The 278,768-nt window shown below is 40.1% G+C and overlaps 3 protein-coding genes across 20 annotated transcripts; 1 reads left to right on the plus strand and 2 right to left on the minus strand.

The window, feature by feature from the left end:
- Window positions 1-5,595: 5,595 nt before the first annotated feature.
- Window positions 5,596-75,565, minus strand: TRANK1 (tetratricopeptide repeat and ankyrin repeat containing 1). Of its 2 annotated transcripts, none has more exons than XM_067560928.1 (24): window positions 75,423-75,565; window positions 61,478-61,612; window positions 54,420-54,546; window positions 52,573-52,723; window positions 51,400-51,518; window positions 49,402-49,485; window positions 46,398-46,536; window positions 45,692-45,823; window positions 43,834-44,004; window positions 40,229-40,390; window positions 36,490-36,744; window positions 35,001-35,177; window positions 30,116-33,037; window positions 29,291-29,490; window positions 28,912-29,049; window positions 27,452-27,595; window positions 24,346-24,502; window positions 23,533-23,621; window positions 18,061-18,164; window positions 17,768-17,900; window positions 16,507-16,652; window positions 10,740-13,810; window positions 8,184-8,285; window positions 5,596-6,589 (listed from the first exon to the last, which is right to left on the minus strand). In XM_067560928.1, exons 1-24 carry the CDS (start codon window positions 75,509-75,511, stop codon window positions 6,480-6,482), a joined length of 9,057 nt encoding a protein of 3,018 aa, XP_067417029.1. In that variant the 5' UTR covers window positions 75,512-75,565; the 3' UTR covers window positions 5,596-6,479. The 2 variants fall into 2 exon arrangements, with proteins under 2 accessions (XP_067417029.1, XP_067417028.1); XM_067560927.1 differs by having other exon boundaries at window positions 75,326-75,565.
- A 40,589-nt stretch (window positions 75,566-116,154) lies between these two features.
- MLH1 (mutL homolog 1) lies at window positions 116,155-148,171 on the plus strand. Of its 2 annotated transcripts, XM_067560929.1 has the most exons (19): window positions 116,155-116,346; window positions 116,998-117,088; window positions 117,234-117,332; window positions 119,760-119,833; window positions 122,412-122,484; window positions 122,724-122,815; window positions 123,787-123,829; window positions 126,000-126,088; window positions 131,220-131,332; window positions 133,345-133,438; window positions 135,205-135,358; window positions 136,568-136,926; window positions 137,937-138,085; window positions 139,989-140,097; window positions 142,143-142,206; window positions 143,206-143,370; window positions 143,621-143,713; window positions 144,384-144,497; window positions 147,812-148,171. In XM_067560929.1, exons 1-19 carry the CDS (start codon window positions 116,231-116,233, stop codon window positions 147,977-147,979), a joined length of 2,259 nt encoding a protein of 752 aa, XP_067417030.1. In that variant the 5' UTR covers window positions 116,155-116,230; the 3' UTR covers window positions 147,980-148,171. The 2 variants fall into 2 exon arrangements, with proteins under 2 accessions (XP_067417030.1, XP_067417031.1); XM_067560930.1 differs by lacking the exons at window positions 116,155-116,346; window positions 116,998-117,088; window positions 117,234-117,332; ... (1 more) ...; window positions 122,412-122,484; window positions 122,724-122,815 and adding an exon at window positions 123,485-123,579.
- A 724-nt stretch (window positions 148,172-148,895) lies between these two features.
- Window positions 148,896-243,383, minus strand: LRRFIP2 (LRR binding FLII interacting protein 2). 16 transcript variants are annotated; one of them, XM_067560946.1, is made up of 29 exons: window positions 242,862-243,377; window positions 231,720-231,873; window positions 220,420-220,506; window positions 218,619-218,669; window positions 214,864-214,926; window positions 214,725-214,769; window positions 209,694-209,762; window positions 208,070-208,111; window positions 206,634-206,699; window positions 205,458-205,532; window positions 201,202-201,249; window positions 201,074-201,118; window positions 192,910-192,957; window positions 192,753-192,809; window positions 190,396-190,464; window positions 188,265-188,378; window positions 185,728-185,772; window positions 184,793-184,906; window positions 184,211-184,282; window positions 178,251-178,421; window positions 177,605-177,697; window positions 175,387-175,479; window positions 171,637-171,738; window positions 171,203-171,335; window positions 165,048-165,097; window positions 163,329-163,449; window positions 160,272-160,351; window positions 156,245-156,349; window positions 148,896-149,831 (listed from the first exon to the last, which is right to left on the minus strand). In XM_067560946.1, exons 2-29 carry the CDS (start codon window positions 231,807-231,809, stop codon window positions 149,721-149,723), a joined length of 2,259 nt encoding a protein of 752 aa, XP_067417047.1. In that variant the 5' UTR covers window positions 231,810-231,873; window positions 242,862-243,377; the 3' UTR covers window positions 148,896-149,720. The 16 variants fall into 16 exon arrangements, with proteins under 16 accessions (XP_067417047.1, XP_067417032.1, XP_067417034.1 ...); XM_067560931.1 differs by lacking the exons at window positions 208,070-208,111; window positions 214,725-214,769; window positions 214,864-214,926; window positions 218,619-218,669 and having other exon boundaries at window positions 242,862-243,376; XM_067560933.1 differs by lacking the exons at window positions 184,211-184,282; window positions 208,070-208,111; window positions 214,725-214,769; window positions 214,864-214,926; window positions 218,619-218,669 and having other exon boundaries at window positions 242,862-243,376.
- Window positions 243,384-278,768: the final 35,385 nt, after the last annotated feature.

Consider the following 278,768-nt stretch of genomic DNA (forward strand, 5'->3'; position numbering starts at 1 on the left):
AATTTGCCCGGTATTGACATTAGGCTTACCGGCCCATAATTGCCAGGATCGCCTCTGGAGATATTTTTTAAAATTGCTATCACATTAGCTATCCTCCAGTCATCTGATACAGAAGCTGATTTAAACACACACTCTTTAGGACTTCAAAATAACAACTTCCTGAAGGTCTTCGTGCCTTGCACATGGCGGCTTATAACAACGCTGTGGCTTGGCTTGACTGGATTGCATGTGCCAAATAACCAAATTAAGCTAAACCAATTTAAGAGTGTTCACAAAGTGGCAATGATTAACTAAATCAGTTTAACCTTTAGTTAACTCAGTGCAACTATCGGTGTAGACCAAGTTTAAGACTGTTAGTAGCGTGGCTTGGAGCTAATCACTTTTGCTTTAGATTCTCCCCCCAACTTAGTCTCAGTTATTGTTTCAAAAATAACAAAATCATAATATACACACACACACACACACACACACACACACACACAAATATAGATGTTTAAGGCCCACCATTTCAAGCATTAATACCTAAAGTCAGGCATCCAAATAAAGGGCATGATTATCAAAGGTGCTGAGCATTTGTTTGTCATCAGACATGCAGCTGCTCAGCATGTCTGAAAAATCAGGCTGTTGTACTGTGCCGTGCCTTATTTTAGACACCCACTTTTGACAATGTTGGCCTAACCTAAACATAGTTACAGAATAAAGGCAAACCAGGCTTTCAAACTTAAGTAGCATATCAAAGAAACGGTCCTTGTAAATAAATACAGGGAAGGCTTTAAATTAAGAGTAGAAAAAACAGACCAATTTAATCACTAGCCAATTAATGCTTACTTCCCTAATTTATGTCCTAACCTAAATGATATCCTCACCAGTTTCCTCCTTCAAGATCGTATATTCAGCTATTCAGGCAGTCTACCAGAGGAAAGACATGGATCCTTTGTCTCTTACCCTCCAAGTTAGAATAAACAGATCTGCTATCCTTATATCCAGCTAATCAACCCTGAGATCTGAGACTGACACCCACTTCCTCCTGTTGGAGTTAACCTGACAAACTAGCACTTCTAGAAGATGTTTCAGACACTCATATAGTTTCTTTAGCTGGCACCTGGAAGATGCTTAAACTGTATTTCTCAGGACCATAAGGAAAATCCATACACACCCTCCCATACAAAAGATGTAATCCCGTCTTTCATTTGCAAGTCCATGTTGACCACAGGGTACTATTTCTCCAGCCTCACAATGCACTATCCACCAGGGTCTGTAGTATCAAAACAAAGTAGAAATGTGTAGGTGCTGTACAGTATTGTATTAAGGGCTTTTCAAATAATCTTATAAATAAAATTAAAGCCTGAAATATGAGGTGCTGTAGATCTACTACAGTGCCAGACAGTGATGTATTTTGTGAAGTCCAAGTGCAGATGTGTAGGTACTAATGGAAACAGATTACACCTCAGGCTCCAGGTACACAGAGGGAGTCTCTGTAGGAGAGCTTTATAGTGCTCTTCCCTAAGAAAAATGTGCTTCAAAATTGCTTTTGAACAAGTAACATCAAAGATTTCTTAGTAGGGGAAAAATCTTTTGAGTTATATGGAAATAAGAGATCTGTTTTATTGCCCTTTCCTCCCACCATCATTTTCAATGACAATAAAAGGAAAAAAAAAAAAACCAAAAAAAAAAAAAACCCCACACCTTTTCACCTTGATAATGATGCATTCAGATATTACAGTATTGGCTTCTGTTGGATACAATCTGCTTTTCTGAGTGTAGCTAAAACATTAATCTCTGATACGGAAAATTGGATCCTTGAAAAAGAGTAATCCTGAGAGATCAATTACCGGTGTCCCCCTGAATCACTGTGTCCTTTGGCCTGCCACTTTACGATGGGAAATTGAGGCCACAAGTTAAGATGATAATACTTGATGAAAATGAAAAACTACTGAATGGGATTCCTGTCTGCCAGCACCTGGGAATGGACAAAGGGATGGATCACTGCTCTGTTCATTCCCTCTGAAGCACCTCCCATTTGCCACTGTCAAGAGACAGGATACTGGGCTAGATGGACCATTGGTCTGACCCAGTATAAATGTTCTTATGTAAATGCTTAAAATTAAGCACATGCTTAAATGTTATGCTAGCTCAGTCATTTAAAAGCGAACTAGTAGTAATAATATATTTTTTAACCTTAGGGTTTGTCCACATGGAGGCTTTGCGCGCAGCAAGCCAACGTATGAATGTAAAGCACTGTAGCCTGCAGTGCACATCCTGCTACCATGCACGAAAAGCACTATAAAGCTAAAAGCTCCATAGTGCACTTTGATATTTGAAACTGCAGTAGCAGGGTCCACATGGCAATCTATTGCCTGGAAGGTTACAGCGCTGCAGCTTTACACCCCAGCTTGCCGTGCACTAACTAACTCTGCAGACAAGCAGTTAGAAAATAGCTTTTAAAGATATTTTCAAGAGAGGAAGGCAGAAGACAGGAATAAATAGAAAAAGGATGGGAAGTTTTCTGCACACACAACCTTCCTCCAGACATAGTAAACTGCTATAGAAGGATAAGATTCTTTTCTCCTTTTAGGAAGCTTGAACTTTGGAGAAGTTACTTAATGTCTTCCACGTCGTTGGACCAGGCATCTTTCTACCAACTGCAGGAAATGTCTCTTCTTCCTTTTCAGTCGCATGTAGCTTTATATCACTATGGAGATGAAGTCAAGTTTGGGGAGTCTTTTCTTAATCTCTTCAACATGGTATGGTTTAGATAGGTAGTGAGTGGATCAATTTAACGACTTGTATCCCGTGTTCAGGCACAATATATACAACTGAAGAGGCTGTCTTTGTGACATGTTGCTTGTGTGTAGCAAAGCCCTTGTTTTACAGTTTATTCATTCCTTTGAGTCAAAGGCATTACCCAATGCCATAAGCACTGTAGATTCCTAATGTATTGAGGTGGAGTGGCCTCATTCCAGCCAGAGGGCATTAACTTACCCTGGTGGGCTCAGCTAACCCCATTCCTGCTTCCTTTCAGGAAGTGCAGGGGCGGGGCAGGGCAGGAAGTATAAGAGCAGGGCCCTGCAGCTCAGTTGAGGCCAGACCAAGGAAGGAGTGAGATGTCCTTTCCAGGGAGCCGACCTGCCAGTAGAGCCCACGACCAGCTGTGGCAGGTGACGATCTTCCAGAGCCAGCTTCAAGGGAAGGCTAGACATTGCCCTGAGACAGAGACCCAACAAAGGAGTGGAGAGCAGGCTGCCAGACAAGGAGATCAGGAACCATGCCCCAGCAGCTGTCGAGCAGCCCCTCCAGATTCCAGTAGGAATTAGCTCAGGGAATAGTGTCCTGCAGTGTTGCTGGGAGGCAAGACAGTGACCCCCCCCCATTCTCCCATCAACCCCATGATGGGATCCCGTCGCTTCTAGGACCCTAGGCTGGGACCTGGTGGAGCAGGGTGGACCCTGCCTATGGCCCCACATTGGGGGCTGGATGAGCACTAACCCTTAGGCCAGAAGGCCTGAGCTACAGACAGTTGATTTGCTCAATTGTATAGCTGCAAGCCATGAAGTCTGAGACTAACCAGACACGAGTGCTGATTCCCACTGCTGCCGAAGGGGGCGCCACAGACCTTGAGATGCAGGAACATTTCGCTAAACCATCAAATAAATGAGTTGATTTGGATGAACTGTAACTTCACTGCATTAATCACACATTAGGATAGGGTTAATGAACAGAGTTGTTTTTTTTTTAATTCAAAGATGATGGGGGGGGGGAGAATTTATGCACACCAAAGAGAGTCTCAAGCCAAGCACTGGGATTTGGTCTTTAGGAGCTGGATTTCCTATCTCTATTTAAATAGAACAAAACTCTGGATCCAGACACTCCTGAATTTGAAGGAGGGAGTATGGGAGGGGAGGAGAAATCTGGATGTGAATTTCACAAACTTTAAGGACCTGGTTGAATTCAGCTCACTGAGACAGATTCCATCCAGGAACTCTGAGCCACAATTGGAGCCAGAATTTTGGTTTGTATGGATTCATTTGCATGTATTTGCAGTTTTATTTGCATAGATGGATCCACACAAGAGATCTGAAGTCCTCGCATGCATAAGGAAGTGCACTATGGCTGAAGTTCTAGATGTGGCTTTGAAGCTTAAGTTTTTGCTTTCATTATTTTTGCTTTGACTTTTTGATCTTACACTAATTTCAATTGTTTTTCAATGCTTTTTATGGAAAAACATCTAAATGTCTGACTTTTTCACTAAAGTGAAGGTCAGTATATATTTAATAACAAATATAGATGTGAAGAGCTTTTCAAATACGACGTAATTAAAATACAAAAACTAATTAGGTAACATTAAAGTCAAGAATTTAAACACTCAAGTCAGGAAACTCAAAAGTTAAGGTTCTTGGAGTAATGTTAGCATGGCCCTCCTGCATATTTATAGTTTACAATTAACAGCAATAAAACAATCAAAATATTTAAGATATACATTTTTTTTAAAAAACCCTGAAATTTCAACATGTAATATTTGCAAAATAGCAAGAAAGTTACTGAGAATCTTACCTTTTTATTCTTTGGTTCAACAGCATTTAAATATTTGACTTTAATGTTACAGGAACGTAGGTTTTAAAATGTTAATATCCCTGTGTGTTTGGCAGGGATGAGGGAGCTAAGAAGAGAACAAAAAAAAAAAATCACCTTTAAGGTTACTAACTGTGCATTTGCACTACCAGATTTACAGCCACGGAAGCTAAAGAAAGAGCAGAGAGAGCATGGGCAATGACAGACAAGGTTTATCCCAACTCCACTGCTGAGGAATCTTCATTGCAGGCTGGATGTACCACACTTAGAAGTGAGCGAGTAGATCAGTTTTCATGACCGTTGCCAACGATGATAGTGTTGGAGGTGATGTGAACACCTCCTGGGAAAATCAAGGTGAGACCAATCCACTCATTTCATAGATCACATTAAAAATGCCATCAAATAACACATTTTTCTTCCTGTGGTGGGTAGGGGTGGTTGGTACTTGATAGATGGCTATTATTGCTGTATATATTGCAGAGGTTCCACACTGATGTTTTGCTTTTATCAATGCAGTGCATCCAAATTCCAAGGCAATGGGTACATAAATAATTAAACATGTTTTTGGCCACTATGGACCAGGGGACAATGCTCAGGTAACTATCAGAGCTTTTGACTGGGGAAAAATATGGGGACAATTGTACCAAGACTCTCCCCCCCCCCCCCCGCGAGGTCAATGCCCCCCCCCCCAAAGTCTGTGTAAACAAAGCGAAATGGGGGATAGGGCCCTGGCAAACACGATGTATCAGGGCCCCAAATTTTCCTTGACGGGCCTGGTAACTACTAAAACAATTTGCTATGTGAAAACAAATTAGCTACCTTTTCAAGACTCTCAGCCACTAAGTAACACATTCATTAAAAATACAAAAACATCCTAAGAATATATGAAGTGAACAGCCAGGAACTTCAGTGGTGGTGAGGACCACTACACATTCTATACTTCAGACCAAATCCTGCAGCCCGTGCATCTGAGATGTCCTCTATAGCCCTTGCGCAGCAATTTAAAAAAATGAGACAACACCAGTCTATAACATAAACCTTGTCAGCTTTATAAAATGTATTACACGGCGAGATTTTTTTTTGGGCAAATCAAACCTATAAAACAAGTAAAATATATAAACAATCTTTAGCTTAAAAGAAACATATGTCTTCGATATGTACAGAGCATAATCAAACAAAGAACACAAAGCAAAATAAAGAGACTTCTTGTCCATATCTAACTAGAGATATATACAATGATGATAGAAAATTCTAAACATATTTGTTTGTATTCTGTGCTCACCATTCCTGTCTCTGGAATTAACAGAAGAGATATTGCAAGTTTCCCCCAAGGAAATTTAAGTTCTTCCAAACATGGAAGAGCTCAATGGCTGGCTAGTTCACAATGGCTATTTGAAATCATGTCCACCAGGGACAAGCTGTTTTTGACAGTCCAAAAAAGGTATTAAAATCCTCTGGAAAAAAAAAAATCAGAAATCATCTTTCCTCCCCATGAGTGTTCCTCCAGCTCAATAGGATGGCAGAGATGCAAATTAAAAGCAGGAAGAAGAATAGGTGGGGAAACAACCCTGAGTAGAGGCAGAAAAGTGCTACTCTTTCCACTGGCTCAGTTCAAATTAGTAAGTTACATGCTGGCATTTGTTGGTCTGAGTTTCCCATTTGATTCTGCCTGAAGTTTGTCCTGTCATAGTTTAATTTTTAAAATAATACATAAATTTATAAAATAACTACAAACAGGTAGGCAATTATTCCCACACAATAAATGATTAAAAACAATCAAAAGTAAAAATCTTTGCTGGTATTTTTCACATTCTCCCCATTGCTGATCCAAACCCCTTATGGGTTTTTTTTAATCCTTTAAATTTATTCCTAAATTACAATGGTACATTTTTCTACATTCTGCACATTTATTATTTTCTACGTTTTCCTTTTTTTCTTGAAGACTTTTTAGGGATTAGTTCTTCAAAGGCTGCCATTTCATCTTCTCCTTCATTTTCAAAGTCTTTATCATGTGAAAAACCTATTTAAAAAACAACAAATTGTTCAAAAAGATATAAGATTGGAACTTTCTTTTCCCAAAGGCATGACAAAGATACATTATGGCCACTTCCTATGTAGGGCCCAATTCAACAAAGCACTTAAGTACAGGTGTCATGTGGAACTTTAACATGTGCTCAAAACCAAACTAACTTCAATAAGACTTAAGCATGTGCTAAAGTGCTTTGGTGGATAAGGACGAATTGCTGAAGGTCTTATGAAATTAAATAAAAAAAAAAAAAAAAGATTTACAGCCAAATAAATAAAATCAAGTTTAATGAAATACCACTATTTAAGCTAAATATACAGGAGGTGAGGGGGAAAAGGGAACAATGTTTCTCTGAAAGCTCTCCTAGTGGTTCTTAGCAGACTCCTCTTGCGTATTTTGCATTTTATTATAGCAAAATTAAATACAAAAGCAACTTAACCTGAGTGTTAAAATAAAGACCTTTCTTGAGTAGCTTCATTAGCTTCAACCAATGAACCTGTTACAAATAATTTTTTGTATGAATGTGTTTGTCTCTGAGACTTTGATATACCTCTTGCATTGAAAACTTAATTTTACACTGAAGACCTGTTAATTTTATTACTGATCATGATTCTTTTTAATAAAGTATTTTTTCCTCTATTAAGCTTTGATGTGAAAAGAAGAGCATGTCTTAATGGCTAATCTGTGTATCAAAATATTTATTTCTCCCTTGGATTCCTCCTGCTAATGGTAGACAGACACTCAGGACCTGAACCTGCTACCACTGGCGTCAGTAAGCATTTCCCCACTGACTTCAAAAGCTGGAACAAGGCTTTAATGCTGTTTGTAGAACTAAGAGCTCATTTGCACTGTTTTAACCATCTCTTTCTTTGTACTGTCAGAGGCTAACATGTTATGTTATGGTGATCAGAATCACTAGTCTAAAACCACAGCTTCAGATTAAAAAACATGACATGCAAGAAGTTTTATTACTGGGTATTGCCTTCTTTCTCAACATAATTATTATAGCCCTAACCCAACACTTAAGTACATGCTTAACATTAAGCACTTACATACTCCCAAGGAAGTTAGCAGAACTACTCCCATGCTTAAAGTTATGCTTATGCTTCAGTGTTGTGATGGATTAAGGTGCATATGTGAATCACTATCTTGTAGAAAGCAAAGCCAAATGAAAACAAAAAGATCCCTAAGTGAAAATTTTCTTTCTGCTGCCCTGTATCCAGATGAAAAGAGAACATTTAAAAAGTGGTTAAGAACAATCAGTCCTATTAGAAACCACTGACCTAAGAACATTGGGTTATACAGATATCAGTCCAAAAACGTACTGATGCTGAAAAGTTCTGAGAAATAAATTCCCTAGTCTTTGGTGAAGAAGGTTCCATTTTCCTTCCTTTTTCATAATTATTTGTTTCTATTCTGTACAGCGCACCTGTACACCTATATACACTGCGTACTCTGTCCTCTTAGGCTTTGCAATAATGGTAGCGGCATTGACAAAACCAAGAAGGTGAGTCTCTCTCCCTACAAATTAAAATATTACCATATCATTTCTGTGGAGAATGGAGACTTGCATAATTTGATGACTTACCTTCCTCCTTTACCATGTATGACTCAGTGTTCTCCAGCCACTTACGAGCAGCACCAAGATTAATGGACAAAGTGCTAACAAGCTTGGCCATTATTTCTTCAGCTGAAATAGATAACAAATAGTTAAACATATTAAGATAGTGTTTATTATCTGAGAGCCAGATAGTGGCTTAGAGACACAACATCTTTCCTTTAGTGTGGTCTATGGGGCCATGCTGCACTGAAAGCTCCAGGTATGATTCTGAATGACTCAACAAGAATTCTTCCTGGGGGCTTCCAGAATTGCATGCTGTAGGAGAGAGAGGTCACCATGGGAGAGGATAGAGCATGCACTCCTCACCATATCAACCTACTCTGCCAGACAGAGGGAGACAGAGTCACAGCCCCACCTTCACCCTGTCCCTTTTAGAAAGGCCATGCATACAGCCTGGACTCCCTATCAACATTATGGCTCGCCCTATGCAGGGCAAGAGAGACACAATTCCTTGAATTCTCTGCTCTACCTTCTAAAACTTTACAGATCCAGCCACAGTACAGCACAAATGTATTGTTGCATTTGTTTAATCAACTGTAATATTACAGACTTAACAAAAACACTTTCAAAGAAAAAAAAAAAAAACTTCAGAAGTAAAACATAGTATGTAAAGTTTCCTCCAGGGTGGAAAAACAAAGGCAACAGGTTCTGAGATCTTGCAGCTAAATCTAAAATTAACAACAAATATGTGAATAATTAGTATTATAATTCTAATCAGGATGTTCACTGAACAGAAGTACTCTAGTTGGTAGAATGATTTCTTAGACAAATAACTGATAAGTTTGCTACATGTTCCCAAAGAAACAGCTGTGTTTACTTACACTAGCTGATGATGTGGCCCACTATTTAATTATATTAAAACAGAAGTCAAAACATGTCTGGGTCCACTAACTAACCAAGATTTTTGTACTTGAAATAAGGGACTCCCAAATCAAACTGAATCTTCAGCTTTTCTCTGGTTCTGTACAAAGCTTTGCCACAAGGGGAAAATGCTCAGGCAAAATCTGCAGCAGTGAGAGGACGTTTATATTTCCAATGCACATAGCAATACATCTCTCTGCTAATGGAAAGTTTTGTATATTAATTTTGTTTTATATTTATTTATTTTCAAATCTAGTAAGTGTAAAAAACTCTTAAGAAACAGTGGGATCTGAGTATTATTTGTTCTAGATAAAAATCAGCAACTTTCTCCAACGTAAGATCACATAGAGGAAAGCCCACAGCATGTGTAATAAGTTGACTTTATGGACTTTATATCTGTGTCTAAACAAAGATTTTCCAAATTGTATAATGTTCCCAGGTGAGTGGTAACATAAGACTTGCATAACACAGGGGTTAACACAGGCTTATGACACAACCTTGCAACATTCTACTCACCACAGCAAGGAGATTGTTTTTTGATGGGTGAGTGAAATAGTTAGATTTTTCATTATCAGTCAACTTAGACAAATGGATGGTATGCAACAGCTGATGAACAGTCAGGACACTTTTGAAAGCTGGTCTAGAATTAATGGCAGTGTTTTGGTTTGAGGTGCTAGTTTCTTCCCAGAAGCAATTAGTCTGTTCTATTCTGTTTCTAGATCATTATTGCTAATTTTATATTTCCTTGCCAGAGCCAGTGCAAATCATCAAATATGCATTAAGCAAATACAAAATAACATTTGTATCAAAATATTTATTTCCTAAGATATGTAACTTAATGAAACTCCTATCCAGTCACTATTAGCATTGTTTTTTTGCCTTGTCCACGCGGAGGATCTTTAGTAATGTTCCCACCACTGGTCTAGCACCAGTGCAGCTTCATCAGTGCTTGCAATGTTGGGGGGTGCAAGTACAGACTACCTGCATGTGTTCTTACCCAATGCACAGTCACCCTACACCAGTGCTCCTATCTTGCTAGCACTAGCTAGAGATGAAGAATTCCTAAAAATTCTCACTGTAGACATAATTAGGTATTCCTAGGAATGTGTACACTTCAGACAAGTTGGAAACTGCCATAGAAGCATGACAGCAGTACCACATCATGTATCTAAAATATTTTAAAAAGCTTTTAGAAAAGAGCTGAACCTGAGACCCTACTGGACTACTCATTTTATCTGCTGACTATTATTTGAATACTCTTGTGTGTTCATTAAATATAAAATGTAAATGAAAAGAAATGACTGTCAACAGCATCCTTAATTTTAACTTGATTTCATTTGGCAAAAACTGAGAGGCAGTGTAGATCTTTCTTTACAAGCAGTCTTTAACAATATAGACCTGATTCTCAATTCACTTGCACTTGGGTAAATTAGGAGTACTTCCACTGAAAATTAGTATAAGTAAAAGGAGAATCAGGGCCTATATTAAAACTGCTTCACAAAAATAGACACGGCCAAAGTTATCCTATACAGTTGAAGAACACATTTTCCTCAGTGGTATGTCACATCATTCAAGCGTTGCAGGAACCTAAAATATGAGACCACACAAGCTATGTGCAATGATGAGATGGCATGATAGGCAACACAACAAAAAATGTCTTACCATCAGTCCAAGCTTTTCTCTTATAGATATCCTCTACTATATCAGAAATCTTCTTAATGTTCTCTTGGATTTTTCTTTGCATCATATTGGAATGTTCTTTATATACCAAGTGACTTTTAATCCAGGCATTTTGTTCAATTGTATCCACTACATTTAACCCTACACTTATTATTGGATCCACATTTCTTTTGAAAAATTCAAAATAATTCTGGTAGGCAGCGTATTTATTTCTATGCTCATCCAGGTACACGTGCTTTACATAAGTTTCACGCGCCACAAAGGTTTCACTCCTTTCCATACTTTTCTTTTCTCCTTGAATGGTCTCTGCTGGTGTCACAGCTTCAGAAGTTTCTTTCTCAAAGTCTTCTGTCTGGCTAAAGTAGTTTCCAGGACCCTGAATAAATTTGACTCCACAGAGGTCACACTGTGTTTGGTCAATATCTGCCTTTTTAAAGATTCCGGATACCAATTCTTTCATTTTCATCCCAATGGGATCTGTTTTTGAACAGGATTTCCTCTTCCATTTTATGCAAAAATAGGCTAAAAGAAACAAACGCCACAATTTCCGCTTAGCATGAGCTTTCTGCTGTTGTTTCTGTTGCTTTATGGATGCTATGGTTGTTAGGGGATCTTCTCTCTCTTCCACATAGAGATCCCTTTCAAGTTCCATTTCTGGCTCCTCAAAATATTCCACAGGATCCAAATGAGACTCAAATCTGTCTAGGTTTACTTGCTCATAAAAGATGCCCCGTACACTTGCTCCTTTGGCATACGCAGTGTCCCACTTCCAATGGCAGTCAGCTAAGTACTCCTCATCTCGTTCAATCAGCAGTTCCTGCAGGCCTTCTGCTATTTTTCTCACATCTGCAGCATCACTCACTCGTTCCACAATCTTAACCAATCTTTCGGGCACTTGAGATGGGCAATCTTTTTTCATATTTATCAATTTTGCCTTGATTTCAGGAAAGTGTTCGCGTAAAAAGGATTTACATCTAGGACTAAGCACTTGATCAGCATTCACTAACATCACTAAACATAGTACCATTGTACGCTCAGCCTCCCCTGAAGCAATGCAACCAGGGTCCCTGAAAGCATCAAGAAGAACATTGAAATTCCTGTTTTTAGCTCCGCACAAAACTTTTGCTACATAAAGGAGATGAAATTTGAACTCCTTCATAGCTTCATTGGTGTCCTTTGGTTTGTACTCCTGTATAATGGAAAACATGTCTCTAACCTCTTTGTTCTGATCTTTTTTTCTGAACAAAAACTCCCAGTAATGAAAGAGAGCAATGTAACTTTTTGGAAGACACAGGGTAATGTTCTTGCAGAGGCGCATCTGGACGGCACAACAGAGAATATACTGGAATTCCAACAACATCACTGTATTTCCTATGCTAGGAATCAGAGGTTCAATGCATTTCTTGACCAGGACATTCATAAAACGGAAAAACATCCATTTACATTCTTCTGGGTTTCTGTAAACATAGAGGCAGTCTAGTGAATTTTCAAGAAGTCGAATGAAACACAAGTGTGTGTATTCTGCATTTTCAGCATATTTATCAGGTGTCAACATGCCATATCTGCCATCTACCCCTTTGGGTCTTCCTCCTCTGCCTCTTTCCTCCTTTTCATAATTTTTAGCTTCTAACAACTTCAGTTCTTTGTTATAATCATCTTCCTCTTTAAGAAGGAGTTTCTCCAATTCTTCAGGATAACTGGAAGACAAGATGAAAACTTGCATTGCCCTGAGCCACAAATCAGTTGATTCTCTTCTGTTTCTGGCATTTTCACTTTTAAACTGAAATGTGATGTACTCCTTCAACACCATTTTACAGGGTTTAGAAAACCAATAACTGAGTCCCAAGATATCTTTGCAAGCCATTGGGTTTTCAGATAACACTCTCAGATGGAAATGTTTAGGGAATATGAAATCTACTAGGGATTTGCATAATGAATACTTATCAGCAGTCAAAATGTCATCAATGTCCTTAAATTCATGCAATAGCTCTTTTGGGAATACTTTCTTGGCCTGTAACAACAGTCCATTTATTGCTGCCAGATGCATTTTACAATGAAGTATAGACTTTGCCTCATGGCGCAACAAAGGTCTATGGAAATCCTTACAAGTTTTATCCTCACACTTCAAGCCAGCAATGAACTTCATGCAAACATCAGGGTAACTCTGATCAAGTATACTGCATGTAATTGAACACAGCCTGCTTAAGAAGTGCTTATTCAGTGCAGCCTTTACCTCTTCCATGCCTACAAAGAAGTGATCTTTAGTTTTCTTCTCTTTCAGAGTAGGATTATCGGACAAGAACTGAAGAATCCGTCCAGCCTCATTTTGAGACACCTGGCAAACACTGCCACCTATTGGCAAAATTCCAAAATACTCAAAACATGACCTGACCATTTCCTTCTCAGCATTGGTGGTTGCTTTCTGGAGAGCACTGACCAGATTTAGAAGGGCCTCTAAACCACAAACTGCCAGAAAAAAGATATCCTGGCTTTTTGGTTCACAGTGAGTTGATTCAAAGAGAGCTTCCACCACACCAGCATAATGATTCAAAGGCGAGAACTTGTAGAAGGCCTCTTTAATCTTTCTAGAATCTTTCTTTAGAACTCCCTGCAGGAAAGTGGCCTCAGCAATGCCAGATTTTTGATTTGTTTGCTTACAGAGCTCTAAGGCTTCTTCCAGGATGGTCTCTCTGTTTTCCAATTCTGAACAGCCAGTGATGCTAAAACGGACTGCAGCCAGCAGACATGATGCTCGAAATTCCTTTTTGGTAGTGAGCTTGGCTGCTTCCAACACAAACCCATGCTGTTTCATCAGCTTAGCAGCCTCTTCCTCTCGACCCTCCCTCTTCAACAGGTCTGCTGCTTGGACCAAGCATTTGCGTGATTTCAAGAACACAAGCTGGTCCTCAGTGTCAAGTTTGGAGAGGACTGCCATCATTTCCTTGGTTTTGTTTGCACGCAAGTATTTTGCAGCAGCTTCCAAATTAAACTGGTTTGCAGAGTATGAGAGTTTGGAAACTGGTTGTCTTTTTGTCCTTAGTATCTCTTCATATCTGGAATAAAGATACATCAGTATCAGATTACTACCATATATGAATAAAATAGACACAATCTAGCATTTTAAAAAAGCTCATGCAATGTTGAACAATGTAATAAGTCTGTGTCAATCTGGTCCTCTCCAGACCAATTTGAAATGTTGTACATAACCACGAGAGGTCTCTTTGAGGCATGACAAATTATCACTGTATTTAAAAGATCTACAAATCATTTCATTACAATTTAAAGCTGTCTGAAATAAGACCACTAATATTTCAATCAGGAATAAGATTAGAAGGTCAGAATATGTCAGTGGATCTTGCCACATACTGCTTTAAATAATGATGAAGTGAGATTAAAGTAATTGAAAACACAGTGATGTGAACTCCCATTAAAAGACATATGTTAATTATGAATGTTACGTGAACAATCAGAATTGCACGACTAAGACTTTCACAATATCAAATATCATTCTTCGGGGGTCAAACTTGGTAACTCCAGACAAAAGCTTGCATCAGTCACTGAACACTTTATGATTAACAGAATATGTATGTGCCATAGTACAGTATTTACATACATCTTTCTCCCATTTGTTACTTCTGAGTGACAGGTCAAAGTACCTTTTTTAACATTAGTTCTGATATTCAGTTAATAGTTAATTACTATTACATAATGTCAATACATTAGTCAACTTGTTTCATAGCCAGACTTCAACCTTGCAAAAGTCTTCTCTCCTACTCACTGCAGGCAAAGTAATGTTTTTTGACAGGTTAGTAAATCATCATTAGCTTTCCATTATCATTTTCTCCATAGTAAGAGTGAAGGAGTAGATTTTGTGCCGGGGATGGTAAATTTGCATGGGGAATTTTACAAGGCTGATTTAAAATAAAGCATTAGATGTTATTAAAATTATTTTTACTTCCAATTTTTAATCAAACTATTTGTATAGATTTGGTAAATGCTATTTAAAAAAATCTTCCCAAGTACAGTGGTAATAAGAGTTATTGTCCAAGTTACCATGTAATATGACGTAAGATTTCATGATATGTCACACAGAATATGATAATCCACTATGTTGTTTGGGGAACATACATATTTTACTGTGAAATTTTAAACTGGAATTAAACTGTGGAAGCTCCTTCACTGGAGATTTTCAAAAGGAGGCTGGATAACCATCTGTCTTGGATGGCTTAGACACAACAAATCCTGCATCTTGGCAGAGGGTTAGACTAGATGACCCCTCAGGTCCCTTCTAACCCTGTAGTTCTAGGATTCTATGAAATTATAAGTGGGGTGGCAGCACTGCCTATTCTCAAGGTCTATCCCCAACAATTTTTAGCTTGAATGTTCTTCTAAAAGATATACTCTAGGAACTATTTTGGGGGATTTCTATGACTGTATTATACAGGAGGTCAGACTAAATGATCTCAATGGTGCCCTCTGGCTTTGGAATCTGTGAAGATTGCTCAAGATTGATAAGACCCTGGTTTCATTTTTCATTCATTTTCATAATTCTGTCGAACTGTAGCCATTTGGACTGAAATTTTTCATGCTGGGTATCTGATTCAGGTTGAATTTTATCGGAAAATGCCAGCCAAAAAGGTTCAACCATTTCCAAGAACAAGCCAAGAGAAAAAACATGTTTTGTTCATGTTAAAAAATTCTGGAAACGGTTTTTTTTTATTTTTTGTTTTTTTTTAAAAGCACTAGTGTCCCCCTGTATTTTGGAGCAGCAACTTAAAATTTGACAGGGATGAGCCCTTTGTTGACCCTACAAAAATCCGTTAAAGTTGACCAAGATATGAACCTGTTAGGAAAAGTTACAAACCAAGTTATAAAAAATTACAGTTCACACACGCATGGGGGATTTCTTCAATTTCAACTGCTACATTCCCCAAAGATTCTGTCTGCACTGGGCATGCTCTAGCCCAGGGCTGAGCAGGATTTTCCCCGCAATTGCAGCCCTGGGCTGTGTCGGGTTGAGCCCGGGCACCTGAACTGACAGCAGATAGCTTGTCTTTCCTGCGCTCTCAGTAACTCCTCCTGCTGGGCAGGAGAAAAGTGCCTCATTCAGATGCACAGTGAATGAGAGCTGGACCTGCTGAGGAGAGGGTGGTAAGGACAAGGACCCTGGTAAAAGGGAGAGACTACAAGTTGGGGGTGAGGGGAAAGGAATACTGGGACTGGGAGTCAGGATGTAGGAGGTGGGAAGGGGCTGTGACAGGTTGGGCAGAGACTGGGATTGAGAACCATGTGGGTGGCGAGAAGTGAAGGGAAGATAGATCTGATGAGGAGCCAGGGAAGGAGGTGGGACCCTGAGATTAAACGAGGAGGACAGAGAGAAAGATTGGGATTGGGCGCCAGTGGGGATGGGTAACTAGAAGCCAAGGTGCTGGGGGGGGGGGGGGGGAAGAGAAGAGAAAGAGAGAGAGAGAGAGAGAGAGAGAGAGAGAGATTGAATGAGAAGCCAGGGGAAGGGGGAAAACTAGGACTGGTAGTATGAAGGGTGAGACTAGAATTTACTGGGCAAGGAGACAGGTACTGGGATGAGAAGCCTGAGGAGCCTAACTAAACTAAATTAATTTAATCTTGGTGCAATGCCATGTCACCAACTAAAACCCCTATCAAAATCTGTGGAAAACCTACTTTAATATGCTAAAACAGAACAAAGAAGGAGACTACTCCATCTGTAGCATCCTCTATAAGAACATACCTTTCTACTAAAATAGCTGCTTCCTCGTACAATTCCTCATGGCAACACATCTTAAGCGCAAGATCAAACTCCTGGATTTGTTCATAACATCTGGATGCATCTCGGTAGCATTGGCTTCTTTTATAGAAAGACGCAGCCTCTTTTATCTGCATCATAACAACTCTGATTACTATTGCAGTCTTCTAAATATTTGAACAATAGCAACAGAAAAACCATGGTATTTTTATCCTAGGAAGAGATGCAGACAGTTACTATGACCTTCTACTGATTATTTGGATGGGAATGATTAAGTAGATTTAAGTTTGCAAATATAAATTTATTAATTTAGAATGGTGAATTGTTTTTAAAAATATTTTAAAGTCAGGAAATTGGAAATTAAGGTTAAATATATACTAGGTTTGGATTTTCAAAAGTGCTCTGCACTGGCCTCTTTGCTCCTACAGAAGTCAATGGGAATTTTATCATTGACAGCAATGATAGCAAAGTTAGGCCAACCCTGAGTGTGTTTGAAAATCCTTATTTTGAATCCCAATATTATTTTTAAAAATTACTGAGATAGCTGAGTTGCAATCTGGTTTTCATTTGAGATGCATTTTTCCCCTCACACAAATTGAGTTTTTTCTCCACATTTTCAGCAAAATGGATGATGCCGGAGTTCAGAGGCAACGGTTTAAACTGTAAAATTATCATCATTTGCGTAACACTACATTATTAATAGATTGTTATTGTCGCCCTTTTATGTTTGACCCAGTTCAGGCAGAAAATGTTCACTGAACATATTCATTGCTGAAGTTGCAGCATCACCTGAATGGTTATATCAAGTAATAATTTTAGTCTTAGTCAACTAACAAACAACAATTCTTCCCCCCCCAGCCACTTGACTGTTTGGAGATAAAGCTTTCCAAGTTAGAAACAACAACAAAGGCAAAGCAATAATGACTGTTTAGGTTTCTTTACCATTCCCCCAATACCAATCTATTAGTACAGAGTCCCTGCTATCACCTCTTCCCTCTTCTTACTTCTGTTCTGTGACGTATGTTGCTGTTGGACAAAGGATCTGAAACAACTGTTACTTATGACTCTACCAGTATGACATGGAAGAACATTTATTTAACCTCATCCATACGAAAATAATGTAATGAATACGATTTTTAAAATATTCTGTCTGGGACCATTATATTTAAAATCCCTAAATAGATCTAAGCAGCCCATTGTAAAAGAGAGACTCCGTTAAACATAGGGAGGGGGAGGATTTTAGTACCTTTCCTAATTTTTCACACAGCTCTGCACAAAGCTGAAATTCTTTTGTGTAAATCAGACATTTCAGTGACAGTTTTGGCTCTCCACATTCCAAATAGGTCTTAGCCAGGTACATGTATTCCATCTGTTTTTCCCTATTTAAAAAAAAAAAAATAGATCACATATGCATTAACAATCCAATTTTACATTAAATTTCATAAATTTGGTATACCGAGTTCCATCAACAAGAACATTTTGTTCCCTATATTTTCAAAGAAACACTACTAATAAATTCAGTAATACTTCAGCACGTACTTGGGGCTGCTTTTCTTTGACTGCACATTAAGTACAGCATCGTGCGCTAAGGCCAGTTTTTCCTTCTCAATTGCTCCTCCTTTTTGGTAACATTTGGCTGCCACCTGAAATTAGGTAACAAATTACATGCATATATATATGTGCACGTGTCCCTTAAAGCTTATCACATATTCATACAATTTACTTGGTGAAATAGCCTGTTTGCCTAAAAAAGCGTTACACTTAATTTTACAGTGACATCAAGGGAAACATTAAGATCAGCAAAGCAGCTGGCGGAACTGTGGAGGGGGGTGGGGAAGAGGACACACGGGGACATGACGACACGGACGGACCGACGGACGACAGAGTTTGAGTACATTTTTAATATAAAGACAAACTTCAAGATAAGTTAATGCACAATTTAAACTGATAATGTTTTTATAATTAATGTGAAAGCAGATCAACCTGCATTTCTGGTGGATTGGCAACACAAACAATACATTGATATTAATTCATAATTCATATTACATCAGACACTATAGGGTTAATTGGTATGTCACAGGGAACTAGCCCCATTAGTGGAAGTCAGTAAATTCTTCCTTGCATATTTCCCTAAACTCAGATGTTCAGTATTCACAACTATATAATTAAAAAATAGTCAACACTTGAAGTAATGGATTTTTCAAAATATACATGGGCAATATGCACTGCCTGAGATTAGAAACTGGTTCTCCAATGTTTAAACTACGCAAAAAGCAATTTACACACAATTAGGTATTACCTAAAAAACACTTCAGTTAGATCACTATAGGATTAAAAAAAAATCTGTTCGACACAGAGTAAAATCACAGAATATGGACTCCTTGTTTACATACATGGATCATATACTAGTACTGTCCTATGCCAGCGAATGGGGACAAGAAAAAAGAGTTTGAGAGGGAGATCCCCTGCTGAAGAAGGAGCAAGCACTAATTTTATGCATGCGTGGGCAAGCTTGTTGGTCTGTTTGGTTTTTCTTTCAGTTTGCTTGAAGTTTACAGTGTGATCTGCTGGTGACTGTGTACTTGAGGATTGTGTGGGAGTGGCGGCCAGAGGCCTACTAGCTACTAGCGCAGTGGTCACTAGCAAGGCTCTAGCCTTCTGTCCTTTGAACCTTGATCACCCTTGAGATCACCATTCCCGTTTGTTAACGAAGGGACAGGGCTTACACCTAGGAGAGAAGGGCTTAAAAACCAGATACTAAGAAACCAAGGGGAGCAAGTGAACAGGGGGGAGCAAACTGGAGAGTCTGAGAGGAAGTTTGTAGGAGGGAGAAAGAATCAAATATGCATGGCTTGGAAAGGCTGCATCGCCAATGCTACTGGCTCCTCCACCTGCACCTGTGCCCAGACAGAGAATCCAACCATGGATTTCTCTACCCAGGTCTTGGAATGGATTTGCAGAGACTATGGTCTACATTTCCCCTCACAGAAAGCCAGGCTTTGAAGATACCCAGTGTGATAAGTGTCTACTGGTAGGATCTCCCAGAAAGCAGGTGGGGGAGCCACAGGAAGAGGTGGCTAGGCTGAGGAGCATGTATGCACATGAGGAAGACCTCCAAGGTGGAGGAAGCAATCAGGCTGGAGAGGACTGCTGTAGCATCACTAGGAAAGGAGGAAATGGCTCCTTCACAGAGAGGAATCTAGCTACTGGTTACTTCTGACAGCACCAGCTCCCCCCAGCTCCAAACCTACTGTCCATAGAGATAAAAAAAATGGTATGCTGTCCTGGCAACAAGGGATGAGGAATCTTCCCCAAACGTGGAGGAAGAGAAGCCATGCATTTCCAAGGATTGCGGCTACCATTACCAAAAGGAAATGAAGGGTGGTGGTGGTTGGTGTCTCCTTTCTAAGGAGGACGGAGGCATCAGAGATGACTGTACCTGCTGATGGGGAGAGGCAAAGTGAGGACAGCGGCTTCAACAGATGTTACTGATCCTGCTAGTCCATGTGAGCATGCTCAGTACAAGCCAAGAAGCAACTCGGGGGTGGGGGTGGGGGGAAGGCACGTGACCCCATGTGCCCTCACGTGCCTCCCCCCGTGTTGCCTCTAGGAATCATCCACCTGCTGGCTTGACGTGACCTTGCACCCTGGGAGGTGTGCTGTCCATAGAGACTGCCTGTCGCCATGCTCCCAGCAGGAGATACTTCTCCAAAGGGGGGAGAGGATTATAAAAAGAAAGGGGAAATAACCCAAGGCAGCCCTCCTTCTTGCGCTCATTCTGTCCATCAATTCACTGCACAAGAACAAACATAGTAAGTAGCCATTAAACGGAAGAAGGGATCCTGGCGTAAGAAGTTTCGGCAGTAAGAGAAAGCACCAGGTGAGAAAAATTTCGCATTGAATTTAACACAGTTTGTTAAGTTAGGCATTAGTTGTGTTTTATCTCTATTTTTCTTGTAACCATTTCTGACTTTTATGACTCATTACTTGTATTCACTTAAAATCTCTCTTCGTAGTTAATAAAATTATTTTGTTGTTTTATCTAATTCTGTGTATTTGAATTGAAGTGTTTGGAAAACTCCATGTGGGGTAACAAAGTAATATCATTTCTATTAATGAAATGATGGACTTTATATAAGCTTGTACTGTCCAGGAGTGGGCTGGGCAGTACAGGGCATACATTTCTGGGCAAAAAATCTGGCACTGGGTAAGAGCCTAGGTGTGACTGGCAGGTTGCAGGTGCACAGAGACATAGCCAGGAGTGATTTGCATGCTGGAGGCTGTTTGTGAGCAGTCCAGACTGAAAGCTACTGCAGCAAAGCATTGTAAAGGGCACCCCAGGTTAGAGGGCAGGGGTGACGCATCTACTCACTAGTTTGTACTATACCCTCGGTATGTCACAGTGACAAATCTTAACTTTTCTAAGGCTTTTGATACTGTCTCACATGACCTTCAAATAAACAACCTAGAAAAACATAGCCTAGACAAACCTACTCAAAGATGGGTGCACAACTGGTTGGAAAAGTGGAAATGTAGTTATCAGTGGCTCACAATCGAACTGGAAGGGCATATCTAATGGGGTGCCGCAGGAATCTGTCCCGGGTCCAGTTCTACTTAATATCTTCATAAATGATTTGGATAACGACAGAGTTCACTGATAAAGTCTGCGGATGACACCAAGCTGGGAGGGGTTGCAAGGATAGGATAAGATTAGACTTCAAAATGATCTTGACAACCTGGAGAAATGCTCTGAAATAAATAGGATGAAATTCAATAGGGATAAATGCAAAGTCCTACACTTAGGAAGGAATAATTGCACAAATACAGAATGGAAAATGACTGCCTAGGAAGGAATACTGCAGAATAAGAACTGAGGGTTATAGTGGATCGCAAACTAAATGAATCAACAACATAATACTGCTGCAAAAAAAGTAAACATAATTTGGTGATGTATTAGCAGGAGTGTTGTAAGCAAGACATGAAAAGTAATTATTCCCTCTACTCAGCATTAATAAGGCCTCAACTGGAGTACTGTGTCCAATTCTGGGCACCACAATTCATGAAAGATGTGGAGAAAGTCCAGAGAAGAGCAACAAAAAATGATGAAAAGTCTAGAAAATATGACCTAGGAGGAAAGATTAAAAAAAAATGGGTTTGTTTAATCTAAAGAGAAGAGAAGACGGAGGGAGCACACAATAACCGTCTTTAAGTATGTAAAAAGGTTGTTATAAAGAGGAAGGTGATAAACTGTTCTCCTTAACCACTAAAGACAGAACAAGTAGTAATGGGTTTAAATTGCAGCAAGGATGATTTAGGTTAGACATTAGGAAAAACTTCCTAACTGTCAGGATATAGTTAAGCACTGGAACAAATTACCTAGGAAGGTTGTGGTATTACCATCATTGGAGGTTTTTAAAAACAGGTTAGACAAACACCCGTCGGGGATGGCTTAGATAAAACCTAGACCTGCCTCAGTGCAGGCAACTGGACTAGATGACCACTTGAGTCCCTTCCAGTCCTACATGATTTATTGATATTCTAGTGTCAGAGCAACAGAGAGAAAATGCTTTACCAGCTTTAGTGAGATTTACTTCATAGTCACTCTGCAATAGCGTGTCTATCTTATTCCATCAATGAATTTGCTGTTTGTCATGTTCCATTTGGAGATGCAATGTAATTTATAGCACAAAGCAAACCACTCTTGGCATTTGAAAACCCTTTAAGTGATTTTTTTTTAACAACAATGATAAACTGAGAACAGACTTATAAAGAAAGGGATATAGTAGCTAAAAAAACACAGAGGTACATGTGCATGCTTGTAGTGTTTTGTTATAGGTTACAAAACTACATATTATTGATCCAAAGACTTCTCAAATATGCAACTATATTCAAACATTGTTTTTTTTTTCTGTTTTGTTTCTGGCAGTTTATTGTAGATTTAAAAAATAATTAATTGCCCAAAGATGCATGAAAGAGACACTTTAAGAATGGAACTAAAAATATGAGGGGATTATGGTGTATTAAAAACAAAATTTGTTTCATGTTAAAATATAAACAAAATTAGATTTCTGTTCTTCTTGCAAGAGGGAAAGACAGAGCTGAAGACATTTTCTGTTAGTTAGTTTATCCTAGTTAATGTTTGGATGAGTCTTACACATTCCTTGGAGCTCCCACATTTTTCTTTGCTTTACCTCAATCCCCTTTCTTAAGGCCCCCCACTGTAGCCAGAGAAATGGATGGATCATCACACTAACTTCCTCACTGGTCTGAAGAATCACTAGTGGATATATATAATCCCATCCCTTCCAGAACACTCAGTCCTTACCAGATTAGGAAGCTTTTTCTTTTTTGTCCTATATGGCAGGAGTACTGAACATACAGTTTCTGGTTCCACAGAATTTTTTTTTTAAGTAAGAACTCTGTACGCTACGGTCATCACGAAATGTAATGTACTATTTTGACACCCACCACAGAAACTGTGTCTACTAGTCATTTACTTGAGAAACTGTCAGAACATTTCTACAGTGACAACTGACCAGACAGACCCAATATCAGGTAGAAATCTAGCAAATCATAGATCTTAAAAGTCAAGAGTTCTTACAGGCCTCTTGAATAATATTTAAATAGTATTTAATATTATTCTTTAAATAATAAAATAATAATACCTTTATTTTAATATTTTACATGGACTTTTTTATTGCAGTAAAATCCTTTGGTTCTTGGATATTACTGCAAGAAAGAGATTAATTAGAGACAGATATAAACCACACTGTAACCTTAAAAGGCGCTAGGGTCATCACTTAGATCATTCTGCTTCTAAGAAATTGAGCATCTTGCCTAGAACAATGTTTACTGAAATAGAATTTTAAATGGTTCAAAGTCACAACTTCCAACTGATTCCTATTTTTGTTACTGTAAAGCAGTCAAATGATTTTAAAGTGACTTTTATGGATACAAACAGAACAGTATCTCAGAACTGAGATAACTTATCTCAGACAAACATTACTTTACCTTCCAACACTGATGCTTAGCATAGTATTCTCCTTGTGCAATCCATTCTTCTGGGGTTGAAGTTTTAACAAACATGCTATCGTCAAGATCTGGGTGGGGGGGAAGGAGGAAGATTGTTATTTCATGTTAGTAGCGTGGTGTAATAAGAGAAGACACAATGTATGTCAATGCTAAGGATTATCATCATTTGACAGTATTCCAAAATCCCCATGATCTGAGTTCAAATCTACTAACACCACCAAGGGGTAAATTAGATTTTTCCTATTTTTTATTTACATTAAAAATTGACAATTCTATTTTTATTTTAAAATGTTAATTTCTATACAGGCAACAAAGATGAGAGTCACCTTATTGTCCCTTAATAATAAATAGGTTATTTCATTTGCTAACAACAAGCTTGATTTAACTGAGATAGTTTTTCATAATCAATATTCATAATATTTGTGGGTTGGTTGCATAGCTTCCTCACTAGTACAGGAAAGAGAACAACGAGATGCCTGACAAACATTGCAGATCTTTTAGAGCTACGTTAAAGCAAGCAAAACTCTCACTAAAGTCAAATGGAATTTGCTTGAGCAAGGACCAAGTAAAATCTACTGTACGTTACTCTTAAATGCACCGTTAGAGGCAAGCAACACACACACACACACACACACCCGCCTTTTGTCTTCATATTGTTTGAATACTATGTTAACCAAAAGCTAAAAATATTTGCTAAGAACATGGGGATTTTAATTGGTTTAAAACAAACAAACATTTAGTGGATTGTCTTGTTTTCAGAGTTTTTATAGGAAGTTTTGAAGTAGCTTTTACCTTTGTTTTCATCTATTTTGACAACCTTAACAAAATCTCTCTTGATGAAATATTTAAAAGCCGGAGCCCTCTTGTCACTGTTTTCATCAAAGATCCACAGATTGACCCTGGCTCTTGTAATGGCAGTATACAGTTGCTTCAGCTCTCCATTGAGCATCTAGAATAGAGTGATTAAAAAGAAAAATGACATATGTGCAGGAAATGATATGACTGCATAGTAAAAGGAAGGCTATGAGTACCTATAGAGTGAACTATTTAAAGTAAAGTATCTTAAAAGTAAGCCACTTTAAATATTAAGGGCCTGATTTTCAATTATGCCCACAAAAATGCATGTGCTGTTTTGCATCTAATTTGTGTGCAGTTACTACTGCTGCAAATTAGATAGCTTCATGTACAAAGTCAGTTTTGTGTCTAAGGAACATTTACAATTGAAGTCACTTATTTTTTTGCAAACAATTATGGACATTTCAGGTACAAATTAAACATGCAATTTCGCTCACAATTTTGAAAAATCTGGTACTAAGTGTTTGATTCACTACTGCATCCTTCAGATAACTTCACTGGTTTTCATAGTTATGCCAGTGTAAAATTAGAATAACGCAGAGGTCAATTAATCTCTATATCTTAATTAATTTTTTAACTGTAACTAATACAACTAAGAGTTAACTATATAAGATCTTTGCTACCCCAGCTGCAATATGTTAAAAATTATTATTAAAGCTCATGTTATAAAACAGTGGTTCTTAACCTTTCCAAACTACTGTACCCCTGAAGCCTGAGTCCCACCCCCATGGGGCTGAGGCATGTAACTTAGTTTCATGGCGCCCCTGTGGCTCCAGGCAATTGCCTTTCTTGCCACCCCCAATACCAGCTCTGCACTTGCGACCCCTCTAAACCCCCAGGTTGAGAAACACTGTTATAAAATAATCAAATACAGAGTTTTTGAAAGATAGAGTTTCTGTACATCCTATGCCCGGTGATGTGTTCTGTGTAGATGTCCCTGAACCACCTGATGGTGTTCGACACCATGAGACACCGCAATCAGCCGAGCATAACACCAACTGATGCCGCACACCCACAGCACTTCCTCGTTGCAGGGGTTCCATGCACACAGGGCTCCAATGATCAATGCATGAGTTTGTACCTTGTAGCCCTTTGTTCTCAAGGCGTCAGCCCGGGGGGCATATTTCGCCTCCTTTCAAGTATGGGCATCATGGAAGGCCGGGGTCCTGTTCTCGAAGGGGACCGTTATGTCTACCATGATGTTCTTCTTCTGTTCCTCACTGGTAGTGGTGATGTCTGGTCAAAGCTGACTGTCTGTTCCGGGGACGGCGGAGTTCACTGCCACCTTCCCCACAGGTAGTGGGATGGCTTTGATCAGGCGATCTAGGATGGCGCTGTGGTGCAGCTGCCAGGCTCGGGAGCAGGGCTTGCAGCTCACAGGACATGGGGCAGGGTCTCATTGGAGTAGTCACATCTTCTGCACTGCTTGTCCTGATTCCAGTGGTGGATGGCTCCGTTCAGGGGGACACAATTGAGCCGGGCCCAGTGGATGAAACTCCAATCAGCGAATTGAGTAAAGCTGCCCCCAAGAAGGAAGTGGTTGCTGGTGTCCCACTTGCTCACCACCTCAAAGGCCTTGTCCTGGTCCGGCTTCCGCTTAAGGTTTGCCATGTACTGTGCGTGGACGGCATCCTTTAGGGCCCTCTCCAGCATACTCTTTCGAGGTGACCATGGTGTTCTCGGTGGTTTTAACCTGCAGCACCAGGACTCCCAGTTCCTGACGCTCCTTGCAACACGTCCAGTGGCAGCCAATGCACTTCTCCAGGCATCGCATGGCAATGCAGGTCCAAAGCGAAGAGAAATTGCCCCCACCCCATTGAAATTTCCCAGCCAGGGAGCTGCTCAAAGGTGTTCTGCCAATCCACTTCTTGACGACATGGCGCATGGCGCTCATCGTGATGTTCTTCACTGTGGCGTTGGGGCATGTCAGAAGGTGGAACGAGTGGATGATCACCGGGACATTGCACAGGTCGCCTAAGTGAGGAACATTGGCGCTGCCTTGCTTTTGCGCAATGTACACTAGCTCATTACAGGCCCTCTGGGGAAGAAACATCCACTTCTTCACCAACTGCCTGATGGTGTTACCTGCCTTGTTGAGAGGTACCTTCACCACAGCGGATCCCTTCAGGACAAACAAGATGCCAGGGAGCAGGAAGGTGTTCAGGGTGTTGATCTTCTGCAATGGCATCAGCAGGAAGCTGTCTATCTTGGCCACGTCACATAGGATCTCCACGATGCTGTCCTCTGGCTTCTGCTGGACGCAGAAACCCATGGGAGTGCTCAGGTGTTGGTACGCTTGTCCGTCTAGGAGGGAGATTATGGACCTATCCTGGATCCGGAACGATGTCGTCTGGACTTAGTCCCTTTTGCTGCCTTCGATGTGGAGGGACACGTATTTCCTGGCATTGAAGCAGAGCCCCATCCAGTCAGCAGCTTGGCTAGTGGCGTCAAGCATGTATTGGAGGCTCACAGGGTCGACCGCAATCAGGACCAGCTTGTCCACGTAGGCCAGGACATTCATCCTCTCATCGTAGAGTTCGATGCACCCAGACCGTTGGAGATTGCTCGTCCAAGCGGCTCTATAGCTAGGTTGAAAATGATGAGAGTGAGGGGACAGTCCTTCTTCATACCGCTCCGGATCGGGATTTCAGCAGTCTCCCCTTCAACAGAGTGGATGGTGGTGGTGCAGCCTTGATACAGTTCCCAGATCAAATGGAGGAAGTTACTGGGCACCCCAAATTCGTGGAGCATGGAGAAAATGAGCTGGTGGGGCATGGAGCCAAAGGTGTTAGCTAGGTTGAACCAAAATCCTCCCAAGAACAAAGCAAATCAAAATCATATGTTAAGCAAAACTTAATAAAAAATATTGATGGATCTGGGATTAAAGAACTAAGGAATTTAATATTAATACATTAATTGGAAGGACTGTTATATATTCAAGTGTTAAATTAGAATTTCTTGAACTTTCAGATTTGTCTTATATAGTTTAATATGTGCTTGCTATCTCCAAACAATGCATTATAAAAGAACCAGAATGTATCACCTTGTACATTTCTGGATTAAGCACAGAAGGCCTGCTTTGAGTAGCAGTATTTTTCTCTAAAGGTGTTTCGATCACCACCCTGCTTTCTCCTGGTGAATCAGAGGAGGCAATAAAAGAAGAAATGATCTTCCACTCTTTGTAAGCCTATAATTTAAGAAACATATGAACATTTCAGGTTAGCTGAATCTACTTCGTACTAGTGCCTACATATACATACACATACTCTCTATATGTATACAAATATGCAATATATATTTTAAACACACACACACACACACACACACACACACACACACACACACACACCACTTAGGCTCTTATCTTGCAATGTGTTGTATGCAGCAATCTACCTATATCCTAGAAGTTGTAGGATTGGGACCTTAATTTGTACAAATATCATGCATAATTCTCAACTAAAATCTTTAATAAATCCCTTCTTTTCTGTTGCTTTTAAATTATTTTTAAATTTTTCTTTATTAAATTTTACTTATTAAATTAATATTAAACTAAATACTAAATTTTAATTAATGTAATTATTTGACTAAATATTACATCTTTTCTTTACTACTGAAACAGGTTTTTAATTTAATGTCAAAATTTGTGGCACAAAATTGGAAAAAAATATCAAGAAAACCGAAGTTAGTTGATATACAGTCATGAACTCATGCTTCTGTTGCAGTCACAGCCTCAAGTTATCAAATTAAAAAGTCTTTATGTTAAATAAAAAAAAAAGAAAAGAAAGATATTACTGAATCTCTTGCTAATTGTAAATTTTAAAGTCAAAATCATTTTATGTTCCGATTGGGGGGAGAGACACAAAACAAGCTTTTTATACTCATAACTCAAAACTAGAGGCCTACATGGCAAAATCAGTTAACAAAATAGTTTTTCACTCTGGAGACCTGTTTCCAAATTCTGCCTCATTAAAGAGGACTCATCCTAACTTTTGACTAGACCTCTGGGGACAGTGCAAAACCACTACGCAGATAGCTCTCTCTCTAACAGACACCAGAGTCTCGACTTATGGATGCTAAAGATCCAGGGGCTGCATATCCTCTTACTTATGCGGGTTTTAATTGTTGAAGGTCAAAGGCGTTACACTTCTGATTCACAACAGCGTAAAATGACAGAAGGATCATTCTTCAGAACTGATGTATATTAGCACAGCTATGTTAAAAAGCTCAAGAAGTGCACAATATATCACTTTCCTGAACATAGCTCATATCACAAAAATCTTTTAAAATGAGAAAAATAAATACCTGAAATAAGCCACTACTACAAAAGATGCAGCACCCCATGGAGGGATGACAGAGCAGCAGCTCAGTTTGCTTACAGTGAGCCCCGAGTCCTACTCTGCAGTCGAGCTGACTATCTCTAGAGAAAACCGTATATTTCCTCAGCTAAGACAGTTAGACCAAGAGGGAAGAAGCAAAAGCGGAAAATACAGTGCAATTAAATACCTCAGAATCTGTGAAAAAGTTGTAAAGGAGGACATCATCAAATTCCAAGCCCTTTGCTTCATAAATTGTTAGCACAAGTGCTAAACTAAGTTCCTCTGGAATCTTATCCTTCACCATTTCATTTGCTACTAATATCACCTGCCAGAACATAAAATGTATTAGTGCCACATGAACCAAAAAGATAGACAACATACTTCATTTAGAGCGTGGAAAATGAGCAATTGGTTATTGCAATGCAAAAGTTATCTAAGAAGTAAACTACAGTTGGTATTACTGTATTAAAACTACATTAACTGCCTGGATACTTCAGCACACTCCAGAAAAGGGGTTGCTAAACAAAAACTATATACAGTACACCATATAGAAAAGAAAAGCGAACCTGATGTGCTCCAAATTCAATTGGCTGTGTTTTCCTTTTGTTGCCTCTCAGTAAAATCGCCAGGTCACTTACACTGCAGGACTCTAAGACAGTAGGTTTAGGTCCATCAAAGAGGCCAGAGTCCCTAGGAAGACGATCAAAAGATTCTGGGAAATAGTACTGAAGTAAATCAACCACCCCAGAGGCCAGATGTAGAATTCCTGTGATGATCAAAAATACACATTACAAATGCAAGATATGCCTCCCACAAAAATAACTATAATAAAAATGAACATTGTTCAGATTGCACAGAATCTGGAAATGCTAGAATTAAGATCGTGATTAGGCGGAGAGAGCAGCTGTAGGATACACTTGGAGCATCTCTGATTTGCACGGCTGACACAAATCAGAATATAGGCTACAAGACTAAGCAATGACTTCTATGTAAAAAGCTAAGGTTAGAAACACGAAACAAATGTTAGAGCAGAAGCAGACCACTCATCCCCAAAATACAGGATTTTTGGTGGTGCAGAAGCAGCAGTTAAAGACAAAAAAAAATTATTTTTTTTTAAAATTCATCCTAAATAGGTCAAATACCAACAAAACATTCAGTGAGGGAAAGATTTTTAAGAGTGACTAGTGATTTTAGGTGGCTCCACTTTTGGGTGCCCAGTTCAAGATACCTTAAAGGGATCTGATTTTCAGAAAGCACTAAGCATCTGCTTTCTGAAAATCAGTTCCCTTTAAAAGTATCTCATGTTGAGCACACAAATATGGAGATACCCATAATCACTAGTGCCTTTTGAAGATCTTGACCTCAAAACATACATTGGGTAATTTCTCTACCTGAATGAGATCTGTAGTTCTGATAGAGCTGATATATCCTTTTAGGTTTTCTAACAACACATTGTTTCTTGTCAACTGAGGTCTTGCTGGCATAGTGGAACAGTGACCTCAGATCACTGAAACGAAAAGCAACTCCCTTCATTATGCTTTGCGCAGTATCACCAGTTAGGAACATTGCATTAGGGTCATTGATGCATTTCATTAACAGTGCTAGCTCAGCTTGGGTGAAGTCTTGAATCTCATCACCATAAAGTTCATGGATGGACCATGGTAGCTCCTCAAGCTTAGAGAGTCTTTGAGATAAATTGTATAAGACATCTTCTTCATCAAAGTAACCCCTCTGTGATCTTATTTGCTCATAAAGACAAAAGAGATGATAGATTTCACTTCGGTCTTCCTTGAAGTTTGGCGATCTCTTCCGCCCTAGTTTTTTGTACTCTTCTTCTGTAAGTTTACCCTGGGGACAATTTAGTGCTTCAAAAGACCCTTTCAAAAAAGATTTTATTTCTTTCCAAACCAATGCAGGGTTATAGGAATTTTTGCCTTTCACCATTTTTGGCCACATTTCATTAGCAAACACATCATAAGTCACAAAAACTCGAGGATCGTTTTCTCTTGAGTGAGCTTCTGCAGTCTTTTCATCCTCACCATATTCTACTTCAATGTTACCTTCTTCATCCTCATCTTCCCAATTTGGTATGACCAAATCTTCTTGAGTGGACCAACCAACAATGGCCCTTTTAAGACTTCCATCTTCATTCCTAAGAAAAAATGGATCTGGCATGGCTGCATCGAGTAATAGTAACAACTGTTTTGAGGTGACATACAATGGGAAATTTTCATCTTTAACGTCTTGTAGCTTGTAAACATTTGGTTCAAGTGGCTGGAAATGACTTGTTGACTTAGAAGACTTACTGAGCTCAATAAAATTCCTCTGAACCTCTTGGCATAGAACATGATTTTTAGTAACAAAGATCTGATGCAAGTGTTCTAATTTGTCTGATTCTTCTGTGCTATGCTCTTCCTCCTCTTCACAGTCACCTAATGAATTCAATTCAGTGTCAGTTTCATTTGAAGAATACTGTTCACCTTCATCATCTTGTTCATCATTTATGCTTTCCAACTCAATTGACTCACTGGAATCATTGTTGTCTTGTTTTTCTACATCATCATCTTCCTCACCTGTGCTTTCTTTCTCAGATTCAATTTCAAACTTTCTTCTCCGCCACGTTTGTCTAACCAACAAAGGAGTTCCTGCCAGCTGTGCTTTCTCCCAATAAGAATAGAATTTCTTCCACAGCCTATATAAGCAACAAGTAGTCTTTCCTGTTCCACTCCGTCCAATTAAGATTATTGGCTCTAGGGGTTTGGGACTGAGGTCAATCACTGCATACTCCAACTCACCAACTCTGAAGGGGTATTCAGCAGCAGTATTCATATCATTTATTATGTTAAGTGCCATGTTAGTACTGAAGCTGTGAAATTTCATTATATTATATTCTGTTTCCACTGCACTGGCTGGAGGGAAGTATTCAGGTACGATGTGTTCCTTTGTTTTTTCTGTCTCTGTGTCTTCAACATAAAAACGAGGAATGCGCTTTTGCATTTTTAAGTTAGAAGATTGCTTGATTTTACTTATACCCTTGAGTTTTTTCCTCAAGATGCAGGACAAGCCACGGTTGTATGCAGTACATATAGTGCCTATAGTCCGGTCCAGTTTGCAATGATCAAGAACAATGTCCCATATTCTAATGATTTCAGTGTAAACCCTCCCAGATTTTTCTAGAGGATGTATAGACTGTTCTGTTGCTATAATCTTTTCTGCATCTTCACTGCAACGGGGAGAAAAGTCTATTGCAAGCTCCCATAACATCCTTGCTCCTTTGTCCAGCTTAGCTTCATACAGCTGAATATCAGCTTTCAAATGTTTTAGCCGCTTTTGGAGGCCCTGGGTCCATTCTCCATTTCCAAGCTGCTGAACTGCCAGTATAATTTTCTTTTTCATATAATGAGGTACAGCCTTGCTGCCTAGCTTCTTTAGCATTTCAGAAGTGCACTCTATTTCCCACGTCATATTATCGAAGTCCTGAATATATGTCTCCATGTCCTGAATCTGCCCGTTAACTTCCACTGTTTCTTCATCTACTCCATTAGGCATGGGCATGTCAGATTCATCACGCTCTTTCTTGGTATCCTCCACTTTCTCAGGGTGGGCACCCTCCCCTTTATTGTGAGGCAAACTCTCATATCCACAGGTTTGTTGGGGTTTGTTCTTTTTACCTTCAATGCTGGTTAGTGCTGAAGATGGGTTTGGTACTTGAGAATTATCTTCTATTGGGTTGTCACCCAATTGAAGATGCTGGATTAAATCTGTGATTGCTTTCACTAGGCTTTCCCGTAGAGATAAGGGCTTATTTACTTCTCCAGTTTCTTGCTTTGTCCAGTGAGCATCTTCTGCTTCTTCCCAGTTATCAAGAACTGGAGCTGTTTTTTGGATATTAGTTGAGTTGCCAGGTGGTGCTCTCCGGGCAGATGCAGATGATGAATGAGCTGTGCTTTTTGGCTGTGATGTGTTACAGACTGGAATGGACTTAGTCATCTTAACAAACTGCCCTACTGTATCTTGTCGGTGCTTCCTCTTCTCTGAGACAGCTGTAGTCCAGGCGAGTAGCCGAGGGTCATTTTTTTTTATTCTGTGCCTCACATCTTTTCCTAATTTATTTTTCAAGTTAAAGTTAATGTCAAACTTTGCTAACAAATCCATTATTTTCTTAACTTGCTTTGATTGTGTTTTCTGAAATATAATATGCATCACTGTATTTCCGTTCTTATCTTGGCTGTTCGGATTAAGGTGTGGGAAAGCAGATGGGTTTGAACCATAGAGATCCAGTAGATAGTTCAGAAAGCGTAAACCAACATCATCTGAAAGAAACAACAACAAATCACTAACTTATATATACTTTCCCCTGAGAACCAGAAACATCTATATCACTAATCTCTTTGCTGCTATTAACTGAAAATAAATTACCTTTAAAATAATAAAGTTAATTTAGTGTTTCTAAAACATCTGATTTTGATAGCCGTAGAAACGGAGATTTTCTATTTATTCAGAAAAACAGGCACAACAGCAGCAAAAGCAACAGAAGATTTGTCACATTCCCCCCACCATTGCGCTGCATTTCTCTTTTAACCTTCTTGGTGAGAGAGACTAGTTTAGTGTCTATGTCTGCTTAATTAACAGTGTCTCTCTATGTGATTGCCAACAAAGGTGCCAACATTTGTTTTTTGTGATGTGCATATTTGTCAGTTAGATAATGAACTGAGATCACCATGTTCATTTCAATATGTCACCCAAAATGTCGGTAGCATTTGGTCACCATAAACCAGGTCCAATTTTAAACCATTTTCCCCAAAGCTGAAGTCTCCTGAGCCACCTACATACCCTCCAGAAGACTACTTTCATATCTTCCTCAAGAGAGATATCAGATATTCTACAGCTTTTTTAGTATAGTCATGCGGCAATTTGAGTATAGATGAAAAAAAAATTTCTACATTGTAAACCCTGGATATAGCATGACAGCCAAAATTACTATTAAAAATTTCCATCACAAGTAGTAAGAAACACTTGAATAAAGATACTGCTTTAATCATTTGGATTTACAAAACCATTTTTATACAAAACCTGAATTTTGAACCTAGTTTGACAGTTTATCATAAAAACGGCCAGACTGGGTCAGACCAATGGTCCATCTAGCCCAGTATCCTGTCTTCCGACAGTGACCAATGTCAGGTGCTTCAGAGGGAATGAACAGAACAGGCAATCATCAAGTGACCCATCCCCTGTCCGCCACTTTCAGGTTCTGGCAATCAGAGGCTAGAGACACTCAGAGCATGGGATCACATCCCTGCCCATCCTGGCTAATAACCACTGATGGACCTATCCTCCATGAACTTATCTAGTTCTTTTTTAACCCCATTATAGTTTTGGCCTTCACAACATCCTCTGGCAATGAGTTCCATAGGTTGCCTGTGTGTGTGAAGAAGTACTTCCTTTTGTTCATTTTAAACCTGATGCCTATTAACTTCATTGGGTGACCATGGTTCCATGGCGTTATGTGAAGGAGTAAATAATACTTCCTTATTCACTTTCTTCACAACAGTCACAATTTTATTGACCTCTATCATATCCCTTCTTAGTCATCTCTTTTCTGAGCTGAAAAGTCCCAGTCTTTTTAATCTCTCTTCATATGGAAGCTGTTCCATACCCATAATCATTTTTGTTGCCCTTCTCTGTATCTTTTCCAATTCTAATATCTCTTTTTTTGAGATGGGATGACCAGAACTGCATATAGTATTCAAGGTGTGGGCATGCCATGGATTTATACAGTGGGCATTATGATATTTTCTGTCTTATTACCTATCCCTTTCCTAATGGTTCCTAACATTCTATTAGCTTTTTTGACTGCCTCTCCACACTGAGTAGATGTTTAATATAATATAATATTATAATATAATATTATATAAATCTGTATTATTTAATTTATATTAAGTCCTTTTGGACCAAATTCTCAAGTCTTTTACTCAGTTTTTATTCTATCTTATTCAGGCAAAGATTCCATTGAAATCAGTGAGTGCTTTGTTTGAGTAAGGACTGAATAAAAATGGAGTAAAGAACTTCATGATTTGCTCCCACCATTTCCTTAAGAATCAATAGCTGAGCTTCAGTTTTCAACATTTCCTTGCCTTCTCTGACCCTTCACATTTTTTACTGGTTCCTACACAATATTACTGCAGGTGCAGAAGTAGAAATAATAAATCTTCCTTCCGAAAATAATCTGAATAAATTAATGCATAGGTGGACCTGCACACCAAAACAAAGATTTACCTCTTTTATTTAAGCAGATGGAGATTGCAGCATGCAAAGGAGTATCACCTTCCACAATAGAAACACTCTGAGGATCTGCACCACTGGTCAGCAGCAAATAAGCCAATTCAAAATCATTATTTTTCAAGCATATCTGCAGTGGTTTTTCAGAGATGGCTCCAGTCCCTTCAGGTGAAGCTAGTGAAATAGATTGGAATGTTTAAGATTAAATTTGATACACTGGATCTCTATACTCAAAAAGGGCATCAATAGTAAGATGTCAGCTTCAGTTGTTGAGAGAGAAGATGTTAAAAAATATATAATCATTGTTTAACCATCTCATCACATTTAATAGAATATTAAGGAAATTCAAATATTAAGCCAATCTCATCTGAACACCCCCAAAACTGAGTCAAATTAAAAATCTCTTCACATATGAAGGCCAAGATTTCCCTCAACTTTCCTTCTTCAAGAAATCAGTGGAGAAGTCAAATACTTAAAAGAAAATAATGTGAATTTTTCTGTCTTCAGACATACATAAAATTATAGTGCTGCTTGTTCACATAATAGTACACACTAGGACTACTTTTTTCCCCTTTTAAAAATATTAATTTAACTTCACTGTATCAGTCAAGGAAAAAAAACAGGTCAGAATAATCCTGATTTCCAGATCTAGCAGGAGTAAAGGCTAAAACAGAATAGATCCGTGTGTCACAAATTGTAACTGCTCTTCTCCAAAAAGCCCTCAGCCATGTGGCTCACCATCTCTCTCTCTCTCTAAAAAAAACTTTAGCTACTTATACTGAACACTCCTTCTGGAGAATGGAACTTGTCTTCATGCTTATTGTAAAGCACCTAGAATACTGTATATGAAGCGTGTGTGCATATAAAAATACATTTTGCCATGAAAAACCTAAAGGAAAATAATAAGGGGATGGTCAGTGAGGTTAACAGTGCCTATTAACATTCAGAACTAGGAAGATGAGCTCTATACAACTCTCCACCCAAAGTGAGAAAAATTAACTTCCCATTCAGATGTAAATGGGACACTTCAAAATGGGTGAGCATGGTACTGTCTCTGCTTTAAGAGACTCTCAAGAGGTGAACAGCTAAAGTAGTGACACAGCAAGGCAATGAATCCAGGAGTTCAGGCTTATGATATCAATTGTGGTCTTTCAAACAGGAAGAAACTGAGGAAGGGGAATGAAGAAGTAAAAAAATAAAATAAAATAAATCAAGCAAAACCTAAGGCTAAAATAATGCTTAACCATTTCCTCCCAAATACAATCATATATCCATTTCAGATCAGATTCTGCCACACTTACTCAAGCTGAGCAGTAGCTTACTCCACAATCAATATAGGAGATTTATTAAATGCTTGAGTCTAACAGCTATTGCATTTATACTGGGCCAGAAGAGTCGGACTGTGATATTTCTAAAATAATCTCTTTAAGTCAGCAAACAGAAGTTTAAAATCTTCTAGGACATTTTAATATCAGTGAGTTTTCACCTCCTCTTTCTAGCAAGCATCTTATGAGATGCACCCGTCGCTTATCCAATCTGTCAACCTGTTTGATAATGCTGCCAATGTTGAGGTCTGAAAGACTGCAGTTTCTGATGAGTCCACCACATGATGGCATTTCCCCATTGGCTTTCCGTGTTAGCAATAGCAAAACTTCATGCCACATTTGCTTCTCCAATAAAAGCTTTATGAAGCAGCTAGCACAGGTATCATAGATGTCACAAACCATTTCTTCAGGAATTTCTGCAAGTAAGCAAAGCAGAAGATAATTAAATAGAAGCAGGATAGCAATAAAATACTGACCAATGCAAACTGATTTCAGAATCACTGACTGAAAAAACAAAAAACAAATCCCCATTAAAATATATGTATCTTGCAATCTTGTATTAGTACTCACGGGGAAAAAATAAACAAAACCAATGCTGCCTTAGGCAAGCAAGAAAGTTCTGTTCTGAGATCAGTTTATGAGGCTTAAAAAAAATCTAAGTAACCTTAAAATAAATTATGGAATTTCTTAGATTCATAGATTTTAATTTAAGGCCAGAAGGGATTATTATGAACATCTATTCTGAGCTCCTGTTAATACAGGCCACCCTTTCAAGGCCATCAACTACAGCTGCAGTTTGACCATATATTTTCAAGACAGAAGAATTAGGACTTCACAACTAGTGGTAAATAAGTTGCTACTTTAGTACCTCAAGGAAACAACAAGAAACCACTGGATAACTCAAAACTGCCAGTCAGACAATTCCCATTCTTGGAAACCAGCAAAGCAATAACTCGGGTTGTTATTCCCTGAATGAGTGGTGAATCGTTTACCACAATGCAGAGCTCCAGATACCTCAAACCTTCTCACAAAGAATGAGAGGCCTGGATGTGTTACAGATAGAGAATACAAAATCAGACAGCAACTGCATCTAATTGCCCATTAATGCAAGTTATTGACTCTTGAAGAAAAAAACTTCAGTGTCAGAACAAATCACAGTGTCAGGAAATGAGCCTTCATCAGACACCAAATACGCAAATGTGGAATCTTGACTGTTAAAGATTAGTTAATGCAGGAACCTTTGGAGGAGAATAAAAGGGGTTAAGAGTAAAGAACTTCTGCTATTAAGCAGTCTCAATTTAAATACAGTAGAACTGAATACACAGAGGGCTTCAAATACTGAGATCAGACAGCAAACAAAGCCTGGTAGAACTGGACAAAAGTATTAGATTGGATTTAAATAACCATTCAAAAAGGGTGGGACACCAGAACACTGATCAGTATAAGAATCAAGAAAAACAAACACAAACAAAACTGAAGACAGACACAGGCTCACTGTTTCCAGGTCAGAAGAGAGTTCTAATTATTGCTTTACAGAAAGCATTCTATTTTGCTTAACAATATGCATGACCACCAGCTGTTTGGTACCCTATGAGAAGTGAGTTGGTCTCCGTCCACTTCCTACTGGACAGGGGAATGCGCATCACAAAATATATCACCACAATCGTCCCAAACTTGCAACCAGCCAGGATTCAACAGGCATGAAGAGTGAACTACACTCTTAGCCCTAAAGATGAAGGTCTCCAGGAAAGGACTGAAGCACTTAGATGAGGCAGCACTGGGAAGTTTGCACTGCTGCTGCCTCTGCTATACTAGTTAAAGAACCGCCATCTCTGAAGCTCTCAGTCTGGCACCTTTATCAAAAGCACTAAATTCATGGGAATAAAAGAGCTTTATTCTCCATCTCTCACCCCCCCGTTTTCTGAAACAAACCTCAACAGACTGCTAGTTGTGAGTTCTGGACCCTTTTTCTCCCCTCCTGTCCTTATGACATCACTTCTCTTACTAGTTTCTAAACTTCTCCCAGTAAAAGGTGTGACTGTGCGAATGAACTTTAACTTTTCTTAGGGCAGGCTCATCACAGCTATGGCCAGAGGACTGCCTTTGTTTCTAACAGACAGATCAATTTACTACATTCCAGATATAAACAGTTAGGGCAAAATCCAGCCCCCTTGGCAGAAAAACTAGTGTGGTTCTGCTGTAGAAAGGGTGTGACATAGAAAGGGTATGCATCCCTCCGTAGTGCAAAGCCCCATGCCACTCAAGCTTCCTGTGCAGCAGTGAGGAAGAAAAGGGCACAGGTGGGTCAGGAAGCAGGGCCGCTGCAGCAAACATGTTCTTGACCTCTCCATTCTCATTGGGGCCTCCATCCCCCTTTTCCATATATCTGCTCAGCCCAGGACCCAGGTTCTGGATTTGGATCTTAACACCTTTCTATTCTGAAGAGTGACTCTAAACAAAATAGCAGCATGGGATTCCACGTTTGCCATCTACCAATTATTTCCAGATCAAATATGATGAGTTTACATCTGCTTTCCAGGATCAGACACTGTGATGGAGCTTTTTCGTCTTACAGGCTGCTACTTCTGATGCTCACATCGACACGCTCAGGATATATCTACACTGTGAGTTGGGGGTGTAAATCCCAGCCTAAGGAGATGTACCCATGTGAGCTCTGATTAAAGCTGGTGTACTAAAAAGAGGACAGCTATGGCAGTGTAAGGTACTAGCCACCCCAAGTACGTATCTGTCCGAGACACTAGGCACATACTTAGGCAGCTAGCCACTCCTGCAGCAGCTACACTTCTATTTTTAGTGCACTGGCTCCATCAGAGCTAGTGTGGTTATGTCTCAAACTGGTAATTGCACATCCAGCTCGAAGTGTAGACATATCCTCAGTGTCAAAACAAAATGCCAAAAGACATATACTTCTTCCTTCTTGAGGTTGAAAAGTTTACAAATTTTTTAAAGAAAAGAAACGAGAGATGCATCTTAAACAGGATTTACACCAGAGCATCTATCATTAAGCAGGTTTAGTTACCCCCAGAAAATGCTGGAGATACCACCAACCATCAGCTAACATGTCCCATATAATTTTTTTTCTTACCAGAAACTACCATAAAAAGCAGAATATATGCATAAATCTTTCTGCAGTTCTGAATACCCCTCCCCAAAATCTGTATATTGGAATTAGTAGAGTAAAATTAAATCTTCCAGTGAACACAACGGAATATGTAATAATGGGTTATTAATAGAACAATGTTTAATAGACAGAATATTGAACTCTAATGAACCTGCAGTTTATTCAGTATGATTGAAAGAATTGTCAAATACAGCTTTGATTAAGATAATTTACCCTGGTGACAAAGCGGTGGAAAATACACTAATATTTGTTGTCACATAGATGCATTAAAGCAGGTGTAATATAACATGGCTCATACATAATATAATTATTAAAACAACATCTTTTCGATTACATTTGAACTGAGTACACACACACACACACACACACACACACACACACACACACACACACAGAGTGATTCTATGGTGTGCACTGGTCCTTTTCCCATGTCAAATTAAAAACAAAAAAACAAAAAACATGAGCGCTGAAAGTATAAAATAACAAAGTTGGTACATTTGCATTCTTTTGCCATGGCGTTAATAACTACTGTATACATCTAAATGTCTTGTTTATTATACTGAGGTTTTTTCTGTATTCCTCTTCAAAAACTTGAATTAAAAAATACAAGACACTCCAACAAGAATAGGAAGTAATATTTTTTCTGCAATGATTTCTATGTTACAGATACAAGAGGAAAATACTCTGCACATTGACATCAAATATATTTTTCAGACCTAAGAAGTTGTGTGAAGGGCAGAGATGAGACTTCACTGTACCTTTTACAGTAGACAACAACTTCACAAACCTCTGGACCTTCTCTTCCTTCAACAAATTTTTATGCTGTGCTTGGTTTTCAGGACTGCAGAACTTCAAGAAATGCTCAAAAGCATCCAGAAGAGAGTTGGTTTCATCAACTGAGGTTTTGCTTTCGCTCATCCCTGAAAAATATCACTGAAATTGGTAATCCAGTTTTTTACTTGTTTATTGTTGGGGGGGAGGGTTAAAAATAGAATTATATAATACATTTTATTGGCAGTTTATGGAGTGCTAACATGGGTAAAAAAAAAACACCACTTTTTAAAAATAAAAACATAGCAATGCAATACCTACCAATTTATCCCATACCTGGGATAATGTAGGATCAGAGTGTGCTTTTTATTAGTTAACAAATGCCCTAAAAATGAAAGTCCAGCCTCAGCGTGAGTTTGCCAGCAGCTTTGAGGAATGTAACAGTGCAGGCGATCTAGCCACACATCATCCATTAAAATCAGAGCTGGTCAAAATTTTTTAAACGAAGTATTTTCATCAAAACAAAACACAGGACATTTTTTTTGCCAATATATTTTGTTTTTCAGGAAAAAATGTTATTCCCCTATCCCATCCCCCCAGATTTTTTTGTTAACTTTTTTCTATCAAAAATGTTATCAATACAACCTTTTTGTATTTTGGACATTTTGCCATTTCTGAAAATCTGGTAAAAGGAAATTGTTGACATTTCCAGAATAAATTCTGACAAAAATATTTTTTTGAAAAGGGTGATTTTTTTTTTTAAATGGAAAATAGTTCATTTTCTAACAGTGCAAAGTGAAAACATGTTTGAAATTTTGAAGTTTTTTGTTAAACTACTTTGTAATTAACAGCTCTAATTAAAATGCCCTGCTCTGAAAAATCTCAAGCAGTATATTTATACAGTCAAACTACTATAAAAAATAAAATTTGAAAATACATTCCAAGAACTTATAGGAGATTTTGTGTTTTGCCATATTACTTTCCCAACAGATGTCTGGGTAGTTGAAGTCCCCCATTACTACCAAGTCCTATGTCTCTTGCTTCCTCATCCTAACCACCAGGAAGTCAACATTATAAACAATTAGACTCTACATTTAAAGGGACCCTTATAAACAATTAGACTCTACATTTAAAGGGACCCTTACCTTCTGGTTCTTGATTATGCATGAGGGAGTTCTGAAACACCCATCAGTAGATATGCTGCCTGCCCCCTGGCAGAAGTTGTGTTACTGAAACAATATTTCCTATGGCCCAGACCTAGATCACATGACATTACACTCTCATATACCACTAATAAAGTTCAGCCTTCATATTGGTGACTTGTGAGTATCTGCATTATTGCAGGCTCCAAAGAGGAGAGCCTTCCTCAAATGTCTCCAACCCAATTAATTTAGTACCCAGCGCCTGAAGGCTGCAACTTATTTAAACTGGCAAAGGGGAAAAAAACAAGCGTGACGATCATGTGGGGAGTCCTGCCAAAATGTTTGGTACAGGAGAGTTTGCAGAAGCTTCTGAGAAGACAGACCGCCACCAGACCTGAGGGGCTGGCCTAAGAAGCAGCCACATTGGAACTGGTTGCAAAAAAGAGCCACAGCACGCCCAAGAGGGAAGCTAACCAAATCACTGAAAAAATCTCTCATGAGCAGCAGGAACATCTGCTCCCCAGCCTTCTATGTAACAAACTCTAAGTGAGATAGGGAACTCAGCGCGGACTCAGAGGGAGAAAAAAAAATATTTTAAAAAGGAAGCTCTGCAAATATGAGGCCCCGCCTCCCAAAACCCCTCCGTATCTACGTTGCATGGCCATTGAAACAGGCCTGGGAAACAGGAGGAGTTGTATGCATGATAGTCTATAAAACAGGTACAATAGCACACGTCCAAGATATTCAAACAGGATCAACCTGAGGGCATCTGGAATGCAGACCATTTCATCTTTGTATTGGTTGAAATGATGGAAGCAGCTATAATGCGATTAGACCCAAATGCTTCTCCTTATATGATTCTTTCCCTAAATACTCTCCACTTTCTTTTTCCAGAAAGCCTGGCTGAGTTGCACTAATGACTCATTACAAACCACTTAATTTTGCAAATTATGCTTTAAAAAAAAAAAAAAAAAAAAAAAAAAAAAAAAAAAAACATGTGCAACATGGGACCTGCTAAGAAATCTGAGTTGAGAAGCAGAACGAGACCTCCCCACTTTACAGATTAGCCAAGGGAGAATTAATGAGTTTCAACTGAATTTATTTTCCTCTCTCTTATTTTCATTTCTTCCTCCTCATCTTCCAGCTGGAACATGTAAAACAAAAAGGAAATGAAGAAGAGAAGGGTACAAAAAGACTGGAGGAGGAAGTGTGTGGGTTAGGCTATGAATGGTAGCAGAACTCCTCCTTTTGGCCCCCCTTGCTCCCTGGTAGATGGATGTAATAGATCAGGATATTTTCCTTTATTGAAAAAATAATAGTCGACAAGGTCCAGTTTTCTTTACGCTCGATAACATTATAGAATGGTAAGATACTGCTTTAGTGTTAGCTTCTAATCCAGATACAATTTTATTTTACTAATTTTATATTGTAATTATGTGCATCTTCCTCATTCAGACATCTAATTTGGCAGTTCCCAATAGCATTTGAGCCTGTTGATAACAGGTCAAACTGAGTTCCAATCTTGGACAAATCAGCTACAGAACTGGCTAAGAGAGGCATAATAGCTGAGTTTTAACATAACAGAGAACAAGAATGAATCCTTAGTCTCTAACCCTTCACAAAACCATCATATAGTAACTGGCACAAACGATAATCTATTGTACCTCATTCCATTGCAATGTCTGGGCTATAAGAAATTGAAGGTTATCACAATTACAGCACCCAGAAGCATGCTGGGAACTTTACAATAAATAGAAAGACGTGATCCAAATCGTTTTACAAATACTTATGCACACGTTTAACTTTAAGCAGATGAATAGTCCTACTGATGCTTAAAGCTAAGCACATAAGTAAGCGTTTGCAGCACTGGGGTCTAATTTTTTCACAGGAGGCAATGAGAGGAGTTGACTAACAGAGAGGGGAAGAAAAGTGAAAGGACAACAATTACAGCAATAATTCCATTTAGACGTGAACATCTTGGTGGCTAAATTTTTTTTTTAATAAAAATAATGATGGTAGGATTCATCATAGAAGCAGCAAGACTTCAGGAGGAATCTGAATGAGGCGCAGATAATAGTTCAGCAGGTCAAGACTAAGAGGGCATTCTGGGCATCAAAGGTAGTTTGAAAAGCTACAGAGGTGCCTGTGGGAGAAGCAGACAACAGGACGTTGAAAAGGCGTCACTGGCAGAGCAGAGAAACTTCAGGGTGGTGCAGTAAGAAGTCAGAAATGTCAGAGGGGCTGTTATGTAGGCCTTTGAAGACAAAGACAAGATGTTTAAGCCTGATGCAGTGGACAAGGGGGAGGCACGGTAGCAATCACAAAAGCACACTTTGATATTCTTTCCCCAGAGAAAAAAACTGTATAAAACTTACCTGTTACAACCTATGAGAAGTGTAACATTTCTGTATGAGAAGAATGTCATTTAAAAGAGGGAAAGCAATCAGTACCTGGTGATTCCTTAGAGAAAGAAGCACGTCTTGCTAAATGATTGTTGATTATATCTACTGCCTTGAAGTTTTTATTTTTTTTCAAGATATCTGTGGCACACCTTGCTTGTGCATCTGGAATAGTGGGATCCACCCCAGCATTTAGGAGCATCTGCACATTTTCTATCTGACCTGAAACATAAAATAAATACAGTAGAGAGATGGTGCAAAACTTTTGTTCAGAATAAAAGAAAAATTACTGCCATGGTTTCAAATGTTTTTTTAATCAAACAAAGAATAGTTCAATTTTACAGAAGTAGTAGTTATACTTGGAGTTGGTCTTTACAGGAAACAAGGTGTTTTGCCAATTTGTTTTTTGTGGGTTTGTTTTGGTTTGGTTGGTGAAAGAGGAAAGCATGTTCAAAAATATCTAAGATACTTAGTGTGAAACCAACAGGTTTTTTCCATACCAGAAGTGGCATAAAAGCACGACTACCTAACGATAAGCCTTGTAGCATATATTGTCTCCATTTTGATGAATATGAGAGTACCATCATTCCCTTTAGTAGAAGCTAGTATTCTAATATAACCGCACTTAAAACTCTGCAGAACAAACATTACAGGCCATAACACAAAATGTAAATTCTGATTTGAAACCCTGACACAATATCTTTAGTACACCATAAGGCTCTATATTCCTGTCTGACTTTGTCACATTCCATTATGATGGGCATTACGCTACCCTGAGAGAAGGATATACTCTCTTTGCCTCAAACAGCTGAACAAGTGTTATAAATCACAGTCAAAGAACAGCCAGGAGGAGCATTGGAGACTCAAGAGATCGGCCAAGCAAGTAAAAGGAGCATATATGATTGCCAGGAAAGCTGCACAAGATTATTTCCATTTTTCTCAGACACAAGTGGAAGGTCAACAACTTCTATCACTGTACATATCTCACTTGCTAGAATACCACAGGAAAACTTGGAGGAAAAAAAGTTGGGAAGTAGTGAGACACCTTTGCACACTCAACACAGTTTTCTTGCTTTTGTGCACTCATGCTTTACCATTCATGTTATGACAAAACTCAATTAAAATAAAAATAGCTCTGAAATTTCTTCCATCATCTGTTTTCCAAGAACTCTACTCATTTAGCAACAGATGGGATAGCTGTGAGAGAAGAACTGTGACTCCTCCACAGCAAACTAAATTAGACAGTCTGTGTGAGGGAGGCACCAGAATGCCACTGTGTTTAATAAACTAAGAGTCTAGTTAGTGCAACTTCAGGATTGAGGCTTACTTCCTGTTGCCACCCAGTGGATTGATTAAGAAATGCAAATAAAAAGCAAGCCAAGTTTCTATAGTCAGAAATAAATATATCCACAGAGATGGCACGGCTATTTGACCCCCACAAGAAACTTAAAGGAAAGCAGCTCTCAAAGTTTACATGTCTAAGCCAAGACACGTTGCTATGGTCATCAAGGGAAATTTTGAGTTGGTTCTCCTCTACAAACAAGAAACAAAAACTCCACACAAGTTGAAGGCTTAACACTTTTTTAAATTTATGAGAGCATCAATACATAAATAAACCAAGAAAGAAAGATATATATAAATTGTACCAAGTTGTGGCTAAATCTTAATCAACCAAACAAAATACAAGACCATACACAGAACTGCTATGCAAAATAATGAAGAAATTGGCCACCAAACCAGTGAGTTCTGCTATATTTGCTATAGTTATAAATATACACTGAGCCTGTAAGCCTTTTGTCATGAAATTGCAAGCCTTCTTGGCATGAAATAAAGATTATTCATGTCTGGAGATTTTTTTCCTTTTGCCATAACAAAAACTAATGAAAAAAGTCAATTTTTAATTACATACGTTTCATAGGATATCCACTGGAATGAGACGCTGCAACATGCAGGACCGTGCAACCATCCCGGTCTTGCTGGTTAATACTATGCTTCAAGTCTGGTATGTGATCTAATAGCCATCTGAAAAGATGGTTCCCTTCTGAAATGATTATAAATTAAACCACATGTTATTAAACGGTACTCTTTGTCCTGTTAGGACAGAATAGGGGAAGTATTATTGCTTTTCCCCCATAGGTGAACAGACAAGCTATCAAACACTCTCTCTTTAAAGCTAGGGATGATAGAGAGGGAAGCATAGTGTAAAATACCAAGCAACAAATGGTGTCAAGTGCCAGCTGCATTTTTGGAGATAAACAACCGAATTTTGCCCTAACACACACACAACTCTGAATTTGGCCTGAACATTTTAAACATGTACCCTTCTCCCCAGACAGGTTTTTCAGAGTTGAGATGTTCAGGGTCTGAGATGTTCACATCAGTTACACTTCAGCTTTGAGTGTGTCACTGTTAGGCTCACATGACTACCAGGTATACATGAATTGGACACATGTAGTTTAAGTAATATTTTTAAAGAGTAATTACTAGAGCTATGGAAGATTATGCATTTTGGATTTGAGCTTACTTTAGATAGTTAAACATGAGCTTTATCTGCAACTTCTCTGTAAGTTGACTATAGTTGCTTTTGTTTTATATTGACATGGAACATCACTCACTTGCTTTGATACAGAGGTTGATGATTGCGTGAAGTGGGTATGCTCCAATGCTCCCAACATTTGCTCCAATGGTGATGAGCCATGCCACCAATTCCGGTACCCTTTCCATTCTCTCATAATGGCTAAACAGAACATATTTCTGATAAAGAAATAGGGAGATATATTATAGTTATATTATTTTACACATATGAAAGAAATCATCTTTTTAGTCCTGTTACCTTTTCAGCCTGGGCAAACTTTTTGACTATTTAGGAATTCAGTATAATAAAAACAAAAGCAAATGAATAAATAATGGCCACCTGCCTTATCCAATATTAAATTGAATTACACATATTTATTATTTATATTACAGTAGTACCTAGAGCCCCAGATCAGAGTCAGGGACCTGTTTTGCTCCATCACTGCCCCCAAAAGTCTCTCAATCAAAAGGTTGGTTTTTTTTTTGTTAATTTTATACACACACACACACACACACAAATATATATATACACACACACACACGCACAGTGTATATTGTATATTATGTATCTCTATTTATTCTTATATAGCTAAATATTTCCCATTTTTTATGGTTTTTAAATATTGGTCTCCACACATATTGCAGACATCTGCAACATTTAAGTTTAATGACCTCTTTAATTAAGCTTATGACCTCATTTCAAATTCTGATTGGCAAAAGTTACTGTTTACAATCCAAAGTGAAAATACTATATACACCTGCAAAAACAAAAGCAGCACTGGAAACTCCACCTGAAAAAGCTACATTTTTTCTAATTTCCTCAAAAGGAAAACAACATTTGGTGATTTTCCATCTTGAATTTTTGACACTCTTCATTCACATATATAAAAATATATGGGAAAAATGTCAGGAACAAAAACTGATAGCATGAGAGTTAGATTAAAGTAAACACTGTGTCCTATAATTTCATAATGGTGATCATACTGGTAAGGAACACAGCCATGTCAGGTTTGCCTGCCTCTCTCTACCTGTAGACTTCAGTTCAGCCTCTGAGAAGTATGGCTCCTAGATCCTGGGCCCTTTATACATCCTCTACACCATTTACAATAGTTAACTATAAATAAGTTTTTCTGAGGTGATTAAAAGCTATAATCAGCCAAATGTGGTTAATTGTCTTTACATTTCCTTTTGCCTTCCCTTCTTTCTCAGGGCTTCTTCTCTTCCCTGCATCATCCAAAGTACAGTATTCCACAGATACAAGTATAAAACAGCCCCAGTTTCAAAGATGTACAGTAAAAATACTAATTGTGCTGTTGAATTACAGGATAAGTGGCAACCCCTGACATACTCCATCATATACCCTACTATAGTGTTAACCTTTTAGCCAGTAAATATATCTGTACAGAGCTTACTTTATAGTCCCCTAATTTATATATTTTCTTAAACTTTCCACTATCTGATTTCAAACCACTGAAGATGAAGCATTTTTAACAGCAGAACAAAGAGAACCTTAGCATAAAACTCACTGTAAAAGCACACATCATCAGCAGGCTCAGTACAATTCCACAGCAGGTTTTTAATAATTTATTTTAACAAATAGCTGTTGTGTGCAAATTGTACAATCTGATTTATGTTTAAAAAAAGCAAACACAGAAAACCTATGGATGGCTAGTTTCATAATTCTAAACAGATCCTGCTTTGCTTTTGCTTTTGCAATTGTAACACATTGATTAGCCCATCATACGACAGGGGATGTTAAATTATGCCTTATTATGGTTTCTTTGAAACTGAGACAACCTATGGACAGGGCCTGATCTTGCACTGCTAAGGACAATGGGAAAGCGGTCATTAAAGTCAACGAAAGCAGGATCAGGACTGCAGCATTTATGGAGGCAGAAATCCTCCCTGTTGCGATAAAGCTTTGGAATGCCCCAAATGAAGAACAGTCCATGGAGACATCATATGAGGGTGAGGGCTCCAAACACACTGCTTGGCAGACAGCAAACATCTCAGCTGAAGGGATTAGGCATCATGGCCAACGGATCTATGACTACACTGATCCAACTTCCCAAATCCCTACACACAGAGACAACAGCCAAGGCTGCACTTTATTAGCTATAGCAGTTGCTGTCAAATAGCTAAGCAGGTATCCAACACCCTACCAGTAGATGTAGGAAGGGAGTATTCCATCCCCAAATCCTGCATAGAGTCCATGAGTAAAGCCCTTTACCTGGGTTTTGTACAGAGGGCCAAGAACTAGCCCAAAGTGAATACAAAATGCATTATATGTAGGCATGGCAGAATTCAATTTTTATTTGTTTATTATTTTGCCAGATAAGATCAATGTTTATTTTTAGGCATATTTTTAGTTTTTATTGATTTAAGTTTTCACACTTCTGGGAAATAATCAGGTGTCAGACAATAATTATTTAATAACAGACGTTGAGATTCAAAAAGTTAAAATAGAACTGTTAAAACAGAAATTGTCAACATCATGTCAAAATAGGCAAAGTGAACATCCTTAAATCAAACTCTAATAAGTTCTCAAACAGCATTTTTCTTACTTTGCGTATCTGTAAATTATTATTCATAGAAATATTTTTTCGTTGGTTTGTGTGTGTACAGTGAAATCAACATTTACTGATAAAAATCTAATCCTTCCAAGTCTAACTATGTCCAATGTGGATGATAAATAACCTTAGTCATGTAATATAATCAATTTAATACAGCTACCACGCTCTCACAATTGATTTATCAATTTGAGTTTATAGTGCAGGTTACCAAACCTAACACAAACAAGCCTCCTACTTTTTGTCACACACAAAAATTAGTGTATTATAGAGCTCACTGAAACATTTCTAACATTTTGATGAAAAAGGGTACAAATTTCAGACAAAATTTGACCAGCACTAATTACATATATTTATCAAACTGATATTTGTTTAATCTGTGCTCACTCTTAAGTAATTTAGTAAAACAACTGTTAAAAAAAAGAAAAGGCAGTCAATCATCTTGTTAAACAAAATACATGTGCCAGCACTGTACCTCAAAAAGATCCTTCAGCGATAACTGAGTGACTCTGATATTTCTTGGCAATGTGTCTCTCTCAACTGCCAGCAACATCAAGGACTAGGAAAAACAAATATTTGTGAGCCTATAAGCATTCAGATACTAACTTTAAGTTTGTTTAAATGCATTGACAAACAAAGGGAAAATATGACCAGTGCTCTCTACAGATATAATTTTTAATATTGTCTATTGTTTGTAATAACCTGTCAGGTTCTCAAACATTAAAATTTCCTTTTCCTTCTCACTCATTAAATCATTTAACTTGACAAACACTTTTTCCCCACCTGTGCTTCTCATCAGGCACAAGTCTCTACAAGGCTGCATCATTTGCCATCACATTTATGCTTCAGCATCATCAGTAATAAAAGCATATCTCTGGCAATGTGTGTTTGTGTGTCTGCTTAGGATTCAGCCAGTGCCCTGAAGCAGGAAACACGATAGATCAGTGATACTCAGACCTCAGTGGTTCAGGAGCCAAATTAGCGATCAACGTTACCCAAAAGAGCAACAGCAGTGTGACTTCATGGTTTCATTTATTATAGTACTATGCAGTCATATTTAAAGGGTATGACAGGGGAAATAGTTAGGATTTTTATCCATATTTTATTATTGTCAGAGCAAAATGACTGACCCAGTATTATTATTTTATCAACTACAGTTGGTTAATACATAGTAAAAGCATCCTAATTGGGTAATAAAATCACACAGTATTTTAATATTATGTGCTGCAAAGAGCAGCAGGAGAGACATTAAAGAGCCACTTGTGGCTCGTGAGCCTCAGTCTGAGTATCACAGCTATAGACCCGACGAAAAGAATAGCTACTGAAGGATTCTCTTAGTGACAGAGCGATGGCTTGATATATTTTTAAACACCCAGGCTGCATTCTCCATTTGATTACAAGAGAACCTTTTTGAAACTTCTTGAAAGTTTTCTTCTAAACTAGATACAGCTTATACCAAAAAGGCCAGAATACAAAACAAACAAAAATCAACTAAACAAACCATTGATATTATTGTTAACACTCTCCCATATACACATTGGGGCAGACCTTCATTTGATGTAAATTGTCATGGCTTCATTGAAATCAATGGGGTTATGACAATTTACATCACTTGAGAATATGCCTCGGTGTGTTAATATATGCAAAGCAATTCCTAAATCTTTCTATCTATATTTGTGCCAAACTGCCCTAAAGAATTTATCTTGTTCCTTGGATATCTGATAAATTCTCACAAAAATCAGATGTGGAATAGCTCCTTAACAGTACTGGAGGTCAATGATGGCACTTGCATGAAAATACCCCAATGCTCCTATGAAAACAATAGATTGTCGTGATTACTATCTTCAGGAACAAAGCTCAGCTTCAAGGATACAAATTACAAGAATCTAAAAATGTGTATTTCAGATCATTAGATGATCTGTCTAGATGGTTATTATACCATTCAGAATTTAAAGAAGTACCATCAAATCTTGTCAGTTAAAAAAAAAAAGTGATAATTAAATTAATTTCAGATATGACACCAGCTCATCAGTTTTCTAGCTAGTTTTTGTGATTTAGAAATTATACATTCCTATTTTTGTTCTCCACTTCTCTGTTGCTGTGTTAAAGATCCATACAAATCAGAAGACTGACTGGTCATACCAAAGAAACAGTAAAACAAGCCATAAATACAAATTAAAACAAATACTTTTTCTCTAATCTCTTTGAATTACACTCATTTGAAGTGTTGTAACCACAGTAAACAAAGAGAGGCACAAATAAGATTTTGAAGTTGTCTGTGTTCCTTTCAAAAGTCAAAGAAGTTTAGAAACTATTTTCTACTCAGTTTCTATTTTTTCTAATTCTAAAAATCAAGACATTTGCACATGGGAACAATAACTTCAGATTTAAAAAGCAATTTAAGAAAATTAAATGTTACACTGAAAAAAATAAATTATGAACAGACATGTTCCTGGCACAGTGATAAACTTACTTGCCACATTCCTTTCTTGGCCAATTTTTCTATTGCCACCTGCCAAACTAATGCATCGAATCTTTCATTCAAAATGTTCTTAAAGATGGAAAGAAAATATGGCGCTATACATTTTTCATCTAAGAAAAGAAGAAAGAAGAAGTGTTTAGCATATGCAACTTTTACAAACTGTGCTCTCCAAGTATATCAATTCATTACATATGGTCAGTTTTTCAGTAGTGATTAGCACACTGAACCATTTAAAATTAGAACATACAATTCACATAACTAATTAATACTAGTAAGATGTCTGCTCACTAACTGGTAAGGGTGCATTATTTTCAGATGCCACAGTTTTCATGAGCAATATGAAATTAACCATTTGTTTTGGAAAAATCTCTGAAGCTCACAGAAATCTAAAACCATCCACCACTTTTTCCATTTACTGTGCATGCACAAAGAAGTGTATATAAGTGACCACACTTACTACAACAGGGATGAGAGTGCATGAAGCAAGTGAGAAAGGCATTGCCGGAAGCTAGATGGCATGCCCTTGGGCTCTCTCAGGCAAAGCTTGTAAACCAGATCACTGAGCAACAGTGAGACAAAGGGATAGGAGGGAACATAGGCACTTGAGAGAGGGGATCTGACTCTCCCTCAGAAATAAGATTTGGGGAATGGGAAAAGCCAAATATCCTATGTTCTTTTCTTTTCCCTCTTCCCACTGCTACCCTCACAGGCCTTCCTACAATTTGCTCTGTAGTGTATTCCACAACTTAATACATTTCACTGTAAGTTTTTCCGGATAGTAAACCTAAAATTTTCTCTTTCTTCATTACATAGGTTTCATGAAGTTTTTCACCTCCCACGACTTTTCATTTTTTAAGGAAGTAATTAGAACCGGTTGAAATTTAACACAACTGGGGCACTTCTGTGAGAGAACTTATTAATTTACAGGGCAGTGTTTTGGGAATGTGGATATTTTACATACATAAACAGGACTGAAACTATTAATAATTGTTTACAGTGGCTACTGTACAACTATCACGTTAATAATTTTCAAATTTGACCCAGGTCAGTGGTGATCAAATAACGATCTCAGGAAGAATGGCTCCAAATCCCATAACCCCCTCAGCTGTCCTGTCCCTATTAAAACAGAGTCTAAATACAATACAAGCCTCAATTCCAATTTACCATTAACACTTATGAAGATTCCAACTATAAAATCAGCAATTTGAGACTGATCCATAGAACTACACAGAAGATTCAAACCACGAGAAAATGTAATAACTGCATCTTCAGTTCTCGACAGCTGCAGCAGTGAATAGCCATATCTATAGTAGCCCTGGATGGGGGAAGAGAAACAAAACAAAGTCACATCTCATTATTTCTAAATTTGGAAGATTAGGAGCTCATCTCTGAAAGCCCTACATAAAACTTTCAGTAACTTTACAATGGGACCTTTTCCTGAATAAGATTTTGCAGGATTGGACCTAACTGCATACAAAGTTATCAACATCTTAAACAATTGAGAGAATTACTTCTGTATCAACATAACAAAGCTGTAAAATATTATGGGCATATAAATATGAATGTTTTAGTCTCCTGAAGACCCAATAGCTTTGGAAAATTAAATTAAATGTTTCTGTAAACAAAAATTTTCAGAGATCCTCATTATTAAGCTAACATTATCATTTTCTAGTCCCAAATGATTAATCATGCCCCCAAATGTACCTCATATGTGGGTTATACTACTTACTACTCTCTCAACTCGTTACACACATAAGCTCAAAGAATTCTGTAAGAATAAATGTGAGTTGGCACTCATTGGTAGGAACCCAAGAAAAAACAGATTTAAAAAAAAAAAAAACCCTCACAGCAGTGTTACAGGTGAAGTAACAAATTTCACAGAATATGCATGGAATGCAGTCACAGAAAGGTCACTGCTGCATTCCTTCACATAAAAATCAGCTGTTGAGTTCCCCCCAGACTGTTGCAATTCTTTCCAACAGCAGAGAGGCAGAGGTGGGCATCTGCACATGCCAGTCTCATGCCCAGTGCAGCTTGCAGCGTGTGTTCCAAGTGACGGCGCCAGCGGCTACTATGCCTTGCATAAAATCAGCCACATGCCGCACAGAGCATGATACTGTTGCATGCAAATGTCTGCTTCTGCCTCCCTGCTGAGGCTGAAGCTGCTTGTATTCCAAGCAGTGGCGGTACTGGCTACCGTGCCTTGCATAAAACCGGACGCCACGATCCCCCAAACCACTGCTCCAACATGATGCTGTCATGGGCTATGAACCATATCAAGCAGGAGTCTATTGGAGGGAAAAAAACAAAAACAAAAACCCAGTTTTATGCTAATTTCACAATTTCAGATTCACTGTGAAACTGCAGTTTTCTCAGGGCCACACTCATTGGAACTGCTCACCCCTGTATTTCACATATTATCGATGGCATTAAGTGTATAGAAAGAAAGCAGAGAACCCTCTATCAAGACTTGAAAATAACCAAAGAACAAACTGACTATCAGATACATTTCAACCCCCTCACATTGCAGCAAAACACTTCATTAAGGGATCTTGAACATGTGCTTATCTAAAAAACTCCAGTACCATTTTCAGTATCTTTTAAAGTATATGGCTTAGACAATAGGACTTTAAGTATACATTTAACTGTTTCACTGAATTGGGGGCACAGTGAAATCAGTTTTCACCAGACAGCTTGTTAAACTGGAATTTGCACAGTGCAACGAAACATGGGAATTTCATTCTACAACACCTAAATATGATTTCATTAAACCTGGGTTCACAGTAAGCTAGTTCCTGGTCATTCAAAATACAATTGCAATTTTAATTTTTTTATGTCAAAACATATATTCAGCTACTTATTAGGGATCTTGAAGTCACTATTTTCTTGTTCTTCTTAACAGGAGGGGTATTTCTGTACTAATCTTTCAAAAACTAATTTTGAATCTTGTTTAGAGTAGTAAGGCCGTAAGCAGTAAGCATTGCTGACATGTTGGATTAAACATGCAGTACCTTAACATAAGACAAATCCCATTGGAGGCTCTCCTTGGCACAGTGATATGCTTCTTCCCATTTACCAAGGCTGTAAAAGGCATTTGATTTGTTGCACAGTAACACAGCCATATCTCGATGCGAAACCCTAAGAAAATTAACAATATTAATGTTTAATTGATTTTAAACTCTTCAGTTTATTCCACCAAAACACAGAATTACCATAGAAAAAGACATCCTCTAGAAAATAAAGATCCTGCACATTCAGTTATCTCAATTCCATCACTTTTAGCAATATCCCATTGGAAAAAAACCTACTTTAATACAATATTAATGTTACAAGGTGAAGTCAAGAAATAAGAAGTTATGGTTGTGCATGCCATCTTAACTCTACACTCACCCTTTTGGGGGTATACGTTAAATACAGTCTATTTTATGACTGCATACCCTATCTTTCACTTCATCTCTGAAGAAAAATATTGAAAGTACATTGGTTCAGTTAAGCAATTTAGATGGGTGCATGATCAGGTCCAAGGCCTGAGTGGAACACTGGCGGTGTGACCTGCAGATGATAAGGAGAGCAAGTGTGCTTCAGTAACCAAGAAAACAAACTAAAAATACAGAGCTAAATCCTTGGCTGATGTGAGCTGGCATAACTCCATAGACGTCAAATTTATACCAGTTGAGGATCTGGAAGAACTTCTTAGAAGAACATTATCAGTGATCGAGACCCAAGTCAGAACTAAATTAATTTGAGTACTGGGGATTGCCCCAAGTTCCAAAACCGATGGACCCAAGAGAATGTCTAGAAAAATGTATGCAAAACATCCTGAACCTAGACACCAAGGCTTTGGATTGGGACTGAGGAGGAGCGGAGATACAATCCCAGCTTTGTCACAATATCTCTAAGCCTCCATTCTTTACTTCAGAGGGATATTGTGATGATAAATGCATTATTTTGTGTGAGGTGCTGAGATATTACTGTGTTTGGGGGCTGGGAAGAGCATAAGTACAACAGATACACTCATAGACTTTAAGGCCAGAAGGGACCATCATAATCTTCTGAGCTCCTGCACATTGCAGGCCACAGAACCTGACCCACCCGCTCCTACAGTAGGCCCATAACTTCTGGCTGTTACTGAAGTCCTTAAATCTTGATGTGAAGACTTCATGTTACAAAGAATCCATCATAAACTCTAGTTCAAACCAGCAAATGACCCATGCCACACACTAAAGAGGAAGACCAAAACAAAACAAAACAAAAACAAAACCCGCACCCAGAATCCCTGCCAATTTGACCTGGGGGAAAATTTCTTTCCAACTCGAAATACGTCAGTCCGTTAGACCTTGAGCATATGGGCAAGATACCCCAGCCAGACATCTGGGAAAGAATACTCTGTATTAACTCAGAGCCCTCTCCATCTGTCCCCCACCTCTGGCCTTTGGAAATATTTGCTAAAAGCAGTTGCAGATGGTCCATATGCCATTGTAGGAAGTCTCATCATACTGTATCCTCCGTAAACTTGTCAAGCTCAGTCTTGATAGCAATTAGTTTTTTTGCCCCTACTCCTCCCCTTGGAAGTCTATTTCAGAACTTCACTCCTCTGATGGTTAGAAACCTTCATCTAATTTCAAGACTGAACTTATTGATAGGCAGTTTATACCCATTTGTTCTTGTGGCAGCATTTGCATTTAACTTAAATAACTCCTCGCCCTCCGTGGTGTTTATCCCTCCAAAGTATTTATAGAGAGCAATCATGTCTCCCCTCTGCCTTCATTTGGTTAAGCTAAACAAGCCAAGCTCTTTAAGTCTCTTCTCATAAGGTAGGTTTTCCATTCTTCTCTCTGCACATGTTCTAGCTTAAATTCATCTTTCTTAAACATAGGAGACCAAAATGGCACACAGTATTTCACATAAGGTCTCACCAGTGCCTTTTATAATGGTACTAATACTTCCCTATCTGTACTGGAAATACTCACCTGATATATCCTTGGACTGCATTAGCTGTTTTCATGGCCCCATCCCATTGGTGGCTTAGAGTCATCCTTTGATCAACCAACACATCCAGTTCTTCTTCTCTGTTGCTTCCAATTGATACATCCCCAGTTTATAGCAAAAATTTCTTCTTGTTAGTTCCTAAATGCATGACTTTGCACTGTGCACTATTAACATTCATCCCATTTCCTTTTACTCCGGTTTTCAAGGTAATTCAAATCTTCTCATATGATATTCCAGTTCTTCTGGGTTTTGGCCATACCTCCCAACTTTGCATCATTTCCTAATTTTATTAGAACGCTCCCACTTTTTGTGCCAAAGTCATTAATGAAAATGTGAAAGAAGATTGGTCCCAAGACCAATCCCTGAGGAACTCTACTAGTTCCCTTCCTCCAGCCTGACCATTCACCTTTCAGTATGACCTGTTGTTCTTTACCTACCTTTCACTTCTCGTATTAATCCCCATCTTATCCAATTTAGCTAATAATGTCCCATCTGTATCAAATGCCTTACTGAAATCCAGGTAGATTAGATAACCAATTTTCTAGACAAAGAAAATACAGTACATCTTCTCAGTGAAACGAGTTCCTTCCAGAGTTGAGGATCCTCATTTGAACTTGTTCTACCTCAGCCTCCAACTTGTACAATTCTGACTCGGAGCTCAGATGCACCAGCTTTGTTGGGGTAAAGCACATATGGTGAAATTCATTCCCTGTGCCAAAGGCCAGCACAAGTCCTATGAAGCAATTAAATCCCTCAAAATAGAAATTAAATGGGATTTAAGTGGTGCACTGGCCTCATGCTGGCCCGTGTACAGGGTGAATTTCACCCATAAAGAAACTGCCTCTTTAGACTAAACTATAAAGGGATAGATCAAACCAATACTTTGAATTGCACCTAGAAACTCACTAAAAGTGAGCACAATCTCTGTTGCACAGGTGAAATGTTCCATGTGACCATCTGCTAAATAAGTGGGGAGCTGCATTCTGCCACATTAAGCAATGTTCTGAGTGGATGCTGGATTTTATTTTTCTTTCTGTTTAAATATTTAATTCACTTTTAATCATTTATGCCAGTGGGTCCCAAACATTTTTCCATCATGGACCCCTTTAGCATCTGCCTGACTGTCCCAGACCCCTTTCATTTCTGGTCCTACAGGAACGATCCGCCAGTGCAAGAACACCCCCTCCAGCATGACCTCTCACACATGGTGCATATGAGGTTACACTGCACGGAGGATGCCATTTTGAGAACAAAATAATGTCTTTCATACAGCATAAGTGCCAGAACGCTGTTCCGGTGTGTTCTGGACCTGGATCAAGGGATGAATCCCCACGTAATCCCTGGCAAACCCCCAGGGACCCACTTTGGGAACTACTAATCTATGGGTTTGTCTACACAAGAAAGTTGCACTGATTTAACTTAAATTGTTTTTTAACATGATTTAGTTAAACCAGTGCAAACTCATGTGTAGACATGCTCAGTTAGGTCCAAGAGTGTCTTATTTCAGTTTAATTTAAATCTGTTTGTAATTAACTTAAAATAAATCAGATTATGCTACTCAACCTGAAGTAAGTGTGTCCACATATGGGTTTGCATCAGTTAAACTAACTCATCTTAAATTCACACATTAAGTTAAACCATTGCAACTTTTTTGTTGCCCTGACAGACACACTGTGCGCAGGAGATGCTGGGAAATCCAGATGCAGAGAACAATTGGTGTGTTTTCAACTCTCTTCTTGTGAGCAATTGAGAAAAAAAAAAAAGAGCCTTTAGAAGGGAACTGGACTATAACTGGGTAGAGATCTTGCCAACCTCAATTTTAGTATACAGTACTCTCCAGAAATGGATGATTGACAATACTGTATTTCACTCTTTGATAGATCTATGCATGAATTAAAAGGAATTGCTTAGTAACACTTTCATTAGGGTGGGTGACATTTTTTTTTAAGAGCTAAAAAGAATAAGTCCTAAATAGTCCAAAATTGCTATGCTTTTTAAGAAACTTGGGTTACTCAATTACTCAGCTAGTATAAACTGGCATAGTTCTACGTAAGCCAATCTAAACCGCTCAAATTCTGGTTCCTTGTTTGAATTTTCTCTCTCTTCACATAATCCCTACGTAAGAAGCATTCCGTATGACTGTAGCTGGTAAGCAAACGACAATATTTTTGTCTTTTTTAAAAATACAGACAGACAATCACCTTCAACAAAGATCCACATATTGGATTTTATGCCCAAATCAAATTATTTCTAAGAAAGTCTGTGTTAACAGTAAAGCAATGTGTAACAAATGTTTTGAGGAACTGAGATTTTAAAGTGCCATAATAAAGCCCATGGGAGAAAATCCCAATATGTAAAAGAAATAGCTTTAGCTTTCTTTCCTGTGTCTTTCCAAAAACACAATAAGCAATTTCTTCACCTATCAAAATACTGAAAATGAAAAACAAATATCTAAGGTTTATTGATTTCCCCCCCTCACTGAATCAATACAAGTTCAAGAAATAAAAAGATGTAGAAATAGCTCTGTTTTGGAGAAGCTCTCTGTGACAGGTATGGCAATTTCCAAGAGAAACCTCACTGAATTAAAGTTAAACCTGTGGCAGATGCTGGCTTCCCTCTAGTGGGACTCACGCTTTACTCCTCGTAGTGGGCCGGGGAGTTGCCAGTCACCCCGGCTTCCCGGGGGGGGGGGAGGGACCCGGGCCCACCCGCTCCTCCGGGTCTCAGCCCAGCAGCCCTGTGAGTAGCAGCTGAGCTGCTGGCACTGTATTTGCAGCTGCAGTCTTTTTCCCCTGGGCTACTTCCCCCACCCGGTCCTTCTGGCCTCTCAGGCCCTGTTTTCCTTGTTGCCCCGAACTGGGCTTCCTGACCCAGGCCGCTGTGCCTGGGGAAGGGTTTCAGTCTGGCCAGAGGCAGGCTCCCCCCTCTCCTAGGGCTCCTCCGTACTTCCACCATTCTCCAGTCTGCTTCTCAGTTCCTCGCAGCACACCTACTTCCTCCAGCTTGTGCTGTTTCTCTGGAGCAGTGGGCTTTTAACAGGCAACTGGCTGGGCCTTAATTGGCCTCAGCTGCTCCTGATTGCCTCTCCTGACTCTGACTAGGCTGCAGGGAATAAAGCCCTGATCATTCTGGGGCTTACATACCTCCCTTCCCATACTCTCCGGCAGCCTTCTGCCCTTGCTATATCACAAACCTTATTGAATTAAGTTTAAGTATTTTAGGAGTTCATTATATTAAAAGCGAAAATATTTGTGTGTTATTATAGGATTGTATGTAACTTGTCTAGGAGACATGACATGACTAATGTAAACGTTGGTAAGTGTTACGAACCTCAAAGGACTCTTTTAAAGAATGGGCTAAGACCAGAATGAGCTGTTAGTTGTGTATGTTTCCTAGGAAATGCTTGGGAGAAAGGAAATGAAAATTACCCATCCATGATCCAACCTTGAGGAGAAATCCACTGTACAGCTCATTACCGATTCACAATCTCTTCAAAGACCACATCTGGATAAGGAGAGACTCTCAGATTCATGGGTGTGCTTGTTCTGAGCTAACAGCCATTATGAACTTATGATTCCAGAAAACCCTCGGTGGAGTTTGAAGAACTGTTCACTCGTCAGGGTCCTTATTGGAGTTGGGGTGATCTCTGGCAAGTTTATCATCATGCATTTTTGTTTTATTGTTTAATATGTTTTCTCTGTAATGCTCGTACTTTAAGAATAAAGGTGCTTGCTTCGGAAGAGCTGTGTGGTCATTTAACTGGCAATTACACTGTTTACCATCTCTGAGGAGAAAAGCTAAGCAAGCCTGCTTAGGCAGCCTGACTTTGCTGAGAAATTCACAGTGTAGGCAGGGGAATGTGCTGCCTGAAAATACCCTGGTCAGGAAGCAGAGAGATGTGAGTCTCCACCCAAGAGGGGTGACATCTGAGGAGCCGGAAGCCTCAGAGTGGGTGCTCTTGCTGGACCATGAGGCGGAAAAAGAGGTGCAGTTACCCTGAACTGTGATATTCTCAATGAACTACTTTGTCCTAACATGACCATAAAGGAGAGAGTTTGGATTCCCTTGTCCAGCATAGCCAGAGACGACGTGTTACTCAATGATTGGGGGGCACAATTTAAAGTTTCTGGGGGGCACATGACCACCTCACGCGTCGCCTCTGGGCTGAGGAGCAGCAGCAGAGCCAGGAGCACCAAGGCAACGGCGAGCAAGTACCTCAGGGAGTATCTCATGGCAGCCGCACTTCGCAGGCAGGGGCCAGCTTTAGGGGGCGTTGCTGGCCAGCCCAGTCTCCTTTGGAAGAGAGGCAAGAGCATATCAGAGGCACAGCTGAAAGCTGTGCTGCACGTCTTGCCTGGGGAGCACCCGGCTGTGCAGAGGCAGCCACAGCACAGAGAGCCAGAGGCCCGAGCGAATTAAGGAGGCTCTCACCAGCTTCCGATCCGCCAGCTTCTGTGAAAACTGTGAAAAACTCTGTGCTAAATGGAAGGCAGAAATCTTGGCGGGGGGGGAAGGGGAGGGAGGCAGGATATGACCACACGTCCCAGCCCCTCATGTCACCTGAGTACAGCCACATTAGGGGTACCTGCATATTGCCTCCAGGCCTTCACCACAGCAAGCGGGCAAGGAGGGGGAAGAAAGCAGAAGAAGTCTGCCACACAGTGTACAATTCCTCCCAGAGGCGGTGAGGTTTATGCTCTGCCTCTCTCAAGGCTGTATCTGTTAGCATAGTCTAGCCCAATGCCAGTCGAAAGAGGCAGAGTGAAAGACAGAAAAAAATATAAGTCACAGTAAGTAATTTAATTCAAGTTTGAATTAAGCTGACTTTAATTTACAATAATTCTCAACACTTATACAGGGCTGTTCAAGTAATAGGATTATTAGCACGCCCATTTTACAGGTGGAGAAACAATGAATCAGAGGTATTAAGTGGCTTGCCAAAAGATAAAGACGAGTCAGTTTCAGGTCTCAAAAATTAGAGCTCAAGAGTTCCGGATTCCTGCTATCCTTAGATAGCTAGCCCCCTTATCTTTAAAATCCTCTTATCATTTACTCTGTCGTACATTAGCTGAATACTTACATCCTCCAGTGGAATAACTGACAGAGCACATTTATGGCTTCATCGTAGTTTCTGATGGCCAAGGAATAATTTCCATTTTTAAAGTTCTCATTTCCAGCTTTTTTCATAAACTCTGCATAACTCATGGGATCCATGCTAGTTGGGAGGGAAGAAGGGGGGGGGGGGGGGAGAAAAAAAAAAACACAAAAATTAAAACGCTATTCTACAGTGCTCCTCTTTCTGCAAAAATCACAAGAATACACCAGTTTCCTTCATAAAGGACCTAATCTTAAGGGGTGATAGCCAGTTTTTAATTAATTCAGTGGAAATTATGGATGTTCCTGGGATAAAACGCAAATTCTCTTTTACAACAACAATTCACTTTGGTTCTGGAGCCAATTTAAATATTCATCTCAAATTTTGCATGGCAATTTCTTCTCCCACCAGACATTTGGAGCAGGACAGGCAAAAAGCATCTTTTCTATCCTAGATGGTGAGGTGAATTTGGACCACAGCATTGATTCAAAATTCACCCGCTCATAATTTTTGTCTCCACCTCTAGCAGAAGTTAGTCCTCTGGCTGGCAAGTGGTTGGTACATTTCTCAAATCTTATTATATTAAATACCATTTTTCAAAATAACATTCCAATGTATTTAAATGGACACGGACATGTACATACAGTGGAAAAAAACGGGAGAGAACTACAGAATTGGTTTAAAAAAATCTCATTAAAATTGAATTAAATTAAAATTTTAATTTCAGTTGGTTGAAAAAAAAAAAAAAAAAAAAAAAAAAAAAAAGGAAATGTCTCAAATAAAAACTGACTTCTCCTGGGTTTGAACAGCTTTTCTGGTTATACAGGTAAACTGCATTACACAGCAAAACTGCATTACAATTTGATTATTGCCTGAAAATGCTGTCCTACAAACATTAGAGATATACCTAGCTCAGAAGAGCACAAAATCTAGTTTAAGACAAGATACAACAAGAGAATGTAACAAACACTCCAAGGGAACATGGAGGGGACAATGACAGAAACCAGAACTATTTTTGCAGTTTAAATTGCAAAACAAAATTACTCATACAAAGAAATGAAAGCAGTCACAAAATCCAAAACGTTTGGGGAAAAAGGATTCAAATACATTAAAAACCAACAACATTTACTTTGAGAAATGTTAGTTCAAAAACCACAAAAGAGAAAAGCAAGTTTTGAAACTTCACGTAAAATCCTTTTTCAAGTACAAACGATCAACAAACAAAAGTGTTGCTAAGCATTCCCATTAATTTGGAAATCTTGCATCAAACTCAAAAATCTGAGTATTGACAGAACAAGACTTAGGCCTGCTCTGTACTGGGGGGTAGGCTGACATAGCTACAGTGCTCAGGGGTGTGAAAAAAATCTACACCTCTGAGTGCTGTAGCTATTCCCAGCTAGGTCGATGGAAGAATGTTTCTGTTGACCTAGTTTCCACTACTTGAGGAGGTGAGGTTCTTACAACAATGGAAAAACCTCTTCCATCAATGTAGGTTGTATCTACATTACAGCGTTATGTTAGCATAGCTACAGCAATGTAGGTAGGCCACTACAGTCCCTGTAATGTAGACAAGGCCTGACTCAGTACTTGTCTTCACTATGAGTGATACAGGGGCAAAGCTACAGTGTTGTAACTATGCTGCTGTAACACCACTGCATAGATGCTTCCTACAGTGATGGAAGGGTTTTTGCCATCATTGTAGGTAATCCACCTCCCTGAGCAGTGGTACTAGGTCAACAGAAGCTGTCTTCCATTAACCTAGCCACATCTACACCAGGGATTAGGTTGGCACAGCTACGGCGCACGGGGCTGTGAATTATAAGGCTTAATCTACATTTGAAACTTAGGTCAACCTAACAACCTCTCTCAGGACCATCAACTTAGCTACCGCCTGTTGAAGTAGACTTATTACAGCTGTGCCACCGTAGCTCTTGTAGTACAGACCAGGCCTCAGACTGGGTACCACCTTGCTAGAGGAAAAATCTCACTGATTTAAATAGTACTTGAAGCAAAGTACTGCTCAGCCTGAGTAAAGATGGAAGAATTAGTCCATATAGTAACAAGTGCTTAGGTCTTGTTGCACCATACTGTCTGTGTACAGAGATGCAATGATGCAGGACAATCCCACATGGGAGGGGGTTCATAAAACAGTTACATTTTATTTGTTGAAATAAACAAAAACATTCTCACACATCATTTACAGCCCAAACTTTACATCATCCTACTAGTGCCAGAGAACCATAAAGGAGAACTGATCAGAAATCGGCTGTAAACAAAATTGACTAACATTAGGTTTCATCTACACTAGAAAGCATTAGGAGATGCAGTTAGGCAACTTACAACACTAACAACGCAAAACAGTTAAAGCATAATTTAATATTTTAATCTGGATAGGACCTTACCAAGTTTTTAGGATTATACTAAAGCCTTAGACACAAATCAGAGAGACAGATGCATTCATAGTGAAGATAGAACGTTAGTTTCATTCCTCAAGCTACAAAAAAATATAAAAAGCAATGAATTGTGAAAATAAATTAATATTTTTAAAAATAAATTCTTACCTAGGTTACGAAAAAAACCCTTAGATTTTTACAGTTCTTTCCATTTTAATCTATGATTTTTAATCTACATTTATCCCTTTAACAGGAACAGGTAAAAATCATGATTATAGGAAGAAAAAATATCCTGAAACAGGTTCAGCTACCAAGGTGTTTTCTTAATATACATTGTGTGCATGTGTTTGGTTCCGTGTAGATCAGAGGGTGTATATATAACCCATGATATGGCTCCTTTTATCAGGGCTGGACTTTGATTGTTGTTGTTTTTCAAGAATAAAGGTGGAGAATGTAGTGAGGGTGGGTGGGGTCTCTTGTTTTCTGGCCAGAATTAAATTGGTTTATTGTAATATTACATATTTATTTTAGGTCCATTTAAAATAAAAATCAACACTACAAAGAAGTTTAACAGACATGTTATAGGACAATAAAGCGAAAGCTCTCTGGTTACATTTGTTTGTTTTTGTTACTGATTTTCTGATAAATACAAATAGAAAAAAAGGAGGGGGGGGGGAACACGAGTAAATGGTTACAGCATTTATCACAAGAAATATCAAATTTAGAGACCACCAGAAATGTTAACCCCTTCTCACAAGACAAGAAAATGAAAAAGGAAATATGTTGGTATATAGGACCTGATTTTGATCTCACTTGCACCATTTTTACACTAGTGATTTACTCCTGATTTAGTGTAAGTGAAATCAGATAAGCTCATGTCTTCCCCCAGAAAGAAAAACGGTAAGAGATGGGCGACTCACCAGTTAAAGTCAAGAGGCTGAGAGGAACACAACTATCCTTCCTGTGCTAAAAGCAAAGGCAGAGCTTCTCCACAATTCCTCCTTCTCCTGCTGGGCTGGTGAAACCGATGAGAGCTCTTCCTCTAATTTCAATCTACTGGCTAGAATTGACCCACCCAAAACTTCTTCCCCGACATTAATCAAATCTTGCTTGGCATTTGCAATAACTTCCTCTGCCCAGTTTTTAATTTTTGTGATCTCCTGTATTTCCTGGTTCTCTTCAAAAGCGGTAGTGAAAAAATACAGCAAAAAAAAGTATTTTTGTGCAGTAAGCCAGAACAACCAGAAGCAGCAGAACTAAACATTTTGTGGAAGAGCCTATTCTTTTGAGCTTGCCAGTCAAAGGCCCAAAACAAATACTAATGAAATCAATGAGATGATTGCTTTCAACTTCAGAGGAAGCAAAACTGGGCATAAGAGCCAAGAGGTTTGGATATCCAAATCTGACAGCTGAGTGCTTATCAAAACAGAACCACTGAACTAACCATTTGCTAATTGCTACATAAAACGTATTGCTCTGTAACTCTCCTGGAAGCTTACTTATACAATTCTCTCTGAAAGAAAGCTAAATATCTGTCCATTCATAGGTGTTCATTGGGAGCAAACAAACATTCAACAAAGAGGTAATCTATTATTCTGGCTTGAATGAGCATAATTATTTATTTCATGCAACATAAATGGCAAAACTATAAGTAAAAGGTCTTGGCTTTCCTGCTGGGGAAATACCAAGTCCCTTACCATGTGGAAATCTTCCTTAAGTCACAGAAATACTGAAATATAGAGGGCTGTAGGGGGCCAGCCACAAAGACCATGCTTTCATAATAATTAAATGCAAGTAACTACATTAATTTAATATCAAGACGCTGGCCCTGAAAATAATTAAGACTATGCTTAACTTTACTACTGTGAATAGTCCCAGTGACGTTAATGAGACTACCCATGACAGCAAAATTAAGCACATGGGTGTTTGCAGGATCAGGAGCGAAGTACACAATGCTAAAATCACTGAAGTCTGATACTATTGCTACTGACTCAAAGGACGAAGCTCCCGCTGACTTCACTGGGATGCGTAGTTTTGCCAAGTCTTTGGATTCTGTTGAGACTCTCATGATATTTGGTGTTTCACTTGAAGTCCCAGTTCCTGGAGACATATGACGACATGAAAGTCTCAATTTTCTCTTTCTTTCTTTCTTTCAGTAACTTGTGGTTGTGAAGAAACGCTTGAAATTCTGTTCAGAGTGAATCCTAGAGACTCGATTAATTTTCTTTAATCACATGATCTTTTTTGAGGCCTGACTCATGATTTTTGAACATTTGGGTATAGCAATACTGAGAACTGGATCCCATAATCAGGAAATGTGAAAGTTAAAGGCCAAGACACGTTCAGTCTGCATGTGCTGGGTTTATACATTTTGTAAGACAAACATCATGTTAAAGCTACTTATTTAATGAGAAAAACTAGAATAGTAAGTTATATTATGTAATGTGGTTAAGTTAATGCTGTTGCAAGTTTATTTAGAAGCTTCACCTTATGGCAACAGTTGCTAGGTAGAAAAGGCCTTTTTCCCTAAGGCATGTCACTTCCTCCAAAACCCAGACAGCAGGGCTACAAGTATTTTTTTAAATGAAAGATGTTTTGGGGGAGTTATTTACATCCGGGTGATAATGTAATCAGCAATGGTGGGATGTGAGAAGCCTCTCTCAGCCTGAGGAAATTCATCCTCCGGAAGTCTTTGGGGTCACACTTCCTGTCATGCAAAAGGAATGCAACTTCTTATCCTTGCTCTCAAAGACACACAAAACCACATCAGCAGAAAACATAAACAAAACAAGTAAACTGTAGAAGATTGCCAAACACCTTTAACAGCATTCAGAGAGAAAAAAAATAAACCCACTTCAACAGGCAACATGAACATTTGCCAAGGAAGCAGCCTCTCTTACTTTCTGCCCAAAGCAAACACCGCAGCTATGAGGCAAAGAGATGGAAACCTCTCCCAGCCTCTAACCACCATAGAAAGAAGGACTGCACGAACATCAGGCCAATCTAATACCATTGTTAAACTGAAAGGTCCCAAAAGCCACACAAAGGAGGCAGGAACACTTTACACTTTGTTCCCTGGATGCTGCACAAAAAAGTTTTCAGTCTGCGTTGAAATAGTTGTTGTGTGCAAAGAGTAAGAAAACAATATAAAACTTCTTAAAAAATGTGATTTGGCTCTGCATTAAATGGCAAAGATGACGCACAAAAAAAAATCAAACTTGCAGAACGTGCTGTTATTTTTGCACCTGTGATTTTCCAATATTCTAGCTATGTCGCTCAGGGTCATGAAAAATGTCATGCCCTGAGTATCATGGCTAGGGCGCCCTAATTCCCAGGACAGATACAGCAAGATGGACAAAAGATTTCTTCAGTCGACCCAGCTACTGCCTCTCAGAGAGATGGATTAACTACACCAATATAGGAAGCATCTACACTAGGGTGGTGTAGCTGCAGCGCTGTGGCACCTGTAATGTAGACATAGTGAGTGTGACTATCTAGTTGTGACCCAAACAAATGAAAATTTCAAGCACAGGAAAAATAATAGACTTGTCAAGTTTGGACAAGGCCATCCCCCCAAGGCCTGTTAAGGTTAGGAAAAAAGAGAACTGTTAAGTAGCACATTTTCATTAAGTGCTATTTAAAATGGTGGTAGCACCTAGCTTAGACACGTTTTAATGCTTTTTAAAATGTGTTATTTGGTCTGTATCAGCCCAAAGTTCACCCAGGCTACAGAAAGGGTCTAAGTTTCAAGGTCACCCCTGAATGGCTCCTGTCAGTCCATGACCATTCTTTGATTGACTTTGCCCATCCTCCCAGTTCTACACCACACAATAATTCAAAATCAACCAGACACTCGAGCTAAAAAGTAAAGGAACATCAAGGCCTGGGGATAGTATCAAACAGTACTTTAGTGTTCATTTTCAAGGGGATGTACAGACACTGCAATTTAAGTGCCACGTATTATTTTTGCTCTGTCTAGGGCTGACCATGACTTCCAGATCCTTGATTAAATTTTATTGAATCTTTATTGAAGGCGTATTCCATCCAAAGTGTTAACTTCATAAATCACTAATTATTTACTTTGTTAAATAAGTGGGCTTTTTTTAACTGGTTGAGATTTTTTTTAAATAAAAATTAAAACTAACTAAAAATCCTTTTCCCCGCTCAACTACTCTGCATTCAGACTCCGGCAATATCATTTTACTAATTCTCCAAGTCAGACAAAGCTTGAATTCCTAACGTAAAAAACAATCAGAAAAATTTTTAAAAGCACAACAAAAGCTAGCCTTCTTTCTACAACATAGAGGAAGAAAAAGAATATCATAGCCCTACTTTTTGCCCCTCCCCTTTCTTTGCAGCACACTTTTAAACAAAGATTCATCTGGAAAGAGATATATCATTTGGACATTTCTCATACCACAACGCAACCTATTAATTGTCCTTACTTTATGGCTCTGAACCTGCAATAAACTCTGCATGCAGAGACCTTTGTACCCACATGGAGTCCATCGCCAGATCAGGGCCTAAGCTACTCTCTTTAAGGGTAAGACTACACTACAGCTGGGAGCATGCCTCCCAGACGAGGTAGACAGATTCATGCTAGCTTCACTTAAGCTAGCATGCTAAAAATAGCAAGTGCAGCATAGAAAGCAGCTTGGACTAGCCACCTAAACTCAGACCCAAGGGGTCAGGCAGCCTTGGAGTCTCCCAGCTGCAGTGTAGACATGCCCTAAGTGTGAACAGCAGCAGTGGTGCTGGAACAGTTTTTGTAGTGGGGATGCTAAAGGCGGAAACCATGTGTTTGGGTTGTTATTACTACTTCAAGCCAGGGTGTGTGCAACTACCCCTAATTCCAATAGCTATGCATAGCAGCATCTGAGCCTAACCTACTTTAAGTGCCCACATAGAGATTAGGTTGTTTTGCCCACGTTCTGAAATGCACACAAGGGTTCTCAATTTTGGTTGAGTGTAATTCCTGGAGATTTCATCACAACATAATCCTTAATTAGAGATTAATCTTTAATTCCTGGAGACTTCAGAAGAGAGTTGCCACGTGTCCGGTCGAAAAGGGTGCCTGACAGTTCCAGTCAGAAACACCGACCGGACACCAAAAGTCCAGTTATGCCTACAAGGGTGCTAGAACCTTGGGGGACAAGCAGGCACTGCCCACTGCAGCGTGGCACTTGGCTGCTGAGAGAGCCAGGGGGACAACATGGCTGTGATCATCTCCCAGCCCAGCTCCGCGGGTGGCAGGTGAGTCATGGGGGAGAGGCCAGGCCAGCTCCCTGTCCATCTTTTGCATTCCCATGTCCCCACTCTCTAGCCCGCATCTCTGCCTGTCCGCTCCCTGGGGCTCACTCCAGTCTTCCCAGCAGCAGGCTCAAGGGCGTGAAGACACTAGCCCTGTGGAGCGGCTGTGATTCGCCTGGATGCTGCGGGTAACGCAGGGAGTCTCTGGGCACCTCATGGGGCTGCATGTCTCTGGGCAGCTCAGGAAGGCAGCTAAGACTTGACGGAGCAGTGGACAGTGCTGCAGGTGTTGTGGGGCAGGGATGCAAGGCTGGGGTTGGAGGTTTGTGTTGTGTTGTTCTGTGTACGCAGGTAATGGCATGTGTTTGGATTGTACAGTTTGTTTTAGGTTGTGCTCTGTGGGGTTGGGTTGGGTGTGTGTGGCTGCACTGGGTGTACGTTTTGTCGTGCTGTATGGCTATTTTGTGTTGGGGTTGTGTATGCGTTTTGTGTTGTGCTGTGCCTGCATTTGGATTGATTTGTGCTGTGGGTGTATATGGGTTGGGTTTCCATGGTTGTGCTGTATACGTGTTTTGTGCTGTGCTGTATGTGTGGTTGGACTGGGCTGTATGTTTCCAGACAGAAACTTAAAATCTCTCCTTAGTGTCTCATCTAAATTTCCTCAGCTTCAGAGCCCAGGAATTAGCCCCTGAATAAGGCTTGGAGATCCCAGCACCTAAACAGGGCTACCAGAGCCAGTTCAACAAAAATCCAAACCCAAACTAAACACTCACCCAAGAGGAAAGAGGATGGGAATAGGAAATATCTTTTCCCCCTTAAAGATATTTATTTATTTATGGTCCATTTCAAATGCTGTCCAAAGTTTGTTTTTTCAAAAAGGTACTTTGTGTAAAAAGAAAAAAAATCAGAAGGAGAAATGACAACTGTTACCCTATAATACTGCCGGAAGCAGAATGAATACTTATGCTGATTATTGCTGACAATTTAAAAGTTTCATCTGTTTAAAGTCAATATGTAAAGACAGTTTGGCTGGGATGCTTCTCAGTTTTTCTGAAGGCTGATTTTTATTTATTTATTTATTTTTATAGATGAGGTAGATAATATGAGGCTTTTTTATTATTATTTTTGGAGCCACATGCAAGTTATAATACACAAACTTCCAGGTCAAGAAAATTGCTTCTTAAGGAAATGCTGTGAATTCATATTAGAAAACATGGCTTATTATATATACACAGTGATTTTTTAGTGAAATTCCTACAAAGGAGGAGGAGTGGGAAAGGACCACCAAGGTTTCAAAGCTGTGACCTGAGGTAAAAATCTTGTCATAATATATTTTAGAAAATGAGACTAATGCGAGTCACAGAAAAAATATCTAGGGGAAAGGACAAATGCATTCCTTTGGCTGTGAAGTTACTGAATGTTCAGGGCTAGAGAGTGCATAGATTAGAGGAAAGTGGACATTTCCCTAGATTCATCTTCTACAAATAAATCTTTATGGATCCCAGTCTGCAAACACATTGATGTTTGTGAATAACTTTGGAGCCATTCCAGTCTATTAATAAAGTACATATTACAAGCTTTTAAAAAGTTATATACTCTTCAGCAGATGGAATTGGCACAGTTCTTTTGATTTCTTTCCACAGTAACAATTTTTGGGCCCAATCCTGCACATTTACTTACAAGAATAATCTTTGCTCCTGCAAGTAATTTTATTGACTTTAAAGTTACTTCAATGGGACCACTGACGTGAATAAGGGGTAATCAGATGAAACAGGGTTTTCAGAATCAGCTGCTTAAACACGTCTGTCAGTTTTAAACTTTTTCTTTTCTAATTATTCAAAGCAATTACACCTTGTTTAGTAAGAATCAAATGAAAGTTTTAGTTTTAAAGGGGAGAGAGCAGCAATCCAGGGGGAGAAGAGTGAGTTGGGTCAGGGCCTCAGGGGGAGGGAGCAGAACAGCAGTGTCCAGTTTTCAGAAATTGGAAAGTTAGCAACCTAATCGCAACCCATGATAACAGTATCCTAAAACAAAATGTTATCAGCAATTTTTTTTAAAAAAACATAGCAGTTTTGGCATTTGCAAGGATTTTTTTTTTTTTTTAATGTCACAAGGTTTAATACATTAAAATACTCGGTAGATGACATTTGTTTCTTCAAGGCTAGAAGAGAGAACAAAGTATGGGGAGGAAGCATAATTGCCTTACATGCACAGCTCTTAGAGGTGGAGCTGAAAAAAAAGAGGAAGGAGATTCAGCAGTTGGTGTTGGCAAATTTTTGCCACTCTTTGGTACAGATAGTAATACTAGGTGTTATCTGGGAAATTAACAATGTCAGAGATGGTTGGGTTCACAGAAATCAGAGAGATAAGGGGTGTAAGGAATTTTGAGATGAAAATCGGCCTTGAGGTTAAGGCGTTGGACCGGGACTCCAGCTCAAATTCCAGCTTTAACAAAAGCCATCCTGTGTGACCCTGGGCAAATCACTTAGGCAGAATTATTATCCCAATTGTACAGATGGGAAAGGGAGACTTTCTCCCACCTTTTATCTGTTATGTATGTTTAGACTGTCAGCTCTTCACAGCAGGTCATGTGTCTTACTCTGTGTATTTACAGTGCCTAGTGAAATGGAGCCTCAATCTCTGCCAGGGCTCCAGGCACAACTAAAATGCAAAAAATAAACAATGGATAGATATTTAGTTGATTTCCAGGCAGGGAAGACAATGGGGGGAGCAAAACAATAAGTAAAGATTATAGGAAAAGCAGTTAAGAGGCAGACAAATGCCTTCAGATCCCTTGTTAAACAATGAATCATCTTTGTTACGAATTCTTAAAGGAGGAGGAGAATGGTTTAGTGATTAGGGATATAGGATAGAATTTGGGAGACACAGATTAAATTCTCTCCTCCTTCACTGACTTTTTGTGTGAGCTTGGGCAAATCACTTAGCCTCTCTGTGTCTCAGTTCCTCATCTGTAAAATGGAGATAATAGCACTTTCCAGTCTCACAGGGATTTTGCAAACTGCTGAGAAATCTACTGATGAACAACTAGCTTGTGATATCTCTAGACATACTAAATAGTACCTATGACTGATTTGGAGCTGCTCTGTAGTAATTTATGAATACTGTGTGTTGACTGCTTATTGGGATGTTCACTGCATGAATACTGGTTTAGTTTAATAGGGGTGCTGTAAGGAAAACAAGTAGGAAGGAATCAAAATGGCTGAAGATAAGCAAACTTCTCAGCAAACACTTAAGAGCTGTTAAAAGACAATGCCCAAACTATTAATTTTGACAATTCAACCTCCTGACTCCAGCCAATTTACAAAACTAGTTTTGATGAGTGGGGCCAAGGCGTGGGAACCAGAAGATCAAAAAGCACTATAACAGTTGAAAAATGGACTTTTTCTCAAGGAGGAGACAGCTATTCAGGAAAAAATCAGAGTAACCTACAGGGCCTGCTGGGGTATCTACAGAAGTTAGGCCTGTAAGGTACCATTGGGGATGGCAAGCCTTTAGGTAAGATAGATGTGTGCAGATTGTTTTAAAAGCCTTCTTCTCTAAAGGCTTTGTTCCTACTGTTAAATTACAATTTGGTTTTAAGAGTACTGTCTGGCCACTATACACACACACTCGAAGGAAAGAACTGCAGGTGCTGGACCCATCAGACCTGCTGTGTAAGCATAGTCGATACAGAGTACTGTAGCTCAGAGCCTAGTGCGCAAACGGGAGAAATGTGGAATTCCACCCCACCACAGAGGCATGAGGGCTTGCCACCTGAGGGGATGCACTCAAAGAAACCAGCAAAGGAACAGAGGTGCAGCTAGCACTGTAACCGTGACAGAACCTTACACCATGAGTAAGAACCTGTGAAAAATCACAGGTGTTTTTTTTTTTTTTAAATTCATGGGCAGCAGCACAATATGCACAGCCACCAAGTCCCCCCCTGAAGTGCTGTGATTGAAGTGGAAGTGGGCATCCATGTACACTGGTCTTATGCTTAGCACAGCTTCTAGCGCACAGCCAGACTCAGCTGGAGCAGCAATTTGGGGCGAGGGGAAGGGAAAGAAGAACCAGCAACTGGTTTTACGTAAGGCACGGTAGCCAGCCCTGCCACTGCCATTTGGAATGAACATGACGAGCTGCACCAAGCTTAAGACCAGCGAACGCAGATGCTCGCTTCCACCTCCCAAAATTTTTACAACAGGTTTTGAGCTAAGCTTGCTATTTCCACCCAGTCCATGAAATTGTGGTTTTCACAGAGCTCTAACCAAGAAATCAAGGAAACTAGTCACAGAGTAAGATACCTTCACTCATGCTGAGTTGTATCACATCTGTTCCTTTGAGATCACTGGCTGAACGGCACTTCAGAAGTGAGAAACCTTGATTCACCCACAGATCAGATACGACTCTCATACGAACGAACATAAATTGTGTTCATCCCGTTTAGATTTGTAAACTGCACAGGGCAAGTACCTGTCTAACAACATGTCTTGTGAAGCCCCATGAAAACTTACAACTCTACAAGTGAAAGATAATACTAATAAAATGCACAGTATTGCAGCTCCACCACTTAAACACAAGAATTAAACATTAATCTGATTAATTTAATGGTGTAGTTCTTCACCACAGAATATGCTAACAGCCATTGTGGGTTTATTTAAAAAGATTTCTCTTTGCTTGACGTTCTTTCTCCTTGCCTTCCAAACCAAACTCACGCTAGCATGTGGCTTTGACCTCACTGAAGTCACTAAATACACTGTTTACACCATTGGTGAATTTGGCCCTATTAGCTAAAGTAGTGTTTTCCTATTATAACAGAACAGGATTTTTTTCCTTTTCATTTCAAAGTTATCTCCTCCTCTTCCCTGTGACAATGGCAATAGAAATATCTTACTTCCAGGAGGATGGCTGTGTACATAAAACAGAGTTACACTCTAAGAAGTCATTTTGTATTTATATAGCATTTCCAATCTCCATTAGGGAAATACCGCAAATTGTTAAGTCTAGTTTCGCTCCACTGGGGGTAGCAACTCTGAGAGTCTTAGTGTAGATCAGACACCAGTTGCAGTCACATTTTAAGCACCACAAGATGTCATCCAGCCCAGAGCAGATCTAGTCAACAGAGTACTTGAAACTCAGGTAGCTATTTCTCAGTACTGCTGGTGGAGCTGAACCAGTATAAGCAATGGTGAGAAATCTCTGCAAGATTTCCCTGGTGTAAACAAAGCCAGTGAGTCAATATCAGAGCTGGGAATAGAATTCTACAAATCCTGGCTCCCTCATCTGTGCTGAGACTATATTCAACCCTGAAGAGTCCAATGTATCTATTTTCACAGATGCATGGGGAAAGCATTGGACTCCTATTAACATATTTTCCAGGAGATTTGAAAGCCTTTTACCACTAGCAATAAACCTCAATAATCTATTTTGTAATATTGCAAAACTGCTGGTTTGTTTTGGAACAAACTGCCAAGAAAGGGATTAAAAGAAAAACAAACATTACGAGGATGAGTTATTACCAAAGTGCAGAGACCATGCACTGTACTTTTTAAAAAAAAATCTTTTCAGTTTGCACAGAGACCAAAAAAAAAAAAAAAAAAAAAGCATTGTGGAATAGAACAAGACAATCCCTGTGGGATAAGGGGTCCAACTCCATTAGAAAATGTGCTCATTTCTAGACTGCACTAAAGGAAGTCCCCACACCTTTAAACACAGATATACACAAGTGGCTCCCTCCTCCCCCACTTTTTTTTTTTTTTTTTTTTAAAAGTACACTGCACCCAGGGTACCACAAAATAGATAAAGCACGCACACTGCCCCGCAGGCATGCAGGTGAAAGAGCAGTGATGGCCTCATATTTCACCCCATATGCAGGCAAAATATTTACAACTACACCCATTATTTTTGCATGTGTAAAATATAACGAATCTCCTTCCCCTTATAAGCAACCTGGATCCTCTACTGCGTTCCCTGAGCACCCCACTGACTTCAGTGGAAGCTTCGGGTGCCTAAGAAAGGTGGGACTGGGAGCCCCTAAAAGAGACACATCCTTCAGTGCAACGCAGCCATGCTGAACGCTACAATTGGAGAGTGGGAGCGGTTATGGGAGAGTGGTCCCTGGGCCTTCTCTCCTCTGCGGGAACAAGCGGGGGAAGGTGGTGGGTTCATGCACTGCACTGAGTGCACATACCCTAAAGCAAAGGTACAGGCTGCTCCGTTCTGCAGGAAATTCCCTGGCTTGCTGCACCTCTTTGGGACACAATAGCCGCACGAACGCACCAAGCTACCTGAATCCTGAAGGGGCTGCAGCAGGACGCCAGTAGCCAGAGGCATTTGCTGCTGCTGCTGCTGCTGCTGCGCCTGCTCTTTGCTCCATTCCGCGCTCAGCTGTGCAGAGTGATCTGGCGCTACTCAGCTGCTGCTGCTGGCCGTAAACAAAACCACCCATCCCCGCGAGCCCACTCGCTCCACGCCCAACCAGGCCCGGGCCACGTTCTAACCCCTCCCTCCCAGCGACGTCATTTCGGGGAAACAAGGGGCGGCTGGCTGCTGCTGCTGCTGCTGCTGGGGATGGATGGATGGAACGCTGAGCGGCTGAGAGTTCGACAATCGAAACCCAACCTGTCTGCTCGTTCTCAGCTGTCCGCCGCCCGCTGCTCGGGGGGGGGGAGCAGAGCAAGAGTTGTCCCCAAGCCTCTTGCGCGTTGGAAGTCATCCTCTGGCGCTTTAGCTCCCAGTGTTAACCTACCTGTAAGGAGCGCTTTATTATTGGAGGTGCTAGAAAGGCAACATGAGCAGAGACAGCCCAAGGCTTGGATCTTGATTACCAACCTCAGCCCCCCCACCTTTGCAATCCAGAGCCCGGGGATTGTTTTTGACCATGATGATACTTAAAGAGCAGCTGCAAAGTTTAAATGGTGATTTCAAACTTTGGGGTCCTGTGTTGTGGTCCTCTCCCCGAAATCCTTTGAGTGTGAAACGGATTTTGCTGTGTGTTCACCTGAGACATTTAAATATCATACCATCATTATTTCAAAGTCTGCATGATTCAACATTATGTTTCTGAATAATACATTATTACTAATTATTGGGAGACAGCATGGAGTTAGTGGATAGAGCAAAAGACTGGGAACCAGCAGAGATTCTGTCTTAGCAGGACTGTTACTGTGTGACCTTGTACAAACCTCTTAAGACCTAGTGTTCAGGGGTAGGTGTGAATGGTCAACGTGTATGAAAATCATGCTTTCTGTTTTCCTCTCAGCTTTTCTACCTATAAAATGAGGATGATGTTATGTACCCATTCTCAGAAAGTACTGTAAGGTTTTTGGTTAATTAATATAGAACTACAAGGTAGTAGTAGTACTTTGCAAAGTATTACTAATTGGAGGATCTTTAAAAATGGAATAATATTTAAAATATCTCAATAACATACGCAACATATAATGGAAGTATGTAGAGTATTCATATATATTAAGTTTCTGTGTTACTTTTCATCTCCGAGCACTTTACAAATAATTAATTAATGATGCCTCACAACACTTCAGTGAAGTGGATAACTATTTCTGCACTTATTTTAGTGTGAGACAACCCTGTGTGTATAAGGAAACCTCACATTTTTAAGCAATTTGAAATGTTCACATTATACTTCCTAAGATTTTTTTATTTTTAAATTAAAGAAAGTGAATTGATAGCCTACAGCAAAGATGAATAACTTGTAAATGTATCTTTTGGTAATTAATTATTTTGTTATACACAAGTTTTTAAAATGGGGTATTTCAATAGCCTGAGAGCTGTTACAGTCAGCTGATCTTTTTATACAAGGTCTTAGAGGCTGAAAAATCTGTATCTTCTACACAGAGCATTTTCAGAACTTCTGCTACTGCTGTAGCACCACCGCTGCAGTACTAGCAACTGTGCATTGTTACCACTACCACCATTCTTACTAGCAAGCATGCCTGTACCTCTGGACGCTCAGTACTGCCTCCATAAATGTCAGTTACTCTTCTTTCCACACTCAACTTTAAAGACGAAACTCATCAGCCTTGCATACGTGTCTGGGGTAGGGCTGCAGTATTTGAAGGTGTTCCTTTCACTTTCAATGAGAGGGGAAGATGTTACTTAAGCACAGGCTACGTTTCATGCCAAGTTTCATTTTTAAAGCTGGGTGTGAAAGAAAAAACAAATTAAGTTTCACTTGGAGATACCGTAATGAATGTTTGTTGTGAGGGTGTCTCAGGTCATAGTTCTGCCTGAATTCTGTAGCAGAATTTGGCAAGAAATTTTATCAGAATTAATGTGAGGTGACTAAAGTGAAACTGAGTGCCTACATTTAAGTGGGAAGACCCAGCATAGTTTCAAGTTTGCACCAAACGTCAAGTGAACTGGCCTTCACCTCCATGAGCCAGGCCTCAGCCCTGGCAACAGGCTTATGTACATTTTGCCCAGTTAGTGGGAGTTTTGCCTGAGTAAGAACTGCTGCATCTCACCAGGGACTTTGTCTTCTTCAGCTCACTTAATATATATAAATAAAATTACATGGAGTAGTCTCTAAAGTTCTCCTCTGTTATCCTAACACTGATACAGCTGTGCCACTGATGCTAGCAAGTGTGGGAGCACTAGTGTAGACCACGCACAAGGTGGTTTTGCCACTGTGTTGTCTAGACTTTCTCTGATCAGAGTTAAATGATGTTGTGGTAAAAATCTGTACTAGTAGTGGGCTGCACGAAAGCCCACTAAGGCAGCAGATATGTATTCTGCCTTACTGCCAAATTAATAAGGTCTTCTTTATACACAAAAGTTGTACCATTTTAATATATTGATATAGTTAAAGCAGTACAACTCCTTTAGTGTAGATGCAGTTATTATACAAGGTGTAGCTTTTTCCCATATGAAAAGGGGAAGAAGTATGGCCAGGTCTACACTTATAAAGCTTTGCTTGTACTATACTGGTAAAACATTCCTAATGTGGAGGCAGCTATTACTGCAGTTTTGCCAGGATAGCTTTTTCCAGCTTCCCTGAGCAAAATGAACGGTACAAGCAAAGGCATGATTTTGCTAATATAACTGTGTCTGTGCTAGAGGCTTTTGCCAGTATGGCTATGTCAGTCACGGATCATACCTCATCACAACCCCAACCAACATAGCTATGCCAGCAAAAATTTGTCATGTAAACCTGGCCAATAATGCACCTAAATACCCATGGAACTGCATCCACAGTAGCAGTTATAGCAGTGTAACTATTTCAGTTAAAAAAAAAATCACAACCCTAACTGAAATAGTACAAAAACTATGTGTAAACCAGGTCTAGGTGGTTTTATCGTTGGCACCCTTTACTGGGGAAGGGACTTTCACTCCCCTTTGGTCTGCCTGAACCATGATTCATAACCATCTTTCAATATTATTATTCATATTTGTATTGTGGCAGCACACAGGGGCCTCAGTGAGGACTGAGTCCATATGCCATATAGGAAGATACAGCCCCTACTCCAAACAGCTTACTCTCTAAAAGGACAAACCAAACCAAAAGTGATAGAATGGATGAGGGAAAGCAGTGCAAGCTACTAAGTGATCAGCGTGACAGAAACTTATCATGGTAGTTCTGTCTCTTTTGTTTTGGAGAAGAGTTCGCTGAAGTAAAAACAAAGGGTGAAGGAGACTGAAGTGGAGAGGTGGAAGAGAGTACAGGAAGGGAGAGAAGCATGGTGAGGACTGGGAGGGTGAAGCTGGGTAGTTGAAGGGTGACAGTGGCAGGAGAGAGGCAGGATGGAGGGCAACCAACAACCCACAACAGTACAGCAAATGAGAAACAAACATCCAGAGTCCAAGGCAAGTTAAGGAAATCCGCAGCAGGTATAACTGTATCAATGCTGTTACATCCGTGCAAACGTCATTCATTTAGACAGGGCCCTAGTTCCAGAGTTGAATGGAGGATGATAGTGGTACTTCTTGTGAAGGCTCCTTTGGCTACACCTGGACAGGGAGAGACTGCTGAGCCCCGTGCCCAACCAGTTCCTCTGAATCTAGTGCAGATGAGCATGAAGGAGATAAGGCAGACAGGATTTTTTAAAAACAAGCATGCCAGCCACACCAAGTAGCCTACTTCCACCAAACCTTGTCCTGTCAAATGTTTAGTTTTCCAGATTCATTAGGGAAGGATCAAGTATAAAGCACTATGAAATGGAATAAACCGGCAATAGGGACAGTCCCTCCTAATTTCACCAAGTCTTATCAAGCAGCCCCCCAAGTATCCCTCCCCTACAACATAATATGGATGTGTATGGGAAAAGCAGTCTTCCCAGTTGTTGCAAAGGAAATGTCTGGGTAATAAAATTATAAGGACTTGGCTTCAGGAAAAACTTTCATGGTTTAAATCAGGGGTGGGCAAACTATGGCCCGTAGGCTGCATACGGCCAACTGAACTGTTCATCAGGCCCTCCAGCTCAACCAGTGGTCCATGAGCTCCATTCAGGTGGTCCGCGGAAAGGTTGCGGAACAAGCTGTGTGGCGCAGCAGCACCCCCCTCCAGCCCCGCACCTTCCCCCCACCCTTCTCCCACTATGTGGGCCTAGCAGCACCCTGACTGGAGCCGCTCCTGGAGCATTAATGGCCCGCCATACAATTTCTATACCCAGATGTGGCCTTCAGGCCAAAAGGTTGGCCCACCCCTGGTTTAACTAAAGGCATGGTTTTAAATTAGTTTACTTAGGCCAGTGCAAAAGGGTGTGTGGATGTGGTTATTTCAGTTTAAACCAACCTTAAATCAACTGGGAAAAGGTTTAATCCACCAAAATAAACCACTTTTAAACTGATCTAAGGCTGTGTCTACACTAAGAACACTACAGTTGTGCCATTCTAGTGTAGACACTTACTGCAGTGACAGAAAGAGTTCTTCCATCACTATAGTAAATCCACCTCTCTGAGGTGAGATAATTAGGTCCATGGAAGAATTCTTCCATCAGTGTCATGGTGACTACACCAGGGCTTAGGTCAGCTTAACTATATCACACAGGGCATGACATTTTTCACAGCCTGAGTGATTTAGTTAAGTCAGCCTAACTTTGTTGCGTAGACCAGCCTTAAGTGTCCACACAAGGTTTTGCATTCAGTTAACTAAATAGATTTAAAAAACAGTTTAAGTTAAACCAGTGCAATTTCTCATGCAGACAAGGCCTAACTGTCTAGAAAAAAGAACTTTTTGCACTGGGTTAGCTGCACTGGTGGAAACCCCTGGAGCAGCCACACTACACTCATGTAAAAAGTGATATTGGTGCATCTTACCCAGTGATGAACTGGAGTACGTTGGATGGGTGGAAGTCACATTTTACACTGGTGCAATATGTCTACACTACAGGCTTGCACCAGTTCAGCTCACCTTAATGTAGCCACATCAGTGCAAAACAACTCCAACCCACTGCAGACAAGCCCATAGGGATGCTGTAGTGCACTTTGGGCATTTACATCTATGCAAAGTGCTACCAGATCATAATGGTAGCATTTCACACCCACTTTACAGAAGCGTAACTGACTACACAAGATACAAAGTAGTGAAGAATTGGGTCCATAGATATATATATTTTTAAGTAAGTATTGTTATCTCCCTGTTTTATCTGAATAGCAGCTTTCACGTTCCTGATTTTCAACTTGATTCAAACCCCTTTGAAGTCCATAGAAAGACTTCTACTGATTACAGTGGCCCTTTGTCCCAGGCTTTCCACAAAGAACCACATATAGATGGGAACAAAGGAAAAACACCCAACTAATGTAGACCAACACTTTCAGATCCCAAAGTTAAAGTCATTTAACAAACACTCAGCAGTATTATACCCTCAAATATTATTTACAAATAATGTCCAGATGGAGCAATGCCTTTTTTTTTTTGGGCTGCCATGTCCTGAAGTTCTTAGTCAGTTTTTACCATCTCTTGCTCAGGCAATACTTTTAAGAGGATCTGAAGGCTTGTCCACACAAGTAAGTTAGTGTGCAGTGAGCTTGAGGGTGAATTTAAAGAGCAACTAACTACTATGCACTAACGTCCCCTGTGAGCATTCTTACTGGGCACTCAGAATGCCCTCGGGTGATTTAGCTTAATACACTTCCAAGGTGAGTGCTCAGTAAAAGTGTCCACAAGGGGAGGTTGTGCAGAAAACTAGTGCACACTGGCTACTGTAGGCTTCTTCCCCTGTGAAGACAAGCCCTGAGTTTTTATTTGCATAGAATCCTCTTCAAGATTAATGCAAAGCAATTTTAGTGCGTAACACCTTCATTTTCATGCACTGCCTGGGAGAGTGACTTGTACTGGGCAGAATTGGTGTAAACACCTAACCTTCTATAACTGGTGTTACAGTTACTGTACTATTGATGTGTAATGGGCTCTTGAGTTGAACAAAAAGTTAATGAGTCTGCATACCAACCAAGTAAAAGTGGAAAGGTTAAAAGCAGATATGCCCAAACCCTTTAACAAAGCAACTGACTGGAGATGAGTTATTGACAATCATCAGCAAGCAATAGAAGTGGAGAGCAACAGTAAATGCCTCCAAATGGAATGGAAGAAGAAAAAGTAAGGGATGTGTAATTCTATAACTTTCAAGCCTCTAGAGACTGGCCAGGATTACTGAGAGAGAGAACAAAGAAACTTGCCTGGTTGCTGTAAGAAACACAGGACATATCTACATGGGGAAATTTACTAGCATAATTATACAGGTATAATTTTACCACACTAATTATACTGATATAACTCCTTGTTTGGAAAACTCTTATTCCAGAATAAGAATTTTTTTTCCAGTTTAGTTTATACCATTTTGGTATATGTAGGTTTTTGTAGAGTTTTGGAGTCACACACGTTTAGTTCCTTAGTGTCTTGAGCTAGTTAAAATTTCTCTGAATGCTTTGTAATCATGCTCAGCTTTATTGTGGAAATTTACTAGTAGTTAAATTGTTGTAACCTTTTGTAAGGCTTGAGGTTGTTTTCAGCTAACAAGTTGTATGCTAACGAGCATACCTAAGCCTCAAGGACAATGGCTAGTGTAAACATCCGATGGCTCAGGCAGCCAGATGTCCTCTTAGTGATTCTAATTCCAATGAGAACAGCACATTTCCTTTTAGAATTTCTGTTTCACCTGCCACCTATCTGTAAGGATTTCCCTCCCCCTTCTTCCTCCATCCTACCCCCGCCCCGAGTGTAGCCCTAGGATCCTTGATGTAAGTAGAGTGTTTAAAGTGTCTCTGCATGTATGTAATGACCATTATCACTGTTGTTCTCTCCAGATAGGACAGTGTCTGTATTTGTAAGTGAATAAATAAAGAATTTTAAACGTACTATGTAATAGATAAGAAAGCGTATATAATTGACCACTGTAACACCATGAAGTTGAAGCTGTTTTATCAGACTTCCCGATATTGTAAATAAACCTCTTCAGTATTGTCTGTGCTGCCTGATTCGTGGAGAAAGAATCCTTTGTGCTTTACACTTTGTTCTTTGTATATGGAGAATTTGTCAAGACGCAAGATGTATGTTCTATTGAGATTTGCCAAATGCGACCTGTGTGCTAGGTACAGTTAGTGCATGTGTCTCTACAGTCTAGTGAAATCTGGAGTGCTATTAAGGTTTGCCAAATAGGAATGGTGTGCTAGGTACAGTTAGCAGAGACATTTGTATGGTCTGCTGCCATCTCGAATGTTATGTACAAAACCTAGGTAAGAAAAAGTGTGTAAAATTGGTGGAATCTTCTACCTGTCATAAACAAGAGGAATGTTAATATAAGCAAAACTGAGCTCATAATTTGGAACAGAGTGAAGATGTAACCACTGAAAGACTATTCTCCAGTTTGGTAATGTGTGGACCTCTCTGTATTACGCTGACTTTACTTTTGCTCAATAAATTGATTGAACCTGATTATCTGACAACTTGACTCACTTACTGAATGACTATCCATTTTTCCTTGTGGTGCTGGACAAATGACGCAAATGGACCTGCTCAGAGCCAGTTTTCATGTTATGGTGCTGAAAATGCTTGAGCCCTGTCTACACTAGCACTTTTAAACTCTTGCTCTCATTAATGCAGCTGCACTGTTGTTGACCATTGCTTAAATAGTAATACCATTTGTTTCTGATGAAAACAAGGCCCAAGTGGGCACAAACCACACCTAGAGTCAATTATACCACTAAGTCATTACAGATTCCGTTAAAAGCTATAGACTGTGTCCATTGGTTTAGTTTGAATTTTGGACTCAGCCACAGAGTGTCAAGAATTGTCCATTCTGTTCTCATAGGACCAATTTCTGAAGACTTTGCTTAGGTGAAGCTCTCCTTTAGTTTGTCCTGATCATTCTCACATGTGCCTACTACTCCTTGTTTGTCACTGAATTTTTTTCTAGCATTTCAGATGACTACAGTCACCACTCAACAGCCTTTTGGAAAGGAGAATGCTCCAGGCTACATACCTTTTTACCCCCGGTTACATCACTCCACTTTCCACAAAAGATCAAAAAGTTCATTTTCCTTTTTTCTGAGAATGCCTGGTGCCAACTCTCAGGATTTTATTGGGAGTTTCATTATATTTAGTGTTTTACTTAAAGCCTCAGCTCCTGGAGAAAGTTGGTTACGTGAGAAATTTCAGTTTGAATTTTTTTTTTAAACGTAAGTTTCTAGCCCTCATGATTTCAGAGAAAACTTGAAAATGTGAGGCAAGTGCACCTAAAAGATCAGAAACCATAAGGCCAATAAATAACATTTAAAATACCCACATTTATTATTTTTTTTAAATTGTATGATATTTAGGCCAATCTCATGATTTTGGGGGCCTAACTCATGATTTTTGAACTGCTGTGCTTGGCAATACTGGCCAGAGATGTCAATCACTGCTCCTATTCATTGGGGCATTCCAGACAGAGCTCCAAGCAGGCTGTCATGGCATGGTGGTAAATAAAACAAACAAAAAACCCACACAAAACTCCTCAGTCCTATCTACCTTAACCCTGACAGTGCGACTACCATTAAGTGATGCTGCACCATTGCTGAAACGAGAGTATTACAGTTTTAATGTAGGCAATGCCACTGAAGGGGGAAAACATGGTTCGGGCCCTGTTTGTTGAATCTTTAATAAATATAGCCTCTCTGTCAATTATTTATAAAGCATTTGAGTTAAATCAACAACAAAATCATACATGCTTCTTCTACAACCTAGTAATTGCAAACAAAATGAACCCAAAATAGCCCAACCTCTTCTAGAGAGAATGGGGCAATTGGTATATCAGTATGGTATTCTTCCTTCTCAAAGCCCAAGTAACACAACAGGGGGGATACTCAGGAATTCATGTTTAATTTTTCTTCTCTAGGAACAATCAATATAGCAAATATGTAGCTGGTCAATATAACCCAGGATCTATCAGTACATAAGATCAGAGTGGTCAAGGTTTAGCCCCGTTGTACATTTCCTGTCAATATCCCTCTCCTTGTCACAGCTCCACCAATTATAATACTTACAAATAATCTATGGCTCATGAGGCTTTTGCACGTACAGTTTATAGTCTTTTTGGTCTCCTGGTTAAACCCTTTGCCAATATGAAATAAGGCCACAGCAGGAAAACTTGTGCAGGTCTGTCCCTCTGCCAGTTCACCTGGGAACTTGGCTATTTGGATCCAATATCACCAATAGGAAGAGCTAAACAAAGACACAAAATGTAAAACCACATCTGGGTGGGTATTGCAGGTGAAACACATTCACCAGTTCCCAGACTCCTGTCATCTTTAGATACTGCTTCTGAAGACTCATAAACCAGAATTCTAGGACCTATATGGTATGTCATCTCCTTAGGTCATAGGCCCCTGTAATCTATTCAGTCTAGGTGAGCAGAGAATAGGATTAATGAAATTATAATTTCTTTAGCTCAGAGATGTGCAATATAGAACTGGTGTACCATGGACTTTTGTCTCAGTTGTCATGCTGGTTGGCTTGGGGGGAGGGGAGGATTTAGTATATTGTTTAACATCAATATGTCAAAATTATAATAATTCATGTGAGATATGCCATGTCAGGTACTGTTAGAAAGGCTATAATGTGCTAAGTAAGATGATGATGTTTATGTTCATGTGTTATATGTTTGATATATCGGCATTTCAAATTGTGCTGTCTGGGTAACGATTCAGACAGGATGGCTGCAGAACAATAGCCTGCTTAATGGCCCATTAAGACATTTCCAGGTGCAAGGGGCCCAGGGGGAGAAGCCAAGAATATACCTGAGGAGTCACCAGGACTTGCCCATGTGACTCTGGACTACTTGCCCATGTGACTCTGGACTCCATTTTGGTTCCTGTGAAATTCCACAGGCAGCATGGCCAGGGCCAGAAGGTATATAAGGCAGAGGCCTGGGGAATCCATTTTGTCTTTCAGTCAGGATTCAGCTTCAGCTATCATCCTACCTCTGGATCAGCTCATCTACAACTAAACTGAAGCTGTGAAACAAAGGACTGAGACCCATCCAAGTATTGGATGTATACCAGAGGACTATACAAGCCTGCAAACTCCACAATTCTTCTAGAAACCTGATGTATGTGGACTTTCAAATCATTTGTATGTATCTGATTGCTCTAATCCTTTAACATTTTTCTTATTGTTTATTCCTTTCTTTTTATAATAAACCATTAGTTTTAGTTCCTAAAGGATTTGCTGGCAGCGTGGTATTCTGGGTAAGATCCAAACTTATATTGATCTAGTACTGTGGCTGACCCGTTGGGATTAGGAGGAACCTTTTTAGTAAAGAGCATAGAGTTTAAATAACTGGTCTCTTTACTGTACCTAGTGGCTGACTGGGAGCCAGAGACTGGAATGCAGTAAAGGGGGCTGTGTGTATTAGTGTACTGGCTTCTTGATAACCCGTTTGGGAGAATCAGAAGCACAGTTTGTGGCTGGTTGGGAAGTCTGGCTTCAGTGCCACCCACCACTTCTGGGAGAATCTGCTCTCCTTTTACAGCCTGCCCTGACCTTAGCATTTTCAGGAGATCTAATCAGTCTGGGTGAGCAGAGAATAGGATTAATGAAATTATAATTTCTTTAGCTCAAAGATGTGCAATATAGAACTGGTGTACCATGGACTTCTGTCTCAGTTCCGTGACAAACTTGCCAATATGAGGCAAACATTGGTGAGGTTTGTGCAGTTGTACAAAATACAGATTTCTCCAGCTGCAGTTCTCAAGCCATTTCCTGCAACAATTGATCAATCATGAAACTACCAACACATCTGTCCAGCACCACAAGGAAGGTTGTCTGTCCCGCACAGAAGTCAGTCACATACCCTGTTCCTCAGGAAATTTTATACACAGGACTTTGAATGGCAGGAAAGATTATATATACCAGTGGCTCTCAACCTTTTTGGGCTCATGACCCATTTGTTTATAGCCTGTCACAACCCAGTAAATTGTTTGGGGGTGGAGGCCTTGGATGGTTTCAGTCAGATCCTACCCCCACAGTGGGTAGAATGAGGTACTGAAACTGAGCTACAGAAATTAAATAGTTATCCATGCTCACATGGCAAATCAGTTGCAAGTATGTGGACAGAACCCAAGATTCTGTCTCTCACTCCAGTGCCCTGTTCAGTGGACCATGTTGCTTCCAACTAAAGACAGTGATAAAGGTTGGAAGCATGGTGGAGAAAAAGGTATCATTGTTAAACATGATTTGGTAATTCTAAACACTTTGGAATGACATAATTAACAGAATGAAGATGCACCAGGGATAAAATTGGTCGATTAAGTTTAATCTCTAATGCTCATTCAGGAACATGGAAATGGACATCCTGTGGTCTGTCAAGTTCAATATCCTATCTATGACAGTTGCCAGTGCCAGATGCTTCAAAAGAAGATGCAAGCACTGATGAATGACCTGCCCATAAGGAAAAATTCTCCCTAACAGTCATCACTTAGTGGTTGGCTTATATCCTGATGCAGGATTTTTTTTTTTTTTATCTAAGGAATAAAACTACAGAAGTTCTCATGCATTTAAATAAATATCTATGTTTTGGGAAGATAAAATGACCTTTTGATTGAAACAGAAGAACTGGCTTTGATTCCCAGATCTGTCACGTTGCCTGTGTGACCATGGACAAATCACTCCCTCCATGTGCTTCAGCATCCTGTCTGTAAAACGGGGATAATAATACTTCTTTGAGTGATTGTCCTTATTGGTTCTCCAGTTTACGTGTGCACATCTGTGTGCTTTCAGTTGGAGAGTTTTAGTGGTGGTATAGTTGGACCTTACATCCTTGTGCTCTGATCTGAGGGCATATAGAGGCGGATGGACCCAATGAAGTGCCCCTTTCTTTTCAACCACCTGCAGCTAGAAAGAGTGTTGTGGTGTCAATTAGCTTCATAGTTTTGGTTAGCTTATTGTTTTATTCTTACCTTTTAACATTTTTATTTTGTTGTTGTATTCATTTTCCACACACTATGTGTGTCCCCCACCATGGTCGCCTTCCCCTTTCAATCTTGGCCTTTCTTCATCTTCAGCCTTCTCTGTTTTGGGGCATGCCCAAAACCCCAGACTTCGAGACCTTGCAAATCTGTAATAGGTCTTTTCCCCCCAGCCAGGGACATTCCAGCTTCCTCCGCTGTCTGGGAGAGTCCTACATTCCGTATAAGTGCAAGATCCGCACTGACTTTAAGAGCAGATCTAGAAAGCTGACAGAAGACAGGCTCAAGCTATTCCTCATGCACTGTTCCCTGAGACCTGCTACCACTTTGGGGCCTGATTCCCCCCACCATATATCACTTCAAACAGCCTGAGTGCACTGGTGACTTCTACTACTCCAAGTGAAGACCTAAGGGCAGCTTGGGAGACTCTGAAGACTTCTAAGAAAAGACCAAGATTCCCCTATAGAGAGCCTAAGAAAAGGGAAAAGTCTCCCCCCAAATCAGGTAGCAAGGAGACCTCATGTCCTGGTATAGGTACTGCCAAAGCTCCTACTTCCTCCTGTACCAAGCTCCATATACCATCAAAGAAACCTCCAGCATGGTGCACATCAAGAAGTCTCTCAGCAAACAGCCCCATTTGGCACTGACATTGGTACACTCCTTGGAGTCCTCCAGGCACAGGAACTTCTCAAAGAAACCATCTTTGATCCTGTCCCCAGCACTCACTTCTGTGGGTCATGGGCATAACGACCCTATGGATGGTCCAGCCGTACCATCCCTGGTACTACCAGCCACATCGCAACCAGCCACTCATTGTCCTGCTTTGCCAGTACCAATTAGATTTCTCTTGCAAGAGGATCTTCGAGTGTTGCAAGAACATGAATACCCTCTACTAAGTACCAAGAGGGTCTTCTGCAGATACTGCCATACCTCCTTGGTGCTGTCTCACCCCCAGATGAAGAGATGGCAGCCAGTGCAAGTACAACTGCTGGTACTAACACAGCCATTAGTACAGACACCTTTAGCCCTCCCATCTTCCCTTGCCCCCTCTTCATTAGGAACAGGAAGAGATACCTTCTCAGACTCAGATCTCTATCCAAAATTCCACTACCTCCCTACCTGAGATGTATCCCAAGGCAGAGACCCCAGGAACTAGCCGATGACTGCTTTGACAACCTCTCTGGCAGGAGCAACCTTGGAGTCCCTCCCCCTTCCCTTATGTCTTTCTGGAACCTTGGTTCCTATATGGAGATCAGTTCTATAAGACACCTTCATGCAAAAGGATCCATCAAGGGAGCAACCACTGGTTCCACTTCCTCAAGAAGACCCTTTAGAAGAACAAGAACTGAGAGTTCTGGAAGAGGCAGTGCCATCTTATAAGTCCTCCTCTTCACCAGATGAGGCAGTTATGCCTTTTCTCCCATCCTTTGCAGATAACTTCAAAGTCTTCCAGGATCTTATGAAGAGGATAGATGAATCCTTGCAGATCCCCTTGGAAGAGGTGCAGGAACCACAGCATGCCCTAATAGATATCCTACATACCTCTCCGCTAGGCAAAATAGCCTAACCTATAAATGTCACCAACTTGAACTGTATGGCAAACACCACGATCCCATCTATTTGGAAGAGGGTGGACAAGAAATACTCTGTACCTGCAAAGGGCTTAGAATGCCTCTTCACCTGGCCCACCCCAAATTCTCTGGTGCTTGATGCTAGTGTAAATGAGAGAAACAGACATCATCATTCCAGATCTGCTCCTTATGACAAGGAGCTCAAGTGTCTGGTCCTTCTTGGTCACATTACAATTCTGGGTAGCTATCTACCATGCCCTAATGGAAAAGTATGACTACATAAATTACAACAAATCATCATTTTATTATTTGCCACAAGACTTGAAGGACCAGTTCTAGGCTTTCGTCACTGAAGGTCACATGATTGCAAAGCCTCTTTGCAAGGCTCACTAGATGCAGTGAACACAGCCTTTTTTTCTATGGCAACTGCCATAGTTATGCACTGCACTTCATGGCTGTAGGTCTTAGGACTCCTAAGGGAGATGCAGAATATAGTGGAGCTCTTCAACAATGCCACAGATGAATCCCTTCACTTATTAAAGGATTCTAAGGGGATCCTCCAATCCCTGGGCTTCTACCCCTCTGCAACCAAGAGAAAATCCAGAAGGTCACAGACAGTGCAATGGTCTCACCCTGTCCAGTACCAAACCTTCCAAAGAACTGTAGAACCACCCAGGAAGAGGCCAGATTCCACAAGAAGGGCCCATCCTCTACTGTCACCTCCCAGTCAGCAACTTCTTCTAAGAAGCCATTGTGACCCTTCAGTCAAGAGTCATTCCACAATCTGTATCTTATGCTCCACAGCCCTCCCACCTCCCCCTCCATCCTACAGCAGGACTTGAATTCAGCCAGAGCTGTCCAGAGTAGAGCTCTGGTAAATATTTTCAACCCCCTTCCTCACCCCCCCACCCCAAGTTTTCATAGCATGTTGGAGGGGATTGGGGGCCATGGAAGGCGCCAGTCATCTCCTCTTTCACTGGGAAACAGTTCTACTCCAGGAACATCTTGATACCCAAGAAGAAAGGAATCCTGGATCTCAGGAATGTGAACACATTCACCCAAACACATGTTCGGGATGGGAATCCTAGTAGCAATAATGCCATCATTCGATTCAGGTGACTGTTTGTGGCCTTCAGCATGCATATTCTCATATAGCAATGCCAGCTCACAGATGCTTTCTGTGGCATGTCACTGGCAATAGCCATCATTAGCACTGGGTGCTTCCCTTTGGCCTTTCCTTTGCAGAAGTCCTCTTTGTCATGGTCCACCTGGCTGTAGTATAGAGAGGGCCTGGTGTACTGGGCCTGGTGAAAGACCTGAGGCCTGAACCGCAATCAGCAAAGCCAGGCTACGCTATGAGCCAAAGTCAGGCCCTATCATAAAGCAGATGCTTGGTTACGAGTTCACTGTCTTGTACATGAACTTGCTAAAGATACAGCAAGCATTGCTAAAGCACAGGCACTCCTAAGTACTAGGTAATGTATATTCATGTAAACACATCGCTGGGAGATGGCACAGGAACACACCAACCCCGAATAAGACAAGGATGGGAGGACAGAATAATGAATGGGAATGTTTTGTTCGAACCAGCAGGTACAAGGTGTAGGGCTGGTAACTAACCACTTCAGGAGTGTAATGAGTAGCTTGTTTGTATCAACGTATAAAAGAGAAATCATAGGTAGGGTTTGATTCTGTATGATAGAATATGACTATTTATATAATTGATATTACCACTGTTTTTCAATTGCAACAAATCTTGTACAAAGTATGTCAAGTAAGGTGTCAATGAAAAATTTATGATTTGTTAAATATGATTATCCTTTTTATATGCATGTATCATCTTTGCATCTGAAGTTATGAATATTGGGCATGTACTGCTATCTTACACGTGTTGGATTCCTGGGTAACAGCCCCCAGAGGGGATTTACATTAGGGCCAGATAGATATGTGTTGATGGCCAATTAAGGACACTCAGCATACAATGCGCAATAGAAGAAATTCATCCCACCCAGTAGTTCTTTCTGTGGACACCTCAGAAAGAATATGGGCAATAGCTGCCCCCATGAGTCATCAAGGCATGTAAGGGCATGTGATATGCTCATGTGACCCTGGCTTCCTTCCTGGGCCAGTAATTTTCCATACACATGGCTGTGGGCTTTGTATGGGATAGTAAAATTTCATGCATATGGCAGAGAATATAAGAGGACCCTGAGATGTTTGCACTTTGTCTTCATTTCCTACTTTATTTCTCTGGACTAGATTTCTAACAAGGAAGCTCTAAACAAGGACTGATGATCCTCAACCTGTTTGGTAATCCCAGAGAGGTTTTTGCAAGCTAGCAGTTTATTCCATCACTGCTATGCTCCTGATCTACGAACACTGAAAAATCACTTGTATGTATATCATCTATTAACCATTTATAACTGCTTTATTTTATTATTAAATCTCTCATTTTTAGTTACTAAAGGATTGGCATCAGTATGATTCTGGGTAAGATCTGAGTTATATATTGACCTGGCTAAGTGGCTGATCTCTTGGTATTGGAAGGCCCCTTATATGATGAAACTGGTTTTCAGTAACCACTGTTGGAAAAAGATTCCCAGGAGTTCGTTTCCCTGTGTCGATAGAGACCTACACAGGTTCAGTCTGGACAGTCTCCGTATAAAAGGTTTATTCTGCAGAGGTCAATCTCCAAGCCCACACGTGGGCAGTGGAAAAAGACCCCGGATTCAAAGTTTCAGACAGTTTTATACCTCATTACTACCTAAATGCAAATAACAAAAGCATACATATCCCTCTTACAAGGGCACAAACCTATTTCCTCTATAACTATTGGCCTACTTTATCTTTACTTCACTTACAAAGGTATGCATATTCATAAGATACTTTTGCAGATGTTTTACTTCTAGCTACAGCTTATCTATCAAGGTTGCATAGCTTGCTTAATCCGGCCGAGGCTCATCTCCTTTTGCATTCTTGCGAAAACTTTCCATGATCCTTACACAGAGTGGAACGGCCTTGCCTCTATGAACAAAGACACTAGCTAAAATGGAGTAACTATAGTCAAGCAACTAAAAATCATCATACAATCCCCCCTTTGAGTCAAACTGACTTGCAGTGAGACTCACTTACAAAAAGCTTGATCCACCCTTTGCTTAATTTCAGCAATTTCGACTTGGGTTACCATTTGCATATTAGCTACTTTCAGTTTTACAAGCTGTGTAACTGTGGTACATACAAGGGGTAAATTCCCCAAACACTGGAAACAGCAGCATCCTAGAATACAGAAAGTTATAATAGCAAGGACAGAGAGAAATAGGTATTTAAGCCACTGAAGGTCCGGCAACCAAGAGGTTAACCAAGTCCACAGATCAAATTTACCATCGGATTGTTTGATATCTTCTGCTAGGTGATGAAGGTCGGCTAACCTTTTTTCAATTAATGTGCTGTGATCAGATAAATTAAAACAGCACATTCCTTGAAACTCCTGACACCCATGGTTGTGACGGAGTAAAAGTTAGTCTATCGCAAGCCGATTTTGCAAGGTGGCTTGACGCACTTGATGCAAATCCTCGGCCATGGCCTCAATGAGGGTGGATGTTAAATTAATACATTTGGCCAACGCGCACGCCACTTTCGATATTTCATTGTGGTTAAGTACAGCGAGCCCAGGGACACCCACCAGCGATAGGGCTAGGGAAACCATCTCAACCTTGGAAAGCAGGTTTATAGAGCTGTCGCAGTCTGGGCCTAGCTGCTTTAAGGTGCGACGCTCACAAGAGGGGGATGGATGTGTCGGGGGTAATACCGCTAAAACTGTGGTTATCCGTCCAGTTGCACAAGGACCCCCGGTAGAGTTCGCAGGAACATAGGTGTAGGCAGTTAGGCCACAGAAAAGAAACCATCCTTTGGGTAAATACAAATGAGTTGTAAAATAACTACTATTCCCTAGGGTATTGCATTCTAACTCATTTGCGTTAGTTACATTAACACAATTTTTGGTACAATTAACAAAGTGAAAGCAATCATGGGCCCGAGTTACATTTTGTAAATGAAAGGTGAGACGATGAGAATTGGTCCACCTTGGTTCGGGCTTTGGGGTGGATCCTCACCAAGGCAAATCATGCACTGTCATGGACTTATGGATATTAGTTAGCAGGGAAGAATGGTGAATATTAGAAAAATTACATGACAGGCCAACGAAACAAGTGGTCAATGATGATCCCAAAGTATTTCCACCCCCTAGGCAAAAGGTGGTGGAATTTAAAGCGGTACGGGCCAGCTCCACCCACCAATTTTCATGGGAGGGGTAAATTTGACTCTGATAAGAAGTGTCTCGGATGGAGCTCCCATGACTTATGATCAGAGTGAGATAATAAAAAGCGAGGGTTATAGAGGGGACAAAGGACCTGGAAGCCTGGAATACTACCATTATGCCGGTTTTTCCAGCACAGTAGGACTAGGATGCCAATAAGGAACACGCCCACTACAGAAACAATAATAATGTCAATAACTTCTAGCCCAAGAAGCATAACCGATAGCCCGTCACGTGAACAACAGAGCAATAGTACACTCGTCACAGTCTGGTTGACAGGTTAGCTTTAAAGACGGCACCACAGCCGGGGTGCTGTTGTCATACACCGCCGGCTTTATCTGGGAAAGATGAATCCAGGCGGACCTTTCTGCGACTTTTACTGCCATGTGTGTGGTTAACAGCACCTGGAACGGTCCTTCCCACACTGGCGTCAGGGGACTAGAACGTCTGGGTGTCTTTATCCACACTCGGTCTCCTGGTTGATAAGGATGCACCTCGCAGTCCAGGGGTACTGACTGAAGCAGGGCTCCTGCTTTCTGTAAAGACATAAGACGCTTACGCAAAGACTTAACATACTCATACAACTGATGGTCCCCTCCCACAAGGGACCGGGCAAGAAACTGGAATTGTTTTGTCATGGCGGGGGGGGGTGTCCAAATAGCGTTTCATAAGGGCTAAGCCCAATATCTTTTCTCGGCCTATTTCTTAGCTGAAACAAAACAATCGGTAGTGCTTGGGGCCATTTTAGTTGTGATTCACGGCATAGTTTCCCCAATAGGGTTTTTATTTCCCGGTTTACCCTTTCAACCTGACCCGAACTTTGTGGATGATAAGGAGTGTGTAATCTTCTGGTGATGCCAAAGACCTTGTACACTTCCTTGCGAGTTTCTTCAGTAAAATGGCTTCCCTGATCGGAGTTTATTACTTGAGGAAGGCCAAATCGAGGGATGATTTCCTTTAACAGGAAATTTCTTACGACTGCTGCCGTTGCCTTGGTAGCAGGGGTGGCCTCTACCCAGTGTGTCAACTGATCTATTACTACTAGCACATATTTAAACCCATTACAGGGTGGCAGAGAAATGAAGTCCAATTGCAAATTTTCAAATGGCAGCGCTGTCCAGGGCTGGGCACCTTCCTTAAGCTTCTTGCGTTAAAGGCTTGGCATGTAGGGCACACCTGAGTCACTTGCTTTGCCACCTGGTGGATACCTGGGGCACACCAGGTTCGTAGAACAGTGTCCGTTATACCTGACACCCCATAATGTCCTTGGCTGTGAATTTGCTGGCATACCGGTCGCAGGAGTATGGAAGGTAAAATTGGCTTACCTTGTGGTGTCCACCACAATCCGTCCTTTTTCTCAGCTTCATACAGTCTTACCCATCGAGCTTTTTCCTCTTAGGTTATGGAATTTGCTACTTCATCCTTCTCTAATCCGGGCACGAAAACAGCACACACTCTCAAGGGCAGAGGCGTCATGGCTGTGTGTCGAGCGGCCAGGTCGGCACGACGATTTCCTTGACTGATTTCATCCATGGCGTTTGTATGAGCTGAACAATGCATGACTGCAATTTCCCATGGCAACATGATGGCTTTCAGTAAGTCCTCAACTTGGTTGGCATTGGCAATCTTATTGCCAGTTGAGGTGAGGAATCCCCGTTGTTTCCATAGGGCTCCTACTGCATGACAGATTCCAAAAGCGTATTTAGAGTCAGTGTAAATATTGACAGACAGTCCAGCACTTAACTTACATGCTTCAGTCAGGGCGATTAGTTCAGCAGCCTGTGCGCTGTAGGAAGTTGGCAGCGGTTCAGCCCAGAGGGTTTCGAATGGCGAAGTTACAGCAGCTCCTGTGAATCGTTTGCCTTCCTTCATGAAAGAGGATCCATCTGTAAACAGAATCTGGTCTGGATTAGGTAGAGGTATATCTGTTAAATCTGGTCGTGGCTGTTTGACCACTTCTACTATCTTGCAATAATCGTGGGGGTCCTCCGTCTGAACGGGTTCAGGTAGCAGAGTGGCTGGATTCAGTACAGAACATCTCTGAAGGGTGATGTTATCAGCAGCCAGTAAAATTACTTCATACTGGGCGATTCTTTGGTGGCTGAAAGCTTGAGTCCTTTCCTGGGTTATAAGGGCTTCAACCTCATGAGGCACAAACACAGTCAATGGATAACCCAACACAAGATCCTTGCTTTTAGTAATCATTAAGGCCGTGGCAGCAACAGCTCTTAAACAGCTGACAGTTCCCTTGGCCACTGCATCTAGCTGGGCCGAGTAGTAGGCTATTGGTCGTCTTCGAGACCCAAGCATTTGGGTTAGAACTCCAGATGCCACCCCCTTTTGTTCATGCACAAACAGCTGGAATGTTTTTTTGTAGTCAGGAAGACTCAAGGCTGGAGCCTGACTCAGAACATGCTTTAGCTTTTGAATAGTTAGTTTTAATTCAGCTGTTTCTTCAAGGGGCTCTAGGACAGAGGCCTTAGTTAGTTCAACTAGGGGCTTTACCAACTCCCCAAAGGCAGGAATCCAGGGTCCACAGAACCCCGCAGCACCCAAAATTGCTCTTACCTGCTTTTTGGTGCGAGGTAGGGGCATGTCCATCAGAGCCTGGACTCGCTTAGGGGAGAGTTTCCTTTCTCCTGGTCCAAAGATATGTCCCAAATATTCCACTTCCGGTAGGCAGAACTGTAGCTTACTTGGTGATACCTTGTGGCCTCTGGAGGCCAATTCGGCGAGAAGCGTGATAGTGCCCAATTTACATACCATTTCAGTCGGTGAGGCGATTAGCAAGTCATCTACATACTGGACCAAGGTGGAGCCTCCTGGCAATTGAATGGAAGCCAGGTCCTGTCGCAGGATCTGGGAAAACAGGGTGGGGCTCTCGACATAACCCTGTGGAAGCCTCCGCCAGGTGAGTTGGTGTCCTTTCCAAGTAAACGCAAACAGGTACTGGGAAGCTTCATCTATTGGGATGCTAAAAAATGCTGCACAAAGATCAATAACCGAATAGTAACATGATGATGCAGGGATAGCAGTCACAATAGTGGCAGGATTGGGCACCACTGCCTGCCGTGGAATAACATAAGCATTGATTGCCCTCAAATCTTGAACAAACCGGTAAAAGGGGTTTCCTTGGGCATCCAACTTGGGTTTCTTTACCGGAAGAACCGGGGTATTGCATGGAGAAGTACAGGGTTTTAGGATTCCTTTCAGCAAGTAGGCAATGATCAGAGGTTGCAACCCCTGCTCGGCCTCTTTAGACAAAGGGTATTGAGCTACCGAGGGAGGGGGTCCCTGTTTTACCTGCACGGTGACTGGAGAAGCCGAGAGAAGTCCGACGTCGGTGGCTTCCCATCCCCATAAGGATTCAGGCAGGTTCTGCAACTCTTTCGGCAAAGTCAGTATCCGGTTTTCAGTACCACATACCATCACAAAGTTATCTAACTCTTCTAAGGGCATTTCTAATTTTACGCTGGAGGAATCACAATGCAAAGTGGCTTTCAGCTTGCACAACAAATCCCTCCCCAACAGGTTAACCGGGGAGGATTCGGTCAACAAAAACTGATGCTCCACAGTCAAAGGTCCTACCGTAACTAGTGCTGGTACAGTTCTGGGGACTTGCATCCGCCTCCCCCCACCCCCACTATGATTTCACTCCCGTCAATTTTGCACCCCGCTACCTCCGTACCTACCGCCAAAACCGATTTCGTCACCTCCGTATCAATTAGACATTCATAACTAACAGTCCCCACAGTTATTGTAACATATGGTTCCCCCCTTTTTTGTAACTTACAGGTATACTTAAACAACACAAATTATCATCACAGTTATTTTCAACATTTGTGAGCACGAGGCCGTCCTCCGGGAGTCATTGCGAATAAGGGTGTCCCTGGTTGGGAATGGCTAGTTGTCCTGTAGCCGGAGGTGGCGGTGGGGGCAGCCCTTGTTGGTACGGTGCGGCATATGGAAATGGTGCAGTTACAGAGGTGGTCCCTTCTGAAGCTAAGCGGTTAGGGCATTCTCGCTTAAAATATCCAGGCATCTTGCTCCAAAAGCACACCTGCGTTTGTGCCAAGTCTGCAGCATACCCTCTCCCTCGCCCGCCCTGCTGGAATCCTCTTCCTCTACCTTTTCCTCTATAAAGGTTACTTCCTCTGCCTCTTTGGTTAGAGACCGCATTCTGCAAGGTTATGGCTAACAGTCTTAACTCATCCTGCTTCCTTTTCCCTTCTTTGGCTTGCTCTTTCTCTTTTTTCCCTTCGAACACATAGGTGGCAATCCCCCGGACCTCTACTATACTTTTCCCGTTCCATCCTGGACAAGACTTATGAAAATAGTTCCGAATGTCAGTGGCAGATTGGTTAACAAAGGCTGCTGTTATAGCTTTTAGATCCCGCTCATTTTCTGAATTAAGTTGGGCAAACTGCTGTGCCCCCGCACACAACTGGACATAAAAGGCATCCAGGGACTCATCAGGGGCTTGAACAATTGCATGGAACTTCTCCCAGTTTATAGGTTTTTGCCCTGCTCTTTCCATAGCTTGACACAAGGTTTCACGTGCATGGGTGAAGTTTAACCAGCCCTCCTCAGTATTATACTCCCAATTGGGGTCTTCCCTGGGCCACATGGCATTGGCTTCCCTGTTTTCCCCTTCAATTTTGACAGTCTCGTTTATAACGGCTACGCACTCATCAGCGGTAAGCAGGGTCTCCATTAGTTCAGTGATATCTGCCCAGGACGGATTATGTGTGCGGACAATGGCCCGGAAACGCCTAATGACTGTCGCGGGGTCTTTGCGAAAGTTAGGAGTGGAGTTTTGCCATATGATTAGATCCCCCGGCGAAAAGGGTGTGTGTGATTTCACACTGCTTTGCCCTTGACCGTCAGGTATATATTGTAGTCTCAATGGGGCAGTAATTTGCACTTCAGATTCTTTAAGGGAATACTGAGAACAATCCTGAAGACTCCGTTGTCGACGGGTCTGCATGTGGCTTGGCGTAGGAGAGGGGCCACGCCGCCTGTCTCTCTCACTCTCATCTTCACTTGGGCTCTTGTCTATCCGGTGTGGTGCAGCCAAGCTGGATTGCGAGGCCAGGGTGGGGACTAGGGGAGCAGCAGGATTCGGGGGCTCGGGCAGGGGCAAAGGGGATACAAAAGTTCGGGAGGTTCCTCCTGTCGACTCTTTAACGCCAAAGCGCTTGGGTTGTAAGGGGGTGGAATTTCTTCCTCGGTCACAGGCATTGTTACTGTGGGGCAGTCTCCATCAGACAGAGCCGCCCAACAATACCAATAATCCATCTGTCTAGGCGCCACATTTTCCAGTTTAACCCTTAACTGCTTTAATCTACAATAGTCAAAGGTACCCTGCGGGGGCCAAATTAGAGTACTGTTATCATAATACTTTTGCCATTCCGTGCACAGTTCTTTAGCTCGAGTCTTGGTCATTCCCTTCTGTACTGGTAACTTTCCCGCAGACCATGCTGCTAACAACGTCCCTAAGGGACTGTCCCTGTAGGGTTTACTTCCTCCAGTCCCCATTTCTCCCGTCCACAATCCTTTCATCTCTCACATACCACACCACTCTCACCCTGTGTTAACACAGCCTTGGCTTCGTCCCTTTAAGGACAGGTCAGAGAATCCTGCCCTAGTTACTCAAAACTAGTAGACGTTCTCCCAATCACACCCTGTGGACACCCTGAGCACAGAACAATGGGGGACATATGCATATCTCAATAACAAACAAGATAGAAAAGGGTTAGGAGATTCCATGCATGAAAGAACCTTGTGCCACCCAGGACTTCTGCGTTAATGAGCCCTTAGGCTCAACGCATGGCCACCGTTGGAAAGACGGTGCTAGGGTGCCTGTTTTGGAATCTCCTTAGAGAAAAGCCTTTTAAACATACAAACATAGACAACAAACGCATAACATAAGGTACCTGAAATCCCTGGAGACTGTGAGACACAAAGGGTCTCGACGCTTTACAGCCTTCCTCCGAGTTCCATCCTCCGTCCAAAACCTTCAGGGTGAACTCACCCAGTGCCGGCTGAGGCTTTGGCTGGCACAGGAACTCGGGGTTGGCATGCAAGGCGTCCCGGCGGAGTCGCCAAATTTTGGAAAAAGATTCCCAGGAGTTCGTTTCCCTGTGTCGATAGAGACCCACACAGGTTCAGTCCGGACAGTCTCCGTATAAAAGGTTTATTCTGCAGAGGTCAATCTCCAAGCCCACACACGGGCAGTGGAAAAAGACCCCGGATTCAAAGTTACAGACAGTTTTATACCTCATTACTACCTAAATGCAAATAACAAAAGCATACATATCCCTCTTACAAGGGCACAAACCTATTTCCTCTATAACTATTGGCCTACTTTATCTTTACTTCACTTATAAAGGTATGCATATTCATAAGATACTTTTGCAGATGTTTTACTTCTAGCTACAGCTTATCTATCAAGATTGTATAGCTTGCTTAATCCGGCCGAGGCTTATCTCCTTTTGCATTCTTGCGAAAACTTTCCATGATCCTTACACAGAGTGGAACGGCCTTGCCTCTATGAACAAAGACACTAGCTAAAATGGAGTAACTATAGTCAAGCAACTAAAAATCATCATACACCACTCATCATAAAGTCCAGTGTCTGAGTGGTAAGCCAATGGCTGAGTTGCCTAAGGAGACTGCATTTTTTACTTTTAGTTAACCAGTAGGGTGATACAGATTATTTTTGTTACTGGCTTGATACAATCTAACGATAGAATAACGCATCACTTTGAGGTAAGTCTGCCCTATTTCTCAGAAGTTTGCCCTCAGTTTGGCATTCTCAGCTGTGACCCACTGAGGCACAGTGACAAGGGGCACTTTTGTCCAGCTGATGGGGCAGCAGAAACTCCTGTTGCTTATTGAGCTGGTCCACTGTTATGAACATATATGTGTTAATGTACTTGTAACCACTAAGACAGGGCACTAGGACTGTGCTTCGTCGACAATAAACCTGGTTGAGTGCCTTCGCCACTGAAAAGAGTCTGTGGTCTTTCAGGGTAGTGCTACCAAGGTCTGCTGAACCAGTTATCTGTGCAGGGCTGGGACAGCATATGGAGAGAACACACATTCACACAACTGACAACACTGGTGACCCTGACCCCGCTGTAGGGGTTGTGATCTAACACAACAGAAAACTCCGAGCTAGGGAATCCCCTCATCTTCTCCCTAGATATCCCCACAGAGTTTAACAAGGTTTGGACACATTGGGTAATGAAAAAAAAGTGGTCCATATGAGTTTAATAAACAAAAGTGAGGAAGAAACATGGACTGGAATCTGTAAGGCTAGGGCAGAGATTATAGCCTTGAAAAATAAGAAGAAGAGTAAGAAATGTATAATATTGCAAATTACGGCCAGGGCTGTTACATGGTTAAGACAATACGTCACAAAATTGGCAAGGCAAGTAACAGAAACAAAAGAAAAAGTTAGAAGAAACAACAAAAGCAACAAAGCACTGGATAGCACAGGAACAGAATAGAAAATTGGTAACAGCTGTAGAGAATTGCAAAAAAGAGAAGTGCCGTCCCCCATTATAAATCTTGTTGGGCAACAGCAGACTTCGGGTACTTATACAGTGCCTGAAGATTTGGGACAGAAATGGAAAAAGGTAGCCCTAGCATAATTAAAAAATGGAACATGAGCTGATTGGAATGGGTGTTGCAATGGGGACATGTGGAATGACCCAGACCAGCCACCTAGTAACCCGTGGGTAGGGGTCACCGCATTGCAACCACAACCATACGAGAAGAGTCATGTTCTGGTAAATCCTAAACTGAGACCTAGACTTGTTAGAATGGGAGAAGTAAATGCACAGAAGGAAGAAGTAACAAGCAATACTTTCACTGGATTGATAAATCAGATAAAGGAAAAAAAGGAACAGTTCACCCAAGAGTTCACCTAGAATTGATGCATTAATGCATGGAGCTGCCCAGAAACAGTTAACTGCAGCAGGCAATGGTACTCCTGCAATCTATTTGGCATACAGACAAAAGCAACAGACACAAACAAACAGGGAACAAATTCAGGTTTTGCAAGAGCAGATAAGGACCTCCACTCTAATCTCACAGGCAGGATAAAATCCAGAATTACGGGTTCCCTAGTGCTTTAACTCAGTGGTTCTCAACCAAGGGTTCATGTACCCCTGGGGGTATGCAGAGGTCTTCCAGGGGGTACATCAACTCATCTAGATATTTACCTCATCAACTCATCTAGATAGTTTTACAACAGGCTACATAAAAAGCACTAGTGAAGTCAGTACAAACTAAAATTTCATATGGACAATGACTTGTTTATACTGCTCTATATATTATACACTGAAATATAAGTACCATATTTATATTCCTATTGAATTATTTTATAATTATATGGTAAAAATGAAAAAGTAAGCAATTTTTCAGTCAGTGTGCTGTGACACTTCTGTGTTTTTATGTCTGATTTTGTAAGCAAGTAGTTTTTAAGTGATGTGAAACTTGGGGGTATGCAAGACAAATCAGACTCCTGAAAGGGGTATTATAGTCTGGAAAGGTTGAGTGCTACTGCTTTAACCCACAGAGCCCTATTCCTCACTCAGAGCTAATAACATAACATTCTTTCTCAAATATTTGTGCATACTGGTTAAGTTTTCCTTTATATCTTCTCTCAGTTTGCTAAGCTCGCTGGTGCTGCCTGTACTTTAAGATTAATTTTCTCTATCAAGTTATCTCTCTTGGCTCAGGTCTCCCTCCCATCCTAGGTTGCTTTCTCCTCCCTCAACGCTCCCCCCACCACTTCTGCCCTTGCTTTGTTTTAAAAGTTAAACATTATCATTATTACAGAATCGTCCATAGCTGAAAAAAAATGAAGCAACTGAAAACAAAAAGAGAAAACAAGGTAAAATCTTTACTTTAAATAAGTTCAGTAAATTAATTATTTTAACCCTTCAGGAATGCAACAGCTGGAAATACTCCTAACTTTCTTGAAGATATGGTTACCAAGCAACAGAAATGCAGACTCTGCTTCTAATCCTAACCACTGATTAATATTTGAAACATGGGTATTCCTTATTTCCATACAGCAGAGTTTTTAAAATAAAGTAATGGAAAATGCCTTACGTTACTAAATCAATACAACAAAGTAGGTGAAAAACTTAATTTCTAATCAATTCTTATGATAAGTTTTAAATAAAAAAGGTAATAAATTGCTTATTTAAATGTTTAACTTTTTTGTTTACCTGTCTGTTTTCTAACATGCACTGCCTTAATAATTTTGAGCTCTTAATGCCTTATCTTGTATAGTTATGAATACTATTTTGGCATCATTTGTCTTTAATTGTAAGTTTGTCATGTATGTTGTCCTGTGTTGTTGTATGTTGTGTGCACCACATGGCCTTTTTCTTTTGTTTTAATTTTGTTGCAAAAAAAGTCAATTTTATACTTTTTTAAAATATAAGTGGTACCACACTATTTTAGTATCATGGTTGAAGCATAATCATCCTATTAACAATCAATTAATTTTTTTGCAAACTTCAAAAAGGCCTCCTTTATAAATATATGTACATATATTTTTGACTCAACAAATAATGTAACTGCAAACAGAATTTTTTTATTAATCACAGGTTTTTTATTCAAAGAAAAAAATGTAAGGGGAAACTTCAACATTAATAAAAACAACGAGAGTCCTGTAGCATCTTAAAGACTAACAAATTTCCACAGGCATAAGCTTATGTGGGCTGCAACCCACTTCGTCAGATGCATGAAATGGAAACCACAGATAGGAGGTATATATTTACACACACACACACACACACCCAAGAGTGAGAAACATAATGGGGAGGGCAAGTACTAACAAAGTCAATTCAGTTGGGATAGATGAGGCCTATTCACAACCCTTGACTAGAAGGTGAGACTGTGTGAACAGACACAATTACTTCTTGTAGTGAGATAACCATTCCAAGTCCCTATTCAGACCCAGTCTGATTGTGTCAAGTTTGCATATGAGTTCCAGCTCTGCAGTTTCTCACTGAAGTCTGTTTTTGAAGTTTTTTTTTGTTAAAGTATGGCAACCTTCAAGTCAGCTACAGAGTGTCCTGGGAGATTGAAGTGCTCTCCGACTGGCTTATGAATGTTACCGTTTTTTGTGTCTGATTTGTGTCCATTTATTCTTTTGCGTGGTGACAGTCCGGTTTGGCCAATGTACATGGCAGAGGGGCATTGCTGGCACATATTACATTAGTACATTAGTAGATGTGCAGGTGAATGAGCTCCTGATGGTGGCTGATGTGGTTAGGACCTGTGATGGTGTCACTAGAGTCAATGTGCGGGCAGAGTTGGCAACGGGATAGGTTCCTGTTGCAGGGATAGGTTCCTGGGTTAGTGTTCTTCTTGTATGGTCTACGGTTGTTGGTGAGTATTTGCTTCAGGTTGGGGGGCTGTCTGTAAGCAAGGATAGGCCTGCCTCCCACGGCTTAAGCGAGTGAGGGATCATCTTCTAGGATGGGTTGTAGATCCTTAATAATGTGTTGAAGAGATTTTAGCTGGGGGCTGTAGATGATAGCCAGTGGTGTTCTGTTGTTTTCTTTGTTGGGTCTGTCCTGTAGTAGGTGACTTCTGAGAACCCATCTGGCTCTGTCAATTTGTTTCTTCACCTCTCCAGGTGGATACTGTAGTTTTAAGAATGTTTTATGGAGATCCTGTAGGTGTTTGTCTCTGTCTGAAGGATCAGAACAAATCTGGTTGTATTTTAGGGCTTGGCTGTAGACAATGGATCGTGTAATGTGTCCAGGGTGGAAGCTGGAGGCATGAAGGTATGTATTGCCGTCAGTTGGTTTTCGGTATAAGGTGGTATTAATGTGACCAGCCCTTATTTGTAGTGTAGTGTCCAGGAAGTGGATTTCTTGTGTGGACTTGTCCAGGCTGAGGTTGATGGTGGGGTGGAAATTATTGAAATCCCGGTAGAATTCTTCGAGGGACTCTTTCCCGTGGGTCCAGATGATGAAAACTTCATCAGTGTAGCGTAGGTAAAGAAGAGGTGCTTGAGGACGAGTTTCAAGGAAGCAATGTTCTAGGTCAGCCATAAAAATGTTGGCATACTGTGGGGCCATGCGGTTGCCCATAGCTGTGCCACTGACTTGAAAGTATAGATTGCCTCCAAATCTGAAGTAGTTGTGGGTCAGGACAAAGTCACAAAGTTCAGCTACCAGGTGTGCCATATCATCATCAGGGAAAATGTTCCTGATGGCTTGTAGTCCATTTTTGTGTGGAATGTTGGTGTAGAGAGATTCTACATCCATAGTGGCTAGGATGGTGTTTTCTGGGAGATCACCGATGGACTGTAGTTTTCTTAGGAAGTCAGTGATATCACAAAGATAGCTAGGAGTGCTGGTGTCATAGGGCCTGAGGAGAGAGTCTACATAGCCTGACAATCCTGCTGTGAGAGTGCCAATGCCTGAGATGATGGGGCGTCCAGGATGCCCGGGTTTGTGGATCTTGGGTAGCAGATGAACACACCCCCTGAGCCCTGACTAGGGTTATTCTATGTAGCTTTGTTCCTGTGTTTCTTTAAGGAGTTTCTTAAAATAGATGTTATAGTTTCTTTTGGTATTCTTCAGTGGGATTGGAGGGTAGTGCCTTGTAGAATGTGGTGTTGGAGAGTTGTCTGGCAGCCTCCTGTTCGTAATCCAACCTATTTATGACGACTACAGCACCTCCTTTGTCAGCCTCTTTAATTATAATGTCAGAGTTGTTATTGAAGCTGTGGATGGCGGTGTGTTCTGCACGGTTGAGGTTATGGGGCAAGAGATGTTGCTTGTCTATAATCTCAACTTGTGCACATCAGCGGAAACACTATGTAAAAGTTTAGTCTGTTGTTTTGACCATCAAGAGGAGTCAATGCAGAATTCTTCTTCTTGTAGGCGTCAGTAGTAAGGTTTCAGTGATGTGATGGGAATATTCCTTGAATCGGAAATGGCGAAAGTAGGATTCCAGGTCACCGCAGAACTGTATCACGTGGGGGGGAGGGGTAGAAAGAGCACCCCCAAGACAAGACAGACTCTTCTGCTGGGTTAAATGTATAGCTGGATAGATTTTCAATATTGGATGAGTCAAGGGTATCACAGTTGTGGTCCCTTGTGGCATGTAGGAGCTTAGATAGTTTAGGGTCCTTTTTCCTCTGTAGAGAAGCAAAGTGAGTGTTGTAAATGGCCCGTCTTGTTTTTGTAAAGATCAGCCACGTGGAAGTTTCTGTGGAAGTTTGGCTTTTCATGAGATTTTCCAGCATTGACAGTTCTTTCTTGATCTTCTCCTGTTTGCTGTACAGAATACTGATCAGGTGGTTCCGTAGTTTTTTTGAGAGCGTGTGACACAATCTCTCACCATAATCTGTATAATATGTCAATCATAATGGATTTTTCTCTTTCAGTCCATTTGGCATAAAGTCCATTTGTTTGCACTTGGAGAGGAAGATGATGTCTGTCTGTATCTGTGCGAGTTTTTTCATGAAGATGGTAGATTTCAACATTAATGTAAAGGTAATATTAACAAAATGTCAATTTCTTGTTTGGGTTTTTATAAAATTGTTTATTTATTAGATAATAAACTTTAGAGTTATAAGAACAGTATGGCAAAAATGGTTAAAAAAAACCCCACAATATATACTATGTCTAGTTATAATTACAAATGTTAAAGTTAACCAAACAATTTCATCAGGTTTCCAGCTTTGTCTCCCAAATACAACCGTCATAAAAGTTTTTAATATCAAAGTGTTTGCATGGACCTATATTTAAAATAAATTCAGTTTGATTTAATTTTTATACTCTTTTTTTTATGTTATGTTAAAGGGAAGTAGTGGATGTTAAAGTTTGTGCTTCTAAACGGTTAACAAAAGTGGAATTGGTATCACAAGCAAATTAACTCTAAAAAGCTTAGGTAAATATTCTGTTACTAAATCTTTTGCTAAAACAGAGTGCTCAGCGGGGGAGAGCAGTACACCTTCTCACAGAAGATTGTGAGCATCTATTTTAGCAGTCAAGCACTAAATTATGAAAAAATGAGTAATGTACATGTGAAGTGAAAAGGAATGTCTATGCAACAACTGCAAAAGTATCTAAAACAGGTCCATTTGTGCTAAAAAATTGGGAAAATCAGAACAAAAGTATAGTATAGTATGTTATAAGAGACTTGGTCCCTATTATATTGTAAACAAACTAAGTTAATCTGTGTATTAAATTTGGGTTACTGAAAACAAGAGAAATGTAAAACAAACAAGCAAAAATACTTTATTATGTTAACCATCTTAAGCTGTTTAAGGGTGCATCCCACAGACTGAAGATACCAGAAGATTATCAGTACACAGTGAAGAAACCCCTGGGCATCAAAAAAAGAAAAATGAATGTTGTTTATAAACAAAAGACTGGTCAACTACATCCCGGTCTACCACATATGGACAATTAAGTAGGCAATCAGCTAGAAACCACTAGCTGGATCAGGTCTAACTGCCGTTTTAAACTGTATATTATTGAGCAACATGAATTCATGTGCCTGTGGTTTTAAATCTTTATACTGAAGTATGGATGAATTTGGCTATTGTTTAAAAGCAACTGTATTATTGCTGTATACTTCTTTGTTAATTAACATACTAGCATCTTATCAAGAATGTGCACAGAATTCAACGGCTGGGCAAAAGATTGTTCTATGGTCTGATATCTCTCAAAATAGGAGATTTCAAAATCTAAGGGGAATTATGGGTTACATTTCAAGATTATCTGAATCTGAAATATCCATTGGAATGGGGGGTAATATGAAAAAAAACACACACATACATACTCTTTCTTTCTAACTATTTTCACCACCAGGCAGCGGAAACTGTCTCTGAATCTGTAATTCATGGTATTAAGGGCCTAGCTACTGAAGAAACAGTACACCACTTATAATGTGCATGACATTGCTAAACGGTTTAACCAAACATAAGTAAAAATTAATAAATTAATTGCAAACAATATGAAGGCATAGAAAAAACAAATTAGTAAAGAAATTATTTGTACTGCTTATGGAAGTTACATAGTAACTACAAATTGCATAGACCAATTCCATTTGTACCAGTCATAATCTGGGGACATTGACACTGCATCCTAACTGAGGCACATGTTATTCGTGTTACCAACATTGAATCCTGACACAGCAATAGTTGATAAATTGGTTACTGTCCATTCAGTAGGTTATCTGAAAGACAGCATCTACAAGAAACAACTGGATCTTCATCAGCTACTGGCATATCACAGAGCAATTCAAACCTAAAAACCACTGCACAAGGTTTGTTATGCCAGGAATGTTGCAGACATCACAACTTCACTGTGTGGCCACAATGATTCAGGCCGATCCATTGGAACAGAGAAGCTAGCCACTCCCGTCTCCTGCCCAGTGAAGCTTACCAGATGGTGACAACTAGCAGTAAGGGTAACCTATAACATGGATGGACAGTTCTGTGTAGTAACTAATTACAAGAACTAATTACAGTTCTGTGTAGAAATTTATATACAAAAGCCTCATTTGTGATGTCACTACTCCAAATTTCTCTTTAAATCTTCATATTATATATATATATAGCATTGTGAGATGCTGGGATAGGCACTATCACAGTGTGTTTCAGAACAACTCTAAGACTACACCTCTCAATTAAAGTTCCAGACCTAACATTCTCAGCCCCATTATATGGGACTAGAACAATGGAAAAAGAAAACTGTCCACCGGTTGTATGAGGGAATGTGCAGACCAAAGGACAGATGAAGCATGAATGTGTGGATGGTAACATAAGGTGGCCATATAACAGTATTTAGCCCACTGGATCATCTTCAGTCCATGCATTATGCTTTTCCATGATGATGAGTAAACATCTTCCCCATAAAAAGAAAAAAGCAGGGGAAAGTAGTAGAGAGGGAGAGCTTGGAGCACTGGGGCCGGTGCAAGACCTGAGGCTTGAACCACAATCAGCAAAGACAAGCCATGCTATGAGCCAAAGTCAGGCCCTATCATAAAGCAGACACTTACTTACAAGTTTACTGTCCAGTACATGAACTTGGCAAAGGTATGGCAAGCGTTGCTAAAACATAGGCACTCCTAAGTATTAGGAACCGGATATTCATGCATAAACACATTCCTGAGAGATGGCACAGGAACGCACTGACCTTGAGTAAGACAAGGATGGGAGGACAGAATAATGAATGGGAATGTTTTGTTTGAACCAGCAGGTACAAGGTGTAGGGTTGGTAACTAACCATGTCAGAGGTGTAACGCATAGCTTGTTTGTATCAATATATAAAAGAAAAATCATTGGATGGGCACCTTTGTCCAGACTAAGGGGCAGCAGAAACTCCCACTGCTGACTGAGCTGGTCCATTGTCATGAGCATACATGTGTTAGTGTACTCGTACCATGGAGCCAGGGCACTAGGACCGGGCTTTGTTGACAATAAACCTGTCTGAGCGCCTTTGCCACCAAACCAAGTCTGTGGTCTTTCTGGGTAGTGCTATTGAGGTCTGCTGAGCCAGCTATCTGCGCAGGATTGGGATGGCATATGGAGAAAAACACAGACGCACCCAACTGGCAACAGCGTCAATGAGAATAGTCGCTTTCCTCTATCTGAACAACTAGTTCCTCAAAGGTTGTTCCATCTCACAAGTACACTCAGCAACTAACAAGGCCCTAGCACTCTTCTACTCTCTAGGGTTGCGGTTCAACACAGAAAAGCCCACTTTGACATCAGTCTGAAGCCTCAACTTCATTGGAGCCATACTGGACTCCAGGGCTTACTCACCCACAGACAGGTTTATCATCTGTCTAACCTCATTTCCACATGACATCCAGACCTATAAACCACAGCAGAGGCCTACCTGCAGCTTCTGGGCCATATGGCAGACTGTACAGAGTAACACCTCACTTCAGACTGCGTTCCCGCTGCCTCCAAGCCTAGCTGAGAATTGTCTACACTCCCCAACAAGCACAACCTGTCCAAGCAAGTGTCTGTCCCTCAGAGAGTTCTTGACTCTCTAAGCTAGCAGAAGGATCCTCAAAAGGTTTGTGAAGGAGTCCCATTCTTGCATCCATCCTGCACAGAGACCATCACCACAAACACCTCTATAGTAAAGATGGAGAGTGCACCTCCAGGACCTCATTGCACAGGGCAGATGGACTCCTTAGGAGTCTGTTCTTCACAATAATCTACTTGAGCTCGGAACATTTGGTACACCTGTGACCACCCACTACTCAAAGATCAAGTCACTCAGTCAGAGTCATGATGGACAAAGAGTGACCATATATAATATAAACTGCCAAGGAGGGGCAAGAATCCAATCCCTGTGCACTGAGGCAATAAAACTTTGGAACTGGTGCATAAACCACCATATTGACATCTCAGCAGAATATCATAGCAGACTCACTGACAGAAATTTTTGCCAGGACCACGAATAGGAGCTGAGCGATCCTAGCCTATGAAAAATTTCTCACCTAGGGTTTCCTGGGGATAGACCTCTTTGCAACACTGTCTAACATGAAATCCTGGCCGTTCTGTTCGAGGGCAAGATGCAGCTGCAGCTCTTTAGAAGGCACCTTCCTCACTCCTTCATCCTGAACCCTGTTATATGCCTATCCCCCAACAAGGTTCTGAACAAAGTAAAGCACGAGAAATCAGTAATCATCCTTATAGCACCAGTCTGTCCAAGGCAGGCAGGATTCCTGGACCTGATTTGCCTCTCTGCAGCCACCTCTTCACTTGCCCCTGACATCAGACCTACTAACCCAGGAACTGGGGACAACAACTAACCCCAATCTCTCAACACTACATCTCAAGGCCTGGCTCCTCGATGGCTCTCAGGTGTAGAAACTGATTGTTTTTCCTAAGCACAGAATGTGCACAAGAAAGAAAGACTTACCTGTAAATGTAGAAGCAGTTGCATTCCTGGTGCATTCAGCGGATATTATCTCCCTCCAAGTCACACCTCACTCAAATGCTAGAGTACCTGCTCAGCTTAAAAATCCTGGGGTTGTCACTGGGCTCCATCAAAATCCACCTACCTGCTATTACAGCTTTTCACTTACCTGTTGAGGGGTTTTCAGTATTCGCACAACTTCAAGGTCGTTAAAGTTCGACCACCCTTTTTCCTCATGTCAGAGAACCTGCTCTGCTTTGGGACCTTAATCTAGTTCTCAACTTGTTGAAGAAATCACCCTGTGAGCCTGTAGCTAGCTACTCTTCCCTCCACTTTTGTCCTTCAAAGCCTTCTTCCTTGAAGCCGTCACTTCGGCTAGAAGGATAGGAAAGTTAAGAGCCCTTGAGGCAGAACAACCTGACGTGTTTTACCAAGGTGACCCCAGATTCCCATAGTTGTTTCTTGGATAAAGTCTCATCGGACTTCCACATCAACCAAGACATTCAGTTGCCAATCTTCTACCCCAAACCTCACACTTCAAGTGTAGAAGCTAGTCTTCACACTCTGGATGGAAGAAGAGACCTTGTGTTCTTCCTCAAAAAGAATAAACCCTCCAGAGCCTCTCCTAGACTTCTTGTCTCTTTTACAGAGAGAATGAAGGGATGTTTCATTTCCACCCAAAGATTATCATAATGGGCCTCGGGGCATTTTGACGTCTTACAAAGCTTCTGAAGTGCTTCTCCCCAGCTAGGGTGACTGCCCATTCCACTAGGACACAATCTACCTCTATTGCCCTGCTTAAAAATATACCCATTGTGGGCATTTTTTAAGCTGCAATGTGGTCATCTGTGCACTCTTTCCCCACACTACACTATCGTTCATGCTTCTAGGGCAGAATCAGCCTTTGGTGAGGCTGTTATTCGGTCAATACTAGATCCATCTCCTCTGCACCCACCCCACTAGCTTGGTCACTGCACAGGAGTCACCTAAAGTGGAGCAGCCGTAGGAACAGCTACTCAAAGAAGGTCAAGTTATTTACCTGCACAATAACTGGAGTTCTTCACATTTTGTGCCTATGGGTTCTCCACTACCTGCCCTCCTTCCCCTTCACATTTGGAATCCTTACCCCCGCCAGATTTTATGGTTGACAAGGAACTGGAGCAGCAAGGCGTATAAGGCACAGGCATGGATTCTGCTACCAAGAATCTCTGAACAGAAGTGCACAGGTGTGTGCATACCTAAAGTGGAGCACCCATAGGAACAAAATATCTCAAAGAACTACAGTTACTGTATAAGTAAGTAACCTCTCCTTCTGTATGTTACTGCCACACCACACCTTCCCATAGCACCAGGAATGCTGTGAAGAGTAATTCATTCATATTTATAGGGCACTCAAATACTATGGTGATGGGAGTCATATGTAACCTAGATAGATTCTGAACACTGCTAAGCTCTTGACCTTATTGGTATCTCATGGTTATGAGCTCCGTTCATGTACTTTCCCTCAGGATTTAGTGATGCATATTTTAGAACACTGAAACAATGCACTGCAAACCAGAAAAAAAAAGTTGTATATGGGATTACTCACTGGCAAAAACTGATCCTTCAAAATGTAAATGCCCCACCGCTATAAATAAAACAAACCAGTATATAGTGTTTTGAACAACTTTTCCAGTCTTAGGGCTTGGCCACACAAGGAACTTGATAGTCAGAGTTATACCAAGATTAGCTATTCTGTTATAGCTATGCCCGAATAAATCCCCCCTGTGGACACTATTCTGTCATAGTTTATTCTGCTGTAGCTATGCCAGTCAGTTTCCTCATGCTGGCAAGCTCTCAAAGGAATAGTTTTTCGAAGACAGTTGGTTTACGTAATATTTAGCTTGCCTTTTGAAGGTGTTGCTCTACCATTAAAATGTATAGCATGCCTTTAATAACACAATTTCTGTAATAGAAACTGAAACACTACATTGTCCTGTATCCTAAAGCTTTTATAGAATTCTTTGCAGACTAGATATATGAGGTCTATAGCTATCGCAGGACCAATTGCACTGCTTTCTGAGGACAAATGGTTAAAAAGACATTTCAGATGTTTATCAAGCTGACTCAAAAAGAAATACAGAAGCCTATTGAGAGGCCTGTGAACCAAGGACATTCAGCCTCTGTTTGCATTCTTTCAGTTATCTCTTCTAGCTAATTGGAAAAGGAGTAAGAAAGCTCCTCATAACTTTCATACCCTTTGACAGTAAAACCTGTAGGACAGAGGTGAAATGTACAGAGTTTCTGACTAATGTTTACTTCAAGATTATTTGGGGGCCATTGAAAAGGCAGGAGATGCAGCCCCCAAACTTGGTCGATGCTAAAGATTTTCAGGGGTTGGGAATGCCAACCTCAAAGAAGGCAACTGACACTGGAAAATTTAATTGCTTTACTGCAAAGCTGCCCAGCCTCCATGTCCTTCAGAACATTAAAGGATTAAACTTTTTGCTGAATCTGTCAAATATCTTAAAGCTGTAACTCGATCATATGTCTGATTATCTGCCTAGTTTATAGTCACTGAGAAACTCTTAATAGTTTTATCCTTTTAACTGTATTCCTTCACACTTGAAGCTCAGTTCTGCCGGAGACCTCCCACAGATTCTTACAATGGGTACAATGTTACTTTTCCTGGCAGAGGAAACTCCTCTGCTCATGCCACATTACTGCTTTCTTGTGATCTCAGGAAGGTAATAATTAGTGTCTCATATTTTGTTAAAATACAGTGCTAAATACATTAGCTCCTCAGATCTTGTTTTAGTGCAGCAATTCTCAACCCTTTCCATAGTCTGACTTCATGTTACAACAGAAGAACGTTTCAGGACCTCCTGGCTATAAAGAAAAGGAGAGTGAAGAGTCCCCCTGAAATCTGTTTGTGACCTCCAGTTTCAGAACCCATGCTCTAAAGTTTCTTAAAAGCTGTTTACTATTTCTTAATACTGTATTTTAATTACCCAAACTGAATGAAACGTAGATAATAAATATGCACCTTAAATGGTGCAATGAAATTTGGATTTTTAAAATTCTTTTGGATTTAATAAACTACGGTGTTTTTAGCAATACAGGTAAGGACACTTAAAAAATATCATAGTGTAGGCCTGAAGTGCTAAAGACCCATAGCTCAACTAAAGTGAATGGCTGCTACAGATATTCCATTCGTCTGATAATCAGACCCATGCTTTTTAACCCAACTGTCTCTCTTAAACACACACTTGTCCCAAATGAAGAGACCTTGGAGAAGTGAAATACACCAGATTAGCATTATCTCTTTTGAGGCTTGCTCCCACTGAAATAATTGATTTCAATGGGAGAAGGAACAGGCTCTCAGCCATGATTCAGGAAAGCAGAACAGTGCACAGACAGTTTATCATAAGGCTGAGAACTGATATCAAAATTTACTTACTGAGGCTATATCTATACTTAAAATGCTACAGCAGAACAGCTTCAGCTGCGCTGCTGTAGTGCTTCAGCATAGAAACGTACTACACTGATCAGAGGGGTTCTTCCATCAGTGTAGTAAATCCACCTCATTGACCTAGTGCTGTCTACATGGGATCTTCTTAGGTTGGCTTAACTGTGTGGCTCAGCAGTGTGGATTTTTCACACCCCTGAGCAATGCAGCTGAGTCAAATCCAATTTTCTCATATAGACCAGCCCTATGCCTGTATAACATCTAAAAAAATGAAACAATTTCCTTTTCATTTTAGATGAATGTAAATAAAATTAGCTATTTCACACCTACTCATTATAATGGTTCACAGGCCTCTCAAGAGGCTTCTCTTTCATTTTTAGAAGTAAAATATATCCTGTAATAAAATTATTTGATCTTTCTGATTTTTATTTACTAGAAACTTGTATATCCTTCTATCAGCAGAAATAATTTTAATGTATTTTAAATTAAGACAACATTACAAACCCTATCCCATAAAAGTCTTATGTGGAACTCCCATAAATTTATACATTGACTACAATGGCCACTTGTTCTGCTGCTGCTCAGATTTCTCATGCTCTCAGGGAGCTAATAATTAATGTCTCAAAGTTTGTTAGAATACATTAAATATATCAGCTAATTGATGCCTTCTTTGGGGTCTTTTAAAAAAGGTTTACGATTTTCAGCAAGAGCTTTGCATGTTACTTTAATTAACATTTCAGAACAGTGCAGTGACAATTTGAGAAGACTGAGAACTGACATTTATCTATTAAATCTGTATAACCTATGAAAAACAAAGAGTACTTGCTTTTAAATTTTAGATAATTTTAACAACATTTTAATAATTATTTCACTCCTTAACATAACTAAAAACTAAAACTAGAAAATTAAGATTATTTTTAGTGTCTACAGTTGTTTATAATGAGTTATTTTTAGTGTTTTATGTGCAACTGATCTTTTCCGTCTTCTCAGATGATAACAGGAAATAGTGGTTCAAATTCAGATTTAGCAATACAGATCAGAGCTTGCACATGTTCATCAGACAGGGTTGACTTCAGCTTGGCATTTGTTGTGATTCAAATATGAAAGTTTTTTGACAGAGGTTAAGTGCTGCCAAACAGAGCTGTAATCGTTTGTGCATTAACTTGAATATACAAATAAGCTTGAGGGGATTGTTTAGCACAGAACTGTCCAAGATCCTTCAATGTGTAAGCAGCTCTAAGAATTGTGCTTTTCTGTAGTTCATGGAGTTCCATCTGCATTGCACATGGAGCTTATTCAACATCACATCTAAATGGGTTTGTGAAGAGAGAGAAGTACTTCTTTTATGATCGGAGGTTCACAGAATGTTTCTCAAATGTTGTCTGCAAACACCTCACGGATGCTTTGTATTTACGATGAGCAGTGAAACTCTGTACATACATCAGAGCTTTTAATCTTTTCAGAGATTTCCCTGCATGCAGCAAAATGGGCTGTGATTTCAGTTTACTCTCAAAAGGCCTAGATACAACTGAAAGCAGAAGAGGCAAAAGCTCCCTTGCCCTGCAACTGCAGACAAATCATGTAGGTGTTCCATACTATCATCAGAAAACTGAAGTCACAAAGCCATTCTTCCCTAGTTAGTAATGGAATAGGTTTTCCCCAGTGTTTCCCCAGGACAAAAAGTGCTTTAAACTGAGGATAGTTGCACTGGTCTTTCACAGCGCCGGGATGGGCAGGGCTCCAGTCTCAGCTTTCAGCTGCAGCCAGAGCCACCCCCAAGTGCGGCCAGCGTCGCGCTGCTCAGAGTCAGGGTGGAACAGGGAAGGTCCAGGAGAGACCCGGCAGCGCCAGGCGGAGCAACCTGGGTCCGCCCCCAGCGCTGCTGTTCAGCCCTCAGCAGGGGGGGCGGGGAGTGACAGGGCCACCCGCAGCTGCCAGCACAACTACGTTCCCCACAATCTCCTGCGCCACGCAGACTCTGACCTGCCTCCCAGCCCCCTATAGGGAAGGCCGCGACGCGTGGACCAGCCAATAGGAACGAGCTCCTGCGCGCGCCCCTGTCATGTACCGCCGCGCCCCCGGAGAACAATGGGAGTTGTGGTTCTGCAACCTGTCGCTCAAGGGGCCGTGGGCACAGTCCCTGCCTATGGGCCGCGCCGTCCAATCAACAGCTTACGGCTCGGCCCGCGCAACGGCTTGGCGCGCGCGACACTGAGTCGGCTCAGCTGCCCTTCTGGCCGGCTCACGCGCCGCGCGCCAGGTGGAGCGAGGGGCCCGCGCGCGCGCGCCAACCGCTCCCGCCCCCTTCCCACAGACAGGGGCGGGGCCGGCCAGGGCAGGGGTTTCCCTTTCCCCACTCCGAGATCCCGATTCCCTCCCACCCCGTCAGCATCCATCCTCCCGTCCCCGGGTCCGCCGCCGCCTCCTCATGGCGCTGATGGCCGGCGTGATCCGGCGGCTGGACGAGGCCGTGGTGAACCGCATCGCGGCCGGCGAGGTCATCCAGAGGCCGGCCAACGCCATCAAGGAGATGCTGGAGAATTGGTAAGGCGGCCGGGCCGGCGGGCACTTGCCCGACACACTCCCCCTCCCCCGCCGCGCGCCAGGTGCTCTGCGCCCCCGCGCGCACGGGAGCCGTTGGTGCGCGCGTGACGGGCGGTTAAACGGTCCCCAGAGTCTGGCCGGTGCCCGCGGAGTCAGATCGCCGCGGGAGCTGCGGGGACGTGGCCGGGAGGTGGAAGTGCCCGGGGGGGGGACGGTCGGTGCCCCACCCCACCCCCAACGGGCTGCTTGGATTGGAGAAAATAGGCCGACAAGAAAAAAATTCTTGACGCCGTTAAAGTGCGTGGAAAAAAAACAAAACAAACCCGAGGGGGCCGCGTTGGGCGGCGGGGTTTGTTGTGCGGAGCGACCGGCCCGAAAAGAAGGGGCCGGCTCCCGGTGTCTTTGCCCTTCTGTGGCCTGGCTCCGGGGAGAGCGAAATAAGGGAGCGTGAAGCCGTGACCCGCAGTCCCCTCACAGCAATCAGGCGGACCCGGGTTGGGCTCACTGCGGTTAGCTGGTGGGTGGTTGCTATGAGAAAACGGAGGGAAGGGGCGTCATGTAAACGGCAGTCGAATTGCAGACTAGATGTCTTTGAACGGGAAGCGGGTCCCTGGACTGGGAACTGAGCCGAGATGCTTTTGCTTTTTGCAGTTTGGATGCCAAGTCGACCAGCATCCAGGTGACGGTTAAGGAGGGAGGACTGAAACTCGTTCAGATCCAAGATAACGGGTGTGGAATCAGGGTAAGCAAACCAATGGCCAGGTACAGGCTGGTGTGGCGCTCATTAGTGGGTTTCGTTTTGATGCATTCGTGATACATTTTCCCTGCCTTAAGAAGATGCGGAAATAGAAGTTAACTGTGAGTGTGTGTCTGTCTTTCTCCTATAGAAAGAAGATTTGGCTATTGTGTGTGAGAGATTCACTACAAGCAAACTGCAGAAATTTGAAGATCTGGCTAGTATTTCTACATACGGGTTTAGGGGAGAGGTAAGTTTCTGGTTAAGCCCTTGACACAGCTTGTTCGTTGCCTCTATGCTATAGTGAATTCATGATTCCTGAATTAATTTTAAAAAGATGGAATTCCTTATGAGACTCAATCTTGGCCTTGAGTGTGGTTGGTGTGTTTAGAGTGGAGGTGGAGCACAAGGAGAAAATGAGTGAATTGGAAACCAGGAGAAGTGTGGGTTAACTGAGGAGGCTGGGTGGACAAATCCATTAGAGTGATCAGGCGAAGATTAGTTTTTGGGATCATTTTGGTCCTCTTCCCCCAACTGATGTATGAGGAGCAGGGAGCATGTTGGTTCTGCCCCAGAATAGATGGAGCATTTTGGGTGGAGGAAGAGCAAAAAGGAGGAGGTTGTTGGAATAAGACCCAAGTTGTGGAGCAAGTAGAGCTGCCGTCTGGTTTGGTGAGCTGAAGGAAAGGTGTATACACACCGCCTGGCCTCCTGGCAGAAGATTAGAGTGCCACCAACAGGATAATTGTCTCGGGTGGCAGAATTGTACATGTGGCTCTGTGGGGAGACCAAGCTGGAGATAGATGGATTAAATGCGGTCAGGTCTGAACTACCTTCTCTGTCCCTTTATGCCTGTGACCCTGGTAAATTCCCCTGCCACTGCGTCTTTTCTGAAGGATGTGCTGTGGCAATGTGCCTTCAGAAAGAAGTAGTAGTAGTTACACCCTTTAAAATTGCCATCATAGGATTTATAGTATGTATTTACACTCTGTATAAGACTAATACAAAACTGAGGAAATATGCAAAATAAAAGCAGGTTATACAGAAAATGCATTACTAAAAAGATGCACATTGGTTTTGTTAAAGCAGCTGACAGGTTCTGTGTGAAGGAATAATTACAACTTTACACCCTGTTATCTCGGAGATCTTAGAGCTCTGACAGCTGTGGAAACTGGGAGGGAGAGAGACAGCCACATGCCCTGTGTTTTCTATCCCTTGACCCACACTGGGAAGTTGTAAGCAAGTCAGGCTTCTCCTGTTGGCTTAATTTAAAACTGGCTCCCTTTGGGATCAACTCCTTCATGCAGTGTGTGTTTAAATGGATTCTTCTCCTTTGATGACTGGTTACAAAATTTAATAGTTATCTCTTTAACACAAGTGATATGCCTTCTTATCATCACTTGATTTTAATTAGCTCTTCCTAATTCCTTGACCATACCACCTCTTTGGAAGATTTAGGATTGTCTTTCAGTCTCACACAAAATAATAAAATACAATTAGAAGTTTTGAAAGCAATAACAGAAAAAGCACATTCTGTCATGATGGCAAATATATAGATGTGTTGTAAATATATTTGTTTCAAAACATATTCCTTGATAATTTTCAAGGTGCCTTGAGAAAGGGAAAGGGTGGAAATGGGTTTATGCCTTTTTTGCTTTATGATGTATTAAGAAGACTTAATGTAACTTTTTAAATTTTAAATAATGGGAATTTTAAGGCTTTTCTTTTCTTTTTGATGGATATCTCCCTTCAAGAACCCAGAGATGTAGGCTGGGAGATCTTCAGCCCTTAATGAAGGGGTACAGATGGGGAGCAGTGAATCTTCAACAAAAGCTCTTTTCTTCCACTTGTTTGTCACGCATTTCAGTTAAATAGCTGTTAGATCAAACACAAAACAGAGTTCTAAACAGTCCAAATAAAAATTGCTTCCCTTCTCAGTTAATCAGGTTTCAAATATTTGGTATCTATCATGTCACACACACGCTAGTTTTCAAGATACCCTAAGGTTTTCCAGGAAAAACAGTGCAGAGAAGACTAGAAATTATAATATAAAAATCTTATTGGGGTAGGGGCAACACTTTTCAGGTTGCTGTTATTCATCATAAGGAAGCAACAAAAATAAAGGGCACAAATGCAGTAACTTTTCAGGTCTCCTTATGTTCTATTGCACAGTGAATTGCTTAGAATGTCAGATATAATGAAACTATTAAGTAATAGAAAGAGGTCCTGAATTAATTCACTATTATTTACAAACTAATTCAGCTAATAGTAAATATATTCTGTAGGGTAAGGGAGTTTTACTGTGAGTTCCAGTTGTTGGAGTTTTTTTTTAAATATTTATTTTCATTTAAAAAAGAAAATCAAGAAGGTAAAAAGCTACTCCTGAGTAGAATCCTTTAAAGGAAAATAGGACATCAACTAAGAACTGTCACACCTTTAATTATTTAATAATTATGTCACTGGTTCTGTGTTAATACTTAATCTATTCAATGTTTGCTATTAAAATGTTGACACATATCCCTTGCAAGTAATTAACAAATAGAGTATATCACAGTAATGTGAATTACTTGCAAATGGTAAATAATTATGTTTTAGTAGCTACCATTGTAGATGTATTATTTCTGAAATTAATATTTCCTTGAGCAAGGTTTATAATAGTATATTTTTCCCCCCATAGGCTTTGGCTAGCATAAGTCATGTTGCCCATGTTACTGTCACAACTAAAACTGCTGATGCAAAGTGTGCATACAGGTATGCTGTGTATTCACTCTCTAAAAAGTCAGTGTTGTGTGTAAAGTTTGTGTTGTGTTTATTCTTTTTTCAGAGTTATTAATAACATTGATGGTATCTTGAATGCAAATAAATTCATGGAAGGAATGACTTCAAAGAGGAGGGCATAGTCATTCAAGACAGAGGAAAAGGGAGAGAGTTCCAGGCATATGAGTGGCTACAAAAAAGTGCAAGGATCAAATGGGAGAATAATAAAATGGAGCATTGTGGAGGAAGCTGTAGGAGGACCAGAGACAACAAACATGGGGGTGTGGGTAGAAGGAAGTGAGAGCAAAGATATAGGCAGACGTACAGCTGTGGATTGAGTGCTCTTTAATTCAGACCAGAGGGAGTTGGGTCCCCCTGGAGGTCTGGAATGTATTCTGGGGGTGGCATGAAAAGCTCTAGGGGAAGAAAAACAGCACATTTTACCCACAGCAGTGAATAACTAGCAAAGTTGATTCCTCTAGACCAGGGGTGTCAAACATCTGGCCCGCGAACCTTTTTGATCCAGCCCGCCAGTTTTTTTGAGGCGTGCTGCCGCCCAAAGTGAGGGCTTTGGCACTTAAAGAGATTTCTCTGCCTACAGCATTGCTGGTTTAAAAGTCTGTGAAATGTCTTAAAGCGTCGATGCCAGATGCAGAGAAATCCCTTAAAGCAGCAATGCACTTTGTCCGGCAACACGGTCCCCTGTGAAATCCTGCCGCCAAAAAGGGGAAGATGACCTGAATTTTTCGGCGAAGGGGATTGCATGGCCCCTGTGAAGTGCACTTTATGAAAATTTGGCTCGTCACCATCAGCGAGTTTGACACCCCTGCTCTAGACGTTTCAGGTCCTCAGGTGGTGCTGTGCATTTGACTCTAGATGGCACTATGCATTTTTATGGATTTCTGTTAAGCTTGCATATGATTATACGAAATCGTTGCCATCGGTATGTTAATCTGTTTGCAGTGTACACATTTAATTGTAAGCATCGACCACAATTTCAGTTTTGCTTTTGCTCTTATTACAATGGATCGTTGGCTCTGTTTGAATCAGTGCCTTACCGTTTTTAATATTTAGTGAGAGTTGCATGTTGATTTTAAAAAAAAATCAGTATATGTATGTAGGGAGTGGGTGTAAATTACTACAGATACAAAGAAGGGGGGTGCGATCAAATAAGTTTGAGAATCACTGGTTCAGACTATAGAGGTAGGTAAAGTTGCTGGGTGTAGCTAATTTAACATAATGTTTTTGAACCTTCAGATAAGATGAATAATTTCTTTAAAGGAATTCTATTTTAGAAACTGGTCTAGGGCAAACTTTCTTGTCCATTTTCCACATTCAGATAAAATGATATAGGTAGAGCTGTCTGCTTGATATTTCCTATTATGAGTCCCTGTTTTCAGTTGCCTTTGATTTTGCCAAACTTTTAACCATTTGGGCTGAAATTTTCCATGCTGTGTATCTGCCTCAGATGAAATTATTTGGGGAAATTTTATCCAAAATGATTCAGGTGTTCCAAAAATGAGGCTAGGGAAACATACGTTGTTTTGTCCATGTTAAAAAGAATTCTGGCAGCTTTTTTTTTTTTTTTTAAATAAGCTTCAGTAACCCCATGCTTTGGAGCAGGAAGTTGAACTTTGGCAAGGGAGTGGCCTTTGTGATGAGCCCTTTGCCATTCCCATGAATATCTACCCAAATTTGGCCAAATTATAAGCCATTGAAAATTCACAGTTTGCACATGCTCACTGGAGACTTCTTAGCTTTTACCAGCTAAATTTCCTGACGATTCTGTCAACACTGGGCATGCTCCCTTTGTGCATATCAGTTCTGACCTTGTAATTACCACCTTATATTTGAGGATACTTAGGGAACCTTAGGGCACTCCACACACAGGTCGTGTCTTGTGAAACTAACTTGTTAGAGTGCATGTATGGGTTAAGGCAAGTCTGCTCATCTAACTTGCCACTTGCTGACAGCACTGTCCTATGGTCCTTAACATGGAAATAACTGAACCTCAGACAGAAAAGAAGTTACTATATCCTCCTGCTGTAGGATGGGGTTGGAAGATTCTGTTTATTATCTGGGCAGGTAAGAGTAAGGTAGTGTCACTGCAAATAGATAAATAGAATACAATTATGGCTCTTACTTGGCCACAAGAAAAGGAAAAAGAAATTGCAACACATGTAAATAAAAATAAATTAAACCACATATATGCATGATTGATCATGCAAATAAGTCATTCTTTTCACGTTATCCATTTTGTTTCCTCTAATTTTTTAGAATACTTTTTCTCATTCAAATACTGATATTAGAGCCTAATATTTCTTTTATCAAAAATTCTCAAATATGTGCTTTATATTCATGTAAAAATGTCAGTGTATAAAGTTCAAAAAATGGAAAATAAAACTTGGATCAACCTGCTAAAACAAAAACCAAACAGTGACTGGACTGGCATTTCCTGAATGCCCTTCGCCCCACCCAATTTTTCACAACATTCATGTCTGATTCCCCCATCTCATCCCTATTCCCCAGCTACCTTGGTGTCTTACAACTGTTTGTTTTGTTTTCTGATTAGAGCAAGCTATTGTGATGGAAAACTGAAAGGGCCTCCCAAACCTTGTGCTGGAAACCAGGGGACTCAGATCACGGTAGGTGGTGGTGATTGTTATTTATTATTTGTATTACCATAGTCATAGAAGCCCTGTCATGGATCAGGATCCTACTGTGCTAGTTGCTGTATAAACACAGAACAAAAAGATAGTCATTGCCCCCAAAGGTTTTAGGTTAGTTGTCTTTCTTTCTGGCCTTCATGTCTACAGCATCATCAACTAAAAAGTATTTTATAAATGTCTCTAGTTTGTGTGACCTTACTTTTTTTTTAATGCAGGTTGAGGATCTATTTTACAATGTAACTACAAGGAGGAAAGCCTTAAAAAATCCAAGTGAAGAGTATGCAAAAATATTAGAAGTCGTTAGCAGGTAAGTACTGAAATAAAGGGTGCCATCTTGTTTTATCTGTTGGGTTGCTTTTTTGTGTTTAAAGCCAAATATCTCTTTCATAAATTAGACACGCAAAATAACAAGAGAAACCGTAGACCTTGCTTTCATGGTGTCAGGCTGTCATTATATTGACAAAAATTCCATTGGATCAAATTGTGAGATCCTTACAAAGAGTGAACTCCCATTAAAGCCAAGTCAGAGTGAAAACGAAGCAAGGACCTCATGATTTGGCCAATTATGAATAAATGCAGTGGGATTTTCACCTTCCCAGGGATAACTCTGAACAAGCCAGCCAGTTTCCTTCTCCCTGTCCCAGAAACTGAGAGTTTATTCCATTGTACCGAAGAAATCATTAAAGGTGAGATGGAGATTTTGCTGTTCCTCCATAATACTTGGTTGTTTGACATTTGAATGCTTTAGTCTTTGCCTAGAAGTGGTATAGTGACAGATTCTTTTTAGAAATTATGATTTCTTATCCTTTGTGTGATCTAGGCCAGCAGTTCTCAAACTTCATTGCCCCGCGACCCTCTTTGGACAACAAAAATTACTACATGAGTCCGGGTTGGGAGGCCAAAGCTGAAGACTGAGCCCCACCACCCCTTCATCTTCAGCCTGAGGCCCTCGCAAGTCTAATGCCAGCCCTGGTGACCCTCTTAAAACAGGGTTGCAACCCATTTTGGGGTCATGACCCACAGTTTGAGGACCACTGATCTAGGCTGATCTTTAAATTTCATGTGGCTTGGGTGAGTCACTTAATAGCAAACTGTTGCAATCTCCTGTGGCGGTTGATTTGAATGGAATTTCTTTTAAATTAAAACTCTTTTGCTGTATCACAAGAAATGTAGTTTTTTGTTCATATGGACTTACTTGTTTACTGCTTTAGTAGAGTATGGTGGGACAACTTGTCATTCTTTCATATACTGCAGTTTTGATTTATGCTTGTTTTTCAGGTATGCTATCCACAACTCAGGCATCAGTTTTTCAGTTAAAAAGGTATGTAGAACCTTTTAACTTCACATACTTACATCAGTTAAATAAAGGGCTTGGCCTTATGCCATGGATTTTGTAATGGGAATAGTCTGTGAGGTGGTTTTCTTTGCACCAGAGTGCACTTCTTCATGTAAGGTGTAAAGGAATTTGTTTTTCTGTATTCTAGATAAACTACATACAATTTAAAATAATAAATCCAGATAAAAGATGAGCATCAACAGTTCAGATTTTTCCTTGAGCTCACAAAGCTAACCCTGGTTCATTTTGTTTTATGAGATGCTTCAGGACATAAACCAAGCTCTAAGGAGTTAGGATGAGACACCTTCATGGGTGGGATGGAGATGGATTGTTCCACATCTGCCTACTATGGGGTCTCTTGAATCTTCCTGTGAAGTGGTGTTGGCCACTTTAGGAGACAGGATACTGGACTAGTTGGACTGTGGGGCTGATCCAGTCTTGCAGTTCCTATGTCACTTACCACTTTGTTTGAGTGCTTTCCCTATTACTGAGATTTGCATGTTTTAATTGCAGTCATTTCTTTAGGAATTTTCTTTTATTGTTACAAATCCCTAAAATAAGAAGTCTTAAATTTAAGAAGCCGTAACATTTAAAATAAGAATGTATCATCTTTTCACTGCTTAGAAACTAGATGTCTTTTTATCCAAATTGGAGTCGGGTTTTGGTGGTGAAAGTCTCCAAGCAGATGTTTACACTGTGAAACTTACTTTTTGCTGAACGTTGTTGTCAGTAACTGGTACAGCTGAACTGATGCTGACCATGGTTTAGCTGGAAGCATAGCCAAAGAAAAACCATGTTGGTGTGGCACTGAAAGACATTGCCATTTTGTAGTAGGGGCTTCCATCATTGCTTACACTGGTGGTGGTATGAAGTTTTTGTTTTTAAAAAAAAAAAAATTTATATATATATATAATATATCCCTAGTGTAGATAAGCTCTTTGTAGATCACCTAGTGACACAAAGGGGAAAGGCAGTCTGTTACATTATTTGGAAAATCAGTCTATAATGAACATTAACAGAAACTTTATAACTTTGAGGTCCTGTCCAATAGTTTTCAATTTACACACACTTACTAGCTGCTTCTAAAATATCTTTGTTCTTGATTGATTTTAATTGATTTATCAGCCAGCAAATTTCTCAAGATCTGCTTATGAATGTAGCTTTCCTTTAGCTTGCTTTTATTTATTTATATTTAAATAATGAAAAAGACCCCTATATAAAGGCTGTAAGTACCTTGACCATTAATGTTACAACATAGCACCAACAGTGTTAAAAAGGAAACATTCAGATAAGAGCAAAACTCAACTTGGTTAGCCTAACTTGGTAGGTCAGCCAGATAGCCCAGCCAGCCATTGACAAAAAAGCTCCTTTCCAGACCTGCATTGTTTTTGAAAACATGCTTTCAACTCTCTCTAGAAACCCTGTCAAATAGATTATTTTTATAGCATGCCCAGAAGGTCATCAAATTCAGGCTATTTTGGACCAAGAACTTATGCTTCTCTATATATCATTTGCTTGCAAATGATAAGGTAACCAAAAGCACCTAAGTGACTTAGGAGTCCAAATCCCATTTTTTAAAAAGTGACATAAGCATTTAAGAACCTAACTCTCATTCACTTTCAATAAGGCTTGACTTTCAATGAGATTTAAGCTTCTAAGTGCCTAGGTCACTTTTGAAAATAGAACTGTGGATCCAAAGTCACTTAAGTGCTTTTGAAAATGTTACCCAAGGACATTAATGCTATTAAAATATTGTTTATTTGACTAATGAATAAAACACATTTCTTACATTTTAAATCTAAAATGATTGAGGACAGAAATCCCATATGATAGAAGTTTTCTCATGAATAGACCACATATGTCACTCTTCTAACTTGCACCTGGAGCAATTGCCCACTATCCCCATATTTTGCCACCACACATTCTGGCACTTAAGAGTTGCCGTTTATAGCTATACCTGCAATATCCTCCTAGTATAGTTGCAGTTTATACTGACAAAGTTTCAGGCAAACAAAAACTGGGTTTATGTCCCACATATTTTTGTAAACTCAGTAGAACGTGTCTTACAATCGTTATTTAATAGACTTCTAAAACTTCAATAATAATTATATTTGTAAACATAGTGACACTAATTTCTTTTCTCATTTATTTTTAGCAAGGTGATACAGTGGCGGATGTTAGAACCCTATCAAATGCTACAACTGTGGACAATATTCGGTCTGTTTTTGGAAATGCAGTTAGCAGGTACGTTGACCGCTAAGTTGTTTTTAAATGAAATCTTATTTTTTAGTCCCATTTAAAAATAAATAATTTAAAAGACAGGTTTTGGGTGATGATTAGAGTATTTCATGGTAATATGGCACCAATGAATATAGTTATTGAGCCGGCATACTACACTATGTAAGATAAAATAAAATCTTTTAGGGTATATCTACACAGCAAAGAAAAACCTGTGGCTGGCCTGTGCCAGCCGACATGGTCTCATGGGGCTTTGGCTGCAGGGCTGTTCCATTGCTGTGTAAACTTTTGGGCTGGAGCCCAGACTCTAGGACCCTGGGAAGTGGGTGTTTTCCTAGAGCCTGGGTTCTAGCTCAAGCCCAAGCCCAGAAGTCTACACAGCAATGAAACAGCCCCGCAGCCCAAGCCCGGCAAGCCCAAGTTGGCTAGCACAGGCCAGCTGCAGGTGTTTAATTGCTTTGTAAACGTACCCTTAGTGACCAATGAGCTGTCCAAGGAGAGTTCCACAGTGAAGACACCTTAGATTGTATTGACTTTTCTGCAGATTCCTTTCAGGTTTAATGATAGTGGGGAAGGAACGATGCACATTGCACAGCTCTCCCTAACCTCACAGAAGGGTCTTTTATCTATCCAGGGACAGGGGAGGCTGGGATTATTGCCACGTAATTGTCTGATCTTCCCCCAAATGTGCAGGAAGGATGCTGTCCGTACCTGGAGAGAATCTTCTAAATGCTGATCTAGATGATATTGGGCCAAATTGTCCCCTAGAAGTTCCCAGTCACGTCCTAGACGGGTGAATCTCAGTATTTCCTCCCATTACACCTTACTTGTTAGAATTAGTCATTCCTTCAAATCTGCTTTTCTGAAATCCTAAATCTGTTTTTGTACAGTGACTACAAATTCAGATTAAAGCTGTCATTGAACAAATCACAAGAAAGGGGTTATAAAAATACTCCTGATCCCGGAAAGTCTCAGCAGTAATTGTAAGAAGAATCCCCTTCCATCAAATGTTTAACTGCAGAAATTTCATAGAACAGTTTTGCAGAATCCTTTCCTACCAACTCTGTCGGACTCCTGCCAATACTGATAGAAAGCTTGATTCTGCTACTAACATTAGAAATTACATCTAAGGAATGGAACTGACTGTGTGACTTTAAAAGTCATGTTAACTCCTTTTTAGGGAGTTATAATGATAAATTACCTAGGCTTAATAGGATTTTCCAGGCCAGTGTAGATAGGATCTAAGATAAGAGTTTTACAAACTGTGATGAAACTAATATAGTCGACCTGTCTGCACTAGCCATGGGAAAGGTTTAAGCACTCTCCGCTCTCTACTAACATCCCACCACTTAATGCAGATCAGGTAAGAGTGGACATTGAAAAGGTATGTGGGTCATAGGTTCAGAGAGAGCAATATTCAGTTATGAACCAGTGACAATTTTAAAGTCTCTCTTGGTCTCTCAGTGCTAATAACATGTGCCTTAAACTTTGAGAGTACTGAAATTCATACTTGCCAGTAATGATGCAACAGTCGTTCCTGGTCCTAGATTGTCCAATATCCTATAAGGCATGTTAATTTATTGAAAAACTGCTCTGGATAAGTTGTAGAGGCTTTTGAAATGTTTCTAATTTTACTCTCAATTTGAGGGTACATGGTAAATAAGACTACTTGGCTTTGTTATTTGTATGAGTAACAATTTTATGTACCAACAAAGAATTTTAAAACTCTTTAAAAGAATTCTGATAGTGTGTAACTGTCACGTAAACAAAAGTTGTCTGCTCATAGTCATGTTGGTCCCAGGATATTAGAGAGACAAGCTGGGTGAGGTAATATCTTTTATTACCAACTTCTGTTGGTGAAAGACAAACTTTTGAGTTTACACTTAGTTCTTCAGGTATGGAAAAGGTACTCGGTGTCACAGCTAAATACAAGGTGGAATGGATTGATTAGCATAAGGAGTTAATACATATTTCAAAAAATGATTCTAGATGAAGTAGCCTGTTAACATCCCTATATAGCAGTGAAAGGAAGGGAGGGGAGGAAAATGCAGTTGGGGTGGAAGGAAGGTTGTGAATGGGTTATAGATTGTCGTAATAATCCAGTGTCTCTATTCAGTGCATGTTTTTTAGTGTCTAGCAAAGTTATGAATTTAAGCTCTCAAGCTCATCTTTTGAAGGTGTGCAGATTTCCTTTGAGAATGGGGACTGAGAGATCAGATAGAGTGATTGTTTTGTGAAAACTGTTCACCCAAAGTGGTGTGGTCTTTTTTTGTCTTTTATCAGTTTTCTGTATGAATTCATTTGAGAGTGTAGTGATTGCCTGGTTTCACCCACATAGTTTGTTATTGGGGCATTTAGTCCATTGGATGAGAGATACCACATGTTGTGAGATAGGTCTCTTGAAAGGTGTATTGTGGAGGGTATTGATCATTGTAGCATTGGAGATATGTCTACAGGTTTTTGTATCTGCTATTCTGGCAGGGTCTGGTGCTGCTTCTGATGATGAGGTGTGGGAGTTAGAAGGCGAGAAGAGGGGTTTCAGGAAAGATATTCTATAGGAACCACATTCAAAAAGATATGGGTTGTATTTGTTTGATGATACTCTATGGGGTCCAGTGGGGGGGGGTGGGAGGTGATGACTAGGGATGTGCGGTCAGAGGCGTTTTTATTTCTGTATTGAAGCAGATTCTCTTGAGATATTTGGGTGGCCTGTTCCATGATGCAATTTACTTCTCTGTTGGAGTGTTCTTGTTTGGTGAAGGCAGTTTTAAGTGTGTCATGGTATATATTCTGGACTTTCTTCTCAGAATATTTTCTGTGGTATCTGAGTGCCTGGCTACAGTTTGGAGTGTTTTCTGAATCTGAAGGTAGGTGTGGTGATCCGTGTGTTTCTTGTATATAATTGTCTGTAGGATTCCATTATTGAAGTAGATCATGGTGTCCAGGAAGTTGATGCAAGTGTGGGAGTTTTATAGAAATAATTTAATGAATGGGTGGTGGTGGTTGAAAAGTTGTGTGGAACTCTATGAGGGAGTTTACGCTGTCCAGATGATGAAAATATCATCAGTGTATCTCAGGTATAGCATTGGATTCATGGTGCATTTGTCTGGAAATTTTTCTTCAAGGTGTCCCATGAAGAAGTTAGCATTTTGGGTAGTCATCCTAGTACCCATGGCTGTTCCCATGGTTTGGACAAAGTGTTTGTTGTTGAATATAAAATTGTTATAGGTGAGGATGAATTTGGTGGTGTGTTGGTGTGGATATTTGACTACAGTAGAACCTCAAAGATGATAACACCAGAGTTACGAACTGACCGGTCAACAGAACACCATGTGAACCCGGAAGTAAGCAGTGGGGGTGGGGGTGAGGGAACAAAAACACAAACAAAAAAACCCCTGGCACTATACAGTGCCTGGATTGCATCTTAAAGGTACAATAGGCACATCTGGGTTTTCTGTCCCCAACTCTACTCCCCATGTGAGGGGCGGATGCTCTTTCACCCTCTCACCCCCAACCCGCTGGGAGGGGGGATGCTGTTTTTGTCCCTCTCCTAAGGAGGGGGGGATGAACTTGCAAGCTCAGGCAAGAGCCTGTGCTGCTGGTGTTGGAGCCAAAGCCTGGCTTGGAGCAGGAGCAGGAATCCTAGAGCTGCTGTCCATGCTGCACTCTGGAGAAGTTTTAAATGGCCACAGCCTGTGTGCCTCAATGCAGCTCAAGCTTTACCTGTGACTGCGCTCCAGGGTCTTGCCAGCACCACTGGCAGTGCAAGGGAAAGGGGAGGAAGGGATGCTAGCAGTGGGCTGGTAGCCACTCCCTGCCACATGCTGCCTCTAGAGCACGGCTGGCAGAACACAGCAGGGCATGGGCAGCTGGTGAACAGTCAGTACGGGAGGCTAGCACTGGCCACGCCTCTTCCACACCAGCCAAGCCGGCCCCCGGCTCTGGAGCACCCCTGGAGCCCACCCTGCCCCACCCAAACCCAAGGCTGGCTAGCTGTGCCCCAGCCTGCCCTCCCCCCCACTGCTGGAGCGCTGACCACTCCAGCCGGAGCACTGCCAGCTCCAGTGCCCCCAGCACCCCTGGAACGCCAGCTGGCCCCAGCGCTCTGCCGGCCCAAGTGCCCGCAGCCCCTGGAGTGCCGGCCTGCTTCAGTGCTGAAGCCCCGCCCTGGCCTCAGGCTAGCCGGCCTGCACCCCAGCGCCACCCCACCGAAGTGCCGAGCAGCAGACACTGCCGGAGTGCTGGCCTAGCCTGTCCCAGCGCTGCAATGCCCCAGCCCCAGAGTGCCAGCCCCAACCACCCCAAATACCTCTGGCTGGGTGCCGGCTGCACCCCAGGCTCCATCTGCTTCAGGGGAGAGGCAGCCAGCTGGCTGAGCCAGCCACCCACCCCTCTGGCCCATGCTAGCGGGATGCAGCAGGAGGGGCGGGGCCTTGCGGTGGAGCATGGGTGGGGCTACACCTGGCTGTCAGGGAAGGTTAAGCCTTCCTGGGCATTTCATACCCAGTGCCCATGGAGCAGGGCAAGCCCCAGGGAGAGGCAGCTGCCAGCTCAGCACAAAAGCAAGAAACAGAAATAGGGCAGGGAGCTGTTTGCAAACCAGCAGTGCTGCCAGGTGACACCTTTGTAGAGATCTCTCACAGCATCAGCTGGAAGACCCTGCAGTGTATACTGAATAAGAGTAAAAGGGTAGTATTGGGAGAACATCTCCCCAAGTGACTCAGACTCTTTGGCTCCTTTGAAACTTTAACCTTAGTTCTTATCCTATACAATACCGTATTGTACCATAATGTTTTGTTCAGAGTTACGAACAACCTCCATTCCCAAGGTGTTCGTATCTTTGAGGTTCTATTATACTTTTGCTAAACAGTCTGCTCTGCCTTGTATTTAGCTGTGACACTGAGTACATTTCCCAGACCTGAAGAAGAGCTCGAAAGTTGTCTCTCTCACCAACGGAAGTTGTTCCAATAAAAGATATTACCTCACCCACCTTGTCTTTCTCTACATATACAAAATACATAATGATGCATTTCTACTTGCAAATAATGTAACTACCTTAAACTAATGCCAATAAAACCTTTGCACAGCACTACATATTTTCATATATTCTCTTTTCAAAATAAAAAAACATCTGCAGAGAATTGATAGAAGTGGGCTGTGAAGATAGCAAGCTGGCCTTTAAAATGAAAGGTTACATAACGAACGCAAACTACTCAGTGAAGAAATGCATGTTTTTACTCTTCATAAATCGTAAGTGCAAAGAAGTCTGTATATGTTTGTAATGTTTGTTATAAACATTATAAAGTTTGTAATGACTTTGTTGTTTCTTTTAGCATTATTTTAAGCAGAGTGTGCATCCGTTTATTTCTAAAGCACGGCCACCTCAAGGCTCTGAACATGCACCTTTTTGAAAATCACATTAAAGGCTAAATTCTGCCATTGGTGAGATCTTGTGTTGAGCAGGGAAGCAGAAATCAAACCAAATGCTTACATATCTGCAGTGTTTTGTGGTCTGGAGTGTTACAGAGCGGCTGGAGCCAGGGCCAAAGTAAGGCAATCCAGGGCCCTATACGTACCACGACATGGAGTCCTCTGTGGCTAGGCCCTGCATCCACTTGCCATAGCCTTCTCCACCCAGAGGGGCAGAGGCATGGGGCTGCTTTCTTCTCCCAGGAGTGGCAGCAGGAGCCTCCCTCCTTTAGGGGCAGCAATAGGGGTCCCTTCTGCCTCCCAGACAGGCAAGGGCAGCAGCAGGGAGGCTTCCCCCAGTACTTACTCCGAACTGGGGATTATCTGCTGGAGTGGGTGGGCAAGTGGGCCTGCTGCACTTTTCTCCTCCTGTCAAACACAGAATCCTCTTCTTGGGATATTGTTGGCAGGGCCATTTAGACTAGAGCAATGGGATTGTGGAATTGAAGCTGCATTAAGATTCACAGGGCATTTCTGAGTTATTGTTTCTGACACAGCATTGGTTTCTCAAATCATGTTTTGAGGCTTTACTTCCAGCCATAAACTTACTTTAAAAAAAAAAAAAAAAAAGAGATTCGGATATAATCATGAAACTCCAGGAATTGGGGCCTTCAACACATGCGTATAGTGCATATATCTTAATCCAGTCCAAGCCAGAGCTGGGAAATAAGTTTTATACCTGATTCTACCACGGACTTTGTGAAATGGGCAAGTTGGTTAAACCTCAACCTATCTATGCTTCAGTTTGCCCATCTATAGAAAGAATACAATTATAACAACATAACCAGAGTGTAGAGACTTAATATTTATAAAGTGCTTTGAGTTCTTTTGAAAATGCTGTAAAAGCATATTGTAATAGCTAAATATTATTCATGAAGGATTTCCAGATCCCCACTGTTAACAGATGTTCATTTATCAGCCAATAACTGACCCAGTATCTAGAACAAGGATTTAAATTGTCTTCCTTAGTGATCAGAACAAGGAACAGGCTTTTTATTTCCTTGCACTTGAATGTGCACAGAATGTCATTCAGGCTAACTGGCAATTAACTGCTTTATCTGAGTACCTTTGTTTGTGCTGCAGGCTATAGACACAACTCAAAAGATAGTTTCACAAAAGATTAGCTCTAATAGTGTTCTCCAAAAACATAGCATTGCAAAAAGGTCAGAATGCTTGTAACTTTTGTGTTGATCCCCTCAAAAAGTCATTTGTATGGTCACCAAGACCATTGCTTTCAGAAGAAATCTTCATGCAGCACGCCATCTTAGCATTCGATGGTGTGCTGCATGAAGGTCACTGAAGTGAAAAGCATATCATGTGTTTGCCTTTAACCCGTGGGATCCTATTTAGTCTCCCCCAGCGCACAATTGAATGTGCTACTGCATGAGAATTGGAAAGTGAAACTTAGACCCTGACTTTACTGAATTACAAAAAGGAAGATCTTTAAAATTTCAGTGTTGGTTGTAATGTAGATTTAAAAAAAAGTATTCAAATTAAAAAAGGATTGGGCAGTTGCCCTTTAAGAGACTAGGGAAGAGCAAGGATGGAACAGAAAATAGTAGATAGAAAATGAGCAAAATACACTTATGGAGCAATTTTTAATTGTACAGTAGATTTATATCAGTGGTAGATACTATGGGAATAGATGCTACAGGAAAAAACTTCAGGCTCTTGTACAGCATGAAGTTTTGGGCATAAGGGAAGTACTTACGCACCATATAGTATGTTTACACATGTTATTTGGAGGCAGTGTCACAGTATGCTTTTCCCCCTTTTTTTGTTTTTTATTCCAGATCGACTGGTGGAGTCAACCGCTTTGCGGAAAGCCATAGAAACTGTGTATGCTGCTTATTTGCCGAAAAGTACACATCCATTCTTATACTTAAGGTAAAGTAATAAAAAGTCATAACTTCTAAAGCCTGTCTTGTAGGGCTAGCCAGAGTCAGTAATAGCTTGATAAAGGGGATCAGCACAGCTAAGGTGGGCTTTAAGCACCAGCATGGTACAGTTTATTCCCAAGCAGGAGGTAATTGAAAGTGTATTTCTTTCATCCTTTACAGACTAGAAAGTCCACAACACCAAGGAAGGGCTTGATTTTCAGAAGTGTTGGGCACACACAACTCCAGCTGTGAAGTCAATTGGATTTGTGGGGTTTCAGCACTGAAAATCAGGCTTTCTGACTCAACAGCAAGAGCAATAGGGAACACTCATTTGTTCTATCCAAAACTCTGTCTGCCTCTCTTCTTGCTAAGGTTTATATTCCATTCCACAGGAGCACAGCATTGTTGTCTGTGCTTGTTAATTAGAGTTCCTCCTTCATGGATATGCTGTAAGTTTTTCATACATCTAATGGAACAGACCAACAGACCTCATTTACTGAACAACAGGCTTCCCCAAAAATGTCTGGGCACCATCGCTTTTTAATATTTATATCAGTGACATACCATTGACCCAGTCACACAAATTTGGATATGAGGATGGTTTTGCACTCGACATACAAGTGAGCACTTTCACCCAAGAAGAATGCATCCTTCTAGAAAAATCAGAAAAAACTAGACTACTACTGTTGGGTATGGTGACTGACTGAATCCTGAAAAAGCTGTCTCCACGTTTCTCCTAAGCAACCAATATGCAAAGACGCACCTGACTGTCATCTTCTGTGACATCAAATTAAGGCACAAGAATTTCTTGAAATATCTTGGAGTTGTTATGGATCATAGCCTCACACACTTCCATTGACCTAGCTACTGGTGATTGGGGAGGTGGATTACCTACATTGACAGAAAATCCCTTTCTACAGCAACATAGCTACAGCGACCATAGTGTAGACATGCTGTAACAGGGTGGCTTGACCTTGGGGCTGAGAGTCTGGGGCTATGTCCCCTCTGGTTACAGAATGGGCCTGACCTGAGAGGAATCAGATGAGCGAGGATTAAGCCCTGAGAGGTCCCAGCTCGGAAAAGATTGTGAGGAAGAGACAGAAGGGAGCCAGAAGGCTCCTGCAAGACCGTGAGTGAGCAGTGAGGAAAGCTCTCCAGAAGAAAGGCCTGGGAGAGACCTTGAAGAACCAAGGACTGGTTGAAGAGCCACAGGGAAGGTGGAAATTATTTGTTTCTGTTGATAGTTTTGAACTTTACTTGGGAGAAGTGTGACCCTAGAAGGGATTGACTAAGGACCGTGATCTAGCTGGAGAGCTGAGTTACCTGACACAAACCACCACAGTGCTGGAGTGACCTTCAGTGGCAGCGCTAGCCCAGTTAGGGGCTTTGCCTTGTCACGAAGGGGTGGCTAGTGGTGAGTAGACTTACACTTACGTGCCCACTGAAAAAATTACTCTTTCTAAAAGCTGTTTTGAAGCTATCGTATAACAAAATTAGTTTCATTTATGAGCTGATCCAAAGCCCTTTGAAGTAAATGGAAAGATTTGTTGACTTCAATGGGTTTTGAATCAAGCCTCTTAGTATTTAGTAGATATCTAAGTATCAAAACAAATAAGTCTCCACTGCAATACCGTTAGTTTTTCAGGGCCATTTTCACTGCCTAGGGTAAACTTATGACCTGAATTCTGACACATCTTGTGCTTAGTGCATTCACGCACTCTCCTCCATCAGTGGAATATTTTTAGGTTGGTTTTCCTTTAAAATGTTTTGCAGCCTGGAAATAGCCCCCCAGAATGTAGATGTGAATGTGCACCCTACAAAGCATGAAGTCCATTTCCTTCATGAAGACAGTATCCTAGAGTGTGTGCAGCAACATATAGAGAGCAAATTACTGGGCTCTAACTCTTCAAGGATGTACTTCACCCAGGTGAGAATATAAATGTTAAGAGACCACAAGTCTTTACTGTGTTGATAGCCTGGAGTAGTGGGTATTCTAAGTACAACATTAGTATCTAATCTGCCAGATACTTCTACTGTACTGTGTATTAGCTGTGTGGCCCATTTATGAAGTGTGTTTGCCAACATTTATATTTTAAAGTGACTGTGTCGATTTCAAATCTAATCAGTTTGGGGGGAAGAAGTTAAAAGTAATTTGAGGTATACTGACTTTAAGTCCCCTTGCCATTGTTTTTTCTCTGTCTTGTTTCTCCATGAAAGACCTACACAAATGGAAATAATTATACACAAAATGCTGTCAAATGCACAATGTAAACAGACTGGAAAAAATAAAAATGTTTTTCCTAATATCTTTCAGTCAGTCATTGTGGGTTTACAGATAATAATGAGAGAAGACATTTCCAGACAGAAGGGCGACTTAAATGGGCTCTTATTAATATTGTTAATCTTTTACAGTATATTAAATTAATGGATTTACTGTTAAATATTTGTTCAATTTAATATTTAGGTTTTTAATTAAATACTAGCTAATTTAAATAAGTAGAATTATGTACTTAGCACTACTAATTTTTGTTTTTGCTTAATCCTGTTAGTTTCAAAATACTATATTTTAGAATGTGCAAAATAACTATATAACTTAATAAACACACACACAGGTTAGGTTTTTTAACACTTCTAATAACAGGCAGGACTAAATCTAACACTGCATATAGTATAGCATTGCTTGGGATAAAACTGTTTATTTTAATAAACAAGCAAATAAAAACATGTTTAAAAAGTGATTTGATTAATTTCTGTGATTATTATTCTTATACAAAGTAGATTGTTGTAAAATAGCATGTATAAAATAATAATTTAAAAGTGTAATAAAACCTCTTTTTAAACACATCACATGCTTGTTTGTTATACACACAGAGGTTTGCATCTTCAGGACACAAAGATTTAGTAATGATTCTTTCTGAACTATTAAGATGATTTCATTAGGGTGAATGTTACCCTATGCAGAGGGCCTGCTTAGGGCATATGCCCCATTTAAGCACTTAAAATAGGGCTTAAATGAGATTTAATGGGCCCATCATACAAGGATAAATGTCACTTTTAGAGAGATGTACATAGGCATGTACAGTCTCCTGACAGTGCTGAATTTCTCTCCTCTCCCTCTCCCATTTTTGCAATGAAGACTTTGATTCCAGGAGTTGAATGCTCTTCCGCTGAGGTTAAGTCAGTAGCAAGCTCCGCTTTCACAGCGAAAGGAACAGGAGATAAGGTCTGTGCCCACCAGATGGTCCGCACTGATTCCCGAGACCAGAAGCTGGATGCTTTCCTTCAGCCTGTAAACAAACCCTTGAGTACAGGGCACACTGTGGTGACCCTAGAGGATGGTACAGGACTTTCTGATGGCAGAGCCAGACAGCAGGATACTGAAATGGAAGATCTCAATGACTTTGATACAATGGCTGCTGCACAGGAGGATGCAGTGATGAAACCAGAGGGGCAGAAGGAAAGTGGAAGGCTGACTCCTGAAACAGTCCCTACTAGGTAAAGATGATCTCTGCTGGATAGTTGTATTGTTGCCTTTTTATCAAAGTGGATAAAAATCGATGTTTTTAAATTTAAAAAAAAAAATTTTTTTATTTAAATAAGATCTTTTAAAATGTATATTAAATATGTTTAATTTTAAGAAATAAACCTATTGAAAATTAAATTTTAAATTGACAATGTATGTTAAGGCCTAATTTTATAATCCGTTTAAATCATTTAAATTAAATGCTAAAAATATTTACCAGTATCTGCTTGCTGCCAAGTTTTAAAGAAAGTCAGATCACTTAACTGGTAATAGTCACTGGCTAAGCACCTGGAATCAGATTTTGCTGAAGTGCTAAACCAACTTTTGACAAAAGGAAACTTTTCTGCAGGTGCAAAGAGTATTTTCTTAATTTTAGTTTATTCAACTAGTTCAGTTCAATGACTAGTTCACTCAAACCTAAGAAACCAGTTGGGATTTGGAAAAGCAGGAAAGCTCTTTTTTTCTCCAGTGTTGCAGACATTTCTGGGAGAAGATTAGATGACCTGAGGCTATGTAACTCTTAAAAGAGGATACCTGGAGCAGCCATAGTCAGGGAAGGCCCTGGTAGTGCTGCTGCACTGGAGCTGCTCTGACAGTTTGTCCTGAGCTATCAGGGAGAGAGAGCTTATTTTTCATTATAGTGAAGAAAATCTAATGTAGTTAAGGAACACACAGGATCTTTTGTGATGTTTCTTTAGGGGCCTGGTCCACCACCTGTTGAAGTTGATGTGTGCTGAATTGGGCTCTTAAACAGTTGATTTGTTAAATGTGATCAGTAATAAGGGTCCCTAAATAGTCTTGACAGTTGCTCTGTTCTGACAAACTGCCTTGGAAATGAAATAAAACAATCTTTCCTTCTTTGAAACTTTTTGGAGCTAGCTGTATTGCTGTTTAATGTAGAGTTAACACACATCACTGCTGAGTATGTATTTGTATATCATTCTAATGAGAATAGAAAGTATTTCCCGTCTCTATATTGCAGAAAGAGACAGCGGACCGATTCTGATGTGGAAATGGAGGAAGATAACACTAGAAAGGAAATGACTGCTGCCTGCACCCCTAGGAGAAGGATTATTAACCTAACCAGTGTATTGACTCTGCAAGAGGAAATTAGTAGTCAAGCATATGCAGGTATGCAAGCCCCTTGTTCCTCAAGATTGCTATTTTACTGACAGTTAAACACATGACCGTTTGGACTACTTAAGATAATTTTGTAAAAGTGGCACAACAAGCCTGTTTCGGAAGAAAGTATGCTGGGGCTTTTACTGTGTATCTTGTACGTTTTTCTTAGCTTGCAGATTAACTCAATACTGCTGTGGTTTAGCAGGTCATCTTACTGTCTGAGCAAAATTTGTATTTAAATTTTTTAAACCATAAGGACCAGCTTCTGCACAGACATTTTCCACTTAGACAGGAGAGGTGCACACCTCATATCTAAGGGCTGGTTTAGCCTTTAGTAAGCCTGCATATTAAACCACATTACTAAACAAAACACCCTTACTTCTTAATATCAGGCTTTTTTCCATTCCAAATACAGGTATTAACTCACCTTATAGATGAATAGCCTGTAAATTGCAGCTAAATAGCAAGGTTCTTTGTTTATTTGCTCTGGATACAGGAGCAAAGTGAAGTTTCTTAAACAATGGAACTTTTCTAAAACAAAAAGATAATCTTTTTTTCAAATTTCCAGGCTGAGATGTTATAGGGTAAGCTATATTTTCAGGATTTTTTTTATTGCTAGTTGCAAGCCTCTGAAAATAGATTTATAATGGAAACAATGATAGGACAGACATTAATTTGATTACTGTAGCTTGTTCATGCTATTTTTGCTTGAATGAGGAAAGGGGAACCATTTTCCTGTGAGATTTAACTGCAATAAGTGGCATCCAATCAAACATTCCAGCCATATTAAGCTGGTCTAGGTATTGGAGATCATATGGTGTGGCAGTTCTTGTCTAGTTAGTTTTAATTGGTTGATAAGATTCAGAGGAATTCTACAGCTAAGACGGCCAGCATCTTCAGATACCTACACTGGCTGCTAAGGCTAAGAAATCTTAACTCCTAGCAATGAAAGGGTTTAATGTTGTTCTCCTGAAACTCCTCAGATGCTGGCTGCTAGTACTGAATGCAGAATGCCATATCCTGGTGTTCACCCACTCAGTACTTAAATATTAAGGCATTGCAGTTGCAGCTCTTTTATAGTCACCAAAAAACTTCCCAGAATGATACGTCAGAATTTGTGCAACTGTTCCATGTTGTGTGTTATCTCAATTATATCTCTGAAATACATACTAGAAAGGCTTGTAAAAGTGAAATGCATCTCTGACACTTTTGTATCTCATATGCAAATGAAAGTCATGTAGTACAGTGCTCTAATACTGTGATTGCAGTGCCAAACCCTTGGGAAGAAGCTAAAGGAATGTAATTATAGGTGTGTGTTTTAACAGCATGGATGGAATGGAGCTTCATATGAAGAGTCTCATTTTTTATGATAAACTCACTTTTTCTAAACAAAGGCAGAAATTTCTTCTGGGAAAGCAAAACAAAAAAAAGCAAAAAACCCGACTCTGTGTATATATACTTGGCATCAGCAGGAAACAACAGCAGGATCAATTCTTAAATCTGATTTTATTCTGGAGGTTTTTTTGCTTTACCAGCTTTCTTTTAGTATCCTGTTTGGTATTTATTATTCTTTTCCAACCAGAAACTTTTACAGTAAAAAAATGATAACATTCAAGTAAAATACCAAGATTTTTACAAATTGTTTTTATTCAGACTTTGAATTGAATATAACTTTTCTCATACATACAATGTATTTATCTATTTTAGGATTAAACTACTGGGATGTTCAGAATTTCCTGATAATTTTTAATACTTGGTTATTTAGGACTGTTTGAACTGAAGGCTATAGCAGTGATTCAAGTAGTAGTTTTACATTTTCACAACTTGAATAATCAAGATACTTTGCAGACTACAGCAGCTCTGGGCTGGGGGGAATTTATATGACCTCATCTTGTTAGATGTATTATTCCAGGTCTTCAGGAGATGCTACATGATCACTCGTTTGTTGGTTGTGTTAGCCCTCAATGGGCTTTGGCACAATACCAGACCAAGCTGTATCTTCTCAATACAACAAAACTCAGGTAAGCACACTGATTCGTGGTGTTAGATGTTGTCAACAGTTAAAATAGCTGGTGAACACCAGACTGAGTACTTATTAAAAAGAAGGAAAAATAATAGAAATGAGGTACAACAACAATGTGAATGCTACTTTTTGAAATCTAGCCAAAGTGGTGATTTGAGGAATACTCAATTGTGAAAGGCCCCAGATTTTTAATCTCTCAAATTTTTGTATTGATCCTGCAAAATGTATAGGCTGTTGCTACGTAATTAAAGAAATGAAAGGAATTTGGTTTTACATTAGGGTGACCAGATAGCATAGGGGTGGCCAACCAGTCAGAGACGAAGAGCCGGAAAGAGCCACATTTACCTTTTCAGTTTCCCCTCCTCTCTTACCCTCCCCCCGAAACTTCAGGCTGATCCCTCAATTTGGGAGGCAGCTTGTCAATTTCACTTGTCAGTTTCCCTCTTCTCTTACCCTCCTAGAAAAGCCTGTCAATTTCAAAGAGCTCAAAGAGCAGCATGCAGAGAGCCACCAGCCACATTTGCATGACCAAAGAGCCCCATGCGGCTAGAGCCGTGGGTTGGCCACCCCTGAGATAGCAAGTGTGAAAAATCGGGTCAGGGTAGAGGGAGGGTAATAAGCGCTTATATAAGACAGTCTCAAATATTGGGACTGTCCCTATAAAATCTGCTCACCCTACATTACACCTATGTGTACCATCCATTTGAAGAGCTAAGTTATTGAAACATCAAAGAACCTAATTCTTTTAAAGTCAGTCCTGTGCCTGATTACAGAGCCTGCAGAATATAGGGAGAATGCAAATTGGATGTGTAAACCTACAAAAAACAGCCACAATTAGGCCTACTTGCCTTGAGGTGTCAAGTTGTGTAATGTCTTATCAGCACAGAATCACAGTCCTTTTCTCCCAGGCTAACACCACACAGTTCAGAGATTTAGGGCTTGAACATGAACATTTAGTTCACAGCAAAATGTGTGAATCTACACTGCACTAACCTGTTGCGCTCTAATTGTCCATGCAGATCAGCTGACATGGTGTTTGTTAGAGTGCTTTGCTCTAGTCCTCTTTGAAATGGGACTAGATCAGAATGCATTAATGTGCTTCAGCAAGATCCACTCGGGGAGTTACAGCACAATGGTAGATTTGCACCTCAGTTTGCCATGAATTAATGTTTGTGTAGACAAGTGGTAAGATCTAACACATCTGAGTGTACTAGAGCTCTAACAGGCTGTAATAAGGTTCACTTAAAGTTGCCACACCACTCAGATTGAAGGTCTGTAGAGTGTGTGCATAGATTATGCTGGCACTTAGTTGAGACAGCAAAAATAAAAGCACTCCTCCCTTGTTTTGAGAAGACTATTAGTCACTGTCTCCTAAACAGTACATTTGTATTGTTCCCATTTGTTACGAGATCTGTGGCTGGTACCCCCTCCCCTACTCCTCAGCATTTCTTTGAACTGTAACCTGTGGAAAATAATACTGTATGGTAACCAGGAACAAATGAATAGTAGCTGCATGTTAGAATATTTAAAGCTTTTGCACCATTATTGCGGAAACTAGCATCAAGAAATAAGCTCACAATTTATTTGTGTATTGTGTATCTGGTGGTACTATTGTTTTTGTCTGTCTTTTTAAAAAACTATACAGGGGAACCCCGATTTTCCAACCTAAGTGGAACCGAGGCCAGATAAACCAGAGAGCGGGCAGCTGGGGCTCTATCAGCCTTGGTTAGCTGAGGCTCCCCCCGTCAGCTTGGGGCTGACAGCCTAAGCCACTTTCATCCTTGGGTGGCTGGTGGTTTGGTTAATAGAGAGTCAGAAAATAGAGGCTCGGTTAAATGGGGTTCTACTGCATAGCCAAAATAATAGCTTTATTAAAGGACAGTCCATTCCTATTGCTATTTCCCATAGGATGTTTATTTCCCTCTCCTCAGTATACTGTTTTTTCCAGGATTCTGCCATTACAAAGGGGAGAATATGCATATGACACACAATTTAGACAGAAATGGTCATTTCAATAAAAAATTAACTTTTTGTCCCATTCAGCCAAGAACTCTTCTACCAGATTCTTATTTATGACTTTGCAAACTTTGGAGTTCTGAGGTTGTCGGTAAGTATAAGCACATTCCCTTCAAAACATATTAGAGATATTTTGGAGACAATCTGATATGAAAGTTTATCCTCACATACGTGGGGTTGCTACCACATGCAATTAGTGACCACTTGAAAAAGTTAGTCTACGTATCTTGCACAGCATCACATAAGAACTACTTGGCAGAAATAGCTGGAATTCTCCTGGTTAGCACTCAACTGCCATGAGACCGTCCTTTCTCTTCCTGTTATCCTCTGCCTCATTCACTGTACACCTTTCAACTTCTGCAATAACTGAGTCTGGCATCCTACAAACGTCAAACCCTGATTCATCCCCACAACAGGTCCATTCTGACAACTATCTTAATGCCTATGCATTTGAGGGTTGAATTAAGGCTAAAAAAGCAAACCTTAATTTTATCATTTTCTAAGTTTTAGTGCTTGTTTTTGCAGCCTTAATGTAGTTTTGTTGGTAATTATGTTCTGTATGACGTATACTGTTTGTTTATACTGCTGATGAGGTAGATATGAGGTTGGACCTTTTAAATTGCAACCAGTATATAGTTTTTTAAAAATGTACTCCTTTTATATGTTTAATCTTATTTGCACTAACAAAGTAGCAGATTTGTTAATGATTCCACAGCACGTACAAGTTCTAATATTGGGTGCTTTATTAGCATCAGATTCTGTTCCTTCAACAGTTTCATTGCTAATGCACTAGGTTGTGTGTTAAAACACACCTCTTACTTTGCTCTGTCCTCATCAGAACTGTTTTGGGAAGTGCTAAATTTAGCTCTTAAATATGTCACTGTATTTTGCAGTAACATGGGCCTTCTGTTGTAAAGATTATTTTGTATTCTCGGTGGGAGGAGGGAAGTAAAATTGACTGACTCCTGCATAGGGGGAGAAAATCCCTGCTTACAGTTGGGCACTTGTGGATGATGAGCATCTGGATTTTAAAGGGTTGAAGTGTATGGGTGGTAGTGCTGATTGTATTCTATCTTGTGGTCACACACAGGAGCCAGCTCCTCTGTATGATCTAGCTATGCTAGCCTTGGAGAACCCTGAAAGTGGCTGGACAGAAGAAGATGGCCCAAAGGAAGGACTTGCTGACTACATTGTTGAGTTTCTAAAAAAGAAGACTGAAATGCTGAAAGACTATTTCTCTCTTGAAATTGATGAGGTGACTGCTGCTGTTGCTTCTATGTCATAAGGTTATTTGTATTACCCTTAGGTGTTGGTAATGCACAATGGGATATTGTCTCTTCATTGAAACTATATTTAGAACTTGTGCTTTAAGACTACTAACCTGATCTATACAATCACTAACTGTGTAGCAATAGCAGTAGCCTGGGGGTGTAGCTATGTCTAGAAGATACATTTTTGTAAGACCATAGATATTTCAACTTGTAAAGAAAATATCATGCTTACAGGATGGAAACCTTACTGGATTACCACTTCTGATAGACAACTATGTTCCACCATTGGAGGGACTGCCTATGTTTATCCTTCGCTTAGCCACTGAGGTACGTTGCTCTTTAGCAGTTAATGGGGAAGCTAATTAGCTAATTCTTTACCTTATTTTTTCAGTGTCATTTATTAGAAAATGGGATTTTTAGATGTGCTTTAAAATTAAATTACTAATAGGTGGGAATGCAAAAATTCACCCACTAAGAAATTCATAACAAGTTGATGTGGCTAGAACAGTTCATATGGAAGCAGGTCTATGCCGTTTACAACAGAAGCAGTTGATGCAAAAGTACAACTACTAATATTCCTTGCCTCAAATGACCACACAAAGTATTTCTAAATATCTGCCACTTTAGTAATTATCATATTATAATAGTGACAAGTGCTGGCCTATGGGCTCTGTTCTAAACTTTCTCTTCTAAAAGGAAAAGTGTATTGAGTGTTTAAAACCATACATAGCTAAATATTCACTGAGAATACATTTTCAAAAATTTCTAAATATTCATTTTATAATTTTACTTTCCCAGAAAGGCAAACTTTGTCTACTCTTTGCTTTCTCTGTATCATAACCTTACACCATCAAATGGTCAAGACAGCAGCTTATTTTGACTTTTAATTAACAGGGCATTTTTAAATAGACTGTTAACTAGCAGTAATGTTCCTTCAAAATTAGTATTTCAGATATTGAAACAAATGGCTGCTCTTACCAGGTTTCTATTTTGACAGGTAAACTGGGATGAAGAAAAGGAATGTTTTGAAAGCCTCGGTAAAGAATGTGCCATGTTTTACTCTATTAGAAAGCAGTATATAGTGGAGGAATCTGACTCAACCAACCAGCAGGTACAGTAACTGCCTATGCTGTCGCAGTCACATGGGTAAATTTTGTGTTGAATTGTAAAAACCTTTAAAGATGGCTTTCATGACTTGTCTCCCAATCTACTCTGTGGTATCAGGTGGACTGAGTAACATTGCAGCAGGGTTCTGAAAGAATGTACAGGCTTATCCTTTGTAGAAGGCTGCTTTACAGGACAAAAGGAATTTGTATTTAGAAAAGTCATTGTAAGAAATTCCCATATGCTTAGAAATAAAACACTGCCACACAACTTCCATCCAGGATAACTTCTCCTAAAGACGGCCTGGTACATGTACATACAAAAAGTGTTCTGTTCTGGCTGAATCTCTAAATGTTTAGCTACTCTTTCAAACTGCCCAAATCTGTATTGTTAAAATATCAGTTCAGCACTTTCCAAGTTAGTTAATTATTGGGTGTGGAACTTGAGTTTCTCAAACCAGAAAACTAAAGCATGTCCAACTGTTATGACATTCTGAACTGATCTACAAGAGATCCTGATCCAATTTGGGCCAAGAATGTGGGGAAAATGGTGCACATTCTTCATTCTTGCTCCTACCCCCAATCCCTCCATTGTGTGTGTGTGTGTAACCACCCATACGGTGCAGAAAGAGATTAGGGGGTTATAGTGTATAGTTTCTCAACCTGTGGGGGTACGCGAGGAAAAACCCCGTGAAGCCAGGTGGCATCCACCTGCTTCCTGCGCCATCCCACCTCCTAGCTGGGAGGTAGACAGCAGCTGTCGGCTTTTTGGGACACTGGGTGGCAGTGGCTGGCTTGGGCAGCAGCTGCTGGTTTTTTGGGAAGCCAGGCGGCAGCCATCTGCATCCTGCCCAGTCCCAGGTGGAAGCCTGGCAGCAGCCTTCTGCACCCTGTGAGCTGGGCTCGCAGCTGGGTGGCTGCCACCTGTGCCCTGGCTTGAAGACGGGCAGCAGCTGCCTGCCGCCTGCCCACATCCCCGGTTCCCAGCCTATGTGGAAGCCTTCTCCACCCCAGCTCAGAGCAGGTGGCAGTCGCCCACCTCCTGGGCTGGCAGCCAGGCAGCAGCTGCCTGCAACTTGCCCAGGGAGCAGCTCCCCTCCCCAGCTCAAAGCCTGGTGCCCAGAAAGCCAGGCGAAGAGCCCAGGGGCGTGCTCAGTCCTGGAGCCAGGCTCTACTGGCAGGCTTACTTGTCAACTTCACTGCTGTAGTTGTGCAGTGAAATTGACAACTGACAGCCCCAGAGTTTACCAGTATAAAAATTTTAAGAGGGGCCCACAGCGTGATTTGCCCCAGGGGCAGCCATGGGGAGCGCTGCTATCCACGGTGGTGGGCTGCTAGTGCCTGCTCAGACCTCACAAGTTCCCACCTGTGTAAGGAGAACACCATATGACCCCACCATCGGGCCATAGTGATAGGCTGGAGAAACAGCAGGGAGTTTTGTGATCTGCCACAGCCACACAGCATTGCAGAACTCAGAACTCTCCTGCTTTATGAGAAATAGTCATCCAGTGGTAAAGGGGAAAGATTGTATTTCTCAGAGTGGAAAATTGAGTGTTGGGGTACTTATTAAAATTTTCAATTTTAAAATTAAAAGGTTGAGAAACACTGTTATAGTAGATCACAAATGGAATAAGAATGTAATGTTGTTAAAGACAAATGGTATTCTAGGCCAGGGGTTCTCAACATATTTTTGGTGGCCTCAGACTGTAGCCACCAACTCTGGGTGGTGGCCGTTCTGACAAATTTTCCTAAAATACTTTAGGAAATACAAATAATATGCACATATACCTGTTCAAATCATTGTAATTATGTATTTTTTTAAATTTTTTTTTACAGATTAATACTAAAAATTAGGTACTGTTGTATTTTGGTGCCATGGGCCTCTGCTGCCTCTCCCAGATTCCTTATTGGCACCACCCCCATTGCCCCAAGTTCCCTTCTGTGGCCTTGCACCCCAGGCTCACCCTGCTCCTTACCTCTTAACCAGGGTAGCCAGTAAGGCCCGGGCTGAAGCTAGGGGATGCTACTTTGTTTCCTCCCATCTTTGCCCAGGAGGTTGTCTTGGACACAGGAAAACCCCCTTGTGGCTGCAGGCAGCCATGGCAGCTGTTACTTGAGAAACACTGTTCTAGGGTGTATTGTGTTCTGTATAAAACAGGAAGTAATTGCTCTGCTCTAGTTGGCAGTGAAGAGATATCAGCTGGAGCACTGAATCCAGTTTTGGTACCACAGTTAAGGACAATTTGATATTAGGAAAAATACTTTAAGGCAAGATTAAGCACTAAAGAGTTTACTTGAGGTGGCTTGGAGGTTTTTAAGAATAGGGTAACCATAGGTGTATCTGAGAGTCTACTTCTACTTAGTCCTGTCTTAGCACAGAGCGTGGATTAAATGGACTCTTGAGGTCCCTTCTAGCTGTACATGTCTATGATTGTTTTGGTAAAATCTCCACAAAATCTAGATTCTAAGTGATTAAAATAGTTGCAGATGACTCAATCAGCAGTTGTGCTGATGGTACAGGAAAATATTTTCTACCTATCTGCCAACTCAGCTGGAGCTGCAGAGGCATGTTGAGCTCCCTTTTTCCCAAACAGTCTGCAGCCCACATTATGTTGACACTTGTGGCAACCCAGTCCGTTGCAAATGAGTTGCATGGCTTTTAGGCAAGGGTTCTCAAACTTTTGTTGCTGAGACCCCCTTTGAAAATGTTTCAGGCTGTGACAATCCCCCAACAAAAGTGATGACCCCCTCCAATGCCATCCTTACTGTCATGCACTGGGGGCCAATAGCTTGTGACCTCCTGAGGAGTCACGACCCCCAGTTTGTGAACCCCTGCTGTAAGGTGAATGGACCTGCATAAACCATTGTTTGTAGCAGAAAAAATATAGTCCAGTTCACACGTAGCTATGCAAAGTTAATAGTAAAAAAGACAGTAAGTTCTTCTACCACTAGCCTAAGCAGATCTGTTGCAGAAGCCACCAGCACTCTCCTTTCAAGGTGAGCGTCTACTTTTATTTTTACACCCAAACCAATGCACTGGAAATCTTTGAGACTTTGACTCAAACTTTTTCTCTGGCTTAATTTAGAGCTACCATGATTTGCTTAAACACAGTGAATGGCTGGGGTTAAGTGGAAGCTGCCTAGAGATTGCTTTTATTTATCAAGATAGGAACTGATTTGCAGAGATTAAAGTAAATGATTTAGCCTTCCAAGCTACAGCAGTTTTAGCAGGAAAAAAATCAAACTTTCACTAAAAATATACGTTTCTATAAATTTGGTTTTAAGAGTAGGTCAGTCTTTTAAAATAAATCTTCTCTTTCAGAATGAAGAGCTTGGATCTGGTTCAACATCATGGAAATGGACAGTGGAACATGTTATTTATAAAGCTTTTAGGACCCATCTTTTGCTTCCTAAACACTTCACAGAAGATGGCAACATTTTGCAACTTGCTAATCTTCCAGACCTGTATAAAGTTTTTGAGAGGTGTTGAATACTTCAGGTGGATGGATATACTTGGTGTCCAAACTATTTTACACATTGGTGCATCCTGTAGTTACATATCAGGGGGATAAAGTTGGATGACTAATGGAAGAAAGGACTTTGTCATACTGACTTTCAGCAAATAGAGGGTATATTTGTCCTTTTTTCTGTTTCAGAAATAAAACTATATTCAGTTACTGTAGCTAATGTAATTTATAAATCGTGAAATACTGCAGCACTCTCCTCTTTACTGAAATTTCCAGCCATTTTGAAAGCATCCCTCCCACTAAGAATACAGTTGAGGTGCCTAAAAAAGGGAGCAGATTTCCTGATTAGTAAGTTTTCAAAGATAAAGTGCTGTCTCTTATAGAGAAGTATAGAACTGCCCTGGGATGAGGGAAGTAGTAATCCTGCAACAATCAAAACAGGTGCAGGAATTAGGTGACATTATTAGTTTGGTCCTACCTACTCACTACCTGGAGGCAGAACAAGATTACATAGAGGAAAAGTTAAGGGAGAGTCCACTAAAGGGGATGGAACAAGATGGCCAGGAAGGGCTTGGTTCACACTACTCAGATACTGCTACATGCAAAGGTCAAAAAGCCTTAGAGGTGAAACCTTGGGGACTGAAGGATCCTCTACAGATGGAGACTTCACCAAATTATGTAATTTTTTCTAAAGTAAACTTACCCCCTTTAGCTCTCAGCTCTAAAATGAAAAGAGTTAAACCCACCTTTTACCTGTAAAGTCAATTAAAAAGTTTTGAAATAACAAGTATAAAGTACATTAATGCCCTCTCAAAAAAACTAAAGATGAGGAATACTTACTGGAACACCTTATAGAATGTCATAGGTAACAAAGTTTGGTTTAAATGCCTATATGATTAAAATAGAGTTAAGATTGTATATATAAAAATAAGCCACTCATTTCTGGCCATTAAAGTGTCCATTTAATGAACTCCTCAGATATTTCTTCCCACCCTAAAGTTTCGTTCCACACAAGCAGCAGATGCCATACAATTTTACAAAGTACAACAAAACATCTTCCTTGGTTAAAGTCCCTACTTTTAAGAGTAGCAGAGCTAGCACTTCCTTGGCAAAATAATCTAGAACTCAAATGTGCCATCACCCATGCAAAACTAGTTTTTTATACAGTCCCTATTTTTATATAAATTTAAATATTTTATAAAAATGTACCTTTCCATCAAAGTTTATAAAGTTTAGTAAACACAGACCCCCAAACTGTATCTTAAAATAAATGTTATCTGATTTCAAAGGTTAGCTCTAACATAACTGCAGTCTAAATTGCACAATATAGAAGGCACTTGTGCTGTGGGAAGTCTTGAGCAAGTATATTTGTTAATTTGTAATAGACAATGTCCTCTTATTTCATGCAGTTGTCATCAAGCACCAAGCATCATTAAAGCAGCTGAGAAAAGTTTGAGTAAACTTGATTCCACAATTGTGAAAACAAATATTTTCTAGTGATAAGTCAATCATACAGTACTGTGCTCCAGCTCTGACTCTACGATTGAACTGCTAAAGAAAAATCCATCATTCACATAGGAATTCAAATTATTTTTCATTCTCTCATAAGTTATCAAAAGTATGCCATTTAATTCTGCAACTAAAATATTACTGAAGAGCTCAGTGTTCAAATAGGCTGTGCCACTGAAAGTCTATTAAAACAAGCTAAGGGCTAGTTATTCCAGGAGCAGTGCACAATTTGTTCTATTTTCTAAAAAATTTCTTCTACTGTTGAGATAGAAGTGCAGTCCTATTTGCCTTCATCTTCTCCAGCCTTTTCATTAAGTGGCTATTGGTCATCTCCATCTCTTCTATCCTGTCCAATGCTGTTCTTAACTAAAATGAAAACAAAAAGTTACATTCAATTTCAGAATCACTGCAACTGGTTTTCCTGGCCTGTCCTGTCCTGGCAGGAATAGCACAAATTAAAACTCTTAAGGTGAGCTTTGTGTTTAGGATCACAACCCAATTTTTTCTGTTGAAAGTATTGATTATGTTCTTTATAAGACTAGTCAGCTGGGTCAGGAAAGATGTCACCTGACTGACCACTAGCTTTGCAGTTCATTATATCCAAAGGAACCAGAACTCAATTGCTGACATTAGCATAACCTAGAAACAATTTAAAATTAAAGATTATCTTCATTTCTGAGCAGTTTGGCACCCACAGCTTCATTTTACAACTGCTCACTTGTGTAAAGTCTTCTGTGTCATCCTCAATAACTAACCCAGCTGAAGGGCAGACCTGTACAGCAGTTCCCAAGCCAATCCACTGACTAGCATAGTTAAATAGAATCTCTTATTTGGCTCCCTATGGGGTCAGCACTGGAAATTTGCATAGTGGTATGTCTCCACAGGGTGTCTCACATAAGGGGGCCCTCACACACTTGAACTCCACCCAGGGAGAGTTTGCTTTTCTGAAATTGACAGAATGATCAGCTCAGTATGGTGGAACTCTTACCACCTTTGCAAGAAGATAGGACCTGGATTTCCTCCTGACAAAGAAAGCTTTGCATTGGGTTGTACTATTTCAGAGGGGATGGGACTTGGGGTAGTTTATCTTGTACACTAAAGGTTTTATCGTTCTCATGATGGCACCTGGCATAGGAATAGGAGGTAGAAGGTGGGGTCAGATTAAGCTGGAAACTAAAGATGGTTTCAGTTTCATTGGCATTTATTAAATTTGCCTCCACTTTCAGCTTAGAGAGATTCTCTCCATGCTGACAGATCCTTCGTTTCTGCTATGTCTTTGTATGAAGGCCTGATGATCGGAGCCATACATATTTATGAATATCACTGACAGATTGCTGATCTTGCTTCCTCCACAGGTGGAGGTATTGCCAACATCAAAGGAAACCTATACCTGAAGTCTGTTCAAATCCTCACAGAGGAGGTGTTTAAATTCCTCACTTTTCTCCTCGAGGAAAGAATTGATACAGGTGCAAGGCCACAACCCAGTGTCTTGCACATATAAGATGGATAGTTTTTGTAATGTGAGCTACTGCTATGCAAAACTGATAAATCCTTTTTTAACAGGATGAGACAACCAAGCATTTTGCATCAATCAGGGGTGTCACGTGAGATAAGCCAGTTTTATTCTTGGCTATATAGCAGACTCTAGTGTGGAAAGAGGGAAACTGAGAAACTACTTTAGACAAAACTTTTGGGTGTGGTTGTAAAGTCATCTTGTCTTTGCAGAATTGTGTATAAGGAGGCTCTGCCATCAGAGCCTGCAACTCACTCTCCTTGTGGATGTTATTGCTAACAAGAATGCAGTTTTCTGACATAAGAGTAGAAAAGGACATGATGCTAGGGGATCAAATAGAGGACCCATCACGCTGCTAAGAGCACGTTAAGGTCCCACAGAGAAACCGGCTCTCAGACCAGAGGAAGTACATGAAGAAGCCATTTTAAGAATCTTGCTACCATGGGTTTGGAGAAGACGGATCTTCCCTGAATAGGGAGGGAATGAAATGCTGATGTCCTTGGCAGATGCACTTTCAATTAACTAAGTGCAAGCCCTGAAGGCACAGTAGGTACTCTAAGATGTCCTGGATAGAAGCCAGCGTCACCTGAATTCTGTGGGCCATTGACCACATGGAAAACTGCTTTCATTTTGTCCAATAGGCCATCCTGGTAGAAGGCTTTCTACTGTTAAGAAAAACCTGCTGAACAACTGCCGAATATCACTCTTCCTTTTCATTCAGCCCCACAGTAGCCACACCGCAAGATGCAGGGTGCTGAGCGTGGGGTGCAAGGTGTGGTCATGATTGAGTGAGTAGGTCGGGATGAAGAGGAAGCAGTATGGGAGGCTGAACTGACAATGCAAGAAGTTTGCAGAACCAATACTACCTCTCCCACACTGCAGCAATGAGGATGAGCTTGGCCCGATCCACCTTCAGCTTGAGCATGACCTATGGTGGTAGAGTCCCAAGCAGTGGTGATAGTCCCAAACATTATAAAAGCTGGCCAGCCTGTCCCCAAATGGAGGGAGACCAGGGGGAAGAGAATGACAACTGGAATATTGCTCTAGACCAAGGAGTCAAAATGTGTGTTTGGGGGATGCCAGGGGAGGATGTGTGGACTGTCTGTACCCTGAACACAACTGCTTCCTTCTGTGGGCTCTATGTCATTTCTGGGGTTGTCCCACTGTCTTGGGGGATGGAAAGGCTGCCCAAACATAGGCTGAAGACGATACTGTGTCTACGGTTGCTGTTGAACACTAATGGAATCTCTGCACTACTGGTGTACACAGCCCCAAGGACCAAAGGGTAGCCCTAGAGTCCTTGAAGGAGTGCAGAGTCTTGTTAGTTTTATCCAAGAACAGCCCCATACCACTGAAGGGCAAATCCTCAAGGACCTGCTGGACATGGGGGACAATGCACCAATTCTAAAGCCCAAAACGACCTCCTCATGGTCACCATAGAGGCCATCATTTTGGGTGAAGTATCTATGATGTCCAGCAGAGATTGCAAAACCGCCTTAGCCATGAAGCAGCCTGTGGTGACAAATGCCCAAAATTCTTCCCACAAGGCCTCGGGCAGCAAAACTGGAAATAGATGTCCAGTTGCCAAAGTTGTACTTGGACAGCAATGCTTGCTGATTAGCAATTCACATCTGCAAGGAAGAGGAAGTGTAATTCTTCCTGCCCATCAGGTCCATGCTCTTAGAGTCCTTCCTCTTGGGAGTGGACTTAAACCTGTCCTATCGGGCTGTATCATTCTACATGGTCACTACCAAGAAGCTTGGGGGGCTGGATAGGAATAAAAACCCTTAAATCCCTGCATAGAAACAAAAGCGCTTTTCCATGTGCTTAGCTGCAGGCAGTACAGAAGCTGGTATGCTCCAGAATACCTTAGCAGGCTCATGGAGCACATTATTAGGGAGAGTGACTCTCCAAAGGGCAGACAGCTGCAGGATATCCACTAATGTAAGGGTGTTCTCCTGCAGGAACTCCACTTGAATACCCAGGGAGGCAGCCACGCCCCTCAACAGGTCCCAGTATGCCCTGAAATCCTTCAATATCGAATGGGGGGAAGAGCATGGCACTGCAAAATCATCTGGGGATGAGGCAGTTAAGTATGCCCAAGCGGGATCCTGCTCGAGGGCTGACTGGCTCAGGCAGGATGATTCTGGAGGCTCCGAAGAGGAGAAGCCTCACTGGTACCTGGATCTATGGTGGATCAATGGTCACCACAGCAAACCTGGCTGTGATCTCAGTCTCAAGCAGGACAAGGAGCAGGACTTCTATAACCAATGAGCCATGGATTCCAGGGAGGCCACTGGTATAGATAGGGTTGGTAGCCAGTTGGTGCCAGGCCAGAGACCTCTGTCCCAACCATGAGCCGAGTGCTAAACCTGGTACCAATAGTGTTCCATGAATGCCCCTCACTCAGATGATGGAGAATGGGAAGAGGAAGATCCTGACTTGTACACTGAGGGGTCCTAGGCTTTGAGGGATAGCTGTGGGGTCAGCCCTTAGGGTGCAAACAACCAGCAACACTGGCAGGGCCAGCCATAGGCATACCAAAGTTCCTGCTTTCAAGGTCCTTCGTGCCAAACCTTTGACTGTGGAAGGGGAGCAGTGGGCTCTGACGCTGACAGACCCACAGGTTCAGTGGCCTTGCCAGCCAAAAGAACTATAAAGGACGCAGCCCTGGCAGAGTCCTGGACCAAGGGAGAGGTTGCAACAGAAAGGCAGAGGAGGTCCTCTGCTGCCTGATACGCTGATGCAGAAGCAGTAGGTGCCAGCATCGCTTCCGTTGGCACTGGACTCAATGGATGCTGCGGAGTGGGAACCAGAGTCAATGGTATGGGGTCTCTGACCTCCCTGCATGGTGCTGAGGAGCAATTGACAGGACTTGCTCCATCTCAGGCACAAGCATTCATTGAATACTGATCTACGGTTCTCCTGGGGGAGAGAGACAAGTCCCAACAGGACCTGGAGCAGCGTCCCTCAGTCTTATATGACCTTTTCCTCAGCACACTCAACAAGGAACGACTCCTCTGTCTCTTCGGAGAGGTACCAGCTCTGGGACATGAAGCTGCAGCACTATCTACACTTCAGGGCAACCTCCAATCTGAGGAGGGTCTCAGTGCCAAAGCAGGCCACATAGCCTGCTTCAGAGCAGATGCTGCTTCAGAAGATGATCTTTTGACACATTTGAGCCCGTTTCATAAACGATTGCAAAGCGAACACCATTCCTTGATGTAGGCAAGCACCATGTGTGAGGATCATTGTTGAGAATTCCCCACCTCCATACGATGGACAATGTTTAAACCCTACTGAGGACATCACCAGGGAAAACAAACAACTAACTCTACTGGGGTAATAATTAACTATATACAATTAGAGAACAAAGTCACTAAATAGAGGAATGTGAAGTAAGCACCACCCAGAGTTCCAACTCCAGCCCCTAGTGGTAAGGAAGAACTGAGGGAGGTTGGGGCAGCGCCACCTCGTATAGCCAGAGGAGGGCTACGGCCACAAGGCATGACTGCCATCCCTCTACAGGTACTATTAGGCAAAATTATCCGGTTTTGGCATGTAGGGCACCTAAGTGGAATACATGGCTGCATCTACTCAAAGAACAACTTCATGGAAAGAGGTAAATGGGTCCCACATCTACAAATAGATGGACTCTCGTATCTAAGCATTACACAAACACTGATGGATTTAATCTCACAATTATCTTCAATTTATGGCTAAAGAACAAAGGCAGAGAGAGGTTAAGTGACTTGCCCCAAGTTATACAGGAAGTTTGGGACAGAGCTGGAAATAGACACTTAGTTGAGATGGGTCTAAGTAAATTAAAGAGTATCCTCCTCTCCTGCTGCTATGTCTTAGAATCCATTAGCTCAGATACCCATGCAGACAACTCAGAGATAAAATGAAGCTACTGGTTTATTTCCACTAGGTTCTTTAGAGGACATAATGCCTCCCATCAGGAAGGAGCAGCTGAGGCAGAGCACCAAGGCCACAATGCACTGAGGCAAAGGTTGAACCTTAGCTTGAGCTTGGAGAGACTTTCCGATCTTTGCTTTGAAATCAAGCCTTTAACGCTTCCTGTGGATCAATCAGACTTCCCAGGAACAGGCTGATGATTAGAGGACTTTCACAAAGTCTCTCTGGAACATTAACTCCCAAAGAGTATGTCTACACTATAGTTAGGAGCAAGACTCCCAGCCTGGGTAGAAAGACTCCAGCTAGCCTCACTCAAGATAGCATGCTAAAAACAACAGTGTGGATATGGTAGGGGCAGTAGCTTGGGCTAGCCACCTAAGTCAAAGCTTGTTCCCAGGTATAGTGTAGACATACTCTTTGAAACCTAATATTCCATGGTGATCTCTCTCACGCTGGTCATTGCCAGACAATGCAGTAATAGTGCCGTCCACTAAGTAAAAGGGCTTGATTACAGTACAGAAGCTTTTTGAAGTTATTAGGAGGCCTTCTTTCCACCCTACTTTAAAAGTAATAACAAAAGAACAAAGACATACAGTTTTGAGATGAATCTTAGAATCAAGGTCTGGAACTGGGAGCAGACACTACTTGATGAGTCAAAGAGAGAGCAATGATGCTCACAATATAACATGCTCCAGACTGGGAACAAAGTGCAAACAAAGATGGAATAAGTCAAGGCCTCAATAAGACAAGGGCTTCAGAAGCCGAGGTCGTCAAATATCTTGTTGCTGCCCCAGCAGCTTCAACTAAAGGAAAAAAAGCAACCAAAAAACAGGCTGTCAATGCACAGATAAACCTTTTACCAATGCTCTCAAGGTTTCCAATTTGACAGCAAAGATACAAAGGTGGCAACAATGCAAGTGGACATAACTCACTCAAAGAACCAATGCACTAATGATGACGATGACGATAATATTGGCAGCATGTCCAAGGACTTAAGAGAAAAAGAGTTCAGAGGAGAGGCTGCTGCAGAACAGGAGAGCATTGCTGTAAGCTAAGACAATTGCCAATGAAGTGTTTACAGATCCTGCAGAACTCCTTTGCCAAGTACAGTGAAAAAATAATTGATCTTGGAATACAGTGGGCTAGCTTCAGGTGCATAAGATATCATATATAGAAAACTTTTTCTTCAGTATGACCATTTGTAGTTCTTAGCCCCTTGTTGAAAGCCAACAGACTGCTCACAGAATTACTCCCATAACAGCTGCAAAGGTTAAATGTTCATAGGCATTTTGTTTTATTAATGAAAATTCCATCATGTTTATTTTGAAAGGAAAAATGAGTTGATTACCTCTCGCTGAAGTTTCCTCTTTTCCGCTTTGAGTTCATCTTCCACTTTTTCTGCATTCTCTGTAGCAGCTTTATATCTCATCACCTGTCCTTCAAGTCTTCCAATCTGCAAGACCAAGTAAGCCACCAAGAAAAATAACTGCTGACTGCTTTATGATGGGAAGGGTCACCTACCTGTCTGTCCTCCTCCCCTCTCCTAGGTGGCATGCCACAACACTGCTCCCTGCATTATCTGTGGCACCCTCAGCAGGAGAGAACGTGGTCACACTGTCACAGTGTGCAGAGCAGCTGTGACTGAAGAGAAAGGGAAACATCAGGGTTTAAAGATCAGAGAGATAACAAGAAGGGAGAGTCACGGGAAGTAGAAACACCAGAGAAGACCCCCACTGTCTCTCTCCAGGGTGAGACAGCAGGGAGTGGATTAAGGAGAATGGTAGAGCACTGAAGACAGAGAGAGTGAGAAAACTGAAAAGGGGAAGAGAAGAAAGGAAAAGTGAACTGGGAAACAGAGGCAGTAGAGAAGCAGAGAATTGCGGGGGGGAACAAAACTGGGAAATGGAAAGGAAAACCAGACAAAATACATGGAAACGAGAAGCTAGACATGACAATGGGTCAGGATATGTTGTGAGAGATCATGAGATCCAAGCTCAGCTCTGTAACAAAAGGGGAAGGGTGTTCCAAGCAAAAAAGGAATAAGTACCACGAGCTTTAAAGCATACTCACCACACTCTAATTAGAATGCAAGGCTTATGACCTGTTAGGCCTGGTTTACACTAGAGACTTTTGTTGACAAAAATCAGCTTCTTGCTCCAAAACAGTGATGGTGTATACACTGCAATCCCCTCCCTTCCCCAACTGACCCAACTCCCCTGATTTTGCGACAGAATATAACCATCTCAACAAAAGATAGCGCTTTTTGCACCAAACTTTTAGTGACAAAGTGCCAGTGTAGACACCAGACTTGTTTATGTTGTGGTAAATGGCCTCCAGGAAATGTCCCACAATGCCCATCCTGTCCGCTCCGGCCATCAGTTTGAGCTCTGCTGCCCTGGAGCTGACCTGTGAGTCTGCTGACAGGCTGAAGGAAAGCACAGTGAACTGGTAATAGTGTTGACCCACTATGAAACCTGAGGAATCTCTTGTCCTTGTGGAAGATGGAGATGTGAAGATAAGCGTCCTTTAAATTGAGGATGGTGTACCAGTCTCCTGGATCCATGGAGGGAATGATGGAGGCCAGGAAGACCATACGGACCCTCAGTTTCTTGAGGTATTTGTTGAGGCGACAGACCCAGGATAGGCCGTGGACCTCCTTTGAGCTTCGGGATTAGGAAATATCAGGAGTAAAACCCTCTCTCTCTCTCAAGTCTCTAAGAACCTCCTCTATGGCCCTCACATGTAAGAGGGCTTGATACCTCATGTACAAGAAGCTGCTCGTGAGAAGGGTTCCTGAGAGAACCTGGGGTGGAAGGGAGGAGTAGATAAAAATTGGAGGGTATAACCAACATCTATAGCCCTTCCCCTTTCTTTTGTAGGGGTCCTGTCTGGAAGGTGCTGGGAATCTGGAAGACTGCTGGGGCCTAAAATGTTTCCTGGAGGCCAGAGGTGTGTAAAAGACCCAGTGAACGCAGCATAGCCCTCGAGTCTTTGAGGCCATGAAGCTTGGAGTCCGTATCTTTGGAGAACACGGAAGTCCCTTTGAAGGGGAGGTCCTGAACAGACTGCTGCACTTCATGAGACCCAATGACTGGTGCCATGAACAGCGCTTCATGGTAACCACTGATGTCATAGTCCTAGCTGCTAAGTCGGCCGCCTCTAGCGCTGCCTGGAGGGAAGTCCTAGCCCCCGTCTTGCCTTCCTTGAGAATGACTGTGAACTCCTGCCTCAACTCCTGCGGCAGGGAGTCCTTAAATTTGGCCATGGAGTCCCACAGGTTATAATCATACATCCCCTCAGCAGAGCCTGCTGATTAAAAATATGTAACTGGAGGCTGCCCATTGAATAAATCTTGCATCCAACAGGTCCAGTCGCTTAGCCTCTTTATTTTTCAGGGTAGTGCTTGACTGCTCCCGTCTGTCCTGGTCATTTGCAGCAAACGCCACTAGGGACTTGGGTGGGTGCATGCGTGCGTGCGTGCCTGCGCGCGCGCAAGTACAAGTACTCAAACCCATTAGCAGGCACATAGTACTTCTTCTCTGCCCTTTTTGAAGTAGGGAACAGAGATGAAGGCATCTGCCATAGCAACCTGACATGTCCCAACACCATTTCATTAACTGGCACAGCCACTCTAGAGGGGGCTGCTGCAGTCAGGGTGTCAATTAAGCTGTGAGCAGACTCCTTCAGCTTCCAGACCAAGTTTGCAGTGGCCCATTTCAGGAGCTCTTGATGGTCTGTGCAGCCATCGGGCAGGTGCGGGTTACTAGGACCTGCGACCACCTCATCTAGGGATAACGAGGAAGAGGCCTGCACTGGAGGGAGGCCATTTCTGGGATCTCGGTACCGGGTTGGTACCAAAGTCAGGGTCCAGAGCTAGATGGGACAAATCAGTTGCATGCCTCTCAGACAACACCAAGTATGACTGGTGGGAAGGAGGTCCCAGTACCAAGGGAAACCCCCACAGGTTCCAATATTGTCACTGCATTGGCCAGTGGCCCGATGGCCAAGTGCTAGCTGGGGGGCCAGTACCAAAGTTTGGTGCGACAAAGGATTTTCCCTCAGACACCGAAGAGTCTTCTTCCCTTGGAGACCATGGTGGTGCAGTACCCACTTCCACCTCCAGGCGATGCCAGGGAACCGGTGACTGACAATGGGTCGGAGACTGCCTCAATAGGACCCTGGAGGGTTTTCCTCTGGATAGTGCTATGATGGTCGATGCTGTGATGGAGCTCACTTGATCCCTTCTATCCCCAGAGGCCTTGGCTGGCACAGGGCTTTGGGTGGGGGGAAATGAGTCGGCAGGATCGGGAGGGACATCAGACCCTTTGCCGCCTGGAAAGCTCTGGACTCCAAAGGGGCCACAGACGTGAGGTTCCACGACTGCTCCTGGGAGTCACAGGTGGGTCTCATACTGGATTTTGTGCTCTAGGCAGAGTTGCCGGAGCTGACAGTGGTTCTGGGGATGATGAATGGCCTGGCGCAGGTCGCACTACACCAGTAACTCCCTGCTTGTCCTCCTTTGGCACTAGAGAGCGCCCTCTCTCGGTGCACTGTTTCGTATGCTTCTTCCTCAGCATCAGGGATGGAGAATGGTGCCAGGAAAAGCATGATGCTGGTGGACTGCTTCACATAGAAGCCAAAGTGCACAGCACTGATTCGGAGCAGCATGCTCTGAGGCTGGTCTGACTAATATTTCTATCTTTTTGAGTGTGCAGTCTGAAGCTCTTGCAGATCTGGCACTTCTCTTTAACCTGAATTTCCCCAAGGCACTTTAGACAGCTAGAGTGCGGATCACTCACTGGCATGGGCTTGCCGCAGGAGGCACGTGGCTTGAAACCTGGGAACAAAGGCATGCCCAGTCCCTGGGACGAAAGTCCCTCGATGACAGGAACAACTATTCACATTACTATAAACACTAACACTGAAGAACTATATGCACTAATTACAGTAACTATACACTATCTACAGAAGTCCAAACCATTGGGAAAGAAGCCTTGCAAGAGCAAGAAGGATCATTCCAAGCAACCGTCATGGATGGTAAGAAGGAACTGAGGGGGCACAGAGCCAACGGCACAGGTCCAGGGAGCATTAGAGCCAGTCCTAGGGATACCACTGAGGGAAAAATCTCCGGCACTCAGACACCTAGCATGAGATGGCCATGAGCAAAAACTCGAAGAACTATTGATTTGTAAGAAAATGGTAACACAAGTATGAATTTAGCACTGTTGGTAAAGTCATTATGGTGAATCACAGAACAGATATAATGAATCTACAACATCTGAGAAAAATGAACATATAACTAGAGTGTACTATGCATAAAAATGTGACAAACTTAAATAAACTATATTAAAAAATCTAAAGAAAGGTACACTTACATTTTGTTCCATGGTAGTTATATCTTGTTCAGCTTTTGAAAGCTTAAATTTGTATTCACTTATTTGTCTGTTGGCATCTCCTAAATAAAATCAGGGATTAATGGATTTCTTGAAGTGTCACTAATAAGGTAATTCTTATTTTAATTCAAATGAATTTAAAATATGACTCCACTGAGAAATGGAGATTATTTACCTGTAACTGGGAGGTTCTTTGAGATGTGTGGTCCCATCTGTATTCTACATATGCGTACATATGCACACCATGCATCTGAGTCCGGAATATTTTTAGTAAGCAGTGCCCATTGGTCCACATATGTGTTGTTAGCTCTCCTTGTGCTCCAAATTCAGATCACCCACAGCAGAGGGGACAGAGGTCAGATAATGGAAAAGAGATAGGGACCACACATCTCGAAGAACTTCGTTACAGGTAAGTAACCTCCATTTCTTCTTTGAGTGATGGTCCCTACCTGTATTCTACATGGGGGAGATTAACAAGCAGTGTTCAAACAAGAAGTGGTTGCAAGGATGCAGATGTAATAGCTGACTAATACTGCTGTCCCCACAGTTGTATCTGCAACAGAAGACTGGACCAAAGTGTAATGTTTTGTAAAGATGTATAAAGAGCTCCAGGTAGCTGCCCTATGTATCTCTACCCTGCTCCTTGGCAAATCATGCCAGGCGAGAAGATGGAACCTGATGTTCTAGGGTTTCTGACTGAAGCCATGTCTGCCTGGTACCACAGACTCCCGAGGAGCTTCCGACTCTGTAAGAAAAGGCCAGATTCCAGACTACCAGCAGTAGTGACGGTACCAATGGCTGCTTACAGAGAATCGCAGGTGGAAAGTAATGTCTCTGAATAGAGATGGGCCGGGAGGGTGAACGAGGATGGGGGAAGACAGGTCTCAGACCACTGTGGAGTGCTCGGTGAGTAACATTGGTGGAGACATTGGATCTGGAGCTTCCCTGGTCATGGTAGAAGTCGGATCCTTCTGGGGCCATGTTGGTATAGGCACTGCATCGGCTCTGGAGAACATTTGTCTTGTGTTCTGGACATCAGAACCAATAACGGAACATGCAGAGCCATACCCTTACATACCACTTTCTCTGCCAAGATGATTTACTCAGGTCTAAGTCTTAGTGTCTGTGCACACAGGCTCTCCTGACTTGTGGGGTTATGAAGTGATTCTCTTTCTTCAGAACAGTTTTGGACAAAGACAGTTTGTTCCTATGCTTATGAGTGTGCCTCTGACTCTCATGGGATGCCTTCTCTTCAGGCTTAGAATTCTTAGTTTCAACTCCCAAGCTTGTGCTCGGAGAAGTATTCCCTGTCTGATGTACAAGAGGGTCTCCTCAACCTGGATCTGAGTGGGGTCTCATCACCTTATCCATCAGATGTTTAAGTCTCATTTTCCTGACATTTCTGAGGGATAAGGAGCAGCAAATACTGCACATGGCTGAGATGTGAGGCTCACCTGGACAACATTGATGTTGGTCGCTCAGAAAAAAAAGTGACGGCAAGAAACAAGTTTTGAACCCCAGGATTCTGGACATAATCTCACGAAATCCCTGGAATGGGGAACAACTATCTAACTCTACTATACTAGAATCTAAAAAGGGGAATACTAAAAACAAATTAATTACAGCATATTTACAGAAATGACACAATAGCAGAAGGAGCTGAGAGGACAGAAGATTCCCTCAGATTACGTGGCAGCAAGAAGAGAACTGGAGGTGTCTCTCTCTGCACTGTCCCTTTTACCTTTGGTTCGGAGCACAACAAATGTTATGGCACATGTGTAGATGAATGGACACTACTTACTAAAAAATTCTGAACTCGGGTGCATGGTGCACATGCATATCCCACGTATAACACATACAGAGGGACCATTACTCGAAGAACACTACTATATTCAGGACTCTCGTGGTGTAAATATTCTTTATAGATTCTCTTCTCTTGGAGACTAAAAAAACTAGAATAAAGATCCTATATTTTACATATGACACATAACATACCCATTATAAGAGACTAAAGACACCAAGCCTAGCCTACACCTTGGTAAGCCCAAGAGACATCCACTTTAAAATATGTGCACTTCAGACAGACCACAGACAACCAAAAGAAATGGTAACACTCACAAACCATCTAATCACCAATAGCTCATCTCCTTGAAAAGAAGAGTCACTATAACAAGACTGGTTTGAGGACAAGAATCCCAACATAAATCAATATAAATACTGGAGATGAGCACAGATCTGAAAATAGCATTTGACCAAAAAGCAGCATAAAGTTTGAATTTGCTCGACAAGACAAATCTGAAAACTTCCTGCAGCTTTGCAGATCATTTTTGGTGGTACTGCTCAAAAACTGCCAATTGACACTACCACAACTCTCAAATGACTACGCTGTCAATTACAATCAGCAGTTCCGCATGTATGCTGACAGCTAGGGAAAAATAGTATGCTTTCTCAGACTCAAGCTAGCCTAGGCAGTTTGTATGAAATTAAACTAAATGTTGGGCGGGATTTTAATAAATTTTGTTTGCTCCAGAATGTGACAGAAACCCTTTCTGAAAGAGAGTTAGTGGATTAAAGCTTCAACATGATAAGCAAAAAACCAGGGGAAAATAGAAGCAAAATAATTCAAGTGAAATTCTATCATCTAATGATGAAATCTGGCAAATATTTGTATCAAAGCTAGGCAAAATTGTCAGCTAAGAAAAATTAATTTGCCAGAAATTTTATTAAGCACCAAAGCAAATAGAGACCTTTTATTAACTATTGTATATGGAGGAATGCATGAGAGGAAGTTTACCAACAAAAAAATAATTTTAAAATCCTGTACTCTGTTGATAATACTATTTTAATAATTAGACCTACACAAGAAAGAAAATGGCTAACAGGAAAGACCCTATGAAAACCACAATATATGTTTTCAGCAAGATTAAAGAACTGGTTCTCACAACCAAAGAAAGGTGCTCATCCTTTAATCAACCAGAAAAAAAAAGAACTAGGTTTCTTTTCACTATGAACATCTGTATATGTTTAGGGTATACTTACTCTGCATTTCAATTAACTGCAAATCAGATCCATTCTCTAATCCTGTTATATCTGGATTTGTGCTGTCATTTTTAGAGTATTTCTGTCGTTCCTCTTCCAATTGCAGCTTCAGTTTTCTAATCTGAAATAAAAATGTCACATTGTGAAGAGTAAGCTACTAGAAGTTGTTTTGTGGTCACAGTTTATTTTCCCCTTCATTATGATTCTCAGCATGAGGCACCAATTGAGCTCTGTGTATGGAATTTTCCCCATATATTTTACATTTTAAAAGTTTACAAAAAACCATGGCTCAGATCCCAGGATGTGCAAAAGCATAAACAGGGCAGAGCCATCTTTATGATGTAGCTCTTCTCCCATTCCCAGAAGTGACGGCTGCCACGCTGGTCATCTGTGCAGAGTTAAGAGTAGTCTCAAAATGCTCAACTTTATGCTATGTCAGCAGCTCCAACAGGTTTTTCTGGCAGTCAGGGCTCATCAATAGGTAAGAAATCCCAAGCCATGACCCCTATACTGGGGGCTCATGAAGGAAGCCAGGAGCTCTTATCTTTGCTCTATACTATTGGAAAATTCCTCCATAGCATAGTGGTTTAGGGTGTTTGAATCCCATAAATGGGAGTTTACATAAGCCACCTCAAAATAGAATGATTTTTACAACTGCCATGCTCTAAAAAGTGGTTGTATGTTTAATGTTCTAGCCAGTATTTAGCTTGAGCCCAAAACATTGAATTATTTGATATTCAGCTGAATATTAACAATAAGGTATCTGGTACACTCCCAACGAAAATAAAGGCTGACAAGAATAGCTTGATCTGTGCCCCCTGCAACTAGATTGCATGCCTTCCCCTAGATCACAAGTTCATAAACTATGGTCTGTGGATTAGTAGCCCGTGAAACACCTGTTGGTGGTCCACTGGTCACTTGCTGGTCACCTGGCCACCTCCTTTTTCCTAGCTGCTTAACTGCACTAAAAGCTTCATAATATTTTTCCTTTTAATTAATTGTAGTTATCACAGGAACATTGTGATGATGAATTGGAAGAATCACAACAAGGGAGGACAGCTTATTCACAAGACACTCCACGATATGGAAAAGTTTGAGAACTCTTGTCCAGGACAGATCTCTCAGAGCACATAACAACCCTGGCTTCTGCTGTGTCTCAAGTCAGTCATACTGGTACTATGCAAAAATGACTTCCTGGAGAGGGGACTGAGCCAAACCTTTCATTAGATTTTACTAACTTCTGACACTTCTGATTTTTTTCTTTTGTAAAAAGAAAAAGGAAAAAATGAATAAATAGCTACTGCATTTCACATAACCATCACTGGTCAACAATGATCTATAATGGTAAGATGCAAATGAGTGCAATCATACAACACAATGTTAGTATAAAAAAGGCGAGGTAGGAAGTACCCTCACAAAGATCCATACATACTTCTCAGAACAACAATAAGGGAGACAGCCTTGAAGACACCACTCTATTGCATAAGACCAAGTTCATATTGTTCAGGACACCACAGGGAGAAAGGAGTTCTGTAATTTTTGGTAGACCATGAACTAAGCAGGAAGTTTTATTAAAGCTAATATTTTGGTTTAGGGTTTATTTGTTTTATATAAAGGTTTAGTAGATTTTTATTTATTACTAGTGTACTCAGATTTTTTTCTTGGACATTTTTTAAAACTTGACTATAGAATATTTATGAAAAAACCCCACATATCTACCTGCGACAATAATTCCTCCTTCTCCCCAGCCAGTTTTCGTAGCCGAACATCTAAAAGAACCAAAGAGGATCTCAATTAAAAACCAGATGGATTTAAAACAAAAAATTTAATGTTAGTTTTATTTTCATTAAGCTTAAAAATAAAAATAGTTTTCAACCTAATGAATTTAATGACAAGCTGAAAAAGATTTGATTTCCTATCGTTTATTTACTTGCCTAACTAGTCGTAAACATCAATACTTTAAAGACCATTATTTCACAACAACATGCAGTTCAAACATATCTTTGTAACATATGAAAAGGTAATTGTTTTCTTTACTTTTTAATATATAAAAAATTTAATAGCAAGAAAGACCTCTGAGACAGGCAATTGCTGGTAGTTATTGAATGGTTGAGGGACAAGTGGAGATAATTTATACATTTAATAAAACAAAACCATCTCCACCTCCTAAAAATACTTGAGTAAAAATACTCAAGACATGGCCAGTTACTGCTATGACCATTTTACCTGTATGTGTACTCCTTTCGCTAGCCCTTTATCTCTGTCTTATATTTCAGACTGCAAGCTCTTCAGGGAAGGACTGTACCTCCCTCCCTATGTTTGTAGAGTACCTATCATGTTGTGTTACCAGCATATATACAAACTATAGCTGGGCTAAGGGCCTAAACTGAATCTAAAATAAATTAACTCATCCAGAAGATCACTAATGCTATAACATACCCTCCTGATCAGTCAGTACTAAAATCAGAATAAGTCTAGCAAGTTCTTAGTTTCTTAGAGAATTATTTTAAAAATAATGTAAACAAAGCAACAGTGTATCAGAAGTACCATTTAAGAGTATTAACAATTTTTTGTTTCCATTACAACATGACTGGGGCAATATCAGAACTATTTATCAAATAAATGTATCAAATAAAACTCAATATTTTAAAATGCATATACTATGTGTACCAACAGGTAAACACACAAGGATATATATAAAACTCAGTTCAATGTAAAAATTAGTTATGTGGCCTGTACAATAATCTGTGCAATTTAGCTAGGAAAACTATTTAACCAGGGGCTTGGTAAAAGAAAACAGGGTTACTTACCAGTAACTGTTGTTCTTCGAGATGTGTTGCTCATATCCATTCCAATTAGGTGTGTGCGCGCCCCGTGCACAGATTCCCGGAACCTTTTTCCTTAGCACACCCGCAGGGCCGGGTACGGCGCCCCCTGGAGTGCCGCGCTCATGTCGCGGTATATAGGGCACCGCCGGCCCCGCGGGTCCCCAGTCCCTTCTTTCTGCCAACTCCGACAGTGGGGACGGGGGGTGGGTTTGGAATGGATATGAGCAACACATCTCGAAGAACAACAGTTACTGGTAAGTAACCCTGTTTTCTCTCTTCGAGTGATTGCTCATATGCATTCCAATTAGGTGACTAATTTAGCAATACTGTAGGCGGCGGGTAGGAGTCACTGGCGAGCAGCTCTATTCAGCACCGCCCTGCCCACTGCTGCATCATCCCTCGCCTGTTCGACAATGGCATAATGCGTCGTAAAGGTATGTACCGACGACCAGGTCGCCGCTCTGCATATGTCTTGCAGAGGTACACTCTCTAGAAAGGCCGCGGAGGATGCTTGAGCTCTGGTCGAATGTGCCATCACCGGGCCGGGGAGGGGCATCCCTGCCCTGTCGTAGCAAGTCTTAATACAGGCTACGATCCATGAAGAAATTCTTTGGGTGGATACGGGAGAGCCTTTCATACGGTCTGCTACCGCTACAAATAGTTGTGTAGATTTTCGGAAGGGCCTGGTTCTCTCTAAGTAGTGTGCTAGGGCCCGTCTGACATCTAGGGAATGCCACCTGCGCTCATTAGCCGACCCATGGGGCTTCGGGAAGAACACAGGGAGGAAGATTTCCTGATTACAATGGAATTGTGATACCACCTTGGGCAGGAAAGCTGGGTGAGGTCGTAATCTGACCTTGTCTTTAAAGAAGACCGTGTAAGGGGGCTCCGATGTCAATGCCCTCAATTCAGAAACCCTCCTGGCTGAAGTGATGGCCACCAGGAAGGATACCTTCCAGGAAAGGACCAATAGAGAGCATGTAGCCATAGGCTCAAAGGGGGGACCTGTTAGCATGGAGAGTACTAGGTTTAAATCCCAAGGAGGAGTAGGATCTCTCACTTGAGGGAATACTCTTTCGATACCCTTAAGGAATCTGACTGACATGGGGTGGGAAAAAAGAGAGCGCCCCTCCCATGGCTGATGGAAAGCCGAGATGGCTGCCAGATGTACCTTGAGGGAGGCCAGGGCTAGGCCCTGGGTTTTAAGGTGTAAAAGGTACTCTAAGACCATCTGTATGGGCGAACTACCTGGGAAGAATCCTTTGTCTCTCGCCCAACCAGTAAATCGCCTCCACTTAGCCTTGTATGTAATTTGCGTGGAGGGTTTTCTACTACCTAGTAAAATGAGCTGAACCTGTAGGGAGCATGCTCTCTCCCCCTCTGTCAGCCAGAGAGCCTCCAGGCTGTCAGGTGGAGGGGGTCCAGGTCCGGGTGCAACAAGCGCCCTTGGTCCTGGGAGAGCAGGTCGCACCTCTTGGGAAGTGGGATCGGAGGAGCAATAGAGAGGTCGATCAGAGTACTGTACCAGTACTGCCTTGGCCACGCTGGGGCAATGAGAATGACGTTCGCTTTGTCCCTCTTGATTTTGAGCAGGACTTGAGGGAGAAGCGGAATGGGGGGAAATGCATACATCAGACCCCCTACCCATTGAATCAGAAAGGCGTCTGATAAGGAACCCTGCTCTCGCCCCCGGAGAGAGCAGAACCTCGGGCATTTCCTGTTCGCGGATGAAGCGAACAGGTCCAGTTGGGGAGTACCCCACTGCTGGAAGATTGAAGTCACTACGTCTTGATGCAGTGACCATTCGTGTCGGGGTAAGAACGATCTGCTGAGGCGATCCGCCTCGTCGTTCCTGCTCCCCGGGAGGTGAGAGGCGACTAGATGAAAGTCGTGCCTCACTGCAAAGTCCCATAGTCGTACAGCCTCTTGGCATAAGGTCAAGGAACGTGCCCCTCCCTGCCTGTTCATGTAGAACATGGCTGCGGTGTTGTCTGTGAGGACTTGCACTACTTTGCCCTTGAGGAACTGGAGGAAGGTCCTGCAACCCAGCCGGACCGCTCTTAGCTCTCGGACATTGATATGTAGAGCTCTCTCCGCTGGAGACCACAATCCCTGGGTACCTAGGTCTTTGCTGATGTGGGCTCCCCATCCCAGATCCGAAGCGTCCGTGATAAGGACCACTGACGGGGTCAGGTCTGTGAACGGGACTCCCTTGAGCACCTCCCTCGGAGACCTCCACCACTCCAGGGAGGACAGCACCTGTGGGGGAACTGTGACCACCTTGGTCAGTACATGCCTGGAAGGAGTATAGACTGAAGCCAGCCAAGCTTGCATGGGTCTTAGTTTAAGACGAGCTAGCTTAACCACATAAGTGGAAGCTGCCATATGGCCCAACAGCTGGAGGCAATGTCTGGCCGTTGTCGTGGGAGACCTATAGAGGTCTGCAATGATGGAACCCATAGCTTGGAAACGGGGCTGTGGGAGGAAGGCTCTTGCACATCGAGCGTCTAAGGTGGCTCCAATAAATTCTATGCGCTGCACCGGGGTGAGTGTGGACTTCTGCTCATTAATGAGCAATCCAAGTCTGGTGCACGTGGCGCAAGTTAGTTCAAGGCTGTTTTGGACGTGTGTCCTGGACCTGCCCTTGATGAGCCAGTCGTCCAGGTAGGGAAAAATTTGTACCCCTTTACGACGGAGGTGTGCAGCCACCGCCGCCATGCATTTGGTAAAGACCCTGGGAGCCGAGGATAGGCCGAATGGGAGAGCCGTAAATTGATAATGGTCTCCCTTAATACAAAACCTTAGGAATTTCCTATGACCTGAGAAGATAGATATATGAAAGTATGCATCCTTTAGATCTAGGGCTGCATACCAGTCCCCGGGATCTAAGGCGGGAATTATGGACGCCAGTGAGAGCATACGGAATTTAATTCGCCTTATAAACTTATTCAGGCGACGGAGGTCCAGTATAGGTCTCAGCCCACCCTTGGCCTTTGGAATTAAGAAATATCTGGAGTAAAAACCTTTTCCTTTTTCACCCGGGGGCACAACCTCTACCGCGCCTAGGCGCAATAGGGAGTGAGCCTCCTGCACTAGCCGCTCCTCATGATCCGGAACCCCTATGGGGGACAGGGCCGGAGGAGTGTTAGGGGGAAAGGCCGTGAGCTGGAGAGCATAGCCATTAAGAATCACTCCTAGGACCCATCGGTCAGTCGTGATTGCTTCCCAGGCCGGATAATATGGTCGAAGCCGATTGTCAAAGGGCCGGTCCCCCTCCCCGATAGAAGGAAGAGTGCCAGCCTCAAAATCGCTGTCAAAAGCGTTTATTACCGTTTCCAGATCCGGTTTTTCCACCCTGCTGCGCCCGCACCGAAGAGCCCCGCCGGTCCCGGCGATTGGGGCCTCTGAAACGCTCCCGGCCCCGCCTTGGCTGGGAAGGCCTGGTCGGTGGTCTGGGTGGGGGGGGTGGGCGACGTTGCGGTTGGCCCCGAAACTGCCTGCCCGTTGACTGTGGGGTATAAAGCCCCAGCAATCTAAGGGTTGCCCTGGAATCCTTTAGGGCATGTAATTTATCGTCAGTCCTCTCCGAAAAGAGGCCTGATCCTTCAAAAGGCAGGTCCTGTATAGTTTGCTGGACCTCATTAGAGAGACCCGAAGCCTGCAACCAGGAGCAGCGGCGCATAACTACTGCCGAAGCCATAGCTCTGCCCGCAGTGTCCGCGGCATCACTGGCCGACTGTAAGGCCGCTCTGGCCACAACCTCTCCCTCCTGAGCCACCGTGGCAAGGTCTGTAGCCTGGTCTGGGGGAAGCGCCGCTACTAAGCGGTGCAGGGAGGCCCACAAATTCTGGTTATACTTTCCCAGAAGCGCCTGGTGGTTAGCCACCCTTAGCTGTAAAGCAGCGGTGGAGTAAACCCTTCGTCCAAAGAGGTCTAATTTCTTCCCTTCTTTGTCCTTGGGAGTACTTCCCTGCCCCCCCTGCCGGTCCCTTTGGTTGGCCGCATCGACCACAAGAGTACCTGGAGCCGGGTGGGTATAAAGGAACTCAAAATGTTCCTTGGGGACGTAATATTTTCTCTCCGTACCCTTGGATGTAGGGGGAGCGGAGGAAGGCGTCTGCCAGACAGATCTCACTATTTTCATGAGACTCTCATGAATTGGCAGTGCCACCCTTTGAATAACAAAAAGTACTAATTCGACTAGATTGGTAGGTAAGCTAAGGACTGCGACTTGCACTAGCAAGGGGCAGAAGTTCCAGCAACCGTCAGAGGCGGAAAGAAGGAACTGGGGACCCGCGGGGCCGGCGGTGCCCTATATACCGCGACATGAGCGCGGCACTCCAGGGGGCGCCGTACCCGGCCCTGCGGGTGTGCTAAGGAAAAAGGTTCCGGGAATCTGTGCACGGGGCGCGCACACACCTAATTGGAATGCATATGAGCAATCACTCGAAGAGAGAACCCTAATTTTGTCCACACAGTTATTTTACTGTGCATAACTAAAACTAAAGCAAATCCTAAGCAATGAAGAACTACAGTCAATTTGCAAGAATACAGCATAAAAAATATTTCAAAGGAAATTACACGCCACAATATACACTCCTATTTCTTGTACATGACTTCTTTCACAAATGGACTCTTTAAATAGTTCATGTTTTTAACGAAATGCTTATTTCATAACACAAAGAAAACGTGTGTTAATCAAAACACTTTACCTATCCTGCAATTTTATCCAATTATTTCCTAGTTTCCTTAGATTGCTCTAAAGTTACCTCAAAAACAATGAAATGGAGACTGAACTATGAGAATTAACTAACTGCAGATGTCCTAAATTGCACCTGCAATTTGTTTTTAAGTCAACAAATAAATATGCTGTTAGGTTACTTAGACAAAGATAAGGGCATTCGGCTTGGCAATGGTACATATTTGATAAGCAATGAAAATATCTTTGTGTAGTTCTAACATCACAATTTTGGATGTTTGAACACTGGAATAAACAATAATCCCATAAAATCTTTAAAAAGCAACATGTATTTAGTATATTTTTACCTAGTGGTCCTTCTCCTGCTGATTCCAAGACTTGAGCAGCTTCCTGTGATACAACTGCTATTGTACCAACCACTGGTTCATGGTTTACATCACCATTTGGAGTGCCATCTGGGATTATAACTAACCCATGTTTCTGAAAAAATAAAAGGAATTGCACTTATACAAAAGAAACGTTAAGTTTTCTATCCAATTATATTTTACATTTTCAGAAGGGTTTTCAACTTGATTGAAACAATTACACCAAATGGAAATGCTCCATTTAACTTATGTGAGGATTGGGTTTTTTTGGAACAAGCAGCATTACTTACGTTATTACCAGAGTCAAACATTTATTGGAATGTGCTGGAGTAGTAACATAGTGCTTTCTGTTGTGTTGACTGGTTTTTCCCCCATTCCTGTATTTGTATTATTGTATACTACTGCTACTGACATACCTCTCCTGTCTTCATTGTTTCCTTCAGGTCAGTCAACTCATCTCTGAGCTCATCTCGCTCATTCTTAATGGAGTCAAAGTACTCTTTCTGTCTTTCTAGGGCCTGGATACAGGCAGATAGCAAGAAAAAGAATGGCACAGAGAGAGAGCATGTGACAGGCAGTAGAGAGATTTTATACAAATAAGGCAATCAGCTGAATAAAAGTAAAGAAACAAGAAGGGGAATATAAATAATATCTACAACTCCAATAGCTACCTTTTACAGTAATATGCTTGCCTCAGTGCTGCATGCTTTTCACAAAACAATCTTCACCTAAAGTAGGGTTGGTAGACTCTGTACAATCCAACCATTTGATTAAATTGTATATCAAAATAAATACAGTCCTTCCTAATGTATCCATTTTAAGGCAACATCTGCATGGACTTTTCTGCATTGTATTTGTGGTTAGCTGAATTATCCTAGAAAACCCTCATAGTGGGAACAGCTTAGTGACAAAGTATTTTGACAAACACTTTGGTTAAGTTTAATATATACTTGTGTATGGCTTTAAGAGAAGCTTCTATTTCAGTCCAAATATAGATTTATTTACTACAAAGTTGCATACTGACACTCAACAGGCTACCATACTACTATTGAACAGTCAAGATCCCACATCCTTCTCTCCTTCTAGAGACCCTAGAATACCACATCCATTATACTAACTACCCTGACCCCTACAGGTATATAGAGTAGGAATCTTACAATCAAGGTCTGTATATTTAGTTCCTATTATCCATTTATACTTATCTGCTTATCTTTTACTTACATAAATATTTTAGCCATTTGGTTACTAAACAAACCTAAGCATTTCAAAAAACACACCACTACAAACTAAGAAAAAATGGTACTAACAACACTGGATTAACACAAAAGGGGTCACAACTGAAAACACAATATTTACAACAATCTCATACAGTTATGTTACCCAGAGTTAAACCAGACATTCTCAACCAATTAGGCAGCACTCCAATATTCTATTTAAATTAATTACTACATGCACTATAAATTATCCTGAATATGGACAACTGCATTATAAATAATCCCAAATAAGAAACAACTGCACAAATGTAAACACAGGTTTGAGAAGAAACTCATCTAACAAATGTTACGTCATGCATGAATGTTTAGGAACAGACTGATATAAAGGAAGAAATTAAGGTAAATAGCTTCACATTGTATTTTCTCCACTTCTCAAATTTACTGTACTGTATTTTAATTATTATTTATAGTTTCCAGGAAAGGACATTTTATAATGCACTATTCTGTTCATAAATAAAACATGCAGTTGAATTGGATTTCATAGATGGAAAAAGTGATTTAATTTTAAGCACTGCATAATGAACATATGGAATGGTCTAGCCAGCCTCCCCTGGATATAGGATATTTTTTTTAAATAATTTTATTTTCTATCTACTGTTTCCTCAGGCATACTAGATTTCTAAAACTAAAATTATAAACAAAGCCAAGGCCCTTATTTTTTAAAATCTGCAAATGCTTTAGTTAGGGCTTGAAAAGTTTCCCTGACACCTACTAGTCAGGGTGCAAAGTACCTATGTCACCACATGCACTCAGAGCTACAATCCTTGCAATTTAAGCACTGTTTATTGTATATGTTGTTAAACTGTAAAATGATTAACTTTCTATTTAATATATATTTTTAAACATACCTTGTTACATCTCTATTTAGTTATTCATATGCAAGAGTCCTTAAACATGAAGTTAGGGTTGGAGGCACTCTGTCCCTGTCCCCATCCCCACTCCTTCTATGGGGATGGCAATAAAAATTGGGAATATTCACTGCCAAAAACCTTTGGTAACAGAACTAGGTCTGATTGTGTCTCAGGAACCCCTGACCATATAACACCAAATTAGCACGAATACTTCTACCACAGTTCCTCTTACTGTCAAAATATTTTTCAGGACAATTGAGCTCTGCAAGTGCATTTTAGAGCAATTTATTAATTAAAAACAGGTCACTTGGGAGGAGGAAGCTTTGCTTCAGAATTCTCTTGACCAAATACCCCAAAATTTGCCCAACAAAAGTCTACCCTGACCCTGATATGGCATAGCTATTTTCAAGGCAATATGCCTACGCAGGTGCACTTTGAAAACTAAAAGCAGTTCATGAGGGGGGGAAGGAGGGCTGTATCTCAAGAGCACCTGAATAAATGACTAGATAAATTGTACTTCAGCCTTGAAATTGATAAACTGAGTTTCATATTTGAATATGCCTGTGAATCTGAGAGCACTTTGAAAAACAGACTTGAAACTGACATGCTGTTTCTATCCTGCTTGTGAACCAGATTTCTGGTTTGCATCAGCCTTGCAAACAATTTCTTAGAACCAGAATAAAATTCTAACAATATATGAAATATAGTGCATTATGCAGCTGCTCTAAGGTGTCTTAAGATGAGATATAGCAAAAACTGACCAGTCTTGACAAATCTACTAGAGCTCATCACTGGGGAAGATTACTCGAAAAATTAAAGCTGAGACAAAGATGAAGTCATGGAGAAGAATAAAGCGCTCAGAAGTGGTAGGGGAGGCAAACGAGAATGCGCATTCTCTCTCTCTCTTTACAAGTGGTAGGGCGGGGTTGGACTTCAATTTTATGAAACACATAGATTAAACATTTCATTTTTTAAAAAGTTATGGTTTAGATTTTGTAGACGTTGATGTCACTGGTCTCTACGCCCACCTAGGCAAGCTTCATTTACTTGCCATGAACAGGTAGATTTTTCAAGCCCTGGCTACAGGTAAAAAAACTTTCCTAAAAGTTAAGGGACTGTATTCATGACAGACTAGAGTCTTCTATTTAAGAGATTTAATTAATACTGGTTCTATTTTATATAACACCAATCACCATGTTATTTAGGCACTTCAAGCCACTCAATCTTTTTCCTCTTTTGTTCTTTGTAATAAGCTTTACAGCATTTAATCTACAGTATATTTTGTTTAATCTTTTATTCTTGACAATGTTTTCTAAGTGAAAACCCTGGACTGCTTAAGTGAATGACAGACATGTGGTAAGTAGTTATATTAAATACCTGCATGCTTCTGATGTATTGTGAGGCATATGGCCATAAAAACTAATCCTGAGATGTGGGTATGAAGTATAGCTATACTTAATGAAAAAATGAGATTTTATGAGTTATTTTATTAAAAAACACACTGCTTTTCTGAATAGATGGCTAACAAGTCTTAAAGTGTTATGAGCGCTCAGATTTCTCCTTTCTTAATATAAAATTTATAACAAGTTGTTTAGTGCATATATAAAGCAGTGAATTCAACATCCAAAAATGAGTGTAGCAAACCGTACTTTCAAAACTGGATAGGCGGTTATGTGTTTTTCATTTTCTGCTTGAAGTATTAGGCATTGGTTCCTGCTAGATGTATGACGACTGACTAAATGGAGCCTATGGTTTTGTCTTAGTATGGCCAATCCTATGTTCTTAATCAATTTCTTAAACGGATAAAATTGTAATTTATCTGTTTCACCGATTCTATATGCAAGTGAAATTAATATAAAGTGGAGCTCATTTCTTTGTTGAAGTGGGGGAGCCTAAGTTATAAATATCAGATTGCAACTGTGTTTAAATGGCTAAAATGTACATGGCCTTCATTTCAGTGGACTGTCCAGAATCCTAATAATACCAGTCTATTTCTAAATCAATGATTCCTTCCCCCCCCAACCCCGTATTAGTTTCATACCCCAATTTTTTTATCTTTCCAATTAATTGTCTCCTGGAGGTCAAACACCTCTCTGGTTATGGAGTCTATTTTCTGCTGCATGCGTTGATTCTCCTGTAGTAAATTGGGGGAGGGAAAGAATAAAAGAGGAAGAAGACAAGTAAAGGAAACAAAAACAGATAAAGGAAACTAAATAGTAAAAATCAACCAAAGAGTTTGTAAGGATGAGATTCTGAAACATAGATGGCATCTGAAGCTAATATGACACCTTCCCCTTTGAATCACACAAGGAAATTGTAACTAACTTTATTTATACACTAATGTTACATGGTGTACGCAATGTATAAAAACTTTTTGATAATGTATCAGCTGTATCTGTACATTTCCATGATAGCAATTTCCACATAATTTGGAGGCAATATCCTTTCTAGAGAAAAAAATACTTTCATGATAGCTCTTCAGAAGAGATTGTCAAGTATCACATGGAAGTGAACGTTTGAAAATGTTCTTTTCACTATGGACTGAACTGAGGTGATCAAAGTTTATCACTTGTTAAAGATGAGACTGGAATCACAGGCCTAGGCATAAATTAATGTAACCATTTTTTATGTTAATTCTTATAAATTATGACAAATGCAATACATTAAAAAAGTTAAATGCCACAAAACTAATGAAATTTAATTAAAATACAGCATTGATGCAAGATATTAGAAATAAGGTTAAAACACTGACTTTTAAGTTTCCTATCACGGACTAACCCATTCAGCCTCATTTACCACAACAATAGAAAAAGGTATAAATATAAATCTTCTAAAACCTTCCAATGTTTGTGAAGTATTAGATGCTAGCATCTGTACCAGTGCAAAACAAGTGTGTTTTGGTTGTAATATGTTTGAGAAAATGTGATAGATCCCAACCAGACTTATTTGATGGTTGGGTTTGCAGCAAACAGAGTACAAGTAGGATGATCAGGAAGAAAGAGCATGTTCCTTTGAAAATCTTAAACATAGTCTGCAGACCCCTAGGGCTCTGCGGATCACAGGCTGAAAACCACTGCATTAGAAAATATGTACTAAGTATTCCAATACACAGATAAAAAAACTCAACCAGAAAGGTTCAGTGACCTAAGGCCACAGAGGGAGTAAGTGTCAGAACCAGGATTAGAATATGCAGGAGATCCTTGTTTTCAGTGCTTAGTCCACTACATGCTGCTTCTTATGCTTGCGAATTGCCCTTTCTTCTGGCCAGAGGTCGTATTGGCTGCATGAATTGGTCTTAGCACCATAAACTGCAGCCCCATCCTCCCACTATCCAGTACAGATCAGGGATCTTCTCAATAGTCTTTTGGCTTTGACAGGACCCAAAAGACAGACCTGGGCAACTGGCAGGGGAGTGGAGGAACTTGAGGGGAAAAAAGCGAAGAACTTTCAAATGTTACACCAAATTCACATTTTCAAGGATATATATAATTAAAAGATCTAGAAATTTAGGGTTATTTCCTTAAATTAATGCTGAGATTAGCTCCAACATTCCTTGGGCCTACAATTTAACATGGGGTTTGCAGACAAGCTGCCACCATTGGTTTTTGAGAGCCAGTACCATGCTGACTGATTGTTCATGTACAATTGCACAATCAGCCAGAATGCAAACATAATTAGTTGACATTCACAAAGACTGAAATCTCCCCTCTCCTCCTCCCCCTCCTCTTTTTAAATAAATTGTAAAACATTTTTGGGGAGGTTAAAGAAAGTTAAATTCATTTGAGGCTGGTGTCTGGGGTTGGGATGACTGCCTAATATTTGGGTGTGATACTGGAGTAGGAGTTCAAGCTATGGAAGATAGCCTGTCTATGAACCCAAATTTTGTCCATACAGGCATTAAATTTGTGTTCATACAGAAGGAAAAACAGAAAATATTGGTCTGAGGCCCAGTAATTAGATTTTTCTAAAAAGGTATTTTATAATATCTAATATAAATTTTTTAGTTCATTGGAACATAACTTTTAAATAAATTCAAAAAAATTAAGCTAGAATGTTAACTAATAAAAATGCTGATTGCATAAGTTTACATTCCTACCACTACAACTGGACTTTTTGTTGATCAAGAAATATAAGTTGGTATTTGTGTCTTCTTTGTATATGGGAAATACGTATATATCCAAACTTGATATAGTCTGTCTACACCAAAACAAAAGCCTCTCACATAGTTCCATGATAAATAACAATGCATGTGTACAAACCTCTATTAGTTCATCTCTCTGACGAAGGCCCTCTTTAAGTTCATCCATCTTATGCTGTAGAACATTGCACATGTGTTTCTGCCTTTCCAATTCCTATATTAAACAAATATCAGTTAAGCAGTTCATGCTTTGTTGAGGGCTTAACAAATACATTTTCAATATAAATTGAGACATTTATGAACGTCAGTAAATACTAGTCTTACCAATGGTTTTCTGCCGCAATTCAGACTTCTTATCAGTTAGCATTTGCAGGTACAGGATTTTAATAGTTTTCCAGACACTTAATAGCTAGACGACTAAGCCTACTAGCTGGGAATGTGGGCAAGGCACCAACAAGGTCTAAGTGCGATAAGGCGGTGAGAAACCCACCAGATTACTGAATCTGGACAATGCTCTTTTTGTACTAGATTTTCTAGCTAGTCTTGGAAAATTTGGAGCCTGGACCATTGTGAAAGGAGGAATCTAAGTGACTGACATAATAATGATACACACACAGAGTTCTTAATATTTTTCAATCATGATATGGCTTCTCTGTCAGATCTGCTTAAAAATAATCTCAATATTCAAGGTAGTTACTGACGTAAGGCTGTTTTCATTAAAAAGTGCAGGCTTTTCTAATACAGCTTAATACATAAAATACCAGTACCTTTGACTTCTCTTCATTCTCTCTGTAGAACTCTGCCATCTGTTCTTCCCTTTCCTCAATGACATCCTTTAGTGTATCCACTTGATAAATCAAATTGTTTTTCTCATTATCTAGCTGAGCATTGGAAACCATAGCTTTCTTAAACTTCTCTTCAACTTCAGCTAGAGAATCCTGCATAGATGTTAGAAACATTAACATTAATCTCACTGTTTGATGCATCAGTATAAATACTCCATGTGAACATAATACTGAAGAGCTTACATTTGTTTAGAGCTAAAATCATACCAACATTTTAATTTACTGAGTACTGTTTGTGGACTTTCTTTAGAAATATCAATTCAATTATAGCAAGTTTATATTATTTAGTTTACAGTGTTAATTGCAGTGCAAAACTATTGCAAATGTATGCAACAAGTAACAGAATAACTTTTCACCTGCATTTTCTAATGTGTCACCTCCAGAACTTAGGATCTCACTACTATGTCTAACTTTGAAAAATGTAAGAGCTATTTCCCCCTTAACTAGGCATTTCCTTTTTTTTTTTGTCAGTTTATGTCACAGCCTCAACATTTGTTCCATGTATGCAAATGTAAACATTCTTAGGAATTCAGTAAAATTACAAAATTGATAAGAGCTGAAATGATAAACCAAATCAATCACTTAAAGTATGAAAGGAAATCTCTAAATAATTGAGTGATTTTAACTGATGAATTTTTCTGGCAGGTTAAAAAGTGAGATACTTTAACACATCAACATTACCACAATTGCTCAAAAGTGCTCACTGATTTACAGCTCAGAACCTGAGTTTTAATATGGGCACACGTTTTAGTAATAATCCCATGTGGTTTTGGAGACATCAGTGTTTAAACAGAACTTTTTATGCCTCTGACTGCTTAGCTATTTTACCATTTGTGGCATATGCATCTCATTTATTTATTGGAGAACTGCATAGTTTTGATTCATATGCTTGATATTAATCTGTCTAAATAATGTCTCTAGCTAACAAAAAGGTCCATATGCACAGCAGGTTATGCACCTACTCAACCACTCTTACCCAATTCTTCTCTGTCCTTTGTGTTTACATGATTAATTTTACCCTATTTTCAAGCACAGTAGCAAACGTCAACTATCCAAATAATAGAGAAACTATTAGCCTACTTGTATCCTTGAAATATGCAGTGATCACAACACAAAATAATTTTCAAGTGCAAAATCTCATTATCATACAATTATATGAATTAGAGATGAAAAAGACCTTTTATATCATCCAATCCATCTTCTTGCCAGTCTAAGACTGTTCCCTGCTATACATTCTCTAGCATTCCATTGTCTAGTTTTCAAAATCTGAACTGATGGCGTTTCCACTAATTCCACTTTCTGAAGGGGACTATTCCATAATCTAATACATTTTCACTAACAGAAAGCTCTTACAGCCCAAATCTTCCTTTTCACAATTTTATCTAATTATGTCTACTCGTATCTCCTCTTTCCACATCCAGGATCCAGAAGCCCTGTGCTGGAGAAAGTCCATACCTCAAGCACCTTTCCCTGGACAAAATTTTCAAAAGCCATGCAGAATTAGAACAACAGCATTTGGAAGAAATTAGTAGCTAGATCCTAGAATAATTGTGCAAGGATAAATTAATGGATTAAACTTGCAGAACATGATGGTTTATAAGCATGATGAAAAAACATTCATTTGTTCTATTTTCCACCAGAAAACAAAGAATATCTTCAAAGTGGAAGTCATACGTAATGGAAGATGGAGACAACCAAAGAAAAATAATTGCTCGTAAGGAAATTGTTCATGTGTCTCCATCCTCTGGGAAGTAGCAAACAGCAACCAGCTATTAAAGTCAGGGTAGAACAAAGAAAAATAATAGAAATATAGATAAAATCTGCATACAACTATGTGCAAAGGAATTTCTAATTTTAGATTAAGAGTAGCATGAACACAACTTCTGCTGCAGTCACTGTAATAATTCTGTAATGAAAGGTGAAAGCATTAATTGTTGAAAACTAAGCAGAGCTCATCAACTGTAACTCTTATCTCTTCTGCTTATAAAGTGGTGGTTCCTCTCGCTGAGTATGCACTGACTCCCTGACAGATAAGTTCATAAGCCTTTTTGTGCCTATGAAACGGGCATCAGTTTTATGCCATTTCTTAGTGAGATCAAATAAAGTTTTATGGCCTGTAGTAGTTCCAGAGGAGGGCTTAAATGGAAATTAAAAGGAACAGTCAGGAGTGAAATGCTTGCAAGTTGCAAGGAAACTTCTGAAAAACATGGTAATAGAGGCTAAAACTATATGTAAACCCCCCATTCCTCCAAAAAATAGTAAGAGGACCAACCAAAAAAAGTACAAGAGGCAGGTTGAGACAAAAAAACATCTTTTAAAAAACTGGAAGTCAAATCCTACTGAGGAAAATAGAAAGGATCAAACTCTGGAAGTCAAGTGTAAAATACAATTAGGCAGACCAAAAAAAAATTTGAAAACCAATTTGCAAGAGACACAAAAACAGCAAAAATGTTTTTAAGTATATCAGAAACAAGAAGCCTGCCAAACAATCAATTGGACCACAGGACGATTGAGATGTTAAAGGAGCACTCAATGAAGAAAAGGCTGTTGCTCTGTACCATATGACTGGTAGATAGTTAACGTAATGCTGATTTTTAACAAAGGCTCTAGGGTGCTTCTGGCAATTTCAGGCCAGTAAGCCTAACCTCAGTACTAGGCAAGCTGGTTGAAACTATAGTAAAGAAGAGAATTATCAGAAACATAGATGAACACAGTATGTTGGGGAAGAGTCAACATGGCTTTTATAAAGGGAAATCATGCCTCACCAATCAATTAGAATTCTCTGAAGGTGTCAAACATGTGGACAAGAGTGATCCCGGGGGATATAGTATACTTGGTCTTTCAGAAAGCCTTTGACAAGACATTACTACAAACTTGAAGTAGACCTTGAGATTAACTGTATGTTAATGTAACCCCTAATGATATCTCCTGAGTTCATACTATCGTTTCCATCCAGAATTTCACCTTTACGACTGCAACATTCAAGTGCTTGACTGGACAAAAGCCACCCTTTCTTTTGGAGGCCACATAATATCTTAAGAAGAAACTGTTCCCCTTTCTCCAGAGTAGAAATATGGATGATGGCTCTTACAGGCAGCAGATTCTGTAGAGATGCCAGTATTATGGATCTGTTGGGCAGCTTTAGAGATAATACAGATTTGAAAGAATTTTGGAAGGAGACATTCTGAGAATTCTAGGGGGGAACAGGATGGAAAATGGAGAAGAATCTACATGCAACTCAAAAAGGTTACTGGGGTATAAAGTCACCTCAAATTTTAGCTGAGGAAACTAAAGAGGAGAGGCTGTATGAATTAATCAAGTTGGCTTGAGGAGAGAGGGGGTCAAAGGAGGCAGATGACACACTTGTAGATCTAGGTCCAAGAGTTGGAAAGCCTGAAAAATACAGAAGAATTCCACTCAGACTGAGTTGAGGGAAGATGGGACTGGTGGCAGAAACCACACACAACAGAGGTAGGTTGGGTGGAACCACAATCTGGACATTTTCTATCTCTTGCACAAATCTTTTAATCTGTATATATTTAATCTGTATATCCTAGAGCTCTTGAAGGGTGAGCACCAGCCTTAGAACAGTAAAGGGGTGGGCTGGCAGACAACTGCTCCTCCACTACTAGAAGAGCATTCTGGGAACTGCAAAACTGGTATGGTTCCCAGGCAGCTCTGAAAAGTGCCCAACAGAAGATTGCTATGCAGAGATCAAGAACAATAAGAATTTCCCTGTTAAGAGGAGGAAGAGTTACAGAGAACCATTACCTCACAACTGGGGCAGAGTAAACAAAGAATATGGTGCAGTGCAGAATTTCTCGAGAAGATATTTCCTGCGTCTTGAAAGGGAGAGAGACATGTAAGCTGCCTCTGAGCCAAAGCTGAAAGAAGGGTCCAGTAATAGTAGCAAATGTCAGGGGATGGGCATTCATAAGAAATAGATTCAAACTTACATGTCAGCTCTGAGTATGATCATGCTATTGAAAAAAATCCATTATACAATTATAACTTGTATTTATGCTTATCTATCTTAAAATTAGATCCCTTAATGATTCTTTTAAAATTACAACAGTAATAAGAGCAATCACTTCTAAATCTGATGTCAGCCAAGCAAAGCTTCTAGAACGTTAATTTCTATTGATAGCTTGTGTTTTATAGTAAGTGAAAAGCAATCACATTATCTGCAAATAAAACATTCCTAATGATTCATATTATCACTTATGAGATGCAGACAAGCATGCATAAAGTACTTTATGTTTATAAGCATTAAGCCCATTTTGAAAATATTCTATCAGGTGCAGTGCACAGTTAACAAAAAGGGTACGTCTTTCAAGTTGTTAAATGAATTAGGCCTGTGGATGCAATGTGTTTTGATAAGATCAAGAAAATAGAAGACTTTTAAAATAGATACTTTACAAGTTAAATAATTAAAACTCTATATTTCTATTTGAAGCTGTAGTTCAATTCATAGTTACAGTAATTACATAATTTTTGACCTGCATCTACAGTAACATGAGTTCTTAGAGACAGATATCCTCCAGCTCTGCCCCCATTAAAGAAATTCATAAGACTGTATCAAGGGTTCTGTAGGCTACAGAAAAAAAAATGTTTTGACTGTTTTAATGAGACCTATTAATACATCAAGGAAATACAAATTATGTACTTCATCATAGTTTCAAACCAGTTGTTCTGATCTAAGCTTATTCACCCATTCTCTGAAAGGGAGATGGGCTAGCACAGAATAATGAAATGCTGGCATTACAATGTGTGACATCCCTTTTATTGGAATATTTTACATATTCTCTATAAATCCCTCCTCAAGAAGGCTAGTAAACAAAACAAAATCACCGTAAATTATGATTTAGGTGAGATAAAATTCCACTTGATCATAAGAGCATCTTCAATTAGTGCAAGTGTGTGTGTGCGCAACAGAAATAATTACAATAAGAGCTCTTCATATTTAAATATAACTATTTACAGGAAATTTGGATACAAGCATTGTGAATAAGAATATGCTGAAAAAGACATAAGCCAGATTCTCTGCTGCATTCAGTTTCTTCTGGGCACAACCGAGAAAAGAGGGGCATCAGAATGTAAATTAATTGTAAGTTATTTTGTAAATAAATTAATTGGACAGAAAACAAAGATAAGGATACCAATTCCAAGTAAACCAAGTGGGAAAGTAATTATACTTTAACTACTAAGCCATATATTGTTAACTATGACAAAGAATTATGACAATGAGAACCTTCTGTATATGACAGAAAAAGATGGCCTCTTAGTGCAAACAATGTATACTAAACAAAATCCACCTCTCTCACTTGATACTAGTTTACCATTAGGCCATCATCTACTCCTGAATCCAATACACATGCCATTGAGTGTATTTTTTTTTTTAAATCCAAAAATAGTTTTAACAATCTAACATTTTCTGAAATGTATATGTTTAATTCTTGACAAGTTCCTTGTTTAAAATATTTTGTGTCAGAACTTTATTCCATTTTTTTCTTTTTTCACACACTGTATGGATTTTTAATGTGAATTAATTTTCCATTAAAATATTAAACCATATATATAAGGCTTCAATTAGTTTTCATCTTATTGGCACTTGATATGAACAACTGTAAATGCTTAATGCTATTTTAATGTAAAACTAATGAATAATTTTGAATCTACAGGGAAATAGCATATTTTAGTAATTTACATAAACAAAATAAATCTGATCCTTCCAATGCATCGCAGGTTAAGCACATGCTTTAGAGATAAATATAAAAAATATCTAGTTAGTAAAGCTATGTGCAGTTAGTGGAACTGATGAAATCTCCATTACCAACATATGTCCATACAGAATGCATGCTTGGGATGGTGAGCCCTTATACCTTTAGTTCTTTAAGTCCCTGCATGTATCTCCCCTCTACATCTTGTATCTGGTCCTTAAGATCATAGATATCCTGCAGGACATAGGAATGAACCATTGCATAAAAGAGGGGAAATAGTTTACAGCTGAAACATTTATGAAGAAAACAGGACTTAAGCTTCACATATCTTTCAGTCAAATGCCAAAGAATGCAAAATAAAATATACAAAACATTTCACACACAGAAATTGAAAACAACCCTCAGATTGGTGAAAAATTCTGACTATTTTGTTATGCAACCATTGATTGAAAACCACTAGTATTGAAAACAACTCAGTCCCATTTCTTAAATCTATCCAATGATTTCTAATGTTATTAAAAATAAAATTTGTTTCAGTTCTCAGCTCCCAGTGCCACAAACATTTACATGTGTAAGCAGTACCATTTATATAACATGCATCAATTTTTCCTCACCATCATCAAAATGGTGAGTCACATTTTATTTTTCTATGGCAAATAAGCAAAAAATCCCATCTCCCTCTTTTCCGCCCCATCATATTAAACATAAACCCTCATGCATTTTCAAATCAGTAACGCAATTTACCCGCAATTCACTTAATGAAACATCAGGATCCACCAAACTGCTTGTATCCCCACTTCCTCGTCTGGATGAGTTCCCACTTAGAGGAGTTGTACTTGCTGAATTGCGAGATGCCGGCTTAAAAAAAGAATAAACTACATCAGGATTCATAATGTGATATTTTCTGAAGTGGTAGCCTCTGACTTTGTGATAATAAATTGCTTGACAATTAAACACTGACCAAATAAATTTTTTAAATCCTATTTTTCACCTGACATAAAATTTGGGTTATATAATACCATATTTTTCACCAAGATTAATTTCCAGAATGTAGTTTATATCTTGGTCCACTGGCTCCATATGCTTGCTATGATATATTGTCTGTTCTGTTGATGAGATGTTTGCAAAACACTTTGGTTGAGGTGATGAGACAGTGAAGAGAAAAAACTAGAGTGTGAGTGGCTTATCAATTATCACAATATTTTTATCTATATCCTACAGAAATTTTAAGTTCTATGCTTAGGTACATCTTGCTAGTGGGCTTGTAGTGCTGGAGCAATCTCAAAGTTTTCACACTTTTATATTCAGTGTAATCCCTCTCACACAAAGACTTGGAGCAACGTCTGCACCAGCAGTTAAAACAATCTGAATTTTTGCAGTCCTAGCCCCTTCAAATTCAACCTCTTCTGCTGAACATTTCCTGACATATGGGGGTGAACTGTATTAAAAATAGTGTTCCTTCAAAGATATTTTCTTCCTCCAAATGGGAAATGAAGGGACAGGAACAAGAATGTTAGCTAGGCTGTAGACAGCGCTTTACAAGTGCCATTTGGCAATTAATACTGTCTAAGTATTAGGATACAAACAGTACTAAAACATGTGGCATATAAATTGAGATATTTCAAAATTGACTGTAATCAAAGAAAATAGACTTTTTTCAATAAAAAACAAAAACTTACCCTTGTATAAACATCAGAATATTGTTTGTCACACTTCTCTTCCAGCTGGAGAGAGAAAAAGTGATTATAATTATTAATTTTGTGACTGAACAGCTGTAACACCTTTGTGTTCACTAAGCATAATGAGATGTATGTAATCCACATGATTACAAAGAAAGGTTAACAACCACTCAAAACTTAATTGTTCAGCCTAAAATAAAAACTTATTTCAATTGCAGCATTTACAAATAAATGCTTACAATTAAAAATAAAGCTTCAGAAATTTTAGATAACAAAGGCTTTTACCTTAAAGTTTAGTATCAGAGAACTGAGAGCAGAAATTATTTTCAGTATTATCAATTTCAGTGGTGACTGCGCTAAGCAGAATAGCAAACGCTAATCTTTTTGGAAGTCGATTTTGTTGATGAGATGTTTACAAAACACTTTGATTGAGGTGATGTGACAGTGAAGAGAAAAACTAGAATGCAAGTGTCCTAGATCACAAGTGAAATCAGTTTGATAGTTTTAATCTAGTCACCAGAAAACACACGTCCACATCACAATACACTACAATATTTGGTAGAACTGGCAGTTACACCAAGACATAAATAACTGAGGTTTAAGAAGGCATGATCCAAAAGGGTTAACTATTTTTAATAGCCTACTAATTATTTCAGACAACATTTTAAACTAATAAAGCTTGACAAGAAAAACACAAATGTTATAGGAAGACCAGATGTACTAAATTTTGTATGAATTTGTTAATTTTATTATTCAATAAAGAGATTTATTTCAACATTTTCTTCAGTCAAAAAGCCAAATGAAACATCAGACTAAAACATTACAAATCTATGCATTTTTAATAAGTACAAGTAGCTTTCCCAGAATAACTTATCCATTAATTGTCTTCTACACAAATGTTGAATTCTTTTTACCCAAAACTAATGGAGAAGCGGTTAGGAGGATTTGAGAATCACAGCAGAAGCTAAATTCATACAATTTTGAAGACATTCGTTCTCCACATCTCACGTTCTTTCCTGGTTTCATCTTTAGAGCTGCCACTGCAGCATATGTTACTACCCAAAACAGCAAGCTATTATTAAGACAGTCTACTGATCCGTTATCTGATAGGGATTATGTCTCAGAATTGTAACTTGCAGCTCCCTTTTCCCAAGATCAACTGTGGACCTGCACTACATTGTTTGAACCCAATCTTCCCTACAGAGTATCAATTACTACAACAGCAATTCCAGTAAACAAGAAAAGTATGCTGTTACCGCTGTCACCCCATTGTCACTTCTTTTACCAGAGAACACTAGTATCAGTAAAAGTTAACTTTATTAGAAAAATTACTGGCTGAAATTTCAATTTGAAACAGAACACACTGCAACTGACGTCTTTCCATGCTTTGAACATACAGCTGCATACAGTGATGGTGAATACCATGTACAGTGGTGACTATAATAATATTGCACTATAGTTTTTCATCTGAACAGAAAAAAATATTTTGCTAGCTTTAAGTGTGGTTCTACTCTTACAAGTTACTGTAAAATTGGTATCGGGGGACTAGTCGTTTATTGTGTCTGAATGATTGGGACAGTTTATTAGAAAAAGGAGAGATTTTTAGCACCAGTAATAAAGATTTTTTGCACCAAATTCTTTCCTCAGTTAAACTGAGGGTAGAATGTGGCCTTACAATTGGAATTAAGATAGTTCTGTCAATGCATGAAAATGAATAGAATCCAGTTTATACTCCTATAACTGTGTGGCCACAACATGGCTAGCAGCAATATAAACTTTTTTTTTTTTTTTTTTGGGGGGGGGGGGCGGGGGGGGCAGCGCCTGGGGGGAGCAGAGAGGGAGTCACTAAAGCAACCAGATAATCTCTGAAAACACTCAGGGAATAAGATTTGTGGAGCAAGAGGGTTCCAATTTTGCACAGTCACTTTTTATTTCAGACTAAAACCAGAGTTTACTCTGAAAGCTTTTATATCAAGGACACTCAGACACTGTACATTCCTTACGTATTTATAGCATGCAGTATTGCTGTAGCTATGTTTGTCCCAAGATATTAGAGACACAAGGTGGGTGAGGTAGTGTCTTTTACTGGACCAACTTCTGTTGGTGAGAGATGAACTTTCAAGCTCTCACAGAGCTCTTTTTCAGGTATGTACTGCACACACACAAATGCATGCATAAAGTGTTAACGATTCTAGTACATGATTAAACATTATACAGAACACCATTAGATTGTTATAAATTCATGTCTCTCTCTTGCAAAAGACAAAATCATTTTCTGAACTAACAGTGTTAAAAAGGGAGCATTCCAAAAGACAAAAGATTTGTTTTTTATTCAGTGAACTTTCTGTTATTTTCAAAGAAGAAAATTGGCAGTTAATTTTAAAAACAGCAACAAAACTCATTCACTATTGAGTAAATTCTACTGTTCTGAGGGTTTTTTTTTTTAAATTTCAGGCAGTTATTCTTTTTTTCAGTAAATTAAGAAAGCTCATCATTAGTACACCCGTTGTATTCACTACAATATGCATTACACTCACGCTATTTAAATCTGGGATACTGACATCATCCACATCAGAAACAATGCTCCCCCTGCGATTAGAACGACTAAAATAATCAGCTGCAGTTTCACTTTGATCAGAAAAATCAGTTGACTTCAAAGCCAGATAAAAAAGGGAAAAGAAAAGATGAATGAAGGGTAGAATGGAAGACATTTTCACTGAATGAAGATAATAAAAGCCCTTTCCACTATAAGGTGCAGTTATATTTCAATATAAATCAAATTAAAAATAACTACTGCAATTTGCTTTTGGCATTTCTTAAGTTTAATAATGATACAACTGAATTCCTCTTCTTACTGTTTTAGGTAATTTAAATGTTCCTATTTAGAAACAAACATGTATATTGGTTTTAAGTGAACAATATTGATACATTTATTTTTGTCATGAAAAAATGTCTCAGATCTACTTATTTCCATGTTATTATTCAATAGTTTAAGTGTATTCTTAAATTATGATTTACAGCATTTCTAAGGCTACTGATGTCTTCTACTGAAATTGTCCCTTTGTCAAGTGCTCCCTTGTTGATGTTGATCATTTCATCTCAGAGCTGCAGATGTCATTAGAACTATGAATGTCACACCTTTGTTTAAAATGGGCTGACATGATTGAGGGTATCTAAATTAAAAAGAAGAGGTAGAAAATACCATTTGATCCAATATGCTTGTTCTCTCTTGGCTTGTCTTCATCCTATTTTCACAATTTTTAAAAATAACCCTTGATAAACAAGTGACTGATGTAACCTGAGTTCCTTTGTATTCTACTTTAATTGCATTTCTCATTTTACATTTATGGCCCTTCACATAAAATAATTTTGTCTGAACCCCTATGTAGTCAGTTAATTGTGCTTTGGATTATAGCAGAAGATGCATTTTAGTCACTGCTACATGGAGTCCATGATTTTCATGGATTTTTAAAACTCAGGGATTAAAAAAAAAATCCCTGACTTCAAATCCATGACTTAAACTGTTGGAATTTAATTTGTGAGTAAGTGGATAGATGATACAACAACGAACCAATTTAGCTGAAGACCCTGAAATATGTAAAGTTGAAATCTGGACTGTACAAGAGGTTGAGAGAATAGGAGCTCCGCATTAATATGATCAGAAGGACCAGACAAGTTAACTTTCTGTGAAAAAATTAAATATGATTATTATGCTGTGGAGTAACTGAAGGTCCCAATCAATGCCTGATTGCACATACCCATAGGAAGACTATGCTCTGGCCCCCAAAAACTAGCAATCTAAATATCACAACAATTGCACGGAAAGTCCTGCTCATTCCCTGCAGCCCTGGGCTGTAGCATGCTCAGTACAGATGGACTCTTGTGAATGTATCTGCTTAATTCTAACATGTCTCTACTGAGCATGTGTGAACTGAGATTTTTCCAAAGGATTATGACTTGGCCAAATTTCAGTGACTTTCCACAGGAACAGAAAACTGCACTTTTCTGTTACAAAAGCCATCCCCTGCTAAATTTCAAATTCTTACTCGAAAAAAACTGAGGTTCTAGAACTTCTCAACAATTTTTTTTTCTATTAGTCTGGCAAAACAATGTATTTTTCCCTAATCTCATTCTCTGAAACAGCTGAACCAGTTTTGCTGGAATTGTCCAAAAATATTCAGCCAGAGGCAGGTATCTGGCATGGAAAATTTCAGCTTGAAAAGTTAAAATTTGGCAAAATTATAAGCAACTGAAAACAGGGTCTTATAATGGGAAGTAATGTTTGACAACCTCAAGTATGGCTAGATCTACCAGCTCTGGTTATAATTATATATTCCTTTAAAAACTGAATAAATTAACTCAAAACAAAGTAATTCAAAAACTTTCACTCTGTACAAATAAGGTCAATTGTCTTTATCTGAGCTGCATTACAAGACAAATAGTGATGCCATACAACTCCGCCTAAGTAATATAATGAATTCCAAGAAAATGCAACTCAGGCCAAAGGGTGCACATAAGTTAAAGTGAATAGGGGTGGTCTGCTTTCCTCCTCTCACAAGCAGTTCTTCATAACTGTGGAACAGCATGTACTATAGTAAATAAAACAAGTTTAAAAACAAGTTAAGATACCAGAAATAGCATCAGACAACTGAATGCAACCCAGCTCACCATGCTATCCCTCCGCCCTTGGACTGCACGATTAGAGGATGTGGTACTCCCCATTTCATTGTCTGTAAACTACAAAGATTAAAATGCATGTATTTACAGTTGGTTGACTGCAGTGCAAACAATTACTATCTTGAAATAAGTAATTCATGAAATTTCAGGGAATGAGGCACACACAACGTAAAACAAAGAAATTAGTTTTGTAACCATTACATTCTAAAGGACAACAAAATCTGAAAACGAGACAAAATTAAAAAGTTTCATACTGTCTTGAAAAGTGAAAAAATTATAGGCAGATACATAAAACTGCTAAACATGAAACTGTTTTTGAAAAAGGAGTATAATTAAGCCAAAAGGCTAGAATATTAGATATGTACTCTACATTTACCTACCAGAAAACTCTCAAAAAGAATAAAAATAATGGATGCAAAAAAAAAAAAAAAATCAGTTTTATGGGTTTAATAAACATTCTCCTCCCAACATCAAATATAATGGAGTACATGAAGCAGACAGCGAGAGCTAAAATGGGAGGTCCAATTTTAATGGTGACCTGCAAAGACAAAAAAATGTACTTCTCTGTGATGTACAAACTGGGCCCAATTTTTTTATTTATTTTAAAATTAGAAATGTAGGTGTTATCTGACCTAGAACTGTCTATGACGACTGGTAAGAGCATCACAATAAACACATGCTGAGAACTGCAGGAGGTTCTCCAGCAAAACCAGGGAAGATGTCAGCTTTGAAATTTAATATTTCTGACAGCTGGGGAGGTATGAGGCTGAGATGTGCATGCTGTGCCCTATGCATGCACCAGTTCCACAGTCTCATGGCTATTGTGCAGAGAGAGTGGAATCAGGCTCCACCCTGTCGATTTATGTAAAACATGGAAGGGCTGTTGTCGGTCAACATGTGTACTATCCTATTTGATAACAGCAGAAGAAAGCATAAGCATGAGTTACGAACTGCCTGTCTCAGGTCAGGGACAGCTGAAAAGGAACTGAGGGGGCCGGGTCGCACACGCGTTAGATGAAGCGCCAATAGTGCCGTGAGACAACCACCGTGCACATGCAACCCAGACAGACACTGCTGCTGAAAACTCTCTGATTGACAGTGCCGGGATGCACCAACACCTGAAGTGAAGCAACCACAAGGACATCACTCAAAGAACTACATCTTCACTGCTGGACTAAAAAGATACATAGTATGAAGTTGCAAAGACTTGCTTAAAGATAAAAAGACACTTTTCTTAGTATATTTTAATCAAACAACTATCTGATCTGTCTAGATATTTATATGGCCCTCATCACTACAGCATCCGAGTACCTGCCAAAGAAATGAAGAACATGATTCTCTCTCCTCTCTCCCTTCCAGTTTTACATTGAAAGGAAGCAGTATTTTTTGCAGTGGTTTGTTTTAAACCTGATTTAACTGGAAGTTCCTCACCAAGGAAGAACTCCTTAATGTTAAATATTTGAAGTAATTTTTGTAAAGGCCACAGGATCTGTTTATATTAGCAACTATGGTCTACAAAAGGTAACAGATAATATGCACTGTACCTTCCTGCATCAAGGCCAATTTAATTCCAATCTGTGCTACACTATGTCAGATTATGTTCTAGCACATCAAGCTGTGACTTATCAAATGCACCATCAAAAGTCGTAATGGTTCACAGGGAAATGTTTATGATCTCACTGGAAATGGACTCTTCCATTTTTCCTCTGAGAAGGCAGCTACCAGTTTACCTGCAAATGTCAGGTATCCCCAACCTATTTCCTTTCTGATGCATAAGAATTCTCTCTCAATTTCTAATATGTAACCAGATAAATGGGACACCTATTTCCCTCAATATCATGAAGTGATCAAGCCATGCCACAGCTCTCTTCCTTATGAAATATCCCTTTCAATACAAATGTAATATTTCTGTTCACTCCCCTGCTAATTATTATACTAATTATTATACTATATACTAATTATTATACTAATGTTTGTATTTGGCAACACAGTCTCATGCTCCTAGATGAACTTTCTGAAGTCACATCCGGTAACAGTTTGGCGTTCTATATATGTACCCTTTTTCAAGATTTTAAAAACATATGTCATTCATTGTCAATTTTAAACTTTTTTTTTTTAAAAGGAAAACCTTGAACAGCAACTTCTACAGTTGAACTGTGATCAAATATTCTTTTTTGTTAAAACTTTATTACATCTGATTTAAATGAATTTTTCTGAAGCAGAAAAAAAAAATCTATAGTTCATGTATTTGTCACTAGAATGAACTACATTGCAAATACTCAGGTTGATTATTGTGAATTAGTCAGGTAACAAAAAAAATTACCACAAAATCATGCAAGAGTGCTCACCACAGGACTACTTCGAGCTGAACTTGCTCTTGAAGAATAATAACTGTATTCAGATGGCTATAAACAAAAATTATGAGGGAGAAGAAAGTTTTTACGATTTTTAATCATCTTTACGTTAGTAACAAATGTTTTCAGAAAAGAAGCTAATTAAACTTACAGTGTGAGAGTTATATGAACTATATAATCCATCACCACTCAATGATGCCTGGGGAACAAAGGGAATGGATCACTGTTTATATCTACAGCATCAAAGTAATTAAAATGTGACATCCTCAAGTCATGCACGATAATAATTCTAATACTGTGCAATCCAACTTCACCTTTACAATATTCAGTTTTCATGTATTTTCCACCAAGGAAGGGGGATAGGGCCAAACTTGTATTTCTTTTTTGGCACTACCTTCCTTCCACCATGTAGGGAATTTTCTCTCTAAGAGCAAATCTGACTATTCTGTTAAAAGGGCATGGTCAGATTTAAAAAAAAAATTAATAGTATTTTAAACCTCAACTGTGTTTAACAAAAAGATTAAAACTGAAAATTCAATTTAATATTACTTATGCAGTTTATCTTTTTGAATTTCACTCAGTTTGAACAACAAAACTAGAGGAGGTTTCAATTATATTTATAGTCAGTTTCACTTCCCTGTTTTCATGCACTAGCAATATGCTGTTCGTTTTCCCCTGCAGAAGACTGTTTAAAGGGACAGAGTTACCTTGAAATCTAGTCAAATGGGGATGGGGGGTGAGGGGAAGGAATAAAGAAGCTCCAAGATACTACAAACCGCTTGTTAATTCTGATATTTTAAAACGTGATTGTAAAAGTCTCTCTCCACTCCCACCGGGCCCATAGCTAAGTGGAGACAAGAGGGAGCACCACTCCCCTTGTAAATGTCTTTGCCCCCTTAAAATGTTTTCCAGTTCCCTAGTCTGAGTTTCCTAAGGCCAAAGAGTAGTTGTCACAATTCCGGTAGCTGGCAGGGACTGGGTAAGGGCATATTATCTACAATGTCTCAGCTAAGTGAAGTGTGGGGACTGCACTCTACTGCTGATATAAAAAAAACCCTGTAGGCATGGTAAGAAAGTGTCTGCAGAGAGGACCTCTGCAGGGAGGCTTACAAAGTAGCAAAAATGGAGACACAGGGTTCTATGTCCCGGTTTCTGTAACTGGACTTTGCCTACCTGTTTGCATGGATAAAAAGGGGAGAGGAGAACTCGTTTTGAAGCAGATGAGAGAGTAGAGGGGCTGACTAAATGCTCCTCTAGAGCCCAAAAGAAAGTTTAGATGGACTGTCCAGGCTCCAGGGACTGTGATGCTACTTCAGAATCAAGAGGAACTTGATAGCATCAGGTTTGTGAGTACCATCTCTATTAAAAGCTGATAAAAAGCCCTTTGTTTTCCTTGTCAGATATATGCAATGGCAATGATGGTGGAATGGGAGCTAATATGGTTTTTATCAAATCTGGATTTTGCACCTAGGAAAATGCACTCTGAAGGCAAAGGTTAATCAAACTTGAAAAGTGCTTAGTCCACTTGAATGCAATACTTGATTGGACTACAGTAAGGAAAAGAGAAGCTACACGTAATTTTTTGGTATTTCTATATTTCTGTGATAATCAAGGTCCAGACACCCCAAGTGGAGAACAGGGGGTCTGAACCCTAAAGAACATGCAACTGAATCAACTGGTTGTATACAATATAATACTGTGTATAAATATATGTAAAGTAAGGTCTCGCATGAAAGCTAATAATGTTCTGAACCTGATAGTTAAGGATCCAGTCCTGTCACAGAAGTCACAGATTCCATGACTTCTTCAGCTTCAGCCCACCCTCAGGGCCAGCGCAAGAGCTGCAGCTGCCAGGGCTGGCAGTCAGCCCCTGCTGCAAGAGCAGCAGCCGAGGATCAGCCCCGACAGGGCTCAGACTGTTAGTCCCCACGCCTAGGGTTGGGGCTTTTACTAAAAATATCTGTGACTAAATCTTAACCTTATTGATGGTCATTGTGAGATATTATATAAACTGTGGTTATGAATGTATGTATTTGTGTATATAAAACTGTGCTTTTCATTTGTAGTGCAACATTCATTACAGGCAGGTGATGAAGCAATCAGACAGGGAAGGGCCATCTCCCCAACCAGATGCTAGTTCCAAGTACCTACTATTGTAGAACCCAGAAAAAGGAAATGATAAACCATTAAAGTTAAGGGGAAATCACTGAAACAACTTGAAACTGAAAAGAAAACCCTATTCTTGGAATACTAAGGAAAGAAGTTCCAGTGGGGTAGCCGTGTTAGTCTGTATAATTTGTTAGTCTTTAAAGTGCCACAGAACTCTCGTTGTTTCTAGGGAAAGAAGGAAATTTCCCACTCCTGAATAAAAGATGGTTACTTGCCTTGTAACTGTTGTTCTTCGAGATGTATTGCTCATGTTCATTCCATTCTAGGGTGTATCGTGCACGGTTACTGGAATTTTTTTCCCTTTAGCAGTACTCATAGGGCCAGCTCCGGCGCCCCCTGGAGCCCCGCACACATACCACGGTATAACAGGCACGGCCAGCCCTACGGCCTCAGTTCTTCTTGCCATGAACTCCAACAACAGGGACGGGGACAGGTCACGGAACGGACATGCGTTGCTCATCTCAAAGAACAACAGTTACAAGGTGAGTAACTGTCTTTTCCTCTGAGTGCTTGCTCATGTCGATTCCATTCTAGGTGACTCACGAGGAATACCATGGAGGTGGGCCCAGAGTTACAGATGAGCCGCCTGCAGCACTGCTCTGCCAAAGCTGGCATCATCCCGTGTCTGCTGGACAATGGCACAGTGGGACGTGAAGGTGCGCACCAACGACCAGGTGGCAGCTCTACAGTCCTGCACCAGTACCTGCACCAGAAAGGCTGCTGAGGAAGCTTGTGCTCTGGTGGAGTGGGCTGTGACAACACCTGGTAGAGGCACCTTTGCCTGCTCATAACAAAACTTGATGCAGGAAGTTATCCAGGAAGAAATGCATTGGGCGGTGACAGGTAAGCCTTTCATCCTATCTGCCACTGCAACAAAGCGTTGAGTAGTTTTCCGGAACCATCTAATGCGTTCAATGTAGAAAGCTAACGGCCACCTAACATAAAGAGCGTGCTACCTCCGTTCTTCCTCCAAGCAATGCGGCTTAGAAAGGACACTAGAAGAAATATATCTTGGTCACAATGAAACTGAGACATCACCTTGGGTAAGAAAGTGTGATGAGACCACAACTGGACTGTGTCCTTTTACAAGGTTGTGTATGGCAACTCTACGGCAAGTGCCCTAATCTCAGAGACTCTTCTCGCTGAGGTAATTGCTACCAGGAAGGATACCTTCCAGGAGAGCAACAGTAACAGACAGGTAGCCAAAGACCCGAAGGGGGGACCTGTGAGATGAGACAGAATGAGGTTTAAATCCCAAGGAGGTACCGGGTCTTGAACCTGAGGGTAGAGCCTCTTTATTCCTTTCAGGAACCTAACCATCATGGAAAGTGAAAAATCTGATTTCCCATCTAATGGAGGGTGAAAGGCAGAGATGGCCACCAGGTGAACCTTCAATGAGGCCATAGTTAGGCCTTGCAGCTTAAGATGCAATAAGTACTCCAGAACAGCCTGGATCGATGACTGCTCGGGCAGAATTCCATGGGATGTTGCCCAGCAGGTGAACCGTTTCCACTTGGCCAAGTATGCAGCAAGAGTGGAAGGCTTTTTACTGCCCAACAGAATTTGCTGAACCTGTGACGAACAGGCCCGGTCCTCCAGGTTCAGCCATGGAGTCCACGCCGTCAGATGCACGGAATCTAGATCTGGATGCAGTAAACGACCGTGGTCCTGTTAGAGGAGATCATGCCACTGAGACAACTCCGGGCGCGGGGGGCGGAGGGGGGGGGGCACGGCGGTGCGCGAGACTGACTGTTCCAGCAGCATGCTGAAGCAATGCTGGCGGGACCATGCTGGCGAGACCGGGATAATATTCACCTTGTCCCTCTTGATTTTCAGGAGGACTCCGTGCAGCAGCGGAATGGACGGAAATGCATACATCAGAATCTCCTTCCACTGTATGAGAAAGGCATCGGACAACAACCCCTCTTCGAGACTGTGGAGAGAACAGAACTGCGGGCACTTCTTGTTCCATCTGGACGCAAACAAGTCCACTTGGGGAGAGCCACACCTCTGGAAGATCACAGCGGCTACCCTCAGGTGGAGTGACCAGTCATGGCAGGGTAAAAAGGATCTGCTGAGGCGGTCTGCTGTGTCGTTCCTAATGCCCGGAAGGTGAGAGGCTATGAGATAGAAATTGTGGCTCACTGCAAGGTTCCACAGGCATACCACTTCCCTGCAAAGGGCCAAGGAGCAGGCCCCTACCCGCTTGTTGATATACTACATGGCAGCAGTCTTGTTCGTCAGCATCCACACTACCTTGCCCGCAATGAAGGGAAGAAACACCCCGCAAGCCAGACATATTGCCTGTAGTTCCCTCAGGTTTATGTGCATGTCTCGCTCCTCCCGTGACCAAACTCCCTAAATGCTGTGGTTGGAGCTAATACAGGCTCCCCACCACAAATCCGAGGTGTCCAACACCAACGTGACTGAGGGGGCTAGTTCCTCAAATGGCATGCCCCACAGCACTGAGCACGGGTCCTGCCACCGTTCCAGTGAGGACAGGACATGGGGCGGGGGGTAACCGTAACCACTAAGTCCACGGAGTGCCTGCTCAGGGCATCCACTGAGGCCAGCCACAACTGGAGTGGCCTGAGCCCTAGGTGTGCAAGCCTCTACATGCATGCAAGCTGTTATATGGCTCAGCAGCTGCAGACAAGATCTGGCTGTCATGATGGGGCACTCGCTCAAGCAAATAATAATGTCTGATGTAGCTTTGAAGCGAGGCTGGGGAAGAAATGCCCTGGCCTCTGTGGAGTCGAGAACTGCTCCAATGAATTCTATCCATTGCACAGGTTTTAATGTTAATTTCTGTTAGTTTATTAACAGACCCAGATGGAGGCAGGTGGTACATATGAAGTCTAGGCTGTTTCAGACCTGAGACTGAGACATGCCCTTGATCAGCCAGTTGTCTAAGTATGGATAAATTTGCACACCCTGGCATCTTAGGTGCCACCGCCATTCATTTTGTAAACACTCACAGGGCAGAAGCGAGGCCAAAGGGTAACGCCATAAATTGGTATTGGGAGTGGGACACGACGAAGCGGAGAAACTGCCTGTGGCCGGGAAAAATTGCAATGTGCAAGTATGCGTCCTTTTGGTCGAGGCCAGCATACCAGTCTCCTGGATCCAAAGAGAGAACGATGGAGGCCAGAGAGACCATGTGGAACTTCAGTCTCTTGAGATATTTGTTGAGACAATGCAGGTCTTGAACAGGCCTGAGACCCCCTTTTGCCTTGGGAATAAGGAAGTATTAGGAGTAAAATCCTTTTCCTTTCATGCTTGGCGGGACCTCCTCTATAGCCCCTAGACTGAGAAGGGGCTCATGAGAGGGGTCCCTGAAGAGCGACGGGGAGGAAGAGTTGTTAGGAGGAGGGGAAGAAAACTGCAGGACATATCCTGCCAACATTATGCCAAGGACCCAATGGTCCAATGTAATCTTGGCCCATTCGGACAGGAAGCGAGCAAGTCGATTGAAGAATGGACAGGAAGGAGGATCCTGCCTGGAGACTGGAATGCTGTCTTCGGGCTCACCTTCAAAAGGACTGGCGCTGCCGCTGGAGCACCTGGAAGGTCCCAGATAGGGAGCTGGGGTGGAACCTGCAGTCGCCCAGCACCTCCTAACCACCATCTCTGTCCCTTCGTCTATAGAGGGCGAAACAAGGAGGCTGGTATTTCTGCAGCTGCTGCTGAGAGCAGAACTGAGCCTCGAGTCCTGGGTGTATAAAGGCCCAAGAAACACAGTGCAGCCCTCAAATCCTTCAGACCGTGCAGCTTGATGTCAGTCTGGTCTGAGAAAAGGGCAGACCCATCAAAAGGAAGGTCCTGAATGGACTGCTGCACCTCCTGTGACAGCCCCGAAGACTGCAGCCACGAGCACCAGCGCCAAGCAAATCGCCGAGGCCATGGCCCTCCCATCGGAAGCCGCCTACAGGGTCGCACTAGCCACCATTCTACTCTCCTCAAGGATGGTGGCTATGTTCGGTGTCTGCTCCTGAGGCAGTCTCCCCAAAACGCTTGAAGGAGTCTCAAAAATTGTATGGCCTCTCTTCCCTCCTCCAAGAGTCCATGCTAACAGATCCAGTGGAATTGCAGAATGGTGCTTGACTATGCAGGAGAAACTTGATACTAATTATGCAGCTGTTGTGACACAGAACACAAAACTGGAAATATTAAAAAAATTCTCTAATCTCATTCAGTTATAGTATGTTTTACTTGTAGCAATAGTAGGTTAAAAAGTTCCAGGCAGAAATATAATTTAAAAAAACCCTATACTTTTTAGATTTTTTAAAAACCTGAAATTTAGCCATTTTTCATGAATGCCTTGCTATCCACATTTGGTAAGGTTTTGGGGTTTTTTTTATTACTACTAAATCTAGGTAATACCTAGCTTTTATATAGCATTTTTCATCAGTAGATCTCAAAGCGCTTTACAAAGGTGGTCAGTATTATTATCCCTATTTCACTGATGGCAAAAAATGAGGCACAGGGAGGCAAAGTGACTTGCCTAAAGTCGACTGCAGGCCAGTGACAGTGCCAAGAATATAAGCAAGGCTGCCTGAGTCCCAGTCCAGTGCTCTGTTTACTAGGCCACAGTACTTTAAGTAGGAGTTATGACTGATTCCTGTAGTTGCTTGTCGCAGTGCTTTTTTCAATTTTTTTTTTTTTAAACACTAAAGGTTAATCAGATTTTCTGAAAGTCAGACATACTGTGTCTAACTCAGACAGTATGTCTGTCAACCAATTAACCATAATGCAGAGCTAAGATTCTTTATCACTACCTTGATAATCAGGGGTTTAATACTTATCCATAAAAGAACTGAGCATGTGAGCTATTACTAAAACATAGAAAATGATTTAAAGAGAAGCTGACAAAGTTGAGATTCTACATATACTCACTGAATCCATCCCAAAAATATGTCAGACTTACATTACAAAAAAAGCCCATAAGACTGGAAAAATTAAACTCAACCTAAATAAATACATACATACCACTTAACTCTCTAAACACAATTTATATAGGATTCTGATCCTCAGACATCTGCAAGATTACATCACAAAAGGAAAATTTTAGAGTTCTGGACATATATTGCTTACATTATGCTGAACAGGAGCTTTTAAGATGTGTGCTGACATTTACAAGAGCTTGATAGTCTGGAGATAAATTTTTAAACTCATTTTTGGTTTGTGTGGTGACTGTGTAGAGTAAAGAGTAAAGTAGTAAAGGAAGAATGACTTTCATATATGGGATCTACCATTCTTAACTGTGTTCCATTAAGTCATTAAAATGACTGAAATAAAAATAGTTTGATATACTGTATTATTAGTTATTCTTTTTGCTGGCCCAAATTCTGAAAGAAGATCATGGCCCCCAAGTCCTAGGTGATGCATAAATGACTGAACCATCAGCTAAAAAAAGTCACTACCACGTAGTGCAGTTTGAAATTATGTCACCAATTTAACATTACTAGACACAGATTTTTTTTGTATTTGTTATTTACAGGTGGCCTGCAAAGAAAACAAAAATTGGAGGCCTCAGGAGCTTTTCTTAACGTAAAAAAAACAACACATGGGTTTTGTCATTTTTTTAACACTGCAATTTCATTCTTTGTATAGGCTGAAAGACAACAAAATCACTGGAGAACTAATAAAATAGTGACATCACAAGAGCAAAAACTGTAATTTAACCTACTGAAAAAAGAAGATAGTCAGGGTTTAATTTTTTTTTTAAATCAATACTTCAACTTCAATGACCAATTAACATTTTGAATAAAGGGAGCCTTTGTTAAAAAGCAACAGCAATCTAATTTAAGAGGGTAGAGCTCACAATAAACATCCCTAATACCTCCTAGCAAAACCAGGACACATCAGATTTGACATCCCTGATATTTCTAAAGTAAAAAGCAAGCAGAAAAAAGCCCCCTGCATTCCAGCCTCTCTTTATAAATAAATAAGCCACAAGCCCAATTTAAAAAAAAATCCTTTCAAAGTTACCTTTCAGAACATCTTCTATATTCCTGTACATTATCTGAGTCATGCAAGCTTTAGCTTTATTTTAAAAAAACAAAAAAAATGCATACACAATACTCTCAAACCACAATCATCTGAATGCAAATTTAAGGCAACCATGCAAATGGATGCATACGAACCAAACTCGCACTTCTCATCAAACCAGTGTTTACAGTAGGAGACACCTATAAATAAAAGTATCATTCTTTTTATTAAAAACATTAAGACATCTAAAGTTAGCCAAACAGCTGTTTCACACTGTACTAACCCTGTAAGTCTTAGTAGTTGCCAAAGGATCACTGTATAGAGAGGAGGACTGTAATGGGAGGAAAAAAGTTAATTTTGGCTGCAGTAAAACAAAAGGTTTTAAATCCATTGTTTTATACTTGCAATAAAGCTCTAAGCACTTAATAAAACAGGTAAAACTCAGCTCTACTGAAAACTTTTGAAAAAAAAAGTACTATAACATTTTAAAGAAACTATAACTCTTGAAGAATAGATTCCTATAACATTCTAATTAAAAAGAGTTAGTATTTTTATGGTAAAAAAGTGACATGATAAAAAGCATGAAACAGTGGACTGGATGGCTCAGTCATACAATTTCTCCCCTTAGTTATGAATATAAATCTGACCGAAGTCTACAAATAAACAGAAGTTGCTACCATCTGATGATAAACTAGAAGTTTATTATTATTTGTATTAGAATAGTACTTACAGGCCCCCATCAGACTATGCTCTGTACAATGCATGTATTCAAAGTTCATAGTTTCAGAGTCCTGCTCCTGAAGAAAAGACAGCTGCCTATCTGTGCAGTAACTGTTTGTGTGCAGTAACAGCTGTTTGAGATGTGGGTGCAGACACTTATTCCACTCAGGTGTGTGCACGCCCAGTGCATTGAAGCCAGAGAACTTTGCTTAGCAGTACCCATAGGGCTGGTGACTCATGGCCTCTGGTCCCTGGCTATTTAAGGTCAGCATTGCCCTGATCCCCTTCAGTTCCTTTACACCAAACACCAAGAGATGAGACTGTGATGTAGAAGCCAAGAAGAGTGGGTTGCAAAATACACATCCACACTCAGATCTCAAAGAACAACAGTTACTGTCCAGGTAGGTAAACACTTTTAGTCTGATTGATTGATTGATTGCAATCATGTATTTCACTCAGGTGATTCACAAGCCCTATCAGTAGGAAGTGGGCTCGGAGTCTACCTAAAGAACAACTACAGAACTGCCTTCCCAAAGTTTGCATCTGATGTAGATGCAATCATAAGAGCATAGCATTTGGTAAAAAGTATGTACACAGAAGACCAGGTGCAAATGTCCAATACCGAAACAATACTGAGAAATGTGACTGATGTTGCTTGAGCCCTAGTTGAATGAGCCCATAGACTTTGTGGAGATGTGGCCTGAGCTACTCCACATGCCATCATAATACAGGAAGTTACCTGAAAATAGTCTTTGTGGAGACCACATGATCCTTCATCCTATCCGGACAGGAGATAGAAAAGTTGAACAACGTAATGCTTTAGTCCTCTCCAAATAAAAAGCCACACATTGGCTCATATCCAACACATGAAGGAGCTGCTCTTGTGCATTTGAATGTGGCTTAGGAAAGAATACCAGTAAGTATATTATTTGGTTAAGGTGAAACTGTGCAACCACTTCATACAAAAATTTAGGTTGCGGCCCTCAGATTTGTCTTTGAAAAATGCCTGAATCTGGGCTAGCATCGGTTGATTCCCCCAGGCCAGTGATCAAACCAAAAACCGTTCCACTTGACCAAACAGGTAACTCTAGGGAAGGATCTTCTACTATTAAGTAGCACTTGTTTAACAGCTTCCAAACAGCATTCTTCCTCTTCATCTAGCGTGCTGCTGAGCCAGTAGGCTGGGATAAAGACAAAGAGATATGGGAGATCAAACAGATAGACTGAGGAGGTCAGATGACCAACACTGGCTTGGCCAAATTGGGAAAGCTGCTCTTCCTTGAGCTGAGGACTGAAGAATATCCAGTAATTTATGGGTGTTTCCTGAACAAACTCCACCTGATTACCCAAGGTTGAAGCCATGAGCATCAGGAGATCCTGATAAGATTTAAAATCTTCAGGTACAGGAGCAGAAGAATCTGGCACCGCTGAATGTCTGGTGATGAAAAGGAGGAAGCAAGCCGAACCAGTGAAATCTCCTGGAATGCTTGTAACAATGGTTCAGGCTGAACCAGTTTAGCAGGAACAACCCCCATCTATGACTACAGCTCCAGAGGTTCAGGAGGAGAGGCTACCAGCAGAACAAGTGACTTCACTCTGGCCTAAGCAGGGATTAGGACCTTACTAACTGTGGAACTTCCCAGGGGCTCGGAGGAAGCCATCCTGGGTAGGGGTATGGTGTGGGTGGCCACAAGGAATTGGGCCAAGGACCTCATCCCTGCTACGGGAGTGATGCTGATCTCAGTACTGATGGTGATGCCCAAGAAGTCACAACAACTGTCAAAAGTAATATCAAGGTGAGGGAGAGGAAGATGATGTCTCTGAGCCCAACCCTGAAAAACTTTCCACGTAGTCCGCAGATATCGAAGAAGTCACCGCCAGAGGGACCGGTAAATGTCTATCCTCATCCAAAGTCCAGCAGATGGATGCATCATTACCAACAAAGGTAAAGCAATTGGTGCTTTAACAAATGATTGGGCCCTTGCATTCACACTTGGTACTGGAGCGGACATCTAAACTGAAATTCAAGCCAGCACCAGTCCCATAGATACAGTGTGAGCTGAAGTTGTAGTCAGCACCAAAGAGTGTACCTGTGCTAACAAGCTCCTTGGTACCAAAAAGGCAGGCAACTTCCAACTCTGCACCCCGAATTGGTGGAGGCACAGAAGATGGTACCGACAATAATGGCAGGTCTGCAACCACCAGTCCAGATGGGGCCAACAACACCAGATAAGAAGCCACCGCAGCTGAACATTCATAAATTAGCAGAGAGTCAGGAACAGACAGGCTAATCAAGTCCAATGCTGCCTGATACACCACAGGAGTGGAAAGAGTCAGTGCAGACTGACACCATCAGTTCTTGCCTCAATGGATGCCCCACGGAGGTACCAGAGTCAATGGTATGGAGCCCACTTACTTTCGCCTCAGTATCTGTGAGAAGCCCTGCTTTCTCACATAGTGGATAAATCGTGGTGCTGGTCTGCATTCCTCTCAGAAGGGAAAGAGGAATCTCTGTTAGCTCTGGAGCAGCCCCGGTCCATTTTATGAGACCATTTTCTAGAAAGACCAGAGGAAGGAGAACAGTCTCTTCCTCTTAGAAAAGGAATCCAAATGTGGCTGAACAGCCCATGTCATCTCAGATGCCCTTGGGTTTGGGGACTGACATTGTGGAGCAGCCTCATAGCCTGTCTCAGAAAGTATTACTTCAAGCAAAAGTCTGCAGCCACATGCTTTCTCTCTTGAACTCGCAAATGAAACAACTTCCTTTAATGTACCCTTCTTTAAGGTACAACAAACAGAGTATGGGGGTCACTATTAGGTATAGCTAACCCACACAAAAGGCAATGTGTAAGCCCTGGTGAGGGCATCACACTGGGCAAAATCCTATCTATTAATAAACTAAATCTAAGAGTATTACTAAAACAACTAATTACTATGTACAGGAAAAAAAATCACATACAGTGCTATGAAACAAAGCATGATGTAAAAACCACATTGAGCACTCTGACTCAAGCTGGAGGCAGAGAGAAAGACCTGAAGGGGGTCAGGGTAGCGCTACCCTAAAATAGCTAGTGGAGGGACTAGAGGGCAATGGGGCATGAGTTCCACCCTTACAGGTATTGGTAGGCAAAGTTCTCTGGCTTTGGTGTTTTGAGTGTGCACACATCTGAATGGAATACAAGTCTGCAACCCCTCAAAGAAGAATGAGAAGTGTCACATCTTGGGAGATTCTGTTGGACTAGTTCAAATTTGAGGACTAATGCTTTTTCAAGATACGGACAGGTTAGCAGAAAAGTTTTATTTTTATAAAGCTGCAAAGAGGTTGGATGAAATAAAATGAACAAGTCATATACGATTAAGATCATAGAAAGCTTAGTTAATTTAGGCACAGTTCACAAATCAAAATAAATAATTATTTTACAGAAAACTGTAAAAAGTTAAACTTTTGACCTTACTTCTTATTCTGAATGATTTCCCTGGTTTACCCTGGGCAATTCAGTTAAAGCTGGCAGTTTCTAAATCCTTGAAAAGCATTTAAGTAAACTTAAAACTCAATTTAAAATCAAACATATGGTAATCATTTATAACCTAAATCACTTAAAATTTATCTCAAAACATGCAGGAGACAAAACTGCTTCTATGTTATTCATCCAGATCTACAGTGACAAGGGAAAGTCCCAATAAATTAATCTGAGCAACAATATTAAAAACTAAGCATGCATTTGCTATTGTGTAGATATTAGTTTTAATATTCCAGAATCTTAATAAAAAACATGCATAGTAAAACATAATTAAGCAGAAACCAAAGTACAGACAGACCCGAGTATGGTAGGCAGAGATTGGTTTGCTATATCTAAGGCTGCTATAATTTCTTTGGTCATGGTAAAATCCACTCTGTAAAAAACAAAATTTTATATAAAGTTATTGTGAACAAGAATTATATCACAATGATGCCCAGACATCCCCAAGCTTTTACACAGACATTAAATGTTGTCTGATTTCTTTAGGGCCAGGGCTCAAAATTGGTGCAACTTTCTGAAGGAAAAGTGGCAAATTGAGTTTTTTAAAGCATACTCTTTAAAAAATTATGGAAAAAGCTGACACGCACGCACCCTGATCCCTCATCGGTATCAAAAAGCACGGATTCATATTCCCACTGGAATTAGTGCAACTCAATGGGGAGTAAAGAATAGTGTTTGCACATCCTTTTGCCGAATTAAACTAGTCTGTGCATGCATGCACAAAGAGAAAGCATTCAAGAGCACATATGTTGGGACTGAGCAACTTGTGGCTCTTTGGCAAGAGTGGCATTTTGAAAAATGTGGCAGAAACTATACAGTGCTGTGAATATAAGACAAAATATTTCAGTACTGAGAAAGATGCATAGATTCCAGGTGAGATTTTTCAAAGGTGCTTGGCTCTGGCCTAACTATGTGCCTATTTAATCAATGAGTTGTTTATCAGTGTTGAGACCTTTTGAAAATACTATATTTTAATTTAATTAAAGATTTCCTGTCAATATCTTGTATTCTTGAACATTCTACAAAATCTTTTACAACAAATTCACTGAAATGGTGTCAAATACCTATGGCAAACCTATCCTGCTTTAATCTATTGCACAGTTAAATTTAAGTCACTCGTTACCGATAGAGTGAGGGGAGAAGATATAAAGTAGGTTCCGCTGTTCCCACATAACAAATGAAAAAAAAAATTCATCTACAGAAGTCTTACTACTGCAAATATTTGCGAAGGCCTCTTGACAGTATATGTTTTAAATTCTGCTATGAGTTAAATGCATATAATTCTGCTGACATGTCTGGAGTTGCAATTCAGAGCAGAATTTGGTTCATACCTTCAGACAGGTCACCTAAATTTCTTTTACTGTAAACCAAGACATGTATAGCCAGTATAGTAAACATATATAGAATTTACTTGTGAAGGACCCACTGCACTTATTTGGTATATTCATAACCAGTATTGTATGAGAACACTAACCAACAGATCTTTACGGGAACTGGAAGATTTCTTCTTCATACCATTAGAGTCTTTGTAAGTATGATTCTATGGGTAAAAATTTAGAAAGTCAGCACTAACAAATAACAGCATCTTCACCACCAGACCATGATAAAGCAACCACATGGACTTCTTAACAAAATGCTTACCATCCTAGATGAGCATGGCCGGAGAAAACACTGACCCTACCTAGTGAGAGGAATGGAGATTAGGCTAGTATAGGAGATGCAGGTTGCTCATATCCCTAAACCCAAAAGAAGGGTCAGATGAGTGTGACTACAAAAGAAGGGTTAGATGAGTGTGACTTTGCTTGTCTTGGGTTATCCATTAAAAACAACCCATTGTTCAAAACTCACAAGAGTTTTCAAAATAGTAAGATGTGCAAAATTGAAAAAATAAGCTTAAAAGATAAAAATATATTTTAAGTGTTTATTGTTTTCACCTACTTGTAGCTAATTCATGGTTTATTCCAAGTTTATGGGAGTAAATCATCACTATTTAAGAAAATTTAGTTTTAAAACTGCTTACAGATCCATGTTAGTGACGGAAGTGTTTTATTCTGGTCTCTGCTTAAAGGGATCTGCACAAACCCAGCTTAACATACTTCCAAGCAGGAATGGTAAATAGATATTTTTTAAATTAAGTGATCACAGACTCTGATGCCTGTGTTCGAGGATTTAAGCTGTCTGTTGGTTTGGTTTGATTTTGTTTCTTTAAAGAAAAAGTATCTAGGCCTCATGATTTTGTGAATCAAATATAACAGATACAATATTTTCTTTCTACATCTACAGACAGAATCTGAATCAAGAGGCATGACTATTTATAGCCCGTCTCAGACACAGTGCACAGTGTCAGCAGACTCTGAAATAAGGAGTGGAAGAAATCCTTTCTAGACAGGTCACTATATGGCAACAGAGCCCACTGGCTCCAGCGTAAAAAAAAGCTGAAGTGGCCTCCATATTGCTTGTGCTAATGCAGCTGAGGGGTAGGTGGTGAGGCATCAGGATTGCAGCAGATCCATTGTCTTAGCCACAAATCCTTGCTGCACAATGGCAAGCCCTGAGTCTGAGTCTATAATATTTGTAAATGGCAGAGATAAGTAGAAAAAACTTTAAAGGACCTCATGCCAATACCATGCTCTTCAGAACAATAATTATAATGCTACTAACTATAACATTATCTTAAAATAAAGTAATTTAACAATGAATGACATACAAATAGTTATTTATATTTAAAATTGTATATTCTATAACTTCATTTTTTGTCATAAAAGTAGTCATACATGCACCATTCCAAAACAGTTACATTTGTAATCATATCCTACTTACTAAAGAGCTGACAATCATTCAAAATTAATGTCATCAGGTCTTTTAAAAGTAGCCTTCATTCATATACTGACATTCAAATTATTTATGTACTGAGAGTGAATGTCTCGTAGATCTATCCTTCACACCATCACACTGACGTATGGTAAACGAACAGTAATGCAATAAGAATTTTAAAATGACAAAACAACAGGAAATCAAGTTAGAAAAAAATAAAAATCTAAATGTTAATATCAATAAAGAAGTCAACAAAAATTAAGAAGATTAAAAGAATCACAGATTCTACTGAGTACACCAGTCAAAATTCACACTAAGGAATATTATGTATCACATATAAACTGGCAATTTGGGGGGAGATGGATTTTTTTTTTTTTTAAATTAGAACTTCATTTCTTAGCACACTGCTAACAACGTCCAAACCTCAATGAGATGATTTGTGAGAGCAGTAAGCTAGCCCTAGATGACCAGTTTTCATACTGCTTGAATATCAGAACCTTAAATGTTTATACAAATTCTGTTACAATAGCTGTATGAAAATGTGGAAATACTCTGGAAAATGACTCCATAAAAATGGTATTGTAGTCGTAGGATTCCATGCTTCCTGTTGCTCAATAAGACTCACATTTGCTCAGTTTACAGGTAAGAAAATACTTTTTTAAATATTAGTCCTGGGATGTGAAAGTAAATGTGTGTTCTTTCAGGCTCATAAATCATTCAAGATTTCACAACTATAACTTAAGTAATCAATCTGTTGGTGATGCATAAGCCACAATAGCATCCAGGTCCCTCTTCTATTGGATGTTGGCTTTGCAATGCTATCAGAAATAAAAATGTATTCTTACCCTGAAGCAAGCAGCAGATAAGAATTTTTAGTACTCACAGGAAGCAGAACTGCTGAGAATGTTAGTGTTATTTAAGTGTCATTTTTCTGACTAATAAGAATTCAAAGTAGAATGGAAACTGGTTTCAGAACCTTTCTATATACTGTGTTAATGCTACAACTGAAGCCAAAGCTGGTGTCTTTTTCATTAAGACATTTATACTGCTAAGAGAATACTGACAAGTATAATATCTTTGTTGTTAATTCATCTTCCCACCCAGACTCAGACCTGATTTTGTTTTTAACTGCACCATTTTAACTAAAGTGTGATTTTAAACACAACACTTGAAGACAGATCAGACTGAAGAGTGCTGCTGCCATCAAAAAACCCATATATGGGATCATAATTTAACAATTCAGCAATTTCAGAAAACATTAAAATCTGCATATAAACATTAAAGATAAGCTAGAATAAAAGTTATCCTTCACGCAGAACCTACCCAAAAGTATGACTTAAGCAATCTACAGATTGAAGCTGCAGCAGGGGATCTACATTTAATTTAATGCAATGGTTTTCAACCTGTGTCATCTCAACACATTTCTGTTATTTGAGGAGATGGGAACTGGAAGACCACCTCTTCCCACAACAATGCTCCTACCCTGGTTTACTGAGCCAGAACAAAATTTAAGTCACAGATTTCTTAAAGCCTTCAAATATATTTTCGTTGGAAGAAAGCTGTATTATACAAGTTATAACAACACACTCCAGTAACTACTATTTTCCATTAAAACAATATGTTCTAGCTGAAATAAGTGTTTAGTATTTTATTACTATTTCTGATCAGTAGGCATACAAAATGTTATATTACATGAACAAGTCAAAACCTGGTTACACACCACAAGATCTCTCCTTCTGGAGTTGCTTGTTCTGCTCCTATGAGACCCACTGATATCCAAAGATGAGCTCTTAAGAATGAAATTGTAGAAGATTATGAATTGCAAATATATAAACAGTAAACATTCAATATCAAAAACTACTTTCAACTTAGAGGTACTGTATATAAAAAGATGTACTCTGAATGCATAGTGGGCAGTGTCAAAGTTAATTTTATGCACTAAGAATGACAGTATAAACTTCAGAGTAAGTTCTATGGTCACCACTAACAAATGCTATGGATGACTCTCTCATTTGCTATTTCTAACCATACTGGCTTTCTTTAACTGTGTTTTATTTCTTAAGAATGAGAAATAACGTGACTGCTTTGAGTAAATTATTTTCTCTTTTGGAATAAATGAAGAAACCTAATGCTATGTTTATCTACCAATTAGTTTCTCTAATTTCTGGTGTGGATATGAGCATTTATTAATACCTTTTATCACTAGCATGGTATACATTTATATACACTTTACAAAAAATACAGCATAAAAATAAGATCTGAATACATATTATACATCCACACAATATGTTAGCTTTATATTAATCTAAAATCTAATACTTCTGTTTTCTCATTAAGTACTTCAATTCCTTTACCTCACTTATAATCTATAAATACAATTTTACAGAAATTTAATATAAAAAAATCCCATTGACATTTTATACCAAAAGGTAGTTATTCCATACTATAGATATTAACTTTAAACATGAACCAGACATATAAAATTGACCAACGTACTTGATGGTTTTTAATGTAAAATATACCATTATTAATCTCATTTAGGGCACAATTTAGCAAAGCCCTTAAATATCTGCTTAACTTTTGAACTCAGTGGGACTTCTGCATGATCTTAAATTGCTTTGCCGAAGGGGGATGGATTTAAAAACAAAGTAAAGCATTAGCATGAGTGCTTTGCAGAATCGGAGCCCTGGAGAATTAAACTAAATGGCACATGGCATAGAATTAAATGCATCACAGCTTTATTAGTGCACATATTTTAACAGATATCAATGTATGCAGTAAAATCTGTAGCACATAAAAATTATGATTGGGGAAAGGCACATGGACAATTATAAGACTTGATGACTAGGGCTTTTTGGGTACATCTACACAGCGAGCGGCGGCAAGTCTCAAACTTGGGTCGACAGACTCAAGCTACCATGAAAAAAATAGCTGTGTAGACATTGCGGCTCAGGCTCCAGGGAGTAGGGTAGGCCTCAAAGTCCCAGCTGCAACCCCTACACAGCTATTTTTAGTGTCGTAGCCCTAGCCCCATGAGCTCAAGCCCGTAGACCATAGATTCTCAACCTGTGGTACGCGTACTCCCAGGGGTACGTGAGACACAGGCAGGGGGTACGCAGCAAAAAACCCAGTGAAAGGAAGGTGGGCGGCAGCTGCTGACTTTTGGGGAAGCCGGGCGGCAGCCACCCACTTCCCGCCCAGTCCCAGCTGAGAGGCAGGCAGCAGCCGCTGGCTTCCCACCCGGTCGCACCTCCTAGCTGGGAGGTAGATGGCAGCCGTCCCAGTCCTATGAAGCTGAGCGGCAGCCGCTGGCTTCTTGGGATGCCAGGCGGAGATCGACGGCTTGGGTGGCAGCCGCTGGCTTTTTGGCAAGCCAGTAGGCAGGCACCTGTGTCCCGCCCGGTCCCAGCACCCTGGTGGGAGCCCGGCAGCAGCCTCCTGCGCCTTACAAGCTGGGCTCGCAGCTGGGTGGCTGCCACCTGTGCCCTGGCTCTGAGCTGAGACACAGCCTCCTGCACCCTGGCTTGAAGATGGGCAGCAGCTGCCTGCCGCCTGCCCACATCCCCGGGTCCCAGCCTGCACGGAAGCCTCCTCCACCCCAGCTCGGAGCAGGTGGCTGTCGCCCACCTCCCGGACTGGCAGCCAGGCAGCAGTCACCTGCAACTTGCCCAGGTGGCAGCTCCCCTCCTCTGCTCAAAGCCCAGTGCCCAGAGAGCTAGGCGGAGAGCCCAGCAGCTTGCCCAGTCCTGGAGCAGGGCTCTACAGGCAGGTTTACTTGTCAATTTCACTGCTCTAGCTGAGCAGTGAAATTGACAACTCTGACAGCCCCAGATTTTACCAGTATACAAATTTAAGAAGGGACCATACAGTGTGATTTGCCCCAGGCCCGCACCCACCCCCAGGGGCGGCCATGGGGAGCGCTGCTATCCACTCTGTTGGGCCACTAGTGCCTGCTCATACCTCACAAGATCCCGCCTGTGTGAGAAGAACATCAGGCCATAGTGATTGGCTGGTGTTGACCTTTGCTCCTATATGGAGGAAGGGGAGGAGGAAGGAGGGGAGAAACAGCAGGGGGTTTTGTGATTTGCCACAGCTACACAGCATTGCAGAACTCAGAACTCTCCTGCTTTACGAGAAATACAGTCGTCCAGCGGTAAAGGGGAAAAAGATTGTATTTCTCAGAGTGGAAAATTGAGTGTTGGGGTACTTATTCAAAGTTTCAGAAGTTAGGGGGTACTTGCTATTTAAAAGGTTGAGAAACACTGCTGTAGACCTAGGTTCTGATACTTGCTGCCATTGGTTATGTAGACATACACAGGGATGGAACTGGGCACTACCATAATATAAAAAATAAGCATGAATAAGAATTGTTCTCATTTTCTGACATTTGGTAGTTAGTCACCTTCTAGTTTTTAAGGAAATTATTAAGATTTAAGTTTGTATTCCAAAAAGAGTTACAGATAGTCTGCTTTAGATAAAAGCATATTGAATATTAACCTCATAAATGAAATGTTGTTTGCATTAACTGAGGACCAGCTTGACTATTCTTAGGCTTGGACAGGATTAGATTTTTATCGGTACGTTACTAAACACTGATTTAATCATAAACACACAAATAGACAAAAATATTTCCATGAATGTTAATCAAAATGTACTGAGAGGCTAAGAAAGAAAAATGCTGCTTGGGAACTTATTACATTTTGATTTAGGGATATTTACTTGTATATTTTGACATGATGTTGGCTATTTGAGTTTTAAAAGTTAGAAAGCTTTAGCTTTTGATTCTCAACATCTACTGTCGTTAAATAATTATTGTTTGAACCCTCTTATATTCTGACCCTCTCCCATAATCTCCCGCAGCTGTGAGAAAATAAATACAAAATATGCTTAAAAGCCATAACTTTACACAAAAGTGTGAACATTTATACTGATAAAACTAGAAAAACATGTTTAAAAATAGGTATCTGTTGAAATTATAAAAAGTAAAAATCAGATTTTGCCAAATCTATTTTGTACAAAAATTCTGTATTTAAGTTTACAGTGTACATACATATATCTATTATAACTGAGGGAAAATAGGTATATCAATGTATATTACAGCAATACTTTATCAAATGCTGGACTAAAATCCAGCTACCACAGAGCACACAATTACCACTTTCTTGTTAGCAAACTTCCAGTCATCCTTGAAAAATGTCAACTTTCTCTGACAAGATCTGTTCTTTGTAAACTCACATTGTAAGTTTCAGTTCTGTCCAGGCAGTAAGTTGGCTAGTTACAGACTAATGGCTATTTTACTCCCTTATATTTTCTTATTTAGACATTACAATGTTCTTCTTTCATTTTTCTAGAACTCTTCTCTCTTACGGAGTGATGAAACCAGAAATGTTAATGGTAAAATAAATTATTTATCTAATGTTACTACTGAGGTGAATCACACTTAATGATTTTCACAGAATTACTGGATATAGGGAAAAAAAAAAGGTCAAAACTTGTTTAGTTTAAGATCCAAAACACTCTGGTGGAGAATTGATTTTCAGCTCTAAACATTGTCCTTTCCCTGCTTTTGTCTCCGAGTCGCCCCCATAAGACGGGGAAAAAATGATGGTCAAGGAAAGGGAAACAGATTGAAGGATAGGAGCTGTAGATGTGGGCGAACTGTCATGTTCTCACCACTATTACATAATTGTTCTCTATGGGGCTGAAGCCAGTGAAGAGAGTAGCTTATAAGTCTTTTGAGAGGGCTGCTGCTAAAAGTGAATAGTGAAGTAGCTTAAGAATGCATGTCTCCACTTCTACAAGAATGCAAAACCAGCACATAGGGACACCACACAAATCTCTCTCTTTTAAGTGTGAAAGGGAAAGCTACCATAGGAAGGGAGGAAAGAGAAATGCAAGGGTAGGGAAGTGGGTTTGAGCAATAAGAAGTGAGGAGAGAACTAGAAGAGAGAGATGCAACTCTTAGGTACAGGAAGAGAAGGTGAGAGAGCGAAGGAAAGGAAAGTAAGAAGGGAAATGGAAGAGAAACAAAGAATGAATGAGAAAGAAAGAGAAGGGGAACTGGGAGAAAAAGAGAAGGTAGAGAAGTAGCACAAAGAAGAGAAAATTTGGGAAGGAAGAGGAGAGGGATCTAGGAGAAACTTTTTAGATCCACTTTTCTTTCAAAAGCACTACTACCTAAACAAAGCATACTAAGCAATTATCAAGAGCAGCTTTGTATCTGATCCCAGTGCATGCCTGATGTGTGCTAGTAGCTACAGGCACATCCTGAAGTGTCAGTGTAGAGATAACATATACATACATGACTACGTAAGCCTATAATTCTCAGCACTTGAGTTTCAGATGTTCTTCTCCCAAAAAAAAAGTACGACTTGACTTAAGTTTTAAAATACAGTCTATTTAAAGTTGTACTGCACATATGCTAACACTAAATATGTGATTTTTTAGTTTGTTTCCAATGGAAGTAAAATTATTCCATGTAATCAATATCTGAACTGCTTATGTTTTGGGGCTTATTTCCAAACTCGTACCAGTTAATTATTTTAAGCAACTAAATTTATAGTACAAACACTTAGTACAAGGTATCTCATAGTACAAACACCATGAGATTTTAAAGATTTATTAAAAAAAGATCATGACAAATTAATATAAAATACAATTAAATGTTGACGTGAACACACTATCCGATTAACATTGATTAAAACAGATAGCTTGTATGAACTTTGATACTACATGCAACTTCTGTACTAACCCTATGACTGCTAATACTTCGAGTAGACACCACGTCACCTGCTCCCTGATAATAAAATGAAAGCAAAATAAAGTGAAACGTTTGTTTGTTAAAGAAAAGTGCAACAAAGAAAAGGGGGAGTTTATACATTAGGACAAACCAGATAGGAACGATGACAAACCAGATAGGAACAGTGAGAATACCTGGCCCTCTCTGAATCTTCCTGAGAAAGAAGAAATGTAAAGTTATTTAATGAAATAAGATTAAAAAAATAAAAGCAAGCAAACAGAACAGCATGCAATTCTTATTTTCCACCCAGGTAAGTGTCTGGAAAATCAACTGAACAAGTGAACCCATTCAAGTCAGATGAACATGGCTTTCATTTTATTTTGATTAAGACAAAATAGTCTACCACACTATTTATATTAAGAAAATGTAGTTAAAGTAATGTATTATTTAACTAAAAGTCAAAATGGACAATCTTTTTGCTGGTTGGACAGAAGAATATGATATACCTAGAATAAATGTATAAGAATCTCATTAGTTAAAGACTAAAAAACCCTAAGAATTACACTCTCGAGAAGTTTGTCAAAACAAGATTGTGAAAATTGATTTCAAAGTTACTTTAGCCCAGATAAAGATACCCTCGTCCCACTATCACCATATAACTTCCTACTGGGGATAACAATCACAATTAAAGTGTGATTATACCCTGTAGCTATACATTTTTCATTTGGAAACTCCTGACTCTTTAATTCCCCTGGCCTTGCCCAACTTTTTGAGAAGTATGCTGCTGAGATATTCCAAGATACCGTCTTCAACTGAAGGATTGGGCAGGGTTTACTATAACCTGGAAATGAAGGATCTTTGTGGGAAAACTCGGAACAAAAAATAAAAAGAGGGAAAAAAACTATTGTTTTAGTTTCCAGAAGCCTCTTAAACATAAAATATCTAGTTACAGAAAATAAATACACTTTAAGAAAGTCTGTTTAGTTTTAAACCATTCAGCATAAAACTTCACATTTGAGTGGAGCCAGCCCACTTGTAAAAAAATAAAAGTCCCTTGAGATTTTTTTTTCTTGCCCTCTCCAGTCTTCCAACTCTCAAAATGTCATAAAGTGCTAGCAATCAGACCTCACCTAACAGAGTAAAGAGAACTTTTAACCAAGTTTTCAACCAGTTCATGACATGGTTGATTCTAAAAATGATTTGTGCCCACATTCAAAATGGATAATACATGATATATAACCTTTGTGGCCAACAGTGTTCTGCCCCTGGAAGTAGCCAAGATTGGCAAATGGTTGCCTTCCCTAAGGATTCATAACATTTATTCTGTTGTATACAGAAAACTCCCCCAACTATGCTTGCGCAACTTTTGGCCAATATTCATCTTCCCTCAGCACTGCAGTAATATATTCCAGCGTGCATTATCCCGTATACGTTGGTGCTGTTCTGTGGCAATGTTTACCTCTACATAAATCATCACACAAGGCTATCCTGCCGATGTAATCAAGAAATGGCAAGCAACCATAAGGTATTCAGCACTGTCAGCATAAGGTATTCACAGGACATAGTGAACACTGCAGTGTTTATTGCAGGCAGATTGTTGAAGCTGGTGACTGCTTCTGCTAGTTACCATATATGATTATCAATTCTAAAAGTGTAGGTGTTTAGGATATATGCTTTGTCTAACAAAGATGTCAGGCCGCTTATGACTGAAAGCAAGGAAAGCATTAAGTAGAATTCAGATCTGCCTAAAAAGCACCAGAAAGTCTATCAGATGGCTAAGCACCTAAAGGAGAGTGACATCCACTCAAATGCCTGTCAGAGCAGAGACAAAAAGAAATCAAGACACTGAAAGTCCAGTATCACTGGGCAATGGACACCAAGCAGGTATCCAGCAACCAGTTAGCAATCTGATCCTTCTTTGTCTCAGGACAAGACAGGCGATCACACAGTAGAACAAAAATGGAAATCTACACACACTCACCATGCCATGAGATTGGAGATGACAAAAGAAGGGGTTTGGCAGCACAAGTACACTGTTGGCATTTAAGGCTACATCATCACTGCGGAGTTAACTGATTATCTACACTTCAGTTAAATCCTCTCCAGTTAGACTAGCTCAAGTGAGTGGCCACACTGCAAAACAAGACTTCAGCAGCATGGAGTGATTGTATTAGGAGCTGGTGAGCTGTGCTAACTCTAACTGTAGCCTATACCTCTGGATGGGCTAGGCAACTCTAGTTAAAAAGCACCACCACACTTGATTTAAGGGGGGGGGGGGGGGAGGAGTGTGTGTATGTGTGTATATATATATAAAACACTAACAAATAAATTGAACAATGAGTAATAAGCACTTGGACCCTGGGATAAGTGCATTTTAAATAAACAGTTTGTGAGGGATTGACAAGATAAATGTAAAATTAGATAGACTGATCCAATTGGGATTTCAGCAGGATATGAAGTCCAGTGTGATATTTAACTTGTAAATCAACTTTGGAACTACAACGTATATAAGCCAAATGATATGGTTACAATATGCCAACAGTCAAACAGAGTAAATCCATAGCCTGCAAAGTTGTTGGACATTTAGAAACTAATCAGAGTTTTAAAAATCTATTTCTTCTGACTTGCTAAAGGTCACTTCCTTTTCCTCCCCAAACCCATCCCATCCCATTCATTATCTCAATGTTATTAAATATGTTACAAACTGTAAACTGAAAAAAAAAATCAATATGGCATCTGGGGAAGTCAGTTTTGAACATTAACAGCATAGCAATTTTTATTAATTGGTTATAATCAATCCAAAAATTAAATGTGTTAATGCTTTTAGACATTTATGTTCTGTAGTTTTTTCTTATTCTAGCAAAATATATTGAAAGTTAAAGTGCCTAAACAGGTTTCAATTTTTCTTGCTAAATAGATTAAACACAATTTGGAGTGTAAAAAAAAATCCTCCTAGCTATACGCTCATTTGTCAGGGTTAGCATAAAATATGAAGGTTTAACCCTCTGAAAACCACAAGACTTCTCTATAGAATTGCTGGCAAATACCCCTGATTATGATATTTTTTTCATATTTTGAAGTTACATTCTGCTAAATTATATGTTAGCCTGGTATACTTTAATCTTCTTGATACAGGTTATTACATATTAAGAACTTTTCATAAAACAAATCATCATATCTGAATTTTGCTTTTAGAGAAGCAAAGACAGTCCTACAAATTTGTGAAAACGGTTCTCCAATTATACAACTGAGGAGTACTGTGCTCAGATTTCAACTCAGTTATCTTCATGCCTTCTCATGTAGAAGGACCAATCCTGCATTCTGTTTCACCCCAAACTGCCAATGAAATCAACTGGAAGTTTGGAGTGCAGAATGCAAGAGTAAGGTGCCTCCACTCCCACCCTCCCTTATTTTTAAAGAGGGAAAGAAAAGTTGGCAACTGCAGTATATCAATTTTAAGAGGCTTTAAAAAAAAAAAAAAAAAAAAAGTATCAGCCACTGAAAGACAGCCTGGATCATCTGTGGAAGACAATATGTGCCAGTCTAATCAAAGAATAAAGAATGCAGAATAAGGCATCTCTGCAAAGAGGAAAAAAAAGATGTGGAAATATATTAATGTAGAAATATTTACAGTTTAAAAAATAAGCCTGTCAAGATAGAACTATTTTAATTACATTCTGAATGCAGTTGTATAAACTTTGAACAAACTCACTGTGAAAGAGAAAATTGCACTCTTTCAAGTTTTGCCTCTGTACAGAGTCCTATATGTGACCTTATGTAATGATTTTTTTCTATCAATCATAAAATGTGTTGAAGTTGCACACTTTGCAAACCATTAGTAAATTATGCCCTCTAAACCTATGTTAGCTCTGCAAACAACATGCATAACAGGCAGTCCTGGCCTACCATCCACTTTTGGATATGCCCCCATTTTCTATCGTATGAGTGATGAGAAAGCTACAAAATGTTTAAAAAGAAAAATTATAATACAGAACAGGCATCAGACAGATTAGATTACAGTATTTTGTACCATTTAAAATTCACGGTTGAATGTAATTTTCTATAAAATATGAGATCTTACAGAACGCAATTAGAATAATTAAAGCCAAATACAAAAAAAAAAAGTTAATTTAAAAATTCTGCCTTGATTTCTAATTCACTCCATACCATCATACCAAATTGGCAAATTCTCACAACCCTATGGAAGAACTTAAGAGGTTTTGCCAGCTTTTAATTCAATCATATTTCACGTGAACATCATTTTTATTATTATAAATGACAAAATATCAGAATAGCCTACAGAACCGACTAGTGTGTTTATTGTTTAACAGACAGACAGAGAGGAATGATATCCTGATTTCACTGCACTCAAATGGAAAACTCAAACTCATAGAATTATAGAGTTGGAAGGGACCTCAGGAGGTCATCTAGTCCAACCCCCTGCTCAAAGCACTCACTTCATTGGTGCCAAGATGCACACAATCCCAACAAGTATGTTAAGAGAAAAGGCAGTTTTCTATATACATTTCACCATGGTCTATGTATCAGTTTTAATTAATGTTCCCATGACATCCATTAATGTTTTTTATTTTTTTTATCCAGAACAGGGAGTCCTGTTAAAAAAAACGTTTCAATTAACTGTTTAATCTTATGTTCAAATGCTCTTTTATAGATCACTCAGATGTGTACCATGGTTGCAGATTTTGTTCTTTCCATGTTTAATAGAACACCTCCCACTTGAAAAAAAAAATCAGACAGAATTGTGATTTATTGTACAAGTAACAACTAGGAATATTAAAAGATTAGAGAAAAAATATTCTCGCTCTACTATATCAGTTTGTTTACTTTGTACATTTGACAGCATTTTGGGTGCAGTCACTCAAATACCCCTGCTAACATGGTGGGTTTTCCACAACAACAGTAAAGAAAGAAAGTATCTTAAATACAAGAAAATGTCCTTGTAAAACAATATAAATTGTCAGCTGACTCAGGGGTAGGTTTAGTATTTTAAATTATTTTTAACTCATTTTTTTAAATTGTCTGGATTTCAAGTTGAAGATGTTCATTTAATGAAAGAGTTAAAATAGCATGCTTGTATATTCTGAATTAGTTATATGGGCACTGGCTTTTGCAGGTTGCTGTTGTGCTATGTACAGCTTACTGAAAATAAAATACAAAGTTAAAAGAACCACAGCCCATTTCCAAAAGGAAACATTTAGGTCAGTATGTCTTTGGGCACTTTTGTTTTTAAGCAATTAATTTATTGCATTTGTTAAAGTTATATTATACAAAACTGCTGTTTATTACAAAAACATTTCAACAATGGGAGTCCCATGCCAAATTAGAAAAGACGTAAGTTTAAAAAGGCATTTTTGTAGTCATATGGTAAGCAAAAAAGTGTTAGTCATATTTAAATAGCTGATCCCCATTTGGCTTTAGTTTCTTTGATATTAATTAAGTTTAAAATTAACATTTTAATATGACCACATGGATGCAGTGCTATCCATGCATGTGCAGAGGATAAGAATGGAGCAGGTTACTCATTTGAATTCCTACACTACATTGGAAAAAGCTATAATAATGGCTGCACTATGCAGGAAATGCTGTCATATGGTTGTACTATTCTGAAAAACAAAACTTTTCTTAAACATAATACAAGGCAATTCATTAAGTAACAAGAAATAAAGCATAGCAAAAGCTCTACTACCTCTTTCTGTTGTCGCTCCAATTCTCTCATACGTATATCTCTTGCTTCTGCTCGGGCAGCCCGTTTGGCTGCAAGCCTTGCTTCTGCCTATAAGTTAATGGAAAGTAAAAAAATGTTAGTTTTTTAACCACTTAATTTTGTAAAATGTGTTTGAATACCTGATTAAATCATTTCTTCACAAAAACAGATCATGATTCTAATGAACAGCTTGTACGTATTCAAAAAAAAAACAACCCCAATTTGACAGCAAGCAGCAGTTGTAAGGATCAGAACAAAGCCACAAAAATGAATACATATCGGAATTTTAAAGAAACCACTGCCAGACAAAAGAGTTACAACTGAGATAAAGTGTTGATCAAGGCCCTCAGCATACAAACACTAATTAAGAGTTTAATTTTACACACATGAATAGTTCTATTGACTTCAGTAAGATTGTTCACATGCATAATGTTGAGTACATATGTGTTTGCAGAACCAGGGGCTCAAGTTAGAAATGTTTTGAGTTAAAATATGAGTAGTAACAAACACACTTCAAAGACTTTACAACAAATGCATACCATAGGCCAAAGCTCAAATCTCATTTGGAAGGATTTATAAAAACAAACTTAACAACTACGGGGCAATTACCAAAGTCAACAATTATTATTGAAAAAATACACAATTCTTGGAAGAAAAGGCACAAAATGAGTGTCCCTCCTGGAACCCTAAATTAAATCCCCATTTTCTTTACTTCATTCTTCACCCTTATAGACAATACATTCATTGTAGCCCACATGATTCCAGATGAGGAAGGGGTCTTTTTCAGACACTTAATACCACTTCTGATTTAGCCAGAAGGATCAATAAATGATGTATTAATCTTCAGGAAGCTAGAGGCTTAAGAGCAGAAATCAAGCTCAAATTTCTTACATTGTTGGATAATAAGATGAAAAAAATAATTCTTAAATTTTTAAAATAATTAAGCCACTTACTGTATGCTAGGTTTATCACCACTAAAAATCCCAGCCATATTTTAACCATTTAATGTACTGTTAATTACTTATTAGGAACTGAAAATAGGTAATTAATTGCACAGTAGAACCTCAGAGTTACGAACACCAGAGTTATGAACTGACCAGTCAACCACACACCTCATTTGGAACCAGAAGTACACAATCAGGCAGTCGCAAAGGGGGGGGGAAGAGAGGGGAGGAAGGCAAATACAATAAAGTACTGCGTTAAACAAAAATTACTAAAAAAAATAAAGGGGAAGCAGCATTTTTCTTCTGCATTGTAGCGTTTCAGTGCTATAGTAAGTTAATGTTTAGTTGTAAACTTTTGAAAGAACAAACATAACATTTTGCTCAGAGTTACAAACAAACTTCCATTCCTGAGGTGTTCATAACTTGAAGTTCTACTGTACCTCAGACAATTCATTATATGGCTGCGATATTTTTCATATCTTATATTTGGCTATGCGACTGATGTTATTTCTAAGAATACACATTTATCTGCATGGCTCTAAGCTGAAAGAACTGGAATATCACATGAACTGGAAATCCTCTGATTTTTCTAGTGGAATGGGAAACCAATAAAAGGACATTGCCTACTGCAAATCACATCATCTTAAAAAAAAGTGTTAAATATAGTTCCAGGTATTTCACCAACCCCTGAATCCCTTGCCAATTTTGTGTTTTTATGAGCAATAGTTCCCTGTCTCTCTTTTTTTAAATGCTCCTGTTGATGTGTGGAAAAAATAATACAAACAAGAGAAACTGACTATACACAGTGTGCTATCAAATGTACAAAGTGAACAACATATAAAAATAGGGAATAAAGTCTTCCCTACTCAGTTAAAAGTCACTGTTACACGTAACATTAAGTAAAAAAAATTAGGTTGAAGCATGATTTTTAAGCTGACCCTTATATGTCCCTTTTAAATGTAGGTAACACTTTTTCCGTTGCATTTTTGCACATTTCAATGGCCCACAAGGATTTATCCCTAATCTATGTTTTGCTCAAATTTTATAGTTAAGTATTAGAACAAGTTTTGGTATTCATGAGACTGTTAGAATTTTCTAATATACTCCATGCTCTGGAAGAGGCGTATTGATAATAGAGCCTAAGAGAAGCTGCAGCAATGCCAGGCAGCTGCTGGTGACAAACTCCCAGATTGGTGTAGTGAAAAGAATCCCTCCCCTCTTCTCCCCCAGGAGCTTCGTATCAGCAAAGTGATGGAGAAAGGGGGTCAAGGCAGAGTCCCAGCAGCTAAAGAGCCAATCATAACTAGTTTCAGCAGGAATGAAGGGGAAACAAACAGTAGATGCCAACAAGCTGCCAGCTCCTATGACAAAAGCTTGATAAAGAAAATACCCTTTTCTACTCCAATAAATCAGATGGCTGATACTAGACTGGATCTCAGCCAGGCTGAGTAAACCATGCCAGCGATCTTTCAATCCACCAAAAGCACAGCCCTTTTGCACCGTCTGAGCCAATAGTTGAATCTTTCTTTGGTACTGTCAAGGTGGCCAGAGTATGGCTTCATGAGCCAGGGGAGCAAGGAATAGGCTGGATCTCCCAGAGCCACTATTGGCATTTCAGCATTGCAAAAGGTAATATGACAGTTGGGGAAGAATATTCCTTCATGCAGATTTTTTAAAAGTCCTATATTCTTCATCATCACGCCCCTCCCTAACCAGCTCATGTTAATATCAGTGTCCCTGGAGAACCACTAGTGCTTACATAACCATGGAAAAATATCCCTTTCTGTTGATGTACTCAATAACAAGGCAGGCTGGTGCCAAAATAGGGATGTGTGCACCATCTATTGCTCCATCATCATTTGGGAATCTGAATTCTGCCAATATATCCACTATTCCCTGCACATTACCAAGAGTCACAGCCCTGTGTAGCAGAAGACACTTAATGGCCCTACATGCTTGGATGACAAAGGCACCCACTGTGGATTTTCCAACTCCAAACTGACTCCCCACTGACCAATAGCAATCCGGTGTTACAAGCTTCCAGAGCATGATTGTCACTCATTTCTCCACTGTCTACACAGTTCATTTTGGTATCCTTGAGCTGAAGGACTGATGTGAACTTAGTACATAGATCCAGAAAATGGGCTTTTTCATCTGAAAATTGTGCAGCTACCCCTTGTCTTCTCAAATCTGCATTATGATGCAATCACACCAATCAGCGCTAATTTCTCAAGCCCAGAAGCAGCAGTCCACCACGAGCTGCTCCATAAACGCTAGCGGAAACCTAGCTTGCTCTTTTCTCTCTCTTTAAAAAAAACACCCCGTCCCCTACTGCACCCATCAGCATCCAGTTATTGTGCTTGAACATCTCTGCATCTTCCTCATCATACTCCCAGTTGTAGTAGTACTCCTTTAGTTCTGCAAATACAGAAGCAACACTAATACAGGACACATAATGCTCATAATAACTGCACTGAGCTGTACTGGGTTCAGGCTTCTGTCAGAGACAGAGAAAGAAAAATGGTGTGTGGGACTGTGGGAGTTTTAAAAAATGGTGCGAAAATTACAAGATCAAGAAAACATTATGGGATGGAGAAAGTGGCATCGTAGGAACTTGATCCCTAGCTCTCAGAAATCCATGGGCAAATACTCACTTCCCACAAACCATGGTGAAAACGTCCCACAAGGCATTGAGCCAGATAGCAATGTGGGGCATAGTGGGTTACCTACATGTGGTGCACCACATTTTATGTTGACACAACCACTTGAGGCAAGTATAAGCGGTATTGATGAAAGCACTCAAGTCTGTACATGCCTGATCAATATACAAAAGTCGATAGCTGTACGCTGACATAACTTGCGTCGACTGAATTTTGTAGTGTAGATATAGCCTTAAGAAAAATGCTTTCCATTAAAAAAAAAATACCAAGAAGAAATAGTCACCACATAAGAAGACTTCCCAGAAAACAAAAGGAAGGATGAATAAAAGCAAAGTAGTGTAAGAATATATAAAAGCCAGTATTTACCACTAAGATGCCATAGGGAATTTCTGTGCTTTGAAGGAAGCCAGAATTTGGCCTTGGAGAGGAAAATTCCTGCATTTCTAGAATCCTGAACTCCTTTGTAGTTCAGATTCTTATTTCAGTAATCAGTATTATTTCAAGCTACATATTAGGTATATCTGAAGAGCTCCATGCAACTTGAAAGCTTGTCTCTTTTACCAACAGATATTGCCTCACCCACGTTGTCTCAAGTTTTCTTAACTATTCACCTTGCCTAGAATTCAGACTGCAATCTTATACACTACTTGCTTAAATTTTGTTACCATCTTTCATCATTCCCCAACTCCACCAAATCTGACCTAATTCTATCAGTTCTGCACTGTTGTATAATCACCACTTTGGGTGATTCTTGTATCCCAGCTTCTGTTGTGTGTTAGTGTGGCCACTTCCAGCTAGACATGTATATCTATACATTGCTTAATTTCGAGCTGTAGTGATCAAATCACTGTGAATTTGCCTCAAGAATCATGCTTAGCCCTCAGAACATTAAAAAAAAAAAAAAAAAGGAGTAATAGTTTTCCCAGTTTTTGTTTAAGTTGACTTTATTTTCAATTATATTGCCCTACCCAACCTATTTAGTTTCATCCTAATTTGTTCTTTAGATCAAAAGTTTTGATATCTAATTGAATTTTAGTTGCTGTAATCTAGTTCCTTCAATGAATTTATATTTCATCATATGATAATATTTCTTTAAGTTTAGCTGATGAATTATCTTCATAATTCTTAATTACTAGTTAATCTTTATTTGGGTAAACAAAGTGTTAATTCTGTTAGTAGCCCAACTAATCAAGTAAATATCATTGTGCTTGATGCTCATAGCTTTTTGAATTTTATACTCAGTTTTATAATACTAGTCCATTCAACAGTTAGCTATTTATATTTAACAATTTCATGTTTAGTTAAGAGTTTGCTTTAAGAGTTACTACATTGTATCACTCATTTTATTTACCTTTCTTTTCGCTTGGTGTGTGTCATTTGCATCATCTTTGTTAATTTAATGGTTTATTGGTTTGTTTTATACCTTTTATTTACTTAAACCTTTATTTCAAAGTCAAGTTGAATTGTTTATTTTGAAGCATCCTTTAATGTATAGGAAAGAATCCTTGGTATATTTTATGTGGTTACTCCCAAGTGCAGTCTTATTAAAATCCATAATCAATCAGTTTCTTGTGACTGGTTTTCCTGAACTAGTTGTATGAGAAGCAATTAATAATTCCATCTAACTAATTATTGTTTCTTACAATTATTGATTTTGATTTTCTTTTGGTAATTTTAATTTGAAAATTACCTGGTATCCAACCCTTTCCTATCCCATTTTTATGACTAATTTGCATGTGCACTTACTGAAGTTGTACACCGATCACAAAACAAAGACAGAAAGAGCAGTGGCCCTGAACATGATCAGCAACATCTTTATGCATTGTGTGATTATGGACAGCAACTTTATTAAAATTTAGTTACCACATAAGGGTCATATTTTATCCTTGATCATTATGAAAACTTACCACTGACACGACTGACTGCTGTGGTGAGAGGACAGTTTATATGGCCTCAGCCCACAGGTCATAATTTAAAAAAAATGTAATTCAGCTCTCTTCACAGAATGTATTTTACACTCCTGATTTAAAAGAAAACACTTTACATTTGTAACAACATTTTCTCTTCAGTATTCAGAATAACCATTTTAAAGTTAGCTGGACAATACTGACTTCACAATTATTATTTGTATTACCGTAGCATTTAGAAGCCCTAGTCAGAGACTAGGACCCCAATGTGCTAGGCTCTACACATACGCAGAACACAATACAATACAAACATGATAAAGCATAAAATAACCTGCTCTATCTATTGCACTGATTTTCACTCAGTAGTCACAGGCTACAAAAAAAAAAAAAAAATCAAACAGAAATAGCTAAATTTTCCCTGAAAAGTGCTGAGATAGCAATAACCTTTTGTGCAAAACAGAGGGAAATATAACAAGTTTGCAGCAACTTCGTGTGAAATCCTGGCTTTATTGAAGTCAATAGGAGTTTTGTCTCTGATTTTAATAGGACCATCATTTCACCCTAAATGTGTATGTCAAAAATGGTTGAGCTAGACATTGTAAAACAAATTTGTGGCTTATTTTGAGAATTAAAAGAACAAAGCAGTCAAAAGTTTTTTATAAAGATTAAAAAGAACAAAATATTTATGGAAAGGGTCTTTTCCATTCAACCCAGTTATGCCATTATAACTCCACTAAAGTTACTGCCTAATTTCAAATATAGTTTTAGAAGCTATTTTAAAATGGTTAGATCCATCATGCTGGCTAACTAAATTGCATTAAAAAAATTTTAGCCTGAAATGGCTTTACAGCATGTTTAAACCAAGCTTTCGAAGAAATGTATCACAAAAAAACCTGAAAAGCTAAAGTGAACAGAAGTCAGTTAAAAACATACAGCCCTATTTCATTCACTGTGAGTAGCAACTACTTTAACTACTCAGCCTTATATTTATGTACACATGACAAAAACACATTCCCATGTGGTCTTTTCTCCCTTAGATACATAAATTAAGCCCAGGAGGGACCATGACCATCTGACCTTACCTTCTACATTGCCTATGTCATAGAATTTCACCCAGTAATTTTTGTTTTAAACCCACTAATTTGTGATTGAACTAACAGACTATATCTTATAGAAAGACATCCAATCTTGATTTTAAAACCTGAAGTGAGAAAGTCCACCACATTACTTGGTAAACTGTTCCAATGGTTCATTATCTTACTGTTAACATTTTGCACTTTATCTTTCAGTTTGTGTTTATCTAGCTCCAATTTCCAGCTTGCTGGATGATGTTGTGCCTTTGCAGACTAGATTAAAAGCCCCTGGAATCTTGTCCCTGTAGATACTTCTAGACTGTGATCAAATCATCTCTTAACTATGTCTTTGATAAGCTAAATAGACTGAGCTCCTTAAATTTCTCACTGTATGACATGTTTTCCAGACCACAAATCATTCTTGTGATTCTTCTCTTTAGGAATGGTTATGAAAAAGATTGCATTGTTGGAGTGACTGCACATGCACTGTGACTTCCAAGCCCTACTAATTTGGCCAAAATTAAATTACAATTAATTTTTAATGGGAAACATCAAAATCTTCCTAAGGATTATCTGCCAAATTTCACTGCACAAAGATGATATGGAGACAAAAAATCATCACCTTTCTATGGTAGCACTTCCCTGGTGGCTACCATTGAAAGACTACAGCAGTGGTAGTGTAATAGTGGAGATTTTCCTCCCCAAAAAGGCTAATGTAACAACAGCCCCGGAGGCCCTTATCCAGGTAATCCAGAATGGGAGCATGTGTCCTTTCACAATAGTATGTCAGAGGAAAGATGATCTTATGGCTAAAGCACTAGAGTTAAGGAATCTGGATTCAAATTCCCAGAGACTTTCTTTGAGAGTTTATGGCCCTATATGCCTCAGTTCCCCATCTATAAAAAGGGATAAATACTTTTTTTAATCCCACTTTGTCTTATGAAGATTGTAAACTCTCAGAGGCAGCAACTGTCTCTTATACTTATGTACAGCACCTAGCAAAACAGGAGTCTGATCCTGGCTGAGACATATAGATGGTACTGTAATATAAATAAATGAAAATGGGAAGGACATGCTTCCTCATTCAGCTTGCTAGGACTATTTACCTATGGACATTAGCTACAGTGAATATCTTGAAGTTGCAGTAAATTTTCACCATATATAAAAAGGTTTTATGTCCCATTATTTCATATATGACCGTTTCAATCTGTTTTGATTAATCATGATTATTATGCTTATCCATAAATATTGCTTATTCACACATTAGTCAGAGACCATTTTCTCCTTTTTCATTTTCAGATCATCTTCTTATTTAAGATTCTAAAAATCACCCTATAATCACAACACCTTAGCACTCAAGAAGGTTTAAAATACAGTGTCAGCTGTTGCAGGCTGGGGAGAAAGGGAGTCAAGTTTAGTTCTTTGCCCTTTCTAAACAATCAAGATTCCTGATTCTGAGTGTGGTTTTAATTCTCTCCATTCTCAATTCAATAACAGGCTGTTTTTTTCTTTTGTTTTTAGCTGCTTCCTGATTTGCCTTCCTTCTGGCTTTTGAAAAATGCTCTTTTTAAAGGTCTTGAGTTTGCTGCTGAGAAGATCCTTTCTTCTGTTTCAAGTCTATATTTGGGTTCTAATACATATGATGGTCACAACTGCTATGAAAGGTTTTCTGAATGAGATAGTGCAAGAAATGAGGGCCATCCACCTTCCGGCTTTGTAAATTAGTACCAAAACCTGGCATTGTATTCAGTAGTCCAAGGAGAGCTAGTACATGTTGTGGAGCACTGGTGTGGTACATTTAGTAGACAGGCAGCTGTGTTGTGCATAGTCGCAGCTTCTTTAAGCTTCTTATCTAGACTAAGGCAGAAAAAGTTGCAATAGTCCAGCCAGCAGGCAATTAATTCTAATTACTGTGGCTACATTTATTTATTTTATTTATTTATGGTCTCAGAGGCATGTACTGAGCCTTCTTGCTTGCTGGAGGTGAAGAGAGGCACTTTCAGTGACTGCTACCTTGTCTATAGTCAGCAAGTTCAGCATAACTCCCAAAAGGCATTTGCTCTTGACTGAGGAAAGTGGTAGCATTTCCATCTCATTGAGGAACTTGCCTCCTCCTATTAATATCACTTAGGTCTTTCTGGGATTCATTTTAAACCAGCTTTCTTTAATCAGTGTGTCTTCAATCTATTATTCGTAGTGCAGCCCATGTCATCACGTTATTCCCCTAAGGGTTGTACATAGATGTTAAAGGATTGGCAGGACTTGCAAGTCAGCATTCTTGAGGAGGAACAGTAGCTGCTCACCATGATTTGGAGGCTTTTTTGAACATGTAGCATGGCTTAATTGATAGGGCACTGCAATAGGTATAAGGAGACCTAGGTTTTACTCCCTGTTCATCCTGCTATGCAACCATGGGCAAGTCACTTCCCCTCCTTCCACCTCTGTTTTAAGCATCCCAGGTAATCTGATGCTAACCTTTACATTTAATCTGTGCAACTAACCTCCACTAGAGAATTGAAGTCTTAAACACAGAGAAGTTCACTGTGTGACTCAAAAGATCAGTGTTGTATTCTTGGCTCATTCGGTAATCTTGCACAATGAGCCAAGAGACAGGTTTTCATCTCTATTCTTTAGCAACATAGAAAGATAAACAGGACTGAATAGATTTTTTCCTATCATATAGCAAGAAATAATGAAAAGGGAAGGTGTCTTCAAGGTGGATAAAAGCTGAATACCACTCGAACACTGTTTTGCAATTTCATCTTCTCATCACCAGATATTGTCTATTGTTGGTCCTTCTCAGGATGTAAGTTCTTCAGCACAGGAGGCATGACACCTCCACACCCTATCCGGTGCTAAGCACACTGTAGATGCACATTGTGGAAAAGTGTATAGATCAAAGCTTTTTCTTAACAGATGGATGCCACAGAAATTAAGGAAGAGTCATTCTAACATACAAAACACAAGATAAGATGAGCTAGAAGGAAGATGCACTTTAAGTGCAAATAGAAATAAATATCTACTTAGACAATTCTATGAATTTGCCTTCAGCAATTGATTCACCTTTTGAAACAGTGTAGTTGGCCCATATCTAACTAGTCCTCTAAAGAAGCTAGACAATGGTGAGGGACAGCATCAAAACTACCATGCTGTGGTTAGTTAGACAGTTTGACTCTTAAAACACCAAGAGAGAACATCAGAAATTCCAGAAATAAGAACATGGTTACTTTTAAAGAAGTTTTCAATGGCAGATGTTTAATATTTCCATTTATTTTATATTTTCTCTGATATTACATTCAAATTTTCAAATCCTAATTTTATTGAAGCTGAATTGGTTCCACCTGTTATACATAGGAAAATACTTTTTGGCCCTTTCAAGGAGAACATTAGCTCAGTCCTCTTACATTCAGTCAAGTTGGCTAACAGATGGACTATAACAGCCTATATAAGGGTCTGGGCATGAAGATGGCTATGGTATTTTCTCTGAAGCAGTATATAAGAGCCGCATGGTTCTGCCTGGACAAAGGGGCTAAACCACCTGACAGCAGAAGGCACTATCAGAGAAAGGTTTTAACAATACAAATTACTTTTACAACAGTTAGTTGCACTGTTCTCTCTCCAAAAGTCAGTTTCCCATGTTTGTGCAGGTCTTTCATCCAGCAAAATAGTAGAAAAGTATTTTTATAGAACAGGAAAATATGATTGTTCTATAAAAACCAGTCTGTAGTGTGTGTGTTTGTAGTGTGCTGTGCTTGTTGCTTGACTGAAATATATCGTGTGATCTGTTTGTCTGAGGGACCATGTGCTGATCCTATAGGCCTGCTAGGCAAGGCTGAGAGCTTCTTAATGAGGCTTTGATCACCAAGCCTTTCAGCACCCATCAATTAACCAGGGGATGGGGCCACTTATATGTAGAACCAGGTTTAAAAAGCCCACTCCTAAGCAACCAGAGGAGCTAACAACCAGCTAACAGGGGAGTTTTGCGAGGGAGTTTTGGGAGGAGGGGGCATAATTGGTAGCCAGGGCCTTGGTGCTAAGTCCAAATAGCCTTGCTGGCTTGGCTCTTTTTACCCCTCCTCCCAGAGAGGTTGCCTTTTCCTGTGATTCCTAATCAGTTTCTTGTTGCTGCTTTGATGGTACCACAGCCATTTAGAATGCTCATGCTCAGTTATTTTAGCATGTGGACATTTTGCTGAAAACAAAAGTGACAAATGGGAAATGGCAATTTTAAAAAAAGTCTCTCAAACCTGAGGCCAAGAAAAGGCATTTTTCTGATCCCAAAACTTTCTCTCCACCAAATTTCAAAGGCCTACTGTAAACAATGAAGGTATCAGAACTTTTCTTAAAAAGGTGACCAGAAAGTTTAGTAGTGGAAAAAATATAGGGATCACTGTGAGCTCCTCTAGAATTCTCATTCACTACTCTACAAGTCTCGATGCATTATTTTACTCCAGCGCTTTCATGTCTCAATATTTGATAGTGAGGAACAGTGGCTATGTTTCCAAAGATATGATTAATTTAAGCTACATATTTAAATACTCCCATTTTTATAACAACTGTCAAATACTCTATCTGCAACTAGTTACTGTCGCCACTTTAAGAACCATGCATTAAACTGTTTTAATTTTTATGGCTATATTCTGGGATAAACAATTTTCATTTGTACTTTATATATTAGATAATTTAATATTTACAGACCTCTCTGGCAATGTGACTCAAGGCTTCATCTTCTGCAGAGAATCTATCTTTTACTGGAGTTCTTTTCCTTCCCGATCCAGGAGTTCCCATTTTTATTCTCTAGTTTCTAGATTTCTTTTGCAAGAATGAACAGCTCGGAACTCAACTTTCAGATCTGAAATAAAATGCAAAAATATAATTAGGCTTATTCTTTGTACACACACACACAGCACTTAAGAAATCTACTTGCCATGGTAAGATTCCTCTGGCATTTTTTTTCTGAGGGAGGAGAGGAGTAGGGGAATTCCACCAGAAAGTCACCACATGTCCTGCAGAATTTCAGCTTTCAATTTAGAAAAATGTCTTGCCCTTATGGTTGTAGAGACTACATTATATTTGTATTCAATAGATTTCTTAAGTCTGCAGGAAGCTCCAATACTTTTGCTGACACACACAGTTTTGCCAAACAGCAGCTTGTCATTGTCAGTATCCTGTCACTTTTCACTAGTGCTATTTAGAATCCCATAGGCAGTATTTAAGCTCTCACAAAAATTCATTTCATTCTGCTGCTGCTAGGAAGAGTCATAAGCAACAGTAGATCCAAGTATTGAAGCTATATCCTGAAGGACTTCCCACAAAATGGTGGTGAAAGGGTTAAGGTCTAAAGTAGAAGAAACAGTCCCCTTCACAACAGGCTAGAAGTAGGTTAGTATCCTTCATTACAGTCAGACACCTGAATGAGAACATAGAACTCATGGCTGCTGTGGTGATGTAAGAGAAAGAGAATGCTGCTTTTTTCGAGCAGTCAGATGCATAGCTTGTTTGTTTGTTTGTTGGGGGGGAGGTGGGGGAGATATTAAAGGGAGGAAACCTCAGACACCTAATACTAATTTGTTTATGATTTCTTGGTCAAAGTTTGCTTTGAAGCAGGAGAAATTTTATATCCCAAGTAATGGCTTACAAAATGTTTGTCTAACTATAAATTCCTTTAGTTTTTTATTGGAACTACTGGGATGACCTTAAGTTTAATGTTAAAGCTATCATAAAATCATTGTAATAAGGATATATAAAAATGACATGAACCTTGTTCGGGAGGGTGGAGCCTTACATTTCTTAGCCGCTTTTCTTTTATTAGTTGCAGCAGCAGAATTAAAGAAGAAACTTTTTAACTTGCTTTTTGTTGTATGGTACTGTATACAGCATAAATAATATCCTATAGTATACACCATGATTACAGAACTGGCACATAATATGAATCTTGTTTTAAAAATTCTTGTTACTCAGGTTTACTGAAATGATATGAAAGATGTAATGTAGTTTCCCTTTAATGCTCTGAGTCATGACTATTTTATATATACAGCATTTATTACAAGCATTATTGGCTGACTGGCAAAGGTGCATTCCTCCTTCAAACATCGTATATTCACGTTTTAAACCAGGTGACCCGGGAGGGGTCAATCTGTCAAAATAAAGATTACAAGTGCCAGGAAAGCAAATACCGCAAGGTGCTCCTCTCAACCAACAGAAAGAACCCTTTTCTGTGGTGGCCCAACATGCTTTACTTTTCTGCCCCATTTATTCCTTGCCCTGAAATCCTTCTGCAGTTTTAATAAAAGCAAAAGCAAAAATAAAAACCTCTATCTATTAAAATGTTTTCAAACATGTAGTACTCTCCCACACAGACATTTTATTTCTGCAATGCTTTTATAAAACTTGGAGGGGAGAAGGGGAGGTAAACTACGTAGCATGACAACAGAACTTTGGGTGCTACAACAGCAACATTCACACTCAAGGTTTCTCAAATGAGCTGTACAAAACAGATACTAGTAGCACAGTGATTATATAAGATAGAGGTAGCACCATTCAATAGCTAACACACAAAGCCTTTAGCATTAGAACATAATTTGCTGAGAGGAGAATTTGCCAAAACCACGGCATTTTCTTATCCCAGTAACAGAAAGTCTGTTATCAACTAAACCTCAAAGATAACTAGTTTGGCACGTGAAAGAATAACACAAATATCATCTTTGACCCACAACTATTTCATGTTATTGATTCACTCGTTTTCTTTTGTATTCCTTTACATTCTCTCCTCACATATCTACTCATATACACTTAACCTAAAAACAACTTCCACTCTACTTCCTTGGAGAAAAATCATTCTCTCAATCTCACATGCTATATGATCTTCTGATTCCAGACCATAACTGCAGAAGCTCTCATCATGGTGTTCCCCCAGCCTTGATCTACCAGATGTACAACAGAGGTTACAAGCATTACATTTTAGGCCAAAGTACTTAATACCTCCAATGGTGCCACCTGTTCTGAGGCCTGGATCTGTGTCTTCAAAGTTGGTACCACTTACATGCAAGGCATTTAGATACCAGTGTGAACATGCAATAAATAAAGACAACCCATCACTTGCCTTATCTCTTTTCAAAGTATGACACAAGGTCTTTCAATACCATCTGAACAGAAGTGATCTCTGTTTAATGTCTCATCCAACGGTAAGTGCTAAAAGATCAACAGCAACCCCACTATAAAGCACTGGATTGTTGTATGAGTACAATTCTTGCTATGGGATAACAACCAACAACAGTATGGATCTGAAGTCCCAAGCCACAGACACAAAAAAGGTAATTTGTATCTTAAAGAGGTTGATGCATTCGTTCTTGGAGAGCAGAGTTATGCTATTTACACATTCTTCACATGGTATCCAATACAGGCTTTCAGGATAAGCCTAGCAATTGGTAGTGTTTGGACTGCTAAACCCTCCACACAACAGTAAGCAGAACATTTGAACCATGGTGTGTGTACGATCTGTATAGCCTGCTGATGCTTTCACCTATTTAGGTTTGGGTGTGGTGTTGATTTTAAGTTTGTTTTGGTTTTTTTGGGGAAAAAGACAGATGTTCATAGTTAACCAACATTGACAAGTTAGTTTTGAACTTATAGGGAGTGAGTATGTATAACCAAGCATAAACAATGTGGATAAAAAAGAAATATAGTTATATACATACATTTGTAAGTTTTAAGACCAGAGGGGACCATTATCTCCTTTACAACAGCCATGATTAGAGCCCTGTGAAAAATCACAATTCCAAATACTGGGTGGAAATAGCGAAAGTAGCTCAATATCTGCCCTTAGAAAAATTGTGAGGTGGAAGTAGGCATCTGCACATGCTGGTCTCATGCTCAGTACTAGCAGCACATGTTTCAAGTGGTGATGCTGGCTACTATGCCTTACAAAAGACAGACAGAAGAGATAGAGTCAAGCAACTTTAGAATGGGTAAATAAAGGAGTCCCTGAGGGCTGTTTGTATCACACTGCACCTTTCCCTCCAATTGAAGCTGCATTTACTTCTGCTAGACAGCTTTCATGCAGATAGGACGGAAGCCACCTAGCTGGATATGCCATACCTAATCATTTCTAGCTTGTCAATATTCAAATTTCAACTGAGAGAGCTCCTGCACTGGAATGGAAAGAGGTACTTTGGGGATGATCCAAAGCCAGATTCTCAGCATGATGATATAAGCCATGGCTAGCTATAAACACAAAACATAAAACAGAATTATATTTGTATGGGTTAGTATTAGGATACGAGGATCACTTAACATTTGACATGCCTGTGCTTTACCAGGACTTAGGTGCCCGAAGTATCTGTAAAAAACCTACAGGAGCCTCTTTCCACAAAGAGTAAGGATGACATCTCCTAATACTTTTTTTCTTGTTACTAAGCGCAGAAGTCTACACAGCCTCTTGTTCAAGTCAATGGCTAAGAAATTCAGTTTCAGTGTACCCCACTGGAAGACGATCTACTATAACACTCGCACTGGTCTTTAGACTACTTATCCAAAATCATGTTCCCTACCAGACAGGGTGGATTGATTTAAATCACCAAGAGAAAATAATTGATTTAAATCAAGTTTCCCCACTGATACTTCACATATTTCTTAAACAATGGTGCAAATCTGATCACTAAAACATGTTAATTTACAACTCAATACAGCATTTTACAACATCTAGGAGAGTATACTTTGTGTAATTTTTTAGATAACTTGATTTTTATTAAAAACGAGTATTGTAGCACTTTAAAGACTAACACATTTAATTTCTGCAGGCATAAGCTTTCATAGGCTGACATCTAACCAAGTGGGTTGGTTAGTCTTTAAAGTGCTACAGGATTCTCCTTGTTTTTGCTGTTACAGCCTGGAATGATTTTTATTAGTTTAGGAAATAGTACATAATACTCATTACCTGTGTGAAGCTGCAGATGCAGCAGCAGTACATTAGGAATGGTAAGAACTAAAACACACACACAAAAACACAATAGCACTTATATTTTATTAAACTAAATCTTAAATGTTACATAAATGTTTCACATTTCCAATTGCAGCAATCTCCTGAGTTGCTGGCTGACCTTAAAATTTGAAAACAAACTTTTTTTTTTTTTTTTTTTTAACAGACAAGCTGTATACAGACTAACTTCCCCACTCCCAGTCATTTTTATTCATAGACTGAAACAGAAACAAGCTTTCCTGCTTTTTCAACTCCAAGTCAATTTCTTGGCTTTCAGTGAACAATAACAACCGATGAAAATATTCTCTCTGTGCTTGCAGAGGAAGCTACTGCTGTGAAAAGTTGGCTTAGCAACTAAAGGAACTCTATTTCAAGGTGCTTGGCTAATGAATTCCACCAATTCAGGGGAGTGACTTTGTCCAAAACATCATCAGTAAACATGTACTATCTAAATGGTTCCACTCCATCCCTGAAATTTATTTTGACTGGCGTAACTGAGAAGTGATTTTGAGAGGCCCATGCCATGCCAGCATCATCTTCTTCAGAAGTTAGGCATCTACCTTTATATCTGGTGTCGAGAATGTTCACATGAAAATGAGGTGGAATTAGTGCTTGATCCATTCGCTTTCTTTATTGCCTTCAGTTTATCTTTCTGGTGAGGTATTCTCTTCTTCAATGTCCCTTGAAGTGCCTTCCAAATTTGGACAGCATCAGCAAAGCAGCAACAATTTCTCGGACATTTGTTTAAAGCTATGGATATAGGCTTCAGTATACTGAGCATATCTTCTACATTTCTCTTTAATCCAATGTTAGATACTTTGGATGAGTTACTTCCATCTATTTTATCACGGTTTTCTTCACAAAGTTTTATGAGAACAGGCCAGTTCTTAATAAATTGTTCAAAACAATCAACCACAGAATTCCATCGAACATCTTGAGGAAGAATTAGTTTGATCCTCCTGCTCTCTTCAGTGAAGCTGAAACAACATGGTATTTTGCGACTTCAACATTTTCTTTTATTCCTGGAGAAGACGTACTTAAGTCTTTGGCTAAAAGATGCATTAAATGAGCATTGTAGCCATATGTTATTAAGGAGCATCCTTCCATTTTTTCTAAGTATCTTCTCATCTTTGCCACGTTTGTAGCATTGTGTGTGACCAAACTGCGCATATGACAGCTGAATTTTTGTTCACAGTTTATTATAGCTTTCACTGCCACTTCTTTTAAATATTCTGTTCTGTGGGCATTTCCCAATGTATCTATTGTTTCTGAAAGATATGCATCCCCATCTTCTGCTGTCACACAGGCACATATTACTGGATCATTGTGTACATTGCTCCACCCTTCAGTATTTCTTGCACACTGTTCAAGTTGCTTCTCATACACTGTATCTAGCAACCTTCCACCAATGTCTGCTCTACCAGGTGGAGTGTAGCCTGATTGTTCGGACTCAACCATGTCAATGAAGTGTTTATCGTTAACAATGCGAAAAGGAGAATTTGTGGCATAAATGAACCGAGCAATGTTTTCACCTATGGAGTCTTGTTGGTATTTGCTGGTCTTTACTACAAACCCATCCATGGTGGTGGTTCTACTGGATGATTGAAATCTTTTGCTTGCTACTGATACTTTGTTGTCTGAAATACATTTAGTTGCAGCACTGCTGCTAAAAGTACCAATGGATGATTCAGAAGTTGTTGCAGACAGTCACAGTCAAAGTCTCTTGTGGAATCCTGAAACAAAATGCAAAAATGATTTTGAATAGTCATTCTTCTTAGTTCTTCTCAGTTAATCATTTACATTTTTTTCAGCAAGGATGCAGATCAGATTCCAAATTACCAAAAAAGCTAAGAGTGACTGCACTTAGAGTGCACTTAATTTTGGAGTAAGCCACAAAACTCACTGGCACTTCTATTTTTTGAGAAAACAAGTATAGAATGGAGTTCCTTGGGAAAGCTGAGTTATGCTGAAGTAAAATAGGGAATAAACTTATGGCATCACCATTGTGGTCTGTGGCCAAGATGTTCCAAAATAAGGGGCATGTATTATGTAATATAAAATAAGAAAATGACACCCAGTGTCAACTGGCAACTCTAGATTTCTTTTACTGTGGCTTTCTGTACTATATAATTGGGTGATAGATTCTAAACCCAGTTAACTAATTAAACAAGCCATAAAGATTAGCTAAGCTAAACTATTTTTTCTAACATTCAACACAGTAAACAGCTTGGGAATTTACTTGATAAATAACACTTATACTAAAAGGCATAGAGAAAGTCTTGAAGAATGATGCATTGCAAAGTGAATTATTTAAGTTACTAACCAGTTGATCCACATTGTTCTTCAGACATATCCACATCTTCATCCACATCATTTTCTCCCAGTAAGCAGTTTTCATTATGATGTTTCATTCTTGCAACTAGGCCCTGCATCTCCTCCTTGCACTGCTTACACTTGACATGTTTTCCTTTTTTACCCAAGGAAGGAATTTCTTCAATATATTCCCAGATAGGGTCTCTCTTATGCCCAGAAGCCATGACAGTTTTTCTGTGGGGGAACGCAGGAAGCTGTGTGTGTACTGAATGTCTTCCCTTTTTCTTTCCAGTCCACTCCACTGTTCCTTTCTAACTCTGCCTCCATCCTTTGTCTCTCTGTCTTTAAGACAGTGACTTAACTAACTCCTCTGCCTTGCTTGATGCAGCTCCACCACCACATAAGCACAGAACAACAACAATCATATCCAGCCTGTGTCTTTCTTTGTACATGTGACTTTAGTATGCTGAGAAACTGAAACAGAAACTGAAAGCCCAGAACTTTCAAAAAGCAAGAGCTGGTAGTTAGGCTGAACAGACTAGACCCTTTAATTCATTTTTATGAGACTGTAAGTGTAGGTTTAGCACGTTTATTATGAGATTTAATTGTAACTGTTGTCTTTTAAACGAGAGAGAAATTTAGTATTTTATTGATGATTTTTTTTTAAATCAAAACTATCTGATTTAAATAAAAAAATCCAATTTAAATAAATTGATTTTTATCCACCCTGCTACCTGAAGACTTTGTGCTCGATTCTATGTACCAGTACTTCCTTGTGCTACACCAGTCTCTGAGAAACAAGGCCGGCCTTTGGACATCTGATGTTGAATCCAATTATACTTGTTATTTGTTGTGTTATCCAGCACAGACCAAGATGCAACATGCTCAGAGTGGTCGATTTGTTGCTTTAATAAAACCTGATGTACACTGATTAAAGCTTGCCCAGTGCCTGGTGTCTAAATAAAAGTATGAGAGTCACAATATCTCAACAATACTCATCAGAAGGTGTTGAGACTAAGAAGGTGCTAAACACAGAACTTTTGGCCCAATAACGTGGCAACTGCCATGAATGACTTAAGAAAAAAACTCAATCTGGAAATCTGGCTTAAAAATATTTACAGTCCACCACATGAAATTCCAGCTCCCATTGGTGCTATCTGCTGGATTCTAAATTGTAGTTATTGACTGGCTAGTATTCCAATGTCACACTCAGCTGTCAGCACTAACTACTAGCAAACCAGATGTACCAGTTATCTTACAGCTGTACAGGGGCATGAATATGCTGGCAAATCCACAGAAGCAATGATGTATTCTTCTGCTAAGAGGTATATGGTAATTGATGTCTTAAAGTATTGGCACCAAGGAGACCACTATCATATCAGACAAGATGCAGAGGCTCACTTCACACAGTGATATCCTTTATAGTATAAGAGCACAAATTCTTTGAGAGAGACTTATGGGCACTGATACTCCATAAGGTGCTAACATAGCAGCAGATCTCAGTTTATATTTTACTGAAGGCTCGTAGATTTATTCCTGAAGCTGTTCACACCACTCAAGCCAAAATGTACCATAGCACTATTTGAGGCATCTGTGGTTTGAGGAGAGATGCAGGGGAAGAAAATAGCTGGGCTTTCAAGAATCAGTGCTACCCAAAGAAGCTAAACATGCTAGAAATACATAACAAAACTGACAAGTACTAAAAATGCTTAGGAACACTAATGCAACACCAGACTTAGTCCAAGACAACAGATTTGTGTATTAAATTATGGATAGACACCAGGAAAACTGAAATAAATGCACAGTCCAAAAAACCAAACCACAAATAAAATTCTTCTCTAGAATTACTTTCTTACAGCAAAGTGAGATTAAAATGAGATCCGAGTTTAATTTCATAACTAAGTGAACAGCATTATAACATCATTTTTTCACACCCACATTTTAAAAATAATTATCTTGCTGTCAAATGACATAAGAGAAAGATTCATTCACTGAAGATACATATTGCTACTACAGAGCAAAGCTTTATTTTATAATGAATGAAAAACACAAAAACAAAAACCCACACACAAAAAACATTGTAAGCAACTCACATTCTAAAACAGTGACTATACTATAGAACCTACCAGAAAAAACACATTAAGAGCCTCAACACTGATAACTGAAGTACTTAACAGACTATTTAAGGGCTACCAAGTTCATAAAGTAGTTTATTCTGTAAAATGACACCCACCAAAACCCAAAATCTAACATTCTCTGTTTTAAAAGAAAGCTAAGTAACTAAACAAATACAAGTTATACTATCTTAAAAATATTTGTTAATTTCATATGTATAGTGCACCCTCACACATTTCTGACTATTTTATTAATTATACGAGAGCGAAAACTACGTTACTTCAAATGTGCCTATCACCTAGTAACTAGGCACCACTACTAATATGCAATATTTTATAACATTGAATGCACATTATCTATTTATATAAAATTATCAAGAGACTAACTATCCATTACAATTAGATAACAGATTAATGTAAATGTATGTAAGAGATTTTCTATATGTTGCAGTAAATACAATAGAGGTATGAACCCCTTTCTTTAGGAGTCATTAAAATGTAATTTTGTAACCACTAAGCAGACAACTCTTCATATTAATCAACTAGATTACTTTCCCCGAAAACCTATTTCTGTGATTTCCTGTGCTTGGCAACAGAAGCCAAAGCTTGAATTGTGACACTCTGCTATTATCAACATATTGCACCACATCACAAATATTTACTACAAGTATCAACCACAATATTAAACATCCTTTTTGTTATTCTTCTCCTCCACAGACTACTTACAATAAATACCTGTTCAGTAATGTCTCATACCAAATTACAAGTTTCTCAAGAGGCTGTGCATAGTAACGTTCAGACAACAAGTTGTACACTAATTGTGAGCTCTGCTTTTGCTGTTTATTTTTAAGAACTTTGTCATAATCAAATTTCAGTGACTCAACTTCCTATCAAATCACATTTTCCAAAATTCACATGTTAAAACACTATGTCATCTTCTATATATCGGCTAGAGAGAGAATCATGATGAAAATTAATTCTTTCCTCCGGAGCAATTCCACAGGTTGCTCTAGATCAAGGCACTATCACTATTGTGCTGATGCACCTTTCACAGAACTTTCCTCGGTCCTCATATTTATCTACTCCCAGATTCAGCTCAAGAACATTTGAGAGTCCTGGCACTACCCGTGAGCTTCTCTCAAATCCTTGTTAATCCTGCATTCTTCTTCTGAAACGAAGAAACAATAATTATGTGCCCCAAGTAATACTTTGTATTTCTGTGGCACCTTTCATCAGATCTGACACCATGGAACTAGCCTGTGAAGCAGATCAACCTTAGGGAGACAATATTGTTACTGCTGCTCCTTAAGTGTAAGTTCAAAAGGTATTTTAATTTTTTATGTATTTACAAGCCTAGTAGACAATAAAAAAAATTAATAAAAATAAAAGCCAGGAAGTGATTTAATTTACCTCCTCACAAGAGAGTTCGAGATTTAAGGCAGGCTCCCAAAATGCTGGAAACTAAGCCCCGCTCCCTTAGGAAAATGAAGTCAATTATATGTCCCTCTTCAACCCAACCATGTGTTGTTAAATGTCTATCCAAAATGATTGCCTGATCAGATTTGATTGTATAGATCTCTGACTATCTTCCTATCCTCTCAAATTTTGATGATCAATGAAATACCTGAAATGTCAACAATGCTAACTATCATCATTTAAGTGAATGGGATAGCCATACCTCAGAGCTATCATTTCAGGCTCTCTGCTAATCCAGGCAGACACTAGTGCATCAGTTACACTATGGTCACATTTTTAGGGTTGTCCATAACAGCTAAACACCTTTTTTAAATGAAAGCTGAGACCCCAAAGAACAGAGAAGCCCTCAAATAGCCCTTTGTGCCCCGAGGAAAGCAAACTCAACACTTTGGGAAACCATGAATCAAGGTGCGTTGATAAAGTGCACTAAAATAATCATCCGAGAGGTGCTGCATAGAAGGACTCTGTGCTCAGTTTATTAGAGAGAAATACATGGAAACATTATAGTAATTTAATACTATTAATTTAATAATAATTATAGCAAGTTAATCCCAGCACCTCAACAGGGAGGACAGCATCTCATGGACAGGGCATTGCCACCTCCCCACTGCACCTGCGAAACCCTCAGTGGGGATGGGCGTGGGGCATCTGACTAGCACTTGGGGATCCCACACGATATATATAGGTAAGTTCATGGGTTATACACACTAGACACATACACGCCCCATATATAAATACATGTACCATATACAGAAATAGTCACATGCATTGCAGGTTGCAATGGGGGGCATCTGAATATTTGCCTGGTTTTTTCCCCCTCTCAGGTCTTCAATTACCACCTCCCTCCGCCCGCAGCCAGGGGCTCCGAGTCCCGTCCCCGCTCCCCCGCAGGGTCAGGGGTTCCCAGTCCCCCCTCGTACCCTTCGCCCCCCGCAGGGTCAGGGGCTCCGAGTCCCTTACCTGAAGGCCAGCCTCACTGCAGGTCCCCAGCGCCAGGAGAGGAAATGACGGACCTCGCTGGCCCCGGCTCCAACCCAGGCTATTGCCCACAAGAGCCCAGGGGAAGCGGGAGGTCCGGAGCCCGCAGCGAGGGGCCGTCCCGGGTAAGCGCGGCACTGCCGGGCGGGGCACCCCAGGCCCCTGGCCAGGAGCTGCTCTTCCCGTGCAGGAGACAGCGGCGATGCCCAGGCCCCTGCGCCGGCAGTCACAGCCACATCCGCGGGGGGGGGGGGAGGGAGCGGTTATTTTCAAATCGGTCTCAGGGTTCCATGGGCGGCGAGAGCGCGAGACGGCGGTTAACAGCACTACGCCGGCGGTAGAGCAGCCAGCCGCACCGCGGCAGTCAGCAGCAGCTGAGGCAGGCTCTTCCTCCTGTCCCACCACCACTAGCCGCGCGCGCGCGCGCCCTCCACTCCCTACTATTCACAGGCACGGGGGCGGAGCGGGGCCCTGTCGTTACAGGGTGCACACGCATGCGCACAAGCAGCGGAGCTGGGCGGGTGTTCTTTTACAGCTGCTGCGTTCTAGGCAGGGTTTGGGTCTGGGCAGTTCCTGTTTCCCATTGACTTCAGAGGAGGGTGTAGCCTCTCACCCGACCTGTGCTTAGGCTGGTTACTGTGAGCAGCGTGAATCCCTGCGGCCTGTATGGCAAAGGCTGTGGTGTGGTGTGGGAGCAGCCAGTCTGCTGCAGTTAAATACAGTATTTGGGGACCAAAGGTTCCTTCCAGAACTTCATTTGTGATGCAAGAGGTGCCAGGGCACAAGCACATTTTTTTTTACTTTCATAAGTGACAAGGCAACATATTTAGAAGCTGTTTAGAAGTTTGTTGTATCCCATTGCTTCTTGCTTGGAACCAGGAGTTTCATCAGCTCCTTGTCCCTGTCTCTAGAGATCCACCTTTTAAATTACCACAAGCATTACAGGCAGTATTAAACACAGCATGCAATTAAGTGTGACCATCCAGCTGTTTTTAGTGGGGGAAAAAATTGCTAATTCAATAATACTGAAAACTTACTTCAATGACAATTGGAGAAAGGCTTTACAGACTCACTGGCAGTTCTCTATACAAGCAATTTCAGCCTTTTCATGGTCAAGGTTCAACATGATTGTTTTATTTGCAGTTTCTAATTAAATTAATGTTTATAGGAAAAGTGGCTATTCAGCCAACTATCAATGATACTGTATTAACCATTGCAGAATGTTTGCATACGAAACTGTAGATTGCTTCTCAGAAAAGTAAACAATTGCCCCTTTCAAACCACAAAAATGCATGTCCGCTTTCAAGTGGACACACTTTTGACTGCATCATTAAAGAAAAATGTGCTGCCTATGATATGAAGAGAACAAAATTGTGCAAATCCCAATACTTCATCATAAAAAAATGTACAAACACAAATGAAAACTTTTTTCTACATTTAGCAGCATGTTGCCAGAGAAGCCATCCCACACAGATCTAGAAGATTTCACATTTCAGGGGATTCCACACAGCCAGCCCAAACAGACGTAAGAAGAACTCATATTATAGAGGTTATTATAGAAGATAGAAGGTTGTCCTCACCAGCTAAACTAAACCAAAATGTTCCTAATATTTTTTTTTATGAAGACACTGACTAAACAATCATAAACTCTAAAAAATCAGTAGGTGAATCTTTTTACAGGAGTCAACTTGAAACAAGAAATTACTTACCATTTTCAAGGCCAATCACTTTCTCTCTTGCTTTTATTTTTTTCTTGCAGGAGTGCCTTTTCTCTTATGCAGCAACATTTCTGCTTCATCCAGCAGTGAAATCACCATCTGTTGCCACAGAACTTAACAAGTTATTACAAATAAAGCATGATGATTGCACTGCATGATCAAATGAGGAAAGAGGGTGGGACAGAATCAGGCCATTTGTTCCTTAAACCTGAATATCTTTAATTATCAAAGAAAAAAGTATGAAAACACTAGTGAAACTTCTAAGAAGGTTACTCTTTAAGTATATGTGAAAATTGTCTCCCAGATAAATTAGAGATTTTCATTGTGAACATACGTCCAATTAAGTCCATGTTTACACTAAACATTTTTTCTTGAAATTTCCTACTGTAACTATATACCATTGGTTCATCTCCACTAGAGAGAATTTGAATTTAGACTGACTGTCAGCTGCTGCTTCATGTTTTGAACCATCACATCATCTAGACTTGTTCTGAACAGCACTAGATAACACAATAGAGGCTCATCAATACTAGCACTCTCACTTTGTAACTGCACGTGGAGACACTTTAAGGTAAAAAATCTAATGCATTTGGAAAAAAAACATCCATGTACTCTTCTATCACTACATGTATGTGAAGGGCCTATCTGTGACCATAGGAACTGTCTGTGGGAGGAATCTGTATTGAACTGCTTTGTTCTATTTAAGCATTTAAAGGGTGAAATCTGAATTCTACTTAAATAGAAGATGACATTGGAAACATAATCTATATGAATCTTGTAATTTGATTGGTGGGAACTATGGCTTGTTGTCTGCTCCCTGCAATAAAGTTCTGATCCCATCTATACAATTTTAAAAGAGACTTTCACACTGAAGCAATCTTGAATAGAGAGAGCATACAAAGAAATCCATTTGCCTGGGATATGTTTGCTATTAATCAGAACACTTGGTTTTGAATGAGGGCTCTCTGTCCCCCTTACATTTCTCTTCTTGCAGGGAAGCTATAGCTCTGAGTTCTGATGTTACAATGCATTGATGAAAAAGTTACTGTGATGTTACACATTCGGTATTATTGGCTAAATTCATCGCTGATGTAACTCCATTCATTGCCCCCTTTGCGTCCTCCCACTCTTGTCTCTGCCTTCTTCCCCTATGTATGAAACAAACTTAAAATTCAGTCTGTCAGGTCTCCTTTTCTCTTCATTTTAATTCACATCAAATGCCTTCTTAAACAACATTACATGAATAAAACAAAGGAAGCAGTGAGGAATGGGGAATAGAAAAATACAGAGTTTGCACTCTCTCTCCTAGGTCTCCCAGCACATCTTATGTGTACCATTTTTTACACTGCAAATTCCTCATGGCTGAGATTATCTTAATAAAATTATGATCTGGTATAACACAGTATTCACACTTACCATCATGGAGAGGTGTGTTGAAGATCTCTTATTATTTGTATTATAATGCCTAGGAGGCCTAGTCATAGACCCAGACCCCATTGTGCTATGCGCTGTACAAACACAGAGCAAAAAGACAGTCCTTCCCCAAAAAGCTTTCTATCTAAGACAAGAGACAACAGATGGATACAGACAGGGAAACCTGGATAGATCATTGGAGAGTATGAAGTACCTGTTGGAGATTACACACAAGATGAAAAGCTGTGATCAAGATATTATAGATATAAAATAAAATTATGGACCAAATACTGGAACAAGCATGCAGCCTGAAAACCCAGGTGCACGCCATCACTCCACAGCTACTAATACACCTTCTGGCCTCCAGTAGCAGTCCAGAGAATGTCTTGTGGAGTCAGGGAGCTGTGGAGCCACTGGTGTCAAGCCTCTCCTTAGCTTTTCTTCTACCCTGGAATGCCACAGAGATTCAAGGTATAAACCTCCTGCACATTGTCCCAAAATCTTTCACACCCCTTACATCAATGGACCAGCACTAGTTTCACAGGATCAGGACCCTCTGTGCTCTCAACAAGTGAGCAAGATATGATTTTGGGTTATCAAAAACTGTGACTAGGGCTGGTTAAAAATTTTCTCTTGAAACTTTGTGTTGATAGAAAAATGGGGTTTTCAACTAAAACACAAATATTTGTGGAAAGTGTCTGCTTTCCTCAAAGATTTTGTTATTTTTCTTGGAGAACCAAAACCCAACAATTCTTGACTAAAATTAAAAACAAATTTTTTTGTTGGATGCCAAAATTTTCAGTTTTTAAATATGTAAAAGTCACCTTAGAGGATATGTTGGTTTCCCATTAAATATATGTCCAGGTTACTCAACCTACATGTTGCTTCTTGCCACTCATATGTGCTTTATCTCCTTCTCAACTCTGCATATGTCTGACATTAATTTACAGCAGATTCCCTGGAGGTAAGGTGGATACTTCATTTATACATTTGGTGTTAAATTATAGGAGCAAGGTTATAGTAAAATATTTTAATTTTAAATTTGTCAGGGATTGAACTGCATTTCCCTTGTGAGAAATATTAAAAGCTGAAAATTCCCAGTGGCCAAATCAGTTGCATCTTTCTAATACTCTTGGCCTTCTTCACACCACAACCATTGGCACAGATTCAAACGATATGGGACTGATTTTCATATTATCAGAAGCCCACTGAAACTGTGAAAACTCAGCACACTTGAAAAATCAAGTCATTACCAATTAATGCCACACTCCTACCAAGACTTATGTACGTGTTTAAGCATGTGAGTAATTCAGTTGATTTCAACTGAATTACTCACATGTATCAAACTCCTTGCGGGACTGGAGCATTTAGAAGGTAACATTTACTAATAGGGTACATAGGCCAAGGCCTAGGACAACAGCAGCATTGTCAACGTGTATTTTAATACACATCTTGCAACATTTGGTATTTTCTGACAGTCCCAGTTCTTGGAATTATGTGAAGATGAGAATGGCAACTTTTTTTAAAAATTAAGATGTTCCTATCCGTCATGCTTTCAGATAATTGCTGGAAAACATGAACTCTAATGACTCAAACACCAGAAGTCAAATAAAAAGACCCAAAAGTAGTTATTTTATGGTTTCACTATTTTTAGTCCAATCTCTTGATTTTGGAAGTCTAAACCATGGTTTTTGAATGCTTGGGATTGTCAATACTGTAACAGTAAACAAATGTCAACATTCAAAAGTCAAGAGAAAAAAGTGATAAACATAATTATTCATAATACTTTTCCCCATTCCATTTATATTTAAAGGGACTTTCAATTTACGATACATTTGTCTATTAATTTTACCTACTGAAGTTAACATATGTTAACCTATGATAACTGTAAACAAAAGAAAAAACATTTCTTTTTCAACTTGTTTACTTTACACTATATGCATAGTCATTTTCACTGTTTATGGGGGGCTTACACACAACTACAGGGAAAAGAAGAACTTTTGGAAAACTAAGAAAGTATAATTGTAATATAAGACTTATTGGTAAAGGGACTCAAAAGCACATATAGTACCTGAAAATACTTTAAACTATTTTTAAGTGACTAGTTTTCAAGTTGACAGTTTCTCTTTAACTCAACTGTATATTGAATTATAGCACCCTAGTACCAGATTACTTGGACATTGTAGCTGATGAATAAATGTGTATCTTTGAAGTTGTATCTGTTTGTGGAATTCTCCACCCCTAAACTGGACAGTTTAGAAGGTATGAGCAAGTTTTTACATTCCTCTGCTTAAAGTGTAGTTTTAATATAAAGAATTACTTATTTAAATTGCACGTGGAGTCCATGTCTATCGTCTCAATTATTTATCTATCAAATGTTTAGTCTGTAAGATGTTTTTTCTAAGGGCCAGCCATATAAACAGAGTCTGGGTTTTGCAAAGTAAAGTGTATTGTTTCCATCTCATACATCATCAGCATTAATAAAAGTTATGTAGGCCAAATTATGTCCTAAATTTGCATGTATCACCATTGTCTTAAAACTATGGCCTCGGCAACAGCTGTGCAACTCCATTGCCCTCATCAAGGTTGCATATGTGTAACTGATGGAAACTTTTAGTAAACAAGTCGGATGGTGCAAGAAAAAGGAGCTTACGGGTTTTTCGTAGTTGTGTTGGCTCTAAGAATAAAAATAAATAAAAATATTGTCACACAAATCAGTAGATCCTGACTCTCAATATGAGGTTTTACTATGTTTAAGTATGATTTTGCTCTGAAAAGTGGCTATGCAAAAATGAAACTTACTCAGCAAATTTGCTTCCTGTGTGTATGTTCAAAGTCAGATCTGCTAACTTTAGTGATGATACATTTTTAATGCTTTTTACTCTTATTAGCACTACAGGACCAGCACAACTAAGAGAGAGTGAGCTGGTTTATATTCTCCAGTGCACACTTGTTTATCCACTTCCAATTAGAAGGCCATTTGGTTACTTATGCAATTCTGTTGATGGCAATGGAGTTGCATATCTGTCACTGAAGCCATAATTTTTAAACAAAGAGAAATCACAGGTATAATTAGGACATATTTTCGCTGTAGACCTTTTATTACAGGTGATGATGCATGAAAAGGAAAGAACTCTGCTTGACTCTCAGACCTAATCTGATTTTTACAGGGCTGACAGCAGGAAAAACATTTTTTTACTTATAAACAGAGCAAATCTGATACAAAATCATTGAGACACACTAAACAGAGACCCTACAATGCTGTTTTTACAGTCAGTTTTCAAAGCAGAACTACACTTTGAGCTAGATCCTCATTTGTCATATATTAGCATGGCTTTATTATTTTGAATGTTGCTATGTACATCCTCAGAGAATCTGGAACTTTGAGTTAAGTAGGATTGAGAGCAATATTTTTAGTCTTTGCTTCAGGTCAACAGAAAAGGTTAAATCATCACTGATTTAAGGCTTCTTTCAAAGTAGCAAAAATAATCCCTTCATAAGTGTTTAAATAAACAGAACATCCAAATCTTTTTCAAAACAGGCTTAGTGTCTAGTGACAAACAATGTTTTAAGTAATTATGATTATACTCTCTTTGGTTACTTTCTCCTTGAAGATGTCACAGTATTCCATTGACTACCATTGCTGCTTTCCTTGTTTCAAAATGTGCTATAAATAATTTGAATTGGCATCCGATCAACATAAGCAAGATGAAGGCTGACTGTTCTAGTGGTTGCCTCATTTCCTGGAGTTGCCAACTCCTGATTACAAGAGACATCTAGGTTCATTTTTAGAACAGCCACGCCTGCAGTTGTGTGTATCCTACTTTTGCGTATTGTGGAGTGGACATTTGGCTGGGTTGCTTCTAAAATATGGTCCTAACATAGCAACTTAAAAAACAGGCAATAATTCCTGCTTTAAATATAGAGCTCTGAGGGCAGATTGACTTAAACTAGCTATTAAGTGTGTATATGTTACAGTATGGCTACCATAACTGGATACTAGTTAATTGTGCTCCCTTCATTTCTATTATTCTACTCCAAAATATTTATGATAATAAATATCCATGTTTTCAACAGTTGAACTCAGATTAGGGACACGTTGTGTAGGACAGGGTGGATGGAGAGATTCAGTAGTTCACCAACTTTGGTAGATTTTTAGTGCTATGAGAATGTGATATCTCCTCAGAAATAAAAAAAGGAAAACATAATTAGAATTAAAAATATCAATTGAAAGAAAAGGGAAATGCAGTAAGGAGCAGCTAGTTGCAAAATAGCCACTTTAGGGATGCAGCTGCTTGTGTCTGCCAACTTTAAATGGCCAATCCCCATAAAAGCATGCTGGGAGAAAGTTCCTATATGAAGGGACACCCTAAAGCTGAGAGTATTAATAGGAACCAGATAGCTACAAAGGAAGATGCTTTTTCTAAACTACTAATCAGTGGATGATATATTATTAGACTACATAAATAGCTTTAGATACATTTCAGCTTTTCTTATATACATTTAATCTACTTGTTTTCCCTATTGTTTTGTCAAACTATTGCCACGTTAAATAAATGATTGAGAGGAAAAAGTCCTTGCTGATATCCATTCTTTGGGCTAGATCCACAAAGATACTTAGATATTTAAACCCCAGACTTTGACACCTAAGTCCCAATTTAAGGCTCCACTCTGATCCATAAAACTCCTGTTCGGCTGTCGCTGAATCTTGTAGGAGCCTAAACTCCTTTGGCACCTACATTTTCAGAGTATAAGTTCCTGAGGTGCCTAAGTATGTACCTCTGCAAATGTGTACTGCTACCTCTTTCTAGGTGTCTAAATGTGGTTGGAGGAGGAGCCGGTAGCGTCAGTACCCTCCCCCCACAATTTATAACCTTCAGCCTGATGGCAAGACCCAATAATGTGGGAAATCCAGGTTCAGTTCCTGTCTTGAGCCTAGGGGGAGAAAGTATCTGAACAAGGACACCCATGTTTGTCAGGAGAGTGTTGTAACCACTGAGCTATGGGGCCTCCCTCAATCTCTCCTACTAAAGCTGTTCCATGCTGTGGAAATAATTAAATAGTCACTGGAGCAGATGGTGTCATCATTAGGCTAGAGTCATTCTTACACTTGTTGACTTTTTAAGTATTTAGCCACAATGGAACAGCTTCAACAGATGAAACTGAGGGAACGTAACCTCACATCAGAATATCTCTTAGCTTAGAGGTTAGAGCACTTTCTTGAGAGGTGGGAGACCCCTCTTCAAATTCTTGGTTCCTCTCTGCCTGAGGGGGGAATTGAAGCTGGGTCTCTCACCTCCCAGGTGAGTACTCTAACCACTGGGCTAAAAGTTATAAACAGTGTTTAATTTGTGTCAGGGCTTGCTAGAGCTGAGTTCCGGCACTTCTAGGCTTGGCACTTCATAGCCCCAGTACCTCTGGGTTTGCTGCATCAGTTATGAATGTAAAAAAACTATTTGAGTCCTGACACCACTTTAATTACAAATTAAGTACTGGTTATAAGGTAGATAAAATTCCACCAGATCCTCTCCATCTATTACTCATAAGAAATGCCATAGGCATCTAAACCATCTGACTCCAAGAGATTCCTGTTCACAGATCACAAGCACCTCCCTGCAGCCTGGACTTAGGCACCTAACTCAGGGAGAGGGGTGGAGGTTAGGACATACTGACAAGAGGGTATCTCCCAGAAACTAGCATAAGCATGCTGGTTTTTGTGGTTCTCATTCTAAGGCGCCTATTTCTCCCCATTCATTATATAGGGAGCCCAGTTACCTTATTCAATCTTTGTGAATTACATTGTTGTTTCATTGATTTCCTAGATGCCTGAAAGTTAGGCATTGCATTGCTTTGTGGAGGCAGGCATAAGACTTTCCTTTCTTTTGAACTGATTTGAGTAGGTTATGAGCACCCTAAACTCTTGCTGATTTGGGTATGATGCTGTTCCCATAAAAATGAAAATCAAAAATCCCCTTGACTTCATGGGAGTAAGACAGAGCTGAGAGTGCTTTTTTTTTAATTCCTATCATGACTGTTTGTAATTTTATCTCAATGGAGTCTCAGTAACTGCATTCTTATGTTCTGGTGGGGATACCTTAAGCAAAGCCATAAAATCAACTTCCCTTTTAATTCTTCCTTATTTTTATCTAGTTTTTTACTAAAATTCATTACCTGCCTTTGCACCATCTCCAGAATCCAGGGCCCTGACCTCCATGGCTTCCATCTTACTTGATTCTCATTCTTTGTACTCCTTTAGCAAAGGTGTAAATGATGACGTAAGATATGAGGCAGTGGAGAATCTTGTTTTAAATTATTTAGGCTGGCTCTCCAATACTGCACATAACATTCTAAGGACTAAATTCTGTCCTTGCATGTGTCTGAGGGTACTACTTGGCCCTATATGGGCTATCTCAGAGAGCAATTTTCAAATAAATCTTTTCTTTATGTCCTAAAAAATATATTTGCCTGCTTTGCTGATGGTGAACATGTGCTAGTTAACTATACAATTAAGTAACAGTTTCTGAATAATAAAAGGAATTAATGCAAAAAAGGCCAAATTTTTCTCAATGAGACCACTCATAGAGAAGTCAAGCAGGATTTGTTCCATGTGAGGAAAATAAAAATATTACTTGAAATATTTTCATTGTTGAAAGTTAGACTGTGCAGAATACATTGTCAAAATCAAGAATTTGAGTTCTCACATAGCAGTCTAACAGCAAACAGTGTATATATTCAGACTAACAGAGAAGCATTTTCTGTATTACGATATCTGAGTTTAGCCAAAAGGAAGTTGTGCTCTCCTTACAAGTGATAAAAGGCATATTTATAGTACTGTAATTATGAAATATTGACTGGTTGCAGCATTTTTCTCTGACCTGCATTATTTTTTCCTTACTCACTCTGCTAGTAATTAATGAGAAATTAAATTATGGACTCAGAAGTGTAAGACTAACTTGATACTGTGCCTCAGGCCAGTTTATAATAAGGAATTATCTGAATGGACGCATTAGAAATCTGCAGAAGTGTACAAAATAAAACATTTTACACAAGTTGTAATGGCTATAGAGATTTATAGTGATTTTAAAGGGGGTACAGGTGCTATTTTAAAGGTGCTACCCTAAATGTCACTTAAAATCAGCAACAACAACAACAACAAACATTTCTTTCTCGTCTTGAGGTGGAGGGAGAGGGAAAATCAGCCTATCCAAAATGAGGATTGCAACAGAAGATTTAAAACCATCTACTTAAGTGGGCAATTCACCAACAAACCCAAGTGCTGGGTGTGTCTGTAGGGTACATATGTAGGTATGGTACTATTCCTCCACTTTGTCATTGTTACTGGAATAAGCAGACAGCCACTTATGCAAACCATCCATGGTAAATGAAAAAACACAGAAGTAGTAGTCCTGAAATGATCTGATAAGACCTCTGGTCTCCCTGGAACCCATATAACCTTCCATCCACCAAGTCCATACTAACAGGGCTACTAAGATCATTTAGGGAGCTGAGTGTGACAAATGGGGCAATTTCCTGCAATATTCTTGAATGACCTTATTGTATTAAGTTTATATATTATTATGGGCCAGGATTGTATGTAACCTCTCTAATGGGGAGATGTGATAGATGTGAGACCTGGGAATTTAAAAGATTATATTGAAAATGTGCCAGACATGTTTGGACTTTTGGGACAATAAGTGTTAAATGAGGAATCCCTAGGGAGAGGTTAATGCAAATTTCCCAAATCCAGTTATGCAAAAACCCAACTGTTCCCTGAGGAGGAGATCATTGTCTGCTGATTATCTGCTACAGAAGGTCAAGATCAAAGTCCTGAGTTTATAAGAAACAGCTGATCTGCTCACTCTTGGTTCTGGGGATAAGACAGAGGAACTAGTAACCATGGGGAAAACCTAGTTGTTGAGTTTGAAGCACTGACACCCACCAGAGCCTGAGGCTAGAGTTGTGGTGACCTTTGGTAAGCATTCTAGCATATGTAGATTCTTTATTGTTTCAATACGTTTTTTCTGTAATGCTTTTACTTTAAGAATAAATATGCTTGCTTAGAAAGAGTTGTGTGGTAACTTATAACTGCAGGCAATGCATTGGTCATAGCCCACAGAGAGAAAGGAAAGTGCAGATGCTGGGCTTTTCAGTCTGGCTTGCTGGGGATATCACAGTGTAAGGCAGGGAGCTGTGCAGCCTGGGAAAACCCTGGTCATGAGGGAGTGAGATGTGGCCCTTGGCCCATGAGAAGTGATGGCTCGGAGCTGGAAGCCAAAAGTAGCTGCCTAAGCAGACCAGGAAGGGGGACTACAGGTGCAATTACCCAGTATCACAGTTTCAGGGTATCCATTAGTTATTTGCTTATTTATTAAATATTTTTAAATATTTTGTGCTTTTTTAATAGCACCTGCCACCTCAAAGCACACTACAAACATTAGTGAATTATGTCCCAATCCTGTAGTGAGCGCCTCATACGTGGATCCAAGCACCTGCTGTAGGGCTTTGCATCTGCCACAGTTCTCACACGTGGATCTCAGGGCAGGATCAAGGCCTTTAGGCTTGTAGGATCACTGCTAGTTAGGTATTTTACAGATGGGTAAATAAGAAAGATGTGCAAAGAGTTAAAGGATCAGACTGTAAACCCTTTAGAGAACAGTGAGTTGCACCATTATTTTCTTTGACTTCAGTGGCACTACTTACGGAAGTAGCTGCTCACCAGTGAAAGTAAAGGGCTCAGACTCTGGCCCCTGGTTTAAAACGAAGCCCTGGCGGAGCTGGGAATAGTAATCAAGCTGCCTGAAACTCCCAGTTGTGTGCTTTAGCCACATATAGTAGAAATAAAGCAAAATTTCATTTGCTTTTTTTATGCCAACTTAGTTTACACTTGTATGTTTTAAATGCTGTAGCCCTAAATTGAAACTGGTGAAATTGCTAATATAAGAAGGTATATTCATGGTCTGGATTTTCAGGCCCTAGCCTCTACTTGTTTATAGGAAACATACACACACTTTGATTGAGAGAATGATTTTGTAGCCTCGTGATTAGGGTACCTTCCTGGGAGGTGGGAGACCCTGGGCCCAATCCCCTTTCACCACTCACACTTTCATTATTTATCTACAAGGGTACAGCTTCAATAGGGGAAACTGAGGGCACCCTGCATCAGAATGTCCCATAGCTCAGTAGTTAGAGCTCGCTCCTGAAGTGTGTGAGACTATCTGTTTAAATCTTTTCTCCCCTTCTGGCAGAAAGGGGGAAATGAACCTGCGTCTCCCACATCCCAGGTGAGTGTTCTATCCAGGGGCTAAAGTTACAAGATGAACACCTCCTCCAGTGAGATTCTGAATGGGACCCAATCCGGTAGTTGGCCTCTTAGTACACTACTGGACTGGGCCCTGTACATGACTTAGGCTGCCCAAAGCCTATCTTCCCAATGTTCATGGATCGCTTTGGAGCTTAGGTTGGACATATGCATACAGATGCCTAGAGGGAAGCAGCAGTGTGCATGCCCAGAGGCAGAAACATAGGTGCCTAGGAAACTTGTATCCTGAAAACTTAGTTATTGAGAGAGTTTAGGCACTACCAGGTTCAGCAGGAGTTTTGTGGATTGCAGTGGAGCCAAAACTAGGATTTAGGCAGCTAAATCTGGGGTTTAGGCACCTAGGCACTTTTGTTGATCTAGGCTTTAAACTCTGTGCTTCAGTTTATCCATCTGTAAAATGTGTGTACTATTTATTTCACAGTACTATTATGAGCCCTAATTAACTTGTGTTTATAAAGTACTTTAAGATAATCAGATAATAAGCACAATTTTAATTTAACTCTATTGTTTTTACAATACTGCTCATATAACAGGTCATCAGAAGCCATATGATATAAACCAGGGAATCCAGAGAGACATTTAAAGAGTGGGAGATGGATTTCCCCTGCAACCTGACCCTCCTCTTTCCCTCTGAGCCCTTGCCCCCCATCAGGAGCCTGACTGTTTTGGCCCTACACCCACCCCCTCCAAATTTGAGAGAGTGGCTGTGATGGGGTGGACTCGGTCTGGAGGCCCCCTGCTGGAGGTCTCATGGTCCTGCCTCACCCCACCCCAGAAAAGAGCAGAGGAGAAGTCATTCAGGCAAAATAAAGTGGCTGCAAAGGAAGCAGCCAATCAGACGGGCTGCTGGAGCTGTCAATCAGGGTCCAGGAGGGCCATATAAAAGCAAGCAGCAGTGCCAGAGAGAAAGTTGCTGCCTGGAGTTAGAAGAGGGAAGACTGGGTTCATAGATGACTGGAAGAGCAGCAGGACCAGGGACAGCTCAATACAGGCAGGACTAAGCTCAGGGAAGGCTGCTGAAGACTGAGGGAGTGAAGAAGCAGCTCCTGGCTGGCTGTGGGGCTGAGCAAAGACTGAGTCCAGAGCCTATCCAGACCAAACAAGGATACTGTGATGGGCTCTGATGGTCTGGTTAAAGACTGAGCACAGAGAGAGCTGCTGGAAGGACACACCAACAGAGGGTACCGTCATTGGCCCCTGTTGGACTGTTACAAGATGGCAGTGTCTTCTAGGAGGAAGCCTTGGTGGGCTGTAAAGACTGTATACCCAGGAAGGGGTTTTTGTTGTTCCACTTATAGACAGTATGTGACTCGGCCAGAGGGCTGAATCACTGAAGACCCACCGAAGAAACCATTGGCCTGGGGGTGCTTATGAGAAGTGGGTGCCACCCACATTATCATGAACTAAGAAACAGCAGGCTCACACCTGACCAGAAGGGGGCACCCACAAGAATTGGCTGCTGCCTCGTTCTAAACAGAGAGATTGTATATCCACATCGGCCCGGGGGGCGCTCGTGAGAGGTGGGTGAAGGTGGGATTGCAGTGTCATTTGGGTTTGGCATGGCCATCCCTCTGTTGTGATGGAGGCGTGGCCAGGCCAACTTGAGTGAGTGGTGTTTTCACTTGGTGTGCAGGGTTGCCATGCCAGTCACTCAAATTTGGCCCAGATGCTCTTTCACAATGACATAGGGGCAGTGGGACCAAATTTGAGTGACTGGCAGTGCAATCTGGCATGTGAGGTAGCAGCACTGCTCAGGTTAGGCCTGGCCAAAAAGTGTTTGGGTCATGGCCTAGGTGGCCCCCTATCTTCCAGTGGCTCTGCAGAGTATGATATAAACTATCTTTAGCTGCACTATAGGTGACCCTACAGTCTATGCAGGAATGCCTTGTGGACCTGTCACTCAGGAATAGATCATAAATTAAAGGAATTTCAGCCTTGAAACTTTTGGGTGTATCCAACCAGATATTTCACCCCAATTAGGGAGATGGGGATGATAGTGGATGAGCTTGTAGTAAATATCTGAAGCCAGCAAGAGGGATGACAGAGAATAAAACAATAAGAGTTTCCAGTCAAAAATACACTTTTAAAATTAAGAATACCAAGGAATTTGCATGATGGGCAATTTCCAGACTGCAATATCAAATAGTTATGATATGGATTGAATGCTGACAGCTTCCTAATCTGAAACTCCCAAACAATGTGCCTCGCTCCATTACAGTCATAACTTTCTGATGTCCTGACTTCAAGTACCAGTTAAAATATTTAGGAACATGAGCTTTCATATCTTTGTGCTTGAATATTTTATGGCTTCTGTGTACCCGCGGAACAAGATGATCTTTCTTCAAAAAGCTTATTTTGTTCTCTTTGGCAACAATACATTCTATAAACTACATTATATAGGAAAATAGGGTTATATCACTAAATCATTTATTCATCGAGTCTGTATCCCATCACTGTCTAACACTTGATGCTTCAAAGGAAGGTGAAAATCCTCCTTAATGCACCCTCCTAATTGTGCAATGATGTAAGTGGGGGAAAATACTTCTTGACTCCCCCCCCATGATAATTTTATATCCTGAAATATACAGTTTGATTACCCATATTTTAGCTTGAATAGTTACATATGTTGTTGTCATAAAATATCCATCTTTTTTAAATCCAGCCATAGAATGACTCAGTGACTTTCTGCAGCAGTGAATTCTGCTCAGACTGGCTTTTTTGATGTGGTTTTAAATGTACTATCCTTTAATTTTAGTTTGTGCAATTCCTTTGAACTCACTGTCTCTGCCAGTTGGTTTACTTTTGTAGCTTCATCAGTTGGGATGTTTAAACGAATAAAATAACTTAGACTGGAATAACAATAGAAAAAAGGTCATAGTCAGTAAAGTATTCTTTTAAAGAGATAATATTTAGAGCAAGAAATGAAAAGAAGTCAACACAGTCAGAAAGTAACAAGAATAACTCCTAGGTTGAGGTTCTACCTGATGCTGTGAATCTACATGGAAGCCCAACCTTCCCAAAAACATTCTCCCAAGCATTGATTCTTGGTTCATTCCCTAAGCATCTGCCCAAGAAGAGAGAGATTAAAGATGGATTAAAGTTAGTGTTCTGTGTTTTCAGTTTTTACCATTAAATTACTAGGGTTTTTTTTATTAAAGGAGTTCGGTTTTTATTGATTTACAGCTGTTTATCAATCCACTCTATTTTTTTGGGTAATTATTTTTGTTAAACACAAATACTTTACATGATTGTTGTGTCCTGCAGCTCTGAGATTGAAGCAGTTCTGCAGTGTAAAACACAGAACACACATATGGTGAAGGTTGAAAAAAATTGAACAATGTTACTATTGTGCTATGATTGGCTCACAAGGAGATGATGCCCGCCTATTCCTTTGTGTCCGTTTAATGTGGTGCTGACTTCACACAAATAATCTTCCACAGACAAAGATAAGGTAAAAAGGTAAACATGGGATGAAAATGCAAAATTATGCCTGAATATCAACAAGAAAAATCAGTGCTTAGAAATTTTCAAGAAAAGTAAAGACAGATGGATTGCCCTGCAAGTACTGCAGCATTGAGGTCAGTGCTTGTGCTGACAGAATGAAGTATATCAAAAGCAAGCAAAATCAGAAGCTTAAAGAAGAAAGTGAGCTTCGGGATAAACAGTCTATATCAAGAGCTTTCAACAATGCTTTAATGAAAGAGAGGGCTGCACAATTGTGTCAATGAATTTGTGCATGTTCTTTGTTTCACCAGACAACCATTGTAAATTTCAGAGGAGCCTATTGGTGACCTTGTGCAACAATACCGTCCAGCAGCCAAAACCTTTGCTAATGCAGACAACCTTACTCGTAAATATTGAAAAGAAAATGACAATGCTTTAGCATCTAAACTGATGGAACAAATTGATGGAAATATGATGTCTAGTTTAATTTTTGATAAGTCTCCTGATGCTTTGGACCATCCAATTCTTGGCCTTTTGTTTTTGTTTTTTCACTTCAAAGTGAATAAGCCTGCATTGTTTTGTGCTGATGTGACATTCATCCCCTCTGCTTTGTTTTGTCGACGCAGCAATAACTGACATGTTTGAGATGTACCAACTAACACAAATTCTGCGTCCTATATGGCTAAGTTTGTACAGGAGATTAAATTCAATCAGAAACTGGAGCTGCTATGTATTACCTGTCCTGCTTATCTGATTAATGTTGCACTGTCAGCAGCTACTGCTACAGAAATTTAAAGATGTGAAATCTTGCATCATTGGATTCGGGGAGTTTTCAAGCATGCAAACAAGTTGAAGGCTCTGTTTTACACAGTGAGAGATGAATGCAGAGCCAACTGCTGATTACCTACCCCTGTTGTGCCACATGGGTGGATGATTTTGTACTTCACTGACTGTCATGTAAATAATGACTCCTGAGCCCTGCCTCCCAGCTTGTTCCTGTCCTCCTTTTCTTTGTCTGTTCCCATTTCCTGCTTTACTGCCTTGCTCCCATACCTTACCCCTGATGCTCACTCTGGTTTGGCACCTGACTCTGGCTCTGGGTCTGACCTTCAGCTTGGCATCTGACCCCGACACTGATTGCAGGCCCCCTGACTGTAACCAGGCCTGACCACCCATGCCTCAATTCCTACATGCAGCTCCAGTGATTAAAGTAGATTGAAACAGGAGGGAGGAGTTCTAACTGCACTAGTCAAGGACGAGGTTTGTTTATCCAAGCCAGAGAAATGTGAAGGAACTCCATGTTGCTTTTAGCTTTCCTACACACCCTTACTTTAACTTGTGCACAGTTCCCCTGCGCCTCCCCAGCTTGGGGGCCGGGGGGTGGGGGGGAAGCTTGTCCATTCTTCTGTTTTAATCTACTTCACAACCAGTGATGGTACCTATATACTTGCAGCTCATAGGCTCACCTCCAGCATGCTAAGCCACGCCCACTATTTCTTTTATATTTTGGTGCTCTTTGAACACCTTCACAAATACAACCTTTTTTCTCACAAGTCCCTTAATGACCTTTATTTAAATGTCATTAATTAAGCCTTTTTGTTCTTTGTTTTTCCTTTTTTTAAAAAAGAGAATTCACTGCAAATCCACCTTCCCTTCCCAAGTCTATGTTAATGCAACATTGTGGGTGAGAATTTAAATATGCATTATGAAATTGTAAAGGTGTGGTTTCCCCAGCCAACATTGTCAACCATATTGTACAGAAATGTATGCTTTAGGTTATTGTTAAATCTCATATGGTAGCAGTGCACACTATATACACACAAGGGAGCTGAGTTACTATATTTTTACGGTTCATGCCATTAGTATATTTAAATACTCTCCCATGTTGCCATTGACATAATTTTGCATTTATAATTGTGACAAGTAACTGTCTGGTAAGACATCACACTCTTCTAGAACGCTGTCATCTGGTGGTAGTTTACAGTCACAACACTTAGATACAATACTAAAAATGGAAAAAGTACACCAAATAAAACACAAATGCTGTTTTCCTCTTTTAGCTTTGATGGTAAGAGTCCTTTTTGTTTTGAGCTTTTTGAGCCACAGTATTATATAAAAGAAATTCCCCAATTTCTCCCTCCACAACCCCAATTTCCTTGCTATTTTGTTTCTCATTTTTTGTGCTTCCTGTACAATTAGTGCTGTAACTGTTTTAATTTCAGTGTTAGAATTCATTTAGCCATACATAGCCTTCAAACTGAAGTAAAAACCAAAGTATTTTCCAAATGACTGGAACTCAAAGGGTCTGATTTTCCATGGCATTGCAGCTCATGTGATTATTTATACCCATTTTGCAGAGGAGTTAAATACTGCTCAATCAGAAGTATAGTGTTTTATATTCACTTTGTACTCATTTTACACAGATGTAAAGGACTACACAAATTGCAAGGTGGTGAAGATTCAGGACCAGTGAATCCACAACCTACTCAGCAAGGAAATGTTCTACTTAACCAAACTGTCTTTTCCCAAAATACCAACTGATCTAAGGTTCAAAATCCTTCCCTCATTCTCAAATTAGTTACTATTGTTTACTAATTGTTTGGTATAACAAGTCACACTTGTAAATGCAGAGCTTTGCCATTGACTATTCACTGTCATCTGCATGTTGATGAAGCCCTGTAAATACATAGGTTTTCCTTGTTTCTACGTAGAAATTCTATTTTGTAATAGCAATAAGACATTCCAGGCAGTTGTTTCTGATGTATATCACCACATCAAAGTATTTTAATGCAGGAAATGCCCCTACAAAATAACAGAAAGTAGCTGTGTCCTCTGTGCATGTACATGTGGTATACTATAACCCAGTTTTAATAGCTACATGAATCTGTCTAATTTTACATAGCAACAGTTAGAACTGTGAGTGGAATAAATATAACATTTCTTAAACTGTAGTTATCAAAGTGAGAAAAGAATATTGATTGCAGTCTAAGCTAGGTGTCAACAGCCTGTCTGATTTGGTCAATGTTTGTTTTTTATTAAGAATCTACTATAGTATCTCATTTCTGTTTCTGTTTTCTTGGACAGTCATTTTCCCCCTCTTTTCTGGAGTAATTGCTTCAATTTTTAATATTACCGAGCAGGAAAAATAGAGATAATTTGTATGAGATTAAGCTATTTTGACAACACTCAGAATAAGATAGATATTTTAATTTTCATATTATTGACAGCAAGTCTTCTCCAGAAACTTTCATAAGAAGAAATTATCAGAAATGCTGTATATGCTGTGTTGCTTTTTCTTATGTCACTTCATATTTGCAACCCATGATTGGTTTGAAAGATCTAGCTTTTAGCAAACTCATGCATTTTTCACAAAGTAATTAGAGTTGTGGGTTTGGAAAGCAGTGCTGAAAGCCATATTAATAATTTATATCAATCTCACAATGAGTGGCTTTTTGTGACTTCCAGAAAGTTGTTACAAGTTCAAGATAGTGTTTTTAAAATCAAATTAGACTGGCAGGAATGTAGGAATACTTCACCTACATTAGTTGCCAAAGTAGTACATGAAATAGTAATTCTTTCAATATTTAACTATAGAAAATCTCAAACTATAGGTCCTGATTCAGCAACTAACTTTGCTAATTCAGCAGCAGTCCTGATTCAGCAGCTAACTTTAAGCACAGGAGTATCCCAAAATAGGATTACTGGTGTTTAAAGTTAAGTATGTGCCTAAGTACATTGCTGAACAAGGACCATGCTTTCCAATGTAGCCCAAACTAAGAGAGTCACTTGTACATCAGTGGTCCAATTCTGCTCCCATTGAAGTACATGGCAAACTGTGACTGATTTAAATGGGATCAGAACTGTGCCCTTAATTAGCTGACATGAATAGTACTGCTTGCAGAAATTTTTTAATTTATCCTTCACAGATGGAGCAATAATGTAAAAGATGTATTTGCCTTTATTAGGGCTATTTTAAGACAAATATAAATGCTGCAGTAATGGCCTATGTTAACTGTTAAATACTGTAGATGAGAGAGATACAAACCTGTTGTGAACCCCTTACTCACAAAGTATTTCACTTCACAAGTAGCCTCATTAACTTCAATAGATCTATTTGTGGAGTAATGTAAGGGACTCAGAAGCTAACCTTTATGAAAGCATGAAAATATTGAGTTTGGCCTGAACCAACTCCGTGTTGACTTCAGTGGACGTTGGATCAAGTCCTTTGTTAGTGCATAGTGCGGTTTCCTTTAACTAAGCTAGGCACTGTGGAATTTACAGCCCTTTACATGAGAGGCTATTGACATGACGGTAAGTACCATTTTTTCACAAATGTAGAATGTATGCTTCTGATATTTTATACACCATTGCTTAATGTGGGATTACTTTATATTGCTCAAATAACACACTAAACATGTTGCTGTGTAGAATAAATTTTGTACTAACTTCAAAGTACAGTAATTATAATTTTGATGGTATTTATATAGCATCTCTAATCCAAGACAGTGTACGGGGGTTACTTCACCCTTCACTCAAACACAACCTCTCTGTCACAGAACACAGCAGCTCTTCAGCAGTGTACAGGAACACTCGAATTAAAGACAGAAAGTGATGGCTACCCTATCTAGTTGAAAGAATAGGAGGTAATTATCCAAACTGGAATATGGCCAGATAACACCTACTCTTATAAAAAGTGTTGTGGAATATATTTTATTAACCACTCTATAACAATATTGGGGCAGCAGTGTAGCCCTGACTCAGGGATAGTTTCTATCAATGAATCACCACACTACTTCTTGCAGCAACAAGATTCTCAGTACAGGAAATAACTGCTTGTTCTCCATTTACTCTTAGTATCTTATTCTTCTTGCTCTCTGTTCTGTAATCTTCAATCCCACTAAATTCACCTTCTCTCTCCAAAATCTCCAACCCCCTAAATATTTAGGACATCTTATGCAGGAGAGAGCACGTAACTCATGATTCTGCCAACAGTTAGAAGTATTCATCATGCTGCTCTACTGACATTAGGTCAGCTTTTGCTGTATTTATTGTAACTGATATTCTATTCCCTGCTCTCCATGTTCTACATAGCAGCATGTTAAAATGTAAGTTGCAACGTAAGCTACACTGTATACAGGCTACATTTAATATAGACTGCATACAGACTGAAGTATAGTTTACACCTAAGATATGTAGGCTGTGGTATCCATATTCAACAGCACAATTTAAAGGTCAACTAATACTTTTGACTGAATTTCTTTAATTTGTAAGCACAAGTTACATCCTTAATGTGTTAAAAGTGAACAGTGGCCTCATTTCCCTCACGTGAGCAAAAAAGACCTCTTTCACCTCCCTGATATCTCCTTCCCTAACCTGTTCGTGTCAGCCTCATGCTCCTTATTCACCTCCCTGCTGCTGGCTCCCATCCCAGTTCTTCATCCTATCCCCACCCTGAAATTCCAACACAACCTACAGACTTCCAAGACAAGGGTGGGTACTCAGCAGCAAGTGGAGATGGGCTGCAACTGGAATAAAAGTGGGGGAGGGAGGTTGTGACTCTAGAAGCAGGAAGATACCACCTTCACACCTGGTTTTAGAAAACCTTTCTGCCACCCTGGCACACTGCACCCACAACCTAGAAATTAACTTGTTCCCAGGGCACTGGGAATTAGCCAGTTTCCTAAAGTTCAAGGGTAATATTTTGAGACTTGCCTCAGTGATTTAGAAGCCTAAGTCCCAGATCCTCAATGTTATGTAGGTGCCTAAATACCATTGATTTAAATATAAATAGAGTGTACCTTCTAGGATCTGGGCCTCAGTGACTTTTGAAAATATGATGTGGCTTCCTAAATCAATTAGGCACTTTTGAAAATTTTACCCTAAAATAACAGTAACAGTACCCAATAACAGTATTTGTTTAGTCTTAAAAATTCCAAATTTGTTTTCCTAGTAAAAATTGATTACCTCTATAAATAAAAAGAATGTTGTAATTGTGACCTTATCAGCAATAGCAGGACAAATATGAAACCCGGGACTCAGACCTTGTAAGCAAAGAAGAAGAGAAACTGATGTCTATATATTTCATTTTAAAATGTAATTTTAAATCTGCATATCTAGGTCCCAATCCTGCAGACACACACCCTTATCTTCACTTCAATGAATATTAAAGAGACAAGGTGGGTTAGGTAATATCTTTTATTGGACCAACTTCTGTTGATGACAGAGGCTATGTCTATGATACCACCTATGTCAGCAAAACATGTTGCTCAGGGGTGTGAATATTCCACCCCAGAGTGACATAAGTTATACTGACCTAAGCATTCGTGTGCACAGCACTATGTCAGCATGAGAGCTTTTTCCACCAACATGACTTATGATGCTGATTTTTTTATGCTGAGGGAGAGCTCTCTCCCATTGGCACAGAGCGTCTTCATCAGATATGCTGAAGCAGTGCAGCTGTATCAGTGCAGCTGTGCCACTGCAGCACTGTACATATAAACATGGTCAGAGACAAACTTCAAGTGTACACAGAGCTTTTCTTCAGGTCTGGGAAATGTACTCAGAGTATCACAGCTAAATACCAGGTGGAACAGATTGTTTAGCATAAGTAGTTAACACATATTTCAAGGTGAAATGGCCCATTAACATAGCTGTGACACTTTGAGTACGTTCCCCAGACCTGAAGAAGAGCTCCGTGTAAACTTGAAAACTTGTCTCTCTCACTAAGTTGGTTCAATAAAAGATATTACCTCACCGGTATCCTGGGACCGACAAGGCTACAACACTGCATGCTACCATGAATAGTCTCTGTGATTTAAATAGTACTACTCATGGCAGTAAAGTTAAATACATGTGTAAATGTGGGATGGGGCCATATTCTGTTACCATTACTGTACCATTACTGTATCTGTTTCTTGGTTTAAAGGGACACTGCCAACTTGAATATTTTTAAACTGACTGATTTGGAAAAATTGCAGTTTCTAATAGAGCACACACTTTAAATAGCACATCCTGAAATTTCTTTTTTTTAAATTCCTTTAAAAATATGAAGTTTTTTTCTGTTCCCCAATAATGCATATCAGAGTCTTTTCAGTGAGACAGGAATTGACAGACTATGCAGGGGAAACAGTGAAACTGACTGTACATAAAATAATTTACTATAGAAACTTTTAAGTTTACTTTTGCATTTGTCCTGCTCTGTGCTTGAGGAATGATTGTTAAACATTTATGCACATGCAGAATTTTACTCACAGGAGTAGTCCCCCTGAAGTGCATGGGACACCTTACAGGCTTAAAGTTAATGATGTGCATAAAGGTAAATAGAATGATGGTGGTATGGGAGTTACTGCCTTATTTTACTGACTTGTGCATTTTAGTTTTGATGCTGCCTTTTTCAGTCTATCTATAACGAAACCAAAGGTGGTGGAGGTACAACTAGCTGTCAGTCAAACAAAAGGCGATCTAGAAAAAAATTGATATGACCTGTTTTCCTTACTTTTTATAGTATGTAAAATACCAGGCCTCTTTAAATACTCTGCATTTGTGTGTGTATATATATATATATATAATATAATATATACTAAACATTGGAAGCTAATAAAAAAGTGTGCTGCATAGTGGAAACCCAGGTCTTGTATAGATTAGAAAAGTTCACTGGTTTAACTAAACTGAGTATGAAATTGATGTAGTGAAACCACTGCAAACTCCTAATACAGATACACTTAAATCAGTTTAAAACTTATGTCAATTTAGTTTATTTCAGTTTGCACTGGTTTAACCTGATTGATTTTAAATATCAATTTTAATTAATCTATTGCAATTTTCTAGTTTAGATAAATCCTCGGTACAATTGGTAAGCTTTTAGAAGCAGGGATTGTAATTTTGTCAACCAAAGTGGGGTCCTGGTCTATGTCTGGGTCTCCTAGGTGCTAACACAATAAAAATAAACAATAAAAATATGTTCAGCTGGAGGGCCACATACACGGAGACCTTGTAGATTGGATCTTTAAATTCTGTTGGTGTGTCATTTCCTAGGGCACAATCTGGACTGATGGACAGCTGTTTCTCCTCAGTTCTCCAATCTGGGGTGCCTTTTACACTGTTTCATTATGATAGCAACTACTCCTGGTCTTCCTACCCACAGCCTCCAGCATAGGGTTAGCGTATGTCTGAGTTTTCCCAAACATGACCTCTTTTTTTGGTAGTCCACTCTCCGTCTGGATGGGTTTTTGAAATAAGAGTCAAAGTCTAGGGTTTTTGCAAAGCAGATATTGCAGCTCAGAAAGAGCCCCGATTGATCTGCTTCCCGATTGGTCCCTCCCCTCTATCTGATTGGTCCATTCCTCTGCAGCCCTCAGCCCCGGGGAAGGGGTCCCACCAAGAGGTGCTGAGTGATGGCTGGTGCTGGGTCCTGGGCTTGTGCCAGCCACCCTCTCACCATGACAGGGAGCAATACTGCCCCCCCCACCTTCAGCGAGTACCTCTTACACAGGTATCCCCTCCAGCACTCCCTACGTACCCCTCCCAATACACACACATCTCTCAAGCACCCCCAGCTCCCTCTTTTCTTCCTTGTGTCCTCTTCTTGGGAACCTGAAATATCATAATTCAACTCCAGCATGTAAACACCCCCAGCTATAGTATATGAGTGCTATAGCCAGGCAGCCAGCCATCCACCCGTGAATTACACTGCAGGCAACACCAGCAAACTCTCAGTCACAGACTTTTCTCCAGAAATGTACATCTTATACTGCCCTCCTGGACAATACAAGCTCATATAAAGTCTCTCATTTCATTAACAGAAAATGATATGCATATTTTACCAGGACAATAATGGTCATCAACTTATGAGTTTTCAAATGATATTTTGAATGATACTTAAGTATACTTTGTACAAAATCCATTCTAGTTTTGTAAAAAGGGTGAATATAGAGATACAGACTGTTATTTACGTGAGCATAGAGTTACAGACTGTAAGTTAGAGGAAAAAGTGTGTAAATTACAAGCAGTGGAGAACTAGGTGTTGTTAAGAAGATCACAGAGTTCATGAGAGATTAAGTCATTCAGGATGATGGGAGAATGGCGCTTTTACCCTATTTGAACTAGAGTCAATTCTCACTTTTGTACATCACATGCTTTGAGGTACATATTCTGTGCTACTGTCAGAAATGTGATGCTGACTATAACTACAGTTATGTTTGGTTGACCATGAGCACCACAGGGGAGCTACTGTTATAGTAAAGGTGGTAATGAAATACATATAATTGGACTACAAAATATTACTATACAAGACCTTGACAGGAAATTCCCCAAAGGAAAGTTTTAAATAGAGAACTTTGTCCAAAGAACTAGTTACAGCAGTTGCAGTCAGACAATCATTAATGAACTTTTGTGGGTTAGGCACTCTCTTTTGTCTAGATAAAGAATAGCAGAAAAGCCAGCACCAGTGGAAATTGAGTAGTCAAAAATATCTGAGGAGTGTCCATGTATTACAGAGGAACTGGGCAAAAAAGGACCAACACCTAGGTCTACCTGAAATAACCCATATACAGTAAAGAGAATGAGGACCATGTGATTTTGGACTGAGGGGTTTCCAGGGTAACAGATCAGAGGACAGGTTTGACAGAAACAGGTAGTATGCTGAAATCAAGAGACAATGAGAGAAAACACTGCTTTCTGACTATAATGCTAGAAACAGTAGTGACTTACTTGGATTTTCTGCAAATGGATCTCTGTGTGTAGTTTTTTTTTTGTTTTGTTTTCTGAAAAATTGTAATCAAGATAACTGTGTGTGTGTGTGTGTGTGTGTGTGTGTGTGTGTGTGTGAGAGAGAGAGAGAGAGAGAGAGAGAGAGAGAGAACAGATTGTGAAAAATACCATGAATTTGTGTCATCAGTTTCTCGTGCAATGGGTAACTGACCCACTGAAAATCTCTAAAATCTGCTTTGACTCAGTAAAGGGTGATACTCTTTTTGCTCTATACTACCGCACAGGATTAGACAGAGGCCACCTTATGACTTGGCTGAAAACTTAGGTAGGCTGAATGGTAACCTCTCTGTGCAGTGAGAAGATTCTAGTTACACCCCAGTAGGTTTACAAGAAATTGAGGAAAAGGAAAAAGGAAAATAAGAAGCACATGTAAAAATATTGTCTATTTTGCCAGGAACAATCAGAGCCCACAGACTACCTCAAGCTTCATATTTTCCAAAGAAATAAACATGACTTATCTGTCTTTTTTTTAATTGGATATATTTTATGCAGGAGTGAGCAAAATTACAAACTTGATAGGGGGGAGGATAAAGAGAAGCAGGAGGAGGAGGAGGCAGAAGACACACAGAAAGAAACATAAAGAGAAGGATTTTACTCACACATTGACATCTTGACAGAACATCCACTAGGACAATGCTCTGAAAGAGAAGAGAGAACTGCAAACTCCATTCTTTCATTTGGTACTTCTGGAATCTGTATTTCTTTCAGTTCACATGTAAGTATTAAACTCACATACTACATTTAATAGTTAGATTATATTTTGGAATGTATGCAGATTCTTGAAGAAACAAAACTTGAGCTTGTACCATTAATGGAACACAGAGATAAAAGCTAACAATTTCTTGGTGAGTAAGGATGTGATTCTTAGAGAATCTGGCAGAGTGTTCCATATGCAACCAGAAGACCTTTCTTGCTCATCAAAAGGTACTTTGAATTGTACAGCTTTGATCCTGTATGTAAGATTCATAGGGAAGAGAGACTATCTGGCTGAGATAGATAATTGGGTGCTTACTATGGCCTGCAGCAGGCAATGCTGGCATTGTAAACCAGCTTCTTAGCTCCCCATATCCCCAATGGGCTCCTTAACTCTATTTCTTGCCTTCCTCAGTTCTAGAAACTCTTTCTCCTCCACTCCCCAATTCCCTACATTCACCCACACCTCCTTTGCCCTGCATATCTATACAAAAGAGAGCATGGGAAATCTCAGGGTAAGCTCTTATCTGTTCTGGCTCTTGCTGTCCTTGCCCCTGGGCTGAAGCTAGCTTTTTTGGGAATGGTGACACTATGAGCAGAGATCCAGTTAAAAGCAAGGCTAGATGGTAGACTGTAATTTGTTAGTTATTCAGGGACTGTCAAGTCAGAGACTGGGCTGGGCCACCTGATCTATTCCCCACCACACCTCTCATCTTCCATGATTATACTCCCAGGAGTACAATAACAATGTACAGGTAACAATGAGTATGGCCTCTAAATTGTGGTGTCCCAGGAATCCTCTTAGCTCACCTGTGCCTAAAGCTGCCACTCCACCCTCCCCTTTCAGGCATCACAAGAACTTTAATAAAAAAACCCTTGCAATTCCTGTAGGCTGCAAACCTCTCTTGCCTAGCTTCTCTGATGAAATGCATAGAAAACAATGTTTCCCTTTTTGTGTGTGTATGTGGATTAGTTAAAAATGACAGCAGTTTGAAACCTGGCAGCAGCATACAAGATTTCTGCAAAGACATTTTTGGAAGTCTGTTTGTGGTTGAAGAATGAGAAGTGTCACACATTCTCCAAAATAATTTTTATGCAGGAAATCGTATGGCTCATTGTTTTTGTCAATCAATTTAAAGTATATGAAGGTTTCACCTGACAGCATTAACAGCACAAATAAGTTACAAAATAACCCTACTGAGGAACAATAACAATTAGCTACAATGTCCACTGCTGTTGTTTAAGCCCACCATTAAATTGCACCCAACTTTGGTATGATTAATTTATATGTTTAAAGTGGGATCCATTAAGATATACCGTGCTGTATAAATCTAAAATGATTAAACTAGGAGTTCTCAAACTGGGGGTCCTGACCCCTATGGGATCCTGAGGTTATTATGTGGGGGTCATGAGCTGTCAGCCCCCATGCATGACAGGAAGGGTGGCATGGCATGGCGGGATTCATCATGTTTTTGGGGGTGTTGTCACAGCCTGAAACATCTTCAAAAGGAGTCCCAGCAAAAAAAAGTTTGAAACCTCTGCATTAAACTATAGCATTAATTACTTTATTCACATAAATGTGTCTATAACAGCTGCATGTTTCAATATTTCTCATGTTACTATACTTATTGTGAAAAAGGTCAGAAATCAACACTTCAAACATTGACCTTTGTGTTTAGATCGTCAGCTCTTTGGAGCTGGAGACAGTGTTCAGTGTTTTGTAAAAGAGTGTGAATCTTTAACGTGGTATATCTCATGCTTAAAATAGCAATGGGAATAGAGAAGTCTGTATGGAGTACTGTGACCAGCTACATTTCAAGGAAATAAAGAGATAACTGTGTGAAAATATATAAGACAAAGCTTGTTTTTAAAAGAGGAGTACACCAGAAAATTCAGAGCCAGGGCATAAAATTGCATGGCTGCATCAGCATCTGATCATTGTTGACAGACAGGAAACAAAGTGTTTCTTGTATTCACTAGGCACAATACTTGGGACATTTAGGCACCAAATACTGAGTAACACAGTGAGTGCATTGCTCTCATTCTACCCAAACGTGACCAAAACGTGTGACAGACCCAAGATGAGAGACATTTAGAATTCTCCATAAAGGAAAGTTCAGGTGCTGTGGAGCCAATTCCTTTGGTTTAACTAAGTTAGGGTGACCACATGTCCCAATTTTATAGGAACAGTCCTGATATTTGGGGCTTTATCTTATATAGGCATAAGGCACCTATTCCCCCTCCCCACCCTGTCCCGATTTTTCACACTTGCTATCTGGTCACCCTAAACTAACTTTTCCCTAGAACATCAGTTTCCTGCCTGTCTATTTCTTGTTTCCAACAAAACAGCTGAGGTGGGGGGACATCACTCGGTGCATGTGATGGGCGGCTGCCGAGAGAAGGGCGAGGGCTGCGCTGCTGTCTGTGCGAGTGGAGGCGTCAGCGAGGAGGGTGTTGCCTATTGTCCTAGAAACTGGAGAGGAAAAAGCCTGATTAAAGTCCCATCTGGTCCAGCTTCTCCGCCCCTACAGGGCATTTCCTAGGGCACCGCCTAGAGCCAGGTGTGGGCTGCAGCAGAGCGGCTGCCTCGGCTCGTCACGTCACCCGCTCGCTCATTGCCGGACATAGCCCGCCCCGCTGCTCCGGGAAAATGACGATGACGACACCAGCTGGGGCTGGGGAATGCCATCAGGAAGTTTGTGCCTCGCCGCGCGCCGTAGCGAGCATCTCATCGTCTCCACTCCACGTTGGCCGCGCAGGCGCAGTGGCTGCGCTGTTCACCTGTTGGGGAGGGGGCGGGGGATCCGGGAAGGAGCAGAGCGGAGGGGAGGTGAAGCGGCGGCTGGTCCGCGGAGGGGAGTCACCAGCGCCCGCGGAAGGAGCCCAGCCCCCCGAGCCCCAGGCCGCCGAGGGAGGCCCTGTCGCGGAGCCGGCGACCGGCAGCGGCTCCCCGGGTCCCCCTCGCCTGCCCGGGGCGCTGAGGGGCCGCCGCCATGTTCAAGAAACTGAGGCAGAAAATCGTCGAGGAGCAGACGCAGCCGCGGAGCCCTGGGGGGCGGGCGCCCCAGCAGCCGCAGGTACCGCGCGCCGGGGGCGGGCTGCGAAGGGGACAGAGCAGCAGGGCTCGGCCCTCCCTCGCTGCGCAGAGCCGCAGCGGCCGGCGATCACCCGGCTGGGCTGGGCTGGGCTGCGCTGCTGTTTGTCCGGGGGTGTCACTGACTGCGTCGTCCGTCACCTGCAGCAGGCAGAGAGGCGGGGTCGGGACTCGGTGCTCTCCGAGTTTCTCTCTCTGGAGGAGGCAGCCCCGCCCGGCATCGTGTTGTGGGTCTGTCTCAGCTGCGTGCAATTGACTCACTCCTTTTACATCAGTGACACCCCGCCCCCTTCGCTCCTTCACCTTGCTGGGAAGCACACATTTTGTACTCTCAGATATGTCTTGCAACTTCCTGCAGCGCTGCAGGAGAGAGAGGGGACTTGTTCCCTAACTTTATTTCGTGTTCTCTCCGTCCCGGCTTTAATACAGGGCCTAAAATGCCTAGATCTCTGTTCTTGGTATGATTTTGTATCTTGGATTAAAAGAGAAATCCGATAAAGGGCAAAATCATAATACAAAATGTCCTTTGGCTGAAAGAAACAGAGCCTGGCTCTTATTTGGGCAGGATTCTCATTGAAGTCTTGAGAAATTATATAGAGCTCTAGAGCAGAGTACATTAACATTTGTGCTCTGTTTTTTCCTCTTACAAAGTGAACAAACTGCCCACAGGCAAATCAGTTATTTCACAGCAAAGATGTGCAGTGTGCTTTAAAAAATAAAACTTTAAACGTGGTGCTTTTGAAAGTGAGATACCAACATCTTTATTTGGGCACGGTGCTAGGTAGGCTCTGTGAAAAGTCTTTCCCCCACACAGGTCACTCTCAACATGCAACATCTGCTTTGTTATAGTCTTAAACAGGGAATGCTGCTCATACTAAGTTATGCCAAATTGTGCTATGCTCTTCAACTCTTTTAGAGACTGTGCTGAGAACTACTTTTCACGTTAACTCAATTTCCAGAAGTAGTCTTCTTTTTAAGTATTTTAAAAAGATTTTATATGTCGTCAGGTCAGCTAGAACAGTGTTTCTCAACCTGTTAAGTTGCAAGTACCCCCTAACTTCTGAAAATTTTAATAAGTACCCCAACACTCAATTTTCGACTCTGAGAAATACAATCTTTTCTCCCTTTACCACTGGACGATTGTATTTCTCGTAAAGCAGGAGAATTCTGAGTTCTGCAATGTTGTGTGGCTGTGGCAGATCGCAAACCCCCCTGCTGTTTCTCCCCTCCTTCCTCCTCCTCTTCCTCCATATTGGAGTAAAGGTCAATGCCAGCCAATCACTATGGCTTGATGGTGGGGTCACATGGTGCTCTCCTCACACAGGTGGGAACTTGTGAGATCTGAGCAGGCATTAGCGGCCCAGAGTGGATAGCAGCGCTCCCCATGGCCTAGGGGGGTGTGGGCCTGGGGCAAATCACACTGTGTGGGTCCCTCTTAACATTTTTATACTGGTAAAATCTGGGGCTGTTAGAGTTGTCAATTTCACTGCTCAACTAGAGCAGTGAAATTGACAAGCCTGCTGGTAGAGCCCTGCTCCAGGGCTGGGCAAGCTGCTGGACTCTCCGCCTGCTTTCTGGGCACCGGGCTTTGAGCCAGGGAGGGGAGCTGCCACCTGGGCAAGTTGTAGGCAGCTGCCGCCTGGCTGAGAACCCAGGAGGTGGGCGACTGCCACTTGCTCTGAGCTGAGGCGGAGGAGGCTTCCATGCAGGCTGGGACTTGGGGATGTGGGCAGGTGGCAGGTGGCTGCTGCCCGTCTTCAAGCCAGGGTGTGGGAGGCTGTCTCTCAGCTCAGAGCGTGGGTAGCAGCCACCCAGTTGTGAACGCAGCTCGCAGGGCACAGGAGGCTGCCGCCTGACTCTCACCTGGGAGCTAGGACCGGGTGGGATGTGGGTGGCTGCTGCCCAATTTCCCAGGACTGGGGCAGCTGCTATTTAACTCCCAGCTAGGAGGTGGGACTGGGCAGGAAGCTGACAGCTGCCGCCGGCCTCACCCAGAAGCCGGCAGCTTCTGCTTGCCACCCAGCTAGGAGCTGGGACCGGGTGGCTGCTACCTGGCTTCCCCAAAAGTTGGCGGCTGCCGCTTGCCTCCTTTCACTCAGTTTTTCGCTGCATACCCTCTGCCTGTGTCTCACGTACTGTGTACCACAGGTTGAGAAACTATGAGCTAGAATAAGGTGGGTGATGGAATTATTGAATTTTTAGCCTTTAAAGAATTTCATATGGTAACATTTCAGTGTCCATCAGATCTTATAGTTCAGCATTGTGCTCATTGGTTATCTTTGTCATACCATCCTATATAGTATATTTTGCTAATAGTCATCTTTAGAGTTGGTTAAATTTCAACATAAGCTGCTAACAACATCTGAACTGTACAATTAATTACTTTTTTTGACTGCATCTTAATGTTGAACAATATTTGATAAATGAAGGAGTCATTCACCCCACACCAAACTTCAGACTTCGTGTGTCTGTTTTTTTTCCTGTTCCCATGTATTTTAATTCCTGGAAGTCTCTTCGCCCATGCTGCTTTTAACTTTAAAGACATTAAGAACAAACCCATTTAAAAAAAAAAAAAAAAAAAAGGCCTGCACTTAGGGGCCATTTGGTTGCTTAATCTTAGAAATTAGTACTTCTTGCTTATTGAAATTGCTGTTAATATTATTAAAATTAAAATATTCATGGCTTATATGTGAATTTCTACATATAGAATATCTGGAATCTGTGGAAATTTATTTAATGTTTGTTGCAGATTAAACAACTTGAATTTTTTTTGTCCAATATGTACTTCAGTAAAAGTAAAATTATCACTGGATTTTACAGAACAACATGCAACAGCAATTTGTAAATTATAATAATTGAGAATGTATATTTGTCCATACTAAACCTTTTAGAAATCCCAGGGCAAAACTAAACAAAATCATTAAGTACCTGATAGGCTCTGCAGAATGTGCAACTTCTAGTAAATATTTTGGGTATGTATATTTACGCTCAGTTTCATCCAAGGTGCAAATTCCTCAAATAGGAATGAACTCTTTGTTGGGAGTTGTAAATGAGATCTTTGTAAGGTTGTATAGAGAGCTATTACGTTTCATTTTAAATTCTTTCATATACTGTCTCATATGGGTCTTTTGAAAGCAACTCTTTACATCTCTTACATCTACAAAACTTTGATCAGCTGTAGCTCTAAGGCAATGTATTCATATGCATGTTTGCAGTAACTTTCAGTAAATTATAGAGTGATTTAGCCACAAGACTTTAGTTGAGTTTTAAGGGGACATTTCAGCTAAATCATTGTGCATCACACTGAAAATTTTACGCTATTTAGTTTAGGACAGTCAGTATGTCTTGTGGAATCAGTACTTATTGTGAATCAGTCTTGTGGATAAATTTGTGCCTGAGTGTGGTGGTGGTTTTTTTTTTTTTTTTTTTTTTTTTTTTTTTTTTGCATAATATACAGTATGGCTTTATTTGGCTGTTGAAACCGCCACTGGCAAATTTTGTGAAACTTAATCAAACAGTTTAAAGTAAGTTAAATAACACTTTCATGTGTTCCACTATACTGTCAGTTATATGATCTGTCAGTGAGTGATCCGATATAGTATATGAAGTCAACTTGAAATAAAATAAAATAACTCAAAATCCCACAGATAGGTTTAGTTTTAAACATTCTCCTGCAGTACTGACAACTCCAAAATTGCACCACTTTGTTAGTATGTGAAAACCAGACTGAAATTTGACTTTGAACAAAAGTAGAATTGACTAATCTGCTAACTCTACATTTCATACAGCTTGGACAATAAAAACAAATGACATAAATGAAAATAAATGGCATCAGCCCTCAAAAAATGTCACAAGGTCTCCCAGCCAGGATGAAAAATATTTTTTCCTCTTCCCTCCTCTCCCACCCCCCAGTTTCCTTGTAATTGCAACTATTTTATTCCTTTAAATCAATTACTGGATATTCTAATTATATTATAATATCAATTAATTTTCTATTGAATACCGTTTAAAAAAAAAAAAAAAAAGAAACCTACATATTTTACTCTAATAAGATTTTCTTCTCCTTCATAGCTTCACTTACATTCATTCTTTTATTATGTCCTGTCATGGTACATCTTTTCCTGGGCTCTTCTCCTCTGTCTGCTCTTTCTTTTTGGTGCATTGTCTTTACCTCTCACACTATGTAACTCTTCTCCAGTCTGTCTCTACCCCCCATTTACTCTCCCACTACACACCCATCTTCTCACCTTGCAGATAAGGTGTGGTGATTTTACCAGTCACTAGAAGCTAGAGGACTAAATTTCTGGCCCAAGATTAATTGATAGGTTGGTGCTACTGATTCAGGTACAGTGACTAGGTAAGAACCCATTTCTGTCCTTGGGCCTTGCTTTGTGGCTCTATCTTTTGTAAGAGCTACCAGCTGATAGGAGTCAGGTGTCTCAGCTTGGAGACTCCAACTTCCCTCTGCACCTCAAGCCCCACCACAGAAACTCTCTGGCTGCAGAAAGGGAGAAGGAACATGCTTCCCTTTCCAGACCCCCCTTGCTGGTCTCCATATTCTCCTCTTTCCCTAGCCTCAGGATCCTCCTGTCCAGTGACTACCTTCAGTATCTTCCCCTGCTGCTGCTTCTAGTTTTCAAGAGCAACATTAGATTGAAACTGGCCGTGCTTCTGAACACAGAAGCAAAAACTGGCCAGACTGTGTTTAGTTACAATCTTCTGAAACTTGGGAAACTTATTAGAAGTGGTGGGGACAACTGGAGTATTGTCTGTAGACAAGAAAGATGGCTCTGCATCTGAAAACACTTGGTTCCTGTTTGAAAGATTATTTTTTCATCCACAAGCACCAGAAACCTTTTTCTTTAATTTTTTTTTTTTGCACTCGCTTGGGAAAAATTAATATTTGCAGTGGATAAGTAGATTTTTCATTCTCTATGAAACATAAATGTCTTAAAGTCTATGGAGCTCTATTTGTCAGCAACATATATTGCCTCCGTGGTGCATGGTCATTTGGTGTAAAATGAGGTGTTTGACTTTCTAGCATTTTTTATTCTGAGATGGGAACATCTTGTTTATTTGGTCATGGCAATACTCATGGCTGTGCCAGGCATAGGTATAAGCCATTCTATTTGGTTTGATATTTCAGGCTTTGATTATTCTCTATCAGCCCCTTTATATCAGCTCTTCTCAGGCAAATGATACACAAAGTACGTTTAGTTGTTATGCTTTCCCATCGTGTTACAGGGTTAGATTAGAATTGTGCCAGGTCTTTATACATACAAAACTTTAAACTCCTCCTGCTTTCTAAAAATGACTGATTTTATTGGGAACATAGCCCTTTCTTTTCAGTGGGTGGATAGTCTATCCATGTCATAGAACATCTAATTCTCAATGTCAGATTCTTGTGAGTCAGCCATATGGGAAGTATACAAAAGTACTGAAAGCAAGATTATGCTACTTTCATCAGGTGTTTCTGGAAGTCCAACAGTAAATTTGTGACAAAAGTAATTGTACATTTTTGGTATATTGTCAATAGCAGTAATTAGACATGTACAATGAGACATCTTGTTAATTAGTTTTAACTATAGCATAGAGCTGCTGGTATTTTAATAGTTCATAGTGATGCTTTATAATTGAGCATGAATAAATTATAGCTGAGTTGGGTTAAGGTGTTTCAGTCTGACTTAGCAAAAGTTGTGAAATTTGTCTTTTGTTAATGGCCATTCAGTACCCTAAAGATTATCAGTTTGTTGAAGTCATAAAAACATGTCTTAACTTCTTCTGCTCACTTTCCTTTGTGCAGCTTCTATTGGTCTCTTGCCTTTTTGTAAATGTTCTTGTTTAATTACTTTCTTTTAACCTCCTCCCCCATCCCTTCAGCCTTGAAGTTTCCTTTTGAGCCGCTCATTTTTGACTGTGCTGGCAAAAGTGAATCATTGCCTAAAACAAAGTCTGTTCGGTTTACAGATTAAATTTAAGGTTTCTTTGCTCCTTAAAGTTAGTGTACATTTCAGTAATTTTGCAGCACTTGCAGCTCTCTGGACCTTCAGTCACATATTAAAGTACTTTCTTGGCTTTTGCATATAGCGACACATGAAGAACATTAAATATATAATGTGACTGGTTACTCAGCTAACAAAATTATCTCAATTTGCAGAAATCCCACAAAAGCCAGAAAAGGTATGTCATAGCCTTTGAAAACTCTATTAGTAATGTTCTTTCAAGTTAAAAGCAAGTTTCTGGGCCAGTTGTATTTGTGATCCTTTAACACATAAGGGAACCAGAAGACACTACTCATCAAAATGGTTGAATGAAAAGAAGATTTATATATATAATTTTCAAAACTTTAAACCTAAAACTACTTTTGTATTGACACTAAATACTATCTCTATTTGTCAGGCTCCAGACAGTGAGAATCATGATTATAAATTATTAAAATA

This window comes from Emydura macquarii, unplaced genomic scaffold, assembly GCF_026122565.2.
Source record: "Emydura macquarii macquarii isolate MOO-44397 ecotype Brisbane River unplaced genomic scaffold, CSIRO-AGI_Emac_v2 contig_2321, whole genome shotgun sequence".
Lineage (NCBI taxonomy): Eukaryota > Metazoa > Chordata > Testudines > Chelidae > Emydura > Emydura macquarii.

Coding starts and splice junctions, on each gene's coding strand:
- MLH1 (XM_067560929.1), top strand. CDS start 116,231: ATGGCGCTGATGGCCGGCGTGATCCGGCGGCTGGACGAGGCCGTGGTG. Junction 143,714..144,383: donor TCCTTCGCTTAGCCACTGAG/GTACGTTGCTCT, acceptor CTATTTTGACAG/GTAAACTGGGATGAAGAAAA. Junction 144,498..147,811: donor CTGACTCAACCAACCAGCAG/GTACAGTAACTG, acceptor CTTCTCTTTCAG/AATGAAGAGCTTGGATCTGG.
- TRANK1 (XM_067560927.1), bottom strand. CDS start 75,468: ATGCCTCTGGCTACTGGCGTCCTGCTGCAGCCCCTTCAGGATTCAGGT. Junction 36,745..40,228: donor GTTGTTGTCTACTGTAAAAG/GTACAGTGAAGT, acceptor GCTTACTTGCAG/AAATTCCTGAAGAAATGGTT. Junction 6,590..8,183: donor ATACATGGTAAAGGAGGAAG/GTAAGTCATCAA, acceptor TTTTTTAAATAG/GTTTTTCACATGATAAAGAC.
- LRRFIP2 (XM_067560946.1), bottom strand. CDS start 231,809: ATGGGAACTCCTGGATCGGGAAGGAAAAGAACTCCAGTAAAAGATAGA. Junction 192,810..192,909: donor GTTCATATAACTCTCACACT/GTAAGTTTAATT, acceptor TTTTGTTTATAG/CCATCTGAATACAGTTATTA. Junction 184,907..185,727: donor ATTCTGATGTTTATACAAGG/GTAAGTTTTTGT, acceptor TCTTTTTTTAAG/CCGGCATCTCGCAATTCAGC.